Genomic DNA, 288,358 nt, shown 5'->3' on the forward strand with positions numbered 1-288,358 from the left:
ATTCATTCAGGCGCAACTCGCTTTGCATTCTGCAGGCAGGGGCACCAGGTGTGAACACAGGTGTGAATGCATCCTCATGCAGGCCAGAATTCACATCGCTAAGTTTTACCCAGTACCTCACAATCCACAAACAGTCCGGATGATTTTTTTTTTTCAGTGTTTGTTTCATCTGTTTCTTATATTTCAGATAAACGTAAGAGAGAAGCCTAGCACCGCTGGTCATCGAACTACAGAAATGTTTCCCCAGAGCACTGTACAGCCCTCATTAGGATTAGATTTATTTGCTTGTTTGTCCTTTTTTTCATTCGCTTCAGGCAATCTTACGTTGAGAGCCCAGAGTCCCAATTGTGTAAAAATGATAAAGGCATACAGTGTGGAAAATGAAGGAGCCGAGGTGATTTATTACGCCTTACATTACTAGCTATGCTCTGCAGTTAATATTACTTTGATGAATGTTTGTCATCCTTTGTCCCAATAAATAAATACCAATGCGTACATTTTCATCACTTCTGTACATTATAAACCTGCGCCTGGTGCTGTGATTAACACTCATCCTAAAATACGACACTCTGCAGAAAATTAACAAATCAATTGCATCACATAAGCTGACCACAGAGTTAATCTTTAAAGGAGAAGATGAAGAGCGGATTCATGAATAGACTGGTAACTTTATCTGAAATATATTCTGTATCTCAATACAATGTCTCAGTGGGTAATGCGGACGCCTCATACCTGGGTTGAGGGTTTAATTCCTGCCCTTGTCCATCTGTGTGGAATTTACTCATGTTTGCCTGTGTATCCTACTAGTACTCTCTTGTACCCAACCAGGAGGACGTGGTACAGGTCAATCAGTATTACTAAATTGTTCATAGTGTGTGTAGACAGTAGTGTTCGGATATTGGGGGCATGACCTATTTTGCCACCAGGGATGGGTTGTGATGTATATTGTGACATTTCAATGGGCACACATGTAATAGGATGTAATGTAATAAAAATTTTGTAATAATAAAGATTTCATCATTTAAAAATGCTAACACTTTAGGATACAGTATAACAACTAAACATAACTAAAATAATTACTTAATGTCTAAAATGAGTTGCCTATACAATCTTTGTTAGGTGTATGTTTGTCTGATATAGGGATACAATCTTTGTTAGGTGTATGTTTGTCTGATATAGCGATACAATCTTTGTTCAGAATATGTTTCGTCCTCGCACTCTGCCTGCACAGCGAATTGGTCTCAGTAATGCACGGATCCATAATAAAAGGAATAACAATAAGGAATGCACTCATTTATTTTATTATTCATTTGTTTGTTTGTTTATTGGGAGGGGGGGGGGTCCCGATGCCCCTGTGTGTGGGTGCCCTACGATGACCTGGCAGCCAGGGTGCCTATTTCCCTGTGCCCAGCCCCTCCATGCGATGGCCTCTACTCACAGCTACCACATAAGTGGATATGGAAGACGGATAGATACATTTTATGACCACACTCTGGGAATTATCTCTGTTATGTCATGTCTCTAGAGGTTCACTGATGCGGCTGTGTATTACTTTATGTTGCAGAACTGTTTCGTTTATCCTTGATCGGAATGTTACTGAAGTCCTCGTTTGGATTACACAGGTATGCTACTTCAGGACTGTTTTAAAAAAGTTGTGCAATTTTGACTCCAGCAGCTAATATGTTTTAAAATACATGCTTATCAGTTATTTTATTTAGGGAGCATTTTGAAACGTGTCTGTGTGTGTCTGTGTTTCTGCATACATGCCATGACCCTGACTTTTCTCGTCCTCTTCCCTAATTAATCACTCTGCCCGTTCAGAAACATGGGGAAGCTTTCTGTCCACAGAAGTTTGTATAGTAGACTTCAGTTACATAAACCAGAAGAGCAATATTTTTTCAGGCCATTCAATAGTAAATATATTTCTTGCATATAGCATGCTTGGAAATGAAGTTCCCTTCTCTTGCTTTCAAAGTGGATTTGCTACATCTGAATAGTTCTCCCAATGATACATTTTGATTTTGAGCAGACCGGACTTCTAAAATCTTAAGGGTTTTCCATTGTACCCTTGCGATCTTGAGTTTTAGTCTGTTGATTGTTGATTGTTGATTTCAATGTGAAATTATATCTTCTTCCAAAATGTTTAATAGAACTGATGCACAGTGTCATATTATAAAATCGTCTGAGCATTGAATTGTTTACTAAATTATCCAAAAACCATATATAATTGCACAAATATAGGAGTCAAGAATTACAATTATCATTTCATATATGTTTTACATGTTAAAAGTACTTTTTTCACTATGAAATTTGGCCTATTTTGAGGCCACTTGCATAGTCCAGGAAACGCTGAAATGTTTTCTCGAAGCTACAATAAACTACAGTAACTACTGCAATTAAACTAACATGATATCTCTTTATTGAATTTTTTATGCTAGCATTTACACTGTTACATTTAACACGCACTTGTAATGAAAAATGGTTGACGCGCAACGCAAACTTAAAAGCCAAGCAGGAGCTGTTACAGGCCTGCCTGTGCTGACATCGCCATGCGGAGCAGCGGGAGGCGAGCCAGCTGCTGTCAGACGCCGGCGAACTGCAGGGGTTGTGCTATAGATCCAAAGGAAGAGGTTTTCTTTGAGGCTGTCAGTGGTACCACATAAACTGCAGCGCAAATGAAAAAGAGCCTCAGAGCTCTCCCTATGCCCCTCCACTGTCTCTCCAGTCGGAAATGGGCCAGGCCTCGCTGAAAATAAGATATGGGATGTAAAGCCTCGTGGGGGACTTCATCTCTTACTTCCTATTACAGCTGCAAATATTCAGTTTTCACTCTGTCTGTGGCCTGGGTCATTGTGTCATCACAATTCTCCTGATACCAGATGATGCACTTGAGTGTTATTTGTATGCTTTCTAAAGGCTCAACCTTTCATAGAAAAATATGTATCGACTCTCTGTGTTGTTTACTCTGGGTGAGAAACTGAGTTTGCTAAATTTTCGGTAAGTTACGACAATAGAAAAAAGCACTAATGAATACAGCGATAAATGGCAAGACCATATTCAAGTAAGGAAAGATGATGCTTCATTGTAAATGAGCCAAATGACTATAAAACCAACAAATTTTATAATCTTGAAATATAAATGAATCTCAGCCAGCAACATGCTTCTGCTGATCTATAATTAATGGCTCCAGCAATTTGCAAAGGCAGACATTACATTGTCTGGAGAACTTGGAGAAACTTTACAAAACTTGCTTATCTTACAACTTTCATGAATGAGTACCTAATTGGACAGATGCTATCTTAGAAGGCTTTTTCCACATGATAAACATTCGGGAATATTTATGCTGCTCTTGACAAAGTGGTGTCCCATGACTGTCAGACGGTGGGTCAAAGTTTCAAAAGCATGACTTGAGGGGGGGCATTGAGAGCAGACAAATTATAGTTTGATGATTACAAGACTAAAGGTTATCCTTGCATGTAAGTCATAAACCCTTCAAGTGCAATATGTGGAATAATGTTTTCTATTGAAGGATATGGTTTTGCAGCTTGAAGCTAACATTCGGCTAACTGCTAAGGCACTCCTCCGTGGAGCAAGTGAGGGGACCCTGGTTTTTCACCTAGTTGTAAATCAAGCTCGCCGGGAAAAGGTGAGATTTACGGAGTTAACTGGATACTCTTCGTTTTGGCAGGTTTACTTGTCAAATGTCCAATATGATTTATCGTACGTTGCAATGCACTGATTAAACTCAGTTATTGCTTAGGTTATTACAGGTTATTACAGGTTATGTGTATTAGTTTTAGTTAGTACATACAGTAATTTATAGACAATGCCTTGGTAAGTAAGGCAAGTAATTGGCAATTTGTGGCTCTTAATATTTAATGGCACAATGATGACAGTGATTAGCACTGTAGACTCACTCCTCTGGGACCCAGGTTCAAGTCTCCACCTAGGTTCCATGTGTGTGGAGTTTGCATGTTCTCCCTGTGTCATTGTGGGGTGTCCTCTGAGTACTCCGGTCCCCCCCACAGTCCAAAAGCATCCTGAGGCCAATGGGAGCTACATAATTGGCCATATGTATGCATGTGTGGGTGAATGGTGTGTGAGTGTGCCCTGCAAGGGGTTGGAAGCCCATCCTGCGTTGTTCCCTGCCTTGTGCCCATAGGCTCTGTACATCTTGCAACCCTGAATAGGATAAGAGGTTACAGAAAACGGATGGATGGATTAATCAAAATATAATTTCCAGCATTTTACTGTTACATTTTTAATGGAAGCAAAATAATAATTACCCTAAAAAATTTCTATAAACCAATCATTTAAACTAATCTCTTTTGTTTGAATTTAGCAGTAAAATAAAACGTTACTTCTATGAGTACATGAATGTCATGTGTTTATGATTTCTCGTGAATTTATTATATTAATGCTGGAAGGGTTTTTGACAAGTATCAAATGCACAAATGGTAATTGTAATATAAAGGAAAATTATGCTAATATTTTAATTGTATAACAATCTAATTTTAGTTTATAAACTAGCTTTTGTTTTTAAGTTATGTTTAATAATTAGGCTTCTGTATTTATAAATTTGTTCATAGCACAAGATGTCGTTTATCTCTATACAAACCAAATATTTGATGATTAATGAGCTTTATATTCACTCACAAGATGCAAGACTCCATTACATTTCACCAAAACACTGATCTGAGATAATGGTTCATGGATTATGGAGGGAAAAAATTAGGAAAGAATAGCAAAATGCTTGGAAAGACTTGGGTGAGATGAGGCAGGATGCAGTCCTCACCTTCACAGAGACCCATTCCATGCTCACCACTCAGGGGTGCACAACCATGAGCTGTTGCTATTATATGCAGAGGCAATTATGGTATGGAAATTGCTCTATGAAGATAACTTGAGGTGCATGTAGTCAGTGCTCAAGGATGGTGCTCTCAAGGTCCTTATTTGAAATGGAATGAGGGCAAACAGCATATCCCATGTGAGAATGAATGGGTGAGAATTATTTGAACTCATACTCAGAAATTTTGATAAACAGAAAATGGTTCACACCCTCCTAACTCGTATATCTCACTGTTATCCATAGCAATACACTTGAGACAGCCAGTCAGTACTTAGCAGTGATTGCTGTGGTTATTTTCTATATGAGACCAGCAGCTGACCCACTTTCCAAGCTTTGCTGCTATGTTCAGAGCCCCTTGTTTCCCTATTTCTGATTATTGTCTGTTTATCACTTTTGATAAATTTCTAACAAGCCAAGATTCTGGATAAACTGACTCCTGACTGCTTATTCCAGATGGATACAGGGGACTGGGGAGGTGGGGGGGGGGGGACGATAACATGGGGCACAAGTAAGGGGTACATTCTGGATGGGATGCCTGCCCATTACAGGATGCAAACACACACATTCAATAACAGGCTATTTCGAAACATATTTAGCTCAACCGCCTGTATTTTGACTGTAGGTTTTTTTTTTAACCAGGTCAATTTTGCAAAGACGGAAATGAAAAATCTTTACATCCATTTCTGGAGCAACTCCAGGCACAAGGCAAGGGGACGCTAGTCCATCACTGGACACGCACACATATAATGGGCAATTGAGGGGGACCAACTGACCTGCCCACATGTTTTTGGACAGGGTGAGAAAACCAGAGTTACTAGAATAAACATGTAAACCCCCACACACACGTCAGAGGTGGGATTTAAGCACCCAACTCTGGATGGGTGAGATAACAGTGCCACAAAGTGCTTGATAATTTCCTAAACAAATATATTTTAGTAATTTTAATTCATTTCTTCAGAAGAAATCATTGTATATAAACAGCATAATAAAATTTAAAAATACAAATGCTAGAAGTGATTTTATATGCAGGCTACCATCTTGTAATACCATTATGTAGGTAAAACAATAAATTATTGAATAAATGCAAGGTGGAATGAGAAAAATTGAATATAAAAAATATTATCAAGAAAAGAAACACCATAAATTAGGTACAGAATGTAGTCAATAGTTATTCATACAATGGGGTCTTATATTATGCAATCAATGTTCAATCCGTAGCTAAGGTTACATATCACATAATTATAGAGAGCAGGAAGGCTTGTACTAGCTGAGGGAAATGTAGAGCAGGGAAAGACTCTGAGATGGCTGATCCCTGCTTTAAATTACCAGTGCCATCAGCAAACTACAACAGGAAGAACATATCGAGTGAAAGCCCAAAGGAGTTGTAGAAATTCAATTTCCCGGGCCCAACTGTGAAGGCGCCGGATGGTTCTGGCAGCCAACTTCATGCAATGCTGGTCCCATCAGCTGTCTGGTGCATCTCACATCGTGCTTCTGCGGCTTTTGGGGCGAGTGTTGCTCAGGGTGAATAAAATCCAGTCCTCACAACATACATCACATGTCTTCCTTTGCCTCTTCATTAGAACATTCATTCGGGGTAGGGACAGACATCACTGACTATAGATTTATATCCCTGACTTATAATTGAAAATGAAACTGATATAGTAAAAGAGTTTAATGATTATTTTACACAGGTGTTCACAATAGAGGACACAAGTAACTTGCCACCATTTAGTGCAAATACAGCGTAGTCTATGACCGATATATGTATAACTGAGGCTGATGTGGTACAAAACCTAGCTAAGCTCAAAATAAATTACAGTAATTACAGGGCATGATAGCATCTTACCTATAGTTTTAAAAGAGATGAGGGATATTATTAGGCAACGTTTAACTTTACTATTTCAGAAATCCTTATCTACTGGTGTGGTATCTGCTGATTGGAAGTATGCTAATATAATACCTATATTCAAAAAAGGGGATAGAAGTAATCCAGCAAGCTATAGGTCAATCAGTTTAACTTGCATAACTGGAAAAGTAATGGTCCAAGGAAAATGGTAGATTACCTGGATTCAAATAACATTCTGAGGGATAGCCGACATAGACTTAGGAGAGGTCTTGTTTAACTAATCTATTTGAGTCCTTTGAGGAAGCTACAAGAGAAATTCATCACAAAAAGGCCTACGACATGATCTACTTAGATTTCCAGAAGGCCTTTGATGTTGTCCCCTACAAACGGCTCTTGCTTAAGCCCAAAGCTGCAGGGGTTTTAGGAACTGTAGCAGCTTAGATTGAAAACTGGTTAACAGACAGGAGGCAACTATTAGAGGTACAACGTCACAGTGGGCCTGCGTTCATACTGGGGTACCGCAGGTTTCAATTTTAGGACCACTACTGTGCCTAATTTACATTTACATTTAATGATATTGACACCAATACATACAGTAAACTGGTTAAATTTGCAGATGACACCAAGGTGGGTGGTGTAGCAGATACTGATCTAGCAGCGGAGAGACTACAACAGGATCTTGATTTAAGTAGCAACTAAGCTGATACCTGGCAGATGAAATTTAACATAGATAAATGTAAGGTAATCCATGCAGGGAGCATAATTATGAAGTACAGATATTTTATGGGTTCCACTGAACTAAAGGTAGCTGATTATGAGAAAGATCTCGGTTGATGTTGATGTTTCCATGTCCCACTCTTGCCAGTGTAGGGAAGTAATTAAAAAGGCCAATAGGATGTTGGGTTACATCTGTAGGTGTGTGGAGTTTAAGACAAGGGAAGAGATGCTACGATTATATAATTCCTTGGTAAGACCCCACCTAGAATATTGTGTGCAGGTTTGGTCACCATACCTTAAAAAGGACATTGCTACCTTGGAAAAGGTGCAATGTAGGGCTACAAGAATGATTCCTGGTCTTAGAGGAATGTCTTATAAGGAGAGGTTAGCTGACCTGAATCTGTTCAGCCTCACGCAAAGGAGATTAAGGGGGGACATGATCCAGGTATATAAGATTCTAACAGGTCCGGATGCTGTTCAGGCAAATGGTTACTTCAATATTAGGTTAAATACTAGAACTCGTGGTCATAGGTGGAAATTAGTGGGAGAACATTTTAAACTGAATTTCAGAAAACATTTCTTGACACAACGTGTAGTTAGAGTATGGAATAGTCTTCCTGTTCAAGTAATGCAGGCTAAAACCCTGGGTTCCTTTAAATAAGATTTTAACAACACTGACTTATTAGTTAATTTCTCCCCAAACGAGCTTGATGGGCCGAATTTCCTCCTCTCATTTGTAAATTTCTTATGTTTTTATGTTCTTATAATTAATGATACCAGGTGTTGAGTTTATAAGGAACAACTTTCAACACGCATCATTTGTATCAGTTTGAATCAATATTTTGCTACCAATTTCTCCCAAAATCTGTAGGCTAATAGTTTATATTTATTTTTACTATATTTGTCTCATTCTATAATTATCTCATGATTGTAGAGGTTTTAACACTCTAACTTTTGGGATGCTTCTTATATTTCACTTTAATTTAATTTAAACTAAACTGAAATCCATAACATTACTCTTGTTTTTTTGTCTCCTTTTGTTTTGTTTCTGCCATGTTTAATTGAGCCCCTGGAGCTGGAACCCATCCATCCATCCATCCATCCATCCATCCATCCATCCATTTTCCAAACCACTTATCCTACTGGGTCGCAGGGGTGTCCGGAGCCTATCCTGGAAGCAATGGGCACGAGGCAGGAAACAACCCAGGATGGGGGGCCAGCCCATCGCAGAGCACACTCACACACCATTCATCCATGCATGCACTCCTACGGGCAATTTAGCAAGTCCAATTAGCCTCAGCATGTTTTTGGACTGTGGGGGGAAACCGGAGTACCCGGAGGAAACCCCACGACATGGGGAGAACATGCAAACTCCACACACATGTGACCCAGGCGGTGACTCCTTAAAAGAAATATATTTTAGCATAACATCTGTCTTTCAAAATGCATGCAAGTACAGCAAAATCCATTAGCGATTGCGTACTGGCCCCGGATACAAAATATTGTCATTAATTTAGCTGTTTCCAGGTCAAATTATGTCACGTGACTTTTTGCTCAAATTCTGTGTAACAAAGACACTTCCCACTAGCTTAATGATTAAGATAATTCATGTCAAATGTGTTTGCTGGGTATTCCATCATACGCTACTGTTCTGCTGTATGAAGACAGGCAGATTCTAGCAGATATACAGCAGCACTGAGAATTTGGCTCGTATCCTGAGCATGCATTTGAAATCACATCTAAATGCTGTATGTTGTGCAGAGTGTGGAACAGTGTAAGCAGTAAATTGCATTCTCTGTTGGGTCTGGACATCCAGAGCGAGGATTCTTTCCTGGGGCGTACAGGCCCCTCGTAGCTATTTCTCTCCAAGGTCCACACATTTACTTAAACTGCTTTATTCTATTATGCACATTAAATGGATCTCGGGGGTGTTAAAGCATATAGAATTAACATCCCAGCTGTGGATTTCTCCCTCTTCCACCTTTTACTAAGATTAATACACTTTCATTTCAGAATGTTCAGCCAGAACGAAACTTGTAAAAGTTAAATGGAAACACTTCCTTGAGATAAAGGTTCAAATTCTTATAAATAAATGGTAAAACCTGAAAATGAAAACTGACTTTTATATTTGGTCCTACATTCGCGTAAAAGGAAAACAAAAAAACAAAAAAAACACCGCACATCCAATTTCTCATTGACCTTGTTTATGTTCAAACACTATGAATAGGTGAGAGAAGGGGAATGATATTTTTTTCACAATAAGAAATATTTATTATTTCCTAAAAATATCTATCCATACCATCGTCTGTAGAGCTTTTAGAGATGTTGATGTCTCTTGGCATTTGAAAGCACACATACTTTAGTGTGAACAGCTTATTCCCTATTGTCTACTCCAGGTGGGAACTGGATGGGGAAAACACACATTCTTTTCCAGTCCATTCTCTCTACAGTGTGCTTAGATAACATTTAAGGCATCTCGCCTGTGGCTAACTGGATAACAAAACAAAATCTTAAATTTGAATTACTGCAGTTAAACACTGGCATAACTGCATGGTAAAAATGCCACTTATTAACGTAAACCAATTTAATGCATCAAGACAAAGTTACTTGTTTGTCCCTGAACTTTTACTTGATGCATAAAAATATAGTAGCAACACAGAGATGTGTTTATGAAGTGTTATGACACTGACATCATAACTCCTACTCTTTGTTTTTTGCAAATCTTACGACCTGAGGATAGAACTGATTAAGTATTGTAGCAATGTCGATTGATGAATGATCAAATCAGACCAAATAATGTACAAGTGGAGCAGGAACTACTGCAAGCACTGTCTCTCAGATTTGACTCTGCACTGCAGATATTCCATTCTAGACAGCTCTCTGTCGATAGCTACATATCTGATCGTGTTAGCTTCCGATATGCCGCTGTCTGATTGCACTGCTGGACAGTTCCTGTAACACCGAATACATGATTATATGAGCAGGACGGCTAGCTAGAAATTCTGCATTTAAATTGGGTGATAACAGTTTGTGCACCGACCTGACTAATCATATTGAAGGGGTTTCATTCATTCTGCGCTTATAGGGACATGCTAAAAATACTCATTTGTGATCCCAGTACTAGGAATAACAGAGACTTTATTGCTTTCTGAAGATAACTTGTGTAGTACTTATTCAATGCTCAGGGAGAGTCAGCATTTTTTGTCTTGCCTTTTGCTCTGTGAACATTTGTTAGGTACCACTTCATGAAAATAGGTAGTAATGAATGAATTGGAACAAATTTGAAAATAACCTTATAAAGTCAGTTTAATCTGTTTTTAAAACCAGTAGATTATCAGTTTCAGATGAAGTAGTTGGGAATGAATTTAGTTTCTGTTTTAAGCACCCATAAATAACTGCTTACACTGCTGTTCAAGTTTCATATTTTATCAGTTCAGCATAGCTGACAAATGCTCTTTACAGCCCACTGGAAAGGTAATTTCTGCCTAGGCTGATTTAAAGACTTTTAATGTGCATATCCACTTATTGGTCATGAATTATTGCTTACCAACCAATCTGAACACTGCAATTTCGGTCTATGGAAATTTCGTTTTTCGGTTGCCAAGATAAAAGGCATGCCCTACCCAAATGCAATCAATTATTTACCATTCTATACATACTTTAAAAATAAAACAAAAAATATCAGTGCAAGAATATTATTAACCCTATTAAGATTACTGTTGATTTAGGCCAATTCCGCCTTTTTGGAATGGTTGTATTTTAATATAATGACGTACTTAAAATAAGCAAGACAGAGACGCCTCTAAGTGGCATTCAGTAGGCTGATCACCGATAAGCAACAAACAGCATAATAACTGTCCTGTGTTCCTCTCGTCCGTCCTGGTTCTGTAGAATCTCAGACGTCCTTTGTAAGCCTTTCTTTTCACAAAGGCTACAGGCATTGATTGAAGTGGGTTTGCCAGTGACTACGGTCTTGTGTACGGCCGGGCTTGTGTGTGCTGTCCGCGATGTTTGTTTGAACAACCACTCACTGCAGCTGCTGCTTTCTGGATGGTGAGTCACTGGTGCACAGCAAGTCTCTCTGATGCACCTCTAATTATGGGATCGGGGCAAAGACTGGACCACTGCCAGACAAGAAGGGAACATTAAGTTTAATAATAGGATGAGTCGCACAATAGCAGCTGATTTATGAGTAAGGGCTTTGGCCTGTGGAGGAAATGGCCATCTTTACCAGATGGCAACAATTATATACGCTAATATTCTACTAGAGCATAAGGAAGTGTCCAGGTAAGCAGGTTTATCACATGCCTGGTGCTTGAACCCAGCTTAGTAACCCAACAGTTCAACTTCTACTCACTTATTGTGATCAAGGTCCTGGGGGGGGCGGATAACCCATTTTGCAAAGCTGATGATTTTTCTATTGGGCCACACTGGGCCATGTGACACAAGGACATTTTTCAAAGCCCGAGAATTAGTGTTCAGTGTGTGTCAATCAGGGCTGTTCCACTTTTCCCCTTTTTTGTTTTTTAGCTCTTCATGTTGTGAAAAATGTTACCATGATAATGTTGTGTCTGTGAACTGAATGTTGTCTTCATAAAGAGCTGCCAAATGCCTTGTTAATTGATTTTTGTTTTTTTTTGCAAAGTCCATCCAAAATCTCATTCATCCATCCATCTCTAATAACCATTTATCCAGTACAAGTCTGAGAGTCTGGGGTCCATTTCTGGAAGGAAAGGAAACAAGGCAGGGCACACCCTGTATGTGATGTAAGTCAGGTTTCTCTGAAGCAAATGACTATTCACTGCAAAAATTTCTGTCTTTTCATTACTTTTTATCGTGGTAAAATCATAGCAATAAAGAAGGATTAAACAGTTGTTGTTCTCTTGTTTCAGAACATAAGAAGAGAAAATCAAGCCAGAGTTCCCTTTAAAGAAAACAGTTATGTCAACAATGATGTGTTACGCAGGAAAACACGTTGTACCTACAGGAGATCAATCTTAACTATAATTCAAAACTACGCATCAATCTCTCTGTCAAAGAATACAGCTATGAAATCAGGGCCATTTTTTGTCAGCATAAAATAACAGTGGCCAAAATGATAATATGTAGATGATAATATCACAATGTGACACCCAGGCCTAACTAGCATACTTATAAGAAGTGATTGTGCTGACAGGCAGTCATTCAGCTACCTGTTGAGTTCTGGCTCCGACTAAGAGCACAGGTGTGTTCCCTGTCCATTCTTTTTTCATTTTTGTTTTTTTTTCTTTATTTTTCCTTTTGTTATTCAAATCATGTATCATCACTTCCCCAATCATAACGTTTTAGCTTTAAACTGTTCGCATGTATCATGAAAAGACTATTCATGAGGAGGTCTTCCGTTAGCGCTTCCGATAGCATGAAAAGTGATCTACGGCTCATTGACATTTTATTTTGCTCCAAGAATCAAAGACTCGACTTCCCTCCTCCTGGTTCAAAGACATGAAAGCTGATTCTCCTTAAAGTTTGATTTTGGGAATCTATGTCATTCTTCTTGCCGACGTGTGCAATTGTTTCATATACGACAAAATCTCAAAGATCTAAAAAAATGGTTGTTAATTGTGATCCTTTCCAAACTTTTATTTTTTTAAATTTTATTGCCTGATTGGGACATGATGTCCTGTCTTTGTGACCACAATGTTATATTGAATTTTCCTGAATGAATGAACAGCCACAATCCAATTTATTTCATTTTTTTCCCTACATGTTTCTTTGGTCAGCTTGATATCTGCATACAACGACATCATATGAATGTGCATTTTAATTTATTGATCATTTTGAAGCAAGTGACCAGCCTTTATCTTCTGCAGCAGCGTATTTTCAAGAAACAGCTTCAGGGTAGGCACAATAACCTACAGCTTTCCATCACCAGTGTCTTTCCGTAATCGCCATACATTCTCTGCCGCCACATAATACCGCCTTCAGTACGCCACATTGAAATGGATCCAAAATAGCCATGGACATTATTTCACCTGTGCAACGCAAGAGAGGTTGGAAAGAATAACAAGGGTGATAGTAGACCTTAGAATACAGTTGTATTTTCATCCTTGTTGCATGATAGACTTCACCTTCAGTCTTTCCTTATATAGAATAAATCATACATTTATTTGATGAGATACAAATCGGTTATCTGCCATTGCTCAGTCTACATTCAAAAATCTATTAATATCTAAATGACATGCTGCTCCTAAGCAGTGTATTGCTGATATTTCACCCTCAAACAGTATAAATTATTCAAATAGTAGTCGAGATATGGTGAAGCATAAAGTGGGGATCGACCAACCACATAGCTAACAAAAAGTAAATCTTTTTTGTTTGCCTTGCAAATGTGAATGTCATCATTTCATTATTCGAAACCTTCCAGCAAACCGAGGAACACCTGTGGCATTTTCCTGGTGTTATCATATTTTTGTTCACAAATTACGTTTTAAGAATTTTAGAAAAAATTCCCCATAGAGTAATGAGATCCGAATGGAAATCAAATTATTATTGTAAGTCTTCTTGGAATTACAGTATTTACATCTTGGTGAACTTCTTCCCCAGGTTGAATCTATACACTGTAATGTCTTCACAGGCCAATTCGTCCTATCAGGGATTTCCATTTGGGAATGTGTGCAGCTGGAAGAAGCCCACCAGCAGGGACAGGAAAGGATAGATTATCAGGGATCAGCCAAGCAAAGCACAATGGTGTATGTCTCCGCAGTCTTGTTGATATACAGTGCCTTATTTTTTATTATGTGCAAGATTTACTATAAGGTATGCATCAGCAGTATGCTTACATTCACCCCCCATAGCAATTTCTGTGCATAATTCATAAAGCGACTATAGAAAAATATAATGAGTAAGCAACACAAACCATATGGTGGCCGCATTCTCCAGCTCAGACACTCCTCCTCTCAAAGGCAAACCGGGCTCCTCTGCAGTCCGCCGTCCACCATGAGTCACAGCTTCCCTGAAACATGACTGTCAGCTGAAGTACTGAAGTTAAAAAGCCTGGTTATTTCAGAAGTTAAGGCTTACTTTCATGGCTAACTGAGTAACAGCCAAATCTTTTAATTTGATCGAATAAATCCTGCTATAAAACTGGAAATAAAAACCTACCGTAACTTCATAATACTAGTGACTCTTTTGAGTTTACCTAAATGAATAGTTTGGATTCCCATTTTAATCAGTGTAATAGGATGCAAATTTAAAAGAACTACCATCCATTTGTTTAAACAAAGGAGCAGAGTGTAACAGAAAAATATATAGTATCAAACAAAAGTGAGTACACACATTCTTGTAAATATTTTATTATATTTTTTCATGGGACAACACTGAAGATATGACACTTTGATGCAATGTAAAGTAGTCAGTATACAGCTGTAACAGTGCAAATTTTGAGAGTCCCCTCAAAATAACTAAACACACTGCCATTAATGTCTAAACCGCTGACAACAAAAGTGAGTACAGCACTGCCTTACCACTGTGTTCAAACTATGTGTTGCATAGTTACAGCTATTCTAAATGTACCTCATCTTACATAAGTGCAATATGCCCCATTTTAAGAATCTATTTCCTGGGCATCTCAGACTGAAAGGACAGATAAATCAATAGAGCTTTAAACAAGGACATCTATTAAAATACCGCTATACCATAACATATCTTACTTAAAACATCCCTTTCATTGTCATTGCAGTATCCGCCTCTTAGTGAGGGAGAAAATGTCAACAGATTTGCATTATTCTTTTTTCCAGCGGGTTATAACCTTTTTTGCTTGCCTCCTACGACTTCCATCTTTCATTTTTGCCAGGCAAACTGAACTTGTCAGACTATTCTTCAGCATTCCGCAACCGTCAAACTGTAAAAAGCTGCGCTCAGATGATCTGTCACTTTCTATATAACAGCAACATGCATCTTCTTAAACACCAGCATCCCTCTCCTAACGCGTTCACCAATCGCAGGCCGGTCATAACTGATGCATGGCTTGTGTCAAACTGCAGAACGCAGGTTTATAGTGATTTAAATTCTTACCCATTTCTTCTGTATTAAACACATGCTTTTTTACAGTAAATCAAAAGGCTTTATGAAAGTTGTTTATGGTTTGAAAAATGAAAAAAAAAAAAAACCTTGACGATTGTTTTATTTGCAAAGAAAGAGATCATTGCTTAGGTGCTATTGAGATATAGTTCCCTCCCAGTCTGACTAAAATCCAAGCTACTGAAGGAGCAGGATATTCCATGCAGAAGAACACGAACAATGTCCTGCTCCCATCTCTTCAGACACAACCAGAGTCATTCATAGATTCATTATAATGCATTCATAAAGCATTATAAACATGGCTATAAATATTTATAAAAAACATACATTATAACCATGTTTATTATGCATTATGAATGCTTGAAGAAGCTCTCATCTATAATACACTATAGATCCCTTCATAATGCAGTACAAAGCATCCTTAATTTTTATAATAACCATTTTAATGCATTTTGAAGGTATCAATAGGGCATTATAGGTGAGCTTCATTAGAGCTTATGAAATATTATAATTAACACTTATATTGCCTTACGGTTGTCAATAGAAGATGCTGTAATGCTTTCTTAATTCATATACCAACATTAAAATTCATTATGAAGGTATCTGTAATATATTATAGATGACAGTTTTAAGTAAAATGTCACCAATTTGCTTATGGAGCTACAATGAAGTGCCGCCCGGATGCATGTCCTCCTCTTCTGCTTTTTAAATAATTTTTGCCGTTCATTGCTTTGTGAATGTATGATTCACCTTTAGGCTCATGCTAAGGGGAAGACTAATGGAGGACTTACCCCTTTAATAAAATGCGAGGTACATCATGAGCCCAGCTTACAGGTGTCTCAGTGTGGGGCACGTGTCCCAAAAACATAGTTGCTTACAGAACAAGCAACTTAAATAGTTGCTAACAGTATTAGCAGCTTACATTGTTGTGACCATGCAGCTAAGCTTCTAACAGGAACTTTTGGGAAATATACCCATGTTTGATGTTTGGGGTCTAGAATATTGTCAGGATCGATGTACTACAAACTCTGTGCGCTTTTCCCACCAATTAATATTGTACTATATTAAATAGCTGTTTTTCTGTACCATTGTACTGTGGTCCTTTGCTCTAAGTCTTGACATACTGTACTTCATTGTTTGTTCTTTTGCATATATATGTGTAGTCTTGTTTTTGCTGTATGTCTGTTCTGTGCAAGTACTTGGAGAGCAACGAAAAAATTGAAGAGAAATGCCTTGTATGTGAAAACATACTTGGCCAGTAAAGCTGATTCTGACTCTTTTGGTAAAAATGCGTATGTCTTATGGGGTGCCATGGTGGTGCAGTGGTTAGCACTGTTGTCTCACACCTCTGGGACCTGGGTTCGAATTTCCTTGCACTTACTAAATTGGTGTGCCTGTGTGAGCGAATGGTGTGTGAGTGTGCCCTGTGATGGGCTGGCCCCCCATCCTGGGTTGTTCCCTGCCTCGTGCCCATTGCTTCCAGGATAGGCTCCGGACCCCCCGCGACCCAGTAGGATAAGGGGTTTGGAAAATGGATGGATGGCATATGTCTTAATAATTGTAATATGTAGCTGTGGTTTGTAAATGCCTCATCCATCCATCCAACCATCTGTTTTCTGTAACTGCTTATCCAGAACAGAGTAACACTTAGTCTGGAGCCTAACCCATGAAATTTAGGACAGAAGGTAGGACACACCCTAGGTTGGATACAATCATTGAACAATCATACAGTCACACACTGGGGGCAACGGAGATGCCAGTTAACCTAACTGGAATGGAGTGGAATGAGTAACGATGAATAGCTGCAATTCTTTCTTTGCAAGTCATAATTTGGACACAGGCAGAATGATATTGATGCAGGTGATTAGCAAGGCATTGATTCTGTCTTGAAGCTTTTCCATCGGGGTTTAAGATACCCTGGAATGGGCCACATGTCCGTCAGACTTGATGTTCTGACATTCTGTTTATTTTCATTTCAGATGAAAATGCAGCGCAGTTAAACCTTCTCTTGCAAAATATGCTCCATGGATCTCTGCACTGCATTGAGTCAGGAATGCATAAGGGCCGCTCTGAAGTGACAAGCAAATATTAGGGTTGTGATGCCTGTCCAGCCTGGTTGAAACCCTCCTGCCACGAGGGGACCTCATGCTTCAGAGGGCATTTTAGGTATCAGAGGGGGTGCATTACCTTGTGACAGGCAGTAAATCATGAAGAAGCCAAGGGATTGTCTCATACCACAGAATTTATAACTTAAACTGCCAGCTTAGCGTTGATATTGTACATTTGGAAGAAAGTGTAGAATCAGGGAAGAAAAGTAACTCAGAACTTTCAGAATTTAAAAAAAAAGCTTTGACAGGTAATCCAGCCTTCAAACACTGAAGTTATATAAGTGGCCCACAGACAAGCCCAATTGTAAATCTGCTGCACTCCAGAAGGCACAAGAAACTTGATGTTTAATCTGTTTCGACTCCTCATGCAAACGACAGCCGAAGCGGAGATGAAATGCCTCAAATCAGAGTTAAAGAGGATGTCATGTACAATCAATCATCATGTTACTCAGCTTGAGGGCTGTTTGGAGTGTCAGGATAGACACTGTTGAGGAGGGAAAGCTTCAGATGCCAATGGATTTCCTATTGTTATTGGCTGAGGAAGCACAATTTGTACTCTTGGCTACTATTAATGAAACAGATCTGCAATGGTTTTCTGTATTCTAATTTCCCATATTTCTATACTTCCTATAATAATCCTGCAATGATATACTATGAATATAAATCCCCCCCAACCCCAAGCCACAATACGTCAGACAGCTCCTCATCTTTGCACTTATAATTGCACATATACCTCCCAATAATTTGTTTTGATTCACATTTATTTTTATTAATTAACATTATTTTTACTTTTTAAAGTTTAGCTACACTGCGTGTACTGTCTTTGTACAGCTTTGTACTTGCACATGTTTTGTACTGTATATTTGTCTGCTGTTAGCACCAGAACCCTAACCCCCTGGGATCGATAACGTTCTTATTTTATTGTATTTCAGACGTGGGTATGTATGTTGAAAGAATAGGGATGGATACTTAATATAACTTTGCAATAGGAAAATGATGTCATTGTTTTGATATATATGTATAGTTTATAAGAACAGGACCATTGGGGAAAACCAAGTGGAAAGCAGAAGTTAAATGTATGAATGTTCCTCAAAAGATGTTCCTCAGCCTCTGTTACGGGTTCGTCTGGTCCCATGACTCAGTGAGACCACAGCAGCCCCCGTGATGGTGTGACAGATGACGTATCGAGGTGTTTCTGCCAGCATCAATCGATCAGCAAGATCCTGGATTAGGAGAAGCGTCATCCTGTGCGGAAATGAAACGCTGTACATCCTTCCGGAGATTCTTCAGCAAGCTGAGCCCCTGATAGAGAGATTCTCAACTGGGGGGTCGTGACACAAAAGTAAGTCATGGGACCAGTTTCAGTGGGTCACATAGTGTGTGGATTAAAAAAAAAATAAGCTAATCTCACTATTGCCACCCCCCCCCTCCCCCACATCTTTTCGTCATCACTTGATAACAAAGGAAAAAGGGAAAAGCCTTTAGAAGAGTAAATTAACTGTCATGGAGGCAACACTGTCGTTATGTGAGAAGCAGTGCTGCCTCTCTCAATGAAAGGGTTTGAATTGTACCACTGGTGTGTGTGCGTGCATCTGTGTTTGTGCGTGTATGTGTATGTGCGTGCATGCGTGTATTTGCGTGCATGCGTATGTGTGTGTGTGTGTGTGTGTGCATGTGTGTTTGGTAAAAAATTCCTGTAAAAATTCCTAAACCTTGTGGACAGCCTTCCCAGAATTCTTGAAGCTGTTATAGCTGCAAAGGGTGGGCCAACTCCATATTAAAGCCTATGTATAAAAAATGGCATGTCATTAAAATTCATGTATGTAAAGGCAGGTGTACCAATACTTTTGACAATATAGTGATTTTGCTGAAAAATGGCGTGCAATTTTGTATTTTATTCATCTGAATGTTGGCAATTATTATCCCTTTGAAATTCATTTGGGATTTCCGAATAACTAATTTACCGCAGTTTAGAGTTTGACCTATTTTAGTCTTGTGCATGTTTATTAAAGCAAGTTTAAATATTGCTCAATGGCACCACAACAGAGGTTCCCTCTCAGGGAACGAAACGTAAAAAAAAACACAAGACTGTTAGCTGTATCTGACTTTCATCCACTTCGAAGGCTGAGTTTCACCCCTGAAGCACGGCACTCTAATGTATAGCCATAAAATATTGAAAGAAATTAGATTTTACTGGCTTCCAATATTGAGGCATTTGTTGTTTTCTTGTCGTGTGACACCGGAAAGCCCTTGAGAACAGAAATAAATCCCAGAGCAAAAACTGAATTGAAAAATATTCAAAATACTTTGCAAAACCAATTCACATTTTAACTCGAAAGTGAATTGGATTCTGACAACTAAAATATATATTATTTTATGCATAATACAGCCTGCTGCTGTTGGATAAATGGTAGGCAAAGAAATACAAATTAGACAAACAAATTTACATATTTAGTGTATATTTGTTTTTTTATTCATTTTTTTCGTATTAAAGTAATGAAAGAAAATGCAAAGTCAATGCATGATGTAATCTTGAGAAATGGACTCTGGGAATTCTGATGACATTGCTCAGTGTGAGGTTTTGCCTACTGTTAATGTGTATTCAATGAAGATGAAATATTTTACTTATATTTTATGTGAATTAAGGTTCAAAATGATATATGAAAATCATATATTGTTAATTGTACTTTTAGAGTTGTGATTATGGTTTACATTCATAAAATTAAAGTTTCATTTTGAAATCTGGTTGAGGTCACCCATCTTATGTCACATTGTAATACTACATAATATACTACGTAATACTACATAATAAAAAAAGTTTGAACAAGGGTGTCACTGTGTCTTCAGTATTAGAGGGGAGAGGGACAGAACCTGATTCTCAAATTTTTTATCTAAGGGCCCCCTGTGAAAAAATATTTGGATGCCCCCTACACAGATTATGATATTGTCTCACTTGTATGCGTTCTACAATGATGACATAAATATTTTTATTTGGTCACGCTGCTAAACAATATGATTTCTTTTGACCGTGACTCGTGTCCACACGCACTCTTTTTTCTCAGTTTATGATATTGCTCTCAAAACAGACGGAGAATGTCTAGAACAAAATCTAAAACCTATTTGGCAAATGGCTCTAAAATCAGAAGCTTGACAACCATGAAACGTGCGTTTAATGACTAAAAATACCCTCCGTTTCAGTTATTAGCCTTCAGCAAAAAAAACACATTGCAAATTATGCAATTTTTTTACAATGTTTTAAAACAACATGAACCACATAACAATGACTCCTCCCCCTTCTGCCCCATCAGCTTCCCCATGAGGCACCACTAACTGAAGGGTTTGCTTTTAGCTGTGAATTCTGGGATTTTGTCTTAACGTCATGACCAAAGCTCCTGTGCTGCTTACAACCAGGAAGGAATACTTTGGTTTCTATTAAAATTTTTTATAAAGTCCTCACTGTATAGCACAATTAAGGCATGTCCATATGTCTTGTTTTGAAAACAATATTGATATACCGTAAAAATTCAACATGGGCCTTAATTGAGAACCACTGCATTAAGTGACTGGGTCAAATCTGTCTTCTTGCATTATCCTGTTTCACCTGGTGCATCGTAACTATGTACATTATATGCTATCTGTCCATTTCAATATTGATTGTATATGTTCATTAATACGTATGCAACTGAAATCATTGGTTAAAAGTCTTTTTCCCATCAGTCAGTTGGTTAGATAAGAACTGAATTCTTCCGACACATTTAATCATATATTGAAAAAATTCTATCCTGGAAAACATTGTGTGGGACAAACACCACTGTTTTGAATATCCCATGAGTAACACCAATGAGTCCGGGTCACTTTCAAGTAAATCCCCAATGAATACAGTCAGAGAATCTCTCTAATCCATCTTCGTGTTGGAAGCTCAATGCCTTAACCACTAAAGCCACTCCCCTATTCACAGACACTGTCACAGAGACACATAAGCGAGGGGTGGATGGAGGAATGGCCCTCTGATGACAATGTGTCTTACCCTGCGGTGGTGTTAAGCTGGTTCCAGGCACAGAAAGAGGGATAAGCAGTGTCCCTACAAGCCCCTGAAGGTACGACCTTCAATAAGCCAATATCAGCCTGCTACTGACTGAAAATGATGGATGGCAAATACTCACAAAGCAATCAGTTTTACAAGTGTATCTGGAAATGCATGCAAGAATGCACATTTGTTTTGTCACAGCTAGAGAGGGTCATGTATTTAAGCTTTTTTTTTTTTTCTGGAATCAGAATCTGGCTGATTTTTCTCCCCCAAAAGTCATTATTGCCTCAAACTTTTCCTTGTCATTAAAGTGCTCAGGATCATTATTGTTCAGCTTTGATTCATCACCTTGCATCCGGAGCTGTCTGGGGAAGACACTCCTGCAATTTGTCAGGACGTGACCTTCATGCCGCCCCGTGTAATAATTCCCCACGCAGGTTGGTGGATAATTAAGTCACTCTTGCGGCGGGGGGTGGTTATGGGTGGACGCTAGCAGCTACACATTGCGTTTTAAGACATGAACTGAAAGCGGCCCCTTGAGACTGACTGGGGCACTAATTTCTTCAACATGGACATCTGTTAGCAGGTGCTTCTAAATTAAACTATTATTCTAGTCAATTTTTCAATCAAACTTGACTTTTGATAATGCACACATTGCCACATAAAGGTGTTTGATCGTTAAACCCCTGTCGCTTAAGACCAAGCCTGCATTTTTTTTTTCATGATAAAACATTCTCTAAGCAAAATGCATCAGTCAAGTAAAGAAAATGTACATTAAAACACATAAAAGAATCTATATTAGAATGTCTGTGAATTGGCCTTTCTTTAGCTTAACTATGGAATGCTTTTGAAAACGTCGTTTCAGTTTTTTGCTGCAGTTTCACTGCTTAGGTACGCATTAATCTTTAAATTTACCACAGGAAAAGCGGCTATACGTTCCAGTTCCCTCTTCCCACCCAGTGGATCTGTGAGGAAAGTTTTAAGTGTGGCGCAGTGGGTGTCCAATTTACACTCGCCGTAGTTAAGCCCGGCATTCAGGGAATCGGTAGTGTGAACTCCACTTCCTATATGTCTGCATATTTTCTTAGACGCCCAAGAGAGTCAGACGCCTGCATGAGTCACCTTATGAAAGGCATGAAAGGCATTCAATATTTATATAAACAAGAAGGTGGAAATGCATCAAGCTTGGAAATAGAGATTTTATGACCTTTAGTCTAAAGCGGAAATGTGGATGCAGTGGCGCCTTATGAACTTTTTATAACATTTTCATGTAAAATTTTCCCAGTTTGTTTATAGCCTTTATAATGCATCATAAGCGTTTGCAGCCCTTTCATCTATTTTCATCTATTTATCTTCTATGTTTCGTCCTGGTTTTAACAGCATAGATGGAGCCGCTGTTGCTGGTGGATAATCATATAAATTTAACTACAGATTTGCTAAACCATTTTTGTGTCAGTCAATGTAAAGTCTAGTCGGCTTGATTTGTAAGTCCGGGAATCACATGACATAACACAGGTGATGAATCTTTTGGGGGTGGGGGATCACAGGGATACCCCTGCAGTGACACCGATGTTCATAAAGCCAGTCATGTCTGACGGCTCCAGCAGCGTTTGACTTTTAAACAGAAGCTGTGTTTCTTTCCCTCTGGGCAGAAACTGCAGCACACTAATGCTTGTTCCTGAAAACCGTGTGCTCTCCTGTCCCCACAGGTTCTCCTGTCTGCTCCTTTGCCTCCTTCGCTCTCAGCGACAAGTAAGAGCACAGTAAGAGGCAGGGGGGCTGCCAGGAGAGGCACCGGCTGACACAGTAGGTTAAAAAAAACACAGCAACTGAGGAAGCATTAATTATAACAGGTGCAAATAAACTCATTTTTTTATATATCTATCTTTTCTATATATATCGAATTTTCCTCCGTGTTTCCGTTATATGGCTCTCATTTTATAGCTGTCTAGGTATACAGTATGTATGTAATAGTCCATTATGGCCTGTGCAAGTTTTGGAATAAACCATTGAAAGCTTTTGATGTTGTTCTGTTCAATTCTACAAAAAAATATGTTTAAAAAAGCTTAACATTATAGCAAATTGCACATGCAACCAAGGTTTCCAATAGATTTCCTTGCTTGATAAATCATTTTATCCAAGGCAGGCTTTTCTATAATTTATGCAGCCATATATTCCACTGGAGAATTTAGATTAAGTGCCTCACTCAAGGCTATTATAGCAAAGCCTCACTTGGGACTTGAACCAGCAACCTTCATGTCCTTTACCACTACACTAAATTACATGTAATGCTTTAGTGGTATATATGCACCCACCAATACAAACATGTTTCTAGGCAACCAGGTCACCCGAAGTAGCACCATTGGGTAGGTTGCTTTTATAAAAAAGATTAAATGGAAATTGTGAATGTATTGATGAAATGTGGCCTACATGTTTCTGCTTAGGGTGTCTTGTGTTTTCAATGCCATGAGCTCCCTCCTTTACTTTAAATATCCTAGGAAAATCATGTCTGTTTAAAGCTAAGGTGGTGGAAAATGGAAATTATGGAAATATTTCTCATTCTGTAGCTGACTGATACAGCAATGATATAACTTGTTCCTTTCACTTTATTATTATTACTTTATTATTTAAAAAAATCTTCTATTGTTTTTTTATAGCCCCAATAAATGTACAGGAAACTCCTTAAGAAAGAAAATAACACTTTACTTAAAGCAGTCATCATAATGCATTATAATGTATTCATAAAGTATTACAAACACAGCTACAACTATTTATAAAAGAGCATAAGGCATTATAGCCATGATTATTCATGCATTATGAATGCTCTATAAATCTCATCTATAATGTATTATAATGATCAGTACAAGCCATTATAATGCATTAGGAAGGTATGTACACTATAATGCATTATGTATGTGTGCTTTAAGTAAAAAATGACATATTAAGGAAACGTGCAGAAGCAAAATGTTTTTATTTATTACCAGAAACTGTGATTCAAAGCAACATACCTTTTTTGAGGGAAAGCAGGGTCAGATGAAGTGCCTCTCTACGGGTTATTAAGGTAAAACCTAAGCACTGAAATGCCACTCTGCCAACCCCAAGAATCGAGCTAGTAACCCCCCCCGATCTGAGGCACAGTATCCCAAACCACTAAGCTAACCACTTTGCACTTTTTAAAGTGCATCAGGAAAAAAATGTATGATATTTTAAGAAAAACACACATGTAACCTACATCTCAAAAATGGCTCACTGGAGTCCAGCTAATGGAAAAGAACAGCGGTTCAGCATCTCATAAAATCAGCAGCCTCTTTTTGGAATGATCAACCCACCTGCCTCCCTATCGTTTTGTATTTAAATCCTGCATACAGATAGGATGCAAGTCTGAAGCACACTGTGACTGTGCAGCTGACCAGTAAGACTACTTTCCTTAGAGTGCGTCGTACAACCGTTCAAGAAGCCATTTCAGCATTTCCATTTGCATTTATTCAAATCACCCTCAGCCCACCTGTTCAGCTGGGTGTTTTACTGGAGCAATCCAGGTGTAGCGTCTTGCCCAAGGACACGACTGGAGGGCTCTTACTGGGATTTAAAACCAGTAAATCTCAAGCAGTAAGTATTTAACCACCGTTCTAGAAGCTTCCACCCTTGTGTGCCTGAATGATAGCGATGCCGCTGGCGGCCGCAGGCTTTCAAATTATTCGGACAACCGAGATAAAGTGAATGTGTGAAGCAGAGGCGCTGTGTAGCTCTGTGTGGCAAATACGGCCCCCGTTCACTTTATTGCATCATTCCTTGAAGAGATAGATCCTTCTGGAAAAATGTTGCAAAAAAAAAGCGTTTCTAACAGATCCAAAAGTTTTAAACTTTCACCACCTCCTGAGCACTTTAGGGCTGTAGTAATTTTTTTTTTAAAAAAAAACTAAACTAAAAAAACCAATTCTCTGGTAAGAAAGGCTGAAATATTACATCTATTACACAGGTGTGGTGCAAATAAAACACCCAGTTAGAAAAAAAAATACATCTACCTATATATTTATCTAATTTCTTTCAGCAATTACCGCAGAGTGCACACTTGGGCAACTCCTCTCACTAGAGGTTTAACAGAATCGCTGGACCAAATCTTTTTGAGGACCCCATAGATGCCCTGGGTGCCTATATATCCGAGTGAAAATGACAACAAAAAGAGGGTCTAATAAATAAAATAAAATACCCCAAAACAACATAAACCAGCATTTACAGTGAATGGGGGTGGGGGGTGGGGGGGATATCCTGTTATCTCCCTGAAGCCCACAGGTGGTCTCACACACAGTGAATCTATTTTGTTTAAGGCACAACTTTCAGAAATCATTTCATTGCATTTCATATATTTCATATATAAGCCACATAACTTTTTTTTCAGAAGACTGTTTATTTAGGGTCTTTTTACAGTCAATACAATTAATTCTATTTAATACAAACAGGGATTTGTCATGTGTTTTTTATGATTCATTTTTGCACTGCTTCACTCTATTCTTGTTTCTAAGTGCAGTGTCAGTCATCTGAGCACCAAAAGCACTCCAGTACAGCATCATAAAGAGCCTGCAGCCCATCCCAGAAAACATAGGGCACAGGACAGGATACCAGTCAATACATTTACACTTACAGAAAAAAGATAATCGAAGACTGGACCCTTTATCCTATAATAAAAATTTCCCTGTTACCAACCATGTTGACAAACCCATAGAGAGCTGCATTAGTTATTTGAGAATGTGAGTCAATTAAGCATTACTGTGATGTACATTGTACATTATTCATTTGTGAGGATCTGGTTGTCTGAAATCCATTCACCATACAATGCTAATTTAATTTTGTATAATTATGGAGAATATAAACTAGCCCCTAAAGTGAGAGAATCTAGTGAGCAGCTTTTGATGCATTGAAGATTTTATTTTTATGTGGAATTTGAGCACTGCACATGTAACATTGTCCATTAAAATACTGTTAATTGAATTCTACTATAATACATAATTATGGCCCATTATAAATTTGTAGTTGAAATAACCTGTGTGCAAATAATGTATGCATTCATATCACGAGAAAACACCTATTCACACATACTCCTTTGAGAGCTAGTCTTACTGCTCTGACTTATTATTTGGTTGTGTAAACAAATAGAATGGTTTGCCAAGAGTTTATAGAAATGATTCCGGAATTTTTTCCCCAGAAAGGTGTAGAATACAGGGTTAACGCAGAAGTAGAGGTAACTGATATTTCGAGTAATATAGAGTGCATAGTCAAGATGTTGGCTACATTCATCGGCATCCTCAATCAGGAGAGCTCTTAGCAGTACAACTACATTGTAAGGTGTCCAGCAAGCAAAAAACATTATTATTGTCACAAAAATGATTTTTACTGTCCTATACTTTGTTTTCAACCTTGTCTGCATGATCCTCATGATTATTCGACCATAACAGTAAAGAATGACGGCAAGGGGAAGCAGGAAAAACAGCACAAAATTTTGGTAGTCACCTATGACTTTCCATGTGGCAAAGAATTCTATTGAAGGCTCGGTTTCTTCACAAAGCAACCCAAAATCTTCACTATCAATCACATCTAGCACAACGAACTCTTTCACATTGGCGAGGATGCTGACACACCATACAACTGCAGAGCATATCAAAGCATATGCCTTCTTCCTCTGCTTACTGGTACTGACAGGGTGAACCACAGTCAGGTATCTGTCGATGGTCATCAGCGTCAGGAACAGTATTGAGCTGTAGAACCCCACAAAGAAGACAGCACCCACCAGCTTACACAGAGCGCTCCCAAAGACCCAGCTGGAGAGATGGTATGTAGCCCAGAATGGCAGACTTGAAGAAAAAACCAAATTGGAGATCACCAAGTTCATAAGGAAAATGTTGGTCACAGTGTTGAGCTTCTCATACTTGTACATGGTATATAGAACCAATCCATTCCCAAGCAGGCTAAACAGGAATATGGTGTAGTATGAGGCAGGTATGAAATGTGAACCAAAGTGGTTGACGTCCACTTTGTCACACAGAATCACATATTCAGTGCTGGTGGTTCCTACAAACCCCTTTGTAACCCCCTCAGACTCTTCTGAATCCATCGCTGTACATATAGCTACTGCCTGTCAAAAGAAAAAAATGCATCCCCCTTGTTATATGAATCATTAATTTACAATGGAAATATCGTTATGGAAATCCTAAGATAGTGAACTTACCAATGCTGATTCAGAAGCTGTGAGGTTTTACAGTGAGCTGAGCTGTTTAGCTCTGTCTTCTCGGGTCTCAAGTTAGATACAGCATCTGTACAGCAACACAGCTGGTGCTCGTTCCATAGAAATGTGAGTCAACCAGCGATTGCTCAACTTCTCTTATACTCAAAGGGGCTGGTAAACATGTAACACTAGTATTTCCAATACTTCTATCTTAACCTACTACACAATGAAATAAACTATTAGAATTAGGCATTAGAATGTTAATGCCATACTCCATGAATTTTGTAGCTGAGCAGGATATAAACAGTCAAAACTAATGGCAAAGTGTGTGCCTTTTTATCAGTACATTTTTTAGTGATTCATGATTTCAAATTCGTATTATATATTATGTAACTGGATTAAATTTTCAATAAAATGCAAATAAAATACCAGTACTTAAATTGTTTTTTGGGTATGTGATTTCTACAAAGTATAAAAATCTATCTATCTATCTATCCATCTATCTATCTATCTATCTATCTATCTATCTACACACGCACACACACTGTGTATCTATTTTCTTTTTTTGCTGTTTCAAACACAAACTATTATATTGTTGTCATTTTCTAGTAATATCTGTGATTAGTGTTGCAGATTAGGGTTTTAAAATTAGTAAGGAGTTTGTATTTTTTGTTTGTAGCATGTGTTTTGTTTGATGTAAGACATGTTGCATTTCCCCTGAGGCACAACATGTGCTTTCTTATTGAGACTACCTTGCGACAGCCACTCTCCCCCCACGTCATGTTTAAGTAATCATCAAATATTCCAGGGAGGCCAAGATATTAGCAACACATTTAATCTTCTTATTATCCCAAGTTCCCTGTGGCAACAGCAAAATTTACAGACATTTGCATTCTGGTTCTACCAGGCTGTCCTGCAGAACATTCAGCCTACCCTTACATACTGTATTTCATTACTACAAACCAGGGAATGTAGCAGATGACACATCATATCAGACTTCCATATGATAGTTATGTATTACTCAGCATCCACACCACATTGTCTGGTCAGTGTCACAATGTCAGCAAATAAAGACAACACAGGTAAAATCTTCCTCATTTCTACCAATCAGAAAGGCTTTTTATGGTGCATAAATGTATTAAATAAGTTACTGTACTGCAGAGGCAGCCAGAATAATATAAGGCCAGAATCGTCCATGCATTTTGTGTAACCACTTGCCCTATTCAAGGTCACAGGAGATCCAGAGCCCATCCCAGAGGATACAGGGGCAAGGCAGGGAACAACCCAAGGTGGGGCTCCAACCCATCGCAGGGCACAATCACACACCATTCACACACACACCTATGGACAATTTAGTAACTCCAGTTAACCTCAGCATGTTTTTGGATTGTGGGGGGAAACCGGAGTACCCAGAGGAAAGTGCACAATGACACAGGGAGAACAAGCAAAGCCCATGCACCTAGAACCCAGGAGGAGACTTGAACCCCAGTGCAAGAGGTGTGAGGCACCAGTGCTGAGCGCTGTGCCACCCCAGGGCAAAATCTAAATCCATCTATTCATCTTCCACCTGTTTGGTCACAAGTAGTTTCAATAAAAGTGTGTGGAATAACCTGTGGTTCTTCTGACTGGCAAAGAGATCCACGGGGCATAGGACTAGAAGGTGGAATAAGGGGGTTTATTGACACTTTTGGGATACTTTGGGTAAGAAATCTGAACAATATCTAAAAAACATTCACCCTCTAACTTTAAGGTCTTCCATTGCTCACAATCTTTCCTCTCTCAAGCACACAGGAAACTTGTCTTATTCTTAATGAGGGGCTACACAGGGGCCAGTTCCTTAGATTCCAACTCCCAGAAACATCCATACTTTCCCTATATTTCCCACAATATCATTCAGCTTTAGCAATACCTCATTAATGTGTCCGGGGTATTGTTCATTTAATTTTTAATCTCTTGACAGAATATCACTTAGGCCATTGTAATGTGTAAGGTACAAGGAGGTTTGACAGCCAAGATTTTAATTTAAGTAGGCCAAGCCAGTGTTTCCCAATCTGGTCCTTGGGGAGCCACAGACTGCCTACATCTTTGCTAGCTGGGAGGAAGAAAAAATGTGAACTGTCTGGGAGAGGCTCAGAGGAAGCAAAAATGTGGACCGGCTGTGGGTCCTTGTGGACCGGATTGGGAAACACCGGGCCAAGCTAGATTGCTTCTGAGGTCCAATCCTGATGTTTCAATGTTTCCTTTTCTACTATGGATCACCAGGACACCTTTCCCTCTATTATGATTCCTCACAGAAAAAAATCAGAATTCCCCACTAGATGTTTATATGAAATTTTATATTGTTCTTTACAACTGCACAGGATTGACGATGAGCATTTCAAAACAATCTGGTTACTCACAAAAAGATCCTCACAAATGAAGAACAAAACCTGCTACAGTATTGCTCATTTTACCCACTTCCCCAATGATATGAATAGCAGTTTTTGAGGTCATCAAGACAATTGTACCATTATGTTAATCACTTATGTAGTACTATTTTATAACCTGGTTATCAGAATGTAGATATGAAATAACATCGACATTGATATCGTTCTGACTGCGCCATAATATGAAATAACAAAAATGATTACAATTACATTGTGCATTTTATAGGAAATTGTGTTCTTCATGACTGAAATTCACATTTTAAAAGGTGAGTGTGCAGGTGTCAGTTTATTTCGGACAATATACAAAAGCTGGAGTACTGCAGTATTCTATGTTACTGATGTCGATAATGATTTATTAAATAATTTATTTTAACTAAATTTATAGTTTTGCGTACTTATTAAGTTGATTTATAGTAATATACAAAGAAATAGTCTTACTACTAATCTTTTTAAATGTATCTTCAGCTCCATAGCTTAATATAATAAAAAAAAATACTATGAAACTTCAAGATATTTGAAAAACAATGCTGCCCATTGTGAGTACAAGACTAACCTCGATGCATTTTGTTTTGTAATAATTTGCCAGCTACGTTGCTATGGAACAGAGGCACACAGATTAAATCGAAATCCTATTTGATGATATGAGTTTGTCTTACCAGCTAATGCCGCTAATGCAAAGTACACTCTTAAATGCTTCACACCACTGAAAGTATCTCGTGTTGTTTTATGACAAAAGAAGAGAGGAACTGTAGAGTGCAGTAGGGGATTTACATTTGGGGCACGTGGTTTCGTAAAGGGACTATACAGAGTTCAAATTATCAAAAATATCGAAGGGAGACTTCTACCCCAGAGACAGATCTTTTTCAGCCCCCCCGCTAACAGACAGACACACATAATCTTTTGTTTTATCATGGATTAGTGGTAATGGTTAATAACTAATTTGGGGGTTCCTGGCTTAAAAAATATAAAAAACCTGAAAATCATTAAAGACCTTCTGTTTAGACCTGACTTAAAAAAAGAAAGAATTTTAAGTAATACCAATTTACACAAGTTTGCAAAATGTATCTAATGAGATTTTAGGACTTGAAAGACATTATCATATTTGATATCTTAATACCTGAGAATAAATTTGAATGTCACCTATGCATGAAATTGCATCGAGTACAGTAAATAGAATATGTTACAAAGAGTTAATTATTCTAAACGTGATATTTACGTACATAAACTCTAAGGTCTGAAGTCTACACACATCAGTACTCATTTTAAGTTACTGTAACATCAATAACTTGTCACTTGTATACTAGCAGTATTTTTTAAATCAAAAAACCAAAAAAAAGACCAAAAGCCAAAAACATCAGGAAGACAGGAAATAGTAAAATGCACTCATTTCACTTGAGGATGGATGGACTCGTACCCACAAGTAATCTAGAATAGATTCTGCACATACAGTAAATGCCTTAGATGTTCTAGCAAGGAGGTAGCTCACCTGCAGCAGTGTTCCAATTAGTGCACAACTCTGTACATGACTTAAGCCATTTGGGTTTCCTTAATACTATGACCCTCATCAACAGCAGGTTTTAAATACAATAAACTTATCCATTTATGATGGATAACTATGACTCATATTATCTTCACTATAATCCAACGGTTAAGTCGCCTCTAGGACCAGTCAGCATGTTCTTTCTGGTTCTGCATGCACTAAAAGTTGGGTCCTTTACTGAAGCGGGTTTCCCTGGAGCTGTAAGCCTGGTAACACAAGGACATGTCGCACACCCCGGAGGGACCAGGTGGCCCCCGCTTTCCTGGAATGCCGGGGGGGCCAGCCTGGCCTGGGTGTCCTGGAGATCCAGGAGGTCCCTCACCATCTTGACCAGGAGGACCCTGGAGACCTGACATCATGAAGACCAAAAATGAAGATATCACTGGTATGAAAGCTACATAGTTTTAATATCCAAATACAAAATCTGACAATTTTCTGGAGTGGTGAATCTGGCACGGTGCAGATACAGTGAATATACGAAGTAGTAAATTTAGTTTGCAATTAGCTATAAACTGATGAATTTCTTTAAATATTTAGATAGCAAATATTTTTCTCTTTCCGCAAGTTCTGAAATGTCATGAAAATGTAATAGTGTTGGAAAAAAATGACTATGGAATATCCATCCATCCTATTCAGGGTCGCAGGATTGTGGAATATTCATGATTAATTTATAAGCCAATCCATTCATGAAAATACCTTGTTTCACAATGCAGAACCTCAGCCATTTTTGGGATCATTTGTGTCGCCCTAATCACATGCAAAAAGTTTAAACATTATTGCCCACCTAATTGCCCAGGTGGACCCGATAATCCAACGTGCCCTTCGCCCTTAGACCCCTTGAAGCCTCTTGATCCAGCCTCTCCTGTAAATGAGGACCAAGTGTCTGTTCATATACAAGGCAAACTACAGCAAACAGGCGTCCAGTCCTTGCCTCCTTCTAATGAATGTGTTACCTTTAATACCCTGGGGTCCTTGCATGCCCGGTGGCCCAGGATAACCCTGAGAGCCTGTCCTGCCAGGATAGCCAGGGGGGCCCATTGGGCCCTGAGGACCAGGAGGCCCTGGTTCACCTGGGGGCCCCCGTGTCATTTCACAAGGCCGGCAATCCTGCCGCAACATCGTCTGCAGCAGCTGAGGTAGCTGATCTAGCAAACAGAGATGTAACACCAATGCTTTGAATGCTTAATTTTACAAGTTTATTAAAATTTAAATATATATTTAGAACAATATTAAAAATTTAATAGAGTTTTACCCCCCTCTCTCCTTGGACTCACTAACCACTAACAACACTGAATGCAAATCTGGAGCAATGAATTTCTAGTAATGTTCTCTGTACTCCCAGATGAGACACCAACACAACTAATGAGTCACATCTCAGTAATGCAAGGGCTGTGTATGTATATCCAAGGAATTCTTTTGTTAATACAGCAGATTTCCCAGCATTTGCCTGAAATATGGTAAAATGACATTGCATTCAGGGGTCAATATACCATAAGAGCTTGATTATGGTAGTTATTCTTCAAGGGACCACTTATGCAAAGTGCTAGTTGTAGTGCTACTTACCCTCATGGCTACAGGAGTAAGTGTCTCAGAATCTTTTGAGTATATATCATGATGATAAAAACCAAATTATAAAACCAGCCAAGACTCCAAATGTTCACTAAATCATTTCCAGCGTAGGTCAGTTTTAGCAATGTTGACCTTGGTGATGTCCTACACCAATTTTAACATGGCGACTCCTGTTTTTGACACTATTTCCAGCTTTTTCCATCTATAATCTAGAAAGGAGAACTGCTCTGATGTTCCAGCAAGGGTACTTACTGTGCAGCACATCACTACAAATCTTCATCAAATGCTCATCTGAAGGAGGCTTTCCCTGAAAAGGGAAAATAAGCTTAATGTTTAAGGACTTTAATGTTATCGGCCATCAGCTTACGTTTACCAGGTAACCGCTTCCAAAGGAAAAGGGTGCTGCACTCACAGGTTTCCCCGGATATCCAGGCACTCCCGGCTGTCCTGGTAGCCCGTCCTGGCCAGAAGGTCCGCGTGCTCCAGTCACTCCAGTCAATCCCATATCTCCCTTTTTTCCATCCGGACCCCTCACACCTGGATCCCCCACTGTGCCTTTCTGAGAATAACAGCTCTCTACCACACTATACAACCATAAGCACCATAACGGTAGCAGTAATCATCACTGAACTTTAGGCCCAGAACCGCATTGTTGGCCACGAATTCTCATTCAAGGCGTATAGTTAAATATAATTCTACTGTGAATAATTTCTGTTACAGATTTCTATTTCCATAAATTCTATTCTTATTTTTTCTCAATGCAGGTTGATTTTATGTTCATAACCCACAGCTGCTGCACTTTTTTTTTGTTAGTTATTTAGAATTGCTCAATCAACAAACCTCTCCTTTACTTCCCCTCAGTCCGGCTTCTCCCTGCAAGAGTGGAAGACAGTCATAAATAATCTTGAAATATTAATGTCTAGGCCGGTTTGAGTGATGACACCCAATAGTTGTTTATTTTTTGTCCCCTACGCGAAGTAAAGCAAGCTATTGTTTCATAGAACAGCAAAGACACAGCACAAAGGTTAATAGATTACACACGTACTGCGTTTTTGCCCGTGTACGGAAATTGGTGGTGAGTAAAATGGCTTCTCTGAAAGAAGAATGATCATGTTGTTGCTGCTGAGAACAGGAATCAATATTGTAAATTGCCCCAGTTCATGTGACAGCTTTTCGAAGTCATCTCAAAATGGCACCATTGCTTGATTTCTAATTCTTTGTCTCTGTTTGGAAGCACTCTTTCAGATGACATTGCTACTAAATGCCCCGTCATCCAGTGCCTTGTCAGGGGAGGGGTGCTTACGGCTCGCCCGGGATCCCCTGGAGTTCCATCACTACCTCTGTCACCCTGGAAGGAGAAGATGATTAGAGGTAAGCTGCCCAAATGGTTATAATTAACTTTCACCACCAAGCAACAGCTCCGCAGTCGTCCTGACCTCACAGAACCTGCTGTTATTTCCTTGAAAGAATCTCCACTGCTCACCCGAGAATGCCATCTAGACCAAATTCCCGGACACAAAGTGTATCCTCTACCCTTTGTTTTTCTAACATATCCAGAGGTTTCATTTCAGGATTGTGGCTGTGGTTTACAAGATATTCGAAGAACGAATAAAGGGCTTATCTATCTAACTGAATCACATACAGGAGACCCATAGCATCTGCTGTATGAGGCCACGCAGTGTTTGATTTGTGCTGTCTGTTTCGCTGTGCGTGTGTGTGTGTGTGTGTGTGTGTGTGTGTGTGTGTGTGTGTGGTAGTGCTGGCTTCCTGCTAGGTTCTGGGGAGGAACCTGTGTGAAATGGCGGACTCCCCTGGTGCTCGTTAACTGGGAGGGGTCTTAACTATATGAAGTCGGGAAGAGTGAGCACTCTTATCTCCCTGCCTCTCTTTCTGGCTGTTGTAGTTTTCCTCTTAGATTCTCTTTTATTTGGGAGGGGGACATAAGCAGCTGTGCGGACATACAGTGCCCGTCAAAAGTTTGGACACACCTACCCATGGAAAGGTTTATTTATACTATTCTCTACATTTTAAAATAATTATAAAGACAAAACTATAAAATATAATATATGGAATTAAGCACTGGAACTGTAGAGAACTGTAGACTATTAAAGAAAAAAAATTTGTTGTCAGGGGGTAGCTCTGTAGGTTGGCGCTCAGAAGGTTGCCGGTTCAAATCCCATGGTCGGAGAAGTGATCCCACCACTGGGCCCTTGAGCAAGGTCCTTAACCCTAATTGCTCCAGGGACTGGCTGACCCTACTTTCCCCTGTACGCCATTTTCATCAGGTGGCCTCCTGAGATGCTTTTCCAGCTACCCTGAAGGAGGTCCCACACATATGCTAAGCACGCATGGGCTGTTTTTGCCTTCATTATTTAACCATTCATGTTGTGTTTAGGTCAAGTGGCCAGGTCACGTTATGCGACACTATCTCCCTTGTAGGCGGCATGGTGTGTCCAAGCTTTTGACTGGTACAGTTTCACGTAGTGAGCACCCCTTTAGATACACTCTGAAAGGGGCAGCTGCTGCCCATTGTTCTTATGTTAAGCAAAAGCAGAGTAGTATTTTTGTTCTATTTTCTTTATTAAGTTTCTGTCTGATGCTAGGTTATGGTAACATTTTGTTTCATTTTCTGTTTGTTGTCACTGTCCAGGTTTGTCTCCCTCCATTTACAAAATAAAGGAGAGTACATTATTTATACCAGTAAAAGGCAAATAAAAAGCGATTGTCATGACCAGAGTGGTTGAGTGGCGTTCCACTCCATTCATCCTTGCTACTTTAAATGTGTCACGCTCGACCTAGACAGGGACGCATAACACCTCCATAAGAGGTGTTGATGGAAATACCTTAATGCCTTTAGAACCAGGTGCTCCTTCTTCACCCTAGTTAAAAAAATGTATTATAATTTAGTTTACATCCCAGTCAACAAGTTAATCAGTTTTAGTACAGATGTAATGCTGTGTCTTTCATAATAAAATAAAAAACAGTTATTGAATGTGATTTGAATTTGATGAACTTATTAACTGTAGATGGGGTTTTTTTTTTTAAATCCTGAAATATGATAGTTTTAGGTGGTTTTCTTTTTAAATCAAACACTATATGTTATTACAAGCAAAATGAAATGTTTGACATTGTTGCATTATTATACAGGGTGGGCCGAAGCTATCCATCCATCCATCCATTTTCCAAACCGCTTATCCTTCTGGGTTGCGGGGGGGTCCAGAGCCCATCCCGGAAGCTATGGGCACGAGGCACCAAAACTATATATACGGTTTTTTTTTTACAAAGAAAAGGTTCTATTTCACAAAGTAAAGTTTTTATTTTACCAAGTTTTTTTTTTAAGTAGGTATACAGTTTTGATAACACCTTTACGCAGTGTTGGATCGGGTGTCGTGGCAGCACTGACTGGCCACCCAACCTGACACCCATGGGCTTTTTTGGGGCGTAGTAAAGGAGAAGTTCTTTGAGAGGAAGCCCCAGGCGCTGGATGAATTGAAGGAGTTCATCTCGCCAGCATTTCTGGAGACTGATACTAACCAGGATTTGTGTGCTGTGTTCCACAGTGTCAGGGACAGGCTCCAAGAATGTATCAAAGTTGACAGAGGACATTTTCCAACACTTAAGAGACTAAATATGACGCAGTCAGTCAGTGAAAACCATATACCTACTCCTAAAAATAACTGTAAAATTTGTAAAATACAAGCTGTACACCTACTCCTGGCCCACCCTGTATAAAACATTAATTAAAAGCATATAATGCTAATGCCTACAGGGTCTGAAGTGTAATAGCAGGCATGACGATTATGTCAGCACGATGATTATGACATCACCAAGGCCAATACCTTGTGCCCTTTAAATCCTGGCATCCCCAAGGACCCTGGTAACCCATTTGGCCCCGGCTCCCCTGGCAATCCCTGCCAAAACAAAGAGAATGGGTATCACCGGGGTTTACCCCCAGAGAGGTGGATGACTGTGCATGACTTCCTTATCCAGATCGTCTTACCTCAGTATCCTCTACGTGCTCAGTCATAAACATTCTGTAAATTGCATTCTGGAAAGCATTCATTTGCCAGATTCTTTTCAAGAGGTTCTCAGATAATGACTGCTCCCATTTGCCGTGTACCACTTCCTAATGCTTAGATAATAAATGCTCTCCCTAGCAGACTGTCTACAGGAAAGTCTGTTTTGTTTGTGAGGCACAGCTGTAGCCTGTGCTACGCTTGTTACCTTGAGGAGCATTGTGATGATGCTTCAAACATAAGGCAAAAGCAGCATGAAGATGTCATACCTTCAATTCATTGTTTGTAGATAAATTTCCTCTGACCTTATTCATGACTTCTACCAGAATCTATATCTGTGAACCTCATTATTTCAGACTGAGAAACACTGTTGAAACATTGTATATGAGAATAAAATGAATTTAATTAAAACGAATCAATTCAGCAAAGGTGCAGTTCAGTAACAGTAGCAGAAATATCTTGTATCTCAATATAGAGACACCACACAGCTGCATATTCGACTGAGCAAATAAGGAAGATTTCAGATAAAGATGAAAAATTGCTCAATCCTTGATAACTACATATGCAGGAAGTCATTGTTTAAAACATAGAAGTGGATGAGGCATGAATAGAGTAAGATTACTTACAAAAAAAACAACAGAGCACAAAGATATGCTTTCTTAGGAATAAAATATAGATGCAGAATGTGTATTACTGGGAAAGTAAGTCATCTCTGGTAGTAGGACAAAGTTCTAACCTTTGGTCCCGGAGCTCCAGGGAAACCTGCAATTCCTGGATTCCCAGAATTCCCCTAAGCATGGAGAGGAATTGAAGTCAACTGATAAAGTTCTCAAATAGGTGGATTTCAACATTAACACATGTACAGACACATAAACAAGATTCAATGGAAAGGTCCCGATGAATAGATATCTGAGGAAATGAGCTGGACACAAACTCTACAACTTCATGCTAATACGCGACTAAATCTGTTCTCCCTCATTTACTCATTTTGAGAAGCGGCCGCAAATGTCCCCTTTTAATTGGCCTCGTTTAATAATAATAAAGAGGAAAATTGATGTACTGGAGATTGAAAGTAACAGTGAGGACAGAAATTATGACCATGGTAATATGTATAGGAAAAGCGTGATCGTAGTTTAGGGGGTAACACCAACAAACCTTTGGACCATCATGTCCATCACGTCCAGGTGGACCCATAGGACCCTGCATCCCCTGTAGACAGAAAAAACTAATTGCAAAGTGGTACTGGGAACAATTATAAGCATTATAAGAACTATAGTCAATATATAGTCAAAAGAATTGGGATCGATTCTAATTTCGAGTGTACAGTACACTGTTGGCAGCCAAAGTATAATTAATCAGTAGTAGAGAAGATCAGCAGTAACTGCAATATTCAAACCAGTGTTCCTCAACCCAATCCTTGGGGACCCCTAGACGGTTCACATTTTCGTTCTCCCAGCTGCCAACACACCTGAACCAATCAACAAACAAACCAATCAATGAAGAATACCAAATACCTGGTTCAGGTGGGCTGGGAGCTGGGAGGGAGCAAAAATGTGGACCATCGGGGGTCCTTGAGGACTGGATTGAGAAACCCTTTCCAGACACCATCGTAGCCCTTGAGTATTCCACAAGAGGGCAGCAACTGAGCAACTGAATATCAAGTTATACTGTACATGTACTAACAAGTGATCAACTCTACCACTAACACGGAGTAGGCACAAGCATAAGTAGATGATACTAATGTTTTGTCAAGCTAAAAAGGTTGAAATACATACAAATATAACTATTTTATTATGACACAATTCAACTAAAATGCAAGAATAACCTCTGTGACTGTAATTCTTTATGCTAAACTGGTTGGGTGAAACAAAATCTTGCCCTGAATTTATACTTTCAGAACCTGAACTTTCCACTTCTCAGAATAATATAATAAAACATGTAACAGATCCATCCATCCATTTTCCAAACCACTTATCCTACTGGGTCGCGGGGGGTCCGGAGCCTATCCCAGAAGGAATGGGCATGGGGCAGAGAACAACCCAGGATGGGGGGCCAGCCCATGGCAGGGCACACTCACACACCATTCACACACACATGCACTCCTATGGTCAATTTAGCAACTCCAATTAGCCTTAGCATGTTTTTGGACTGTGGTGGGAAACCGGAGTCCCCGGAGAAAACCCCACGAAGACATGGGGAGAACATGCAAACTCCACACACATGTGACCCAGGCGGAGACTCGAACCCGGGTCCCAGAGGGGTGAGGCAACAGTGCTAACCACTGCACCACCATGCCGCCCCTTTTACAAATATCTAGAAAATAATTTGGAAACTACAGTGACGCAAGGAAATTTTTTTTAATTTATGAACAGTGTAAGCTTTTTGTTTTGTTCATAACTGTGCGGAGCCTCACAGGTTGTGTGGATATCGTTTAGAACAATGCGTGTCCATCCAGTTTTCATTCCAGCTCCACCTTAATCAGGCTCAGATGCTCCTTAATAGGCTAATAATGAATGTGGCAGGTTGAAAGCAGTGTGGGCTGCAATGAAAACATGGCAGAGATTGTCCAGGAAAAGGATTGAGAACCATAGATTTCGAAGCGTAACAAAATACCAGGCCACCTACAGCAGGTCCTTTTAGTCCCATCTGTCCCTTCGGCCCAGACAAGCCCTGTTCCCCCTGTTATGAAGAACACACAGATCCTGATTAAATCTGTACCCTTAATCCAGATGAACACCAAGAACTTGCTGTTTTTTTCATTCACGTTTACATTGATATTCTTTCATTTACCGTCCTCTTACAGTATCTGGAGATGCACACTTGTCATAGGTTGAATAAATGTCAAATCCAAGGATGCATCGAGTGCAAATGCATGATCAGCAAACAGAGTGGGAGATTTGCGGCAGGCAATTGACATGATGGAGAGATACAGGATGAAAAACTTACCCGGGGCCCCGCTGGACCTGCATCTCCAGGAATGCCCTGCAGCCCCTGTAACGGTGGATCACAAAAGCGTCAAATGCAGCCTCTAAAGCAGCGGTCGTATTTTCCACCAATTAAACCACACATTTGTGTGGGGCCCCTAAGGTTTGGGGCCACAAACAGTCACTACACTATGGGGGGCCCAAACCAACTTTTTGGTGGGGCCCCAGAAATAACAAACCTGCCTCTGGTCACAAGCTATGAACTTCTGGTTGAGGCTTTCCAACTACCAGAGAAAGCTAGAAATAAACTTCCATAATTCCTCACTATATTTAATTTTTCTCAGTTCATATTTATTTAGTGCCTTTCTCAACACAGTTGCCCAAAGGCATTTAACAAGAGTGTGTGGCAAAGAACACAGGAAAAAAAAAACGAAAGATGGAAAAAAACACCAGAAGACAGTTGTTCTCTACAATTGCTCATATCAAAATGGTTCATAATTTAAATGATTTTTATTTTTACTAAAGACTACTGGAAAATAACCTGAATACATAACTACAGGGCACACATTTTAAATATTGTCGCATTTTTTGACCACTCCTAAATATTATAAAGGCTGCCTTCAGCTCTGGTATTATTTATACAAGGACCTGAATATGGCTTCCAGCAAACACCTTGCATGCCACCTGCAAAAGCAGATTCTCATTTGTAGAACAGCTGCTCACATGTAATGTTGAAGATCATTCTGGCAGCTCAGGCTGAAACCCCATTTAAGTCCGGCTTCTTTAGTTAGATATGAACATGACACACTTTAATTAGACTGAAGGACACAAGCCCCTTAAAGGTACTGAGGTAAGATTCCTCCCGGGTCTTGAGCCAGCAATTTTCAGGATACCAGTTTCCATCTAACCTGCTACTCTTGTCCCTCTGAAGCTGTTTCCTCTGAAGGAATATCACTTTCATAAGATCACCTCTTATTCTCAATTCATTCCCTTCCAATTTAAATCTGAAACCTGAATTCAGTATTTCAGAAGGAGACTTACATCATTCTACTTGCACTGCAGAGTGTCAGCGGGCCTTCCTTACATAAAGCATTTAAATAGACCATGTGGTATATCATTAACCAATATGTACTTTTTAAAAATACACTGCCATGTTAATTTGGCACAGGATACATGGGCAGTAGCAGCAGCAGAGATTCAAAGTAAAGACTAGCCATAAGCTAATTGCCCTTCAGGACAATGTGCCTTTTAAAAAGTGTACCCAACCAGTTCATTGTTGTTAAAATGAGTCCTCTTTCCATTTTTAAGTTAAGGGAGGGATATGTGATGAAATACTTTTGGTTCTGAGGGTGGGGTGTGACTCAGTGGGTTGGGATTCCGTTCCTGTGATCAGAAGGTTACCGGTTTGAATCCCAAGGCCAGCAGAGTGATAGTGCTCTTGAGCAGGCCCCCTAACCACCAATTGTTGCATTCTGGATGACCTTGTGTAAGATCCCCTCAACTTGCCTGCGTGCCTCTTGGAGAACAAAATGGGGTAGGTGAAAAGAGAATTTCCCCACAAGGATGAATAAGGTATCTGTGTTCTTTTGGCCAGTCATACTAGTAAAAAAATTAACCTTGAGTCCCCAGAGAGTTTTGCGCAATCGTGTGGGAGGACTACAACAAAATAGGATGGGCTGATATGCCTGCACTAGTCACTGTTTGATTATGTTCTGGAAAATTTCACATATCTTCCCAGGCAGCCAGCCCTGAGAATGAACAACTTCATCAGCATTAGACGGAGCACACTCTGGTTTATTCCAAAGTTGATAGGCGCCTGTTTTTGTTTCCGATAACTAAAATGGAACAAAAGGTGCAGCTGTGCCCTCTTCGGAGCATCAATGAACCGGCAAGAAGATAAAAAAAGGAGCGAATGGCGGATGACACAAAGAACGATATCCCTCTTGTGTCCGGCGAAGATTGTTTTTAGAGATGATCCCTGCCACCAGCGGCCAATCTTTCGGTACATGCAGCAGCACACTCCGGCTCAGGGCTGCAAAGCAGCTTCCGCTGATGGCCGTAACAACAGATGGAGGGCTTATCCATCAAGAACGTGACTGTAAACAGCCTCACATCCAGCCCCCGTTGATCATGCTCCAAACACAGCTCACATCCTGACTAAAAACAGATTATGTTTCCGATGAGACTAGCAGGGCAATCAAGGGGTACTGAGACGGCCCTCATTCCCTCTTAGGCAGAGAGCAGAAGGGGCGGGACAAGAGGTCACCTCTTTGATCTGCATGTCAAGAAGGAGTTCCCTTTTCAGAGATCCCAGTGATAGAACCCTCGGATGGTATCTGTCGGTTCTGAACGAATGCACGTAGCCGACGTTACCCTCAAACTGAAACGTTCAGTCTGCATGCTTATTGATGCAGGACTCCCCCCAGCAATTGGATAATGACATCTCTCTGGGAAAAATGTTCTGCTCTGAGCTTGACCCAGACTTTGTTTTTAATGTGATGAAGAATGCATCTCCGAATGCATGAGGGTGTTTTAAACTGATGCTCAAATGATTAGAAAAGTGGGGGGGAAAGAGTGTTAGTAATTGACAAAACTCCTTTACCGAATAATAACAGTGTGAAGGATACCTATATTATAGATAATATGCATTTATACAAGACATTTAGTATTTTAGAAACAATTAATTTCCTAGGGAGCCTGGAATGTCTCAATCTAATAACGTGACCTGTATCAAGTTGGTGCAGGGTAAGCACTTTCTCTAAGTTAAAATAGAACCACATAAAACCAAATTGGTTAATATAATTTAATGAATAACTAAAAGACTCAGGACTGATTAAGAATGCTATAATTAGTGTGATTTAATTTCATGAGCAGACTGCTGAGGGTTTATGCGTTTTGGAATACGTCTAATGTGCCAACGGTTTACATCTTAATCAGTGTTTTTATAAATTACCTTTTGCCCAACAATGTGTGGAAAACACACGCACTGTGTTGTTTGTCATCTTCCTAATCTGATTATTTGCTGCCTTATCAGTCAAGCTTTATCAAGAACATTCTTTGATCAGGATGCTTAGCCTGAGGGCATACAACCTTCACTGGACTCCAGTTTAGTCAGCAGTCTATAATTCCCAGATTTGGTTCCTTAACTACTCCACTACCAGCTGTTTTAAGCAGTTTGGGGAAACTGAACATTTATTTCGTGCCATGCCATCTTGTAGCACACACGTCCTTTATCCCACATCCACGTCATCTTGGATTTACAAATATTGGTTGTAACCACTGGAGTAAAAAGGGATGGACAAGGTCCAAACCCTTGTGACGTGACTGACATCTGTTTGAGGAGAGAAAAAAAATTTATTTGAAATCTGTTACTCCAAGTCCTGTATGATCTACTTCCCTGTCATAATGAGCTTTGTAGACCAGCCCTAACCTAGAAACATGTGCTATTAATAGAATAATAGCAATAATATTAATAGAATAAAAGGTCAAAACATCGACAGAATGGGGAATGATTTATTCAGTAGCCATAATACTTTGGTTTTTTGTCTTGTGCTACCATGTATTCCCAGTGTGTTTAAGCGTGCGCAGACACACAGACACACAGACACACACACACACACGTATGCACAGTCCATGTATTCATATCTCTCCATTCATTATGAATATAACCCCATTCCCAACTATGACGACCTTAACCCCCACCCTGTCCTAACCCATAATAACCCTAATAAGTAACCAATCAAAATACAAGACTTTGGCATCTTTAGGTTTTTGATTAGACATTTTTTTCACAGATTCTTATTAAACTGAGATTATCCCTATGGGGACTGAAAAAATGTCTCCACAAGGTAAAAAGTTACAGGTTTTTATCACGCTGTGGGGAAACTGGGTCCCCACAATGTTATAATTACAAACACACACACACACACACACACACACACACAGACATCCACATGTGTATGCCTTTTGGATGCACTCGTAGAAGGGAGCAGCACTGAGGGTTAGTCTGGATACATACTGTATTTGTAGCTGGCTGGTAAACAGCGGCACTATTTGTGCCTCACATTTGGAGAAACACCACCACCATGTGGATGCACTATTTTCAGTTAAAAGGTTCCTCTTCCCCTCATGTGGCTTTATAGCAAAATAAACAAATGCAACCTATGGATTTTACAGCTTCCTCGTTATGTGGGGAAAAAAAATAGAAAGCAACAAGCTGTTATTTTCTCATAATGACTGAAAGCCTGATTCCTGCGGATGCCTTCCAACACAGCAGGCTACCATTTGTCATGGTTCTGTAGATGGTTCTATGTAACATACAGTAAAGCTCAGTCGCATGAAAAGATTTATAAATGATTTCTTGTGAGTAAACAGCCCCATAAATCAACCCAAATGTAACCAGATGGTAAGTTTGTTCTTTAATTTCCCCAAATGAAAAGACAAACATTAAAGTAAAAAAACTTCGATGCGATTCTTTCTCAAAAACCGTGATTAATTTGAGAAAAAAAAAGAGAGATTTAGAAGTAAGATAGTATATAAACCTATACAAACTATATTGAATTGTTAAATATAAAACAAATTGTGTTATTTGGTGAATATTCCTCCGGATACATAATGGAATTCATACAGGGCAAGTATATGACAGATCTATTTGGTATGTGATACATGCCCCAGGCACACGGGTCATGTGATGTTTATATAGATAAGGGTAGAATGAATACTTGGAATAGGGCGTCTGTGACAGGTGTAGAACCAATAGGGGCTCAAAACCACATTCTCTTTGAAATCCATCCATCCATCCATGCATCCATTTTCTGAATCTGCCTATTCGCCATTCAGGGTTGCAGGGTGTGTGAAGCCCATCCCAGAGACTACAGGTGCAAGATAGGGAACAACCCGTCACAGGGCGGCATCCCGTCGCAGGGCACTGTCAAGCACCAGTCACTCACACATGCCCACCTACAGGCAATTTGGAGCAGATTATAATATAGATTAGCCTCAGCATGTTTTTCAAATGGGGAGGGGGAGAGGGGGACACCATAGAATCCAGAGTAAACCACACAACAACACGGGGAGAACATGCACATACACATGGAACCCTGGTGGAGACTCGAACCTGGGTCCCAGAGGTGTGAAGCAACCACTGCACCACCATATGCCCCTCATTTTGAGACCACGCACTGAAAACTCTCCCAACAAGACGCAGTGGTTCATCGCTAACATTTAATTAATTTCATTTTAAAAGGGACCTTTACTGCGAAGGCAGGAAGTTTCTGGGTACGGACTCACCAGAACTCCTCTCGGTCCCTCTGCCCCTGGAAACCCAGGACTTCCTTTCTCGCCCTGAAAAATGAAAATATCAATATCAGAGACGAATCCCACCCAAAAACAGAACAGCAAATGCAGAGTTTGAATGGCAGTTTGACAGTCTGGGATTTAGGAAACTCTTCAATGTGTATGTTTCCCTACAGTATAAATGAACCCTAATCCATTCAAACACACCAGGAGGTTATTGCAATTATTTTCTACTCTAAGGGCATGTGCATAATTACATGGCAAACTGTCACAATGCGAGCATTAAACTGCAGAGGTCCAGTCAGCACTTACCAATTCATGTTCAACATATTCATACACCTGTTGTGCCATTTATTACCTCTGACCTTAACAATATGACATGTTCAATTCATATTGGATCTATTCATGCATATTTCATTATTTAAAAAAATTAAAAATTAAAAAATATATATATACTATTGTCATGGGGCCTAGTGAGTACACAGGCTTCAACTCTACACAAGCACTTACTGTAATTCCTGTGCATATATCTCCAGATCTCTCTCTCTCTCAAACGATGGTTGTTAGCAGTTAAACGAGCAATGGAAATCCATACACTGGACTTAACAGAGCAATCGTTAACCTCTCATAAACAAGACACTCCTTGAAGGACATAAAACGTTGGTCTTTTCAATAAAAGGACTGCAAACCTTCAAGTTACAGACTGCAATCCTGCTTATGCTGGCAAACCTTAATAAATGGATTTAAATGGAATTCTCTGTTTCTAAGACATATTCACGTTTGGTTTCTTTATAAATAATGCGTCAGTGGTACAATAAAGGAATTCAATTAGGCTTTGCTTCAAGTTCCTTTGACACGCTCCGCTTTCCGAGCACATAAATAAAGATGCAACCAGAAGCCTGTGTAATCATGAAAAGAATACACCCTGATTAACCTATAAAAAGCATTCATAAATCTTTAATGGTTGCGGACATTACAGTCTGACAAGTATCCGTTTTCATTCCATCCAATATTCAATTACACAGAGAACAAGTTGCTTTGTTTTGACGGTATTTGTTGCAGTGTAATTTGCTGACTTTGTATCGCGCTAATTTGTTTGTTTTTAGCTCAGATGGTAAGATGACAACTGACCATGAACTGACCACCTTGCTGAAACAATATTACAAAAAATTATTGACATTTTCCATTAGCACATCTAAAGAACTAATGTCAGATATGTGCATAATGAAACAGCGTGAAAATATATCGTAACATTTTTCTTAAAGCAGTCATCATAATGTATTATAGATACCTTCATAATGCATTATAATAGTCAGTATAAGCCATTTTAATGTACTATGGGGTATTTATGGGAATTATAGATGAAAGCTTCATAGAGCATTCGTAATGCATAGTAATCATGGTCATATGTGTTATCTCTTTTATACATGGTTCTAGACATGTTTATAATGTTTTATGAATGCATTATAATGCATTATGAAGGTATCTATAATGCATTTATGGGAATTATAAATCTAGCTGGCTAGAACTTTAAATTGAAATATCCCACTACAGTGAAGGACACAATAGTACTTGTAGGAACCTTATTGCTTGAACAGTAATATGACTTCTTGGAACATCATTATTACAATAATTCAAGTGAATAATTTTCCTTCTGTTCACATTCACATTCGTTGCTCAGACATTATCTGGACAGAATACCCAGCAGATATAATTATTCAGAAATATTTAAGTTAATTTAGATTAATTCTTATGAGATATTTTAATCTGGGGGTATTATATTTATACATGATTACTTACAACTTAACCATTGTACTGAACTCAATGTCTGTCCTTTGAGTAAAATATAAAAGCCATAAAGCTTATTAGGTATATGTGGAGTAGGATGACCATACCTAGTGGTGACTGTCCATGTGCAGAATATCCAGTAATTGACTCAGTGGTGATCAGTTGCGGTGCAGTGGGATTGACAGACCTTGCTTTTCAAGCTGATTTGCACTGCTCTGCATCACTGCAGTTCTGGTTACTGCACAATCAGCAGAAGCGATACAACTGCCTTAACATATTTCCCATCTCAAACATATATAATTTCAGAAATACAGCGACAATGTCACTTGCATAGCATAGGTAAACTTTAGTCGTACATCAAATAAACTGAAAGTGTGATATTGTTTCTAATTGCATAGTACTGTAAAGTGCGATATAGCAAAGGAATATGAGGAAGTAACAGGCTGCTACTACAATCTTAAATTTCTTGTTATTTCTATTGTTATGTTTTTTCTATAAGAAGCACTGAGTAAATAACTAGAGCAAATGTTCTTCCCTTTTACAGAACAGTCCAGATTTGGAACAAGACAATGATGGTTTCATGAAGAACTATACCTCCCATAGAGTCTTTGAAGGCTTTTCATATCAGACATATTTACAGCATATATCAAGTTTTTAGTTTGATCTTCTCACATTTAATTCTAGACTTTATGTTACTTAATTGAAGTGGAAAGTCCTTCTGTGTTGGACAATTTGTATATCTTTCCCAAGATGTTTTCTTTTCATGTTCTCTGGTTGCTATAAAAGGAAATTTGTTTTCTCATTATCAGACAGCCACTTGTCCTTGGGTAAAAATATTGGTTTTGGGAAAGAAACAGAACATCGCAATCACATTAAAGTTCCATTACACACACTGACGATGTATAAAGGGTCTATTTCAAATGCTGTCCCAGTTTTTGGATTCTGGTCTTATTTGCCATTTATTCCTGTCCAAGTTCAACGTTGGGCATGTTGCACTTAGAACGAACAGCCCCACAAATGGCAAAAATACATTTCGTCATCGCAGCCACTGAGCACAAGCTTCCTTTTATGTCTGAACAAAGGTGAGCCACTATTTTCACACTCCCGTTTTGGTAGCCAGAGCTTAGAGTGACACCCCCCTGATGATTTCTACAAACACAAACATTTTGCACAGGATATGCTGTAACTACTGCTAAAAAAGAGTCAATGGCAGTTGTAAACCCAAATAAACAGCTTACCAGACACAGCACTTTAAATGGTCAATTGGAAGGTAACTGAGGAGGAAAGGGGTCTCGAACACACACACCACAGGTATATTCCACCCAAAATTCAAAATCCATTACCCAACTGTAGTTTCTTTATTTTTTTCTAAAAACATTTCTCCCATCCATATACAGAAGTTATGAATATCAATTGTGCAAGTTACTGAAGTTACTAGTACAGTGGTCAACTTTGATTTTAGGTACTGGGCATGTGTCTTTGACTTTTATCTGAAGTTATAAAGTAGCCATTCTAAATAAACAAAAAAAATTTCAACATGAATCATATCGGGCCCTATACAGTTAATATATATGTTAAAGTACATAACATTTGTACTAGTTGGTTTAAAAAGTATTTATGCTCAGCAGCTTAAAGCAATGTCAGTAACCATGAAATGCTAGTAATCTCTTACATATACTGGAAAACCTTGAAGTTATGCTTATCCTAACTAAATTAAATGATAGGACATAAAACGTAATATTACATGCAAATACTAGTATAAAACTAAGATTAAGCTTGTTTAACTCACTGTGGAAAGCTCTACCAGGCTAACAGCTTGCCAAAGCACACACCACGGGGTTTAAATATGAAGCATAGCTGGAATTTTCAGGAATGTACACTGCAATCATGACTAAACCAAAAATAAGGTCTCGTTAGCTAAGCGGACTGGACAATGCAGTGGACTCTGAGCGTGTTTCTGAGCAGAGGAGTTTAAACAAATAAACGCTTTATTCCCGTAAAGGACTTGAAATTTGCTCAAGGCTCCTTTAAGGTGTGTGAGTGTGTTTCCTTTATTATACAGTTTTAAGGCCTCGTATGGGAAAACAATTTCTAGAATGTAAGGCAGAAAGACTCGAAAGTTAACCTGATTTAAATAACTCCTGCTGGGAGGCTCTAAGTAGGTGGATTATGCCTGAAGTGTATGCCATTATCTGCTCTCGGTCAGGCATCAGGCTCATCGGTCATGTTTTAAGTGTGGGCGATGGAAGCTGAGGTTGCAGTTAAAAGAACCCGGGGGCCAAGTGGGTGGGGCAGGGCCTCTCCCCCTCTACCCCCTACGCACATGCTTCACACAGACACAGAATGAAGACTTCAGCAGACCCACAGGCACAGAAAAACATATGCAAGCATAAAAGGCACCCATGAAAAAATAGAAGTGCATCTCCCCATAGCTTCCCGCCATTAAATTCAATGAGGGGACTGCGTTCTCGTTTTTGGCCTAGCATACGAGTTGTTGACTTTAAGACCTCACAGCAGAAATAATGCTACAATTGATTTTATTTTAATAAAGCTTTATGACATTATACCAGCTGGATTAGCTTTTAATACGAGTTCTTTGTACAGCCAGCATGTTTCATTTATATTTTACGGTCAATTGTGTGTAACTTCAGACCACTTGATTGCATGTTGTCTAGAGAAACACAGTGAATCCACTGCTGTGCTTTTGTGTGTGAATTTTAGAGTACTTGGCATCGGCACACAGCACCAAAACGCCTCCCCTATAAAACTGCTCCCATCTCGTTGGCCACATCAAATCTTGCACTGGTTAATTATTCACCCAGTTTGGGCACTGCTCTGGGCAAAGGGTTTGACCTGAAAATGGAGCTTCTAGATTTTCTGTAGTTGTATCAAATCAGATCCGGAATTACGAATTATGTTGATATCGATCAATTAATTATCATCAAGGATGACATGTCAGGAATATTGTTGCATCATACCTCCTTGGTTAGGGGTTTAAATCATGCTTCTGCTCTGTGTGTGTTTTCTGTGGGTTTCTTCTTGCAGTCTGAGGATATGCAGTAAACGAAATGTGTCTTTAAATGTGTGTGTGCTTTGTGATGACCAGGCATCCCATCCGGGGTATATTCTTGCCCTGTCTTGCTACGATTGGATTCACCCTCCCCTTACCCCATCTAGGATAAATATTTGGAAAATTAATTAACATTTTTTTCTTTATTTTCCACAAGCAATGCATTTTGTGAACGTATTGCCTAATTCCAGAGTTAAGCTAACAAATAATGTCCAATTAAACTATTATGCCATTAACTAGTGAACTAAATACAGTTGAATACGGTTCCTGTACAGTGGCCTGTTTTTTCCTACCACACAGGATGTGGATGAAGCTCTCGTGTAAACAGGAGAGACACAAAGTACTGTGCAAGTAGGACCCAGCTGTGCAGAGATGCGGCAGGCCAGGCGGAGGAGGAGCAGATAGGCTCTGCTCACCTTAAGGTGACGCAGCTAAGAGAAGCATGATGAGCAGCTCTGGGAAGAAGATCACCATGCAGAGAAAGCTGGTTCAGCACAAAACGAGGAAATAAGCCCACATGTTTGGGTTTTTCTTTGCTACTCTGTCTAAGCAGGAGAATGTTCTGGAATCCATATCAGAAATACAAGTGACGATATAACACAAGCAGACCTCGGAAAGTCTGCCCAAGTGTGAAATATTATATTGGGATAGTAGCCATAAAGGCTCATTTGAACAAGTGACATTCGGCCTTCTATGTATCCATCCATCAGATCCGTTTCCATAACCACTTATCCATGCAAAACAGCATAATTCAGTTAGCTAACGTGTGGCCTGTAATTCCCTGAACAACGGTGCCATTATGAGACGCATGTTTTTCGTAAACAGTGTTCTACCACTGATTCAGTCTAATTGCCCTTCTGATTAGGTTTGATAGCAAAGTGCCTGATGAGAGCTGGATGCTGTCATGGCTACTGCTAACGATAATATCCACGCTAACGAGTAACGCACGGCCTCGGCAAGTCTGCAAGATAAACACTGTGAGAAGGTTTAATCCTGATATATTAATAAGGCGCGTACTGTGACCTGCAATTGGGTTGGCTGAATGGGAAATTAATAGATGCAAACAGGGAATGCAAAAAAACACGAAGATGATTAGCAGAGAATGTAATGTATGCCATCATATAATGCATGTGGTGTAATACTGACCAGAAACTCATTGCAAATATGGGTATGTGGAAGCCTTCGAGGCAGGAATTACAGTCTGTTAATTTTCCAAAGCACCATCTTTCAGAAAACGTTGCAATTAATCAAGTATAATCGGTGTTTCCACAATGTCAATGACGACAGCATCCTAAAAGCAAAGTAAACATTTTTTAGTGCTATACAAAAAATAAATATTCAACTACCCACTTAAAAACTACTGATTAACAGGCATTGCCTCCTGGGAGACCCAGAATCGCCTACAAAGGTCTCTCTACACTTTCCCGGAAATTAATTCAATTTATTTTGTTTAAGGCTGCCTTTATAATACTGTACATTTTTCACTGTCAGACGTGCAGCTACATTTCATTTTAAATAGCTAAGAACTACACAAACTTATTTTTATTGAAACAGCAACTGAATCACAGTTCATATGGGAAGTCCATATTGTTTTTTAAGCATATCCATCCATCTTCTAACCACGCATGCTGGTCAGCATGATGGGGCTCTGGAGCTTATCCCAGACAGCACAGAGCACAAGGCCGGGGTCAGGGCCAACTCTAGCTATAGGCAGAATAGGTCGGTGTCTAGGGCCACCAAAGGACCTGACATGCAGAGGAAGTGAAGTCAACTTCCATTTTCTTGTAGGGAAGCCTCCCAAGTAAGGTCTGCATAGGTCCCCTGGAAAGCTAGAGTCTGCCCCAGCAGGGGTACACCCTAGAGGGGATGGCCGTCCATCACAGGCACGCAGACACAATCAGGCAGTATTCACAGATGCCAAATGCATGGCCTTTGACTGCAGGTGGAAAATTACAAAACAGAGGGAGAACATGCAAACTCCACACGTTCATAGAGCAGCCACCAGCCACACCACAGGACCTCTCACACACACTTTACCGTGTGATACTGAATAGGGGCTGATCTACAAATTCTGGGCCCCAAGACAAGTTCCCCCACTAGGGTCGCCACTGTCAATGCTAAAAAATAAGAGTCCCCCAACGGTACAATTTGCACAGTGGTGGAATAATACTCTCCACACATATTATATTTTTCATATATATGTATTCATAAGCCCCTAAAAAGTGCTGGACCCCATGAATCTGCCAGGGTATCCGTGCCCCTATGGTGCCCCTGGTGCTGAACATATGTTTGAATTCATGCTGTTCAGGGTGCCTTTACACACCTCTAAACATAAAGAAAAGAGTAGAGGCTCTGTTCTCTCTGATAATGGGCTGTAATATGCGGTTCACTGTATGGCAGGTTTAGCCAACCTTATCCGCAGAGGGCCAGTGCGTATGCAGGTGTTTGGGATAACCTTTAGGTCAGCTGTGCAAAGCCCAGTGTGAGGACTCCTGCAGCGAAACACACTGGCCCTTTCTGGATTAGATTGGCCATCCCTGCAGTATGGCATATTCAGGTGACATGGATAAATGACTTGTTATGGAAATAAAACTAAAATTAAAGGGACCAGTATCATAAGAACTGATAAGGAGCATGCAGGAAAATGTGGGCGAATGTTAAAATATTTCACTTTTTAAACGGGAGAAGGATAAGCGGTTTGGAAACTGGATGGACGGATGGATGGATAAACGGGAGACTGTTGTGCATATTACTCCTATAGTAGTGCCACCTTGCAGCTGACGCAGGCAGAGTCTGCTTGACATGTGTTTTCTTGTTTGGAGAAACTTACTCATTGATAGTGATAACTTAATTTATTAACCTTTGACATTTCTTTTGTCCTTCATTGCCAATATGCACATACAGTATGTGCACCTATTGCACTGAGCCTAATGCCCACATGTGTTTAAGTGAATAAACATACCAACTTAACACGTCTAACATGGTTTCTGTTAACAGGAAAGGTTCAAATCCCTGCTCACCTCCACTCCAATAATGAACTGTGAACATGTAATTGACCCTTTACCCCACCCATGTGACGTGTCACATGACCCACAAACATGGCTCCTACAGATTTACACAATACCATACAAGAGTCTTCTAAAGGCAGTCTAACAATCTTGAAGCTTATGCAAAACTGTTATTATGCCTATAAAAGTGTGTTGGTTTAACCATTTCAAAACCTCTCCTAAAGTCACCCGAATATTTACAATAATCATCCAATACATCCTGCTGACTTCACCACTAGCTCACCTCATATGGCTAATCAATACCTCTCTGACTTATTGGAGAACAGAAGAAATTCAGGTGAGTATTAACTGTGTTTTTTTTCATAATTTTAAGTTTTAATGTTAAAATGTGTTTTGTGTTCTGAGTAAATATACACTTCCTGCCCAGATAAATAGCTTTAAAACTTTCCTTTGACTGCCTAAAACTTTTGCGGAGTACTTATATATATGGTATGCAGTAAAACATGAGCGACTGGAATATCAGACAGTAGTTTATTACTGACTTTCTGCTTAATTAATACAGCTACTCACCATGAACGAATCAATCAGTATAATAGCACCACTGTCCTACGCTAATGCTTTTTAAAGCTTCCAGAATTCTTGTGTTAGCTAGATACTCACTGGGGGACATAATAAGGAATGATCAGACAGTGGGGTGACATGGTGGGTTACAGGCGTTTCTCTTGCGCAGCAAGAATTCATGAGCAGCGGCTGTAAGACGCCATTGGCAGCAACACCTGCTTTCCAGTAAGCTGAAACATCCTGGAGCTGGGAATTAACTTAATACGAAATCACAAATCACTCCAAGCAAGTTTAAAAAGGTTTAAGGTTTTTGACTTCCCATTCTCTTAAAACCGGGGTGTCAAACACCAGTGCTGGGGGGGCAGAGCCCTGCACATTTTTGGGTTTCCCCTCATTTAAGACGTCTGATTTACCTCCTTGAAACTCCTTCTGCTAATTACCACACAGCTATTGAGCCGAATCATTTGTAGGGGAACAGGGAAAGAACTGAGCTTTACCGGGCTCTGGGCCCTCAGGGCAGGATTTTGACATCCCTGTCTTAAAACAAACAGTTAATCTGTACCATTCAACATCATTTTTCTATGACATTAAAATGTAATTAATTGATAAATTAGATTAAAACAACCCATTGGTTAATTTCAGAATGGACAAATTCAATTTATTCTCTGCTCATCTTTTAATGTAATTCAGTGATAAGCAAATCCAAGTTAGCCCGTTTAATTTTTATGGCGATAAACTTTGTGGAAGTATAAAACAAAACAAATATTAAGTTGTGTACAGGCACAGTAGGATCTAGAATGGATGTACTTTTGATTTGATTGGTACAGACAAATTTTCATTGTTGGGTGGCTGTTACTGAAACATACAAATTCGACTCTGATGTATTATTATGACGTTCCTCTCCATATAGAAATGCTCTGACAATTTAGAGAATAGAAAATCATTGTTACGGTCTCAGGTCCTGTAAGAGAAGTGAAATCACTTACCTTCTGTCCTAGTGGCCCTGTCAGCCCATCTCTACCTTGGGCCCCAAGCTCCCCCTGCAAAGAAAAATAAACCTTTTCAGGGAAGAAATGGGCCACTGCAATACTTAAAGCTAAACTCTTCCCCTCGCCAGCCAAAACAAGCACAATTATAGCAATTATAGTAATGAATAAAACAGTCCAGCTGAGCTCTGGAGGATCACGCATGAGTGGAGGAGCGACAGAGGACCAGCATCGCCGGATGAGCGTAACAGGACTTTTTTCCATGTGCTGATTAGCCACAGCCACCTGATCTGTGATCTTTCACACCACTGCTAAGCACAGCAGATGCTATCGTACTCCATTTCCCGACATCACTTGTCAACAAACCCTTTGCAGGGCTTTTTCAATCCAGCGTGAATGGGAGGCCTTCAGAGGGAGCTGCATGGTGAACTGCTCAGCTGACCACCCTGGAAATGAATATACCATAAAGGAGAAGAGTAATGCACACAAAACCCAGTCACTCTGAGCTGCCCCCAGGGGCATCGGATACCCTTGCAGATTCAGGGGCCTCAGCATTACATATGCCTGTGAGTACGCTAAATAATAAGTTATATGCTTGTAGAAAATTCTACAATAAACGTGAACATTTTACCATTGGGGACCCCACCCCCTGACTCAAATTTTATTGCTGGGGTGTGGCATCCCATATTTCTCCAGAAAGTGGCAACCCTAGTTGGGCAACCAAGACAACATTTTTTTCCATGGCCCAGAATTTATAGCTACCCCCCATGACTGTGCCATCCGCAGAATGTTTGCAAACACACCAGGTTACAATGTCTATTGGAGAATTGGAGTATGTTAAGCAGTTAGATTACTGATTACTATGAAGTGCAGAATACTATGAGAATTCCTTTCTGCTTAATGGTATAATATACAGAAATAGTATGTCAGTAGTTAATTATAAAATCATAAATTGAACATTTTCAAGAGAGAGATTTCCTAATTACATAAATCATGTAACTGGCAGTTTTGCATTTACCATTTCTAAGTGAAATCAGCTCCACAAATGACCTTGGTCGTGAAATTCAAATTGTTTAACTTCAGCTGTTCTAGCCTATTTGACCAGTCTGTTATTATTATTGTTTTTTTGTAGTACGCACACCAAAAAAATATTACCCAGAATATTTTTCAAATATTCAAAATGTCCAGCATAAACTTTATAATAACAAAAAATGTTTTGGTAAGTTATATTGTGAACATCGGACGATTTTTAGGGGATTGTTCAAAATATTTATTAGATATTACGCTGCTGAATTTCGCACTCAGAAAACATTATCGACAGACAAAGAAAAGCTAGCAGAACCGCTGTATATTTACAGTATGCTACATTTAAATGACATGAAGTAAACTTCCCGCACTGCTGTGATTATTCCAGCACAGCATAACTGAGCCTTTTCATCCTTCATGCCTCATTTTTCTTAATTTCTCTGCATTTCTTATTATACGGCAGCTGTTAATGAAATAAATTGATGCCAGACAAGATAAATAAATTGTTCAAGAAGGATGACTCATGTTTTCCATCCTTTACGGGATAAATTACGACCTACTTACATCAGTGATTCTTGGCCTATGCGATGAAAGGCCAGGCAATACAATAAAAGGTATCAAGCAGCACTTGACGACACAAAACAGGAAACCAGGAAACACCAGAAGTATCATCACGAGTTAAACAACACAACATAGAAATCATTCATACCTTCTGTCCTGGCTGACCTGGCGAACCTGGAGGTCCTCTAATTCCTTGGCTTCCCTAAAAAAATGAATTAGTTTTATTTTATGATAAGTGCATTACGTAAGCTGTGCAATCGCTCCAACTCGGGCTGATTATGGAAATATCATTGTACTATGACTGCTCAGGTAATTTTTGTTTTTTACTGGCAACTTAGTTGTATTCAATTCAAATTCTTCTTGTTCTGAAAAGTTCAAAGCATCCATCTTCCAACCACATGTCCATTAATGAATTTTGGAGTTCCTGAGATGAGCTTCAGATTAAATTTATTTAACATTTATTTACATGCTTTAGGCCCATCCAACCATCCGTTCATCCACCTATTTTCCAAAACCATTTTTCCAGTGCAGGGTCATGGTGCACGTTTTATTTATTCATACCTTTTCTCCTGGTTTTCCCACAGTGCCTGAAAGTAACTCTGAACCGGCTGGGCCCTTCAGTTAAAAGGAAACATTTTGTAAATATGGACATTAACAATCCATAAGATGTCTTCTGATTTGACCTGCTATTCTCCTTCGATTATTCATCTCAGATCTGTACATATCGGTTTCGATCAAGAGCCCCTGCAGAATTTATGGTCGTAAGATAATCCAAGTAGCTCACTGTCCTGTTCTAACTCTGAGAGAGGGGAGCTGGCTAGACTTTACCACAGGTCCTGGAGCTCCCGGGCGTCCTGGTAAGCCTGGTCTTCCTTCGTCACCCTGCATATAAAACAATATAAAATAAATCACATGACACACTCCAAAATGAACAAACACTGTAGAATCCTGGGAGATTCAATGTTCTGCTTTCTGATTGGGTTTCCTTAAATTTAATCTCTTTCTACACTATATTCAAAAAGTACAGTATAACACCTTACTTTGTCACCTTTCAGGCCGGGGTGTCCTCTAGACCCAGGCAATCCTGCCCCACCCTACAAAGGAGTTGAAAACAATATTTGTTTGTTTACAAGTCCAGCCAATGATTTCAAATTGTCAGACAGGGCAAATGGTAGGTTATGGGTTCTATACCTTCGGCCCTGGCATCCCAGGGTTTCCCGGCAGACCCTGTTCACCACGACTGCCCTGCATAAGCACATTGAACAAATTATGATCCAATATGAAGATTACCAATAGAACAGGGCTGGATTTGGTCACTTTTCATTGTCATTGAGCCTTAGCCTAGTGCTGGCAGACTCCACAGTTTATGAGATCCAGCTAGCTCATACTGGATGAATGGATTGGGTGGATTTTAAAATGGATCAGCTGGGAGGATGAGCGAGGAAGCATGGAGGCAGGCTTTTTATTTATTTATAGATTTATTTGTATATGTTTGTTTTTAGAGTTCAGGGTTTTTGTCTTTCTTTTCATACTGGTTTTGGCTTTTCCTGAATGAGCAAGTTCTGTTCCTTAAGTGGTACAGTTTTTAAGAATAAGGCCGAGCCTGACAGCACATCTTCGGTTTTACTTAATTTACATCTAGAAGATAAAACTGTTTTGAAACTGATATATCTGTCAAAAGATCACATCAAAAGACAGGTTACGCCGTAAGTGCCAGCGGAAAGGAAGTCCAGGTGTTGTGTGATACTGCAGGAAGGAATTAGTTTACCTGTTTGTTTAAATTTCACTGAAAGGTTTCTGACACTATATGACTGAAATGCACACCAGTTAATACATAATTATTTACGTAAACATTTCAAACTATGTCAAAATTAATTTCTGATCATGAATTATATCGAGATTCCGTAACTAAATGCAATTTTTAACATATAACTAGAAAGTTTTCTTGCTTTTTCAATCACCACAGGAGGTTTGGTTTAATGTAAGAAAAAATACATATCAGATAACTTATACCTGCCTAAAGACAAACATGTAGGTCATTAAATGTCATTTACTGATACAAAGAAAGGATGAAAGGGCATTAAACAGGTCTGAATGGGGGGGCAGTACTCACAGGCTTACCATCAGGGCCCGGGGGTCCTGCCTTTCCTTTTTCTCCCGGAAGACCCTGAAGAGATAAAAAAAAAAAAAACATGTTTGGTTTCTATATGGAATCCTAGCTCTGAACGACGTTCATGTGATGGATCTCCAAGAGGCGTAAAAGCCCTCATCAAAGGACAGGTGACCCTGCCAAAATACAAACCGGAGCAAGACTTTGGTACCTATTTAACAGTAAAAGGTGCACATCTTGGTCCACACCACAGAAAAGTTAAAAATACTGCTACCATCACATTTGAATGTTAAAGAACCTGCTGTATAAATACTGAGAACAGATTCCCTGCCAGGATTTCCATTCAGAAAACACTGGAAAGGATGAAACAAGCCCAACTGTACAATTACTACCAATGAATGTAACAGGAACCGTATGGACCTGTGTCCATTCATGCACAGTCAGACTTGGCCAAAAGAAATATGGGAGCCTACCACAGGACCAGGAGGGCCGGAGGGGGCAAGGGGATCAGTGTGACAGTCGCAGTCCTCCTCGCTGGGCGACCGGTCAAGAGGACACTGAACACGAAGCCCGATGTCAGCTGATTAGTTTGCCTTGGATAATGATCATGTGACTGCAGCAGTTCTGATTCAGGAACGACTCTACTTACCCTTTCATCATCCTTTGTGAAGGAAAATAAGAAAAGACATTGTTATTTCCCCAGACAGTCCTAATAATGTATGTTTGAAAACAAAACAGACAATTAAGACATTTTGTACAGCACATGGGATGCTTGGAAATAATATGCTAAATCATATGTCATGATATGGTCACCAGCAAAATCTTTTCCATTTGTGTTTCATGGAGATCATGCCTGGTACTTGGTACCCTGACACTTATTTAAGGGAGACATTTATGTGAGACAAATTTACAACTACATTAACTATGACAATAAACGACATTTAAATAAATGAAAAGTACAAAGCAATATATGAGCTGAACTAAAAATGTATAGCATGTAAGAAGAATGTCAATATGTTTCTCTATTGTTCTAACAGCCTCTTGACCATTTTAGTACTAGACAGAGAATAGACCTACTGGGCTGTAATGAAAGGCTTCCATATTCTGGTGCAGTGAATATTATTATGCTTAAAAAACTAAATTTGCATCATCTACATACTTTGAGAAAATAATTTCAAGCTGTATTCAATCCTTTATTTGATTTAAATTAAATTTAGTTAATTGCTGGAAACATTTAATAAATATAAAGTCTAAATTACAACTGAAGTTTCAGCTATTGTTATTAAAATGTACATAATGTACATAATAGGAAACAAAAACACAATTAATACTCTCCCACAAAATACAAGGTGCCCCATTAAAACTTTTATGTGTTGGAACATTGGGAATAATAACCTCATTTTACACAAATTAAAGTGACTTTCTATCACCAAAGCCCCACAGAGGAAGGCAACAGCACCCAGTGCGAAGTGAGGGTGTTTCCCATGGTGCATTGAGACCACATCAGACATTCAGCTTTTGTACAGATTTTGGGATTTTGGGGAACACCACGGCACAACAAATGGTGGACATTAAAGCCGAGATGCTGGAAGGATTTTTCAGGAAATCTGCGCCATGACGGAGATTGAGAGCATCGAGAGCCGTTTACTGGAGCAGTGAAGCAAAGCGAATCACAGCCAAGCAACTTAACTCCTAATTAGCATGATAATTTTGAAGGGGTGAGGAATCGAGGTGCAACTTACCACGGAGAATATTTCACAGGCTGTCTCTCTCTCACTTTGCAGAGGGTCACAGTAAAGCCTCAGCTTCTGAATCTCGATCTAAACATATTTTGAACGCGAAGTCACGTCATAATTTGCAGTTTAAATCTATGCATATGGGCTGAATAACAGGATTCCTATGACAGAAATTATTCCTTAATATTTAGTACTGGAACCCTATTGTATTTGCTAGGATTTTTCTTATTAGGTAATACATTTGCATAACATGTCTGTGAAAAATAAACAATCCTGAATCTTGGATGATGATGATGATGATGTTGGTACAATAGGACGATTATTATTATTATTATTATTATTATTATTATTATTAATAATAATAATAATAATAATAATAATAATAATAATATTATTATGCACTATAACAATATAGGGGGCAGGGACCATAAGGTGTAGACACACCAAATTTGGTGGAGTGGTCCAGAATTGCCCCCAATACTTAGGCCAGCTAAAATCATACCTATAGACCTGATGATGGCGCTATATGCAAAATGCTTTTCACTTTGTGCTACATTTCCTTTTATCATTCTTTGTATATTCCTGCACATAAATCCAGACACGTTCGCTCATGGAAGGAGCATGGAGACATCACCCCCTCGCCATACTTACTGGAACTGTGGTCTCGCTCCGCACCTTCTTGGAGACCTGCGTCTTGCCGTTGATGTAGATGGGGGCAGCCTGCTCCAGGGGGCGCTCTTCCAGCTGCACGTCATCCAGGAAGCAGACGACGTGCCGAGGCTTAACTAGGAGCTTCAGCTGGTGCCAGCCCCCATCAAAGAGCTTCTGTCAGAAGGTTCCAGAAGAGCAGAGGCATTTGAGGCAACTACTCAACAGCCTGTTCTAGCAAACCCCCTGCTACCGCCCCCCCCTCCCATGTATATGTACATTTAATACATTTAATGTACAACTTTCAATGTATGCATAAAACATTATGATAAAACCCCAACACGCATCACATATCACCCAGGAGTAACACACCCCCTCCTCACACCCCCTCCTCTCTGGAAGTGCCTTTCCTCTTCCATTCATCTGAATGAAGTGTATAATATAAATAATATTTAAATGTGATTATGTGACTCATGGGTAATGCTAATTTCTACAATGATATGTGCCGGGTAAGTGGAGATACTCATTTAAAGTTAGTGAACTGAAGTCTTTACTTAGACTGAAACACTGTCACACATAAATAATATCAAAGGTGCATAAGGATTACACCCCCTCCCCCCCCCCACCTCCATCTGTTATAAATAATTTACAAGGAATCAGTCATAAGATATTAAACTTTGTGTTAAGATTTTTTTTTATTAATTATATGGGAGTTTCCGAGATGTGAAGCATACTGATTTATGACTTTGGATTCACAGATGCTCATTTTAACAACTTCTCTCGACAAGCATAAGATTTATTTCAGCGCGAAAACAGTTTACCTAACGCATAGATCATCTTTGATGTCCGCAATAAATCTCTCGATATTAAGCCGGATTTCCCGTGGAAACCAGATTTTCTACACATTGTCTGCCGGTGTATTTCAGGTGCCCTTCAAACGGGCTGCAATGTCAGGGGTATTAAATACCTAATTTATATTTTGCCAAACCGAAGTTTCCTCCCTGTACATGAGTGCAGAGGGGAAAATGGAAAGTCTGCCTGCACTCTAACTTTTGCAAACCGTCTTTCCAAATTACTCTGATGATGTCTAATGGAATTATGAACGTTTCAAAATGAACTTAAATATGAAAAGGGGTCAGGAGGTCAGATTTCGCCTTTGCACCATCATAATAATGTTCCTGCCCGTGATGGTGAGTGTATTCCAATCCATTAAGCATATGAGAAGGATAACTAATGAGAAACATTAATGGCAGGTTGAAAAGGCTATTATTTATGCTAAGAACTTATTGGCAGGAGATCAAGGTAGAGGGATATTATCCAGCAGCTGACTGCAGCTGTGTGCCCTTCAGAAGTTACAGTCACAAGAAAACTCTTCCATTTTATTGTAAATCTTTTCAAGACTCAACACTCGTCTGGTGAGTTTCCAGGACAGAGCATCACAGGTCAATTGTCACTAACCTTGAGGCCCCGGTTGTTGAAAATGACAGATTGCTCTTCACTAGCGATGCCCGTGGTGGTAAAGACAACATGTCTCTCTCTTCCACGGAGGGTCACTGCAGCCTGGGTGACACCATCTTTGGAAATCACCCTCCAGAGGTCAAATGTCACCTGGTTTCTTGGGGTCTTCAGTCGAAGGGTGGCCACAAACACGTAGGATGGAGGAAGACCTTCTGGAAAGATTTCCCTAAATGAATAATATTCAAAAGAAAAAGCAGATGACCTGCTAAATAGATCATAAATTTGGTTATCCTTCTAAATTCTGAAGCTTTCAACTTATGTCAGCTAAAGTTTCTCCCAAGATATGGTGTATCTTTAGAAATATACTTTGTGGTTGTTTTGAGCCAGTCCTTCTGTGTCCTGTTTATTGCTTTAATAGGATTAATATCACCGGTCTTGCTATAAAATATCACTTTATCTCATTAATGTGTGGTCACATACCGTGGTGTTTTCTATGATTTCTGTATACTGTCACATGACTCACCATATGCATTCTGTCACATGACCGTGTGATCTCCCTCACTAGAGATTGTGGCTTTGTCACAATTGTCCCACTTGGTCCACACTTACACACTACCACATTTCACATGCACATTAATGCACTTTGTGCAAGTATTCAGGGGTGTCCTGTTTGTCAGATATGCATGTACTTTATCCACACTTTTGCTAAGGATATACACCACAATGCACCACAAGAGTGATGACTAATATGCATCAAACTCAAGGAAGTTGACTAACTTATCAGAGCCCAACATGCATCCAAAGGACTTTCATTTTTGTTGTGGCATATCTCTTGTTTACCTCTTCAGATACCAAGTGTTTCCCATTGGTTTCAAGAAATCCCTGCGCACTTCGCTTCTTACATCAACATACGTGACCACAATGTATAACATCTCAGACCATTTGGCTTTAAGTGTGCTGAATGGGACAAACCTGTAATATGTTCCATGTGATCTCTCTCACCGCATGATCTCGATAATGGTACCCACAAACAGTAGAGTACTCTTTGATATCACTCTCCTGTTCTCGGTCATGTCACTCACCCAATATTCTCTGATAACCCTGACCTTGCAATCTCTTTGAAGTAACCCCCTGGTGTTTTCTGCATCCTTTGTAATGGATGTAATCAAACCAAGTGCTCTCCTTCTCTCTCTCCTTCTCTCTCTCTCTCCAATGTTATCTGCTCTTTGCACAGTGTTGTCCCTCTGATATCACCTACTTCTAATTCAAGATTCTCTGTAATCCAACCAAATGTTCGCTAAAAACATCCACCTAGTGCTTTCTGTGATGTCGTCCTCCAGGTTCAGCTGGTAAGCTGACTCAGACAGTAGAGAGCCCGGAATGTTCTCGGCCTTCTCATGAATCTTCATACCCAGCATCAACTCAAACCCTTTCTCATCCCGCGAGGCCACTGGAATCCGCGTAGGACACACTGACTCTAGGATTTAAAACAAAAAAATGGCAAAACAATACTAATCAATAGTAAGCAATAGTTATTATATAACATGTGGAAATGCAAGGGCATAATTTGAATCTCAGCTGTCATTGAAAAAACACTGACTCTTATAAGTTAAAAGTTGTTCTTTGCACCAACACTTTCAGTATAAAGATCATTTATGTTCTTTTCTTGCCTTCACTGTAATCTTGGGTTAAACTTCATCATGAATGAACTTCATTCATTCAAGAGAACCATATATCTCATTCTTCTCCTAGATTAAGTGTATGTATGAATTTCCCACAGATAACCCACCCTCACAGAGTTTCTGCTCCATCGCGTCCCAGATGCGATCCATCGTGGTGTAGTCCTCTGCATATAGCACATACGTGGATGGGGGCTTGTTGGCGATAGACACCAGCTCTGAGTTTGTGATCTCATTACCGACACCCACAGCAAACAATATTATGTTTTGGGCCCTGGCCTCTACACTGGCATCCACCACATCGTCCTGCGACTTGCCATCCGTCACCACGACGGCGATGCGGTTCTTGGCGGCTTGGGTGCGCCTGGAGGAGGGGAACACGTGATCGGTGGCAAACTTGATGGCTCGGCCTGTCTGCGTGTTGCCGCCCAGGTAGCTAATGGCGCCAATGGCCCCGATGAGCTCCTGGCTGCTTTGGTGCTGGCCCAGTGGGATCTCCAGCCTGGGGGTGTCGCTGTACTGGACCACGGCCACCTGGGTGTACTGTAGGCCAATGTCGAAGCTGCTGGTGATGTTGACCAGCCAGCGCTTAGCGGTGGCAAAGTCAGTGTAGCCCACGCTCCAGGAGCCGTCGATGATGTACACCAGGTCATTCACAGCGGTGCTACAGCCTACACACAAGAAACAGACATCCTCCTACATTCTTCTCATAGTAAAATAATGAGGCAACAGACTGCAACTTGCTTGCATAAATGAAAGTCAGGTAAATCACTTAATGCAATAAAAACTAAATAGCTATGATGAGCTTAACTTACCAAAGTCCAACAAATTGTATTCACTGTAATGTCCGTATTCATATTACATGATACCCAAACTCCTACTCTTTGATATTTAATGCTGTAAGTTTCCAATCATACCTGCTCTGACGTCATCTTCATCCTCTCCTTGCAAAAAGGGCAGGAACAGCAGCAGTACCAGTGGTATAAACATCCTTACACAGCCGCTACAAAATGGTGGTAAATCTCACAAGCCTAAAATAAAAAACAATCGCTTTAGCGTATTAAAATTATAAAGGCTATACACTGAAACCAGTGCAATATGTTATTAAAGTGAGACACAAATATACTGTAGTCCAGGCGCCGTTCCCCCTGCTTCATTTGCATCTGTCCCAGGGGATTGTGGGTCGCAGGCACTAGATAAATTAAGGGGAAGCCACCGGAATTGGACTGGATGGAAAGTGAAATTGGAGCAGAAAAGCCCTTGTTCAGAGAAAAGATCAATACATTTTAAAAACGAAAAACTAAATTCATGTTGAGTCTTTATCATTGGCATTAGTATGGAACGCAACAGTCTAAGATAAATACCTATGAGTTTTGGATGACTTTTTCGCCAACAAAGAAACGAAGCATACGTTGTTAAGCAATACATTGTTGCGATTTTATTGGTTCTACACGTTATCGTACGAAACCACGCCAACACTAAATGAGTTTGTATAAGAAAAAAAAATGCTCAGCTTTATTTTTACAATTGGCACCAAGCATAGCGCAATTCACGCTCAGCACCACAATTAACCTATTTGGCTGAAACCTTGCCCAAGGCATACAAACAACATGGCATTTCACCGACGGTGACTTCCACACTTTAAATGAAACTAACTGAAATTATCTCCTACACATCCCCCATAACATGAAACACAGGAACTTTAATAACTGATTTAACCCTTAAAACAGACCCACAAACAACCCGAATAAACTTGGCAGGAGCAGTGCATGCTGGGAATCACCACCCCACTGTCTCAACTCCGTTACAATATATACATAAAGGTAGGAAAAAATGAATGACATTTTTACCTCAAAACAAAATCACCCGTGATTTTATTTAAACATCACTTAGCTTCAATAACCATAAATGATTGTAAAGAAAATATGTGTTACTGTTGTTCCAGGATGCATCTCTAAACACATATAGATACATCAGCTCAGCGAAAACACAGCTTTTTCTACGTCTTGCAGCTTGACTCTAACATTTTTAATTTATCTTTATTTCATTTAGAAGATGATGTTTATCGATGTGTTAGAATAAATAAACTAATAATAATAATAATTAAAAAAACATATTAAAATGAGCATGTGATCGGACGGCATAAATATGACGCTGAGCCAGACAAAATTAACTTCTTTTATTTGTCTTGTACAACAACCTCTGCGTTCTGCCTCATTAAAGTCTTCTTGGTTTGGTTTTAAATTTACGGCCCTATTTTCTATCACAGAAAAAGTGGGTGTTTTTTATTCCTTTGCCAAATAGCACTCCATCAACCACAAGCAAAAGCCAAAGAAATTAACAACGTAAGGGAGAGACGCAAAAATAAACATGCTGGCCTGTTTTCAGTTGGCACAAGGTTTATAAACTTAGGCAAAGCAATACTCAAGCGCGCGGGCAGACGGCCCTTCAAGGGACGTCAGCTGTGGCTGAGGAATCATTCTTTGGTTTGCCAACCGATGTTTTCAGTCACTGGGGCACATTCTGTTTTTAGTTACAACTCAGTCAAATGATTCTTTCCTTTCTACGGATAAAAGAACGTCAAGCTGATACTGCTGGGTGTATGCAGTACAAGACATCAACCGCTGTCTCTAGACGCATAGTCGGCAGAATAAAAGAAAAGGCTTTGATACACCAAGAACACGGTAACTGGATTGGCATGCATTATAGCATAAACATGGCTGTTTCCTTTCAGACTAGATGAACATCAAATGCTAAGAAAGGAACTAAGGGTGAATATCTCCCTCGTTTGGTTTACATATCTTGGCAGGTCTCTGCAGGTGCATATAGTACTGTGTGTAAAGTTCTAGGCAGTCAAAGAAAATGTTTAAGGCTATTTATCTGGGTAGTAAGTGTATATTTGCTCAGAAAATAAACACAATTTATTATTAGAACCTGTGCAAGTCACAGTTAAAAATAAACAAACAAATAAATAAACAGAATTTCTTCAATTCCTCCAAAAAGTTACTGATATCTAGTTGGATGGCTAGATGAACACCGCTTCAGTTCCCAAACATCTTCTCAGGGGCACCTCAGCCATTCCATGTGTTTGTTAAATTTCACCACCAGCTCTCTTAATTAATTAGTTTTATTACTTAAATAACTCAATGAGGTGCTGATTAGCCAGACAAGGTGGGGTAGTGGTCGAGTCAAAAAATGCATGGGTGGATGACTTCTGCAAATTCCTGGGTGACTTCAGAGGTTTTGAAATGGCTAAGCTGCCACTCTTTGACATACGTGACATAGCTTTACACCATCATTATTTTAATATCATCAATATCATCTTTATCTAAGATTTTTGCAAAGTACTGTACTTCATTAGATATAAAACCATGACATCATCAAGCACAAACATACTATGCTACAACAATACAATAGATATTTTATTTGAAATTTGAAAAATAGTCCAAAATTGTTGACTCATAATTATCATTTAAGATTGAATGCATCTGCCTCATATCTTTTAGGTAACTTTAGCTGGATGAACAGACACAGAACTGACGTCCTATTTACCGAAGGTTGGAAGAGTGAGTTTCCCAAAAACATTCTCTGGCAGGACAGTAGGGGCATGTAGTTCTACCAACATAAAATTCATCATCCTTTGTCCTTGTCCCTTTTCAGGTGGTGCATTTACCTGTACTTTTATAGAGTTTCCATTTGTTAAATTAAGTGGCTATATGTATATTACACCAGCAGATGTACTTTAAAGTTCCATGGGCTTACACCATATTATTTTCATAAGAGATGAATGCAATGCTCAGATATCCATAAAGATCAGGGATGTCAAACTCCAGTCCTGGGGGGCCAGAGTCCTATGTAGCTTAGTTCTTTCCCAGTTCCACCACAAATGATTTCACTCAAAAGCTGTGTGGTAATTAGTAGATGGAGTTGCAAAGTGTTGAATCAGGTGTATTAAATGAGGGGAAACCCAAAAATTTGCAGGGCTCCGGCCCCCCAGGACAGGAGTTTGATACTATACACTAACCAAAGTTTCGAGAGACAGAAGAGTACAAATTGCTTCTACAAAGAAAACAGGAGAAAATAATTCAATAACCTTAAACTCTGGATACTATAAGGCAGTGTAGAGAAATGGAGAGAATTTTCCTTCAGTAGCTCCAGTGATACGTGACTAATTGCATGGTTAACTTACAGCAATGCGAAAGGAGAGCCTAGACTAGGATTCCACTGAGTGAAACGGAACATTCATGCGGTCAGCTCTGGGCTTCAGTTAGACTCCTTCATGTTCCACTGAAGATGATTAGCTGCAATTAGTTCTGCATGTCTTCCGTAGCGCCATTCTGCTCGGCTAAGTGCTTGATAAGGAGCCCACAGTGGTGCACTTAATAATAATCCCGATTTATTCAATGAATTACTGATGCGTGAATGAATGTCAGTGACTCTTTGAACTTTTGTTGCAAACAGTGCAAAGTTCATTGAGCAAACTTTGAGCTGTACATAAGCAGAGGGCTACATTATTCCAATTCTGTATAGTACCAGCCTCAGACTATTGCAAAATAAAGCTCACGGCATGTTTCTGTGTTTTTACCTTATCTGGTATTTCTGGCAGCCTTGAACCTTCAACCAGCTACAACAGGATTAGTTTAAGGTTTTGATTTTCTGTCACAGGGCATCCGTGACCTGTGAGTGAGGCAACACATGCTGCAGAGCAGGCGCTTAATCAAAAGTGTCAAAGGGTTTTGTCATTACAAAATGTTAAGTGGTTTCACAGCAGGTAGAAAATATGATCGAGGTAAATAAAGTGTTATTCCTAAAGTTGATGAATGACACCTGCAAAACCCTGAGAGAAAATAGTTATGGATGAAATGGTGCCAAGCAGTCCATCACAGAGGCATTACAATAATGCGGCATGCGTGCATGTCTGTGTGTACGTAATTATTATTAAGTAGACTTGCAATAAAAATTGAATAAACCCCATATAGTGTTTTTCAGTCATTAAGAAGTAACTCAAAGTGATTTAAGGATATCTGTAAGTGTATTTAAACATATTTAAATTGACAGATACAGTACATTCAGTCTTTCATAACCACGACTCCAGCTGTGGGTTGCAGTGGGTCTGTTGTCTGCCCCAGGAAGCCCAGGGAATGAGGCAGGGGAACAAGATACTGTCAGGGTCAGCACCTGTCCACCCTAACCTTTTGTGTCTCCTGCACATTCCTGTCCTCCCTATTTTCCAAGTCCTTAGTGTCTTTCCCTGGTGCTCTGGACTGCCACATGGTTCTATGGGCTGAGCATGTGGCTGTAAACCCTTTAGTTGTGAGTCTGTTTTTGTGATTTTGTTCTCTAGTGTTTCTGTTGTATTAGCTTTCTATCCCTAGTTTGTGGTTTGTGTTCTGTTGTGGTTTTTGCTTTGTGCCCTTGATTATGTATTACCTGTCTTTGTTATTTTCCTAGTGTTTGATTCTGTTTCCTAGTTTTCCTGTTCGTCTCTTAGTTCTATGATTTAGTTAATTAGATCCACCCATTTCCTGTTTCCCTGTGCTTCATGATTGTTCTCACCAGTCCTGTGTTGTCTTGTTAGTCTTGTGTATTTAAGTACCTGCTCCTGCTCTGTTCTCCAGTCAGTCATTCTATGATAATCAGTTAAAGTTACCCTGTGTATTGTTACTGCTTGATTGTATTATGTGTAATATTATTGTAGGTGTCATCATGTTACTCTGTGCTACTTTGCCTGGTTTCCTTTTGTATGTTTAGTTTCCCCAATAAACCCTGTTGTCTCTTGGAGCCGCAAGTGGATTGTCACCTTCTTTTTCCTGCCTGCACCATAATTCCACCACCATAACAGCTTTATTATATTGTAGCACTGACTGAGTAGTGGGCTCAAATCTCACCCAAGTCCTGCATACATGCAGTTTAAATGCTTGTGCTATGCTTGTCTATCGTCATGGGTGTCTAAAAGGACCTCTCATCTAAACAGGACAAACATGTAAAGGCTGCACTTTCTGAGCTATTCCCAAATGGCTATGTTCCTCGTTCCATGTTATATTGAATTTCAGGAGGCGTGTCAATGTGTTAAAGAGAATGCTTGTTTAAGACTTAAATTACCATAATTCTTCACACAACTATTGATTTTGTTTCTTCTCTTCGGAAACTTGGATTGACTGTCTTATCCAGGCTGATAAACAGTTATTATTTATCCCCTAATGTACAGTGAACATCACGTTGGTGTCACGGAAAGAGGCAACGTCATTTCAGGTTATGTCATGTCAGTGGGCTCTTACTCTAGTACATTTAAGGCACACCCCTACTAATTTTAATGTCCATGCTGCCCTTTGTGCAATATCTGTCCAAGACAAGATAATAAGGAGACACAAAAAACCCAAATCCCCCACCCATCACAACCGTACCTAAAGTGGGCTTTGGAAATCAAGTAGCAGATCTCCTCATTGTCCTGAAGGAGATATTCACTTAATGGTCTGGTTGACAAATTGGCTAAGGCCATTTGGCACGTTCTTAAAGGCTGCATCTATTTCAGAATATTGTGCAATGAGGATATAATTGTCAGGTCTCCAACAGCATGAATTTGCAATCCTGCCTAATTTTGCCCCCCGGGAATGGTGGCACTCGCTAATGCCCTGCAAGGACATCCGCACAAGTTACAAACAGTTCCAATACCTGACAGTGGAGGTGCATGTCTGGCCTAAGGGTGAGCAGCTGAAAATGACAGGCTCCCATCACTGACTGACGACTTTCAGTGCCCATTGCTTGCAGTTGCATTGTCAGCAATGCTAGTAGAGCAAGAACTGAATGAAGCAAGAGGTTGTCATGGAATAATGTGCATTATGAACTGAACAGTACTATCATTACAACATACTTTTCATTTAACTACAGTTGACGTTACAACTTTGTGTAATTCCTGTGTAATTGCAATTTACATTGCAATTACTTGCTTATAAAAATAATACCAGGATTCATAACAATGGTCTGAGGTATCACTGTCTTGTTGGCAGCCATCAGACATTGTGGTTGTGCTGCAGAGTTGATAATGCCTCGTTCTTGCACGATCTCATACATCTTTAACTTAGCAGATTCATATTTTTTCTTGAATCTGGCCATTCAGCAGCTGCGCAAAGGCAGTTTGCAACATCAGTTCTGTTTAATGTAGCCAAACCAGATTAATCACTGACACAAATGAAGACATTATGCATTACTTTACATACTTACCATATGTACATACATATTTCATGTCATATTATATAGCATCATCCAGCATATTGTGAGACATAAATAACAGGTGCATATTGTCCTTGATACATCAGTGATTCTCATTTGAGTTGCAATGTGAACACCTTTGATTTTGTCTCTGTTTCAAGGACACATGTTCACATAGTGATATGTTGGACAAGCTAGCTAATATTATGGTGTGTTTACCCACTTAAGGGATGTTAAGACCCTGGTGGCAACCTATTATTTATCTTTAGAAATATAAATAATGTTTAACTTATACAGGTTGATAGTTTTAGGATGGCGATGCAAGTAATGCGGCTAGGAAAGCCCCTGTGAGTGGGATTATCGCACTGCGCCAGTCACTGAATGGTTTAACCCATTTCTCATGGGTGACATCACCATCGAGACAAACCAGGAAATGATTGACAGTGCATGGTAAATCCAGCCCTCTGTGGCCTTCAAAATCTCATTCCTTCTCCCACTACTGCAGAATTTAGTGATTAGAACAAAGACACGGTTATCTGGTCTAAGGTAATTAACGTGGGCTTCCTGAAGGACAGCAGGAAGCCAAGGAGACACGTGCAAAGCCAGAAGAACGAGGAGGCTCTCCACAAACACAGAGTGGTGAGCAGGTTCACACCGCCAGCCCCGCATGTGTGAGGCTACAGTGATACCTGCTAAGTCCACACACACACTGCTCTTTTCCAAATGAATTTAAAACACAATTATAGAGAAGTTATCATACGATCTACCTCAAAATTCAGGAAAATTCTCAAGGTCACCCTCAAGATCACATTTTATTTCTTGTGTTGTCTTTTTACCTACTTTTATGTACTTCATCCTAAATGGTCATATTTTTGTGTCCTGGTGAGGGAAGGGGGGCGAATTACGCCCCAAAAATGACATCATAAGCCAGCGTACAGCAGCTGTAATTCTAACCCTGAAACTAAAAACCAAATGAAGAAACATCCATCCATCTATTTTCCAAACCACTTATCCTATACTGGGTCGTGGGGGGTCCGGAGCCTATCCTGGAAGCAATGGGCATGAGGCAGGGAACAACCCAGGATGGGGGGCCAGCCCATCGCAGGGCACACTCACACACCATTCACGCAGACATGCACACACCTACGGGCAATTTAGCAACTCAGCATGTTTTTGGACTGTGGGGGGAAGCCGGAGTACCCAGAGGAAACCCCACGACGACATGGGGAGAACATGCAAACTCCACACACATGTAACCCAGGCGGAGACTCAAACCCGGGCCGCAGAAGTGTGAGGCAACAGTGCTAACCACTGCACCACCAAGCCGCCCCATCATATTTACTTGTATTAATCCTAAGTCCTGTTACTAAGTGTCCTATGTCTTGGTTTAATCTTTCTGTCTGCAGGAAACACCGCAAGTAGGCAATTCATTGTACTCAGTACTCAGACTTGTACAAATGACAATAAACCTTTTGAATCCGTTGAATCATTCAAATCCTAAAATGGTAGCAATCTATTTCATCACAATGCATCACTGTGTGTTTGCTAGTCCTCATATGCAAATGTGCTTTCCTCTTCAAGCCAAGATCCTTCCTTCTCTCTATTACAAGCCCTTAACAGACTCAGCTGACCAATACTGTTAGCAAACTGACTGGCCAGTGAATGTGGCTTTCTCCTCTTTCTGTACGGCTATTACAGTGTCAAGAGCAAATAGCATCCAGAGCAACATTTCAGCCAGTCATTTCATCCATTTTGCCGCCGTTTCACCCTCAAATTAACCATAAATACAACACCAGGCAATGGGACTTAATGCTTTTAACTGCAACATCCTAGTTGGAGTGGATGGAGTTGGTACCATCATTAACTTCGCTAACAAAGAAGCAGACATATCCAGTACGAAGGCAATTTGTGATGCTTTGGCCCTTCTTTCTGCATTATTCTCTCTCTTTTTAAACCTTTCAGGGAATTTATTGCCCTGTAAGTGCCACCTGGTGGCAGCCCAACAGCACAACAACAGTGTGTTTGCTGTACACAAATGAAGCTGTTTCTGTGAAGCAGAAAACTGCATAAATACAAGTCCAATATATATATATATATATATATATATATATATTCTGAAATGCACCATGGTAATAGTCGGCATCTAGGCTTCCTATCTTCCTCCATAGTGAATTACTAGATATAAAATATTCTTAGTTTTTGAAAAGGACCTGAGAAGACATATGAAGTATATGACATTCTCTGAAAGGAAATATAATTAATATTAAAAATATAATACAAGTAATCTATTTCATGATGAAACTTTTGATGTATTTCATATTTTTACGTATTTATATAAATATGTATGTGTGTGTGTGGGGGGGGGGGGGGGGGGGGGGGTTGGTGGTAGCGTCACATTTGAGGACCAAATTGTCTCCAAAAGTGTAATAAAACCTGAAATTTCCCTACATTTTGGGACATTGTTTGAGGTCCCCATTTGGATAACCTCAGTTTTATAAAAGTCTGTGAATGCAATCAAAAAAGTCAAAATGCCAAAAGTCTTGTATTTGGGTTGATTACTTATGGTTATGGTTAGGGCTGGGTAGGGGTTAAGGGTGTGATTATTGGGATTAGGGTTTTTCCCATATAAATAAATGGACGGTACACCAACTTGGGTATGTGTGTGTGTGTGTGTGTGTGTGTGTGTGTGTGTGTGTGTGTGTGTGTGTGAACTTGACTCAAGAAATATTCTTCAAAAACCTACCTCGTTACTGTACCACCATACCCATATCTATCACCAGCCTTATTTACCTGAACCCTGGTTTTTAATTCAGAACGTTATTTTCACAATTACCACTAGTCTCATTTTGTATTCCTGAATACGCACAAGAATAACGTTCTAATGTTGGGATTGAATAGTAATTACTTGGCTCCATTTTCTCTAAATGTAAGTAAATAAATGGATACTCAACATACTTATTTACTTTTTATCCTGTATTTACAAACTATACCCTACTCATTCTGTCAGTCATAATTTATTTTGCTACTGTAACCAATATAACAATTTCTTATTGCTTTGTTCAGTCATAGGTACCTGATGATTTCGTATAACGTCGACGCTCTGTGTTTAAATCGTCCACTAGAGGGGGATAAAGTCATATTAGACACAATTTGCAAAGTATCCGTCTGAAAGCATAGTGGTGTTAATGATGCTGATAGTTTTGTTGTTTTATCATATTTTACGTTTTAAAGTCATTTGCATTTCTTACATAAATTTCCTGTGTTTTAACCGTATGGTAGCACAAAACTGACTATTTTTAAACACTCGCATAAAACAATATACAAGAAAGCAGCTACGAGGAAACTACAGGTGTGCTAACAAATAAAAGAAGGACTGACTAATAAGGACTGATTTCTTTCCACGTGGTGCAACCTAAACTCTCCTCAGATGTTTCATACAAGGTTAACACACGCGCGCCCACATACATATACAAGACTGCATCATTTACATAAATGTACTAATAAATGTAACCCTTGCTGATATGTATTTAAACTCAAAATACAACCATAACGAAACTTAAACCAAATAAAGAGATTTTTTTTAAAAAAAAGTTTACGAATGAAATATAGTTGAACTCATTAGTCCGTACTAGAACATAGAACTATATTGGGGATGCAAACAGGATGTAAAAATATTAATGCATATAATTAGCTAAATACTCATCGTTGACAAACAATGATGAAGTTCGTTGCATAGTAATATAACAATATTACACAAATATGAACTACAAGAAAAGGCATTATGTGTACATATTTGAGTTTTCGAAATTAATTAGTTTTAAAAGAGCGGCTGCAAAATATTTCCATTTTCCATAAGTACATAGGCCTACTGAACGCCACTCTGTGTCTTTTAAGTTGTGTAATTGTACTAGATTATAAAAAAATCTACGTTTAAATAATCCTTTAGTGATTTCGTAGAGTATTACGCTACATCCTAATACATTTCATGACCAATTTATGGATTTATATATATATTTAAAAAAACATAGTTGTATAACCCATTTTGGGTCATAACAGTACCATAATTATATCGCCACGGATGCAAAATCTTTTAGTCTTTACTTACGTCTCTTTCTTCCAATCGTCCGATGTTCATAATCGAAAAATCAAGCTCTTTTGCCGTAAAAGCCAAGCCAAAAAGATGACATTTTTCGCAGGTAGAAGAAGTTCACACTATTGTCACTAGAGGGAGATTGTCATTCCCCTTTCCAGCCTATTTTCTTTGTACTGTAAGTGGTATCTTTTTATACCTCACGAGACTGTGACGTGGATGCAAAATACTCCATACAAGTTTCTGTTAAACATTTGGGAGGAGACTGAAGGAAGTTTTACTGCACACCTGTTGAACGATCGGCGTTTATGAATGTAACTATATATAAAAGTCATACAAACAAAAATCGCCTCATAATAATAATACAACAGAATGCAAGATAATGTAAAAGAACAGCCATTCATTTCATTTATCGAATACACGTTATTCCAGCAATTTTCCTCGTTTGAATCTCTTTAATAAGTGAGCTGTGTACACGTTTTTATTAGTTTGCATGTTACATATTGCCAATAATTAGGGCGGTATTTATTTGATGTCACCCAGCTTTGGAAAAAGTGTGTTTTCTAAATTACGGAAATCGTCTGTTTCCTGGGAACTGTTGGCAGTGACGCAGGCGTAGACTCCTCCATTCCCCGTGCGGATTAAAATGCGAATTCATAGTGTCGAGGCTATAGATATAGACCGGCAAGGCGTACCGCTGAAATACCCCAAAGTGCGCACGCCAACTCTCATGTATACTTCTCAAACAAAGCCCTAAATTAGCGCTGCTATTTTTGACTAGAACTACCGCAAGAAATTCTAAAATGTTTCATTATTCGACTTCATGGCGTTAACAGCCCCGAAAGTTTATATTATGTAATAGATTCACTATATGTTAAACAAAAGGTTTAATCTGTGTTTTATGTTGTTTTCAATGCTTTCTATGTTTTCCCGCAAAGCCTCTGAATCAAGCATGTACTTTCATCCATGATTGCTATGTAAAGTAATTTAAGAACTGTAATTGCAGTGACGACAGTTATGATCGAGGTTACCCCTGGACGTAGTATACGAAGCTATCTATGCTACAGAATGTGCATTAATTTGTACGTGTGTATGATTTATTCTATTTCATTTTAAAATTAGTAAGAAACTGTGATCTTCGTATGGCGGTTACCGTGTGTTGATGAAGCGTTTACGCGTAAGCCTAACATTATGTTGTGAAATGTGTCGAAATTAAACAGTTGAAAATGTCGAACTTTGGAGAAAAGGTAGTCAGTTTATTTTTATTAAAATTCTGGCACCAGAAACTATAGAAAATATGGATTTTTTAAAGATATTTTAAAATTGCGGTTATTCACCCATCTGCCAGACCACTTGTCCTAAGTCAGGATCACACTAATGCTATATTTATCATATTGAATAAGGATATTCTCTCTTTAAGGATACCGTCCATAAAATAATGTTGTTGTTTTTTTAAGAAAGAACGAACAGCCAAACATGATGTAAATTTCTGAACCACAGTCTGCTTCTCAGGTTAAAGGGTTTTTATTCTCTATTTGCAGAATTCCTTCCTGTCTAAACGTGTCTACTAATTATCCTGGCCACCATACTGATACTAGCCAAGGTCACAAGGTCGCATGTCACGATCTCCACCACACCCTTCACAAAATCTGGTAGCATCTGTCTAAGCCCAATCTGCTTATATAAAGAGGAACATGGTGACGCGGTATTCCTCATTCTAACATTGACTTACTTTTGCAGTTTGGCTCAAATCTCCGAATAATATACAGATATGTTTTTGTACAGAAGGAATCAAAAGAAAACATGTTCATATATAGAACGACAATTAATGCTTTGTAGAAAAACAATGGATGTATTGAACTATTTATCACCTTGTATACTTTTGTTAGTATTTGGATGTAACGTTAATATTATTTTCTAGTAATTAAATTAGGGGTGAGGCGGTGGCGCCTCACACCTCTGACACTCGGGTTCGAGGCTCAATGTGTCTGGAGTTCACATGCTCGCCCCGTGTCGTCGTGGGATTTCCTCCGGGGTTCCTCCATACTGGGATGTTCCCTCCTTCCGGGATACCTGCTCCCCCCCCCACGATCGGGAATAGGACAAGCGATTCCGGAAAATGGATGGATAATTAAATTCATGTCCCATTAACAATAACTGAGTGGTTTACTTCCCCTTTACCTTTCTTTTGGCGCTATTCCAAATTTATTATAAAAGCCACTCATTACTCATAAAATTATACATCCTCGGTGTTACCATACATGTTGCCAAACAGTAAGGATCATGGATCAGGCTGCATCTTAATGAGTGTCTTATAATTTATTCTTCATCTAGAATTTAGATTATTTTTGAAGGGCATACCATTGCCACCTAGTGGCTATCCATATGAAGACACTTTGCAGCACTGAATATGTTTAGTGAGCTTAATGGACCACTTTTAATTATACCTTTGTACAGGCACTGATCTGAGGTCAATGATTATTAAACCCCTCCCATAATTTTTTAAAATTATGACATTATGTTTGTCTATGTCCGGTAAATATAGTGTTGGAAAAACAGACAGACAGGCAGATAGATAGATAGATAGATAGATAGATAGATAGATAGATAGATAGATAGATAGATAGATAGATAGATAGATAGATAGATAGATAGATAGATAGATAGATAGATAGATAGATCAGTTTACACCAACCCCTCCTTGACAGTACAGTTTTATGAAAGGCATGGATTCCAGGGAATGTATCCTATCAAACATGTGTAGTGTTAGGTGGGGAGACATGTGTAGGATTCATCTTCTGCTTCTAGATGAATGCCTCAGAGAGTTCTGCTGTTGTGTCATACAATCCAAACTGTAGGTCCAAATGCTATGCCTGTCCTTCTTGTACATGATGTTGCAAACTCAGGTCAGGATGCCATCCTACCTCCTCTGACCTGCTCTGGTTGTGCTTTTTCTTGACACCTCTAAAGTGCCCATCCATTGTGTACAGCTGCTTTGTGCCTTGTATTGCCTGAGATGGGCTCCCAGAAACCCAGTATAAAATAAGCAAGATAAGATTTATTTAGTGTAGAAAAAATATCTATAAAAGCCAACTGTACTTTTATTTGTTTTGATAAATGATTATGATTATGTCCAAATTTGATTATGTCCAAATTTGTGTCACATTCAGTATGCTTTACTCCATCGACACAGTTACCTATTTCCACAGAAGAAAAAAAAATCACACAAAGGCACTTGGATTATGTTTCAGCTTTCCAAAATAACTTCATTTCATGCTATTATTGTAGAACCACAAACTGATGCTTCTAAATTACACTCCTCTCATTTATAACCTATTGTAAATATATAATGGAAAGCCGCAAGTAACAATAGGTAACATTTTAATAATACCTATCTGTGACCAAATGGGTGCTGGTGCAGTGAACTACTGCAATCCAATATAAATTTCTCACTTTGTCATGTATTAATAAGTAGCATCCTAAACCGTGTGAGTTAATATATTATTATTACTGTAAGTGCAAAGGAGTGTTTCTTCTTTGTTTGACTAAACAACAGTGGCCAGTTATACACATGGATGTAAGGTCATTCTGCTCAACTCTTGATTGATAATGTTATTTTTTTATTCTAATCTGTTGCTAGGAATTTTATGTCACATAGTTCTAGTAGACATAATGATAACTGATAATTGTGGCCACTCCATATTTTCAACAAAAAAAAAAAAACATTCTGAAAGTGTTTTATTGGTGAACATTCAATAAACTGAATTTGAGAAATGAATTATTATTATCTCCAGCCCCATAGATTATGCATTAGATAAAGGGAATTTATGGATATTAGAAAAAAAAAAATCTGATTTTTTTAGTCATTGTGGTATTTATGCTAATTGTTGAACGCTGGAGTGTCTCATAGGGTGGCACTGGTGCCTCACACGCCCAGCACTGGGAAGGTGAACCCCACCTTTGCTCTGTGTCTGCAGAGACTGCACATGTTGTGGGGTTTTCTTCTGGGTATTTCAGCATCTTCCTGTAGGCCGGCATCCTAAACTGTCCACATCATGCGCATATGTGTTAATGTGTGCAATATCTGCAAGACACTGATATCCCAATCCGGGTGTTTCTATACTGCCTAGAAAAGGCTCCAGGTTCCCTCATGGCCTGGTACTAAACAGGTTCATTCTTTTTTTTTTTTACTTAATTGGTTAAGTCTATAGCAACATATATGTTCATATAATTGCTACAGTAAGAAATGCAGCACAGTTGACTCACTGAACTAAAGTTTATTCAAAAGTGTATGGGGTTTGATTTGTTTGTGCAATGATTAAAAATGTTGTCACTCCGAAATAGTAGTATGTACTACTATCGCCAGCTGATGGCAGTGTTTCCCGTGTTTGAAATGTGTCTCGGTTTATTCATATGAGTGAATCAGATCTTTAGCCTAAAAACGTTGTTCCTAAAATTGGCTATGTGATTAAAATACATGAAAAGCCCATGTGGCTGATTAACGGTTCCAACAGAGCACTGCCTATTTAAATCACCTGTGTCTGCGCTTCAATGAATTATAACGGATTAGCATGTTAAAATAAGCCTTCGTAAATATATGTAATTAAATGTGTGGATGTGTATTAATGGAAAATGTGTCTCTTCTCCCAGAGAAAAAAGACAGAGAGGATTGTAGTTTAGGACCCAGCGATTCAAATGGGGCGGGGGCGGGGCTTCTTGTGATTGACAGGAACCCAGAGCGCAGGCTACGGCGATCGAGTGTACTACAGCCATAACGCCGAGTGTCACTGTGATCAGCGGGGGGGAAAATAGCAATAAGTAAAAAAATACTGCATGAAACTGTCTGATCAGTTCTGCATCTACAAGCGCCCGGTAAAAGGAGCAAACGATGCGTCTCTATCCCTGATTGTCGCTTTTCCGTCGTTCCCGCAGAGCCAATAATGCTTAAGATGAGGCTGCCCATGAGAACGGCGGAGGAAGGAGGCAACGAGACGGCCGAAGACAAGCAGGACCACGCCGACCCCGGTCTTCATAGCCCCGGCTCTGTGGATCAGTCGGCTACCGGTGTAACAGAGAATTCCCCTAGACGGCTGGGGTGCCCCCTCCGCTTGAATAAGGAGGCTGTGTTCGAGTGGTTCGGCTTGCACCTGAATCCGGCCAAGCGAATCGAGTTCATGTGCGGTCTACTCCATATGTGTCAGCCGCTGGAGCTGCGCTTCCTCGGCTCCTGCCTGGAGGACTTGGCGAGAAAGGATTTCCACGTCCTGCGAGACTTCGAAATGAAGGCGAACAGTCCGAGCGAGCTGGGCCTGCTGACGGACGTCGCTGACCCGGTGGTCAGGTCCAGGTTGCTCGTCTGCCTGTCCCTCCTGGGCTCCGAGAACCGGGAATGTGCTGGAATACTGTTTCGCATCCTGAGCCATGCGGACCCCGCCTTGTACTTTAGAAACCACGGCTTCCCCGCGTCTTCCTATCGGGACCCGCGGCACCCTCGGCTCCATCCTTCCTGTGAGGATGCGGACGAGCCGGGGAAGTCGGAGAGGTTAGCGGGGCCTCTGTCAGAGGAGGGGGCAGGGCTGCTGGAGCAGTTCGCGCTGCTCTTCACCATGGCCTCCCTGCACCCGGCGTTCCCTTTTCACCAGAGGGAGACCGTCCGGGTCCAACTGGAAAAAGTGGAGCTGGCGATGAGAGAAGAGCAACTACGACGACGCGGCGCCGACAGCCCGGTAACCGACCGACCCGTGCAGTTTGGGGGTGGCGAGCGGGTCGCTGGGGGCTGACTAGCGGTTCTTGTTTATTAATTGCCCCCATTTGACACGTGAACGTCGAGATGATGGAAGAAATAAATTCTGGTGTCGTTTGAAAACGACTCGTATGTAACAACAGCGCTTTGCTGGTTTCTGTGGTTCGGGTTACGCGGTTGACGTCAGCCGGCGAGCTCGTTAGCAGGTTAGTAAAACCTCCGAGTCCGCGAGCAGCTCGTGGTTGATCCGTTAGCCGGCCAGCTATCCGTCGTGTTTGCTGTCCAGAACCGGCTCCGTCTGGTCCTCTCTGTACACATACGGTACGAACTGCTCCCAATAAGACAAATAGTGTAGATTTAAATTTCTGGGGAAAACCCCTTTTGGCTGAATGTTCTGGGTAGTTAGCCAGCTTGCTAGCTTCAAGGCGGACGACGGTCACGCTAGAAATTTTAACTAGCTAGTAGCTTAGTCTTTAGACATAATGGTCAAATCGCCATCTAGGTCATTTCCAGCGAATATATGTATTTTCTGAAAAGTGGCTTATAGATATGACTGATCTGTTAGCTGCCGCCGTCTCAACTCGAATGGAGTGAAATGTGTCGATAACTACCGCCCCCGGTTATAAAAGTGTGTAGTCGCATAGTTTCTCGCTTATGCTAATATAGGAATTTCGTCTTAGGGCTATTTGTTCCTTGGTTGGATAATTTGCTTAGGGATGTAACGGCACAGCGCCTGGGTACTGGTTAGCGGAGGAGGGGAAGGGGAGCCCCCTAGGAGGAGTGCCCGGCGGGGTCAGAAATGGGTATCCCCCAGCCCCCTCGGCCAAGTCAGTCAGACAGCAGGCTGCCGCTACTGGCTGCAACGCCAGCGTCATGGTTAAGCCCCCCCCCCCCATCACCGTCAGCCCAATTGGTTCGGGCAGAACGGAGCAGTGCAGCGGAGAAGGCCATCTAGAGCATGTCCATCCTGGCTTTACGGAATCACAATCATGGCCTGTTAAAATCTGGAAAATGATTTTCCTGCCTTTTATTTATGTGTCTTTGTCAGCGTTTCTGAAATTGAAGTGTACATTCTTAACGCAGTGGTAGCCCTTCTGCAGATTACATTTTAAGTAACTTGTTAGTGATAGTAATGACTCATTTGGACCAGTTTGCAGCATATATTACATGGTTTTAATTAGCTTTCAACAAAATTTACGCAGACACACATATCACACCAAAAACACCTTTTGATTGCTGTAGATTTGGAAGTACTACATTTTAAAAGATTTTCCTGGTCAAACAAATAATGTAATAAGTGGAAACCCCAGTTATACAGATGATGTTTTCAAGAGTCGCCCAGTGGGTCATATTCTGGTGTTGTGACATGATTTTGTGTCTGTCTGTGTGTATGTGTGTGTATGTAAACAAACTCTGCTGAAGGGAAATGTTTTGAGAGCCAGAGTTGCAGTGCGTAAAAATCTGATGCACTCTATGGAATTCTTGTACATCAGCTGCTCTATTCCCTGGCTCATGTTTGGTTTGGCTGAGGGTTGTGTGGAACACTGGCGTTCGTTGACCTTCAGGGTCTTGCTTGGAGCACATCTCTCACTGCTTGCTGAAGGGAAGGCATTTCTGCAAAATCCAAAGTATGTACAAGACGTATGGATATTCAATTTATGGTAAACCATCATTTATTAGTTGCTTTCTTAAATAACAAATATTGGCTTCTATCTGGCATGTTCTTTGACAGAAACTTACCACATGGTAGTTTTTCAGACCTCATCAACAGAAACCCATAAATCCATAAAAATATTTTTAAACTTTTTGTATTTTTCCTTGGTCTTCTCACTTGATAATGCCTTGGTTTTCTTATTGACACATGCACATGCTAGTGGCAGTTTCTTTAGTTGTACAACTGCTAAATAAACTTGGTTTATTCAGTGGGCAATCCTTCTCATTTTAAATCCGATTGCCAACAGATTTCCTTTGGCATGAGAATTAAATGCACTCTGAAATATTAACGAAAGAACAGACTAGCAGTGGCTGTTCACTCCGCTGAGGATTTTAACCTTAATTTAACTTGGAGAATAGCAGTCATGTTAAATTTGATTATAGTCTTTTCTTACAATGTTTTTCATTTATTTTCTGTGTTTCTCAAGGCATGACCTTCCATCACCTTTTTTTATTTTAATTACAATCTCCATACCTTCTCTGAGCATGTCAAACAAGTGGGACAAGGATGACATTCCTGCTTTTACACGTTTTCAATGATTGTGAACGTGGCACATGTTGTGTGTTGTCAGACAAGCAGTTCTTCTAAGTGGAACTAATCCCTTCGTTGCTGTATCATCTAATCTTCTCAAGCTAAAGTCAGTCAGTTCAGTGTGTAGATGTTTGCATTGGATACACCCCCTCTGTGAAGGCTTTTCCATCCATTGACTGTAAATCTGTGCTATAGGGCTTTGGAGACAGGAGTAAGTTTCATTCTGTACAAACTATCGTACATATGATAATTACACAGAGTGGGGAGTATGTATAAACATCTGTGTAAGCTATTCTGTTTGGAAGAACCATTTTGGAAAGCCATGCTTATATAGTTGAATTGCTGTTAACCCCTCAAATCTGTGCATTAGTATTGATAGAAATGGATAAATGGTAATTTAAGCAATTTTTTTTATTGCGTTGGCAGTTGTGGGACACCAGAGCTTTAGATAACAGGGTACCATCTGTCCAGATGCTGACTTATTGGTACTATACGGACATTTACTTACGCCCACAATTTGATCAGCAGATTAATAGTACTTCTGCAAAATTAATGAGTGGCATATTGTGACACGCAAAAGTTAGCAATCTGTATAAATCGTGCATATCTTTATGTTTAATAAACATGTCTGACTTTTGGTTGTCACAATATGCCTCATTTTAGGCATACTATTAATCTGCTTATCAGATTGCCGGCATAAGTAAACATTTGTATTTTACCAGAAATCCAGCGTTCAGATAGATTGGTATGCCCATTATCTAAAGCCGATCCCAGTCAGATGAATATGAATTGCTCATGTATTAGAAAAACATTGCCCAATAGCAGAATATGCATAACTGGTAGAGATTTGTTTGCATCTTTCTTCACTCTTCAGGGTTATTTGTACTAGTGCAGCAAAGAATCTGGATGCAACTGATATTTCTTAGCTTATGTATTTGTTATGAAAACAAGTTACATTTCACACCAAAGTTAGGAATCAGCAAAACATGGATAAAATCCACCAGTTATGAAAGCTTGGAGTATTTTCTGTACTGGAGCTGCAAATTGCGCATTTACTACTATCATTCATATATTAGTCCAAAAAGTTTCTGTACTGTCCGTGTTTGTTAATGCAATACAAAATCTTACATTACAATGATCTTCATTAACGTTCAACTGTAATGCTGGCAATCAGGATGATATCTTAAACTATGTACAAACTCCTAAACATAATTTTCCAACTGAAATCTGTCAAGGAAGCTCATTCAACTGAATGAGAAATTAAAAGGTTTAGTAAGGTAGCACACATGAAGACACACTTTTTAGCAGTTAAAACGGCAGTAAATATTTTTTTTTTTGGAGGGGGGGTGTTGTTTTACTGTGTAACTGTGAGGTTTGATATGTTAGTGTATCTATATTTTTATGAAAATGTACTTGATCCCCTCTGACAGACATTGCTTCGTGTGAATTTGTCTAATGTGTAAATATCAGGGTTACACCAATATGGATAATCTTGGTTGATGTTAATAGCAGGAGTTTCTTTACCAGTCTTGTTTGTGACTAATTAAGACCTGCCAAATTGTGTTAGTAGTATGTAGTTAGAAAGTGGTGTAGAAACTATTAACTCAGACAGACAGCCCATGCCTGTAACCGACATCTCTCAAAGAATTGTCTTTGTATAAATATTTTCATTTTGAATAGAGTAAAAATCATTTCTTTGCAACATTAAGATCATGGTTGTGACATCTACAGTGGCCAATAGGTGACAGGGCTTCTACAGGCCAACCAATCAACGATCATAAATTTTCTCCCTGAACTCAAATATGCTTAATTCTTGCAAACTTGTATGTTTATAAAAATATATGTTTTTTTGTTATAGAATTTTAAATATTTTAATCAGTTATTACATAGTAATTATTCATATAGGGATGACATATTATTTGTTCAATCTATAGAGCTGGTCAATAGCTTTAAAACAATATGAGGACCATTTCTGTGCAGCTTATATTAAGGTAAATATAGCCAGTCAAAGTCATAGCCCCCCCCCCTACAAAACATGCCCAATTTCAGTTTCATGAGTTATTCATGTGACAAAATCAGCATGCCAAGTTTTTTTAAAATCTGTGACGATGAGGTCTCAAAGTGTGATGATTTCACATGGAATGACGCTTCTTTGAGCATCCTTGCAGAGAAGTCTCAATAGCAGGAAAATGTCTGTTCATTTGTCTCCCTCCCTACCATTAGTCAGAAATCAAAATTCCAAGCTCCTCTATTTGAAATGTGTTTTAGGTTTTTTGGTATCTGTCAAAAATGCAATTCTACAAGATTTGTGCCTGGTTGCTTCTAACTGAGGGTGAATGTAATATATACTCAACACGTTCATGAGAGCAACCTGTCACAGAGTGGTCTGTCTAATTACTATTTCAGCTCTTATAAAGACCACAGTGGAACCAAATCCGCAAAACCTCACCACCACTTTCCTGCCAGCCTGATGAAGAATTACGTGCCATATTCAAGCCAGCTCTTGGCCAGTGTGTTGCTGTTTTGACAACTGGCAAATAAGCCGATTATAGGAGGACTAGGGTCTGTGTAAACCATGCGACAAACTCTACATTACCAGGAGCTGAGCTTCTCCAGTGTACTAAAATCTCTTGAGTTTGTGGAAGCACATTTTGTGTGTCTTCTTGCTTACAGCACATGAGCAAAACATACTCTATCAGTTTTAATTTTTTTGTGGGAGCAAAAATATCAGATTCTAAAGAAACTCACCTTCACCACCAAATTGTTTTTTTTTTTTTTTTTATAAAGTGCTTATTGTCTTTGTGAGAACACCATTAATGTTTGTTTTGGTTTCATATGCTTTTGGCTCTCCTGAAAGTGACATTATGGTATGGGTTATGCCATACTCTGGTCTTGGTCTTGCTGCCTTGCTTATTGACTGAGACTTCAGGTTAAAAGTGTAAGTCACATCATTGCTCATGCAGAAAAACATTTACTGAGGATAAACTTCATCAATTCTGTGATAGAGGGTAAAATTGTCATAACATTCTATTTTGTCATCTGTATTGCCCCCCCCCCCCTCAAAAAAACCAAAATCCTGTGGAACCTGAGTTAGCAATTCCTTTAAAGAGAATTGCCAATGTGAGTATCGTTTTGAGTCCCGCTGAGTAAACTAGTTGGGAGCAAATAGGACCGGAATAACATCTCTTCACCCAGCTAACGATAACTTGGCTTACTTGCCGTACGGTAAGGTTTGGGTCACAAACATCTAAATTATTTGACTGGTAGATTTTCAACCCTGGAATTGTTATGATGATGCCCAAAAAATAATGTTATCCTAATTCACTGGGGAGAAGTAAATTTTTATGACCATGGAAAAGTTGTTCCCTTAAAATGTCAGGTTCGTGTGTTATGGCCTTGCTCGTATTACACATGAAAAATAGTTTAGTGTCTGTTTTCCATCACTTTAAAATGTGTGACATTTTTCCATTAAGAGTACAAAAGTAAATAGGATTTTCAGAACTTTATTGTGTTTTGTGATCCAGGTAACTTTCCTGCAATGATCAGTATATGAAACAGGGTTTCAGACAGATTTTGGTGTTTATTGACTCTATTTTTCTAGTGTGATGTTGCCATGTTCTTTTGCAAGTGGCATTGCCAGCATTCTGGTGTTTGTCAGAGGCATTGTGTGCTGATGGCTTTTCAGCTCACACTGTGATGACTGCTCCAGGTGTCTTTGGCGTGAAGGTTCACCACTCAGCACAGACTGGGCACCTTCTTTCCATGAACTGCATGGAGACCATCCATCCTCCTAACTTGGACAGTTTTCTCCACAGTGGCACCTCCTTTCCTGGTGGTTGTATTCCAGCTGCAGCAGTTCAAAATACGTGGCTCTCTTTAAGACTTGACTGTTCATTGTTAATGTCATTTATTAATTTGTTTATAAAATCGGTATATCATTTAGGTCCATTATTTGCTTTGGCTACAAAATGCATGCTTATGCAAAACCTTAAAGCTATCTAAAAATCTAAATAAGCAAACATTTTCGTATGCAGATTGTTTAGGGACTGTTTAGTTTTATTTGCATAACTCACTTCAGAAGCTCAACTATCATTAAGCTTCTCATATTATTTTTAAGGGATTTGTATCATCATACCTCACATTGGGGAAGCCCTCCTTATCAATGTATCCACTTACCAAACAGATTTTAGATGTGCACCTATATCAAAATATTAAATGACCCAAATTCCATGCATGTGTATTGTTACTGACAAAGCTGACTTTTTAAGTCTGTAATACTGCTGTGAAGGTACCAGTGTTTAAGTTGTTCTCAAACCAGGAGGATTTTGTCTGGAAGAGGTTGGAAGTGTAAAAAGTTATGTTTATGGAAACATTTATGGATATGTCATGGTTTTAATCAGAATGTGTTTATAAAGATCTTTGAGTATTTTTGTTGCATGATGGCTAGAAGTTTCAGGAAGGGCTTGACGATATATGAATAAAATATTGTATTGTGATTATGAATTTTCATATTGTGATCAATTTCAGTATTGTATCATGGTACAGCCAAAACACTTGTTTTCTTACATAATTCTTCTTACATAATTAACATAATTATGCACAATTTTTTTTAAACAAATCCATCAAGGTATGATGTTGTTGGTGTAATTTATCAATATACCTGTAACACAGTCCATAACTGTTTGTAAAACAATTTGATCATCATAATCAGCAAAATTCAGAAGTAGCAGTCATATTTGACTTACTTCCACATCCAAATTTTAGAATATTATGATAAATATCGATATTGTGAAAATCTCTGGAAATATGATATAATTTTAGCGCATATCACTCAGCCCTACTTTCATGTGTCTCTCATGTGGCTGACCTCTTTGGGATTCTTCTTTATGTTAAATCAACAATAAACCGGTACATTCCCTAATTCAGATTTAGAATATGTTTTCTAGCCTAGCTTCTGATTTTATAAACAATGTTTATAAACCCAGTGTTTTTAAGTCATGCTTTTCTCTCCATTTTCTTCTGTCTTTGGTTCTTTTCCCTGCTTGCTGTAGAACAAAATTCCACAAACAGGTGACTTCTCCCCCAGCACTGACAGCATCCCAAATAACAGAGTACAATGTCGCCACTCGGCCCAGCCTACAGCCAAGAAGTCTCAGAGGGAAGGTAAGACTTGGACAATCACTCTAACCAAACTGAAGAGCATAGCTAGTGAAGCCCTTCTATTCTCACATCTCAGTGGGAGAAAGTTTCAGTAAATAATACTTCTGCAATAAAAAAGGCAATGGTATGGTTTTTATGTGGCACCTAAATGTAAATTATGGGATTGTGTTAGAGTACAGAGTTGTCACTATACTTTGTGCTCAAATCCAGCTCTTCTGCTTTTGTGGCTTTTCAGCTGTATATATTGAAAAGATCTTGCTGAAGGGAATCTCGTGGAGCAGGACTGACAAGGAGTACAGTTTTGAGGTATGTGGCTTTTTCATAGCTCCACAGTGTCATCCAGTGCGAGCCGTACCACTCATCCGTCGCAGGCATTAAATAGGACACTGCAGCATGCTGGCCACAGCAACCATGTCTTTGCCATTGGCTCCTTTCCTGCTGTGGAAGGTGAAATGTAAACATTCTGGAATGAGACCCTTTGGCTTTTTCCGTAAGAGGTCATCCTGCCTCAGGAAAAGGGAAGAGCGATCTAAATAAGACCCCCCCCCCCCCAACCTAAGAATCCTCACCACCACCACCCAGCATGTTTTGATACTGCTGTATTGCTTTTTGTGTGTGTGTGTGTGTGTGTGTGTGTGTGGGTGATTAAGGATGAGTCATGAGACGGTGCTCTTACTCCATATGGGCCAGGGTGTTATTAGGGAATAGTTGACAGGCCATGGTCCACAGACCCCAAGCTTTTAAGAACAACACTGCCCCAAAGACAGTGGTGTGCAGGGTGCTGTAATGACCTCTTCTTTTCTTGGGATGGGGTTCCCCTCCCTCTTTTTTCTACCATTTCTCCTTCAGCCAGCTTGGAATGTACTATTTTTTTGCACAATATTTACTTTAATGGTAATACTAGCCAGTAGCAAATTCAATCAGTAAAAAATAAACTGTGAGATAATACTTTAAAATGTGTTGCCTGCAGCTGATGTAGTCGGTTCATTCCTCACTTTGTGATATCAGGACTGATGTAGTTAAAGATATAATTCAGAAATCTTACTTGGATAAAAACGGTTCTCAAGTAATGGTACTTAATGATGTCAGTTGTGGATCATAACCAAAAAGCTGAAAAACACATTTCCCCCGCCTGTTCTGAGCATAACATTTGAGGTGTTAATCCATGTGGGGTGCCGACAGGAGGCTATTAAATAGTCAGACTTCCCTCAAGGTAACAGACTAATTCCGATGATCTCAGATGCCACTAAAATAAATAAAATCAGCTGTGTTTTTTTTTTTTTGGTTGCTATTGGTGACAGCACATCTTATGTTCATATATTTTTATGTGGGTGAATAATAGCTATGATCCATAATAGTTAATATTCTCATAATTGGCTTTAATTATTGTGTGTGTGGTAGCAGCAGGGAACTGACTGGAGTTATGACCAACCATAAGAACGCAGAGTGTATCAGGAAATACATGTACCCTACTGTTTCTCATAAATTATGAAATCTTTCATATATATTTCAGGCTGAAGCTGCGGAAGGTTGATGAAAGACTACTGTTGATTTGTTTCTGGATTGTGTCTTTGTGGTGGTTCCATTTTAAATCTTTAATGTTGGATTTTACATTTATGACTTGTTGGCTAAGAGGTCTCGAAGTTGTTGAACTGTGGGCTAGTGTTGCTATCTGGCTGTTGAAGTGCATACTGGTTTGTAATTGCATGTGATGCTACATAAAACTTTTTCCTTTCCATTTTGTAACCATAGTAGTAGCTCAGGGCCAGATAAGAATGTCTGACAAAATTGTCCTAGCTAGACATGTAAATGCTCGTTACCATAACAAATACCAACTGACACCAGCATCATAATATTGTTTCTTAACCTGGTCAGAGAGTTTACTTAGATGTGTTACCTGTCACTTTAGCAGCCAGAAATGTGCAAATATAAAATGGTTTCGAAACTTGACTCTCCACCTAGCACTGCCAAGGGGGATTGTGGCAAAATCCATTTGATTGGTGTCCATTCATCCTTGGTACACTCGTAATTTTTTCATAACCAGCCACAGAAAACAGACTGGATTCAGCAGAGACAAGCCATGAGTCCTATCGTGTTGGTTCTTTGAGGAAGGCCTGCTGGTCATTTATTGGACAGGGTTTTTCTGTCTAAGGGTGGATTATCCCGTTTGTTATTCCCAGCTTTCAAATGGACCAGTCAGCTCACCAGTGCCCCACTTCATCCAACTTTTGACAAAATCTGAGCCTCCCTCCCTTGCGCTTTTTTGGTCCCTCCAAGCGCCACCAGAGAGCACCGGCTACCCGAAGTCGGATTAGCTGTATTTCCGATCAGCGATGAGCCTGGTCAAGCAGGGCGGCAGCTAGAAGAGCAGCCTTGCTCCGAGTCTGTCATATGTAGGTTGGCACCGAAAGACCTGCTTATGCAGTGCATACCCCATGGTGTGGGAGAGTGCTAGTCAGCAGGGGATTCCCTTGTCCCTGTCTGGGGCCCCTGTGCCAGAATATTCTCTTCATGCAAGATCATGGACCAGTGCACACTTTCAGTCTTTGTTCTTGCCAGTTAGTGGAGCTTATGGGAAAAGTCCATTTGTGCAATTGCCCTAATTAAGTTATGATGTAATATTTTGCATGGTATAACAATCTGCCAGATTTATCTGTTTTAAAGATTGGTATTATCTTAATAGAATGATCCCAGTTAGACACTACCAAATACAATGGAAACCACTTATAGTGATCACAGTGATTGTGATCCGCCGCTTATATGGATCAAGAAGCTTGGGACAGAATCATTCCTGTACAAATACTGTTTAAATAATTCACTTAAAGTAATCAAGTAGTCCGTTTCCAGTGTTCATTTTAGGTCTCTTTAAACATATGGAAATAATTAAAACTGCGTTCACTTTGATAACCCACTGAGATGCAGTGAGACTACAATAAGCGTTTAGAGACAATGAGAAAATGCGCTGTTATAGTGTATTTGAATTGTACACAGTTCAGTAATTTGTACAATACTGTAATTTTAGTGTATGAAACAGTTGTACTGTATTTTGAAATCATCAATAAAATTTAGTAAATAGTGATGCTGTTCATTTTATTACCTTATACCTCACATAATAAATATACAAATAGCAATTACATGGTAATAATAATCGGTTATAATAATCATTCGCTTACAGTAATTAATTTCACCCAGACAGATGTGATCACTATAAGTGGTTTCCACTGTACCAGTGGAAGTAAATTGCCATATTATTGGTTTGCCGTCTGTTTATGTATATTGTTTACATTGCGTGCCCAACTCGTGATTAACTCATCGCATTACAGCTGCAGTCTGTGACCACACAGCTTCGGGCATATCGCTTTGACATGGTGCTTGCGTGTGGGAAGCCACCCGCGAGTCACTCCCCGCCCATTGGCAGCCATCAGGTACTTGGTTCTCGTCTTTCCCAAGGTAATGCTGTTGTCATGGGAACCAATACGGAACGGGCTCCGTGGGGAGCTGAAAAGGTGCCGTACCCCATGTCAGCATCGTTGTGGTGCATTATTTATAAACTCGGCACGCGCCTTTATGCAAGATGACTTGCGCGCTTTATGAATGCCATCTTTATTACGCACACTTCACCTCCTTATTTTGGAGCTGCAAATATGTTTTGGTAAGCTCGTTACTGAATTTGGTTCCATTTATCCCCCCCATCCCCCCCCCCATTCCATTTATGATGAATGCACAGTCCCATATTCCCTGGCCAGCTCCAGGAGCATGAGTAAAAATAGCCATCTGGCTTCGAGGCTGCCGCCCCGCCCTGAATGCGCCTTGGCTGGGCCCAGCCATGCAGCCGGGGCCAAACCGCTTGCATCTCAGGCGCCCGCTTGCACCGGGCGATGTCTAGAGATGCCTGGGGCCCACGGGACCCCAAGGGCATCCTGGAACTACGGATGGTCAAGTACAGCGAGGTCTATGGATTTGGGCCTTCTGTCAGAGTGCAGAAAGTGTCTTGATGTACCCGATAAAGATAATCTGAATTAGCACAAAGCAAATATTCACCTTTGGGAACAGGTAGAAGTACATAAACTTCAGTAGCAGGTTTTCCTGCAACTTTTATGTTGAATTGGATATTGCAGACTTTATATACAGTCAGTCCACTGGAGAAAAAAAGAAGTGACAGAGAAGTACTGCAGCAGCTTTTCTGTAATTTCTAAAACTGAACTCCACAATTTATTCTGCTAGGACTCACCTTAACAGACCCTGGATCTGAAAATTAATGTTGTGGGCCCAATGCTCATGGTGGGGGGGGGGGGGGGGGCAGCAGTGACAACACAGTCCTCAGGCGCCAGTTCCCCCCCTATCCAGCTGGGACAGGTTCCACATTGTTCCCTTCGTTAGCGCTTTAGGAGTTGACTGGGGACTAATTTAGCTGCTTGGCTCCAAGGTTGACATGGTTTCTCGAAAGGCTAGCTCAAAGCTACTTCAGATAGCAACAAAGGCTGCTTCTTCAGCCGGCAACTTGATACCTGAGTCTTCAGTATCCTAGCAATACTTGAACACATTACTGAGGATAGACAGGGGCACTCATGATCTGTAGTAGCAGTTGCTATGGGCAACATCATGCAAGCGATTTGTATCTTACTAGGAAGATGTAACTCCAGCTACATTCTAAATAATCTGCTGTTCAGTTGGATGTTAACAGGGTATTTCTCACATTATGTTTCAGGCTTTGGTCGTTTCTGGTCAGGGTGTGGTGTTTTTGTATTAGAACATAAGTATATGTGTAGGCAAGAAGGCTGTTTGGAACTGGATTATTAGTTTAAAGTCAGGCTTGAGCCTTAGTGAAATGTTGGTTGGCCTCACTATTCATAGCAGTGATCCTCTGATTGAGATAATTAGTATCTGCTGTTACTTTAATGAACTTCTCATACTCTATCATTCTTCCCAACCCTATAATTGCAACTGACCTCCTGTCTGTGAAAATGGGTCCCTCTATGTTTCATGTGGGAATAAAAGTGAAATGTATGCTCTAAATATTTATATTTGAAATTTATAAGTTACCAAATCTCATTGATCTTTATATACAGAAATGGTGACTGCTATTTCATGGTAGGACAGATGGTTGTCTGGATTACAGATGGACATTTATGGCCTCTGTGGATCCATCAGCTACCAGAGAGCAACAAGGTGGCTAGTTATCTTCTTTTCAGTTAATTCTACTGCGTACCAGTGCAGTGGAGGATTAGTATTCAGTTATGGAAGGCTAAGCATAATTTTCTATGCTTGCGATGCACCATCAAGCACAAAATCGAAATGTGTTTGGTCAAGATAATATCATGAATGTGGTGTTTCAGAGCTTAGGTAGACATATCCTGAACTTCATAAGTCTGACTGAATATGCTTGTGTTAAAGGGTTAGCTGCAGTCTTCTTATTGTATGATAATAATCATAATTATTTGTAATAATTCACTTGTAATATACAAACAACAAACGCAAATTGTTTTTATGATTTTAATGCAGTAACGATTTTCACACGTCGTAGTTTGTTTTTGTGTTGTAGGAAGCTTCTCAGTTGAAATATTGTGTTCTTAAAAGAGAAGGTGAGGTTTAGTAGCAATTTACACATTTGTAAGGGTGTGCATAAGGCCATGCTTATCATAGGGATTTAGCACGTGCATCATTGGGATGTTCATGGTAAGATCTGAGAAATGAATCTGAATGTTTGTAATTTGTTCCTTGTGAATTTTAACAGTAACAATTTCTTATGTAAGAGAGGGTCAATGTTTAGCAGGGCGTGTGTGTATTGAGAAATGGCACTGGGATCTGAGGCAAATGGGCGTTTTTAGGCAGTTTCCCAAGGCATTGGCGAAGTGTCACTTGTAATCAGTAACATTGTGTAAGATGATTGCAGAAAACTATATACCAGAATTCATTGCATTTATTTGGTAGCTACCTAGACATTACTACATTTGCATCATCACAATGCCCATGACAGGTGGACGCGGCTTGCGACCAAGATTGCCTTTCACAGGACTGTGGAATGCAGGCACTTGGTGGTACCAGCAGCGGGCGACACCAACTGACAGGACACTTACTGTAGGTGATCCGATTCAACACTATCCTGGAGCTTGTTGTGCCCAGGAAGGTAATCTGTGTCAATTAAGCAGAGTTGGGGGAGTTGAAATAATCTCACCCTGCCAGATGTACTGAATGTGCCATATTATTGTGTTCTTTTTCAGCTCCTTTGTTGGTTCACCTCCCCATTAACATGACTATTGTGTGAGCATTTTGCAGTGATGTTTCGCAGTGCAGTGCAGTGCAGTGTAGTCACATTCTGCTTTCTACTAAAATCAATTAGCTTTTACAGTGAACTATTAGAAACTTACACTGGCCAAATCCTCACCAGGAAAGAGTAGGGAGTCAGCAAGCACACAGCCATAAGCATGTGTGGTAACATGAGGCTAAAGGTCCGTTGGGTGTCCAGTGAATACTTGAGCAATCAGCATATCTTACTTTATCTCTTATGTTATGTACACGCCAGCAAAACATCTGTTGAACATTTTCTACATGCTGCTAAACATTACCCTGTAAATATGTGCCACCTTGGGAGGGTTTGGATATTTATGCAAGCAACTGTCTAATTGTGTTTATAACCAGCGTTATATTTTGTGTATAATTATTGGAAGTTCTGTGAACAGCATGGGGAAAACTGCTGTAACATTAGATAATTTGCATTGTATAAGAGGCCTGATGGTTCTATAATTCCTTTTAAAACTAAATTTGTAAAAGAGGAATTTAGCCATATGTGATACGGATGTGGATAACTTTTCATGTTTTGTTTTACTGCATTGTGGCTTTTTTGACATTAGGAATAAGTTCTTTCACCTATATTTAAAAAGTCTATTTCCACCTTTATTACATGCATTGATATAATCAACATACCTTTTGTGCCAGTTGCTAAATGTGTTGCTATTTGCTTTCCATAAATATTATCCCCATTTCATTTTCTCTTGCGCTTGCTGTTATACCAAACTTTCCCAGTTACAACACTGCTGCCTCCCAATCAAATATTTTAAAGTTGTGAAATACAACGATCCTTTTCGAATGAAGCTTTAAAAATAAATGCAGCCTTTCTGTGCCACACTTGTCAAACTTTTTTACATTGGTGTGGATGGAAAAATATCAGTGGAAGACTCTCCTTTCAGTTGATGTGTCCATCTCCCTGCTTGAATTAGGCTACAAACTTGTGCACATCATTGTTCTGATAAGCTGAAATTATATACATTTTAATTTGTGTGCTAAATGTTTGAAGTGGGGATTGAATTTTTCAGTATGAAATGCTGCTCTGCTGAGCAAGCTCGTGCCCTATTTTAGTAACACATTAAATATTTTGTGGCATTTTTATGCAGCATGTGACCCGTTATCTTGATGAACTTTTTTGTGTATGCTCCCATTTCAGGACTCTGGCTTAAAACTGTAATGTACCTTATTTCAGGCCTTTACTTTACTCACTTGCAATTCCCTCTCCTTCCTCTTCTACATATCTTTGCTTTTGGCTTCCAGTTCTTGTTTTTTTTTTTATTGTTTTGGTCAGCTTGCTTTGACTCACTCTTCATCGTGACTGAAAATATATAAAAAGCAAATGGAGTATATTTGTAATTATTAAAGAAACTGATGAACTACAGTCTCGGCATTGTATGTTCCCTGCTAACATGATGCAGTCATGTAGGCAAGGAAGTACCTGTTTTAACGCTGAATGTGCATGAAGATGAAGCTGACAGAGGCCAGATATGGGCCTTGACATTAAACAGGATGTCCTGGCAGAGGTTCTGCTGAATGACCAAGAGCAGTGTAATGTTTTGCTTTTGGAAATATCAGGCTCAAACTGTGCAGGGTACAACTTGCTTTCCCCCCCTAATCCTGTCACGCTGAAAGATTTGGAGGGTGAAAGTCAAAAACAGTTGGGTGAGTTGACATCGGGTCCTAGCCTTCGTTTGGCCTGGCAAGCTGTGCTGCTGTGCCCAAAGTAGCCTACACAAAATGGCAAGTGGGCACTTTCCCAGGAGGATGGGCATTGGCAGACAACTGGCAAGCAGCTTTTAGACTCCTGGTGACAGAGGGGTCACTGACCCCACCCTGGTCCAAGCATATGAGCTGGGTCTCCTGCATCCCAAACAGAGGAACAGATGTGGCAGAAATGTTATCGGTGTTCAAGATGGCGCAAATAAAGCATTTCCCAAATGAAAGCCATCACTTGTTCTTCCTCATTCAGTTTTTGCTATTTGGCCCCACCCCCTCGATCCGGTAATTGCCTGTGGTTAATTGCCAGGCGTTTAAATTTTAAACTTTGTCCACACAGCCGGAGTCATTTTTCAGCACGTCACATGGGCCTGTCAAACTGAAAGTGAACGTGCTTACCGTAACAATGTTCAATACAAGCTGTTTGTTTAATTTTCCGTATTGCTCAGTGGGTTCTGTGTAAGTGTTCTATGAATTGCAATATTATCAAGAATTGTAAATGTTTGGGGGGGTGGCCTGGTGGTGCAGTGGTTAGCACTGTTGCATTACACCAATGGGACCCGGGTTCGAGTCTCCGTCTGGGTCACGTGTGTGGAGTTTGCATGTTCTCCCCATGTCGTCGTGGGGTTTCCTCCGGGTTCTCCGGTTTCCCCTCACAGTCCAAAAAACATGCTGAGGCTAATTGGAGTTGCTAAATTGCCCGTAGGTGTGCCTGTGTGAGTGAATGGTGTGTGAGTGTGCCCTGCGATGAGCTGGCCCCCCATCCAGGGTTGTTCGCTGCCTCATGCCCATTGCTTCCAGGATAGGCTCCGGACCCCCCACGACCCAGTATAGGATAAGCGGTTTGGAAAATGGATGGATGGATGTAAATGTTTGGTAAAATCACTTTTTAATTATTTGCGCCATTCACATATTGTTTTATTGCAATATTATTTTAGTCAGCCAGTGTCTCCTTTTAAATCCAAAGGAAATTGTATTGCAATGATTTTTCTGTCCCAGTAAAATACCCTCATGACAGTGTTAATACCCTTTGTTTTCAGTCCTTGCTTTTTCATAAATACATAGTGCTGGTGAATGATAAAGGCTAAACTAGATCAGGTAAATTACCATGAAGTCCTGGTAGATCTACACAACATAAAAATATGAAATATCTTACTAAAATTAAATAAGTGCTATTAAAAAAAGAGTAACTGCAGATTTTAAATTCTTTCTGTGGTTGTGGTTTAGTGATAAAGTAGAGCAGATTTAAACTCTGCACTGATCTGTTTTATTGATTGCCCTGACTGATCCATACTAACATTAATGTCTTACGAATATTTAGCCTCTGGCTTAATATCTATGAAATTAATTTATGCAAATATAAGTGTTTACCATTTTTGTGAATGTTCTGGGACTTAGAGCATATTGAGTAGCCCCATTCACTAGGAATGTGCACTGTGGAACATTCTACCTTGAATGGCTGTTAAGAGATTAAATGCCTTCATTGTAAGGATGTAAACATCTGGAAGAGCCATTAGGTCTACAGCTGCCTTTAGCAACTTGATTTAGCTGATGATAAATGAGCCATTTGTCCAAGAATTCATAAATCCCTGTAAATATTTAGCCTAGTAGGCAATTTTGTCAGAGAAATAAGAGCAAACCTTACTGTCCTAACATTATTCCATTAAAAAATGATGTTCATACCTTCTGTGCGTTTGTCATTTGGTGTGTCTCGAGAAGAGCCAAATATCTGAATATGCCATGTTTTTATTTTAGTCTTTGCACAGATTTGTCTAAAGAAATAATTCTAAAATTAGTTTGTTAAAGCTTGCTGCTTAAATATCTCAGAATATGACCTGTCAGGTTGTGTCACTTCAGTTACTGAGGTCACGAGCAAACACCTATATGAGAAAGCATGATCAGCTGCAGGTTAAATCCCTGGTAAGAAGACCTCGGGGTTCAGTACAAGGTGGAATATTCTACAAAGCTTCCCTCATACACCTCTTAGCGCATTGTCAAAGTTTGCTACAGAAACAAGCGCATGTCTTTTGTAGTTGTCTTTCATTTACCTATTAATTTTTCATCAAATTGTCTTAAATGTCTGGATATGTCACATTAATTATCTGGACCTGAAGATGTCATGGGAGAAAGTTATTTCCCCAGAAGAGAGTCTGTTGGCCTGAACAATATCCGTGGGTGTGTTTATAGAAAGATGTTGAGACTGTAAGACTAAAAATGAAAGATGGGTCATTACTGAACCTGTCCTCTTCACAGCTACTTAGTTTTGTTGGTGTGAAACTGCCACAGAAACGCAATGCAACAGGAGCATTTAAATGAGTTACTGATTCATATAATTCCAACACACTTTACAAATCACCAATAGCAAGTGGACTAAAGGAAGGGTGAAATAAAAAAATGGATTTAGCAATGGACCTATCTCATAAACCACTGCACCAGTCGCCCTGCGAGTTCTCTGTTTTCTCTTGAGAGCCTAGTGAGTGACAGACTATTGAAGGAATATTAATGGTGTGGCTAATGAATATGACACTTGGAAAATCAGTTTTGACTTCTCATTTTCAGCATGTGTCATTTCTTTTAATCATAGGAATTCATTTATGTAATCAGCAAATTATGATTTTCCAAGATCTATGGGAAACAAATAAAAGAATAACTTAATATTTGTGAGATGAGCTGCAAATGTGTACAAAACTGAGTACTAGACCACTGTCTAGCCAAAACAATTCTTCAATGAAAACTAGCTTTCAATAATGCCATTTGAAAACTGCCGACTTCTGAGCTTTTAAACTCCTGTTGCATCTAATGTCAACGGGGTCTGTGTGTGCGGTCCTGTTTCTCGGCATATTGATTACACATGTCCTGTTGAAATATGGTGTGTTGGCTTCATTGGAGGATGGGGGGGTTTACATCATAGAATCAAGAAAAATCTCTTAATCTTCAAGACCAAGCAGTTAAAATTGATCTGTAGATACCGTTTGGTCCTCCTTGGATAAAGCTCTCCCCTGTGTGTCAGGAGTGTATTGAGCGTTACCTTACTTAGCCCCTTAGAAAAGCCCTCCAGTTTCCTCATTGATTGGAGTCCTTCATCACACAGGGAGACGCACAGCTCTGGTGACTTTAAGTGCTTATTTTTTCTGGAGGACCATCCCGGCAGGATCTCGTTCTGCTCAGTCTGCGTCGTGGCAGTCTGCTAAATGACTACAGATTTCAGGGTCTGGGAGGCGGGAGGCTTCCCTGTGACTCATCTGCTCCCCACCCCCAGCTGGCCCATGTTGGTGTATGACCGGCACCCCCCGACCCCCCTTTCTCCTTTCTCTTGTTTACAGCAGCACACTGGGAATGGGTCAGGGTGGCGGAAGTAGGATCTCACTCCTCTCGACTGTCTATCTGGGCTCACTCACTCACTCACTCACACACACACACGCACACACTCCCATGTTTGTCCGTCCTTTTTCATCTCAGACTTTAACGTTATTGTACTGTCAGCGCCGTGGTTTTCGTCCTTAGCAGAGCTTCCGGTTGTGTGTTCGAGAATGTGAAACTGGAAGGTGCAGGGTCTAGGGAAAAAAGTGCTATTGTGAAGGATCTCTTCTCTGTTGTTGCTGGAAATATTCAACTGAATTAGTGAAAGTGGCAGAAATTCAGCTCCTTGTTGAGCTGAAATAGTTATGGTTTGTCAATGACAATTTGTATTTAAAACATTTCTTTGAACTTTTTTCTCTTTTTTCATCTTTTTCTCCATTTGTTTTTTGTTTTATTCACGGTCATGTCTAGGTTTAAACAGGTTTTGCTTGAATCAATAGTGCTTCAATCTATCACATGTTGTGGATATTGTCTGCTTCTTTTCCATGGAATATATCACTAGTTGTATGTTGTTATCCAGTGTATTGATATACAGTATTTCCTGGCCATTTGAAGGTCAGGATTTGGGCAGCGAGCCAAATGTGTGCCTTATCCCCTTTTTGAGAAATGCACTCATTTGAGCTGAAGCTCAGATTTCTGTGTAAGACGTTAACCTCCTGCTTCGTTTCAGGTGAAATGGTCAGATTCTTCGTCAAGTAGTGTGATCAAGACGCACCATGATCTGGAGGAATTTTTGTTGAAGGTAGGTTTCAAAAGTTTTGGTGGAAGACCCACAAACCATGTGTAGAGGGTGTGTATCTTACTGTGGTGTCTTAAATGAAGTTGACAGCTGTGTACTTGTACATTTAATATGAACTGAATTTTTTTGTCTTTGTCTACCATAGTTTTTTGTAAAGCAAATCATTTATACTATATCCTGATGTTTTTATCTTTCGTGCAGCTTCCAAAGGAATTTGCCACAGAGTGCTTCGAGAAGAGTATTGTGCGATTACTAAGCCAGGGAGACAAGTATGAGAGCAGGGAACTGGAGCGAACGCTAAAGTGAGCATTCACGTACACCCCATTGCCACTCCGCCCTCGGAACATATTGCTTGAATTTAATTATTTGCTTGTACTTTTAGGAGTAGAAAGAACCCTGTTGTTTTAGGGGCCAGAAGGGGAATCCCTCTCATTAGTCACTTTGTACTTGGTTCCCTGAGCATTTTGTTAATGTGTTTTAATCGTGCATGTGGTTTGCCCTACCATTTAAAGGAAAATGGCGCCCCCTGCTGTGGGCCTGATTTTGTTCTTTTTTTTTTTTTTTTTAAAGTCCTGATGACCTGCACTTTCAGCATAACAAGCAGCCCTGTTTGGGCCACTTTGTCACTGCGAAGTGCCCCTCCCTCCAGCCTATTTTTGCATTTTAAATTGGCTCCAGTTTTAGTTTTGGGGGCGTGGGAAACTATACTGGATAAGTGTTTAAGGAAGATGGAGGGGGAGGAGATGAGGATATCGAAATGGTAATCAAATGCAAAGCAAAGGCTTACTCTGCTTTTCATCATGCCTTCTTTCCTGTTTCTTTTTTCTATGTGGATCTCAGTTCCTCCCCTGTCGTCAGCGTCGTTGATAAGGCCGCATGTTCATGCAGAGACTGCATGCTGTTTTTTTTTCCCTTGAACAGTAAAGAGATGTGCTCAGCTTTTCCGACCGGCTGCGAAGGGAAAGCTCACTTAGAACGCAACAGCGATCCAGAAAAGCCTATATTATTTAGGTCGGCAACGAGGAAGTTTTTACCTTTGGGATTACGTTTCCTGGTTTTCTTTTTTTTTTAAATATGAGAATTCTGCCCACTTTACCAGTGCCCCCCCCCCACCCCCATTGGAAATCTCCTGAATGATAGTTACTCAGACATCAGTCACGCCACAGATATTACGTACTGAATGACCTGCCACTGTCAGGCCTGAACATGCATGAGTTTAACAGTGAGTAGGAAGTTTTGTTCCTGATTCTATAATCCCTCCCTTCCCCTGACAGGGAGAAGTTCCTATCTGCGCCGCCAGCTTTCCGGCAGACCGGGACGGTCTGCGGCTTCTTCTTGTCGGATTCCTCTGGGTCCAGCTGCAGCCGCTGTAAGTCAGGTGCTGTGAGAGCTGTGACTGGCTCTGTTCTCAGGGCCGGTCCAAGGCATGAGCAAACTTGTCAGCTGCCTATGGCCCAGCAGCCACCAGGGGCCCCCCTTATTGGATCAGATTGTCACAATGGGACGGAAGATGACAAACGACAACTAGGTTAATCGAATCTTGCTTAGGGCTCTGTCTGTTCTACTCGGTTGTTTGTAGCCTTGTGTTGTGGTGCTATAGGCTTGCGGAACAGCAACGTGACTTTTGGTAAGTGTGGTGTGCATATCATTCCCTAGACCTGGGTCAGAGTGATCTGACACTCACAGATTATACTGAACTGTATCTGGGCTGTCTGACCTGTGGCCCAAGGCAAGGGTCTGCCGTGATGTGTCTGTGTTTACATGCCAGTGAGTGTCAGCCCAAAATGAGGCAGCTCTTCCATAATTTATTTTTGTTTTTTTGTATCATGTTATATGTGTGTTTTTTTACGTAACCCCATATTTCTATATGTGCCCTTGAGAGGTAAAGTGGGCTATCCCACTAAAACAAACCTTTGAGAAAATGAGCTCCAAAGTTGAATTTTTTTCCAAAAATCAATGTGCCTATACCTTACAATTGATATATATCCTAGGTAGCACAGATGTATGACTTAGATAATAACTTATTGAATTGAAAATATTCAATAAAAAGGGGGTAGGGGTCAAAAATGTGGGATAGCCCACTTTACCTCTCAAGGGCACATATGCAGTTGTCTCCATGTGACCCTAAGTGAGTATTCAAACTGCATTTTGGCTTTCAGAGGTAAAAGCTGAGATTCAGTAAATAAATTCCCACTTTTAAAGGTAATGATTTTATCGATGATTTTATCCATTATTTTCTGCTTGCTTTAAGTACAGTAAGCAGTGGAAATATTCTATAAACGTTTTCCTCATGAATTTCAAATGATGGTGTCCCCCTAGTGGTGGGACTGTGTACTGTGAAGTCAGAATACGGTTGTGTTGTCTTGTACCATTTGAATTTAAACATTATTGCTTATCTTATACATTTTGTCGGTCATATATATGATTGTGCAAGAGAGTCCTTTGAGATCCTCTGAGCCATAATAGCCTGCGGAAAATCTGTCAGCTGAAGTCTGCATCACGTCTTTATGGTTAGCAACACACAGTGTTCACAAAACTTGCAGATGTTACAGTAACTGTTGCTGGAAATGGAGAGGGACCATGTGAAAAGCATGCATTCATTCTTGTTATGAATGATTTTGTATAGAGCCTGGTCACCTTATTTGATATTTCTCTTTTAGTCTCTTCATGCTTATAAAACTGTAGTAAAGATAAAACTTTGTGAATATTGATAACAGAATCTAATACAACTAATAGCTAAATGAAACACTAAATCATTTGTTAGAAAAGGGACAATTTCAGTGTGTTGCAGTTGCTGGAAACTGTGTTTCTATGGTATCATAAATGGTTTAGTCGCATGCCAGGGATGCTGGGACTGACTGGGAGTTTCCTCGCTGACTGGTGTCGGGTAAACAGGAGTGCGGCTGAGATGATCAGGTACAGGAGCAGCTCGGAGGCACTGCTGGTCCCGAAGCAGCAGGCAGCAATGTGGCAGGGCACCCCTGATCAGGCAGGGCTCACAAGGAGGTATGGAAGTCGCTTTCGGCAAGAAGATGGTTGGACCAGGTAGTTCTTATTTACAAGCATCCCCAGCAACCCTCTTGAAGTGAAGGCCAAATGAGGACTTTAAATAGAACCTGGATCACAGACAATGCCTATGTTCAGAAGGTCGCTGGTTCGAATCCTATGCCAGAAAAAATAATCATATCAGTGTGGGGTCATTGAGCAAGGCCTTTAAAGCCAAATACACCTCTGGGTAAATTTCCTTAGCCTGTGTTGTGATGCTTTCACATGCATGTGTGTGTCTCATGGAGGAACAAGATGGGATATGTGAAAACAAAAGGAATCTCTATATACCTGTATCTGTACATCATCGTCGTCATTAAAAACGACGGCACGGGTAACTGATCAGCTCACGCCTCTGTCTGAGACACGGGTGGCAGCGATGGAGGTTTGACACCTCATGGACCATTCTAAGAAGAGGGGTTCGTCTATATACTAGATAAAAGCAGGAACTGGATCAGTAGTGATGATAGGCAATTTAGAGTTAGTGAAGCCAAAGAAACAGATTTTATTCTGCAGATATGGTTGGAAGAAGGAGGCAGCAGGACACAGCAGTTGAACTGTGAAGGTCGGCTCCTTTTCCCTCACTCTGGCTCCCAAAAGTGTACTATCCGTACTATCAGTCATCAGTAGGTTATACCAGATTCTGCCCCCCCCCCTATCCAGTCACAGGCTGATTCTCGTCCCAGTCTCACTTCTGCTGTCTTAGTTGGGTCACGAGGACAAAGCCTTTTCGGCATTCCCACTTCTTGTGCCTTATGGGATGGTAAAGCAAGTGCATTAGCCGTTAGGTCATTCCGGTGGACCAAATCTGTCCTTCAGAATGTCTGTTAGAAGGGTAGACTTTTGGGTTCTGGGGCTGTATTGTGAAAGGATGGGCATTCAGTTGTCCTTGCTGTTGTTACTCCGTGCTTCTGTTTGTCCATTCACAGTATCTCCCTTATTTCTCTCGTAGTGTCCCAGAACTTTCAGTCTTTCGAAGCGCGCACACACACATACACACACACACACACACACACACAGACTGAACTCTTACAGACAATTTGAAATAAAATAACCAGGACTTTGGGTAATGAGAGTGCAGATTTTGGTTAATTTCAAGTCTAAGTCCCTTTTAGTGAATCCATAGCTGCATATTTACAATTCCGAAAGTTTTCACAATAACCAAAGATCAAAGTGCACAACTGGAAATATGTGAAGATTTAAAGGCTGCTTATCCACAAATTGATTCTGCTGTTTAAATATCTCACAATATAGCAGGCCACTGTATCAAACGAAATAAGTTACCGTCAAATGTACTGCACAACAAGTTACCACACTGTGGTTATCTGGTGTCACTGAATATGTTTGAACACAGATACGGTTCAACATGCAGTAGTTTCACGGTGCAGTGCTTTCCATTTAAAAGGCATTCGAGATTCTCCTTCCTCCGGGCTCCCCTGGCCAAACCATCAACCGATCATGTGTCGGAAAACTGTGGCATTGAGCACTGGCCAGAATCAGTAGGTTCTGTCATCACACCAGGTAGTGGAAAGGGGCGGGCGGAGGAGCATAGTCACACCTCTGTGGTAAATGCTGAGAGAGCCTCTGATTTTAAGGGGTTAAATAAGCATTTCAGTTCCTTATTGTGAAATATTGCCTTTTAAAGTTATTTTCAAATTAATCTGGCCGCTTAATATATAGATACTAAGTAATTCAACTTTGAGTTGAAACTATAATGAATTTAGGGTGAGATATGAAAGTAATATCTAGTGGGGGTTAGGGGCCTTGCCCGAGGATGCAAACAGGCTCTTAAGCAAGGCCTTTGATCCCCCTTCCCTCAAATTATTCCGGGGGGCACTAGATAAATGTCTGCCCCTGCATTCAGACCCCAAGCTTTGATCTGAACAGTGTGTTTGTGTGTGTGTGTGTGTGTGTGTGTGTGTGTGTGTGTGTGTGTGTGTGTGTGTGTGTGTGTGTGTGTGTGTGTGTGTGTGCATTAAAATTGTCTATTAATAAGTTATAAAATGTTACAACCTAATTAATAACCAGATTATAAACCATTCATAAACCCTTTATAGGTAGCGTTATTGTAAAAAGGCACCAACCTATTACATGGCAAACTCATCTGCATCTCCTGCCACTATATGTCCTTTACTGAAATTGAGATTGTCTAATCACATCATGATGTCACTGCCCTTCGTTCCCATGGTACTGAAGCATCAGTGTACTGCTCCCTCCTCCTCCTTATAGAGAGATTGTCCCCCTGTTTGCTGACATTACCTGGATGGACACTTCAGAGACAGGGATTAGTCTGAGTTTTGGTGCTGGAAACATCCTTGTGGCTGTGTGAGGTTTTTTTGTGGGCTTCCCAATTATGTTCACCCTCGATCAGATGTGCCCTGAACTGCCTTTATGGACTCTTATTGGTTATTTTCCAAGCACTGCCTGTGTGCCGTATATATGGGAAGGGGTATATGTGCAAGACAGGGGGGGTAGTGTAACATATCTTTTTCATTCATTCTGTACAGGTAGCCCCAAGGCCCTGGGAAAGCCCTTCGCAGAGGACTGCTCTGAAGCTTCCAGCCAGGAGGAAGGTGCGTGCGGTGCTCACCCCGGACATGGACCCCTCCGCTCACAGGCCCGCTTCATCATCATCCGGGGCCGTTGCCTGTTTCTAGAGGCGATCTCCCAAACATTGGTCAGCTAAATTTGTCGGCGTGTGGCCAGCATTGTGCCTAATGATAATGGTAGCCCTACCACAGCTGAGTAATGGTCCTGCGCCAGCAACAGCGATTATCTCTTGGCAGTCCTGTTTATACGGAGTAGGGGGGACTAGGAATGGTCAAGGGGAAGGGATGGGGAAGAGATTTTGCAAGAAAGACTGTACTTTCACCATTTTTTTTTTTGCTCCCTAGATCAGTGTTTCTCAACCCAGTCCTGGAGGACCCACAGACGGTCTATGTTTTTGATCCCTACTGGGAGCAGGGAGGGAGCAAAAACATGGACTGTCTGCGGGTTCCAGTGGACCAGATTGGGAAACACTGCCCTTGATGGTCCTGTTCACAGGTGTTTTCTCTTCAGATCTAGAGCAGTATGTTGTCGGTCACCGGAAGAAACCTGGTACCAAGAGTCCAAGCCTTAGGTAAGCACCTTTCCCCCTGTGGCATGGAGCCTTGGCTTTTGTGGGTTTAATAGCCGGTTCCTGTCTCATCTGCAGCAGCCAGAGTAGCAAGAGTTGCCCAGCGGACGGACGGAGAGCCACGCCCTCAGAGCTCAACAGTGCCCCGGACTGGAGGCGGAAGAGCTACCCAATGAATCCGGCCCTGGAGCAGCGTGGCCCTGGGCCAGAGCAGGTGAGAGGGCCCGGGGATCCCACCTGGAGAAGATGAGTAAACCGTGGCTCTTTGAGCTTTGGAGTGTTCCATAGCTGCACTTGGCCTAGAATAGTCTGATGACAGATGGATCAATTTATCATTCACAGGAAAACATACTCTAAGGTTCACAGTACATGTTCTAGTCAGGGAACACACGGTTATGCGTACCGCATCTAGATATCCATCTCTGTCATTGACACTGTCTTATGAGTTGGACTGAACAGCACTTGCCCCTTTTCATTTCCAGTGGTCCAACTGGACAAGACCAGGCCTGAAAGTACCATTGTGGGGGTTTGGGGGGTAGGATTGTGGTGAGCAGTGCAGTAGGTACGACGGTGATTTGTTTCCCACGGTTTGTGTAACGTTCTACCAGTCATACTCAGCCCTGCCCTCTTCCCATGATGCAGAATGTAGGAATTTGAGGTGTTTCTGCGAAAGAGGCAGATGGCCGAGTACTCGGTGAAAGCACGATGCCCTTCTTGTCATGCTCTGTGTCACATTGCCTCTGGGTGTCTCTGTGTCCTCCTCCTTCCAGCAGCACCAAGGTGATCAGAAGTGGAGCTCCACCCCCAGCACTAAGAGCAAGCCCAGAGCGGCAGCCACAGACAGGTGACATGTTCACCTGGGATTGGGGGAAGGGTGCTTTGGGAGGCTGTATCTGACACAGCCTATCATTTTTGTATAGAGGCCTATTTACCAGTCTCATTTCTTCTGTTCCTGTACTCCTAGCTTCTTAGCATTAGCCGCATCCCAGAGCACTGTAAAGGGGCGGAAAGTTTGGACTGAATAATGGGCCCTTAAAAATTGGGAACATAATTGGTTAATTGGTCTTGGTTGGGGGACCAATATAATATGCTTTCATAGGGCCCAGAATCCCTAGTGGCACCCTTGGTCTCGCCTTAGCATTAGCGAGCTGCTGGACTATACCTGTTTATGTAGAGCTGACCGCTCCCCCCCCCCCCCATTTTGCCATCCCAGGGAGAAGGGGAAGGTGGGAGAGGGCAGGCTAGCTTATGTTGGCAATGGGATCATGAGGCCCGCTCCAGTACACCTGGGTCGACAGCCCGCCAGGAAAGGTAGGCGTGAGTCTGGAAGCTCCGCTCTAACACACCCCTGGCATGGGACATGTTTTCCCCTGCAGAGATTGCATGAAAGTCTTCAGTCGGAGTGGAGTGTTACTTCATATATAAACAAGCATATTTCTGAAGTGTTAGTCATGATTTAGTCCTCATATCATTATACTTTAGTCTCTATGGGGCAGAAACGGGCTCAGTACCCACTTGGGAAAAGTCCGCTTAAACTGGACCAGCAGCATAAAGCAGAATCGCCCCCCCCCCCCCGTTTCCACAGATGGTCGCCAAGACGTGGGCTCAGGGCAGGATTCGTACGGGGAAACGTCCTCTGAGAGCTACAGCTCACCCTCCAGCCCACAACACGACGGACAGGAGAGCCTGGAGAGTGAGGACGAAAAGGACAAGGGTGAGGAAGCGGCCACGTCCATCTACCTGAGCCCCATTGCAGCTTCGAGGAGCAAAGGGAACCCTGCCATCTGTGCAGCACACGGCACATTAGGCCTATCCCTGTAAAATACACTTTAAAACAACCACCTGCGGTCTGTTGTTTAAAGTCTCTCTCCACATACAGTACCAGTCAAGCTGCCTACAAAAGAGTGTCATATCACATGACCTGGTCACCTGACCTAAACCCATTAGAGATGGTTTTGGAGGAGTTTGACCAGCATGCTCAGAATATATGTGGGACCTCCTTCAGGACAGCTGGAAAACCATTCCAGAAGGCTGCCCCATGAAATTGGTGTAGAGGAGACAGTAAGGTCAACCAGCCCCTAGAGATATTGGACTTGGTGGTCTTGCTCAAGGGCCCAATAGTGGGATCAACCTGCTGACCATGGGATCTGAACCTCCCACACAGCTGCATCCAGCCAGACCCCCCCAACAAATAGTTATTTTTTTGTTTAATGCTTTTTCGTTCAGTGCATAATTCCATATGTTATTTTATAGTTTTGTTTAATAGTCATAATTATTCTAAAAAGTATAAAATAGTACAAATAAACCTTTCCATGGGTAGGTGTGTCCAAACGTTTGACTGGTACTGTATGTTGAGTGTCATTTTGTTAATTTATGACAGTCTTGTGGCTGTCAATGCAGAAGTGACCTGGAAAAGTGCATTTCGCAAGAACCGCGCCTGACTTGGGACCGGAGTTTCCCTCTGTCTGCCTGATTCTTCCTCTCGGTCTACAGATACAGACAGCCATTCCGATGACTGCGGCAAAGACCGAGTGGAGCCCTTCCCCTCTCCTAAACAGCTGGCCGGAGCAGCCCTTGCCACCATGCGCCCCCTACTGCCCATCCCACTGAAGGAGGAGCCATCCTGCACCGAGGGGCCCCTCAGCAGTCCTGTGTTCCCCCAGCTCTCTTTCGTGCACACCCTGCCCTATGTGGTCCAGAACGGGGCTGTCCCCTCCCCAGAGCCAGGGTCAGTCGCCCACGGGCCGGACAGCAAGCCCATCGTGGGGGTAGCAGGGGTTGGGGCTACACCCTTGGGACTCCGCGAGGCCGTCTCCGGCACAGTGCCATCTGGGGAGGGAGAGAAGTTGCCGCCCGAGCCCGCCTACCTGCCGAATGCCTTCGGACCTTCCCTGGCAGGGCTGCCGCAAGCCGCAGGCCCCGCCGTTCAGCCCCTCGTCCAGCGCTTCAAGGCCGCCGCCCTACAGGGCAGCTCTGAGAACTGCACCCTGCCACACCAGCCCCCCGTGGGCAGTGTTGGTGTCCTCCCCCAAGGCACCAGCTACATGTCTCCCCTGACACAGGCCTACCCCAGCACCGAACCCGCCTTGGGCTCCAGCCTCCCTAACCCCATCCCGCTCACGGAGCCCCACGCCAAGCCCCCCAGCCTTTCTCTGTCTGCTGGCCTGGCCACCTCCTACAGCTTGCCCGTGCCCACTTCTGTCATGCCCTCTGTGGGGGGTGTGGCCACCCCCACAGTCAGCCAGGTGCAGGTCATGGTGCCACCTGCCATCCCCACCCACACCCCTGGCCCCGCCCCTAGCTCAAGCCCCGCCCTTACTCACAGCACAGCACAGAGCGACAGCACCTCTTACATCAACAGCACCAGCTGTGGCACCTCCAGTGGGGCCTCCCAACCCCAGCAGCAGCAGTCAACGCCTCCTCAGCAGATGGGCTGCAGAACTTGCGGTTGCCGAGGTAGCTGTGGCAGTAACCACGCCCCCAACTACTTCTTCCCGCCCCAGATGCCCCGACAGGTCCTCAGTATGCCCCATATCTTCCACCTCACGTCACTGCCCCATCAGAGCAACGGCACCACGCAACTCCCCTTCTTCCCGCCGGCGCCCTATGCCAGCGGACCACTGCTGCACACGCACTCCGAGCACGTGCTCAGCACCCAGGTGGGCTATGGCATGCAGCAGATGGCCGCCTTCAACCGCTTCTACCAGCCAGTCTTCCCCCCAGTCAGCATGATGCCCAGCAGTGCCCTGACAGCGGGCATAAAGAAGAACAGCAGCAATGTCTCCTGCTACAACTGCGGGGTCAGTGGGCATTATGCACAGGACTGCAAGCAGCCCTCAATTGACGCCACACAGCAAGGTACTGCTACCCTGTCCGGACCAGTAGTTATATAGTTTTGCTTCTTAAGTTTTTATTTTTCTCTTATTATCAAATTTCATATGAAATCTAGTTTAGTTTTAGTTTTCAATGTAATTTTATTATTTTGTTTTCATTTAAATATGTTTTTCTATTTTTATGTATTTTAGTTACGTTTTAGGAATTATTTGTAGGGATGAATTGAAAGTTGCAGGACTAGTTTATGTGTCTGACCTTTTGCAAATCCTGCATAAATACAAAGTGTATATTATGTACTAATATCCTCAAAATGGGCAAACCATTTCCAAGTGCTGTTAATGGCTATTAAAGATAAACAAATCATTACTTTAGCTAAATATAAACAAAACAGCAACAGGAAGTATTTGACTTTTTATTTAATTTCATTTTGTTTCCAAAGCAATATTTATATATATTATATATTTCATTTTATTTTTTCAATCTTAATCTCATTTTACTTTACAAGAATGCTTTCCTGTATGTTTCATTTTCATTTTTGTTAACTATAATAACCCTGGTCCGGACGCTCTACTCTACCTCAGTTTTCCTTCAGATCTGAAGAAATTTTTTATTTTATATTTTTTCCCCTCTCTCCCCTCTTCTCTCAAGAGCTTGCCTTTACACAGTGCCTGCAGAGCTAGGTAATAAAGTAAAGTATAAAACAAACATGAACAATTGTTTCATATAAGTCATTATAAAGAAAGTGTCGAACTCTTATCAAAACAGAACAGAACTCCGTCAGGCTGTCGTGCGGCTAGATCTTTTAATTTTGTCCTCTCTCAGCCCCAGTTTTTTCTCCTACGTTGTCTTCCAGGCGGCTTCAGGCTGAAGTATGTGGGAGCTCAGTCCTCGGAGATGATCGACAAGGCTGACTGAAGTCACTGGAGACCACTATCTCTGTCATGTTCCGCTACAATAAAGTTTCCAGAGACCTTGTATTTTAAGAGGTGTAAATGTTTCCATTCTGTTTGCTTCACCTTTTAAAATGTGCATTGGGGGCCTGGCAAACCTGAACTTGTGCCTGAAACCTCCTTGTTATAGCTGAGGGTGATTGCTCCTCATTTCAAAGACCCCGCCCCACCCTGGGTTTCCTCTGGTATTTTGCACTGAAGACTGGCGAGAGACACCGGTTCATGTTTACGAGCTTGTTTCTTAAATTGTAAAACCAAGTCTGATAGGAGTACAAAGGATTCCTATTAGTCTGATCTTTAACACCGTGGGGTCATGGAGGGATTCTATATTAGTCACCCCTTTCACTTTTTAACCAAGGGTATATTTATTGCTTATGGTTTCAGTTTTTGTCACAAACCATGGGGGGAAAACCAATGGAAAAACCATGTGCAAATGTGCAAATGTGCAAAGCTGGGATTGTTTTTTTTTTTATCACAGTGTTCTGAATGTACAGCATATTGTTATTTTAATTGCCTAAATTTAAGGAATTTGGCGGTATCTTCTATTAAGAATGGTTACTTTGAAGCATTGCCACTTGATATAATGTGAACCTCGTATTTAATCATTAATCATGTTGTCATCATTTTAATGCTGCTGTCCTTTCATTTATTCTTTTTTTTAAACTCTTGCACTGTTGCTGCAAGGAGTTCTGAAGTCCCCAAGTCTACTGAGGCAGTCTTAAGATAGAACAGAGACAGCGGTCTAATACTCCAGTAACGTTACGTTATGCTGCTGTCCATGCAGTATTTTTATGCACTGCAGATTCTGACCACAAGATGGAGCCACTGCTTACCAGTTGTTCAGGATGCAGAAGGATCTAGCGTGAATTGGGGTATGTAGGAAAACACGTGGACTTGCCTGTAGTAGCCACGATGGAAGAAATACGCATGGAGATTGATTTTCCTTAAATTTACATTCTTTTTGTCCCTTCCTATAGCAGCAATGATATTGTATTAAGTATGCTTGCGTCGTATATGTATGAACACATACAATACTACGCACGTCATTTTCATATTTGAATAGGATGGACAGTTGTTAAAGCTTTAATAAGTTTGTTCATAATTTTGAAGATCATACCATTGGTAGCCATTCCAAACCGATAGTTTCTCCGCAGAGTACTTTCTGACAAATGGCTCTGGCTTAATACTGTACTTTGTTTCTGATCGTGTGAGGCTGTCAACATGCCCACATACAAGCAAATCTCACCTTTAACCGTATGTAGATAGACCTCCTTTTCAATATAATACATTCGTTTCTTACAGATTTGAAGACTTGCGCACGGGTTTTCGTCTGCTCTTAAAACTTTCGTTTGGTGCCGCAGCAGCTCAAAGCCCACTTATATTGAAGGAAGTATGAACGGTCTTCTTTGTACTGACGTTAAATAAAACGATAACATGGAATTTATTTTGATAGATATTTAAAATTGATAAACATTTTAAATGCAAGGACCACTTGAGTATATAGTGGGTGTTGGATTTGTATATAAGAGCCTGCCAGTTGTATTTGTTGAACTTTTAAAGTTTAAAATGCTGTACTGTATATAAGGGGGTATCTTCTTACCTTCAGTTGTATGTTTACTGTATTCTTTGATATCTAAATGTTATGTACTGGAAAGGTCAAATATATTTCTAGAACAAATTTGGATTTTATGCAAATTGTTCATTTTTTGTTTCTCTGGAATTAACAGCAATAAATACAAAACGCGGTGAGAGCTGTCCTTTTTCCCACACATGTCGCGTGGCTTCTGCCGGCTTTGTTCCATTCATGTTAATGTTACGTTAATATTAATGTTCCTTATTACCCTTGGCTTTTAACGTGTATGCATAAAAGCGATCACACGTGTTTAAAGCATTTTGAAAAGTTTTCTTATACAGGTGGTCAGGCTTTCGTTTAAAATACTATTGTGTGTGTCCCGTATGATGTGCAACCCACATTCCTATGCAGGGTGGCGCCCAACCACTGAAGGATAAGATACTGTTGGGGAGTGTATTGTGAACAATACAGGCCTTGTAAATTATAGCTGGCCCACGTGTCCTATTCCGTGTAATTTTTGGATTATTGTCATATAATTACCTCAACTCTTATTTCAATCTGGAATGGAATCGATGTAGAAATCAAATGTGTTAGCTGCTTTAAGATTAAAATTCTTCCTGTCAATTCTGAAAATATAATTCTGCACTATCAGTTTGGTCTTAAATTGCTAAAGGTAAATGGTTGTTATATTACTTGTCATGTTTTAACGAATTTGGTGTTTTATCAGTACGTGTCAAAATGACTTTTGCTGCGTTTTGATATAAAGGTTTGGAGGTGTAGACCTGGTAGGTTGCCTTTTTTACGCGAAGTTGGGGTAATTGGAATTAGAAATGACGCTTGCTGTTTGAACTGTCTGAACAATGCAGAACGGCGTGATGACCCGTGTTTCTACGTGCAGTCATTCACTGCATTCACTACACCATAGGAGTAGATTGAAGTGGGGACGGGGGGAACATGTGCCCTACAGGGTTGAGATGGGGTGGTCATCCACCCTCAATAATATCATATGTAATATAATACTTATTTTACAAACAACATACGATTATCTCATCACACCATTTAAAGATTATTTCTGACGGTTTTTACCTTGAGAACCCATACCCTTCGCAGACCTGCAAGCAAAGAGACAACGAGCTGCGAGCAGAAAACACGGTACGGCTTTGTATGTAAATTTAACTAATTGAGGACCTCGTATTATAACCAACAGTTAATAAATAACTATGTGAAATGGTGGGATTTAATCGTGTCATGCATGTCGATCGGTTTTTATAAAGATTATCTTATCTGTTTGTGCAAACTGCAAATAAACTTGTTAGGTAACAGCACAGCACAAAAAGCAACGCCAATAACCCAATGGTAAAATAGTGTTAGTGTCAGTCACAAATGTCATCCCACTGTTTGCTGTCAGGGCATATAAATGGGTACGAAGCCCGTCAAAAAAACGAAGCGATTTAATGCATTTATTTGGAAAACGCCACAAAGTTACTCAGTTACCAGAAACTCAATCATTCAGTTCATAAACAGTGCTGTCAGAAAATCCCTTTTATTCAATTCTATTTATTCCTATTGGTCTCTAGGAGAAGATGTGCTAGTCGCTATTATATGTGTTGTGTTTGTGCAAGTGACTCTTTCTGCAAAGTTAAGATATTTGTCAGAGAAGACAGGGTTGACTAAATATATGATTACAAGTCGACTAAAACTGCAGTTGATTTAGTCCACTAAAATTTAAAGTGTAACGTTTAAAGTTTCCCTTTGATGTCAGAAAGTCATTATGCTCACCAAGATGAAATGAAACCAATGTTAAGGGGTGGTATTAAGGTCTGACTGTGCAGTAGACAGACACAGATTTCACTCCTATTTTAAACACAAACTTATGTTTATTTACCCGGAAACTACTGTAAAATCAGTGGTGCCATTAGTGCAAAAATAAAATCACTTCAAAGTGCATAACCTATAATGCCACCGGGCCTGCTCTCTCTGAATTTTAAAATATATAGAAATATTAAAATAAATATTTGTAGACGTAATTTATCACCGATTTCATGTTCGTTTAAGTTTCCGCTTTTTGCCAACTGTATAAAGTGATGTGATTTGTTATATAAATCAACTCAGGTGAAACAAAAAAAATGTATGTTTTCAGGGCTGCAAAATCTCAAGAATCTGCCTTGACACTCACGCTTTTTAGACTCACGCATGGAAATCTCACGGCAAATCTATATACCATTATAAACGTAAAATTAGCTACGTCCAAAGTGTATTTACACGGTTAAATACAGAAGCAGACTATTTACAAAGTAAGAACTGTTATATTTGTGTGCAGAAAAACTGGAACTGAAAATCTCACTCCAGCCAGCTGGCCGAAGTATGCAATAAAAAACAAAACTAGTCCATTGTTGGACATTTCAGGTCGAGAAGCTACAAATCCAGACCAAAATTTCGTTTCTACCAACCAGCTGAGTATTCTGTGACTGTGGTTCTTTATACTCAGCTGGTTGGTAGAAAGAAAATCCTGGTCAGGATATGTAGCTACTGGATTTTGGAATGCCCAACCCCGGAATCGACCTATAATTAAACGTGACGTCACATGTCTGACTCCGATTGTCACCCCCCACCCCCATATTAATATAAAGTCTATTTTCCCGCTGAATCATTTGCTGCGTTATGTTTAAATCTGTAATATGAGTGCCTAGTCATAAGGTGTGGTTGGCAATAAAAAAGTTAATGTGAAAGCTGGAGAAACGTAACGATTGCTTAATTTTTTAAGCTAAGGTCGTGGAGGACCATTTTGCAACAGTTAACAACTTTCCCTGCTCAGACACACCTACTAAACCTGGTAATTAGCTGATCAAGATGTGTTTGAGTAGGGAAATCTGCAAACTGTGTTGGATTCTGGCCCTCCACGACCGAAATTGGAGAACCCTGTTTTAAGCTAAATGAATTCCAGATTTTCCGTAGCTGCTCACCTCTTAGGCATTTATGCGTTTGTTACTCTCATTCTATTTGTCCTGGCTCGGTATCCTTATTCAAATACGGAAGTAGATGAGATGACAGAGGGTGTACGCAATTTCCAACTCAGCTCCAGTAAACAAGGCGTGTCGGATGGAAGACGCGACGAAGACGAATGCGAGGCATAAGCAATGTTAAACTTTTCTTCTCCTGTTGTTTAATGTATTAATAATAACAGTAATAGAGTAGGGAAATTTTAAGCATCTACAAAAAGTTAATTTAAAGTAGACTTGGGTATGACGTTAATCTACATCCAGTCCAATAAGGAGGTCCTCCAATTTACAGGGGTTGGTGACAGGATTGGCCATTCGGATTAGTGTGGTGCTGAGGTATCACCCATCACATGGCTGCACTCAGGTTCTCATCCCTCCGGTGGTTTGTCGTGTGGTGGGTGCGGCAACGCACTGTAATCAGTGCATGCTCCTCACCTCTTGGGAAAATTACCAGAGAGAAGTTAACACAACTATCAACTTAAAAGCCGAGCGGCATAGCGTTAGCCAATGAAAACAATGCTGTGCAAAGTGGCGTGGTTTGCTGGAACTGGGTTGGATACTGCGTACACGCGATGATGGCTTTGGGCGTGTCAAACGGATGGTCGGTAAAATACATATATTACCTGGAACGGATAGGATTCATACCCAGCTGTGCATCACGGAAGTAAAGACCCTTCACCGCACGCCAAGCCGTAAGTATTAAAGTCTTACATACAACATACTAACTGCCGTAAAGACAAATTTGTGCACTATATAATTTACGATTTATGAGAGATTATTCCTTACACCCCGCATAGCATAATAAAATTGCTGTTTGATAATATAGACATGATATAACCTCAAATTACTGACATGAATAAGACTAAGAAGTGATGAAGCGCTACTCCTATTTGAACTTTTCCTGTTTAACTTGCAGAGATGTAATTGTGTGATGTCACGTAACTATAGCTCGGACCGGGTTTGTTCGCTCCGGGGTGATTTTTTGTTCTCCTTCCTCGAATTTATTTTTAGGAGGTAAAATGAGTAAATTATATCCCTGGATAGTTATTTTGAATTATTTATGTTGTCTGTTCAGTTATTTCAGAGGATTAAAAATATGTTCAAAGTTTGACATGAATCCAGAGCTCACCGAGTCGGGATGAGTCATGTTCGAAGATTGTTACACTAACCAGTAAAGGAGTTGTAGTGATAATTAATCTGCATAGCACCCAGCATAACGTGATTTGGGCATTTAAATCTGCGGTATGAACAAATAAATCAGAGGTGAATTGTTGCTTTGAAACATGTCATTCCAGGACACTCGCAATGGAGTCTCTGACTGCTGCCAACACCCACTTCTCCCTGGATCTCTTTACGAAGATAAGTAGCAGTAACAAGGGCAATGTCATCTTTTCACCGTTCAGCCTTTCCTCCGCCCTGGCCATGGTGTACTTGGGGGCTCGGGGTGACACAGCTGCTCAGATGGCGCAGGTTTGTACCTAGAAAGTGTCTTCTTGATGTCATTCCCAGCAGAGTTACTTATGAATAAATAAATGTGCACATGCTGCAGATAGCCCGGTTACTGTTTCTAGTTTTACTGTATTACTTTGTTTTAATTTGGTATTAGTCTGATTCTTCCAAAAGCTTGCATAAAGGAGCAGCATGGTTGAGATGTCACCACTGCGTTTTCAGGTGTATGCCACACACAGTCCTTTTTGCGACTGCACCAGGTGATCCTGAGTTTCTCTCCCTTTAGTCGACCTGAAAAACAGAGAACAGAGCAACCCTCTGTTCCTACACTTTAGTTATTTAGCAGTGAAAAAAACCTTGCTGTGGTGGAACTGTAAGCAAACAGAAATGTATTGAAGACATTTCACAAGCAAGTGTCTTTAAAAAGCAGCTGGTTGTTTGCTTTGTGTGTCTTGACAGGCCTAGATCAATGTGTTTCATCATGTTGCGTTTACCAGATGAAAATGTTTTTCTAGAGCCATGTCACCGGGTAATGTACAATTACAGGTTTTTTTTATGCATGTTTGGTTCATTCGCTCAGTTTCTTCACTCCGGACGCCTCCGTTTTGACAAATGCATGGTCAAAAACCCTGAGTTTCCATGCTCTGTTGGTTTATGGGTGTACAGTCCTATATCTAAAGCAGAGGGGTGCGGCACATACTGTCTGCTTATGTAATGTCAGGGTGTGGTGATTTGTCATGCAATACAGCTTTTATCAGCTGCTTTTCTAAGTTCTTCATGAAGGTTTTCTCAACAATCTTTTTGTGAGTTCCAACTACATTCTATGCCATTGGTCCGCAAGTTAACCTTATCATTAATATCTCTTGATTGATAGAATGCCACTCACAGTATCAGTAAAAGTGCGCTTTCTCAGCATTCTAGGACAAAACCAGCTTGGTTTCTTGATATGAGTTGTGCATTGTTGAAGGTTGGGTTTTTATGTGTTGAACTTCTGCTCTACCTGGCCTGGGATGAGCTTTCTTTGACTACCAGTTCTTGTGTTGATTTTTTTCCCCCTGTATCAGTAAAGACTCCAGTTACTTTTGTGCTCAATGTTACAAACTCATAAGCCGTTAATCATAGGGTGACCAGATAATCCATGTCAGGAAGGACAAGTTGAGCAATGACAGGATTTGTAAATGAAAAGGACCTGGATTTCTGAGTTCTTGCTGTGTGCTGATTGGTCAGTCTCCTATATTCATGCATGTGTCACTTATGTTAATGTGAAACAGCTGGGATAGTCTATCAATCAAGGAAATAAACCAGGCAAATCATAAGAACTGATTTAGCCAAACACAGAAGATTTTCAGTTTTAGAGTAGTTTGTAAAACCTGAAGTAGCTCAAAGTTTCCTCCCTGACATGGATTATTTGGTCACTCTGATTAAGGGCTGAAATTACTGTGTTTACTTGGAGTATGAAAAAATTTCTGCAGAGTTGTTTCTCAGGAGGCAATTATTTGATTTGTGTGATTAACTGACAAACAGAAGGTAGTGATAAGACTGAGTGAGATGATGCACCATCACTGGGCAGCATCTTGCTTTCCTGTGGATTATGATTTTGCTTCATGCAGTAAGTGTGTGTTAGATCTGCTGTATCTTTATTCTATGGGAAACCTTTGCCGTTTTAGCCTGTTTGTACATAGACTCCATGCTTTTAAAGAATCCTGCTCTGGACCCATGGCGTGTACTGAAATCAAAAATTGAATGGTGCTACAGTAGTTTTTGACATTAGGAGTATCCAGGTCTAAATTGGGTTTGGCCATTCAAGCAACTTGTATTAATTATATTTAATTATATTAATTATTAATTATATTAATTACATTAATTGTCAAGTCATTGAACTGTCTGGATTTATGACTTAAGGTCATTAACTAATTACCACTTAACCATGCACCAATGAATGGTTTGTCTGTTAAACTGACTATTCTTCTGTGTTGAAAGCCAACACCCTTTTGTAAAAACACATATTTGCATGCGAGTCCTTCAAAAACTCACAGGAAACCAACATGGTATGCATATAATCACTAAATATGGGCAACTTCATTAATTGTCATGTTATTCACAAGTGTTGTATTGCTAAATTGTAATGCTAGGTACTCCACTCCACTAAAGCAGAGAAACCAAAATCTGACCATGGAATGCGTCAGCAAACGCAAAAGCCACAGCTTCCAGTGGGGATGAAGACAGGGGTAAAATGTTCTGAAAAAAACCTTAACTAACCCTTGGGGAGGAGTTGGGGCTTGGTCAAAGATATGGTGGCGGGGCACTAATATGTGGGAGATGTGTGGGCACACTGCCTTGGCTTAAAACGTTTACAGGTGCTTATGAGCAATTTGTCCCAGTTTGTTCGCATTACTTTTTTTTTCCCCAGTTAGAATCGAGATCATAATTTTCTTTCAGTTCATGATCAATATATATTTATTTCCTTTAATATTATTGTTTTGTGTTACATATTGTCTTTATGAAGATGGAAGTATGAACATGTAGCAAGAGATGCATGGTATATGGTTAATATACAAAAATTTTCGGCCGATTTATTTATTTAAATTTTTCAATATCAAAAGTTAACAGCATTAGCTACTGTTCTCTGCTATAAGATCTATATGTCTGCTACTTAACATAAGTAAAAATCTTAACCTAACCCTGTACATGCATGTCCAGCTAAGTTTTAGCGTAGAATTTTAAATACATTGAGTTTAATCAGCAATATTCAAATCCCATCTGTTACATGTTTTATATACAGACACACATTAACTGCAGAATCTAAATGCAATGAATGTCAAAGGGTAACGTTAAGATGTTTCTTTCCCCCTAACTATTTCTTTTGGGATGCCTGTGTGTTTGTTACATAAGCCACACATGTTTGTCATCAACCTACAGACTCATCATTTTCACAAAGCTGAGGAAGATGTTCACATTGGATTCAGCCAGCTATTGTCCTTGCTTAACAAACCTGGGGCCCCTTATTCACTGAGCATTGCCAACCGCTTGTTTGGAGAGCAGTCTTATCAGTTTGTGGAGGTGAGATTATTATTTAAAAAAAAAAAAAAAAACCTACACCACCCCCTTTAATCTACAAAAGTATACTTTTAACTTTGAATTGCACAAGGATTCATAACTTCGGCATTTTCATTCCTGCTGACATCTAAAATTTCAAAATCCTCTAAAAATTACATAATCACAATAGACCCACTTCCTGTGTCTTATGACCCCACAGAAATTCCTTACTGACAGTAAGAAACACTACCAGGCTGAGCTGGAGCCTGTTAACTTTCGATCAGGTGCTGAGGCAGCCAGGGTGAACATTAACACCTGGGTGGAGAAGCAGACAAACGGTGCGTTCATTACTATAACCGATGATTCACAAATCTCCAGTCAGGTGTGTTAATGTCACACGAACTTTCACAAGCTGGACAGAGGCAAGATCTCCAGTCATATAATGACTGGTTGCTCAAAAGAGTTATGTACTTAATAGTTGTGCAGAAAAGTAGACATGCAGAGAAGCGTTCTACTGCAATTTTTTCAGTACCACATTTGAGAAATCTAGACCAATAATCTATTCTGGATGAATACTGTTGAGAAAATACTACCAACATTTTTTGTATAAAATATTGAAATTGTTAGATTTGAAAAATGTGTTATGCCATTTAATAAACATAGCTTTGTCTTTCTCCTCTGTCATCTTTTGTAGCAAAAATCAAGAACTTGCTGACTCCTGGGATGCTTGACCACTTGACTAGACTTGTGCTGGTAAATGCCATCTATTTCAAGGGTAACTGGCAGAAAAAATTTGATCCTGCAAACACAAGGGAAATGCCCTTTAAAACGAACAAGGTAAACTTGGTGTTTCACTGGATTGATGTGTATCTGACATGTGTCACAATGCGGAGTAGAAAGTGGGTGATCGCAGGGGCAGGTGATGCGAGCAGAAAGCAGGCTGGCAGGCAGAGTACGGGCAAACTGGGGATTTATTAGGAATGAGCAGGGCTGTATGGGACAAAAGCTCGAACATCGACAAACATCAATGGCGCTGACTAACATCAATGACGGACAAGGAACGAAGGCAAGACATGGACTGAAATAGACAGGACTGGGCGAAAATAATTGGACACAGCTGGGTACGATCGGTGAAGCACACGTGGATAATCGGGGGCGTGGCACACACGAGGATCGGACGAGCTGGGCGTGACAACATGCTAAAGATTAATGCCAGTTCACGTTGTGCTTTTGTATATAAATTGACACAAATGTGTTTCTTCCTCTTATTTTTTCTTTACTCCAGAATGACAGTGTGCCAGTGATGATGATGGAGAAAAAAGCCAAGTTTGGTTTTACCTTCATTCCAGAGGCCAAGTGTCAGGTTCTGGAGATGCCCTATGTTGATGATGAGCTCAGCATGCTCATCATGCTACCAAATGAGGTCAATGGGCTGGAGGAGGTAGGTCTAAATGAAGGAAGTTGCTATGAAAAAGTGTTTAAAGTGACCTTTAAATCAGAGTACGGGTCTCTTGTTTTTGCCTCCCTTCTTGTAAGTGCAGGTGATAGGTGATAACTAGGTACTTAGGAACAGTTGGGGAGAGGGGGTATTAAGAAATGGCTACCGAGGTCGGTAAGACAAGCAGCTTCTGAACTTCAGAATTCCAGACCATGACTACAGATGCTGAGGCCAAAACCCTAAATCCAGGCTTGATATCTCTTTTGAAATTCTGCATACTGATATTTCAATCAGATTAGAAGGTTACAATAAAATGTGTTGGGTATCCTATGCTATTTAATGATGCTTTAGTGTTAGACTTTTAATAAGGAGCTAATGACTCTACCTGGTTTTCTCCCAAAGCTGGAACAAAAGCTCACATATGAGAACTTTACGGAGTGGACGAGACCAAACATGATGCGCATTCAGGAGGTGATTGTGAGCTTGCCCAAGTTCAAGCTGGAGGAGACCTATGATATGAATCAGGTGCTGAGCAGCATGGGTATGGTGGACGCCTTTGATGAACTGAAGTGTGACTTCTCCGGCATGTCTCCCGATAACGACCTGGTGCTCTCCAAAGTGGTGCACAAGGCCTTCGTGGAGGTAAATGAGGAAGGCACGGAGGCGGCTGCTGCCACTGCAGCCATCATGATGCTGCGCTGCGCAATGATTCCCGCTCGGTTCACTGCAGACCACCCCTTCCTGTTCTTCATCAGGCACAATCCCACTAAGAGCATCCTCTTCTATGGCCGCTTCTCTTCCCCCTAAAGCCTGAGCATTATAACCAATTACTGTGTGCTTCGCCGTGATACTAATTACGTTAAAAATGGCGTTTTTACTCCTGCTCATCAAAGTGCACCTTAAACAATTTGAGGACTTTTTTTATGGACCTTTAGAATGTATTTTGAACAAAACACCAAAGATTATCCTGAAAGTGAGAACAAGTAAAATCCTTCAAAATGTTTTATCGTCATTGACTTTCTCAGTTTACCTTTTAATGTATTTGAACACCAAATATTGTCCTTAAACTAAGAACAAGTGCTGTATGAAAAATGAGTGAAAATAAAGATGCATATGCAACATGATCCAAGCCTCTTCGCGTGTTTATAAGGCTCGCGATTTTATATTATGTTTATGGTGCTGATTAAGAATATGACTGATTTTGCTTGATTGGCTGTAGTTTCTGAGATAATTAACTATAAAATAACAAAACACGTTTCAAAAGCATTCAGAATTGCAAGAATATTTTTATTTTAGTTACAATTAGTAAGTAAACAGTCTAACATAAAAAAGAAATGTAAAATATCTGCCTGTGACAGTAAAATTTTTTGATTAAATAATACAATATTAATTAGTTAATTGTTATTAATGTCAATGCTTAAATAAGTACTGTGGCGGGTTTGAAAAAGACGACTAATGTCTACGAAGTGCGATGCTACCTAAAGTCATCAAACTGGTAACAATGGGCTCTAACGCCATCAATTCACATATCAGGGGAGAGAAGCACAAGCATTTTGTTAAAAGTCGGACAACAACTGTCCCCATTCAGTTGTTTGCCAGTCCTGCAAGTACAACCTCTACAGACAGGCCTAGACCAGCTTTGGCAGGGTCTCCGGATCCCACGACAAGCGGTGCCTTCAGTACATTCTCCTCAGCCGACACACTGGAAGCAGAAGTGCTATGGGCTTTGCAAACGGTTAACCGACATCACTCCTATACATCCAATGATGACATTTACACTGTGGTGAGCGATTTGCTGGGACACAGTTAATAATTGTAGGAAGTTTTGGCCTACATACCCATCACAACTCATTCAAGACTCTTTCACACTTCAGAGGTTTTGAAGTGTGGATGATGGAGAAAGTGCTCACAGCACTACATTTTCTTTTCCACTCTCCACCAACCAGAAGACAGGATTTCTCAGCTGCAACATCATCCTCAAGACTCCCTCTACCTAAACGCTCCATGTTTTCCTATCAATTATGTTCCTTGCATTGACTGATTACTCATATTTCCGGTTCAAAGTCACAACAGTTTTGCGTTATATCTCAAAGGTTTTGGGTAATATCGCAAAAGTTTTGGGTTGTAAAGCAAAACATGCCTTCTTTTTTTTTTTTTCTTCTGCCGTTTTTTTCTCCTCCGTAGAATACCATAACAGAAGTTTACATAAAGATGATAAAATAGCGTGACAGATAATTCCAACCAAACAATAATTCGCGTTTTACTTAGGTAATGGCCTTTAGAAATTTTAAGTTTAGTTTAAACCGTTCGTTTTAAATCCTCTCGTGAATTAAATGCGGTTAAAGCAGCGCGGTACTATCAATGCGTGTGCACGCGAAATGGGAGAGGTTTTGGTAGGGGGAGGACAGCAACTCGACACCGGAAAAGATCAGATTCATACCCCGCTGTTGTTGTCTGAAGTCGAAAGCGAAAGTTCATCACCGCCGATTAAACAGTAAGTATTAATGTCTTTTGTAAATTTGAATCCAGCACATATACTAGCATTATAGTTAGTAGTAGAGTCAGTTTGTTGTGCTAAATTTATACTGTTGAACGCACTTGAGAAATAAAAAAAAAAAAACATGATTCTCACAGGGCTGCCAGCCTTGTCCAGGTGGGAGTAGGATCTGTCCAGCAGTTAGATCTCCGCATCATCCGCTTCAATGTAGTCTTGACTTCTCCTTCACCTTTTTCCTGTAGATGTCTTTGACCTCCATGATCCTCTCCTTCAGTATGCTCTGCACCTGATTCATTTGCCCCCTGCCACCATCTCTGAAGAGTCTGTTTTAGTAGAGCTTTCAGGTCACTGGTAACCTAGGGTTTGTTGTTAGGATAACAATGTACTGTTCTGATGGGTACAATGCCATCAACACAAAGGTTGATATAATCTTTAGTGCAGTAAGTCATTCCACCTATATCCATCCTATGTGCATCACACAGTACGTCCCAGTCTGTGTCCTCAAAGCAGTTCCTCAGCGCCGCAGTGTTCTCCTCACAGTCCTTGTTGTCACTGCTCGCTGCTATACAAGGGCTTTGTTGATTGGTTGCAGATAGACCAGGTTATGGTCTGATCTGTCCAGTGGAGGATGTGCGGTGGAGCTGAATGCATTTTCACATTGGCATACATCAGATCTATTGTCCTGCCCTGCCTTTTACTGCATGTAACAAACTGAGGAATAGTAGACAGGGTTTTGGAGAGACGAACATTATTAAAGTCTCCAGAGATCATTGTCAGTGCAGTTGAGTCTAAAGTTGATTAATCAAGACCCTAGAAAGTATCAGTATCAAGTGCTTTGTACAAAACCTTTAAAAAGCAATGTCATTGTCTTTTTATGAGAGTAGCCCTACTTTATTTATGTACCCACCCAAGATAACTTCTCTTGCTTATTTATGACAGTGTGTCCGTAAGGACTGAATAAATACATTAAATCAATAGTGATTATCTGCTTTGAAATGTCATTCCAGGACACTCGCAATGGAGTCTCTGACTGCAGCCAATACCCGCTTCTCCCTGGATCTTTTTATGAAGATTAGTAGCAGTAACAAGGGCAATGTCATCTTTTCACCGTTCAGCCTTTCCTCCGCCCTGGCCACGGTGTACTTGGGGGCTCGGGGTGACACAGCCGCTCAGATGGCGCAGGTTTGTACCTAGAAAGTGTCTTGTTGATGTCATTTCCAGCAGAGTTACAGCACAGGATAGACTCATAGCAAACAAAACAAGGCAAGGAACATGCCTGGAGCCCACAGGTGGACAGATATATGTGAGCAGAGGTTTGATGGCTGAACTGAGGTTGTAAGAAACACTGAGCTTAAATAAGCAGAGCTGGCTGGTCCATGGGCTGCAGGTTTAGCCAGAAACTGATTAGGCATGTTTGAGGAATGTGATGAAACTGATCTGTGCTGCCCTCTGCTGGTAAACCAACTCAAGGCATGAGACCTTTACTTGATTCTCTATTCTTGTTTATTTTTTCTTGCATCTGTAAAGAATTCACTTGCTTTTGCGCTACATGCTTGATTTTGTAAAAGAGAAGAAGGTAGTAATAAGACTTTGTACCAGTCTTAATGTCCACACTCATGCACTCACAAATCTTGAGACATGTTCCCACTAAGTCCTTGAGGGCTTAGGATTGTCCCACTGTCAAATTCTCAAGTGCACGAGGGCTCTTTCATTCACATTTTGAGCCTTTCATGCATGCTTTCTGTAAGTCCACATTTCTGCAGACTTTACCTGAGGGAATTACCCACAGTTCATAGCGTTTTGATGTGAAATACAGGCCTACAAGGGGAAGCCTAGAAGTGTAAATGGTAAAAAAAATGCCGTACCCTGGAAAAAAGATGAAAGAGGCATTGTAAATAAGTATGGAACCATGGATGTCATAAAATAAACATAAATGCCAAGAAATGCAAGCACATGCTGTATTACACACCAAGTTTATTAATTGGCCTTTTCTTTTGGTTTTTTTTTGATGATGGTATTTTGACAAAATAGGAAATTTAATTATTTGACAATTACTCAGCGAGTCTGCAAGGCAAGAAAACACAGACAGACTGGAACATGTTCAAATTAGGCAGTCTGTCTATTAAGTGCCTCAGGCATGAAAAAAGTGGAAATCTTAGAATAAGAAATCCCAAACCCTCAATAGTAAGGACTATGTTTTTGGTGTTGTCACAAAACTTTGATTTGAGTACATTGTTGTCACTAAAACAGGATGTAAGTTTCCTTTGGGGTGATGGGAATGTCTGAGTTTGATCTTATCCAGAAGGCCACACAGGCTTGTTTGTTATCTACCTGCAGACTCTGCATTTTCACAAAGCTGAGGAAGATGTTCACATTGGATTCAGCCAGCTATTGTCCTTGCTTAACAAACCTGGGGCCCCTTATTCACTAAGCATTGCCAACCGCTTGTACGGAGAGCAGTCTTATCAGTTTGATGAGGTGAGATCATCGTTATTTTTTAATCCTGTCTCCCCCCACAATATTATTCCACAAAATCTTTACTATGGACTGGCTAAGGATTCATGAGAAGTCGGTGGTGGATGTTGTGTTTAATGCTTTCCTGTTTTTTTTTCCTGCCTTTTTCATGTGCCTGACCACTAAATTATTAAGATCCTCTAAAGGTTAGGTGATTGTGAAAGACCCACTTCCTGTGTCTTATGACCCCACAGAAATTCCTTACTGACTGTAAGAGACACTACAAGGCTGAGCTGGAGCCTGTTAACTTCCAATCAGGTGCTGAGGCAGCCAGGGTGAATATTAACACCTGGGTGGAGAAGCAGACAAACGGTGGGTCTGTGGCTGCAGCCAAAAAGTCACTTGAGTGGTCTGTCTCCAGTGATGTATGATAAATATTATTGTTGGTTAAGGAGAAAAAACAATATGGCCACTTTGTGGTATAATATTAATGTTGTTTTACTTGCTATTTAAGGAACATCCCTTTCTCTTTCCCTTCTTTTTGTAGAGAAAATCAAGAACTTGCTGGCTCCAGGGACAATTGACCACTTGACTAGACTTGTGCTGGTAAATGCCATCTATTTCATGGGTAACTGGCAGAAAAAATTTCGTCCTGCAAACACAAGGGAAACGGGCTTTAAAATAAACAAGGTAAACATGGTGTTTCACTGGTCTGACTGTATGTGTAACTGATATGCTAACCAGAAAGGACATTTCCTGAAGAAAATGCATGATTGCTGTATGCATAAAAGCTCAAAAGTATTCAACCATCTTTCATTTGATGAACTCTCCTTTATCCCGTCTTTTTCATCCGTCTATCTTCTATTCCTTATTGAGAAAATTTGGATCAAAAGAGGGATGAAAAAGGGATGTAGCTGCAATATCAAAAACATAAATACAAGCACACTTGATGGGTAGGACATTTGAGAGGTAGAATGGAGTTTCTAGGTGAAAAACTGTAGGAGGAGATACAGTACTGTGCAAAAGGCTTTGGTAGTCAAAGGAAATGTTTAAAGCTATTTATCTGGGTTGTAAGGGTATATGTGCTCAGAGCAAAAACACAATTTAACATTGTTGAAAATTAAAAGTAACCCAACAAAAAATAACAAGCATTTCCTCTGTTCTCCAAAAAATATATTGGTATCTGATTGGAAGGCCAGATGAACAGTCAGGTCCCGAACCTCTCCTCAGGGGCACCTCAGACATTCAGAATGGATGGATATGTGAGAGAACACAGTGATTGCTGTACACATTTGCAAACATTAATGATGTTTCAGGTTGTGCTTTTGGATTTAAATCGACTCAGTCTGCTTCTTCCCCTGATGTTTTACTCTAGTATCAGAGTGTGCCAGTGATGATGATGGGCCAAACAAGCAATTTTGGTTTGATCAACATTCCAGAGGCAAAGTGTCAGGTTCTGGAGATGCCCTATGTTGGTTATGAGCTCAGCATGCTCATCATGCTACCAAATGAGGTCAATGGGCTGGAGGAGGTAGGTCTGAATGAAGGAAGTTGCTATGAAAAAGTGTTTAAAGTGACCTTTAAATCAGAGTAGGGGTCTCTTGTCATTGCCTCCCTTTTTATAAGTGCAGGTGATAGGTGATAACTAGGTACTTAGGAACAGTTGGGGAGAGGGGGTATTAAGAAATGGCTACCGAGGTCGGTAAGACAAGCAGCTTCTGAACTTCAGAATTCCAGACCATGACCACAGATGCTGAGGTCAAAACCCTAAATCCAGGCTTGATATCTCTTTTGAAATTCTGCATACTGATATTTCAATCAGATTAGAAGGTTACAATAAAATGTGTTGGGTATCCTATGCTATTTAATGATGCTTTAGTGTTAGAGTTTTAATAAGGAGCTAATGACTCTACCTGGTTTTCTCCCAAAGCTGGAACAAAAGCTCACATATGAGAACTTTACGGAGTGGACGAGACCAAACAGGATGCACATTCAGGAGGTGACTGTGAGCTTGCCCAAGTTCAAGCTGGAGGAGACCTATGATATGAATCAGGTGCTGAGCAGCGTGGGTATGGTGGACGCCTTTGATGAACTGAAGTGTGACTTCTCCGGCATGTCTCCCGATAGCGACCTGGTGCTCTCCAAAGTGGTGCACAAGGCCTTCGTGGAGGTAAATGAGGAAGGCACGGAGGCGGCTGCTGCCACTGCAGCCTTCATGGTAGTAGGCTGTTGCGCGTCATTAAACCGGCCACTCATGTTCACTGCAGACCACCCCTTCCTGTTCTTCATCAGGCACAATCCCACTAAGAGCATCCTCTTCTATGGCCGCTTCTGTTCCCCCAAAGCCTGAGCATTTCTCAGGTGGAACAAGATGGGTAAATATTATAAAGATAACTGATTACGGTCTGCTTTGCTGCATTAAATTACTTTAAAAATGGCGTTTTTATTCCTGCTTATCAAAGTGCACCTTAAACAATTTTAGTGCTTTTTCTATGGACTTTTAGAATGTATTTTGAACAAAATACCAAAGATTATCCTGAAAATGAGAAGTAGTAAAATCCTTGAAAATAAATAAAAATGCATATGTAACATGATCTAAGTCTCTGCGGGTGTTTATAAGGCAAACCCGGAAAATGCAGTGACTCTGAAGCTATCGAGACGACACTTGCACAGCTCCCCAGGTGACTGCTGTGTGCAGGAGCTCACCCTGCCCTGCTCAGCTTCCCAGAGTGCACATCACACACGGTACTGGACACTACAAGCTACAAACGCCTCTCTGTGGAGTTTTATACAGCTGAAATCTAGCTCCACATGCAAACATATTACTCAAGTTAATCCAAGCTAATCTTCAGTTGTGAAATATATAGCAAATTTCAAGTCTAAACTTCTGTTGGGAATTGTTTAAAAACAACTCGTGTGATTTCTCTTTGAAAGTAACAGAATCTAAAATGTCCATTGAGTGTGTTGTAGACCTTTATCTGTTGTATTTGTATTTGGATGTGAGAAGTACATTACTTACCTACTAGTATAGACATCTACAATCAGGCACCACATGGTGCTACTTACCAAAGCCAAGGATCCATCCCAGCATATACCCACATGTGACCTCGCATCCTCTCACAGGCCATACTGTTCCCTTAGCAGCAACTTTGGCACATACCCTGTCCTGCTTCTCCTATATGCTGAGGAATATTCCTTGGACTACTGGGATGTTCAGTTCGCTGTGCTATAAATTTCACTGGTTAACAGGTGCCATTTATATTCTCTCTTGTCCAGTGATCATTCCAGCACTTGAACCACTTGATACAATTGCGTTTTACAGAAGCAATAATATCACCAGATCATGCAAAACACATGATGATCACCAAGTCTTCTGATTCCTAGGAGTATCTGTTATTTGGAAGTCGTTCAAATTCCCCAGATTTCAATCAGATCAAGAATTTATGGGATTCAGAATGAAGGCACATAACCAACGTGGTACTCTATGCTTTAAGTCATTTAAAATAACATTTTATACTTTATCCCTGCTCATCCAATCCAGCTATTCAAAATGTTCTGATTCTCACATTCTTGCACCCCCCCCCACCTTCCGCTTTAGCAATGCATTAAATCTAGATAGCTGAAAAGGAAATTGAAAAAACTAACTTGCCAGTACTATAGGTCTCTATTAAAAATCTTAATACCATTCTCCTCTTGGTGTTTTATTATTTATTGTTATTTTTTATTTATGTTATTTAATAAATACTACTACTAATAATAATAACAACAAGGGAGCATTCTATTTTCTCTACAGAATATCTTTTTATATATCCATACAAATATTTATCAGCTCAACGACACTGACAGTACTCACTTTATTACTGACGGTGTTTACACTTCTTTAATAACATTAAATCTTATTGTATGCCTGATCTTAAAACAGCTTCCGTTAGTGTCTGTCCCGTGGTAGGAAAATGTTTGACTGCAAGGCTTTATCTAACCCCATCGTGAAAATGACACAAATTTATAAAAACAAATGTGCATATGTATATCTATACTCTTTCCAGTAGGTGACAGCATACATCAAGTGAATAGAAAAATTGACTTGATTTATTTCCCATTTTTTCATTTATGATATCCGAACATGTAAATAAAATTATGAAGGTTACCCATTCCTCTCTTTTATAAATCAGTACATATTGCAACAGACATTACAAGAGAGGTGTACTGAGTACCTCGTTCTGGAGCACCAGACATTTTTTTTTATCAAATTGCCCCTTACAGCATTGCCTCTCTTCTCACTGTAGTGCCCAGGGTGCAGAAAATAGACGCTGTATCAAATCGGTAATGGATTCATTTCATCTTCGCGGTTAAACTTACGAGGCATTGGACAAATAGATGGGTTTTCTGGCTGGGTAATGTTTCCACGTGCAGAGAGAGAAGCAGTGCCTAAAAGGAATTTTCTTTTTTTTTTTTTGTGAAATGTTACAAAAGTGTAAGAGATAAATCGATCAAATGACAGACAGGGCTGAAGAGATGTTCACGTATAAAAGGAGGCAAATGGACACACACAGTTTCATCTATGAATAACAAAGCTTAAAAAAATTAAATTAAAAAAATATTAGAATTTCAACTCTATTCTAACTCAGCCCCATAAGTGGCAATCAGCCCAAAACCTTGATTCCGCGTCTGAAAGTGCATAAGAAAGTACAGCTGAGTGACGGCGCCCACAACTCTGTATTAAGGGTGGGGTGGGGGCCGACCCTATTTCAGCAGTTTTGGCACAGTGGATGTCACGGCGATGTCCCTGAACACCGGCGGGATGCTGGCTGCGGCCGACGGCTTGTTCTGGCTCAGCGTTTCTATGATCATCTGCTTCATGTCGCGACTGGCGTCTCCCCTGACGGCCAGCAGGGCCATGATATGCTCCTCCCTTGGGTGGGGTGGGAAAGACGCTTGGTCACATTTCGTTCACTTAGCGACAGATGCGGTTAACCATGCGACGCGCAAAGCGCAGATCGACGCTGACGTCGGCTCAGGACAAAAGGCCGACGGTGTATTATTAAGACGGAAAGCTTATCCACGCTGAAAAAAGGTTATCTGGTTCACTTACCCACCTGATACTTAGCTTACCTTTACACTGAGGTATTTACCGCCAATCCGTTGCATTAATGGGAAGAGGTGCACGTAATTTATCAAAAAAAAATTTAACAACTTCATATCAATTAAAAGTCATTTATATACCATTCCTCCCATCATAATCACGCCAAAGTAGGAGGGTTGGGAGTGAGAAGACAATACATTAGAGGTTAAAAAAACACCCTGAGAATGTTTATGGAAATGCAGGATGGTTTAAAAATGTCAGGGAGTCCAAAATGAAGACTCCACCTCAATGATCTATCAAACTTCATACACATTAAGAGACGCTCTGTAGGATACAGGAAGTGAGGTGCATTCCAAAGATTAATCACAACAGAAGCAAACATCTTACCTGATATCGGGGTACTTTGAAACCAAAGTGGACACCTCTAGGTAGAGCAGCGACGGGTCGGTCAGGTTGAACACCTCAGCTATGGCAGCGATGGCGTCACACAAAAGGTCATTGTCGTGACTCTGAAGGAGACAGCAGGGTGTGTTTAGCACGTGGCAAAGGCAAGAACTATCAGCTTAAACAGCCATATGCAGAATGCACCATGGATTCATACAGGCACTAGTACGTTATGCTGACCATGGATCTTGAATATGGTTTCAAATAGTATTCACTAACATATTCTTACCACGTCTACACCCACTCCTCTTTAGCGACTGCCTCGGTCAGCAACCGTTTACAAATACGACGGTAATAAAAAATGTATTTTCTGACCAATGTGCACATTCATGACCAAATTTCCTGTGCCTGACAACGCATGCCAGCGTGAGAATAACTCTGGCATGGCCGCCGGAGAACTTTATCGGAACGAGACGCCAGCGATCAGTGGTCTCCGCAGCGCGAAGCACAGTCACAATCACGCCTAGGCTACTGTGATTTTCACTTGCCGACCATTTCGCTAAATTAGATGGAACACATTCGCCAAATGAGGAGCTGCTGTATTCATAAAAAGAACTGCAAGAGCAGAGGACAAGTATGAATGGTAAATGGTGGTGAGGGAGGGACAATACGTACAGAAGATAGCTTCTGGAAGAGAGCCCGGAATTGGCCAGCTTCCTTAATCATCCGTTCGGCTCCCTTCTTCCGCTCTTCGGCGTTCCTGAAGGATATACGCTTCTGCATTATGGCCTGGAGGTACTCCACCACCACCCGGCGTTGGGCGTTACGTGTCATCTCCTGAAACGCAGGTGCAGAAACGAAACCCTCTCAGCCACGCTATAACGCATTTCTGTATTGTCACCGGTCCCTCTGAAAACCAGCATCGACCTCTGGGCTTTTTTCCCCCACCTCACTGTATGGCTTCTTTATTCTGGCGAAGTCGTTGAAGTAATCCTCTACAGTCAGACAAATGGCATCTGCTGTATTGGAACCTGCCAACCAGTTCTTCGTCAGCAGATCGCTGAGAAGTTTCTACAAAAAGAAAATGTGAAAGACGAAGTACGAGGGTAAAGGAATGAAATGTGGAAAACTGCCCCCTATGCTCCCTAAACAGCACAATGTAACATGTCTTCCTGTTAAAGCAGCCTGCTGCCAATCGCGATTCAGTTTAGGCATCTGGTTTGGAGACACGGACTGGCCTCCTGCCCTCTGCTGGACACTTCGCTGTACCGCCTCACCTCCAAGTCCAGGAAGACTTCATCCAGCAGGAACTGACAGCCCTCTCTGGCTACCTCGTTGAGCGAATTCTCAATCGCAGCGTCATTCTGCGTGACCTCTTTCGTTCTGGAGTATTTCATTCTGAGACTGTTTATAGAGTCTCTGGAAATTAAATATAAAAAAATTATATGTGCGTGTTGTACACAGTATCTATCACAGCTGGGTGGGCATGTCTTTTATCAGCAATTTTTTTGATTCCTTCAATTTACATCTTCATGTCTGATTACAACTGTTACCCTTACGTCTTTTTACCTTGTAGCCAACTATGATCTCAGATCCATCGGTAACGACAGGCTTACTTAAACGTCTGGCAGTTGTTGATGATGGCAATCATGTACTGAACATAGCACTGGGGGACCTGTCGATCTTTCAAGTGCTCTTCCTTGTAGACGACGGCCTCGTCTCGGTACCTGAACGAGAACGTGTGGTTGTGAGGATCTTTGCAGAGAGCCCGGTGTCTGGTGGGGATGATGCCAAGCCAAAAGCATGGCACTGAACTCGAATGGCGAAGCTCAGAGTAAATTTAGTCTGTTTGAAGATTGAAAGTGTCGAGACCAGAGCAGGGTGGAAAAGGCCAACGGCACGGGCACCAAGATGCAACCTCCTCCCCACGCCGTTCATCTTACCTGCGCAGGAACGAGTTCATCTGCTTCAGACAAAGCCGTAGCACCTCCTCCTTAAAAGTCTCGTCAATCTGTGCTGCCACCTGCAGGTTCTGCTCAAACATCTACGCATGGAGTCAACTAATTAGCTTCTCAAACGTTCCGCCAGCAACTTCACCTCCCTTGGCCTTGGCAAGTCGTGAGACGGCGAGCCTGGTGGGAGGTGGGTAGTACCTGGAAAACGATGGCGGGAAGTGTAGTCTGATAGTATCCGTCTTGGTCTGCCTCTGGTTCAGTGCTCTTCTGCCAGTCCTTCTTGTCTGTGTCCAGGGCTTTGCGGAGCCAGCCGGTGATGTTGGACTGAGACGCACAAACATAAGGGACAGCGCATGTTCCCTCAGCTAGTTTTTACAGGTTTGCAAATTGCATATATCACATCACCACCAAGCAACATTAACACTGGTGTGTTAAGCACAGGTCATGCTTCACTTTTCCACATGCTGTTACAGGTGTTCTGGCGGCACAAGTCTCCACATGCATACAGCCATGATATTCCACCAGACCAGCAGAGGGCAGATGTTTGGCAACAAACACAAATACAGAAAGTCTATTGCAGTGGGTAAACTTATGAACAGTTGCCACTTGGGTAATATGGTATATCGTGGTATTTTGAACAAACTTAAATTAACCAGGGCACCTCCCACCCCACTTGGCAAATTTAATTATTATAATTATTATAAAATGTAATTATAAAAATGCAGGAACAGTGTTGCTTACGGTATTCTGGGGCATATTGTTGAAACTTTAGCAAGCTAAATATGACAGATGCAGCAGATCACTGTTTCTATGTAACTTTGTCACTTTGAATCGATATTTTCTACACTTTGTAAAGTTTTTAACACAACTGTGCTTTAAAAAAAAAACTATAGAGGTTTTTTTTTAATTTTATTTATTTTTATTTTTTTTTAAGTAAAGCATTTGCACTTTTATTTAAATCTTGTGTTTTGGCCCAGCTATTTGACTAGTTGACCATCAAATCAAATTATCATTTTTCGCAGCCCTAAGAAAATATATCTTCTTACATACATCATTCATGACTGTACAATCATTGCTCTTAAACTGTTCAGGAACCTTAGAAATTAATGTCCAGTAAGTATATGTTCAGATGGACTTGCTGTTCTTTGAAAAACATCTGAGAATACAGATATTAAAAAATACACAACATGGTGGCTCAAGATTAAGAGTACAGGAAGGAAGGAAGTGTGTCCCGAGTAAATACATAATCTGCCATACCAGAAAATGGCTGGCCAGTAATGGTATAGGTGTTTGAAGAAATGCACCTTTGAAGTACCTGGTAGGCACTGGAATGTATTATATGCAAGCTGAAAATGTGCTTAAGAGGCTGCCCCCTAGAGGATTATATGGGCATTTATTGCTGGATGGGAGCCTGGCCGTATGCTTATCACCGGCTGAGGTATGGCTGCTTTAATGCAGGAGCTTACGCTAAACCCGTCTGCTCCCCCCAGTCTGCGGGACCCTCAGGCAGCAAAGGGGGGGTAAGACTCAAAGCTTGGGTGCGAGGCATCAAGCAACAGCTCAGGGGTTTCTGGGAGGCTGGGGATCGGGGTGGTCGGCGAATGGCGGCGCGACTCACCGTGAAGGTCTGGATGTACTTGCTTAGCAGCCTGCTGACCACATCCTGAGGCAGGAGGGGCTCCAGCGTTTCGACGTCGCACTCAGAACGGAGCTCGGGGTGACCCATCATCTCAGCGCTGAAAGACAGGAGCCACACCGGCCGGATACGGAGGTCACATTCTGGGTGATGCTACCAATCCCACTCCCACTGGAAGTCAGACTTTACTCTTGAAAAACCATGTTCTATTCCAGCTACATAATCTACTGAATCTTGGACCATATGGTTGCAGGCACACATCACATCAATTACCCCTCCTTCTTTCATTCCCTCCCTCTCTCCCTCCATCCATCTGTCCGTCCATCCGTCCGTCAGTCAGTCAGTGTGGAGACCAGATGCTGAGTACCTTTTGTAGGTGTTAAGCACCCAGGTGAGGAGGGAGACGATCTCGTTGGACTCCAGTTCCTCGGCAGCCAGCTCCTGCACACAGGCTGACACGCCGCGGTGGTAGAGGTTGAAGAAGACGCTGAAGATGTTGTAGTTCGACGGGAAGCACTGTACCATCAGGGTTTTCACCACCAGCAGATCATCCAGCACGTTCCTCCTGGTGATCTCCAGAAGCTTCACCAGCCACATCTTGTCTGACTCGCGCGTCTCCGGCTGGGAGCCCTCGATGCGTGCATTCACTGTGCCCTCCAGCACCTGGAAGAGGCGTGCCCTCCAGCGCTTGGGTCGGCCTGGCGGGATGAAGCCTGTCTGCTTCTGGCGGTCCAACATGCGCCGATCGATCCTCTCCTCGCGCTCGATGATGCGCACCACCGACACAAGCATGGTGGGATCGCGGCGCACAGTGACCAGTCCGCGTTCTGCCAGCATCCATAGCTGCTTGGCCAGCTCCTCAGAGAGGCCCTGCACCTCGCCAAAGTAGTTGCGGATCAGGTTCATGTCATGCGCGTTCTTGCTGTCCAGCCGGAACTGCTCGTACATAAGGTCATCACGAGAACATTCCAGATCCATGAGCCTGCGGTGGGCCTGAAGCAGCTCAGCCTGCTCGATCATCTCATGGGTCTCCTTAACAATCTCCGGCACTGAGGGACAAGAGTGTGGACATGGTAAGAGAGATGAAATATGGCAGGACACTTCCGAGAGGAAAGTCTAGGGCTAAGTTTCTCAACCCAGTCCTCAGGGGCCCCCAGCCAGACCACATTTTTGCTCCCTCTCAACTCCCAAGACAGGCATTCGGCATTCTGGATTGTTCACCTGTGCTTCAAGCTGGGAAGGAGCAAGAATGTGAAATGTCTTTTGAGTCCCCGCAGAATGAGTTGAGAAACACTAGTCTAGGGGAAACTGTAGTTTACCTTATTTTTTTTACTTGAAGTCTACAACATCATCATTAACTAATCAAAACCATCGTCAGTCAGCCTGAAAGGGTCTTTAACAATGAAAAAAATGAGTATCACATATTTAAAGAGAGAAATAATCAAACAGTACATACACGTCAGTACAAATGTGAACCTGAAGAGGATAATCCACTCTTTCAATAAAAAGAGGATCCTTTAATGCTTAATTAATAAGTGTCTTGTTGACTTTTCAGATCATATCTGCCAACAAAGGCAGATGGACGTCAGTCTCATTTTAAAAAAAAGGAACACTGGAAATTTAATGCTGTTGCTTAGTAACACGTATATTCACACTCATATACACATTTCTTTCAACTCAATACAAGCAGTAAATGTAAACCACTCATTTCCGTCCTGATATACGAGCAGCCATCCAACATGTTAATGGCTATCGCTGACAGCCCAGTAAACAGCTCCTCATCCAACGTGAAGAATTACATACATCGGTTTCTGGACATGTAAACACTCTGGGGAGAGTCTAGATCACGGATGGGGAACCTGGTCCATGGAGGGCCGGTGTGGGTGCGGGTTTCTGGGATGGCCTCTCAATCAGCCAATGACAGTGGCTCCCTAGGACTGGAGTTGAGAACCACTGCTTTATTATGCGCTGATTGAGAAGTCATCCCAAAAACCCGCACCAGCTCTCCAGGGAACAGGTTCCCCACCCCTGGTCTTGCACCTTGCACAGTGCAGAACTGATTGAAAGCATTAGTGGAATCCAAAACTCTGGCTGGTTTTAACCCAAATGTTGGACTATATATGAGGCCCCAGAGGGATTACCTCTGGCTGGCTCACTTAATTTAACCTCCTTCTGGACCACAAAGCACCGAAACTAGCCTTCTTTAGCTGGGTGGTATCCATCATGTTGTGGGAGCATTTCTAACGATAACTGAAACATGAAGCAAATTACTACGCGTAAAAAGATAGCTTTACACATAGTTCATATTACAGTATTTGGAAGTGAATCCAAATCGTGCTCATTTTATTACCGCAAGTAATAAACGTTTTTGTGAGTTGCAACCTGCACTTGGCATTTCCGCACAAATCCTGATCTAGCCTACTGACTTTTACCTCTTTATCTGGCAAAAGCAATCCATGGGAAAATGAGGATTAGGACCTGGGGATACATAAGGGAGCGACCCCATTTTTTATTTGTTTTTACAGTATCACAACAACACAACAAACTGAATTAAAAAGGTTAATTTGCAATAGCGGTGGCAGGTATGGAGGATAAGAAGACATACATTTAACTCTACACAGACTCTCAATCCTGTTACAGCCGATTCATGCAGTTTAAAAGACGGATTTACTCCATGCTTTCTGCTAGCTATCTCCTAGATAAAGCCAAATCTACTACACGATTAACCTCCCACAATCCACAATTCAGGAGAGCTTCCCAACGACCACAAAATTTCACGGATGGACGCGGATGGCCGGAAGGCCGCATTCCTACCGGAGAAGATGTTCTTGAGGTTCTCAACAGCCGATGCCAGCTGGCTGTGCTGCACCACCACATCCTTGACGTCCTTCAAGTTGGTGATGGTGTCGATGCTCTGCCTCCAGTCTTTACTGACATCTGCCAGAGAGCCTTGGATGTCCTTAACATCCCCCAGGGCATTGTGGAGCTGGTAGAGGCCCGTACGCACCCCGTCCAGCTGAGACTGGATGGCTGCCTGCGGAGGGGCGGGTGGTGGACAGAAAAAAAACACTGTGCATCTCAACAAACTAGGTGTGCAGCCTGCATCCACCTCTATTCTCCTTGCAGGTTATAGGCCTAAAAGTAAGATCATGGGAGGCACTTTCGACCAATCAAATGGTGGGTTGAGTCACTGGTGTTTAAAACGCTAAAATCTCTCGGACACACATTAGCAGCACTTTAGCAAATTTAGCAATCAATTCCCTGTATGGCCTGGAGCCCCTGCACAGTAGCACTGGTCTAACAGAACATTTTTCAGATACTTCCAAGACAATAGGCAATCATTATTTTTCCATATGAGATGTTAATTTCAAGGCAAAGCTTCATTTCAAAGCTCTACATTAATTCTCAGGATCTGACTGAAGAACAAAATATGTCCTGTTTGTTATCTGATAATCATGTTCCACTGCAGAAATTGGCATTGCGACAATAATTCAGCATACTAAGGAATGAGACCAGCAACCCCAGATTAATATACAAAATTCCATATCTAATTTCCATTCATTTGTAATTCAGTTCATTCATATTTAGACACGTCATCCTGAATGTAGCATCGCAAAGAAAATCCAACCTGAAATAAGAAGCTGAATGAATGTGACAAAAGGAGGTTTGGAGACATATGGTTACTTTTAAAAACGTCCAACGTGGAAATTACCAGCCAACGTGCTTCACGTCAGAGTTAAACGATTCATTCTTAATAGTAAAGAAAATGTCTTAATGGCAACAAATTATGTAAAAGTTATGAGTATATAATGTTCTGAGGTATGAGTAAAAAGACACTGAAGAAATACTCGTATGCAACCTGACAGCTGAAGTAAAAAAAAAAAAGTCTTAACTTCAGATGTTACTTTTTTGCAGGTCCCAATAGCTCTAGAAAAGATCAACCATGTTTGTCGGCTATGAATAATTATAGTCTTGAATATAGAACTGCACACTCTGAAGCCATGTCCAAGCTCGATTATTCAGACTTGACATGGAGGTTAATGACTCCCGTGGTCTGTTTTTATTGCGATTTAAGAGAAAAAGCAATCTGAGCTCTGAAAAGTGCTCTACGGCAGTTAAAACAATGTGGCGCTCCGGCACCCTCAGGCTAAAAAGTATCCCTCGACCCACGGGGCAGTCTTTTGTGTGGGTGCCGCTGGACAGCACACAACTTTGTCAAGTCTCATGACCAATACCCATATTCCTGTTTACGGCTCAGACAGACATTCCCGTTTCAGGCAAAGCTATAAAATAGACATCCCAACAGACAGAGTGCGGTTTTCTGTGTTTACCACGGATATCTTTGGTTCAAAAAACAAAAGGGTGGAGGAGGCTACGCCAGAGCCCTTGTCACGCGAGCTGAAACTCCATCCCCCCCCCCCCCCACCCCCACCCCCACCCCCGGGGCAGAGCTGAGCCGCAAAGCCTGGGATTTTCACATTAAAAACAGGACAAAAGACAGGGGCTGAGTCACATGCTTCAAACGGGTCCTAGGAAGATGCCTTGCCAAATGGTGACTGCTCTTGCGTACTGCGACGGCCATGTGTGCATACGTTGGCTCGGTTACCTTCAGCCTGGCTTCCACAGAAGCCTTCTTGCGGGCTTCTCTCCTGCGATACTGCTCCACTTTGTCTAATTGGTCGGGCCGCTGCAGCATGCTGGCGACTCTCTGCACCGCCATGGCAACCACCTCTCTATCCGTCTCCATGGCAACCACAGACCTTCAGATCCAGGCAAAAACAAAGCTAGCAATTTATTAAATCACTAAGAATACGAAAATTTGCAAATTTAAATTTTGGTTATCAAAACATATAGGACCGCATGTAGGTTCTGCACAGTAAATACACAGAGACAACCCCCCCCCCCCCACACACACACACACTATCAGCTATATATAACAATATTTCATGTTAAAAACATTCTGTCTATGAGCTGCTAAAAACATTAAAATTTTCTCTCTACTTTTTTTTTCTTGAAGTTCAATTATGAAATGATTAACATTTTTAAACTATTGTAAAACATTAAGGAAATATGTTAAATTCCTTAAGTTTGTTATACTGAACAGAATTAACTACCTACAGAAAAATACTCCCGGAATCGGCATATACAGCTTGAACTGGTGTCTAACAGGTAGTGACACGTTTGCACTCCCCATCAAGTCAGAGTCTCTCATGCAATCGTCACTATTCAGCAGACTGCAGCTGCTCGTTGACTGCGACTGTAACATACTGAAAATGCGGAAATGCTCCGATCCGCCGTAACCTTGTGTGAAATCTTCGACCTGAACTTAAGCATTAACTTCAAAGACCTGAACAGGTAAAATATCCAATTATCATCACCATGGCTCTTTTAAACAGCCACTGACCGTGCAACCTCTACACCGTGTAGCCAACAGATCGGTACACATTTTTACAACTACTCATAACAATCGTGTTTGTCAATCTGCAAATTGGCAATAATAGCTAAACTTTGTAGCTAGTAGCAGAGAACAACGGCACCTACCCAAAAAGATTAAACACTAGCTGAACAAACACCTCAAAGGTGCCCACGGGTCTTTTTTGCTACACAGATAAGACAAACTAAACAAAACTATTATAGGGGGCATGCCTACCTGAAATCACCCACTATATTTTGATATAACCGAGTCACCTACATATTGAAATGCACTATTCTTCCGGGAGGCGGTTTTGGGCACCACCCAAAAAAGTTAAAACACATTTCCGGAACTTCCGGAAATGCTGGGAATTGTAGTTCAGTCAGAGAGTGTACGGAATTCCACGTGTTTTAGCAGCTGGTTCTTTGTGGACAAGTGAATTTTTGTCAGCCCTTGGCCTGCATTAATGACCACAAACGCACTATTTTGTCCGAGCTATTTTTTATCAACTTTAAAAGCATGTGATTTTTTCTGTGCATGTATCTGGTATAGTGAGCGACCTGATAATCAGGCTGATTTCCCCGGGATTGCACTTTTTTGTTTAAAAAAAAAAAACTTTAGGAGGCTCATCAACATGTTTTAACGCTGAGCGCCACAAAACTTATTCTGATGGCCTGGCTTTGATTCATGCAATACACCCAACTTTTGCACGTACTGCATCTGATTAAGAAGGTGCGTCCCCGTTAAGATACTTCCCATCGAGAAATCAGTTTTCAATTATCGTGCGAAGGAACAGTCTAACGGAATTTACGCCACATTTATCACGAAAGCAGGAAACGTCCAGGAGGAGCTGCCATTCGCTTCCCCCGTTTTGCAGGCCAAATGTTAATTGTACATAAGGAACAAACCTGACCCACAAAGACTAAATATTATATGGTGGACATGACATGCCATTTACCCTCCTACAGGACATTGTAATCGCATGTAGTTTGGGCATTTCCTTTAGCAACGCGGCCATGACGAAAAGAAGCTTACGTTAATATTGGTATGGGAGGCTTCACAGTATTTAAGCATAGATTATGGTTAAGGCACAAAGCAGGCAAACGTCCAGGATGGGGTACTAGTCGAAATTGTTTTAAAATTTAATTTGATTGTCATTCAAAAATGAAGTAAAATTAAATATATCACAGGGGTGGAGTTAGCTTATGTCAATTCCACTCTAAAGGTAATTTAGTCTCCAGATAGCCTAACTCTGTCTTTCGACTGGGAGATGTTGTGGGAATACAGTATGACACTGAGAGGGGTGAAATTCAACCCCAAACTATGCAGGTGTGAGGTAATTGTGTTAACCACTAAGCCATTGTGCCACCCAGAGTTTATAAAGCTGAATCTGCTCTTATAAGGCCCTTAATTGCTGAGTCTGTATACTTAAGTCTGAAAAGTTAAATTTTGTGGAACTATGGGAAAGAAGTCAGGCATTAAAGGCCTGTGATGTCTTTGTTTATCTGTGGGTCAAAATCTGCCAGTAATTCCCTTAAGGGGATTGTATCTGTTCGACTGACACAGTGCAGCCATGTTCGTCTGTGTCGGTCCCGATATGCATGTTGTCATCCGAGGAATTATGAGCCGCTGAACAAATTTGCTGCAGACCCCAAAGATTAAAACAAACTCCAAATTCTGACCCCTCTTTGTCAAGTTCTACACCAGTCTTGCACCGTCAGGACAGGAACCAGAGTCTTAGCACCACATAAGGACGAGAAGAGGAGGAAATGCATGTAGATCTTCATTCTTTATGAACTCTAGTTAAAACCTAATTTATATCTTTTTTTTTTTTTTGGAGATCAGCTCGCATTTCCTTGCTCAATATAAAATGCACCGCAGTTCAAAGTGTTGCTGCTGCTGGTTTTAATTCTGGTGAATGAAAGACTTTGGCTAAATAATTTAGAATGATTATTCAGAAGGCTGAATGATTTACATCATTTTACATACAGTTATAAAAGGAATCATTCTGGTTTCTCCATCTCGGAACTCATAAAACCGCTGTTCGTCCCCAGAGATACTTCATACGGCGCCCCATATCGGTACTGCAGACTCTCTGTGCTGTACAGCCTCTGGTGTTTCACCCATAACCAGAAATAAATTTCTTCACGGAGTTCAGCAACCCTACCAATAGGTCCTACTTGGTGGATTTTTTCTGACCTAAAAGGGGCAGGGGGGATTCCCCATGGTTAGATTTTGCCAGTTGGGGGTGGGTCTCCCTTTTTAGATTTTGCTGACCAGAGATGGCTGAAGGGAAATTTTTTTGGGGGAGGGGGGAGCTCATCATGGATTTCAGGTATCTAACCACGCATGGCACCACTGTGCACTATGGGCAGTGTCACCTCCTCAGACATCTCATCCATCCGCACAATTATCCATCCAACCATTGATCCATTTATTTTCCATGACTACATAAACAATGCAGGGTTGCTATGAACCTGTAGTCTATCCCATGAAGCTTCGGCTGAAGGCGAAGGAAACTGCAGATGTCAGTACCTTCTGAAATAGACTACTGAAAATACAAATAAGTAACATAAATAATGAGTTCCATTATGATTTTTTATTGACTTATCTTGAAAAAAGAATGTAAAATATTGAGGGAAAAAATGCAATACGTAGTCGCTGCCTTGCAGCTACGAAGTTAGCTGAAGAGCTTGTTAAACATGTTTTTAAGACAGAAAAGATATATCTGTCTACAGTGAATGAGCGTTAAGCTTGCATTCAGTTATTTTAAATTAACATGTCTACTTAGACAATAAATACAAAACACAGGACGTAAACTCATCACTTTTTTTTCCTTTACAAAAACAATAATAAAACAACTTGAATGACAAAAATCAACCTTTACAGTTCTGCATGTCAACTGGACATTATGTCTAGGTAGCAGTATGATTGACAACCAAGTCCCATAGTGCAAGTTAGAAACATGATAGCAGTAGCACACTGTAACTTTCATTCCGAAATGGTCACTCACAAACACCTTTGCAATGTACACTAATAATGATCAAACAAAAAGACATTGTGTCAAAACCTACACAGAGTGGGTTGGCCTATTAATACATTTCAGCGATTTGAAATTTAAAGTTTAAAATCTTCCATTACCCCAACCAGGGTAAGTGGTTAGAAGATGAATGGATATTCGCAAATATCTGCACGTACATCCTTGTGTAAGTTCGCGTAAGAACTTTAAACACTATGCCACAATGTTGAAAGATCTTACATACTAAAGGCAGTGGATTCCGTGAATTTCTATATAAACATAAATATCAAAATACATTTTAAGGCATGTTTTTAGCAGAGAATGTAGCAAGGGAGATGAAGTGGAAAAAGTGTATCAGTTGATGTAAATTTACAGTCTTCCAGGAGTCTTTTTTTAGTTCTTTTGAGTTTAACAATGGCTGCAAAGTATTATTCTGTATAATGGAAAAAAAACATTTAATTAAACTAAAAGAAACAATAACCTTAACAGAACTGGTAAGGAACATAACAGAATTCATACAGAACTATTTTATATGATTCAGACTTTTATATACAAAAGAAAACAAATATATTCTCCTAGATTTAAAAAAAATGCAGCATTCATGCGGCAGGAACAACATTGAAATTAACTCGTTTACAAGCCGGTTCACCCACACTCAACATTCAATTTCAGTTTTTTTTTGCAATAGTATTGCTACAAAAACTATAGCAGTAGCATGTATTATTTTCATGAAATATTTTACATAATACATTATTACAGTCCTACAAATCACCAGAAAACTGGTTGCAAGCACATTTCTAGAATCTGCAGCCGACTTTCTTATTCCAGCACTCAACAAGCTAGCTCTGCCTAGAAGTATCTATTGGTTTTCTCAGTGCCATTGTTCAGTTCCTGAATGTCAGCACACAGTACAACCTTTACAATTTCTTCATTGCCGGACCTCTGAAATAATTGTGAAATAGATGATTTAATAAAAAGAACAATCAAAAATAAACAGTTTGAAAGCTATAAATAAATCATTTTACTTATTTCAATTCAAGGCAAAACACACGATTTTGGACTGCATATTTGAAAAATATAATTTTGGAATTTTTAAATAAAAGCATGTTTGGTGATTAGTTGAAAAACTAAAAATTTTTATTTTATTGGTAATCAGTAAAATACTTTTCTCACACTAATTTTTCAAAAATACCCCCAAATATGGCTCATGTCTTATAAATTGTAGTTTTGGAAACATGTACAAAATTAAGTTATTCCTTCACAGGATTTTGCTACAGATCTGGTTGCCATTGTGCTCAAAGTAACACTTACATATTTTTATGTATGTTTATTTTTTTGCCTGACCTTCAAGGTTGAGGTTAAAGAAAAAAAAAACTATTGCTTTGTTTCGCTATGTACAATTCATATTTCTTTTACTTTTCAGACATAAAAATAACAGTCTGACATATTTTCCTTTGTATAGTAAACACTCAAATATGGTCAATTAATCTGAACACATAAACACAAATCACATAAATTGAAAAATATGTCTCGTTATTTCCTCCAAAAGTGCTTATACTAAAAACATACATTTTTTTTTATATAAATTTGTCTAACAATCTTCAATGGGTGAACCGATGACTCTTCAGTGACATTGATGACCAGGGGTGATGCTAGAGAATATGGGCCCCATGGTGGCATATCATATTGGGCCCCCAGTCCAGACCAATCCAATTATTTTCGAAATTTTCTAGGCCCCCTGTCACTCAGGGGCCCTTGGAGTCATCCTACCTTTGCCCCGCCTTACGGCGCCCCTGGCAATGACATACTCTTAAACCTAAGAGGTTCACTTGATCATGTGATCATCACTCTTTCCTGTGTCTTTTGTTACTGTGAGGACTTTCAACTCTCGGGCTTATTGCATATATATATATGGGTTTGATTTGTGTGCTGCAGTCATGACGCAGTTGGACATGATGTTCCTGTGTACGGCCACATGGCCGAGGTCATGGCCGCTGTCGGACCAGGGCGGCGAGTCCATAGGTTCCCGTTTGATGGAGTGGAGCAGACCATGCCCCTTGAAGTCGTAGCTGAACTTATAGTCCTGATTTGCGTAGCCCTTGTGATCTAGGGAATCGGCCCCTCCGGTGAACATGTGACTTTCCATGCAGTTTGCGCTCTGGTTGCTGCACAGAGGGTCAGAGTGGGACAGGCGCTGCTGGCAGAATTGCGTCAGCTCTTTGTTCAGGACACATTTCAGGGGCCGGCTTTCCTGCACGCACGCGTTCTGGTAGTGCCCGTTGAAGGCAGGCCCGGCACCAACCTTGCCCTTTTGGCAGGGCGAGTACTGCTGAAAGTAGTCCGCCTCCGTCTTCAGCTGAAGGCTGTCGTAGGTCGTGGCGTAGCGCCTCTCCACGTGCTCTTTGCACGGCCACGGGCGGCCGTGTGAAAACCCGTATGCATCGCAGCCGTTCTCAGAGTCGGAGTCCTGCTCCACCTTGATGGGCATCTCCAGAAGGACCCGGCCACTGTAGCCCTCCTCGGCAGCCAGGTACCCGTTCTCGCTCTTGATGCCCTCCACGCAGTAGCTCTCCATCTCGGCATTCAGTGAACCATCGCTGTACGGCTTAGACAGGTAGTCATTGCCACGGCAACCAGAGGATGTTCTGTAGACCCCGGGTCTCCCGTACTGGCCGAGTCTCCCTAGCCGACCCGGGGGGAAGGCCATGCCTTGGCCTACTCGCACCGCCCACGCACTGTGCTCCAGACCCGAGCCCCTCTGGCTAGCCGTGGGGGACTTGCAAAAGTTCAGGGGCTCCTCTTGGGCAAAGTAGGCCTCGCTCTTGTGCTTGGCATCCTTGGCAAGTGCCATCCAGGGCGTGGCATGGTGACGTGAGCCCCCAGCCGGGTTCCCGGAGCAGCTCAGCAGCAGAACATCACCTCCGTGGCTCATTGTGCCCCCACTGGAAGTCTTTCGCAAGTGCTCCTCACTCTCACTGCAGGAGACAGTCAAGGAAGACAGGTCAGGTTCCCCATACTCATGAGGATCCCACCAGCAGGGGGTGCCCACCACACGGCTACACATCGACAAATGTTCTTTGAAGCAAAGCACATCGTGATTCAACACTTCATCAAGCTGATTTCATAAACTATCATTTAACTATCTTAAATGAGACAGCAGATCATTTTGATCTCTATTTCCCAATATCTAGGCATCATGTTAAAGCTTTTTGTAAGCGCAACAAGAAAAGAAATGTTGCCAAATTCTCAGCTAATCACATTCATTTCTTTCTCATTCAATTATCTGTAAATTCTTTGGACAAACACTTGATAAGTTGCTCAGCTGCTCCTGGCTGCTTGGTTACTGACTAAAGGGTGAGTTGATTAACTCAGACCTGCTGTTCAGATGTCTTGGAACAGAAATTCAAGAGAAATGTGGCTTTGATTCCAAGAAATTACTTCAGCTTTTGTATGACATGCCTGATGACCAGCGTGTACTTTCTGAGTTATCAGACTGTTTACACCCTTTGCATTTCATCGTTGCAGACAGAGACTTATTAAAAACTCAAAATAGACGTTTATCAGTTTTCACCAAAAGAACTGCAAACGTAAGTGTGAAACCTCTGATGTTTATGTGAAAACAGCTGTCTGTTACCTGCTTCAGACATTGCAGCTCTTAACTATGTACAGAAGACTTTGACTTGAAATAATTCTTAAATATTCCCTACAACTCCTTTTCTTAATAAAATGTGACTAAATAAAAAGTCTCCTTGCCTTTTCAAGTCATGAAAATCTTGTAAAGTTATATCCCACTGCAAAGCAGGATGGAAAACAAAAATAAGTCTGGACATCTGCTTGACGTAAAAGGCTATTTTTTTTGACCCATCAGCAGAAGAAAAGCACTTTTCCATTTTTCTCCAAAATGGTCTGGAAAAAATGCACGCTTCACAGAACTTTGGTCACAAAGACACATTCTGGGCGAAAGCTGCCCGCTTGCCCCACACTGGTCATCGCTTACGTGAGCAATGCCATGAGAAGTTCCTCTCTCGGCTTTATTCCTTGACGCCAGGTGGGACGAGTGGGGTCAGTGTCCCCGAATCTCCCTTCTAGCCCCCCTTCAGCTTGAGTGATGCGACACAGGGCCCGTGAATTACTTTAACATGCTTTCTCACAGTTTATCAAGCTATTCGGACACTGTTGCCCAGGGAGGAGGCCAACTTGCTGGTGCTCTCTATACCTGCTAATGTTCCATCAAACTAGGAGTTTCTGATTTTAAGACATTAAGCCTTTCTGCCAGGTTTCCAGACGAGAAAGAGCGCTTCCCTTTATGTTCACATCTGCGATTAATATGCGAGGGCTCCTCTTTAAAACTTTGGGGTCTTCGAAACCTGGTCCCGGGTTTGGTCATATTCTCCAACTCTCTCTTTATAATATCTCTTCCCTACACTCAGAACCGCTGAGAGAATTCCCTGCTGTACCTTAAAACATTTTTATTTACAATACGTTGGATCATAAAAGTGTAAAAAATGACCTGGAACAGAATAAAAGACTGAAAAGAAAAGCTTATTCTGCAAGAACATATTACAGTTTAAAATTTTACATGAGCAAAATAAATCATTACTGTACTTTCCTGTTCGATCATCAAAACAAACTCAGTGTCTGTTTTATTTGGCCATCAAGCTTTATCTGACTGTGAAGCATCTGAGTCACCTGACCGACCTGGAGCCAAAGCGATGTAGTGGTAGATATATTAGCCTTGGTCATGTGGCAAGCTGGCAATAACCAATGGCACGGAAGAAGGCAGGATGTGAAACAGGGTCCCTTTAAATAATGAAGCAGTAGCAATCCCAAAATTTCTAACATCAATGATACTTTAAATATTGTCCATAAATATGAAATAGATCATAACAAGTTGTCTGGCAACTAAGGAGAGAGTTTGATCTGGGGGGGACAACATCCAAATTCAGTTTTTTGTTTTTTTTTGCAACAGTATTGCTACAAAATTATTTAAATTCAATCATTTAAATTCAATCATTTAAATACAAAACTCTATTTATTTGGTGAGATGAATGAATCTGAATTAAATATGGAAGGGTTTAATTCAGGAATCACCATGATTCCTGTACACCTGTCCACAGGTTGAGTTTAAATGTTTACTGGAAATTATAGGATCTAATTGTCTTTTTTATTAGTAATATGCTCTTGTTTAGTTTTCTTTTATATTTTAGTTTATGGGCCGGATGAGAATGCAAATAAATGTCCTTTGAAGCAAAGCACGAGTATTCATCCTAATGCATCTTCTGATTTGTCAGGACGGTCAGTTATAATCACTTATGGGTCAGATGCTTTTCTTTCTCACCCCATGCAAGGAACCGAGGTTTCTGGAGAACGGGATTGTCAAAATTACACGCAGAAACATGAAAATGCTTCCTGCTGTGAACTCCGGCGCTGCCTTCGGGGTCATAAAGAGGAGAAAATTAACCGAGGGATTCGCCGACTACTCAGGTAACATCAAATTGTCAGTCCACCGCAGTCTTCTGTCTTGCCAGCCATGAATCTGTTCTCCTCGTAGCCGTGTAATCCCTCGGAAATCTCCTTCAGAGCACCGAAACAGTACAATTGTGCAACGCTACTGTTACTGCAGAGACCTGCTCCAAAAAAATATTCCATTGTTTTTTTTTTTTTTTATTCTTTTTGTCTCACTTTTTAAAAGGACTTTTATTGTATTAAAATCATGAACTCTGTAATTTCAGCAATGGTAAAAAAAAAAAACCCAGAAGACGGGGAAGTTCTGCACAGTGACCTCCATCCTGGAGCCTGGCGTGAAGTTCTGCAGACACCAGAGGGAGTCATGGCGCTCCAGGTTTTTCTCACTCTCCTTGAACTCCAGCCCCCTATCCCCCCCCCTCACCCCACGATGGTGGTTTCACCCACTAACACCGGAATCCCGTGAACCCAAGAAAAAGATACGGAAACCCCAAATGCGTTCAAAAGGTCTTTTATATCTAATTTATATGCAGAATAATGAGGGGAAAAAGAGAGAGATGGGGGTAGAGAAAGAGGCGGATGGAAGCAGAGACTGGATATACAGTAGGCATGTGGAAGAGGCATCGCCGGTGTGAGGCATGGCAGGGCCCTGCTGGCTGACTGACCGCACATGGCCTACTTTGGGTATCTCCGCCAGGAAGGTGCCTGGTCCCCTGGCTGAACCCTCCATGTGAACACCACGCACAGAGGATTTAATCAGAGCTACAGGTCCATGCCAATCCTGGCCGGGGCGTCTCTTACGTTCTTACAGTCTCGAGCTCTGCTTTTTACAGTTACTCTTACAGTTATGCTTCAAAAATATGAGCTTCAAGGTAAGACAGAGGTTATACAGCTCTTCATACATGTATGTTTAACAGTTTATTTTTTTCTGCCCTGAAACAGTGCTCTTTATGCTGTGATTCAATGTTACTGCACTGTCAGAAAAAAGGGTGTATCCCTGGTACGGTTTTGTTCCCCAAGGTACAAAGAACACTAATGTACCCCCAATGGTACAAAAATGTTCCTCAGAGTCCATTCCTGTACCTTAGAATAAAAGGTACATTTACCTACAACTATGGTACAACTGGCAGACCCTTGAGGATACAATCTCAGTGACAAGTAATTGTACCCTCAATGGTGCACACTGGCAATTTTTTCTGACAGAGTGTGGTTTCTTTAATAGAAAAAAAAATCTGATCTTTTTTTTTTGCAATTAAACAGTGTTCAGCCACTGTACAGAAAGGCCACTATCTCAGGGGTCTGCAACCTTATTTACAGTGAGAGCTACTTCCCAAAGAAAATAGTCTGGGGAGCTACGTGTTTGACAGAAAACAAAAAAGTAAGGGAATTAAAATACTTTGTCTTCTTTCCTAGAGTTATGGGACCTACTGACTTCCTGTGAGATACTAGTTGCTTGTGAGCAAAGTGTTATTGACCACTGCTCTAGCTAACATGACATTCTTCACCAAAGATTGATGTTATCAATGAATAAATCTGTGAGATAATGAACTTCATTATGCTCCGTCTTGACTGAAAGAGTGACTCGTTCCCATCGTCCCCGTGACAGTGGGCGGAGCCTTACTTGTGATCCAGAGCGGTGAGGAGGCCGCCCCTCTGCTTTGCCCTCATGGCCACGCTCTTCATCTTCATCTCGGTGATGCTGGGCAGCAGCAGTGGTATGGCGACGCAGAAGAGTGCCAGCTGCGGGGGCAGCGGCGACCCCGACGGCGTCTTCTTCTTCTGTCCGTGCAGGAACTTGAGACGGCCCTGAAACTGCATGGTCTGAGGAGAAGGATGGAGGGGAAGAGGCTGAGCACTCTGACTCTGAGTCACAGCAAGCACGACAAGTCACAACTAAAGCACACCTTTAGGGTTGAGTAAACAGGTCAGGGTTTCCACTAATTGCAAAGACGGTGATTAATTAGTGTTATTTATGCACTGTTAATTAAATTAAGTTAAATTAATTACTTCAAACAGCCAATCTTGCTTTTGTAACAAATTAATTTAAAGTAATATTCTCTTGAAAAAATGGGTTTGTCATAAGAACATAGCATTGCAGGACTCTCCCACAAACACAGTATGGAAAAATAAACATAACACCATAACTTATACCATAAATGCACAATGCCAGGGGTCTCTGACCTTATTTACAGTGAGAGCTGTACAAATAAAATAGTCCTGGAAGCTACGTGTTTAATCCAAGATCGCATAAATTCAATAAATACACTTTTGGAACTTGTGGTAATCGATGAATTATTGGTATAAATCCATTTAATGTCTAGCTATAAAAACACTCTTTCAGCATGTGTGACACTGAAGAGGGACCTTATCTGACAGCGGCAGAGTTTTGTAAAGGGTGTTAATTGTGAAAAGAGCAGTGGTCACTGTGACACATGAGGCAGCTTATCGCCAGAATCACGGTTTTGAAAGCTTTCCACCACAGGTCATAACTGCATCAGCCGTAATGAGAAATCACTCTTCACTTCCCCTTAAAAAAAAAAAAAAGAGGTGGCCCCGTGCGATTAGTGGCTTTTGGTTTCTCTGAGAGAGCAGGGCCTCTCACATCCCGAACCCCATGAGACAATTATGGAATGCACAACCTGTCCGCTCGCTGGCCAAACCGGGATGTAAAACGGCCAACAACCTTTCCTGACCTCTCGGGAAGTGAGCGTTCCAAGCCGACCGTTTTCCATACCGACACCGAGTGACGTGCCCTCTGTGTTTCCGACGAAGCGTCCAAACCACTTTGGTCAAACGTTTAGGAGGTGGTAACATGCTGTAAATGTGTCTTTCTCCAAATATCCAACCAATGGCATTTCCAGGCTGAGGGGATGCTCTATTTATAGACATTTTTGAAAATCTGCACTGACATTTTACTTCGAATCGGTTAAGTTGTACCAAACATTTGAATGCAATGACCATTAACCAAGATCATACAGTATGACAACTATGATCTTTATGGTGACCTTCCACATGACCTCGAGAAATTAGTGAATTACTCCTTGAGTCATTTTTAAATGCATTTCAAAGAATGTTTGTTTTATAAACCAAGAAATTTGTTAAGCACCTGTGTAAGACCGTTATTAACATAATAACGATAATGATGGAGTCTGAGTAAGGATTACTGGGAAGATATTCAGGTAAGAACGGAAACCTCTAGAGGGCCCCCTTGGTCCCACACAACTAGAGGGTTCGGGTTCGAATTCCTCCCCCACTGGAGTTTGTACATTCTCTCTGTGTTATGTGGGTCCCGGGCTATTTCAGTTGTTAAAGCCCCCTCTTCTATTTTGAGGGGGGGGGGGGGGGGGGTTTGGCAACGGTGAAAATTGTTGCCTGGGAGGTGGGGCAGGGGGTGTAAAATTTTAATAAACAAGGCTGGTCGAGGCACCATTTTAAAGGAGACTGAGCGGGGGGGCTGGTGTGGGTGCGGGTTTTTGGGATGACCTCCCAATCAGATTTGGCTGATTGAGAGGTTTTGGCTGATTGAGAGGTCATCCCAAAAACCTGCACCCACACCGGCCCCCCATGGAACAGGGCCCCCACCCCTGCCCTAGAGTGCGAGTGGGCCCTGTGATGGACCAGCTCCCCATCTGGGGTGTCCCCTTTATGCCCAACGCTGCCTGGGATAAGCCTCAGCCACCCTTCCGGTGACCCTGTCCAGCATAATTCTGTCGTAAGATGCACGGACGGGAGGTGCGTGCCCACCGCCACTCACCAGGAACCCGGACGTGCTGTCCAGCAGGCAGCGGACGCGAGAGATGAAGCAGCGGTTCAGGAAGGAGGAGAATTCCCCAGGGATGTCACCCGACTCGTCACAGCTGAAGAGGCTGCTCACCGCGAAGTCCTCACCTGAGAAACGAGTGCCGAAACGATTCCTCAGGTGTTGGCATACCAAGGCCATCGAACGTTACTCTCTGTCTCCTTGTGCGAAATTACCTCAGACCCTTAGTGTAGAGACACGTGTAATTGTTTGGCTAGGGTAAACAAGGTCGCTCCCACTGAATGCATCATTAAAACAATATTTAATCTGCGAAATGTTTCATGACAAACACTGCTGCAAAACGCGCGTCGCCTTAGCAACACTTTCTCTGAACTAATTAGGCAAACCGGTGATGTAACAAAGCAATGTTTTTTAACATGTATAATTATATTTTGGGTTGCTTTCCCCTCGCTTGGTCTAGTTCCCCTGCACCTCCCTGCTGCTGGTGATTGTGTACCTACCGCTCCCTGCCGCTAGGGGGTGATCTGCAGCTGGATGCTGCTGGCTGGGGTTCATGGCCCAATGGAGCTGTCTTCTGAACTCCTGCCGGTCATCCACATGGATGTAGTCGAAGACGTTCTGGTGCATCACATCAGTCTGTGTACAACAATGGGGGGAGAAGACATCAGGACCCAAGCCAATATACCCCCCTCCCCCTGGATTAACAGTTCCTGCTGGTATGTTTGCAAACAGGCCAGGTGGCCATGCCTAATCCATGCAGGACTTGACTCGTACTAGCCTTGACCCAGATCCCTGACCTAGATAATCTCGACTAACTTGGCTTAGAACTTCACACTGAAGGTGAACACAGGATACACCACAGTGTTTTGAGTCTGGCAGTGTGACCACCTACAGCCCAGCACTCAATGGACATTGACATTGTGTTTTAGTCCGGTTGCGCCATTTGAGTACCCAAGGCTTACGAGTTATTATTTTATATCTGTTATTTACGCATATTTAAATTCATAAATGTTTCGTTATAACCAGCAGTGTTCATTTTAAACTAGTTGACAGTCTTAAAACACACCGCGGAACAAAAACCACAGAAACTTAAACTTAGGACGGTAATAATATTCTTAGTGGTAAAATTAAAAATACATATAAGAAAGAAAGAAAAAACAAAGCATTGCGTGACACCAGCTGGCAAGGAGCACCGCAGCCCAGCCTTGATGAAAAAAAAAACCCCAAAAGTGGGCTCGCATTTGTAATTCCCCTTTCTTTCCAGCAATAGCTTTTGCTTTCTGTCATGAATGACAGATCCCTTTCTGAAATATTCAGCCCTGCTTTAATTTCCATGTCTGCGGCACGTGAGGCAGTCTGAGTGGGCGCCTCGCAAAAGCATGGCCCCCGGCCGGACGCACCCGGAAATGGCGTGGTGAGACCCTGTCAGCGGACGGATCAGGTGGCAATGGTGTGAGATCCCCTTGTAAAGAAACAAACACACACACACACACACACACACACACACACACACACACACACACACAGAGCAGTGTTTTTCCTGGACTAGGAATCCTGTTCTTTAAAGCATAATTATAAGTGACAGATCAGATCAAAGCAAGGCACTGCTAGCGCGCAATTTCTCCTTTTTATTGTGGTACGAATCCTTTAAAATTATACACGTTTTGCTGTCTCCTGTGATGCGGGGTAGTCTTTTGTCTTTATGCAATCTAAGTTACCCCCTTTGCTTGTCAGAAAGATTTCTCACAGAGGGCCTCAAAAAATGTTTAGAATGTATACTTAGATTTTTAATATTTATGTAAGTCTCAGGAAAATGTCTGGGGGTCTGATACCTAGAGTCAATTCTACTATTTTGTACTTATACAGGCAGATTGCCCCGAAGCTCAGTATTTGCTACTAGAATTGCATTACTGACTTTGGACAGTGTTCAGCGATGTGTGGTCACTTCAGTGATGGAGACTGAAGTTACTAACTTCAGACTAATTGTGGGCAAAGCTTAAGGTGGAAAGAGAGTACCATGGACCAGCAGAAGGGGCCCTAGGGCTGTGGACTTTAGCCGGTTATAACAATAGCATCTACCTCAGTCTGTCTGGAGGTCCTCTGGTGCACAGAGCACAGGCATGACACATAAATAGCTAGCTTTAACACTGAATAATTATAATGATGAATGTAATGATGTCAGGCATGTTCCTCCAAGGTCAGTTTGCACCATTCATTTTTGAAGGCAGTGTTTAAGATCCTGTGTAAGCATGTCCACCCCATAATTCGGCATTCCATTACTGCTGGGATGAGTGCATTCCCAGATGGCAATGCACTGCAGTGTATAGGACAGTCACTGGTCAGTTGGCATTGCTGTGGGGGGGTGCTCATAGTGCTGGGTGCTGGAAGTATCTCCTGTAGAACCAGACAGAGGCAAGAGCCAACCTGTGGGGCATATCTAGCCCACAGAGGGGCTATTTTTACTGGCATGCATAACCATAGGTGCACAAGTTCTAAATACCATGAATAATCACGAATAGGGTGCAGTTCAAAAGCTATAGGCAGTCAAAGGAAAGATTTAAAGCTATTTATCTGAGCAGTAAGTGTATATTTGCTGAGGAAAAACAGATCAAAATTTGCCATTAGAACTTAATGTAGATTGAGAGCAACATAATAAAAACTAACAAGAATTTCTTCTGCTCTCCAAAAAGTTGCTGATATCTAGCTGGATGGCTAGATGCACACAGCTTCACTTCCCAAACATCCAGTCTTGGGCACCCCAGCCGTTCCATGCATTTGTTTAATTTCTCCACCCACTCAATTAATTGTTTCAAAAAGTCAATGAGGTATATACAAGATATGCAAGCAGTCGAGAAACAAATCGCATGGGTGTGTTGGATGGTTGCTGCAAATGCTGGGGTGATACTAGATACTGGAGAAGTTTAAAAATGGTTTAACACTTAGACATAATATCACACTTTTTTCACCAATATGAAGATCATTCAAATATCATTCTCTTTGACTGACTTTCGCACAGTGCTGTACAAGTGCTATTTCCATACCAGCAGACAAACATGAGCCTCTCCAAAGAAATGAATAAAAACTAACTCAGAATGTAGAAATGTTTAAAAAAATAGATGTCAAAAAATGTAACAAATCTTCTATTGTAGCTTTTATGGGACATGAAAATAATCATAAAAACAGCCCCTGCTGACATGGTAAAGCTTGGATTTGGCGCCGAACAGAAAATAATTGGCCAGGTCTGTGTAAGACTATCTGAAAATGAAGACATTGCTGCTGTTGGGCGTGTGTGGATGGCAAGCTTGTGAATGTACTGTATTCTGCTATCCTACAGCTAAGTAAGTGGGAGCACTTGTCAGAGTTTTGTCTTTGCATTGCATTTTATTATAATTGGATGCTTTTGTCCAAATTGAAGTACAAATGAGGATCCGACTGCACGGTTAACTCCGGGTCCCTGGAACAATCGAGTATTGCCCAGAGACCAAATGGTGACATTACAATGCCAGGGATTTGATCCAGTGACCTTCTGATCATGAGTACAGTCCTAAGCCCCAGGGCCGAGCACCATCCCTTTAATGTGTACTACCTGTATGGTTTTGCAGATAAAATGTATATATTAACATAAAACTTGAAACCTTGATTTATTAAGCATGAATTTTTGCCCAGGGATCTCTGTTAAAAATCATAAAAACATATGCAGTTCGTATACAACAAAGTGGTTCAATGGGCACCACTGTCGTCTCAAACCTCCAGGGTTTGTGTGAATATTTTTCCCATGTTGCACTGGGCTTCCTCGTGGTTCTTCGCTTTCCTCCCCACAATCCAGAGGCACGCAGTTAGGTTAACTTGTCTCTAAAAGAGTATTTGTGTGCTCCGTGATGGATTGGAATCCTGGGTATTCCATCCTGCTCCAGGCTCCACAGGACCATATACCAGAAAAGATTTCGCATATTAAGTGGGAGGTGAGTTTGCTAGAAGTGCAAATAAAATATTTAATATTCTAACTAGTTAAGTATGGGGGGGGGAGACTCCCTGAGATGCTTTCTGTTTTTTCCCACGACCATCAAATCCACAGGCTTGAGAAAGACGTTACTTCCCGTGAAATGTAACCGCTACCAACAGGCAGTGCAGCTGAGGACCACACAGAGAGTAAGTGAAATACACAAGGTTTCACACATATTGGGCAAGTTAGTGAAAGTGAGATCTGCACTGTTACACTGGCCAGACATGAAGCACCTGTCTTGTCCAAAAGCTGTAATATTCAGGACCTTGTTTAGGACTAACAAGGACTAAAAGACGATTTAAGTAGGCAAGGTGAGGCCAGGCGGTACGGTCAGTAATGAAAGGGGTCCAGATTAACTGGGTTGTTCACGGTGTCTTTGGCTCAGCCTGTCATCACTGAAATCTAACGGCCCCCATTTCCTTTAATGGGGCTCGGGTGTCTGCCGGGGCCGGAGAAGACTGAGTAGAGGGAGAAATAGCCCCCTGCGGCAGTATCCCACTGTTCCAGAAGATCTTTCCTACTGCCAGAACCTCTCAGGCCACACTACACAACCTGTGTCAATACAGAGCCTTGCCATTGGATGTCTCTTTTCTCAATGCCTAATTCTGTGGTCAATGGCAGGGCGGGGGGGGGGGGGGGGGCTCTACATTCAGGACTTGGATGTGAAAACTGGCCGATGAATGGAATGAGGAGGAGTGCTGATGCATTTGCATTTTGGTGTAGGTGATGACTTAAGAATACTGTGGACAAGGGTTAAAACTTATAATGATTCTAAGGGCCCCTGAGTGACAAAACAAGCTTTAACCATCACTTGTAGCACAAATGACCAGACTGAAGCGTCTTATATTGGGCATATTATGAGATCATGGAGGTAATGCTTGGAAAGAAGGAGGCAGTCCATTCAATCATCACAACAATGAACATGGAGCCTGAAGACCCAAATAACAGACATGGCTTTCTGGAGTAGGGCTGTCAATATGATTGCTAAGTGTTAACATTGTATTGATGGCACCTAACTGACTGTTTTACCCATTTAAAATATGCTGCTAAATATGGTGTCTGTGTTCCTTGGGAAGGGGTTACAGTACCTCTGCTTTCTAATTTCAAGTCAAGTATTTTGGTCATAGTGCTTTCGATGACACCATAGGCCAGTGTTTCCCAATCCAGTCCTCAGGGACCTGCGACTGTCTATGTTTCTGCTCCCTCCCAGCTCCCTACTGGGAGCAAAAATGTGGACTGTCTGTCGGTCCCCAAGGATCAGGTTGGGAAACACTGCCATAGATAGTGCTGCCGACTTAATGTACTGTAGAAGCTTGGGATGGATCCCCGATGGCTTCTGCTAATCATTCAGAGCCGCGGTCTTAAAAGTTTTATAAATACACAGCAGAGAAGAAATTCAAGAGCTCAAGCAGATAGTCAACCAGTGTGAAATGTATCTCTAAGGCAATGGAGCTGCCTATTCCTGCACTGAAGTTTCCACATCTCTCTGCTGGTTCAGGGAGCTTTCTTTGACGGTCAGGTGGGAGAAATCCTACCTGATGGAAGCCCAAGTAGTCAACGATGGTGGAGGAAGCATAGAAGACCATCCCCTCTGTGCTCACCACCAGTGCAAAGCCGGTCAGGGACTAGAAGAAAAGGGAAAAAACACCCAGCAAGATCAATTTGCAGAGTTCATTTCAGAAGAAGGCACGCCCTGAATTTTAGCATTGGCTTTATTCACCAGGGGCACAGTAGGGGCATGGATACCCTGGCAAGGGGTCTATAACTTTACAAGGGCCCTTGAATACATAAAATTAAACATAAATTTGAGCAGGGGAGGGGGGCCCAAGATGACATTTTGTCAGGGGGCGCAGAATTACTGTCTATGCCTCTGGCTGTACATGTACCAGAAATCTCATCAGGTTTGTTTGGTGTTGTGCACAAAGAACTTACAGTGCACATACAGTGCGAGGTATGATCTCTGCTGCAAGCAAGTACGTGGAATAACGATTGTATTTTAAAATTACATACGTTTAAAAAGTCAGCATTAGCCAACCTCAGAAATCAGTCGGTATAAACGACAAGACTTTCCTTCATTCCGGGGGCCTCCAGACATGTGGAAACGCGTAGAGTATACGTTACATTGTATGTTCACCTGTAGCGGTACCGGCAGCCACCGATAAATTGAAATCATACAGCGTCTCTGCATCTGAGGCCCAGGGACGTGGGGGGGAGGGGGTGGGCAGTCGGTTCCACAAAGCTGCGGTTTATTAACTTTCCAGGGCTCGCGTTTGCAGGGTCTCTGTTCCGCGGCCAAGTCCCCGACGATCGCGTGACTGCGGCCCCCTCGCTGCCAGACCCTGTCGCCCCCACTTTAAAGTGAGTCAGCCCAGGTCAGGCGGCCCTGTCCCTGCGCGCTCTCGAGCCCCGGTTCAGCCCAATTGGACGGGGCATTCCGGTAGCTGCGCCCGCGGGGAGATGTTTTTGAAATGTTTCGTAGCTGGGGGTTGGGTGGCTTGGGGGGGTAGGGGCTTATTCACACCCGTTTCCTGTACCCTGCTGGCTCTTACACACTCAGAGGGGGACATGATAGAGAAAACACTCATTTCCCTGAAACTGTTTCTCATTTTCCTCACTGGAATTACGCACATAGATAATAAAAAACTTCTTTAAAGGACGTTAAAAAGTGAAATAAGGGCAACTAAAGAAAAGAACATCAAAAGTAATTTTAGAAATATCTATATTTATTATGCTACATGTGAGAAACTGCTACATGATGCACACCCAAAGGCGTCGAAGAGGCATGGATACCTGGTGGATTCAGGGGGCCCAGCACTTTATAGGGGCCCTTGAATATATAAGATCATATGTAAAATTAGCCCGGGGGGGCCAAGGTGACATTTTGTCAGGGAGCCCAGAATTTCTAGCTATGCCCCTGTGCACAGATGTGATTCCAGAAGTTGGGCAGGTCCTGTCAGCACCGTGTGCATAGCGAGAGTTTCCATATGCCTACAGCAGCGCTGACAAGCCCTCTGATTGACAGAGCTGCCAGGGGCCATTGACCCCATAACCATCTCCATCCCGCTTTAGGGTGTGTAACCAAACACAGGCACGGGCTGTGACCATGACAAGGCCTACGCGTGCCTCCAATTCCAAGTCTCCGATTGGGTGAGGGCAACATAAGTATATAAAGTATGGAATTTTCTAGATTCTTTGTTTGCTATTTGTAAGTACTTCCTTGATTTTGAAATATACCTTCATGTGAGACACATATACAGGTGAGAGTACTGGGTCATTTATCTGGCATTACTGGAGCAGTTTTTGGGGTTAAAGGCTTTGTTGAAGGGCCCAGCAGTGATACAATTACTCTATCAGCCATGGGATTATTACAGACGACCATAAGGACAGACACACACCATGCTATATTTTGTGGCACTCGGATTATCACTGGTATGGGATTATCCGACACGACGTCTTCAACCCCTGCGGCTTATTTCTACTTGATCCGTGTTTCAGATAATAGCACTACTGACTCATAAAAATAAAGCACCTTTACTGTCTTTCACTCTGTACTTTTAGAGGGAAGGAGCCTTCCTGAATTTTGCACCTCTCTGTGGCATTCCTGACTCTTGGAATTCCCGTGAAATTAGCTCATGGAAACTTCCACCTGTTTTACACTGAGAGCAACAAGAAATGAAAATCGATCCATTTCAAGGAGTAGCGCCCTCGTGTCTGAGCAGAAAAGGATGGTAAAGTAATTTTGTGGAAACGTTGATACCGATTTGGGAGAACCGGGAACTGAAAAACAACCACTACAAAAGAGTCCGAACCAAAGACGAGTGCTGGAAGTATTTAATAGATCTCTGTGTTTTCCCGCATGCTTGAGCAAAGCAGAGTCCCAAAGACATCAAAGATATTTTGTCAGGGTCAAAGCTAACTGAAAAACAATCGTCCCAAACATTTTGGAATTCCCGCAGAACAGAGGAAAATTTTCTGGCATTCCGGGGCCCCTAGAGACCCAGTCGTCATGGTGACCCCAGTACAATTACAGAGGCCCAAAGTCATGCCTTGCCGTGAGCAGCTTTTCAAGTCACGCAACGAGGGCAACACATTTCCACGGTCAATTGGGTCGTTATTTATCCAGGGCCACAGCGATTTTTGGATGTTAACTGGAGCCTGGAGCTTGGTTATGCTCAGACTGGGGGGGGGGGGGGGTCACTCAGTAGAAAATATCACTTTTGTGGATTCTGAATCACAGCGAATCACACTGATTCCACCTGTTTGACGCACCTAAAAATACTACTAGCACACCCTTTTTTTGGCTCTCCCCGCTGTCCAAAAACAGGTGTGCTGTAGTATTCTTGAGTTTGGTATTTCGCTGAGAAAATTTGCTGACTTATTTGTTCAGTTCCACCTGCTGCCAGTTGAGCCCAAGAGTCTCCCTTTGGCCGGAACCTTCTCCCTGTGCTCTCACCTCCAATAAGAGTTCACTCTCCGTGATGCTCGTTTCTCCAGGCAGACTCTCCTTCCCCATGTTGCTATTGGTGGACGGACTGACATGCGTTCTGGAAGGTTTCTCCTGAATGGCTGCAGATGGGAACAGGAAGAGGGAATGACAAAAGTTTTCAGTGGGCTGTGTGATTAGCAAAAGCCCCAAACGTTGTCTTTTGCACCCATATTTGGGATTAACCTCTACAGGGGTTGTTTCCGAATAACAATACAGTTAATGCCATTTAATGATAGTCAGGATTTGATGGGACTTTGAAGGGATGTGACTTTTGAAAGTGAATTTAAAAATTTATTCAAATTTACTGTTCCAAGATGCACTTACTGCGTCAGTGCATCCTGGCATATTTACAGCAAAGTGGCTGGAAACATTTTTAAACCAGCACTTAGCAGAAACACATTCCAGTCAGACAACACGCAGTAGATTTATTTAATGTTTATGATAAGGAGGAATGTCAGCTTCCAAAAAACAAACAACAGCTTCAACTAACAGAGACTAAATCAATAAAAAACTTTTTTTTTTCTTCTGGAGCCAGAAGTGTTCAAATATCACTATGCACTATAAATTGATAATAATAGCTTCAATGTTAACTATAGTCATCATCTTTGGTGATGCTGCTAAAAAATAATTAAAAAAAACAAACAAAACAGGGAATGTAGATACAGTTTAATGCCTCAAGGGATTATATTTCTCAAAAATTCACCATCACATTGTAAAACATAAACGTAAACACAACTCATCAATAATAAATAAAATGGCTCTATTATAAAAACCAATAAATATTTTTAGACAATTTACATGTAGCTAAGGCAACCATATATTATATGTATTTTCTCTGAATGAAACTCAAAATGGCATTTACAGCACCTGATTATCTGATCTTAATGATACAAACCTATTCAAGCTTCTTAAAGACCTTTTTAATATCGAGGCTTCTGTGTATTGTATTACGAATGAAAAACAATTATGATATATTGATTTATTTATATTGATATATAATGTCCCAATTTCAAGCGAGGGCAGAAATAAAGGCCAAGTCAACCGAGTCAACATTTGTTTCAAATGTTTCATTCTATAGTGTTATTTAAATACAAAAACAGCAGGAATGATAACTTTTATTATTGAGAACTGTATTTTGCAGTGTCATCTGAAAAAATAGATATATCTAGGTGCCAAACCTTTGCAGAAATAATTAATTTGTCTGCCGGTATCACAGGTGTTGCTAGCACTTGCATAGCTGACTGTGGGTATTGTAGCTATGTCACCTGAGGATAGTGAAGCTGCGTATTTAATGTTTCGCATTGAATTTCCAGGGAGAGCAGATACGTTCCGTGTGGGATTAAATGCAAACTCAGCGTGAGACCTGCACGCAACCACGGTCAGAAGCCAGAGAAAGACTACGGCTCTGGAGACATTCGATTCCCACAGCGAACGCCGTCCCAGGGGAAGGGGGGATGGGGCATTCGGATTGGCGCGTTCAATGGAAAACGCACAAGAACGGCTTACGTGAGAGCGGGGGGGCAGCAGTGTCGCGCTGCACTGTGGACAGCGGGCGAAGTGTGCGAGCTTCGGATCCACAGGACGGCCACAAGCGGCTGAGTTGACCCCAGGACACTGAGAGCCTGGTCACGCCAAGCACACCCCCGTCTGCCCCCCCCGGGCCCATTACGCCCTCGTAAAAATGGTGGTCAGAAAAAAAACAAAAAAACAACTGCCCTCCTTCGGCTGTGACAAATTTCAAAAGCGGACGCTCTTTTCACACAACCCACGATGGCAGCTACAGGCTTTCGTGACTATCATCAATTTTCCCCTACAATATTTTGAGCGAAGTATGCAAGCTATTTCAGCAATTCTTCTCAGCCCTTTTTAGGATTTATAACACAATGCAGACCTTGGATGGCTCCTATAATACAGTTGGGCCAACCTACAACAAATTTCAAATTGTTTACTTTCCTACAAGGGGAAATTCCTTCTTCTCCTATATTATAACATTTCACAATCACGCACTGTGAATTTCAATGAATCAGTGGATACTGGTACAGGAAAGGAATCTTACCACTGGCTTTACCACTGGTATAGTTTATTCCCCTATTAAAAACTACCCCTCATTCCTTAGGAAAACTTTGGACAGGATGAACATCCAGGAAAGACAATGTGATGATTTATGGTTGAAGTTATGCTTTGCAAGCCAACGGAGGCTTTATTCATGTTTTTTTTTTTTTTTTAAGGTGACCTGATCATTATAAAGTCTAATTTTTTGTTAGAGGTACAAAGGCACAGTGTGCAAGACAGGAATATATGGCTGGTGGAAGGAGAGAACCCTTCTGTGAGGTTTCATGATGATCAAGCACGACCGAACAGCACCAAGTGAGGCTGAAATCAAGCTACTTGCGAATAATTTTTCAGGTGCCTCGCGCTGTGAAAACGGGCGATAACCTGCTGGTAATCTAGCCCTTTGTTTCCTCAACTAAATGGCCCTCGACCCTGTTATAGCCCCTGGTACAGTTTAATGGACAAATGTCTAGTGTGATGGTCTGCCTAGATGTCCACTTTCCAAAGCACAAATCAGTAATAATCTCACAGACTGAAATAATACATGATTGTCTGAAAATGGTACCGTCTCTGTCAACAGAAAAATAGTATGACTTCAGACAATATTCACAACAGGATCCTGAGAGAGAAACTCCAAATCTACGCCCATAAGTAACAACTACCTCACAGTTACCGCTACGGCTGTAAGCACTACCGTGCCTCTTTTTCCAGCCTCTCTGATGCCTGTGAAGGGGGTGCCCTGTCTCTGCAATGATGACTCAGCCAAATACCTGTACAGTATGAAGTACGCAATACACCTACTGAAATGGCAAGCTCATACTCCAGACACTTTCCCTCGCTACACCATCAGTCTCATCCAGATGGACACTTTGATGTAGTTGCTTTAAGGTGCTACGATAGGTTTATATATTTTTTTAACTCATCTTGCCTTGTCTCCTTTGTGATACAACAGTCGTCTTGGCAGAATTATACTCGTCTGATGTCGATGAGTGAAGTGCAAGGAATTAGCAGGGAGCTGTTTGCATTAGCAGCTAACCATTGGACTGCTATAAGAAGCTGACTGCTGTTGTGAGGTAAGAGGTAGGTTAGTCCCCATTAAGGGAGCCCCCCCCATTTATACGACCAGAAACCATGAGTTGTTTTCCAGTCTTCCAGTTCCGTGATTTGTCTAAATGTGTTTATGGTGGTCTTTTTTGCTCTCCAAGCATAGATGTTAATTTACATCACATTCAAACATTTTAGGTCCCAGAAAAAAAGTCATCTTGACAGTTAGGGTTTATTTGTATTCTATACCATAATGTCGTCCAGTAAGATTCTAGCAAACAACAGTTTCAAGGAAGTGCGTCTCTTCCTGTTCCAGCAAACACGGGGGTGGTGTCCGTCGGCAAGGATGCAGGAGTAAACAGATCCGCGTCCTCCACCTCCCTACCACCTGTTGACCCTAACCCCCACTGCTTTACAGCCTCGCGTGCAGAGGCCTCGCTACCGAGTGGTGCGGGGGCAGGGATTGGCCGACAGCCAGCTCATTTGCCTATCCCTTCCCCTTGCTTCCCCTCACCCCTTCACCCTGCCCAGGAAGTCCAAGGCAGAGAAAGACTAAAGGGAGAGTGAGCATCGGCACAGAGTCGAAGCTGGCTGACCAAGGTCTGGTTGTCACGCAAGCCAACCGTCTGTCAATCTCCTCTGGTCCCTGACAGAGCCCTGGCACACGTTCAAGCCCTTGCGTGCAAACCAGCAAACCACGTTAGCCTATAAAGAATTTCACAATAACAACAGCTGTTAAATATTGATGACTGTTGGCAAGGGCTGAATGCTCACTATGAAAGGTTAAGCCTGCCATGTAATGGAGCCTAATTCTTCATTATATGTTGTGTCATATGTCTGGGACTTTCTTTTTTAGGTAATGTGCCATGAAATTGGGTACATACTGGTTTCAGCAGGCAGGCAGTTTTTTTTTGCTTTTTTTTCCTTTTAATGAGCAAAAAAAACTTCTGTCATTTCACTGCTGTTTAACTTTGAGTAATTTACCCACTGTTGCGCCATTCTGTTGTCAACAACTTAATAATAATACATTACTACAGCTACAGAACTGAATGAGGTAATTAGCAGCACACCCGCCTGAGTCTTCACACATACTGAACAGATAGTGTTATGCGGCTAAAGGTAGCCTTAGAACAACAAAAAAAAAAACAATAAAATTCTGTTCTCTCATGTATTAACCTTACAGATTATTTCTACACTGTGAAATTAGTGTGATTATTACTTTAATATTTTTTAAATAATTATAAGTTAATACTGTCTGAAAAAAGATTGTTTCATGCAAACACTTTCAGACTCAAAAGATGTTTATCGTTATGCATGGAATTCTCAAAAAGTGTGCACCTCATTTTGGATGCACAGTATCGTGCCATTCTGTCTGTAACTAATTAAGCCAATTGATTAATCGGTGTGATTTCCAGTTAACAAGCACAGAGACACTGGTGTGAAAGTTGGTGCTTTTGCTGTGCAGAACTCATGCATGTTTTCGGCAGTGAGCTGTCGCTGGAGGAAACATGTGGTCCTTTCCGTAACATGGTCTTTCATGTCTGGCACTTAGAGTTATTGTACGTCAGCTGCTTGGGCTGTGAACCCAGGAGTAAATTCATTTTGTTCACAACTAAAGCTTGACAACAAACAGAAACCCCCGCCTTACAAGGTGGTATCCTTACCTAACCTTTTTAAACGATTTATATCATACATATAGAAACCATTGTATACAAAGCATCAGTTTTGCAGCACAATACTGCACTAAATAAAATACCACAAACATAGCATTTATTATTTATCATTATTTTTCCTCTTAATACTCGCTTTTAAACAATGTCCTCACAGTAAAGAGTTCCGCGTTCCTTTTCAACTGGAATTTACTTGACAAATGCTTTACATTTCCATTGTAAATCAAACAAAGTGTGGGCAATAAATCTTGCCTTTTATTTACTTATTCACTTATTCTGCTTTTCTTGAGACAAACAGCAATGGAAATAATTACTCTGAGTTTGTGCTATTTCTGTCTGAGTAGCAGGCAGCAGGCTTTGATGTACACTTAGCATTCCAGCGAGAGAAAGGAAACGAGAGAAAGGCCAAAGTAATACGAGGGAAAGATTGATGCGCTGCGCTGCTATGTTATCTGGACTGAGTTCATGCCAAAAAAACCTTCCTAACCTTCAGAAGCAAGTTCTGTGTCAGAACACACTGTATGAAGTTGTAACCAAACTGTGATGGTTGTTGTTGGGGGCTAATTTCAGCAAAAGTGCCACAAAACACAGTCCTACAGGCTCCGCTAGAGGTTTGGGCCCACAACACAGATCAATCCAATTTTGCTCCAAAGTTTTGGGGTTCCTGTCATTTCAGGGCCCTTGAAATCATCCTATCATCCTTTGCAGTGCCCCTGCACGGTCCACTAAGGTGGTGGATGCTAGCGGCTAGCATGTTCTGTATTCTCGGGAAAACCTTGATATTCTAGACTGCTGTTCAGCAATCTGGCTGCTCCCATCTTATGAGCTATGTTTTGGTAGTTTTTGATGTATAACTTGCATTTTATCCAATGGAACTTCTATGGATTCGGATGAGTAAGGACGCTGCAACAGGCCCTGGTTTGGAATGTTCACCAGCAACATTTTGGTTCACTCAATTGTGTGTGTTTTACTATTGTGTTACTTGTAATAACCTCTTTATAACCCATAATAATGATTACAGCTAATCCCTGACTAATGCAAAGAAAGAAACCTTTGGGACCTTTTTCAGTCCAAAGGAAACTGATAAGGATCAAAAAATTCCATTTATAAATGGTAAAATCCAACATAATTCTGGAAACACCGTCCCAGATGAGACGGATGGGACCGAGAATGAATTATGACTCCTGTACAGCTTTTTTCCCTTGTTAGGAGAACACGAGTTATTATCTGGCTTCTCTGCACCAATACCAATTCCAATAAAAACAAATCAAACATTGGCAAAACAAAAGGAAAATGATTGCATGGGACATCCTCCTTCAGGTTCATTGTACATTTTTATGGTATGATAATGCAGAATTTCCATCCAGATTTGACGTTCTTGCAAATATTAATCAGCTTTAATAGTTTTCAATAAAACATAAAACTCATCACCATCATAGCCCATTAAAAATGAAAATCATATTCAGGTCAGAGGATATGTAAAATGCAGGATATATATCTACATCTGTGGCCCTATGTTTTTTTTTTTTCAGACTGATTTTCCATGGCTCCCACTCTTTCGGCTTCACTCTTTTCAAGCCTCTGATTGGTCAGCTGAAAATGAGGCCTCTGATTGGTCAGCTGCGGCTCAGTCCATTTCCACTGGCCCACGTCCTCATTTGCGAGTTTCCCGGGAGCCCCTACATCCAGTATATATCACCGAATTATTGGGCCTCGCGAGGAATGTTATCACCTCACTCTGATGGCCCTTTGGTATTTCAATCCATAAAACCAGCAAAGGAATCTGTTAAAGAGATTATCAGCCTTTACAGGCCATTGGAGGGAATAATGATACACAGATGTCCGGCAAGGTAAACTCCGTATCGGAAAGCCATGTTTCCCTCGTAATGGATCTCACACACGCAATTATATCCCTCTGCCGTGAACCCTTGCCAGCACGGTTTTGTGTATCTCATTCTGGATGTCTGTTTAATATTAGAAGAAAGAAAAACAATCGATCCATGCTCAGCGCACACGAGTCTCCTTGACTGTCTCCACTTGGCTTTCCCATGTCATATTTCAGGAACAGTTTGGCCGACTAAATATATCGGTAGCTCACCTGAATTGTTATGTAAGAAGGTAAACCCTGTGAGCAGTAGGCCTCTCCGCTATCACGTTTAACAGTGCTGCTGCAGCCAAAAGGAAACACACACCGTTTGGATGGTGTCCAGGAAGTTCGACCACCATCCATGCTAAGCCCCATTGCCTGACTCAGAGGTGACAATCTGCCTGTTACTCAACACTTGCCCGTACCACGACTGACACGTTACCAGCTATAGTGAATTATAGATTAGATGGGTCAAGGCGTTCCTAATTTCTTCTTCTGCATTGGAAACAACAGAAACCTTTTGTAGCATTGCCACTGCTGCATGTTGAGGGACCATCCTTTCCTACAAAGACAAACTCCTTTTGAGGTCGCGCCCACAATGAATGTCAGCATCAAAGCTGAAGGAGACACCTATATCCTTGACTGGGACAGTTGCTCCTTTGTCGTTAAGAATGGCAATGAGTAGCGTGATTTTATTTCCTAATTTCTTGCTGTTGCATGTTAGCCTGCACGGTATAATGAAACAGATGAGTGCCACTGTGTTTAGTACCATGATTTACCATGAAACCATGGAAGTTTCTGTAGGAGGACACATTGACCTTCAAATGATCTCCTGTGAGAAGACCTAGGTCCATTGTTATGGATACCTTTTGATCCACCACGGTTTTCGTTGTTTCATTCAGAATACTTTGTGTCGTTTCCTGCTTGTCCAGTGGGGATGAGATAAATGTTGAGCAGAATTAGGTACACGATTTGATTTATTAAACAGACAGAAGCTAGGGCACAATGTTTCTTCTAGCTACCATGGAGAACTGCGGCATCCCAATCATTTCTCATGAGATCAGAGGATGAGAGATCCTGCATTGTGTTTCCCAGTCCCAGCCCCTCTAGGCCATGTGATGATCTCATTACCACATGCTCTGAATCGAGGTTTGGCCTTCCATCCAGTTACAAAAAAAAAGAGTGAGTCCTTCTCACGAAAGCCTGGAGGGAGGGGGTGGTTGGCGGGGTCTTCCATGTTATATCTGAGGTCACACCACCCTCTCTGCAGGCAGCACTGGCCTCTCAAAGAGAGACACACACAACGTTGTGTAGCAGGCAGAAGATTCTGCGGTGACAGGATACAAGAGCCCGAAACTGGGAAAATGCATGAGCTCATCTTCTGTTTCACCAGAAGACCAAAACAGAACTAAAACTGCTTACGTGAAGGTGAATGTGTATATTTAAATACATAATTTAGGCTTTTACATTTTATAATAAACTAAAACATGAGACAGAAAAAAAACAAGAAGCCATCCAGCTGTTTCACATCTGCCTCTGAAAGCCAGCAGTGACTAACCTGTAATGGACCTGCAGAACTAGACCCTAACATAATATGTGTCTCTCCGGAGATGTGTGCTTAGGCATTTGTGAGCCCATGTAAAAACAAGGTTTTGTGTGAGTCACCAAACCGGATCACGGCTTAAGGAGATGCCCTTATTTTGTGCTCATCTCTGGGGGAAACCACACGCTTCCACGTGCAATGCACCGCACGCTCCTGCCTTGGCACAGCAAAACTCCATATCGGTGGTTCCCTCCTGTGCTATTCTCACAACCCTCTATAATACAAGTTCTCAAATGACCTCTGCATTCCTATTACCCTCTAAAGACTTCAAGAGAGCAAACGAACCGCGCCACAGAATCTTCAACTGTTCGACGTCAATGATGCACTAATGTACATCCCAGGAGTGCATCACTGTAAACGGAAAAGGACATCTCAGTCTTCTTCTGGGGGGGGGGACATCCTGGCATACCCTTGAATGCAACTTTAACTAGGGGAGATAGATAGCACATTTCCAAGGGCTTGGCTGTAGCCTTAGGACCAGCACACCTTGAAGGCTGAGCCTCAGACCTCTAATCTATCATTATATTTAATTCTCTTTCTCTAAAGTTACGATTATCACTACAAAGGTTTGGGGCAACCCATGGACTAGGACTGTTGTGATGTACAGAATTCTCAAGCCGAAACTATGGCTGTTAAAACATCTGAGCCGGACAAATCATTCATGGGGCATTCAGACTCATCAGGAGCTGCATGATGTGTCTGGTACTGGGCCCAGATCAGCACAGAACTAACTTTTGATGGGCTAAGCTATTGACCCCCAGATGACCACTGACATGGAATAACCCGCAGAGTTGGCGGTCTCTCAGTTTCCAGCGGGTTGGGTCCAGTTTTCCCTATTCAAATGGTGACTGGAGTAATTATCTAGTGTCTAATAAAAAACCCTTTGCATTTTGGCAAGGTGGGCTGCCTAAATCAATTTCAACACAACGCGCAGCCGTTCATAACCCAAGAACGAGCTGACAGCAACTATTTGTTTGACAGATATATGTGTTTATGTCTGTAGTCTAATGCAGGTGTGCAGTAAATCATTGCAAAATAATAATTATTTTTACAGCAGCTCTATGACATTTCAGGCATCACAAAAGGTGTATTTGCCTTTTTAATACAGAGGTTCACCACATAAGTTACAATCAACAGACTTGTGACGGTGTCTCAAGTGTCCTAATTTGCACATAAGACTTCAAGTGCTTCTTCAGCTTGGCTTTGGTTTGACTTCCTTCTTCCAAAAAACCTCTCTGCTTATCTAGGTGCCATATTTTCAACATGTATGAACTATACAAGAATACCGGGATCCACAAAGACCCCAAGGTCTCCTTTTGCACTTCATTAGCAAATGCAGATATATACATATATATATGTAGGTTATATCTTGATCCTCCTAGGAACAACATTCTGTTTATGGGTTCTAGGGTTGCATATAAAGACTGCATCTCATTTTGAGGTATTTATCATTTCATCATGCAGGTCAACTTTAGTGATAAGGGGGAACGAAGATGTCACTATGTCATTAGAAATATTGAAAATTATATACACAGTGAATATTTTCATGAACGCAAATGAGTGGCCAGCTTTAACGACATTTTGGTAAGGTGGCACAGGTATTCTTCGGTATGTTCCCAGGCGTCAATATGTGACTTTTGCAGACGTTAGAAATCACGGCTGACAACAACAGACAGCTGGGGCCAAGTGAAAGAACCGAGAGTGTAGCTCAGGCGCGCAGATTAAAAACAGCCCTTCAGCAGCTGTTCAAGGCGGGTGCGACTCACGCGATGTTTCCTATCTGTCCCCGAGTCTATTGTTCCCGTCTTCCCGCTGTGTCCTTGTGTTGTCCACGACCAATTAAAACAATGGCCCACTTCACATTTTCCACATGAAGCGAGCCGCGAGCTGCCAGCCGGCATTGCCCAGCTTTTGCCGAGCGGCATCAATGTGTGTGTGGGGGGGGGGGGGGGATCCGCCTTGTGTTCAGTCATTGTTACATTAGTGGGGGGGGGGGAGGAGCAAGGACGTGGATAGGGTGATTTGGCCCGACATTGCGTGAGAAGAATGGACCTCTATTAACTGATTTCCTCAGAGACTATGTGACGCAGAAAAGGGTTAGCATGAATCAGCACAAATATGTTTCTCGGCAATTTATTTCATATGATTAGAAGTGTAAATACAAGTACAACATGCAGTCAAGATATGGATCGCCTCCTGTCAAAAGCCAAAGTTCTCAAAATTGATAACGCAAATAAAGATGCACTGAAAGTTTGATTCCTATCCGCACTGATAAAACACAGCACTACTTGGTTCCTCTGCATGTAATTCGTGACCTTGGTGCACTACTCTGAAAATGGGAGTTCTGGCACGTTCTGTGCCGGTTTGGTGTATGATCGCTCAAACACACGCACCAGAATTTTCTGGCAGAGAGAATGACATGGCGTGGTGTGAACAGACCCAGAGAGAGCATCACGCATCGCAGCAGTAATTATCGCTGCCACAGCACTGAGGTTCTTATGGTATCCGTAACAAATAAACTGGTCTTGGTGGCTTGCTGGGAGCTGCTCTCGGTGGCTTTCAGCCATGGAATTTGGCTGAGGGAGACACCAGGCCGTGGACCATCCCTCGTGGTGCCAGGGGGTAAAGGAGAGACCCAGGTCAGGGTTAAAAACAAAACAACAAAAAAAACTGAGAAAAAACAAACATTTTGGATTTTGACCCAATAATGCTTATTCAAAAGACTACACAATGAAAAATAAAATTAAAAATACATAAATCAAAATTATCTACATGAAATTACATCTATCCATACCCGCTTATTCCTGCGTAGGATGCAGGGATCTAGAGCCTATCTTGGAAACAACAGGCACAAGAGAGGGAATAACCCAGGGTGGGGCGCCAATCTTTCACAGCCATGTGAAATTAGGTCGCTTTTCCCGTTTTAAATAAACACCCCAGCTTTCTTTCCACCTGCAGGGATAGCCATTCATAAAACAAACAGCTAACTGGCTGGGTCTCCACCGGCACAATGTTAATATAATATGGATGAACATCAGGTAGCTTCATCATGGACTGTCTTCACTGTCTACATTACTGGCTCTTTCCATGCACTATGTCAATCTAATATGAAAAAGAGAGACGGCACAAGCTGTCATTGCTGCACACACTTACCACATCTACATATAAATCTGTATACCGATTTTTCATCAGTCACTAGTGAGTTCTAGACAGATCCAAAGTAATTTTGAATTATACCTAACAAAAGCAAAGCATTTTTATTACGTCTATTAAATTTCAGGTTCCAAAAAGGCTGAATTGCAAAACAACACTTTGAGAACATACAGGTAATCCTGGGACATCATGCAGGTTGGAAAACATAACTTTGTGTTTATTTATGCAAATACGGGTAACAGACAAAAATGTGAACACCTCGGAATATGATGGAAAGTTAAGTTGCACCACACAGAAGACACTTGATCATTAAGAGAATGTTTAAATTTGGTATTACGTATTAAATTAATCTGTTGCATGGCCTAGCTAGCTAAAAGTCAGATTAGCTATGTATATCCAAATATGTATAGCTAAATCCTCTAAAGATCTAGCGGGAAACAGTTTTTTTATTTACTTTTTTACAAAAGTTAAGAGTTGGGTTGGTAAAATGCACACACCCACACATTTGATGCCACCTTAAGGTCTTGACTGTCCTCTTTAAGGAGCAATGGGACTTAATAAAAAGGAAAATATAGTATGAGAGATATGAGTGAAAAAAAAAGGCAGGACAAAATGAACTCGGGAGGATATATAGGAACCGCAGTGGCTTTGAAATTGAGTTTGCTGGAGTGTGTTTACTGGGACCTACAGTGACTGGGGTGGAAGTGCACATTCATTTTAAAAGTGAAGGAAAACATACGAAAAAGTGACTGAAAATATCCATCTAGCGTATAAGTCAGTCTTTGCATGTGGCTGATCAGAAGACTCTGTGCCCGTGATGTGAAGGTCACCAGTTTGAGCCTGGATTTGGCAAATGAAGTCACACATCTGTAGGTCCATGGGCACTGCTGCAGGTGGCTGCCCTTCACTACCAAGCTTACTCTTACCTATGTGTGTGATATCGAGGACAAGATGGGGTAGGAAAAAAGAAAGGATCAGTATCATTTTTATTATTATTAATGATATACTGGTAACCAACTGGCATATCATATTTGGGCTATAGAAGGGTGTCTGTGAGTCCAAAGGAACAGAGCCTACAGGCAGTAGATTACTGTGCAGTGGAGAAGCATAATACCGACAGATGAATCATTTCTTGATTTTGGTCTCAGCACAAAGACTAATACACATGAAATCAAGTGAAATTTCTGTACAGCCATGATTCCACCGATGCAATACATTTTCATCATCCAATTTGGGTCTATTCGTGTCCTCAGAAGGCAACGTCCATGTTAATCAGCACTGAGTGATCATCTTCACTATATGCCGCAACATTTCTTTCCTGCCCTGGGGGGGTGCATTTCAGGATCCGAATGCCCCCATCTACAGAGCGTGTGTGGTCGCCTAATGGTTTGATGAGCATGACACTGATGTTACCCATATGCCATGATCTGCTCAGTCACTGGATCTGAACTCAATCAAGAAATTATGGGATATTCTGGAAGGAGGCTTGAGGCTGCATTTTCCATCTCTATCAACCGACTCTGAGTAGATTGACTTTGTCATGGAAGAATGACACTCCATCCCTCCTGTCGAATTCTAGACTCTGATAGAATAGACCACCATAAAAACCATTCCCTAAGGAATAGAAGAATCAAGCCTGTTTTGCATACCATTTCTTTGGTAACAGTAGTTAACGTTTCTGATTTCATTACCAGCTATTTGTGACGTGCTAACATCTTCCATCCCCATTTACCCAGTTCAGGGTAATGGTGAGCCGAACCCACATCCAAGGTATACCAAGATTTATGGCACATACTCAACAGAGCATACACAACAGGCAATTTAGACATAGCTACAAATTTTTGGACTGGGGAATGAAAGCAAGTATTACAGACCCATTGTGCAAGAACAACCTTTACTAAATATACATTCATATACATTGTAATGATCGGTATAAGAATTAATGATGCAATACAGCATTTTGTATTGACAGTAATAAGGCATAATAGTGTTGATTATAATACTTCATTAGCTCCAATGAAGCTCTCATCTACAATGTATTATAGATGCAGAATGTAGAAGATTTTGCAAGGGATTAGCAGTTTGAAAATGCATGTTGTGTCACTTTGGACTGCTCACGCGAGCTGGCTCTACCTTCCTTTAGGTTGTGTTCCTAGAACCGGGCGCCTCCATTCTCCAGTTGCAGAAATTCAATGTCTAATAACTCGATCAGCAGAAACAAAGCCAAATTTGTAGTGCGTGGGAAGACGTACTCAAACTGCCCTGTGGTTCTCATACTGATGACGTCATTGGTTGTTAACGTATAGTGACAGAGCGGCCAACTCAGTCCAGTTTTTGGATAACCTGATTACCTTGATGGTCATAAAACAGGCAGAACATGGCTGGAATGACGTGCTTTGTGACTCAAATTGTTTTTATGTGTGTCGAGGGGGGCTGGAAATTCGGTGGGGTAAATAGCGTGCAAAGAACTAATGGAATGTTTACCTCAAACTGGTCACATCGGGCACAATCAACAAATCTGAAGCACCAAGCCTGCATGAGTCTCAGGGGGTGAGGCGTCTGTCTTAAATTGCATATATTAATTGCATGAATGAAATTTTCCATTACAATGCATAAAAGACTGCAGTCAGAAATGAGGGTAACAATGAACAATTCTATGAAACGAAATGAAGGCAGCAGCGATTCTCCGGCACTGAGCTCGGACTGGTCGGCCCTTATGCTTCTCAACATCTGAACGCTGGAAAGGGCAGAACCTGACACAGTTTTGTCAGAGATGAAACAAACACAATGGGGACATATAAAAGGTCTCCGATTTAGAGGTCAGTTGTTCACAACATCGCTCTGATATTCCAGAACTGGGAGGAGTGTTTCCAAAAGCTCAGAACATAGCAGCCTGGTCAAAACCTGGTGACACTTTACGATACTGATTTTCTGAAGCTCCTACTAATAAACTCAACCACCAAGACTTCAATCATCTACAATTAAAACTTAGAGTCTAAGTCTTAGACCGGAGTTAAAATTGATGTCATATCCACTGCTCCTATTCATATGTCAGTGAGGGATTTGCTGTGTAATTTTTGCCCCCAGGGAACTGGATGCCTTGGAAGTAAACCTTCAAATACCACCTCCCTCACTACATACTTCCCATTTTAGTTAATTGAGAATCGGTGATGCATCAAAGAGAAACGGGGAAAGGAAATAATCACAGTGTAAGCAGTGTTTTTACAGTGAAAAGCAGTTATACTGCTTTAGCAATGAAAGGCACTTAATGGCGAACTGTAAACATTATACAGAGAGAAATGGTTGATCTTCAAAAGCAATGATTCTACACACATTTGACAACTTGAGGAACTCTGATTCCACATTAATACCTCCAACGGATCTAAGCAAATAATAAACCAGATGGAAATGTACAGTTTAGTTTCTTTATGTTCCCAAGTGACTTATTCCATTACTACAGGATATTTCAGCCTCTTTGTGGTTTGCCATGGTCCACACGTGTGGTCCTCTTATTAACAGCTGCTGGATTTGTTTCCACTTTGCTCTGATTGCTCTTTAAATATGGGAGCATAATGCACCCGGCGCCTTAGAGCCACACATCTGGACCTTCCGAGTTAAGGGTTAGGGGTTTGCGTTCAACTGTTGGCGACCTTAGGTCAAGATTGGTTATTGTACTACATTGTTGGAGGTTTACCACCACAGGATGCCAAATACACTCAGGCTGGGGTGGGGGACGTGGTGTTTATTTAGATGTATTTACGTTTGATTTCTTCAGCCAGATGCTTAGCAATGTATATTTCAAAAAAGTTGGGTCAGATAGTCACTGGAGCAACTTGGGTTTGGGGCCTTGCTCAGGGGTCCAGTGGTGCCATTACGAGAAGATGCTATGATCTCAGAGTACTGAAAATCAAAACGACCAATGGATTTTACCGAAGTTTTTTTTTTGTATCATCAGTAGCAATCAATATGAGCTAACAATGGTAGTCGTTTTGAACAAATAAACATAAAGTTGCTCTGAGCCATAGTGAGATAAATATAATGCTTTGTTTTTCTTTAATTAGAACTATTAGGTAGGCACTTCTAAAGTATTCTGACGCTACACTATCACCACCAACCACAGGGGGCGCTTAAGCATCCTCAGAACACCCCCCCCCCCCCCTTTCAGCACTACTGCCAGCTATGGGATTTGAACCGACAACCTTTCGATCACAGGCACCTAACCTGCAGAGCCATACACAGATGTCGCCCTGGGGTGTTTACACGCTTTTGGGAGGAACTTGGCTGGGCGTCTTCATTTTACATAAGGGAGCCGGGAACCAGGCACAAACTCACACACCCTTTCAGGTGTGTCTGCGAGGGAAGACCGCTGTCGTCGTGCCAACGCTGCAGCTCGGGGCCAATCGTGAAACACTTACTACTGCAAGCCTAACAGGGTGAGATAACAGCTGACAGTCCGGGCTAACAGGCGATGTGGACAGATAAGGCGACTGCAGGGAGGAGCGGCGTGAGAAAATGGCGTGAGTGGGCAGCAATTCCGTTAGAAGCTATAATGGGTACAAGATTCATCAGATGGAAGCCACTGCTTAAGTACTGATAATTAATAGAGGCAAGATTACAAGAAATCAGCACAGCTTATTTAACATCTAAACATTCAAGGTTTGCACATACAGTACTGTGCAAGTCAACAAAAATGTTTAGAACAATTTATTTGGGTAGTGAGTGGAATATTCGCGCAGAAGAAAAGCACAATTTAACATTTAGAACAGCAAACCACAACACAATGAAAAATAACAAGGATTTCATATGCTCCCCAAAAAGTCACTGATATCTAGTTGGACGGTTATAGATGAACACAGCTTCAGTTCCCAAACCTCTCCTCAGGGGCACCTCAGCCATTTCATGTATTCTTTAAATTTCAGCACACTCACTCAGCACACTCACTCAGTTCATTTATTAATCAATTAAATCACTCAGTGAGGTATTAATTAACCAAACATGGTACGCTACTAGGTTGAATCAAAAAATACATTGGATGTATGGTGTGATGTGTTGGATGGTTGCTGCAAATACTGAGGTGACTTTAGGAGAGGATTTGAAATTGCTAAGCTGATGCACTTTGACAGACACCAAGATCAGTCAAAGATCTTTTTTTGTTACCTACTGTAACAGTTACTGGTGTACAATGGATACTAGGCTCTTGTTTGCTTCTTCTTGTGCCATATCGTCAGTACTGTAAAGCCCTCGAGACATAAAACCGGAGGGCGTCACTTACGAAGAAAACCAAAAGAAAAACAAACACCCTGTTGGTTGCGGAGGGATCATTCAAGGGTAGAAGTTGGTGGTGTGAGGGCTATTTATATAAGTGGGTTCTACCGTGCAGCAAAACCCAGGCATGGGAAATATGCTCGGTGGGAAAAAATGCATTGGGCTAAAATGCTCTTCCAGCAGGAAGAAAAGCACCCAGGACGCGGCGAGCAATCGGGGGACCCGCATAAATCCGCGAGTGTCTCGGGATCCCGGCCGGCTCCTGTGTGACAGCCACCGGCCACGCTTGGCTGGATTTGCCCTCCGGCAGCCCAAGTGCTTAGAGGGTCATTGTACGCCACGTGACAGGTGTAGCTACGTTAAACGTGTAACTTCCCGTCTGGTGCAGGCCACCCCCGCGCTTCTGAAGAACTGTCAGTCGGTCTGCCTCCATCATCACCTCTGCATGGCGCCCCATACCTTTTTCCCATCCCTTTAATTGATGTTCCCATTGTACACTTAAAGGTCTTGTTTTCAAACCATCAATTTGCACCCGATTGAATGTAGTCAAACCGGTTCATTGTACTGAAAAAAAAACCCGCAGAGACCTCCTGCTCACGCTATCAAACCCTGACGGTATCTCTGCCTCAGTTCCCGCTTTACAACATCCCCAATGGTCGTGTTGCCCTGATGACCAGATGTGCCCCCCCCCCCCCCCCCGCCCCCTCCTAGCCAGAGACTGTATCTGTATCTGCGCAAAGTACCTCCATATGCATTCAACAACAGCTGGCACCTTGGTCTAAACGTAGACTAGTACTGTCTTTTTAAGTCCAATTTCTGGCGAAATATCTGGATCATGGAATTCCGTAACTGGAAAATTTTTTGCAAAAAATAAGCCTAAATGAAATAAGAAGAATTTTAATTAAATATCTGTTGTTTGAGTTACAGCTCTAGATGTTATCAAAAGCCAAGCCAAATGCGAGTCCTGAAAGGGCATCATCAGAGTGAGTTTCGTTAGGTCAACAAACTACATGTGTTTTGACATTTCTGTAGTCATTCTGTTTTAAATCTAAAATGAACAAGAACATCAATCTTAATCACTCACTTTTAAATGTCATTTAAGGTGACATTTTACCCAGCAAACAAAAAAACAAAAACCCATTACACTCGGCAACAAAACACTCTGGAATGGATCATAATGTGACCGTAAAGAAAACCAAACCTTACAGACATTTAACTCATGCAAAACCCACAGTTATGGTACATGACAATAAACAAAACAAACACCCATGACCCATATGGACCTAACAAATCAAAAAGCAACAGGTTAGCTCACATACTCCATTAATAACTTAATTACGCCTTTAATAAGGTAGCCTACGTCTGAACTGTCATAAGTACAGATTTGAATACACTCATACCTCACCTATGACATGATAATGACTACTATATAGTGATTAGTCATCATTATATTCACTCAGTGGCCAATTTAATAGGTCCATCTGCTCATTAACACAAACAGCCAAACGGTCAGTCATGTGGCTGCAACTGAATACATAAAGGTCAACAGGTTGAGTTGTTGTTACCAAGCCTAAAGCAACTAACATACTCCAAACAAAACAATACGGTTACTGCATTTGAATTTAATGACACCACATATTACATTTTATACGTGCCACACTTAATGTAGTAATACAAAAGCAGAAGGAAGTGCAATGTGTTCTCGCCGATGTTTAGGAGAAATTTGTGCCCCTGCGTTTGGCGAGAAATGCGGACAATCTACATCAGATTGCGGTCAAGTCTCTTGGCTTCACAATCTAAAGTGGGGGTCCTCCTGTAGCTCCACATTGTGCTGTCCCCGTCATGTCACTGACGAAGGAGGCTAGCAAAGGAGGTGGGTTTCAAAGCCGTGGGTTTCATCGTTACCAAAACCTCCCATCTTAAGGACAAGTGTTCGCTACTTTTGCTCGATCCACCGGGGCCTCCTGGCAATGACGCATTCCAAGCGATTCGTTTGCATTTCATTGCCGGAGCCTGTTTTAATGTGAAAATTGCCTTAAATGAGAAGCAGAAGGGATACTGGCCTGACACTTCCAGTTGGATTTACAGCCGTGTGTGTGTGTTATCTTTTTCGGAAATATTTCGCTGGAGAGACTGGAAGACATCTGTTGCCAAAACACTGGGGTTCACTGGCGTTTATTTTTTTAACAAATTATAGAAGCACAAAGCACTTCAACGAGCCCCGCGATTAAACAGGAAATGAACAGAGCAGGAGGAAAGGAAAATGCAGATTTCCAACACACTAAAGCACCTCCTGTCCACTGCCAAGCGAATCATCTAAAAGTCATGAGACAATCCCTGAAATGATACCGATGTTCAGAAAATAAGTTCCATAAGACCATGAGGTTGAAGCTGTAGAGCAAATGCTTTTAATCAACACCAGACACCTGGAAACTTACATTAGTGCTGTTATCAATGAGAGGCTCCCCCCTCTGGACAGAGGTCAAAGGTGATGAGGTTACGGACGGACAAAATTGAACCCACGCGGCTTCCCGCAGGTGGAGCCATGCATGTGCACACTTTCATTGACAGATGCACAGGTCTATCGAGTGCCTGTCTCAAAGGTCTTCAGCAAAGTAATAAAAACCTAAAGGATATGAAAATGGTGCATAGAATCAGCCCTAGCCGCTTTTCCGAGGGAGAAACAGACAAAAGGAGCAGGTGCTTGAAGATCAAAGAAAGCCCAGCTAGTCTGTAGCTCCAGAATACATAGATCTACGCCTACAGCACCAAGTGCACACCGCCAGCAAACTTAGCGTCTCTGGTTTTTATGCGGGAACTCCAAAGAAAGTATATCACAAATTCCTGATCATCCCTGCCTACATTCTACAAGATTACTCCAGAACATTTTACACCTTTTCCATGGGAGAGGACAGTGGTATCAAACATCAAAACAAGTCAGTACAAAATACAAAAGAATCAGTTTTTTAATGATGGACAAAAATTTAAAAAAAAACATACAGTCATGTGCAATAGTCTTAGGCAGCCAAAGAAAATTACGTTTAAATTATCTTTATATTGGTATAAAACTATGCTATGATAGTTGTCAGTAAGTGTGTCAGCTTAGCCATTTCAAAACCTCTGCTAAATTCACCCCACTATTTACATTTTTTGACTTGACCACTAGCACACCTCACATAGCTAATCCATATCTTGTTGACTTAAAACGAATTACGTTAATGAATTAAGTGAGCTGGTGGTGAAATTTTATAAATATGTGAAATGGCTGAGGTGCCCCTGAGGAGAGGTTTGGGAACTAAAGCAGTGTTCTTTTAACCGTCCAACAAGATATCCGTAACTTTTTGGAGAACAGAAGAAGTTTTTACTAGTTGTTTTTTTGTTACTCTTAATTTTCATATGTCGTAATGTTAAATTGTGTTTTTTGTTCAAATGTGCACTTACTAACCAGATAAATAGCTTTAAACACTTTTTGACTGCCTAAGACTTTTGCACAGTACTGTACATCATAAAATAAAATTAAAAAAAGGACTATTATACTGATTAAACACATCTTAGCGGTGGCATGACCGCTCAGAGATGCCGAATGCCATATTACTATCGTAATTGCTTTTTAGTTTACAATCTGTTGCTGGTTTGACAGGACTGTTGATCATAGTGGCACAACTAATCCGAATTCACTAGAAAATGGTTAAGTCAAAGTGACAGTGAAGCAATAATTAGGCGCCATTACATCTTGCGATGAGAGCCACCTGTACAAACAGGCCTGAGAGGGCAAACCCTGTTCTCATAGATATTTTTCACTTAATTGTCCCTCAGAAGTCAATGTTCAAAATGGATCAGCCAAATTCCAGTTTTTATGTAAATGGTGCGCTGTAATATTGTCATGTATACAAACTGTTCTGTTTGGATTGAGATAAACCTGTAATACATATTACAGTAATACGTGTAATTGATCAAATACCATAAGTCCAGTTCTTTGAGTTCTTCAAACATTGTGTTGCTAAATAGTGATAAATCTTGAATATAATCAATTGGTGTACATGGCCAAGATCTCAGGCTGCCCAGTGCAGAATGTTTATAGAGGGGCAACATGGAGGTCTTCAGCAGAGCACCAAAAATACATCATGATTTATAAACCGGCCCGGAGTTACGCAATGTCAAAACATGTGGCCTCCACGCAAAACAAAACTTAGCACGCAAACCATGGATATGGAAAGTAAGCCTCCTTCATTGGCTTTCCTCTGATGGTTCCCCATAGTTTAACCTTACTGTGGTCGATCCCTTCAGCTGATCTCATACTCGCAACATATTCTGTTATTTAAAAACATTTTGAAGTAAAATTTCTCTGAGATTATTTTTCCATGCGTGTGTCATATTTATTCGGGCAGGAACAAGAAATATTGATTTTTTTTTTCCCCAGATGGCTGATCCTTGACAACACTTCTGGGATACTGAAGGAGAAATGGGAGTGGTTTATGCTAACATATAAGAGAAAGGTAAAATATTGACTTGAAAAACAGCATTCATCACATTTTGACATCAGGGAAAAGGTTCATAATTAGCACTGGCACAAGCCAGTGGAGTATGGGTCAGTAAAGTGGGATTTATGTATTTTTTGTACTGCCATTGATTTACCAATTAAAGGAAGATCTGGATTTTATTGGCTCCTGTAATATCTTCATTTTCAGCATGGTGTGCAGCAGAAAGTGTTGGTTGTGATGTTTCCATGCTCTGCCACTGCAGACCTGCTCTCCAAATAAACAAAACATTTGCTAAGGGTGAGAGATGGGCTGTGGTAGCACGGACGGATGTTTACTATGAGATCAATTTGATAATATTGGGCTAATTTTTTATTTCTTTTGATTTATCCTCTTATTCAAATTTAGCCATAATCCCAAGTTCCATAAAAATATTTACAAACACCCAGTGGATAATTAGGAAGACAAATGTACAAAAAACATCCCATTTAGGGTGTATTTTAGCCTTTGGCCCATAGCAGCTTGGAACAGGTTCCTGGTCCCCCTACAACCCAGATGTAGATAAGTGGTGAAAAAGTCAAATTCATAAAAGCAGTGTGGGACAGAATACGCGAAAATAGGGTGATGGACGGACGAACGGACGGATGGATGGAAGTTCAATTGAACTATATTAAAACTAGCTGCACACCAAACTGGAGCACCCTCTTTTGGTGAACAATGATATATTTCACTCTGACATCACTAAGCCAGGCTTTGAATTTAAAGCAACGACTCAACCGAAAAAAAAAAACAAAGTGTCTTCAGAGGAAGTCAGGGGTGACAGATCAAGAGAAAGACAAAAATATCTGCGTTGGTATATATGTCTGAGCCCAGCTATGCCGTTCTCACACAGTTCCTGTAAACACATGGTGAATCTGTTAGATTTGATTTAAAGACAAGTGTATAAGTTCACATAAATGCTGCGGTATTTGTACAGTAAGTGTGCTAAAGATCTCATGGCTGGAGTGGAAAAGATACCCATTGCAGGACAACAGGATAAAGCCCAAGGCGGGTGTAGTGATATCCCTCCGGATCACGGGAAAACCTCAAAACTCACTGACGAATGACCTCCAAGCTGAGATTTAGTGAAAACTGCACTGGCTGCGCAGAGCTGCTAAAGTTGGTAACTCCCGTCAAAGATATTGCAAAATATTGAGTCCATTGGTCGGAGCTGTTACGCAATTAACATTTCTGCGTGTTTGTCTACACAAAAAATTTTGACACTACAAAAAAAAAAAAATAAATAAAAAAAATGTCGAGGCATAATTTCACAAATATAGAGACCACAGGAATGGTCTAATTATTTAAATACATCCGAATACATTTTTTTTGTACATTTTCAACAAGGGCACGGTTGGTAACAGTAACAAAGCCTAAGTCTGGCTGGCACAGTAGCAGGGTGGGGAATACGATGTCGCACCTACAGCCACAACGGCGGTACGTTTACATACGAATGTCGAATATCGGGAAGCTATTTCCATTATAGGGGAAATATTATACAAAGTTCCAACCAAGAAACCTTAAATAGTCTAAGACCTTTAATACAGGCTATAGATACCGTACGTAGTAAGATAATATACTTAATATAATTAAACATTATAATGTAATACCCAAGGAAATAAAGTTAAACACACTGAAACAATACCCATAATTATTCTAGTATTAGTACTGATAGGATTTTTTTATAGTGAAATTAATCTATGAGACAACAATAAATTGATTTGGAATAGAATGGTAAGCCTTGAAAATATAACACTTTCTGGTCAGAAGAACTAACTTAGGCCTGTACATTTTAAAAGAGACGTCAAATCAAATTTACAAGTCATCTGTGCCTGCTTGTTATCATTCCTGCGCATTATCCTCACCTAAATAGTCTAATTAGTTCAATGTGACACTGTGTACTTCTCCATTACTCCATAATCATGTAAATCAAGTTAAAAATAGTATTCCTAACAAGGGTGAATGGCAACTGTTTTAGTCATTTTCAGAGAAATCCACAACTGTGGAACTGCTAATATACAATGAATGATCTTTGATCAAGATGTACATGTAATGCAGATCTGCCCCTGGATGTGGGGGACATTGGGTGGGGGGGGGGGGGGGCATGTGGTGGTCAGCACAGAGCCCCTAGGGAATGAGCATGTTGTTTTTGGAAGACACACTGTAAATGTTATTGTCATTCAGAGCAGAGCACAACTATGGGAAATCACCCCCCCCAAATCTCCCCTCTGTATCAGGTTAAAAGTAGTGCAGAAGACAATGCTCATATTTAGTATCTCTTTAGAGAAATTAAGTCTTACAACACATTACCTTCTCTGGTAGGTAGGTTATGTATTTCTTTAAAAAGTGTGTAATTTGCACCCCTTGTGTGTGTGTGTGTGTGTGTGTGTGTGTGTGTGTGTGTGTGTGTGTGTCGGGCGGGGGGGCTGTCACTTAGTTACTGCCAACACAGGCAGCTTGCCCTGATGCCAGCCTGTTTTTTTCAAGTGTGACTCCTCAGGTTCATGCCCTCGGGCCACTGAAATAAAGCAGCCGCAACAAGTGGGCCACAAGGCGTCCCGGAAGCCAGCCACCTCCGCAGGCGACATGGACAGGGACGGCACCGTCCCCCACAATCCCGTGTTTTCCTCGTCTATATTATTATTACTCTTCTTTTGATTTCTTCCTTTATTTCGGTTACTGCAGTGGCCAGATGTTGTTAAACGTATAGTACAAGAGGGTTTGTTTTTAAAATCTCCCACTGCAATCCTCTGGCTGCCTCCCGTGTGTGTGTGTGTGTGTGTGTGTGTATGTGTGTGTGTGTGCGTGTGTGCATGTGTGTGACTGCACTGAGCACAGCAGAAATTTCCTCTTTGTGGGACAGAGCTGTGTAGTCAGCTCACTTCTGCAGGGCTGGTCTCCTGAGCTCCTCTGATCGACAGATCGTTTTCATAACCACTTTTCTGAGGTCAGGGCCCAGTCTGCTGCAGTCACGCAATCCCCAGCCTGGTGAGCTTTACTACACCACTACTACACGAAAGCTTCTTAAAGGGACAGAGCTTCTTTTTTTCCCCCCTTCTTATGGACGTGAGAGCAGTCTGTAAGCTAAACTCTACCTGTTCTAAGATAGGAATTCTACTTCTCCTCTACAATATAACTTCATTATTATAATTTTTTTTTAAATTTGCATTTATCTTGGCTTGCAAGTAAAAAAAAAAAATACAGTCTCAAGACTGAAGATCAGTGAGATTTTAAAACGGAGGATAACAGAGGTATCGCATAGATTTAGATAGCTCATTGTGTAATAATATATTTGCATGGACACCAACAAACACAATGTCGCTTAGACGCTGATGGAGAACTTCAAAGAGAAGATCTAACCGCCTTTCATGCAAGCCTTGCAGATCTTGCAAATGGGACGCAGCGTCGCCGGTCTGAAGTCAGAAGGGGATGGGGGGGGTGGGGGGGGGGGTACACGGCGATGCAAGTATGCTCAGATTCGATAACGCAAAAGCCCTCAAAGCAGCTAGAAGGCCACCACATGCATAGCACCTCAGACGTGGCATTGCTTGTGGGTCAAGGGTGAAGTGTTGCAGGCACCTACAGCGGGGCCTCATAAACTGGCTTGCTTCGCCTTGCTGGGTCAGCTCTGCAAATGATACGGGGTGTTCCTGACCCTGCCCACCCCCTAGGCTGCTCTCTAGAATTCACCCCCACATTCCGTCTCTGCTGTGTGTCCCCAAAGCAATGTTCTATCATGACCACTGGCAACAGGAAACGAACAGGGTACCAGGGTGGGGGCTGGAACTCTGGTGCCAGCTCCGAGCCATTTGCGTGTCAGCGGCCGACTAGATCTGTCACATGTGGTGGAATTAAACCGCTTAATTGAATCAAAACGTCGAATGGAACTTTAAAGGCCTACAGGATGGCTAATGTTTGCTCTTAGTGTGCTAATTTCCCCAGCTTTCAGAAACACGGTAATTCAATGGTTTTGCCACATGCTGTTCTGGCTGCTTTAAAATGTCAATCTGCATCTTTGCAGAATCCGGTTGCTTGTTTCTGGCGAGCTCGATATCTCCACGCCAAGCCCAAACTCTTCAAGTTAAATAAAAAGAAAACCAAAAACAATATTTTTAAAAACACTTTGAAGTGTCTTATACTGTATTATAAGGTTTCTTCACTTTATTTGACTCTAAAAAAACTACCGAAGATTCATGCAGAGAGCATAATCATCCCAAACGTCTCAGGCAAGAGCGTCACACATGACCTCCAAGTCAAAGAAGTGGTGTTGCAAACACACCGATCTCAACCGTGTCACACTGTTCATCGTTCTGACTGGACTGGTACTGAAGGTGAAGAGCTTCAAGAAGACCTGGAAAAACGTGTGTTCTCCATTAGTCAACATGGGGTGTTTTTTTATTCCCATGCAAACCAGAAAATAAACATGGAAACTGCTTCTGGCGCCGTGACCCAGAGGGTGACAAGATTCGTGAATCACTTTCCCCAGTGATTATGCCGGAGTTGTATGGCAGAGACATTGGGTGGCTTTTGGAACATCTGAAGTCCTCTGAAACACTCAACGGCTGTCTTCAAAGAGTCAGAAAGCACATGACACATAACTAATATAAAATATTTCATAATTTAAACCAACTATCACAGTGTGTGGAGGCTTAATGCTACACTACCTGGCATTACGCTGCATATATGATTATGCTTTGAGGTGAGCCCTTCTTTAGCATTAAGCTAATTATTTATTTTAAGAGAAAGTACTCCTTGCATTCTGATATGAAGCAAAGGTTATTTTGATAATAAAATATAAATAAACATCAATGAAAGTAATGCATTTTAATGTAATTCACAATTAATCTCCCAGTTTAAGGTAATTATGAATTAGGGAAGCTAAGTATATCCTAAGCTTATCCACAGGACGGTCTGTGTGTCTTGGCCTATTCACCATATCCTGTTTAAATTCTGTGGTACAGAATGATGATCATTCTATGAAATAGGGGCCAGATGAAGCCAAAAATAAGAATTAGTGTGAGTGTGAGACTTCAAATGCAAGTGAGAGTTTACAGATGCAAAGGGTAGGAATTGAGGAACAACCAGCCAAACACAGGAAATAAGGGGAAGAGATCCTTCAATATTAAGAACATTTCCAGTTTCATTTTCCAGTAATATTACACGAATGACATATTGACATTATAAAAATGAAATCTTCTAAATGAGTATACAGTAATAAAAAGTAATACTTAAAATATTACAAGAGAATAGTGGTCTATGATAATTATAAGCTCACATTTCCAGATGTCAAAATGTTGTATATTTTTATGTCGAACAGCTGAGGGGGCAGATCTCAGTGGAGCCCTATGAAGCATTAGATTAAGTTTCATGTGTTGCATAAAGCACTTTGTAGGAAGGTACACAGTGTACAGTGGTAGGTATCCTCTGCATAGTCATTTGGATCGCACATAGTCACTTGGAAGAACCGTTTGGCCTCCTATTTGAACATCAGAAGCAGGGAGTGGGGGCGAAAATCGAGGGGGGGGCACACAGGAAGGAGGGAGCTCGTGCACCTCAAGATTAAAGGTAAAATGGTTTTATTCGGCTCCATAGAATCCCTCCACTTTCAAAACCGCAATGGCTGCGCTGCAGATTTCCGTCAAAATACTTTATACCGTGCTTAGGCAGTGAAGAAAATACATTTTAAAAGATTCGAGCTCCTGATAACTGCTCGATATTAAGAAAGAAATGTCTGTTTACTTTGCAAAAAGATAATCCATTAGATTTGTGTGTCTTCAACAAGAGTTTACATTGTAAATACTGGTTAATAATAATGTCAACAGTTTCATTTCGTGCCGGTGTTTATTCAGGCTGTTTACTATTCTTGTTGTCTGTTCCTGGCCTCCACAGATACTGATTGTCTATAACTAAGCTATGGTTACTTACATGTAAATGATTGGTTATGCACATAAACAAAAAGAAGTTCAATTACCCCTGGCTCTGTCCATCGGATGGGCTATCAAATGAAAACAATGGCGAGGTTCAGCGGCATTGACATTCAATTTCATGATTCAAATTATTTGTTTTATTTGTTTTAATCATCCTCCTGCCCTTTATCTTGGTTGCTCCAAAACGCTTAACATCTAGTTGAGGACTCTGCAAGTACATCTGAAACTACTACAACCAGTAAAAGCATTACTGTTAGTCATCAAATTTAAAAGTCTGCCTGTCTGTAAGTCACCCCTGGGCACGAAGATGTTAATTCCATCTGTTGTTAGCATGCTTGACAACAGAGTAGCCATAAATGATTACTCTAAGGTTTTAATGAAAGAAAGATGCTGCTTTTTTTGTCCAACATTCAGAGTGAACCACACAGTCGTCAGCATAAGGTGTGACAGGATGGATCTTGCTGCTAAACTCCCTTATGACACGCTGGGGTCATTTTCTCAGAGTTTTCACAATATTGCGTGCAAACAGATCAGTATCCCGTGGATCCAATTGTCCACAGAGAAAAGCCTCCATGAATGTTATTTTTCAGATCAGGATGAAACAACAGACTTATTTTTTCCCCAGAAACAGAGATGAATTTGTATCAAACGAGCCTATGATTTTAGAATAGTGTATTTATACCCTTACGTTTAAGCTGTTGTGAAAGTTCATTCATTGATAATCACCATATATGCGAAGACGTGTGTGTGTGTGTGCGTGTGTCTGTATGTGGCCTGGAGCTGGGGTTTTTCATGAAAAAGTCCACATCCAAGGAAGGACTTCACCACAGATGACATTGTCGCAGCATGACCTGTCTTCTACATTTTATTACTAATTGCACTAATGACATTATTTCATTATTTCTGATTAAATTCTAAACCCTAGGGCAGGATATAATGACTACACAGAAGTCACAAGTGCACTATCAGTTCATGCAAAGGATCAACAAATGAGAGGAATGCAAGAAATGAATGGAAGAAAGCAGAAAAACAGCAGCAACCACCCCCATTTTAAGAACCATATTTTCTGAAACTGAAGTCTCATAGGTTGTGCAGTTCATTAAAGATCTGCCTGATGCTTATTGGAACGCTGCATATTTAAAGCATGTCATGTGATAAAATCAAACACTCCAGCATTAGCAGGGAAAATGGAATCTGGCCGCTCGGCACGCGAGCTCCGGAATGATCTGCCAGGGAAGCACTAGCAGATGCCAAACACACGAGTCCTATTCAGGGCCCACTGACGTCCTATTTAAACATGATACTTTGGGCATGTAAACAGAGCTCGGCATTAAATTTCTCGCTCACTCGAAGCTTCCATGTTATGCAGATTAAAAAAAAAAAAAAAGCTGCTAAACCTATTTGAGGAACAATTGAAGCATTCACATCCAGACAATAATCATAACCTTCATAACCAGGGGTCAGTCTATGGAGATACGTAGATGGAAATTACATGGAAATAAATATAAAAGAAGGAGAACTAAAAGGCTAAACTTGGAAAAAAATGCTCGTTGAGCCTGACTGTACAGTACAGTTCCTGTCTCACTAACCAAAAACAGCTACAGGTATGAGGCATGTATCACACGTCAGGAGGTCTCAACATCCCCGTTTAAATTAATACCGTTTTTTATATTTTCACATGAGGTTTTGCTTCCCCAGCATATTTTCTCAGTTTTATTATCATTGCTAAAGTGCCATCAAGTCAGTATTGATTGCTGCCAACCATACAGAAGGCACCCTCCGAGAATGTACCATCTCATGTCTGCCTCTTCAGCCACACCAACAGCACATTCACACTGGTAATGATTCAGTTCATGCACCGTGTTGATGGCATTTGTCTTCCTGTATGATACGATAAGCAATTTCCCAGTAGGTTAAAACTATTGATCAAGTAATAGTTCTAAAAAATAGCGTTGAAATATGTGAAGGAATCACATTATAATGGTTGCTTATCAGCTAACAGTTAATGTGTTACCTGGGGATGGATGGATGGATGGATGGATGGATGGATGGATGGATGGATGGATGGATAGATAGATAGATAGATAGATAGATAGAAATGATAGTAATAGACAGAATCTAAGATTGTTGATTTGATTTTAGTGTGTCTTTTTCATGCGGGCCAGCAAACTGAATCGCTGATTGCATGAGGCATTCATGTGAATGTCTGCGGTTTCATTCCACTCAATGCACGCCTTTGTTTTTGTGTCTGCAAAGGTCAATGCCGGCGTCGCAAATCCCCAAAAATAAAAGCAGAAATCTGGAGCCTTAATTCCATTGACAGTAGCAGGGAGTGGCCTGACCCACGCAGATGAGAAACACACGGGCGACGCCCCTGTCAATGCCTCCTACTGACCAAGGTTTTGACACTCTGGAGATTAATAACATCCAATAAAGCGCGAGCAATTGATACGCTGCAGGGCCGAGTACAGTCTGCGTCGGGATAATCACTGAGACAACATACAGGCATCTCCAGTGTCTTCACAGTTTATCGCTAATCTCTTAATTACGCCTGCTTTTACTGAATACACAAATACCCTATTTGACCCAGTAAACTGGAAAAGGAACTTCACTTACCACAGGACCTCAACCTACAACACACAACCTATGCCAAACACTACCATAAAACCTATACAAAATGCTACAACGATGCAGATTATTTTCCCCTATGGTTTCGGGGTTACAACAGACATAAAAACTAACAAAAGTGAAATTAAAAAAAGTAAAATAAGAAACTCTCATTGTTTGAAATTGGGGAGTAAAGAAACACAAAGGTTTTTTAATTTTAATTGCTGCTTCTTAACTCTTACTACAATAAAAGCGTTCCTGGTCATCAAGCCTGAATGATGTGACGTTACTGCGACCTTATAGAAATCAACCCTCAAATCTTGCATCATTAGGGTCACAGTGGCAATATTTACAATAGAACATTTAAGACGTACCCACTTTTCGACTGTAGAACTAGCCATGCCTTTGGGCTAACGGAACCTGCCAAAGGCTTGTCACGCAAACCGCCCTTAGCAAATAACCCAAAACTGTCCTATGCCACTTTGCATTTGAGGTAATTACTCTCTTATGTGTGTGAAACAATAGGCTTGCCATGACCACTCTCACTGCTTTCATTTTTTTGCCCCCCCCCCCCCCACTGATTCCTGTTTCCTGAATGTTGACACAAAATACAGATCGTCATGCCCGTTTGCATGGCCATAAAAATATAAATAAATAACAGTAGTAATAACGGGGCCCACGGCTGCCAGGGCTGACCCCATGCTGGGTGAACGCAGTGACTGGTTGGCCATGTCGCTCTTCTGGCACGTCTCGGGCCTCCCTTCTTAGGCATCAATTCTAGAACCGATTTTTTGAATATCGCTAAAAGTATTGCTGTGTTGTTTTAGCTGACACCCACGTCTGTGGAATAATTAAGTGCTTTCGTTTTACTTGTTTCTATATGATCAATGATGAGCAGAAGCAAAGCATTATTCCTATAGAATGTGTACATTTTTCACCAACACCTCAGCAGCTGAAGACTGACATTAATCCTTGTGCTGATCGTTCCAGCTGTCTGCTTCTCTTCCCGGCTTCAAATGCCAGCGAATTCTCCCCAAAGAAGAGGTCAGCAATTCTGCCAACATTAGTGTAAACCATACGAGTACATCGAGCAACGGCCCCTCCCTGCCACCAATGAATACCAAGTCTCCCAAGAAAATAGGCTGTTAACTTTATTCAAACAAGTGTTACACTCAATGTTATGGGTCAGGAAAGAAATCTGCAGCTCTACCAGAGATTATTATTATCGGATGCGCTCCGACTCTAGCTCTGTTAACACATTAATTTAGGCCATGCATTCTGCTAGCATGACAGCCCTATTTTTGGGCAACCGCCTGGCTGTGTGGACCCCTTGTGGTGCCCCTACAGGTGCCTGTAACTACCACAGTAGTGATTGTTTCACCTGTTGCTCCGTCTTCTGGCTCCTTTAACATCACAGAACTTTAACGCCTGTCATGCTATTCTTGCTGCTGGACTTGTTAAGTACCAGGGGCAGTTGGGTTGGGACCAGAAAGAAACAAAAGTCTCTCCCCAAATTACAATGGGGTTACGTTACCATAGACGTATCGTAAAGTGAAAATATGCATTTTAAATACAGTACACCTAACCTAACAAATATCATAGCCTAGCCTAGCCTACCTGAAACATGCTTAGAGCGCTTACATTAGTCTATACAGTAGGTGGGCAAAAATATTAACACAAAGCCTGTTTTACTGAATAATGTTAAGTGGAAAAACATTTACCCATCATAAAGTCAAAATATCATAGCATGGACCCTTGTAACCCAGGGAGCATCTGTATTACCTGAATTGGACTGAATAGCGACTATGAGGAACAGGCCGTATATGGAGAGGCTGGCTGGCCACTAGGGCAAATGTCAAACCAAAAAAAAAAAATGTTCAAAGAAACAACAGACATCGTGGGGAAAGCAGATGACTAGTTAACATCCTGCAGGAGGTGAGGTGTACGACATGACGCAAAACTGAAAGTGCACAGTTCTCTGAGGGTTTACCAGGAAATAAAACAGCAAACAGCACTTTCAGGTGGAACGATGACAGGTTGTTAGTTGAGACCTTTTGGTTAGGACTGGCTGTGGACCAGGGCCCAGAATGGTTCCTCTGACCCGCTATTCCCTGTGATTTTTGTACAGTTGAGATTTTGCCTATGGACCTTCTGAAACTGTGTTTCTGTGCAGTATGTGGTGTCCAAATTTCCTACTTTTAGTAACTAAACAAAGAAAAACTAAGCAGTTGGGGTACATGCAGATATGGGGTACATTGTATATGCAGATTGCAGGAAATATTTGTCTCATACTTATTATTGTTTATTTTATGCAACCTGTACAAAACCTACCCATATAGATAAAAATCACTTATCTTCACTTGCTTATCTTCATTTGTTTTTGCAAGAACATCGATCTCATCATTCTCATTTTTGATCACAATGCTGCTAGCTTGTTCCTAAAGTCGCACAATGGCGTTCCACCTAACCTGACAAACTGCTCCACCAGCACTCCGTAACTTTCACTAATCCTGACGAACAGGGGCAGCCCAGATATGTGACGTTTCTCTCCCTGTGTTGAAAGGGAGAACGCTGTGGCCTTATCGCGTGCAAATACCGTGTCTGCATCAGATACAGATCAGACGATTTTCTTATGCCAGCCCATGCTCAATTTCCAAGGGAAACTTGTCAGGAAAATGCACCAGAGGTCATGCGGTGAAACATCCCGGCTGAATATGCCTTAGCAACGTTTCTAAGAAGCAATTTCTGATTATGTTATGCTGTTAGAGATTAAAGGGAATTCCTCATGTCACAAAAACACTCTCAATTCCACACAGGATTTTATCTCTCGAATAACCCAAGAAAAATAAAAAGAAAACATATTACAGGCATGCATTTATTTCCTCGAGTATAATGATGGAGTACTGGATTTTCAGATTTATGAAACAGCAGATATGAAAACACGGCTGCCAGAAACACATGGATACCCAGACACCCAGATTCAAGGGCCCAGTACTTGACAGGGGTCCTTTAATATGTTAAATTATACGTTTAATTAGGTGTGTGTGTGTGTGTGTGTGGGGGGGGGGGGGGGGCTCTGAATGTTTAGTTATGCCCCTGCCCACATCAGGTCCTATCCTGGGGGTCAGCTTCAGGGTGTCTGCGGTTCCAAGGAGCCACACAACCATGTAAGAAATGCATAAATCAAATGCATTGATAAGCTTCGTTGAGATGAAAAGTAAGCTTAAATGTAGGACACCAACAAATAAGGTAGGATGAAGTAAAATTCTTCACCCGTCTCGCCACTACAGCTGTTTTTCACGTCCAAGGTTTTACAATCAGAATGCTGCATATTTTACCAAGGCTCAACTAAAGCGATCTATCTATGGATCGCGCTCATGGGAGCTTTACTTAAACAAAAATGTTCTGAGGGCAGAAGGGAAAACGATTGGTTCAACACGATAACCAATAAGACTGCAGAGGAGGTGGGTTTAAGACATCTGAAATGGTACCTCTCTTTGGCCGATGGTGACGCCGCTGAACAGGTAATATTTGTATGCGAGTCCACAGGAATACCACATACAAACACTTCCTGCAATGGCTAAACATTCGCTGCTGAGCTTCTGTAGTTTCAGAACCTCTGATAACCACTTCAAAAAGATGTCTTCCATATTGTGCTACATTATATAATCTCTTACTCTGACAGCACAAGCCTACATGATTCTAGGCTCAATATGTACTGAGCAGTCAGCTTGCTTGGAGCCTGGTCTGTGCTCCTGCCTGGTCTATCCTAGGCTACACTGACCATCTCCTCCAGGACACCTCATTCTAGGCTCCAGGCAATAACCATTTTCCAGTGGAGTCCAGTCCAGACCATCGGGCAGAAAGACTGACAGATTGGGTGGAACAATCCAGTTCAGGGTGGTTCGTGTTTGTCTCTTGTTCAATCTTGTTCAGTCAGGCAATAAAATTTGTCATTGCGAACTGAGTAAGATTTATTTATTGTAGTTCTTCAATGTTAGCTAAGTGTTAGCTAAACAAATTTGTTACCCTGCACTATACCACTCACATCACGAAGGCTTCCCCTCGGCCAGCTTTAGTAACAATTCTCAACATTGACCATTGCTGGCCCTGGGTATGCTGATAAAATTCCCGCAGAGAAACAGCTTAATGGGCTATGAAACCTAAAGCTGCCTCCCATGACAAGCCACTGATAAGGCTGAGCGGGCCTCGACTTCCTGCTACTGAGTCCTTCCTCATTTAAAATCCATATTTAGAGCACAGACTGACACTTACAACTAAACATACTTCCTACCTCTAAACCAGTGTTACTCAAGCCAGTCCTCAGAGACCCCCGGACAGTGCACATTTTTGCACTCTCCCAGCTCACAACACACCTGAACTGGGTTTTTGGTGTTCGTCATTGACTGGGAGCCGGGAGGAGGAAGAAATGTGGACTGTCGAAGGGTCCCTGAGGACTGGGTTGGGAATCCCTACTCAAGTGCACAGTCATCCGGGTCTCCAGACAGACGATCAATGAGCCAGTCGTCCGTGCATAGAAATATCCTATTCAGATCAGAACCAACAGAATCACATTTTCACAACAAAGTGCACTAATATTTCTTAATCTACGTTTGGGGGTTACCCTGTCGGTCTGACTTCGGCATCCTTTTAGAAACCATAACACACTTTCAGAAATCGTTGGTCCTCCTACAAGAAAAGTGTGTGCTCTTACTGAAAAGTGCATCCACACGCGATGTGCCTCAGCCTCTTCGCGGCACAACCCCCCAGCAGCATTTTCATGCACCAAATGAAACAACAGCCTCCATCCACTCATCCATAAAAACACGGTGCATCGCTTCATTCCCACTGCGCCAGCAGGTTCTAATCAATGGGAAATGCGGCAGAGGACCAGGCAAGCATGAAATGTGATATTTGCAGGAAAAAGGACGGCAAACTTTGAAGTATTCTGATTTATAACGTGCTGTTTCCACTCCTGATCAATTGCCACTGGGATCCCTGAATGAAATTAAAGATGCAATGCTTACAATGCACCAAAAAGGATGTTTTAGTGGGGGAAAAAAATGCTTGGTTTAAGTTTGTCTTACAATATCTCTCATCAGTACCTCTGACTCAGAGACCACCCTGGGGGGCAAAACTATGTCCGCCCACTTATTTCACCCTAAACACATGCTGCAATAAAATAAAGAAGCTTACTCCACACATCCCTTTCATGTGAAAGCACCTCCCACTCCCTGTGGAGAACTGCATTGTGGGAAATGAAGAAGAACAAACGCATGCATCAAATTCATGGCCCGTATACAAACCCAAGGTTGTCTTGCATCTCAAAGATCCAAGAAAAGGGCGGAATATTAGGGATTTGTGCAATTGTACCAGGAAAAAAAAAAACTAGAAAAATACTACTTAGGTGTACATTAACATTCTACTCTAGGGTTAGGGTTTCACGACTGCACGACTTCGAACGCCACGCTGCTTCTCAAAGAGCAGAAAGCAGAGAGGGCGAGAGGCCACTGCTTAGCTGATAAACACTTCCAGATCAGGCCCCCGTCGCATTAGCTTAAAGCGGTTGGGAAGTTACAGGACCTGAGTGTGGCTGTGGAGTCCCCCGGCACACACATTACCCTGACACGGCCCGACGGGGAGGAAGCCAGAGCGGCGACAGGGAGCAGGAAGCGTGGACAGCAGAACAGCAGCGGTGACAGACCCGAGTCAAAACAATCGGTTACATCACTTCGCCAGAGACGGGTCAGCACCCGGACTCAGCGAAAAACCAGGACAGTCGACAATAACTCCTCAATAAAAATAAATAGCTCCGCTCTCAAGTAACTGGAGAATATTCTCATTATAGTTCATTGTAATTATTGATTACGGGAGGGAATTAATAGCCATTTCCGTTAATCTGATTGCGTCTGACCTCATCTCCTTCATTTCAGTAAATATTTAGCTGCATAAATGTCAAACTAGTAAAAGGTGGTACACTACCCTGCTGAGAGTAACAGCTAAAATCCAGCTTATGCTGGTAGCTGGTTTTAGCTGGTTTTAGCTGGTCTAAGATGGTCTTACATGTAGTTGGTCATTTCCCAGCACTTGCTATTCTTTGATGGTTTAGCTGGGTGGGTCACCAGCTGGTCATACTGGTATGACCAGTTAAACCAGCTAGAATGACCATTATAAGTTGGTATGACCAGCTAAACCACCAAAGCGAAAACATATCTTAAGAAGTTCAACTAGCTGAAGCTGGTCAAACTGCTTTTTTCAGCAGAGTACTCAGAAGAAAAGTATTTTAGAGGGGAAAAAATATACTTCATGAAATGATGTTATTACATATAAACCAGGGGTGAGGCCAGCTGGTAATATAGTACCTTCCGACTTGAACTACCATAAATAAACAACACATATCCAATATCCACCCATAATATCCAAGCTTATCTACCCAATTCCTACTATTTTTGCACAAATACGCAATAAGAAAATCTTCGGTCTATCATATCAGTGTTTCCCAATCCAGTCCTCTGGGACCCCCAGACAGTCCACATTTCTACATCTTCCTAGACAGCCCTTTTTTTTTATCCCTCCCAGCTCCTGGTAGGTCTCAGAGGACCAAACTGGGACACACTCCATTATGCCATTGCAGAGATGAAGCAGGGAGGCCCTGGCTTGCAGTGGTACAGAGACACCCCAGCCAATACCAGACCCCAGCGCCAAAATGTATGATGTACAAAAGACAGCAAACAACCAGTGGACAACATGCTCCATCAATCAGCACCGAGCCTACGTTTTGGGCAGAGAAACAGCGTGAGGCAATTGTGCTACCCACTAAGCCAAAGTATTAGCTTCCCAAATAAAAGATATATGAGGAGCGTTACCAACACATTAGTAAGATTTTTCAACATGTTTCACATACATATGTTTCCATCTGGCTAGAATTCCTGAGGTCACATGTATCCAGTGTTCGGCTAATTTAAAACAAACACAGCTTGTTCACGATTTTCCAAAAAAAAAAACAGCCAAATATATGAACATTTAATGCGGCTTTATTGCATATATGTAGCAAAACAATCGCTATAATAAATAAACCTTCTTGGAACAAAAATAAATTAAAAGCTACATAAGAAAGCCTTAATCATATGCTACGCTTAGATATAACAAACTGTCCATATATAACAATTTTCCTTGTCTATTCTGGGATTATGGTATCCCATTTTGTATGACTATCTTGATAAGTAATTGAGGAATATTCGTCAGTAACACACACCGGGTCTGGAAGTATCAATATTTGCTTTACACGGCTATGTGATGTCAGCGTTAGTGGGGTAGAGCAGAGGTAACACCTTCGTTAAGATGTTACCGGAGCTCAGAGTCTGTCTCCAGGAACGACGCGTCTGGAACTGACTTCAAATAAAAGTATGAAGCCACCTTGCTCTCAAGATAAATTTCATATGATAGGAGAAGCTAAAACTTCAATACTACTACACAGAACAGGTTAAAAAGTAATAAATATGACTCTGTACTGATTTTGAGTCTTTTAAAAAAAAAAGTTTACTATGAACTTTACCATAAAACCTGCAAAGAAGGGTCTACTAGAGATTGATTAATTCTACGGGTCGATTTCACAAGAAAAAAAAGCATCTTTTATTTCATTTCAGGCGAGTTATATGGACATGAATAAACTGATTCTTCAGTTTCAGTGACAGCTGGAGCAGAAACACAAAAGGAGGGAAGGCAGCTCATCCGCAACATAAATATTTAAAGAACTGACCAATTACAATAGACACCGTGACAGCAAGATAAATATACAGCATAATTACACATTTGCTGGAAGAAGACATCCAGCGCTTAACGAACATCCAAGGATCAATATCAAGAAGACGTCGGCCAGACCTGGAAGTTAGACGTCCGTTTCGTTAAAAGCTACCAGACAGCTCCCCCTTCAGTACTGTGGCCATCTGTGGAACTGCAAGCCTACATTTCAGCCCGTGCCCATAGTAAAATACCGGTTAGTGTGTGGGACACCTTCCTTCCACAGTGGTTACTGCTTAGCTACGATTTTCCTCAAAAAGATCAGTTCCACTTCCAAGTATCTACAGTATGGCAAGTTATCTTACTTTAATGGCGGCTAAATGTTGTCTAATGACAGCATACTGGATCTGGATCCGTAAAGAGGAAAGTATGAAGCAGCACTTCATCTCCCTCTCAGGCCGTCAGACTCCGATCTCCTGCCTTAACACACCACCACCACACCCCACCCGAACTCAGTGCTGCCCCCCCCCACTGCCAGCCTTAATACACTGCCACCCCCCAACTGAACACCCTACTGCCCCCCCATGTCCCACTCTAATATGTTGCCGCCCCCTCACCTCCCACCCTAACACAGTGCTTTACCTACCTCTGAGATTATCATCTCACTACTTCCCACCTTAACACAGCACCAGCTTCCCATCTCCTGCCTTAACACTCCACTACTCTCACCTTCTGTCCTAACACTGCACTATCCCCCCTCACTTCCAGCCTTACCACCCTGCCAGCCCTCACCTCAACACCCTGTTTCCCTGCATCTCCTGCCTTAACACCCCCACCCCCACTTCCCACCCTAACAAAACTGATCCCCCCCCCACCCAACTGCACTCCCCACTTCCCTGCACCCCTTGTTTACATATATCTAGACACACTGCTACATATGTACTAGATGTTCCATGTTCATTTCAGATTCCATACCTATGATTTTCACCTGTTGATTCATTCATAATTATAATGTATATTTGTATTTCTTGCATTGTCACCCTTGTTGTAGTTTATTGCACTTTGTGGTGTAACCTGTGCAGTTTGTCTTGTATGTATGTTGCATAATAGCCCTTGAGGAATGTTGTTTCGTCCCACTGTATACTGTACTTGGATGACAAGCTGAGATCTCTCTCTCAGAAGTTCCTAAGCTGCCTTGGGCAGATGCATCTTGTTCTAGTGCCCCGACAGTCGTGAAACAAGCTCCTATAGGACCGCGGTGTCAGGCTTCCTTGGAGATCTGCTCACTTTGGGTCAAACTCCTCCAAATTCTGCCTCTCAGCACCAATCCAGCGCCGCACCATGGACGACAATGCTGGTCATGATGAAAGCGGCATGAACGTGTGGCAGCATGAGTTAGGTAACCCTTCAGGGCTGATGGGTCAACTTAGGTTTGGCAACTTCTGTCCCACAACTGAGGCATAAAACGTACCAAGAATAAACATTTACAGTGTTGAACTGCTTAAACAAATCCAACACCAATATGCAGAAATGCCCCCCCCGTTTTGAAGGCGGAAGTGATGACATGCGCGCTCCCGTTTCTCGGAGATCCGAAAAATATCTCGGAGCAGCACAGAGGATCCCGAGTTCAGAATCCAAAATGGCTGCGCCCTTTATCAACAGAAGGGAAAGTTGTAGTTTTATACTGTTTAAGAACTACTTCTCATTTGTGGCTCATTAAATTAGTTGTACACACTATACCATAGCGGACATGCTATTATCTGTGGACATGTTGCTGCAGAGTTTTATACGTAAAGCACCACGCGAACATATTATCAACTGATATTGCTAACAATGGCTAACAATTAACTGGGCTAGAACTGGATTTCATGATTAGTCGGATTATTTGTCGGATTTAAAACAGTTCGGACTAACTGTAAATGAACGAAGATAAAGGCCATTTAAACTGAGGTACCTTAACAACCAACAAGTTGTCTGCTAAGCAAAACAATCTTGCTTTTTCATATGGGTCTATGGTATTGCTACTTCTGGAAGTCATCCAACTTGGTTTTCCCAGAGTTTTTAGCGGATGTGACGTAATCTCTGAATCCAAAAATTGGATCCCAAGGCAAATGGAACACACCATGTCTCTACTACATTAGCCCGGGGAAGTCAGTGCTGTCTCTCAGCAAGGAAACCCTTACACTCTCTTGGCCACCTTCTCTTATAGCATCCATGATCCAAGGCATTCTGTGCTGCAAACAGGGAAACCCGAGAATAAGGAAAACAGAGGCAAAAGTATCAATTAGCACCAGCGGAATTAAACAGCATAGCTTCTATATTAAAGAAATTTGCTGCAAGCCTTTGCAGAAAAGATTTAATATCTTCAAGGAAAAAAAGATTATATCTAGTAACCAGGTAATGGAAACCTAGTCTCAGTCCTAGACTACTTTCAATCTAAACACAAGCAGTACATGTAATGTGGTGCTTGAAGACATGGAGTCCAGAGGTTATAGGTTCGAGTCCCTGCAAGTTCCAGGACTGGTGCCCTCTTGCAGTAATTGGAACAAGTTGCTTAAAACTCATAATCCAGCAGGAAAATATGTCCAACTGCATACATGAACACTTTCATAAATGCACTGCTATGTGTACAGTAAGCAGCTAAACGCGTGCGTCAGGGATATAGATTGGTATAAAAAAAAAATGTAAAACTCTGGAAACAAATTGAAACAAAAAATATTTTTTGGTGGGGGGTATTTTGAAGGGGGGGCCGCAATGTGTCAATTATCACACTTCACAAGGAGCCAATGCTGAAAAAGCTGCACTGCGGCTGCATACTAATTTTATCGAGATATGTTTTCTATTATTGCCAGTAACGCCTGAATCTTATTAGGGAGGGAAACGCAAAGATGTGGGTTACTGAGTTTTTCCAAGATGCTGCTTAGCCGTGTCTGGCATTGTTTGCAAACCTTCAATCTGTCCAGGACATGGAGTAATCAGATTCAACGTTTACGTAAAAAAAAAAAATGAATGAGTGTCCCTGAAAACAGAATTTCCGGACAGAACGGAACGTATCATGGTGGTGCTTTTCAAAATGCAATTTTATTTAAATTTTTTGCACTGACATTTCAACCATTGAACATTTCGACTTTAATACTCCATATTTATATACAACAGGAAGCTGTTTCCCCAGTTTCTTTTATTCCCCTGATGGATAAAACTTTTTGGAATTTTGCTGGTAGCGGGGGTGTGGATTTTTTGGTGCCTTATAATTAAACCCAGTTAAGAGGGCTTCGCAAAAACAAAAGGCAGGATGCCTTTGAAGAGCCACGTGTCATTGTTCAGTTTTACAGAGCTGTCTGAAAGGCGACTGAATTCAAAATCATCGGCTTCTCACGAAACACTCGGAGTTGGCGTAACAAGGGAGCCGGGTGAAGAAATCGCCAGAACAGGAAGGCCAGCTCATCCAATATTTCTACACATTCTTTTAAAACAATTTAAACCAAGACTGTACCACTTTTCCACGAAGTATGATGTCACTAAAGTGTTTTAAGTTTGATTACCCATAATACATTTCAATACAACAATAACACACACAGGAAGGTGGCTGAACATAGATTTCAGTAACTAGCAGCGCACAGTTTTAAGTGAAAATATTACTACAAATACCTGATGTAACCACTGTCAGACAAATAAGCTGCATTCTGAAAAAATCTTTCATCCCTAACAAAACTATGTTTAAAACCTTCCTAACCTTTTCTCACCACAATACTGCCAGGGCAGACTTGTGTGAACAGGAGTCCACCGTGAGCTTACTTTCCATTTGTGAGCCTATGGAGAATAATTACCAACACAATAACTAAAAACGCATTTCCAGTATTAAACGTGGGGTGCCAACTCTCTGAAATGATTTCCAAACTACATTCTTTGTGGGGGCGGAGCGTAGCTTAGCAGGTTAAGGATCTCTGCCTGTTTCTAGGAATCATATCACCCCAACTGCCTCAGAGTGCTGGATGCTGGCTGACCCTTGCGCTCACACCTGTGCAGATATATGTGTCTGTGTCTCTCACAGAGAGCAGGGTGGGACAAGTGAATTCTACCCAAATTTCCACAGGGATGAAAAATGTGCCTCTCATTCATCACTTATACTTCTACTCATTAAAATTACTTATTACCAAACCACAGTTGTTTGGGGATGCCGAGATATTTATTTTTGTGTGTCCAACTTCAGACGAATGTCCGACAGTGGTTATTGTGTAACCGTCACTAAATCTGCGTGAGATATATCGCCAGCAGAATGCATAAACACGCTGTGAGAAACGAGGCCACAAATTAAAGGTTCGCTACTACTGGTAGGAATATGAACTGTCTCCAGAACTTTCAATAGCCCTTTATTTTATTCATAAATGAAAAAGGAATTACTTGGGGCATTTTTTTAGGATAGCGAGGACCTTGTCTGGGGACCTTACCTTGGAAGAAGCTTTTGACCCTCAGGTAGCTCACGCTGAGCCGAAGGACCGAAAGCTTGTCCAGCTTGGAGATGATTTCCGGGGAAAACGGAAGCAGGCTGGCCAGCCGGTCCAGCTCGGCATTCAGCCGGTCACGGTGCCGCTTGGACGGGTTCGACTTCTCGTTCACCGCGGCCGGTTTCCTAAGAGTGACAGCAAAAGCTCTGGAGAGTTACAATCTCATCTCTGTCATCCACCTCTGTTTTTAACACTACAAATACAATCTAGAAGGCAACCTGACTCATCACTAGACCTCACCACAAGAGAAATATAATGTAATCCCGTTCCAGGTCCAGGTCGAGGACAAGATGAAAAGTATGCCATTATATAGCGTGCATGACATTTGAAACAATCCTGCACATCTGTGCCTAGAAAGGTTATAATCTTGTTTCAGGAAGTCTAGTCCTGATTCTGGACAGGTTACATGCAAAAACTGCCAATAAGGCCACTGTTTACAATGCACATTAAGACAGCATATCCCCTGTTCCCTCAAAATCTGTAAAAAAATGCAATAATGAAATCATTGCACTGATTAATTAATATAAACTTTTCCCCTGTTTCGCTCCATAGTTAGAGTATTTAAATGGCTGTCCAGAAATCTTATAGTAAACACACATGTTACATTTAGTGTGACAGATAATAAAAAGCATGGGCTCTGTTTGCACTGTGTGTCTGTCAACGGCCTGTTTTGAGCGTTCGTTTCGGGTGCCCTGTATGATCAGCGAGAGCCGGCTCACTGCCCCATCGCAGCCGGCCTTTTGATAAAACTTGTGCTTTTAGTCAGCGGCGCAGCTAGCAGGTACAAAAAGCACACGCCAATAGAGGGATTCGGGTACAAGCGGGCAACTGTTGCACACCATGCTCGCTCGGAAGCCCAAGCGAATGCTCTGATGCCTGCAGCTGCACAGTATCACCCTGCCAGAAGGGTGAAGCAGAGGCTAGATTTCCTGGGACAAAAACAGGTGCTTTACGACTCAGAGAATGCACCCCCTCTGCCGCCATTACGCCGGCTCCACCTGAACTTCCTGTAGTTGCCCGAGGGCAACTGCTCCCACAGACTAGATAGCCACCAGGACAGTACCCAAGAGCCTTGCCCATATATACACCCCAAAGACAAATTTCAGTTGCCTTGGAAGAAAATCCCATTTCATCTCTGGAAAGTCATGAGTTTAAAGACGTGTCAGCATGATGAAACCAGCCATTAAAAGAATTAACTAAGTTAACAGGTTAAATGGGGTCAAGGGTCAAATTTCCTGGCAGAGCTGAAACCAATTCACCATAATTCTTTTGTTCATGGGTTACTTGGCATGTTTACATGCTTTTCTTTTGTTTTGAATTATTAACTGTGAAAGTGTACAAAATAACTACTTGGCCCTCAGACTGAGGTATATACTTCCAAGAGACATAGTTAGGAAGAGCTATTGCATTTAGTGCTTTGAAAATTTGAATAACTACATCAACCGTATTGTCCAGTCTACCGTATTAATCTGCCACCGATCAGTATGCTCATGTGTGTCAGTGACAGTTTAATTCTGGTAGTCACTCACTCACTTTTAACTAAAATATATTTGCATGTTTTAATATTCTCGTGCTGACATTTAAGTAATTTATAGGAAGTTTTCATATTATTTGCCTGGTTAAAATGATTGTCACTCAAACAAGATACATCATTCAGTCCTGCTAATGGACACTACAATTTAGCGCATATTCACTGAAACACGAAACACTAATTATATTAGTAAATTCATCGTCATTTGGTCATGGACACAGACATCGTCTCATAGTCATAACCAAACAGTGTTTTAACAGCTTTTATAAGTTAAGTTGTATGAGAGTGCAAGTCCCAAAATGTTTCTCCCCCCAGCTTTGAGGCACGGTGAACATGCATTTCGCAAAGCGCAGTATCAGAGAATATAGGGCGATACTTAACTGTTTCTGGATGGGCTTTCTCCGTTTTCTGCCGGCGTACATGCAGTCCCCCGGCGGAATCATGATGTAGCGACCGTTAAGGTAGCAGGTGCTCTTTCAAGAAACAGAGAAAAACATTTCAAAAGGCATGAAAATAGTTAAATTACCTCAAGTGTTTCAGCGTGCTAAACACTAGAATTATTGACGAACCACATCACATAAAAGCGAAATTCTGACATTTACTTCATACCCTGATGCAAATATCTCGAATGTAAATTAATTGAAATTCATATTTTAAAAATCATATGCAAATTACCTGCTTATACATACAAATGCATTCTGTTGCTGATATTGCATACACAGGAAGAAAAAAACAATAACACAAACAAGTTAACAAGTGCTGTAACCAGCATCAGGCGTCTACTAAAAACTTAATACAGAAGACGAATAACTTTAAAATGACATCATCTTTATCAATGTCAACTAGAAACAATTTCTGTGGCATATAAAAGTTGGCTGTAGAGACTTACCGAGCTGCAAATATATTTTATTCCAATATAGCCGAAAAACAGCTGCAATAAATTCGGTATAAATGCGGCTGCTTATTCATTCAGAATAACCAGAGAAAACAACTCCCTGTCCGACTCCTAATTGATGTTTTTTAGCTGTTAGCAATTCTAGAGGCAGATGTGGTTCATGTTTTATACCCAATTGAGTCGCCTCTACTTCCTTGTGTTTCAGGTGGCGGATTCCTCTGAATGACAGGGCGAGCTCTTCGCACGCAATGCCTCGCAAACACGATCGCGCGCGCACACACACACACACACACACACACACATGCACGTTCAATTCGGTTTAAGGAAAGGATCTGCGGGAACGATGGGAGGGATCACACGCAATTTAATCCTTTTAAAAAAATCTTCGCCGCAGCTGCTGCCCACGGAGCGTTTCTTTCTCATTGTCCGAAAGCGGATATTTCAAAGCGTCAAGCGGACAAGCCAAATGCGTGTGTGGGAACGATCTGGATTTGCCATCCGTGACATTTAGCGATGCATCCCCTTAATGTCTTCCTTGCGCCTGGAAAACTTGTTATAGACGAGCTTCCAGATTGTGGATTTGCTTTAAGCGATGCGCAATTAGTGCATATATAGCCTATGGAAACGGTTATGAATTCGCACTTGAACGCAAAAATAAAATTAACTTGGTGACTGTCGACGGTGTATGAAAATAGAGTAAATTCTGGAGTTCAGCGGGCGGTCACGACATCATCCGGCCAGATGACTTGTCGGGTTCAAGCTGAAATACTCAAGTGTTAGTTTACTGCGTGATTTCTGTCCTGTGTGACGTTTTAAACTTGTAAGGTTACATTTTAAAAAAACGTTTGAGGTTTATAAAGGGAAAGTACTACTTTTCAGCTGCATTTCCTTAACTGTTTTGTATTGATTTTCTTTCATGTGTCGACTTGTATAACTCCCCTTTGAAGTTCGCAGATTAAAATAGGACTGTCTTTGCTTGTATCATTTTGCCTATTCGTGGAAGTGCGCCTCACGGTATTTGTGCTATATAAATAACTCACGGACAGCAGATATGTATTTAGGATAAGAAAGTAACATTTGTAAATGTTTAAGTTAGACTCAAAGGCGTTAATAAAGAATCTCGTATTTATACTTAATTATAATACTAATGATGACAACCGATATTTAAAACAGTGTCAAGACATTTCTTAAGCTCGTTTTTGCAATTCACCACAATTTTATGTAACACACGAAAAGTATTCGAATAGTAAACAATTGACAATTGTTAATTGATTACCTAGTAGCATAGGCCTATTCATATTCCACATGAGACAAACGTGTAAATAGAGTTCAGGTTCCTCAGAACAATGAGGCACTCCCTCTGGCTTAAGATGACCATGATAAAATTAAACACCATTAATGACTGTACAACAGTCGTCGTGTTTGATGTTTTTAAATATGCTGTCATTAATTATTATAGGGCCTAACGTTTGCTTCGACAGTATTTAAAAAATACTCTTAAACTTTGACTACAGGCTACTGGGGACCAGCCAATCAATGGACATAGGCTACGAGTTATTTATAAGTAAAACCAATATAACTTGCTATGTAAGCTGAAATCCATAAAGCTTTAATAAAAAAATAATCTACTTAAAGCCTTTGGGCTGAGTTCCTGTCCCACAAATGAACATGGAGGTGTGATTACCCAAAATATCTTTTTGTCTTCTGCATCATCACACTAAAGTATTTTAAGCATGTTTTAATTCACAGCTCTACTAATGATTAAATTTGAGGTATTTATTTTCCCTGATAGTACCCATGTGTGTTTCAGACATGTATGATGCTTCCTTTATTAGCCTAAATTACCTGGCAATTAATTTTTATTAAATCCATCCATCTGAAAATTCTCGCAAAGTAAAAAGTAGCTTTGAATCTATGTTAAAACACAGAACACATGCCAGGGAACACCCTGACTGGGATGTCATTTCATAACAGAACACACAAAATCACACACTGCAGGCAATTTAGAGACACTAATTCACCTAACTGCATGTTTTTGAACTGTAGGAAGATTTCTGAGTACACTAGTGCTTGAAATGCGGCTATACTCTCCGGTACACTGTACCAACACTTTTTTCATCCGAATGCTGAAAACCTTTTATTTTTTTCTTTAGTAAAATGTGTACCTTTGCTTGTCAAGGGGCTGTACCCTAAGGGGTCTGCCAATTGTACCCTTAGCTGTAGGTAAATGTACATTTTAAGGTACAGAAATGAACTCTGAGGAACATTTCTATATCATTAATCGTACATTAATGTAGTTCGTACCTTTGGGGTTATCCTCAGAGTGCATTTCTGTACCTTAAAAGTTATAAAACAGGCCCAGTGACAAACAAAGGTACAAATGTTTACCCTTTTGTCTGAGAGTGCACCAGCACCTCTCAAAATTTGCCAGTACAGAATAACAGGAGAAGGACTGGTACTCCCCCCGTCCCCAACCACTGGAAGGCACAGAAATGACCCACACAACCAGACAGAAAGTGCGAGCTTCATACGGGAAGAGTGACAACAGGATTCTAACCCGCAACCTTACTGGTGTAAGACCCACTGACTGAGATTTTATTATGAGGCGCTGTACACCGGTCTGCGGCGACTTGTTCTATCCGTTTCGCTAATCATAACCGAAAGCTTCAGCTGCAGTAAAGCAACACTTCTACAAAATCGATACTCCGCTGAGATGGACGTAACAGTCGCTGTCTGTGTTTATGTCCGTCGTGGTTGGGAGTTGGCGTCAAGGGAAACACTATCGTCATGTCTCATTTCAGTCTTATTCGTTTAGCACCTTATGTACAGGGTAATTCCCCCATTATTCGCTAGAGAGCTTGATGCACAAAAAAAAAAAAAACAACAGAAAACACCAACTGCAAACTTTAAAACCGCAACTGAAAATGATTTTATCAATGTACATACTAGATTTATGGACCTTACAGGAAATAACTGTGATATTACCTGTAATTATGGATTTCTTCTTAATCCAACGGATAATCATCAGTAGCATGATTTTCTATAATATGAAATAAACTGAAGCACAATATTTCTGCTGGAATAGATCTGCTTAAATGAATTTATCTGATAATGAAACCTAATACAGGCCTATTTAAATAGTACCACACCCATATTTTAAGTTGTACTAGCAGGACCTGTTAATTCTCTAAAAAGCCATGCGATAGACCCCCATTCTGGGGTACACTATCAGAAGAAAGGGTAAAAATTTATACCTTTGCTTGTCACTGGGGCTGCACCCTCAAGGGTCTGGCAATTGTACCCTTAGCTGTAGGTAATTGTACCTCTTAAGGTACAATAATGGAACATTTCCGTACCATTGATCATACCTTAATGTTGTTTGTACCTTTGGGATGTTCCTCAGAGTCAATTTATGTACCTTGCAGCCCCAATGACAAGCAAAGATACACATTTTTACCCTTTTTTCTGAGAGTGTATGAACTCAGAACTTCCTGTTTAAAAACCTAGTTGTTCAGCAACATGTTACGACAATGGAAAGTCATTTTTGATACACTTAAAGTGAACAAACATGCTTCCTTTCAGACGAATATTGGCCTTTGTTAGTTGCACAGCATGAGTCAATTAGCGGGGTGAGTATGTGGTGGAGCAAAGGACACCAGATGTCAGAAACTCTGCATGTTTAATGTTCTCATAAATTTATTTACTGTAGCTACTGAAATAATCCTGCATCATGTGACATCCCAATATAATTGTAGATTAGAATGAAAATAAGGTGAACTAGGTCGATATTTGCTTCGTATTGTACGCTTTTGGCGTCTCATGGTACAATCCTGTTTTTATGCTGGTTATTCATTAAGTTAAATAAAATTCACATTTCTTTAAACTGAAAAGTCATTCCTTGTGTTTCACTGTGTGGCATCAGGAAGTTCAAAAATATGAAAAGGATACATGAAAGGTTTAGAAACACTGTCTGTTAGTTCTCTCCAAGGGTTTTGCGACAATGCAAATACTCAAAGATCCCCAAACTTTAAGATTAGTGCATAAGCTTCCAAAGCTGTAAGAGAGGTCTAGCACTGCATGCAACCTTGTTAGTCAACATAGTAAAGGACTGATGTTAAGCCAACTTTTAATTTCACAAAAATCTGACATATTTACTCATATGCCCTGATTCTACTGATATTCTGAACGTTGTTCATTAGATTAAAGTGTATGCAGATCTGCTATTGACCATTAAACATGTAGTTCTCAGTTTTGGGATGTAGAGCTACGGTAGCTGATCTGTTTGCAACTGTTCTAGAAGGACCATGTGTGACAGTGAGTCATGCCTCTTCCATGGAAAATCAACTGTAGTTCTAGGAACATGAAATCCCGCTCAAAGCGTCACAGATCCCTGATCAGCATGGCGTGTCTGACGCTCTGCATGAGCATATAATGATGCAGCTGATCTGGGCCTTGGCCCTCGAAGCAGATTCTCCCACGTGGCCCCCAACCCCCCTGCCGATCGTGGCCCATGATTATCGTAGGATTTGTGAAGCAATTCACAATAGCCTCAGAGGAATAAACAAAGAGCACAATTACAATAATGACTTTGTGAAAGTAGTTTCAGACATGCCTCGAGTGAAAGTGCAGATTTCCTCTCACATTTTTATTTAATTTTAGCAAATACACAAATCCCAAGTACCACTTAAATCTGAAACGTAAAGAACTTCTTCAAAAACATAATTTTACACTTGAAGTTTTTTTTTTCATTTGCAATTAACTACTTAATAAGTACTTATACATATGTACAGTATATTTACAGAATATGTACAGTGTATGTACAGTATATATACAGTATATATAGACACAAACACATTGATATATATATATATAGTACTGGGTTAGTAGTATTTAATATCACATTAAATACGATAGTCAGTGCAAAAAACTTTAAAAAAAGAAGTACGTCCTTCTAAATGACTTTGAGATCAGTGCAGAGCCAGACAAAGCGAACAGCCCACAGTTCCCACAAATACAGCATTGAAAGGTTGTCCTTTCAATAAATGACTGTGAATGAGTTTACAATAATACGAGTCTTTGGAGATTTTTCATGTGCAAGGGGGTTCGACAAAAGCAGTTAATGTACGATAAAACGAGGCTGCCGCTGACATTCAGTTTCCTAAGGGCAAAGAGAAAAAGTATTAGCAATGGAGATCAAAGGGAGATGACATGAACTGTCACTAATAATTGTCATCACCTGTCTTCATCCTAAGATGGAACCACTGCCAAACGATATCATTCCCAGTATTCGACAGATTACTTTGCTTTGTTCTATGCTGGCTTCACGGTTGTCTGGTTAGCATTTGGGAGGTGAGTGCCGCTGTAAAATCTATTTCATACACATTCAACTTGCACATTATCATCAAACAAACAACTGCATAAAGCCCCTAGACTAAAAAGGCACGCTTCTGGTTTTAGGATGCAGTCCCTTCACTTGAGTGTCAGTTTCGTTGGGATTGTATCCACATGGCAGCTTGGTGACATGCTGGACTCCGTCCTCCGCATTTGGCGGGCCTGTTTACGTGTAACACCTCTGTGCCTAAATGGACTAGCTTGGCGAGATCGTTTCGCTCCTCTGAAGCTTCCTACACATGCATGTAACAGACTCAGTCTCTAAAAGACGGTAAATTGCAGTGTGAAAAGTGTAACAGCTGATTATGGTGCTTAGGACAAAAAGTAAAGTACATTCAATGGTGACAAAGTTCTCTTTGGGTGCACACTGTCCCCAACTTACGATTCTGTTCCAACACACAGGTTGTATGTTGAAATAGACGCATGTCAGAATTGGTATAAGGTATATACATCTAACATAAAAAATCAGTTCCCAGGCTTCAGAATAGTTAGGGTTATTATTGTATATGTAGCATAAGCCTATATTATAATTCTGTAATTAAAAAGTATACATAACATAATTGAAACAGCATACAAAACCATAAGTCAGTCTCCCATACACAGAGGTGGAGATTTCAAGTCCAGAGAGTTCAAATCCAGAACAAGATTTTGTTTCTACCAACCAGGTGAGGACTCTGTGTATGTGGGAGTGGTCATAAGCAACATGGGTTGTAATTTGGGGACAGCAAGGCCGGCCCTGGGTGTCCTGGTGCCCTCAGTGACATTTTGCTGTCACCCCCCCCCCCCCCCCCAAATTTTGTCAGTTGATTCCTATTAAAAACATCTTAGTAGGACAGGGAATCTATCCACTAACTAGGCAGCTTGCATCTGTTTCACAAGAGAAGTAGTGAAATAGTAAAACTAGTGTAAACAGTAATGTCACAGAATGTAACCACAGGTAGTTCTTCTGTGTTTTTTTTCACTTGTGCTACTCAGAGTTAGGGGCAGTGAGATGGGGGGTGGGGAGGCAACTGAAATTCACAGAGAGCGCCGTGAATTGACCCAGTAAAAAAGTACACACAGCTTCACAGCTGGAGATTAGATGGTCACCTGCAAACACTGGGATGCCTTTACGAGACGTTTTCAAATGGCTAAGCTGAGAAACTTTGCCAGACATAATATCATAGTTTTATAGCAACAGGAAAATCATTTGAACATCATTTTCTTAGACTGCCTACGACTTTTGCACAATACTGTACCTGCAGTGTGGATAATGGCCCTTTGTCACCTTTGTCTGCCTCCTATATAAAAGTCCACATATCTGAATGCCACTTGGCTGGTGAATTCTGCTATCCACTAGAATATATATACATGAATGTACACAATATCCATGTGCCGGTTCCTTGTGAATTTGACCCAGTTTAGCTACTTTTCTTCCCCTTTCTTACTGCCTGTATTGGACGCCTTATGCATACATTTGCAAAATGAATGACGTCTCCTCGAGAAAAGGCCTAAAGGTTTTTCTTTTCTTTTTTTGTCTGTGAATCTGAGTTCGTTGCCTACAAACACACCACTGAAAAAGTGCTGCCTTTCATTTACATTCCCAGGATGTTGGCAGCATCTCCAGTGAGCTCAGGGAAACTACACTATACACACAATCAGCTAGAGTCACACATTCAGCCAGCACTCTGCCTTATCTGCATAGTTATCAAATTGTACATCTGCTGGACTCAAAAAGCAGATTTAAAGCCGTGTTTCTCAACTTGGTGGCAGGGGACCTCCAGATAGTCCACATTTCTGCTCCCACCCATTTCTCTGCGGACTGTCTGGCAGGGAGCTGGGAGGGAGCAAAAACATGGACTGTATGGCAGGGAGCTGGGAGGGAGCAAAAACATGGACTGTATGGCAGGGAGCTGGGAGGGAGCAAAAACATGGACTGTCTGGCAGGGAGCTGGGAGGGAGCAAAAACATGGACTGTCTGGCAGGGAGCTGGGAGGGAGCAAAAACATGGACTGTATGGCAGGGAGCTGGGAGGGAGCAAAAACATGGACTGTATGGCAGGGAGCTGGGAGGGAGCAAAAACATGGACTGTATGGCAGGGAGCTGGGAGGGAGCAAAAACATGGACCGTCTGAAGGTCCCTGAGGACCGGGTTCAGAAACATTGATCTATGGAAAGGACTCAGTGGACACATCATCATAATCCAGTCTGCTGGCACAGTGGTCTTCACCAGCCTACTCTCAGTCCTCTACCTCCAACAGCGATACGAGCCTATCACTGGTCCAGGATCAGCTACAATGTCTCTTCCACAAAAACTCCATTTTAATATATGGTACACTGCTGCATTTCAGTAATTTATACAACAAAGGTGTTACATAATGGTGTATCTGCCTGTCCACATATATCAGACTGACTCAGAAAGCCACAATTTCTTTTGTACTCCATCCATCCATTTTCCAAACCGCTTGTCCTACTGGGTCGCGGGGGGTCCGGAGCCTATCCCGGAAGCTATGGGCACGAGGCAGGGAACAACCCAGGATGGGGGACCAGCCCATCGCAGGGCACACTCACACACCATTCACTCACACATGCACACCTATGGGCAATTTAGCAACTCCAATTAGCCTCAGCATGTTTTTGGACTGTGGGGGGGAAACCAGAGTACCTGGAGGAAACCCCACGACGACATGGGGAGAACATGCAAACTCCGCACACATGTGACCCAGGCGGAGACTCGAACCCGGGTCCCAGAGTTGTGAGGCAACAGTGCTAACCACTACACCTCCATGCCGCCCCTTTCTTTCCTACTCACCTCATGTAAATGGCTAAATATTTTTACTGTAGAAAATTACTACTTTGCTTGAGAGGTGAACATTCTTGGAAATATATCTTACAGTGTTTCTGGTAGTTTGGATCCTCAAACTCTACTAAGTAGGGGTAGATCAGTTTGTCAAAATTTGTCATCTGGAGATACCTGGCACAGTCCTGACAGCTCCTGACTTTATTCCATCAGCACATTTTGTCACAGAAAGACAATGTGCAATGGGAAGGTATCCTGAACCTTATCCTGTCCTTCCTTTCCTCCTTAGATCATTGCAGTAACTAGAGAGAAAACTCAAACCTTGAAAGAAAGTGAAATACAAACTACTCAGAATGTGGTGTAAGTTCTGTGTTGCTCATCGCAGACGTGCAGATGTGCAAACACCAATGCACCAGGGAGACCCTGCAAACACAGGAATCTCCTGAAGAAAACACACATGGAGCTGGATCTGTAAATTAAACCCCAACCCTGGAGGTACGAAGCTACTGTGCTAACAGATTAGCTACCATGCCACTCCATAATACTTATTAATACACTGCTTGGAAAATAAAGTCACCATTTGAATTTAAATCAACAAGTACTGAAGAACCAATGACTGGATTATTATTACAGCTCAGCAATATTATGCAGCAATAAAGTGAAGTCAGCTGAGTTCTTGAATCCACTCAATGGCCAGGTTATCAATGGATTTTTTCTTTCCTAATTGCATGGGCATATTCCAGGATGGTAATTCCAAGATTCATTGGGCTGGAATTGTCAAAGAGTGGTTCAGGGAGCATGAGGATTCATTTTCACACATGAATTGGCCACCACAGAGTCTCAACCTTAACCCCATTGAAAGTCTTTGAGATGTGCTGAAGAAGACTGTACAGAGCGGTTCGACTCACCTGTCATCAATACAAGATCTCAAGCAGAAATTAATGCAAATCTGGGTGCAAAACAAATGATCGGATGTTGCATAAACACATGGAAACAATGTGCATGAATGTAACTGACACTTTATTGATCCCTGTGGGGAAATTCTCTTTATACCTCCCCCAACTTGCTCTTTGTACAGTACGTTGGCCATGAAGGGCACCCAGGGAGCTGGGGGTTAAGGGCCTTACTCAAGGACCTGCAGATGTGTCAAAGCTGGGTTTGAATTGTTGACCTTCTAATCATGGGCACACAGGCTTAGCCCACAGAGCCACAAGCTGCCCCGGGCACCATAATCAAAGCGAAAGGTGGTCCAGTGAAACATGAAAGTCTGCAACTTTTGTTTTGGCCAATCAGTGTATTTCTACATATGCAAGGATGTGTACAAACAAATTCCTCACAGGACAGACCCTAGACCTGAAAATTAGCGGAGAAGAGTATGTAGGTGATCCTGGATGGCATCCACTTTTGGGGGTGGGGGGGGGCAATCCTAGAGCACAATCAGCTGTCGATTCATTCCACCACGTTGTGTTAAAAAAACATTACGGGTATCGTTCCTGCCTGGTACTATGACACCTTGCAAATGAGCCACCCCTGAGCCATAACATGCAAGAAACAATCCATATCTGCAACAGTGAAGTCCAGTGCTATCTGTTTTTTTTATTATTATTATTCATTATCCCAGCTAATTCATTTTATTTGTTTAGCAGTATTTATTACATGGACATTCCAGACTATTCTGTTTTTCAGGATTCCATTTGTTACTCATAATATTGTGTGGACTGAATGCTGTTCTCTCTGAACCGTATACCACTATATGATCAGAACCCATGCACATTAAGACGATGTTCTTAGTAAATTAATACATTTACCTCATGCTTCATAGATTCACAAGCAACGATTATACTTTTGCTTTAACTCTCAGGCCTTACAGAGGCCCCGAAGTAACTCTTCTATCAAAGGAATCTTATCAAGTTCATTCAACAGAACAGATGAAGGAGCAGCCTCACTTAATAGAAGACAAGAGATCTGAAAGTGACAAGGGTAATGAGTGACGGAAATGGCTTTTCAAACTTAAAACTGAACAATCTTTCAAAAGAACTTTGAGTCTGGTGCAATGTGGCTTTCAGATGTTTTTTTTTCCATCTTCATCGTGGGTGTAAAAACAACTGATAAGAGGTTATTTAACACACTTGTGTCGCAGATGTCAGAGATAAACTGGTGCATCCCAAATGTGTCAGAAGGCAAATATTTATTGAAATCACTCCGCATCCGAATGCCCTAGACACTAGATGCTGGAGAGGAACAATCACAGACATGCCGTAATTGTTTTTATGAGGCAAACGTTATTAATCTGGCCTTGGTTGAAATGCACGAGCAGAATCAAAAATGCTTCACCAAAGGGAATAAAGCTAAGGTACAGCTGGAAGATATATATACATAATAAACTTAATCATATGGCAAATAACTGAACATCACTCAAAAAGTCCAAAGTTCCCAATTAAAATCCAAAAATAAACAAGTGAAAATTAAATTAAATATATGCAATAAATCACGGTAAATTATACAAAATAGTTGCTAAAGGATTCAGCTAAATAAAATCCAGATGGTGCTTGGGTTCAGGACAAAGATGACAAATGCCTCCGTCCCATCTTCAATAGCATCCCATAACATAACAGTACGCACCATCAGCACTTGGGTCATGTAGGGTAAGAGCCCAGGATTTTTACGATTATCCCTCAAGGGTTAATTTTCTGGCCAATCATATGCCCTTCAACATGAACAGTGGCTGCAATGATTCGCTGTTACGTCTTGAATCAAAATCATTTTCTTAACTTTGAACTTGCAATCCATTCTCTTTCACTAGCTGTATTATTAATAATGTGTCTTTGCCCAAAACGTAATGCTTTGCGAAATCTCATACTTGTGTCCCAGCATATCTGTGTTCATGTGAAACAATGAGCATCGCCCCAACTTGGAAAACAAGCTTGACAGTTTCAGCTCCTTGTCCCTGGGCATTCAGGTTAATCCGTAAAAGTAAACATTTTAAATCTGCAATGATAAAAGCGGGAAACTGGGTTCCACAAAAGGCTGCTTTAAGGATGCATAAAAACGGCTTGTGTCACTTAAACCTGGAACCAAATGCTTCCAGATGCACCTGAGAGGATGAAACCCCACGTCTGGGTACGAGAGATTGGCGCACGCAGTAGTCACGGAGACCGCCTCTCCAGAATGCACGGTTCGCTGAAATAAATTTGACCCTAGTGACCAAGTCCAAGCAAACTGGTCATTCCTGCCAAAAATCCTGAAAATCCTACATTATCCTGTTGGCATAATGCACAAAGGAGAATGAGGCTCTGTCTGGCTGGTCAGACCTGTAAGTGAGACAATACTGGAACCCAAATCACCAGCTGCGTCTGACATAAAGTCGAAAATCTATAGTAGTGTTATAGGTGCCGTGAAAGGCACTACAAAGTCAACATGCAAGTTTGCATCTTCTGATTTTCAGCCATATTAAAAGGTTATTTATAGCTATATGGATAAGTGCTGAATGAAGTTATTGTACACATTAAATACCTCTGTTTACACAAAATGCTTATATATTCAATAAAGCCCAAGGCTGCACAAAATATGTTGGTGCTGTCTGTCAGTTTGCTTTCATTTCATTTATTAATAAATGCACAAGTTGCCATTTCTAGGAATGGCACCAAAATTGTTATACCTCCTTACACATGGAAGCCCAGTTTGCCTATATGTGCTTGTTGTTAGAGCAAATGTCCAGAAGAGGGTGTGGCAGTTCCAAACGGGGAAGCGGCAAAGCAGTGACGCTAGAATGGTTGCTAAGGAGCCCTGTGGCCTGTACTACGAAGTGGGTTACTGGCTTATCGGGGTAACTTGTCGGATTTAAGGTAATACAGTTTAAATGGACTTCATATTCGTTCAATTACATTTTGCCCAGACCAGCATTAAATCCGATAAAGGTACCCCAATAAGCCAGTAACCCTGCTTTGTAGTACAGGCCCCTGGTCACACTGGGGTTTGTGAGCCTCATTTTAGGTTGAGCTCTACAACAGAACACTGCTAACCTGCACTGTGTGACACGTGGTTTGAAATCAGTGTTGAAACAGACACGTCCAAAGCTGGTGTCCATTGATCATTAGAGTGTGCAACCTGATAATAGATTAGATTAGATTAGACAGACAGACAGACAGACAGAGAGACAGACAGACAGAGACAGACAGACAGACAGACAGACAGACAGATAGATAGATAGATAGATAGATAGATAATAGTGCCCAGTAGCTCAAACGCTTTGTTAAAAAAAAAAATCACATTAATAAAAATTATTAAAGAAGCCCAGAAACCTTTGTGCAAAAAAAAAAGTTTTGACGGTGTGAAAACGTTTTATGAAAATCTGAAACACATTTAAAGTGGTTACACTGCTATTCTGAAAAAGTGCACAGAGTAAAATACAGTATATTATGCACACGTAATGTGATGATATCCTACTGCTGTGTCGATAGCGTTTTATTCTCTCGAGGCACAGCAAACAAGCTGCAATTACAAAGAATTCTAGTTCCCTATACAGGACGTATGAAACACTGCATTGCCTTTGTGGAAGTTAAAAGTCATGAGTCTTTGACCAGTGACAGGTTCTGCTTCTATACTGATCGATACTGGAGTCATCGGGAAGCACATCCAGCATCTCCAGGAAAAGGGCACACCCTCTCTTATCCATACTTACAACAAAACACTTTCTCCGCTTTCGCTAGGTGGTTGCCTTCTCTGGAACCTTCCTTAGTTGTGTCGCTTAATTTCTATTTGCCAGTTACACACCATTCCGACATTCCTCACGTGTGAAGGTAACATTTCGAATTGTCACGACCCTGCACTTTTCAAATTAAATTAAGACAACCTCTTTCCACAAAAAACAAGCTAAAGTAAAACACACATTTCATATTACAAATCACAGCAAGAAAACATACTCATTAATAATAGGATGCATTTTTTTCAGTCTTCTTTAAAACCATTTGTACGCCACCCTCAAGTGAGGCCTATAACTTTATAATGTGCACATTCCCAAACCAGAACTCTGGTAACTTTTAAAGTGTATATTTACTTTTCATACGCGAATATCATTTCATTTATTCTTTACTCCCACACCTTCAAATTACTTGTCTGTGGTGTTCTTGGGATGCTGCTTTTATATAAACCTTGGGAAGTACCTAAGTGTTACTGCACCACCTAGTGAACAACAGTGGCATTAACGCTTACCGATCATCTGCAGAAATATTCAGTAGAAAGTTTTGTTAAATTTTATGGTATTACCCGCTCTAAATTTCTCCAAAAGATTTTATTGTAGCCTGAACTGAACTTCTCGTATACTTTCAGCATCCCCAGAACAAAAAAAAAAAGAGTAAAAGGACCCACCTTACTCGGTTCCTTATAAAATCGTAGTATGTCTCTAGGGTGATTGGTTTAATTTCGGTTGCCCCTCATGTATAGTTTCAGTTTTTGCGTTGGTGTGTCAGTTATTCTGTTTCGCTGGGAAGCAAGGTGTTCGCAATGATTTTGCCCCTTTAGATAATAAAGTTTCCCGTCTCCGTATAAGAAAATAGCACAACACATAAGGCCTGTAGTTTATAAGTGGGCAAAGTCTTCTTTTTAAGGTTTACGGCAAAGTCGTTCATTGCTATGTGAGTGAATTGTTTCACATTTGGATTGGAAGCGAAAACATTATTTCCCATCCTTCGTTAAGTGCGCTTGTACTGAAGGGAATCGCGGATGATCTGTTACTTTCTACGTCGCACCTGCTACGGGCTTTTTTACTCTGTTCCCGAGCATTCAGTTTTCAGGTAAGCCACTTTATTAGTCATTTTGCTGTCATTCCAAAGTTTCACCGTCTACCCGTAGTTTACAAGGAGGACGCATGCGCACTAGAGTGACGGGTTAAAATATCTTCAGCGCAATGTTGTTTGACAGATGCGCGTTGGTTGATATGAAAAATCTTAGTGAAAACGTTACTTGGTTACGTAATAATCCGCATTTTCCAGCTACTATGCGCGAACTACGCTAAGAATGTACTGGTTACTGGTTATGTCGCTGGTTGGAAAATATGTATTCTATAGCCTGTGTCTTTTTAGTGATCAGTCCTTGTGTCATTTATGTATTTGCATTATGGAATGTTTTACTATAAAAAGTAGGTCAATGAACGCGTTAACTTCACGTTTATATGATGTGTATGTTCAATTTCACCAATTGTCGGCCTACAGTCGTTCATTGGTATGTAAAGTGATTAATTAACTGCTAGTCTTTTGATCAGTCTCACGTATGACGTTTGATATGCTGGATCCTGAACGCTGATTACATATAATTTTATCTATAGCTTTTAAAGCTACTAAAGGAACTAGCAACCTCAATATCAAGAGTTTGGATCAGTTCACTATTGACGTGCTCTGGCAAACAGAAGAGCCGCAAGCTTTCAAGGAGCTCTGGTGTAATTGACTAAAATATTAAGCTGACTCAAACCTCTCCAGGCTCCAGAAGGCGAACTTGGGTAAATTATATGTGGTTTACAAAGAGGAAAAATGACAACTCCTATACGCAGGTTTTAAGCGGATGAAAAATAGGCAGAAAGATAAAACTTTTATTCTACTTTTGAGGTTTGGGATTTCGTAGAGGAAGGTCGAAGAGACCACGGTTCTCAGCAAATCCTCCGCAACAGACAGTAGGAGATCCGCTCCTGACTGTTTCTTCATTGCATCTTGACGGCATTAGTCATATTTTCCAGCCTTCCCGAGCTTATAAAAACACAGATAACTAAGTTACTGTCAGCTTGTTGAAATAATATGGTGCAGATCACGGGTCAAAAGGTATTACCACAACACACGGCTGGGTTTCAAAACCGCAAAATCACAACCGCATTTTGCATAACAATGTCTCAGCACGTTATTAAACAAGAAGTCTCTTCATGCCTATATACGTGAGCACCGCTATTTTACCGGTAAAAGCAGAAGCAGCAACTTTTCGACCTCTAACCGCTGGTTGGCGACGCTCATCAGTAAAAATGAATCTACGATTAACTGTTTTAAAACGATATTTCTGGAAAATAAACGTAGCCTATTAATAAACATTAAGCATACATGTTAAATTAACTGTTTTTCATAAACAATCTTTGAAAAGCAATATGCCAAGAAACTGTAGGCGTACAATTTTGCAGTATTTTTAATATTCTACACTTTTCATAATACACTGCTATTCATTATATAACACTTATTTCATTTAAATATAGCAAAATTGTATACCGGTGCTATTATCTCCAAATGAAGAGTAACTACAAATAGCAGAATATAGGAATAAACTTATTTGTCATGGCTTTATAATGTGTGTGTGTATATATATCTGCAGAAATTAATCAGATGAAATAAAAACGATATAACGGCTTTGTGATAATTCTTCTTTCAGAAAGTGTGCAGTTTGGCAACACCGGCCAGTGAGATTAAGGGGTTTCTTCAGTCAGCCTCACAGCCGCTCCTCCTTCCCCAGGACGGCACGGGGGCCGCGGTAAAGGTGTATGCGGCACATCGGTGATGCGCTCTTGTCTGCGGGTGGCGCATCTGGACTGCAGCGTCTTCAGGCATCGCCGCGCCGGTCGCCGATACTCCGTCGTTCAGGAGCAGCGCCTCCTTCCCGTCTCCAGGCGCTCAGTCTCCCGTTATTGGGGTTTTCCGACAGCTTTCCCTCGGAGACCGGCCTTTACTACCTCTTGTTTGTGGTGCGCACCTGCTGTCTCACCCAGCCGGCTGGAGCTGGAGAAAATACGCGTTTTTTTCTTTTTTTATAAAAAAGTTCTGTTTCCTGACTACAGTTTTTGGTAATGCTTTACTTAAAGCAGCCATTATACTGCATTATACATTCCTTCATAATGCATTATAAACATGGCTTTAACTTTATAAAAAGGCGTATCATCATAGTCATGTATTTTATGCATTATGAATGCTTTATGAAGCTGTCATCTATAATACACTATAAATAAAATAACTTCATAAAGCAGTACAAGGCATCCTTAATGCTTATACCAACCATTATAATGCATTATGAAAGTATTTATAGTGCATTATAGATGAGAGCGTCATAGAGTATTCAAAATGCATTGAAAACATGGCTACAATGTGTTAACCTTTTTTTCCAAATAAATACTTATAGCCATGTTTATAATACTCTATGAATGCATCACAATGAATTATAAGAAAAGTTATCGGGGTAACTTTTCGGAATTAAGGTGGGTCTGGGCTTTATGAATATGGGCTTAATACAAAGTGTTACCCAATTTTAATAATAACTTTAAGTAATTATATGGAAAAAGTACACCAAAACTATTAGGAACATCAATACGACAATAATAACAATAATAATAATAATAATAAACCTGACATAATAGGCATAACTAGGAATATAATTTTGACTGTCCCCTTTCCAGTATGATATCATTATCTTAAGGTTACATGATTTTACTCACAACGTGGGTATCCAGGAGGGCGCGGATTGCTAGCGCTGCTCCCAAATGAGGACTGGAAGTTGTGGATGGTTTCCTGTAGGATCTGCCTCTCTCTGCCCTGCAGAATTCACACAGAAAAACACCGGCCGGGATGTCCCTTGGTCAGAGCACCCCATCTTTAATTAACCCATGCATCTCCAGCCACCCGCTGAGGGGTGTTCAGGGGCCTGGTGGTCCACACCTTTCCGGCGTTCAGCTCCGAAATGGCAGCCAGGATCTGCTGCCGGGGCCCGTCCGTCTTAATCCCCAGCTCCTTTAAGTCCCCGTCGGTCAGTGTGAGGAACGCCTCCATATCCACCTGCAATGACACAACGTTCCCTTTGGTCCAGGAAGAAGGGAGGCCAGAGTCGGGATCCGCGGGCGAAAACCAGCACCATATTGCATGTAATAGCTTCTCACAGCTACATTCATTAATTCTCATAGGTGTCTGATACAAATCCAATAAAGAGAACAACAGCATCAGCAGCAGTAATATTTTGCGAGAAGTACAACAGTAAAGAGAGGCTAGATTTGTGGTAGGTAAAGCAGTCTGGCTGACCTCTTGTTCTTCAAAAATGGGCTGATATTTTTCCAGGGACAGTTTTTTCAGAATGCTTGACAGTTCATCTGCAAAATACAGTAATAACAATAATAATAATAGTGGTAAACGTTTTAGCCAAAAAGAGCATAAAAAGTATTAGCACTTGGAACAAACTACAGCACAAAATCGGGGCAGCTGTTTCTTGTGTGCTATCAGGCAGGAGGAACCATGCTGGGGAATGAGGTCCAGTATATCTTGCTCAAGCAGAAATTACAACGTGAATGTTCTAGCTCCTGTATCTCAAGAAGCATTGCGAGCATTGCGCCAACAACACAAAGGTCATGGCTTTTAATGCCAGGAAGCACACATAAATTGTAACCCTTCTCTGTAAGTTGCTTTGAATAAGCGCATAGGATAAATGAATTAAATGTAAATGAACAAGGATGCTATCACAGTGCCCCCTAGTGGTGTAGCCTTACCCTCATCGGTGATAGTGCCGCTGCTGGAACCGCCGCTGCTCTTAGACCGGGGATGTGAAGAGGTGGAGGACAAGGAATCCCCGGCTGGGAGCTTGGGGGTCGGGGAAGGGGAGGGGGTCAGGGTGGGGGAGGTGCTCTTTGAGGTAGAGGAGTTCCCAGACTGGGGCCTTTTCTTCAGGTCTATCTTCTGCAACATGAGAAAGAAAAAAAAACAGCATAGGATGAGGGATGGTCCAGAAACATGGGGGTGGGCACCACGGGGGTGGGCACCATGGGGGTGGGCACCACGGGGGTGGGCACCACATGCCTGAAATCGAAATGAAAAGATTACAGAATGTGCTGACAACAGATTTAACTAAAAAAAATAAAAAGGCAGTGCCAATGTTATTATAAAACTGTGAATCTTATTGGAGAACCACAACTCTTTAAAACAAACAAAAGAGTTGGCTTTGAACCTGGGTCAAAAAGAAATTTACTACCATCTGCCTTTTCCACATAACAATAATAAAAGCAAATAGTTATCGTAACCTCAACCCGCCGACCAAAGCCCAGAATGAGATCTGGTCTTCCATCAAGCCCAGGACCTCAGTGTTAATCCCACATTCTAACAGCAGTGTCTAAATCCCCTTTTATATCTAACAGGAGAGCGTGGGGAGCTAGGGATTAAGGAGCCCGTCTGGAGTGCTTTACCCTCCTAGTGTGAATGTCACTGGCCACCAGGCTGCGGGTGCTGTGAATGTCAGGGAGGCTGACGTCAGGCACGGGGGCGGCCGGCGTCTCCGTCGTGGGAGGCTTCTGGTCAAGCAATCCAGCGGCTTTCTTCCTTTGGGCTACGATCTGGGATAGGACATTGTCTGTGCTGCCTCCTAAGGGTGGAGAAAGGGAAATACAGCTTTACCTCTCAAACTGAAAATATCAGCCATATGAAGCGAGAGAGGGGCCTCACCGGAGCGGTTGTGGGGGTCGGCGCCATGCCGGCTTACACCTGCCACGCCGTTGGACCCCCCTGAGGAGTGGGGGGAGTAGCTGAAGTTTCCCGAGTTTGAGGGAGATGCGGGGCCCTTTGTGATGCTGGGGAACTTGATGGACCTCGTCACTGCGCGGCTGACGGACGTCTACGGCACCAAGGGGAAGCAGACAGTCACATGGGGTGCTGATCTGAAGCTCTAGAAAAAGCAATTCCTTTTTATGTGCCCCCCAACACCGTTTTCCTTAGATACATACTTTTACATACTTCCTTTCATCTAAATAAATTAAATAGAGAACTTACGAGTAAAATTCCTTGGAAACACTCATACAACATCCAGAGTTTTGAACCTATGACGTTCTGGTGTTAAGGAGCTGCCCTACTCCGCCCTGCACTCACGATGTCGGAGCTGCCGCTGCTGTTGAAGTTGCCCTTGCTGGGCCTCTGCGGCATGGGAAGCCGTCCCCCCGACTCTGCTTTGCCTTCCTTGGGGGCACGGGAGCGGTCTGAGTTCCACGGCTCGAAGCTAGATGGCGGCAGGAAGGGCGGGATCACGGCCTTCAGCTTGTCATTGGGGAGCCTCGTCAATGGGGCACCGTTTCGGAGCTGCAGTGTGGAGAGACAGTGAATGTAAGGAGAAATAAGTGAGGAAACAAAGCAGGGATGCTTCAGAAATCAATGGATCATGGTTATCTGTCCAACAGATATTTCATGTTTAGTAATGGCCAGGGTGGCATGGTGGTGCAGTGGTTAGCACTGTTGCCTCACACCTCTGGGACCCGGGTTCGAGTCTCCGCCTGGGTCACATGTGTGTGGAGTTTGCATGTTCTCCCCATGTCGTCGTGGGGTTTCTTACGGATACTCCGGTTTCCCCCCACAGTCCAAAAACATGCTGAGGCTAATTGGACTTGCTAGATTGCCCGTAGGAGTGACTGGTGTGTGAGTGAATGGTGTGTGAGTGTGCCCTGCGATGGGCTGGCCCCCCATCCTGGGTTGTTCCCTGCCTCGTGCCCATTGCTTCTGGGATAGGATCCAGATGTCCCGCGACTCAGTAGGATTCATTTTCATGAACCATTTGCTATATTTTTTGACTCCACTAGATAATGCTCTCTGCTCAAAAATGACTCAAAGCCAAACAAGAGCGCCATGTAGTGGAGACAAAAAATACAGCAAATGGTTCATGACGCTTCGTTTAGCCATCAATATTTATTTTACATCTTATTTATGATAAAGTGACAAACAGTTGAGAAATCAGGGTGAGACAGTCCCAGGAGAAACTGGGGGTTAAGGAACTTGCTCAAGGGCTCAACAGTCTGGAAACACTGGGATTTCAACCAGTGACCTTCCTATCACAGGCCCAGTGCACTAATCCACTAAGGCACACACAGCTATTGCTTTATAAATGATATTTTTCTAACTTGCCCTGGAACTTCATCTCCAATCTAGGCTAGCAACCATGCAAACCGACTCGTTCCAATAGCCAAGCCCCTTATTTTTTTCTTGCAAACTCTCAGACGTAAAATATCAACACTTCAATTGAGATGGGGCCTCATACTGTCGGATCAGTCAAGGACTGAAAACATCACCCAGTTCCACTGAAAGCTACACCCATACCATGGTGGTTATGAGAGAGTCCTCCTTCTCTGTGCTGTTTCTGCCAAGCCCTAAAAAAAAAAAAACTAAATTAAGGAACGAAGGCAAAATTAAATAACAGCATAATTCAACGTTCTGGCATCATTCAGCTCAAGAATCTTCAAATTTAATTATGTCTAATCCGGCCAAGTTAACATTGTGAAGTTTTGGTTTTAGATGAATTATGTGGCGCTTGTGGAGATCTCCGTGCCTGTGAAGACCATGCTGTCCCTCTGCTCACCGCTGTCCTTGCTCTTGGAGGTCCATGCCGTACTGAGGTCGATGCTCCCCAGGCTGGGGGGTCGCGTCCCTGGTCCGCATGGGCCGCTGCTCCGCCGGTCCGCCCTCATGGTCGACTCCAAGCTATCTGGGCTCTCTGTGCCGCCTGGGAATGGGGCCAGTCGATTGGTGGACAGACCGTGCCGCAAGGTCCTGGTCAGCTTCAACCTCCGGAAGCGGTTGGACATGCGGCTCCACCAGGACTGTGGGCGATAGAACGGGCAGAAGTGAGAAAATATTGCCAGGGAACCGGAGAGGTCACTGCTGAACACCCGGAGATGACAGAACATAGAACAAAACTGCCATTGGTGGCTTGGCACTGCTTGATAAAAATGTTTTCTGATACTTCAAAGATGTGAGTATCAGGTAATAATTAATCTACGTATCTATACAGCATGTGCTTTTATAACTGAGAAAGCAGGGTTAGCTAGTGATGGGCAAATGAAGCTTCATGAACCATTTGCTGTCTAGTGGGGTCAAAAAATACAGCAAATGGTTTGTGAAACATTATTTGCCCATCACTAGGGTTAACCAGTGTTCCTGTAGCAATTGGGCATCTGGGCCGTCCTCAAGGGCCAAACAGTGACATCACTCTGCTGATCATGTGATTAGTCCTAACCTACAGCGCCACACCAACCTTGTGTTCACTGGTTTAATGGCCATAGTCAGGTTTGGTAAATGGTTTTTGTCAAATGAATAGTTAATTGTGGAACTGCCAGTCCTGAATCGTGATAGTAACTATTATATACGAGCATAATAGGGCTTGCTGTGTTTGTTTTGCCTGTGGTCTCACATGCTTAATACATGGACTATTGAAGCAGGCGTTGATTTTAACAGCCATAGCATATGCTGTTGCACGGCACCTTTAACCCCCCCTTGTCGTCGGGTGGGAATGGCACGTTGAGGCTCTGCCGGCTGCGGCATCGCGCAATGGACGACCTCGTCTTCTGCCGGCCCTTGTCTTTGTCCACCTGCATGCAGACAGAGGCCAACAGTCTCACCAGCTCCGTATCTGAAGGAAGAAAGCAGAGGGGGATTAAAGGACCATCGAGCAGCAGGATGACAAGCCAGAAACATCATCACACCCGTAGTAACATACCTGGGTCATTCAGCAGCATGACGAGATCAAAAGCAGTGTATCCGTTTTTGGCTCGAAGATTGACGTCTGCTCCCTGGTTCAGGAGATACTTCACAACATCTTTGTTCCTAGAGTAATGATAGAAACCAAAAATCCATAAATAACACAATACAATACTGCCATAATAACACATGCTAAATAAATAAATCCAGGGTCTAAAATCAAAGTGGATACAAGCTACAAGGGTCTTTAATATTAAATAGGCCAGTGTTTAGAAAAACAATGAGTGACAATGGCTATCCAGCTATTATTTTTGCAATTTTTATTACTTGAGGATGAACAGTCTGGCGGATACCAGAGGCTGTATCACCCTCTGCTGGTAATTCGTTGCAACTAACTACTGAGACCATGGATTATGATAAATTCAGTGTGAAAACAAATGTATCACTCCAAGTATTTCTAAAATGCTACAAAATTTCAACACGTTATCCATCCATCCATCCATTTTCCAAACCGCTTATCCTACTGGGTCGCGGGGGGTCCGGAGCCTATCCTGGAAGCAATGGGCATGAGGCAGGGAATAACCCAGGATGGGGGGGCAGCCCATCGCAGGGCACACTCACACACCATTCACACACACAGGCACACCTATGGGCAATTTATCAAGTCCAATCAGCCTCAGCATGTTTTTGGACTGTGGGGGGAAACCGGAGTACCCAGAGGAAACCCCACGACGACATGGGGAGAACATGCAAACTCCACACATATGTGACCCAGGTGGAGACTCGAACCTGGGTCCCAGAGGTGTGAGACAACAGTGCTAACCACTGCATCACCATGCCGCCCCACACAGTTACTTTATTCACTGAGTAATTATTATTAGTACTCTAGGCCTTGGGGAGGTATGTATGCATTTGAAAGTTCAAAGCCATGTCAGCATCTCATGGCAAAAACTAGGTATAGTGGATATCAATTCATATAACCAGACAAAACTGGAAGCAGATAAAATATGACGCACACACACACACACACACACACTATGCATATACTGTATATGTAAATATCATCTCTAGTAAAACTGAAGAAATAAAAAAAATTATTAAAAAACACAAATATGTTTGTGATAAAAATTCTAAAACCTTCCTTAGTGAACATAATGAACGACTGGCAATGTAGTCTAGCCTAGAGTCCTGTATGGACCCGAAATTAAAGCATTAAAACTGCATAGCTTATATACCATGGGGAAATGCTATGACTTATGCAAAACACCAATGCTTCTTACACAAGAGATGATAAGCTAATGTTTGCACTATTATTTACAGACAGGTAGTAGGCTATAAGCTATAGTAAGTCTCGTGAAATTCAAGCCAAAACACCAGCACATATAGAATATAACTGACATATTTTCGTGACTTGGCAAGATGTCTTATACTGTGAAATGCTGCATTTAAAAGATTAACATTAGCCAGCCTAGTTACATAGCTTAGCACGGCACAGCAACCTGTTAGCACCGCATGATAATGATTACAATAAGCCATTTGGCCTTCTAGTCGCTGTGAACTTCACACTGGAACAGTTGCACTTTCAAATGATTTACCAGAAGCTGTTGTGCCCCCTGCTGGTGATTCATTGGACTACCTAACAAGGACATGGATAATGACAAATGTAATGTGACAAGCATCACCAGAAGGGTAACCGTGTCACAGCAGCTGTGCAGACCCACCCATGATAGGTGGCCTGCATGAGGGCAGTCCAGCCGTGGACGCTGTCCTGCTTGTTCATGTCGGCGCTCCTCTCCACCAGCAGCTGCACCACCTCCAGCTGCCCACTGACCGCCGCGATCATCAGCGGGGAGGCGCCATCCGCGTTGGCAGAGTTCACCTGGGCCAGGTCCTCTTCCAAGATCTCCCTCACCAGCTGGGAGTTCCCTATCTCGCACGGACAGCGGGGAACAGAGACTGGAATGTTCCAGGCTCTGAAATGCCGCCTATGGTACTTTTCAGAAAGGTCTTTAACTCAAACAGGCGCAGAAGGCGGCCATATAACTAGATTTGAACAAAATTGTCTCCTAAGCAACAAAGTAACATTTTTTTAAACAACTGATCGCCAGTACAAAATTTCTCCTTCCCTCCAACAATTGGAATTTGGGAGAATTTCAGAACTGGAAAGGTATAAGAGGCGGAGGTGAAAAGTTCAGGTCAAGAAAGTACAAATCCAGACCAAGATTTTGTTTCAACCACCCAGCTGAGTACTCAGTGACTGTGACTGTATATGCTCAAGGGGTTGGTTGAGATAAAATCTTGTACGGGATTCATACTTTCTGGACCTGAACTTCTGACAGATGGGAATTCAGAAAGGACCGGTATCTGGCACCCAGTTGCAAATCCAGACAACTTATTAGTCACATTTCCTCTGTGACAAACATACACGCTGAGGGGGTGAATGCAGGAAACATCACACAGGAATGTATCTCAATTTACCCACTGTCCATGTCTGAGTACCAAAAGCAAACGACTGACAGAGGGGCATCCCCCAATGCACACAAGATACAAGGATTAATAGAATAAAATGTTCTTTGAGCAACATGCAGCTGACTCACCTAATTTTAAGGCGCTGAAGACATCTGGCCTCTTCTTCTCATCAGCTTTAACGGTTAAAAAAAATCAGACATGGATAAAGTGAGATGGATAAAGCCTTCAAAGGTTAAAGCTTTAATGAATCCTAGTTGATCCAGGTTCTGGGGAAAACCCCTGACAGCCATTTCTAGATAACTGTTCATCAAAAACTAAGCCAAGGCAGAGCCGAGCAGTGTGTAGCTCAGTTGGTTAGGATGTCGCGCCTCTAATGGGAAGGTTGCTGGTTCAAATCCCAGCACTGGTGGATTGATTTCACTGCTGGGCCCTTGAGCAAGATCTGAACCCCAAGTGCACCGGGGACTGTTTGGCCCATTGACGGGTGTAGAATGACCACTTACATGACCATTGAGTTAAACCATTAATGCTGTGTTCTGCAGTTTCAATATATTTTAAGCACTTACAGCATGAACATATGAGCATTAAGATTATTGATTTCCCAAAAATTTACGTTCCTTTGGATAAAACTGTCTGCTTAAGGTAATGTATAAACATGCGATACAGACTTTATAATCATAATAGCATATGGTAGTTCATACTGTACTTAACAGGAAAAAACAGCAGGACAGCTGGACTCATCATTAATGGTTTAACTGAAAGGTAATGGTGTGCTGTCATTCCACACCTACAAATGCGTCGGATGGCAAATCAAAGCATGAAGACCAGTGGTGCTACAGTGTTAGCCACACCCCCTTAAAGGGACAGGGGAGGGCGTTAAGTTCATTACTTCCCATCATGCATTTACAGCACTGGAGGAAACGAATCAGTAACGGCTATTAGTGGGGTGAGACTTTTCACACCAGCACAAGTAAGGACTTCAAAGAGGCTGGCAGGATCATCTGATCCTATAATTAATCTGCTTGTATCCTTCTCTGTTGTGCTATTGTACAAAGTTTCATAAATCGTTATCAAGTCAATCTCCTGATAACTGGAGGTAGAGGCTAGTACAGGGGTAGGGAAGCTGATCCATGGAGAGCCGGTGTGGGTTTTTGGGATGGCCTCTCAATCAGCCAATAACAGTGGATTCCAAGGACTGGAGTTGAGAATCGCTGCTTTATTATTGGCTGACAGAGGTCATCCCAAAAACCCGCATCCACACCGGCTCTCCATGGATCAGGTTCCCGACCCCTGGGCTAGTATGTAAATCAGGCTATTTTTTTATTTTATTTTTTTACAGAAAACTACAGTGACAGTAAGGACATTGCTAATCTGTATGATTTAATACTAAGCTGAACCATACTGCCTGGCCTGTTGTAGCTGTGTTTAATCCCTGTAAGAGCAAATTTAAAGTTCAATAAAAAAAACCCGACAGTACCTCAGGTCTACCTGACTCACCAGTTTCATTAATCATGAACAATGTGTCATGTCTGGTGTTAAGGATCGTAAAACCATCTGACTTAAACATGTCGTCGTTTAGGTAATAACTGCGGGAGGGTTAAATGCTTCCCGGTGATAGTGTGAGGTTTATTCTCGCTTGACCGAAAGCCCTGAAGGCGGAGCACAATGGCCAGGTTGAGCGGGTACCTGACTGCGGCCGCACGGTGGTGACCAAGTCCAGGTAGCTCTTCACGTCCTTCTGCTGCAGCTGGAGGGCGATTTCGAAGGCAGTTTTGGACAGCACGTTGAGGTGGTCTGGATCTGCGCCACGCTCCACGAGCTGTTGGGCTACTCCCACCTTCCCGCTGAGCACAGCCAGCATAAGGGAGCTCCAGCCTGTGGTCCTCAGGTTCACGTTGGCATCGGCGCCCCACTCCAACAGCAGCCGCACGGTGGACTCGAACCCGTGCTGGGCCGCCACCATCAGTGCCGTGATGTCCAGAGGCTCCCGCCCGCTGACGTCGTTGTTATTGTTGTTACCGTTGCCCTCGGGCATTACCAGGTGGTCATAGTCATCAACGAAGGCCCCGCTCTCCATCAACAGTTTGACCATGTTGGTATGGCCCCCCCTGGCGGCCATTGTCAGCAGGCTGGCCCCCATCCTGTTCTTACTGTTGATCTCCGCTCCGTTTTCCAGCAGGATGTGGGCAACGTTTAAATGTCCAAATCTGGAGACAGAAAAATTGATAAGCAGTAAATTGTCATGCTCAGTCTTAAAATAATACCACAATGTTAAAAACACGCGATCGGAACTGCATCAGTGATCGGTAAATTTGTCCATGCAAATGTAAAGACACAAAAGCCGTCATGAAATATAAGAACCACTCGCACCAGAAGTTTCCAAAGACTCTGAGATACATCAGCTGTAAATTATTTTCCTTAAAAAAAATAAACTCACACCGACATGATCAACAGTCTGTCATCCGTTTACCCACATCTTTCGTCAGGCTCAAAAAGTTTACACCTAGTGAAGTTGGACAGTACTTCGTAATTATTACAATGGCATAAATGGCAAGTAACAAATTATAAAAACACATTTAAAAGTGGTTCAAGAAAGAGCTAGCAGACGCACGTCTACGTGCACTTATTTGCGCTGTCAGCAAAGCAGCGGCTCCACACCTCGCAGCCTGCATGAGCGGCGTCCACCCGTAGTGATTGCGGCTATCCACCGAGGCGCCCTTCCGCAGCAAAAAGCGGACCAGCACCTCATGTCCGCTGGCCGCGGCAAACTGCAGCGCCGTGTTTCCCTCCTCGTCCGTGCAATCCACGGGCACCGGCAGCGCCAGGGATCGGGAGGCGCCAGGGTCACACTCGGAGCCCGCATCCGTCCGCAGCCGGCCGGATTCGCCAGCCCCGGGCTCCAGGATCTTCCGAGCCGCCTCATAGTCGCCTTCATCGCAGGCACGGAAGAGCAGCAGCGAGCTGGCCGGCACGCCGTAACTCATCGCCGTGCGATCTCAAGGCTCGGCCGCGCTCCTCTCTATCCAGCGGTTTCCATCGTCCCATGATCGAGGCATTGCTTTCTAAAACTTCAGTAAGTTTCTAGATCACCCCAATATAACGCAATATACGTCACCTACCACACATCTCCGACAGACATATAAAGTCGATCAATAAATGTCGTGTATTTATTTTTATTCTACTATCCAAGAAAATAAATCCCAACCGGCGTACATAGCTAAATATCCAAGCATCTCCGAAATCTGCTCCAAGTGCAGGCGCATGCGTGACACGGGAGACGCAGGAAGACCCCGCTGCAGACCACCTCCTTTCTACCGTAAAATTGGACAAAAAGGAGAAGAAAAAATTTCGCACAGCTGACCGCAAGCACTGGATACATCTACAAATCCGATACCGTTTATGTTATATATCTGCGCAAACAGAAATATATAATTATCCTGGACCGAAGATGTATCTTATAAGAATGTAGAATAAGAATGGTCACTCTTAAGTACTCTTTTGCAACAAATAACCACGGTGGTCAGTGGGTAGCTTCGTGATGTCAAAATATCTATATTATAGAACTTGAGTTATGATTTAAAAGTTTTTGCGTCTGCCGATTCTCTCACCTCTGCTGCTTGTTGTACTGTGCTGGGCAGCCAACTGCAAATCACAATGACCACTCCCCTTTCTCCAGATACCCCCAAAACCTAATTGTAGAGAGTTTTATACAAAATGATCCACAATGCTAGTTATTTTACGCTACTATGACTATGTGGCACGATAGTGCAGTGGTTAGCCCTGTCGCCTCACACCTATTATACCTGAGTTTGAGTTTCTGCCAGGCTTCCCTGTGTGTGGAGTTTGCATGTTCTCCCCGTGTCATTGTCGGGTTTCCTCCAGATACTCTGATTTCTCCCCACAGTCCAAAAACATGCTGAGGCTAATTGGAGATGCCAAATCGCCTGTCGGTGAGTGAATGTACCCTGCCATGGGGGCTTGGTGCCCCATCCTGGGTTGTTCCCCACCTTGCACCTGGCACCTCTGGGATAGGCTCTGGACCCCCCATGACCCTGAATAGGATAAGTGGATTTGGAAAATGGATGGAAATTACTATGATCCTGCACTGGTTGGATGGAAGGACAAACTAACTTGGCTAGATGATTTTGATATCCTTGTTTAATATTTTGTATTTAATAAGGAAATCTCCCTTCTATGCTGTAACCCTGGTAGGCTACCCCATGGTCACATGTGTTATTATATAACCATTATGGTTTATGTAACCATGATTATGGTTTTGTAAATTTCTGTATTCGCATTTCCACTGTCCCACAAGTTTTTTTATTTTTTTTTTAACTGGAATGGAGGTGTCATGTGACTCGTGTGTCTCCTGGGATAGGCAAGCCAGGACTAGGAAGTGGTTATGGAAATCGAAAGGATGCTTGTATATTTTCTATCACACTGACCAAATAACACACAACAATGAAAAACAAAATCAATCCTGCATTGTCAGAAAAAGGACCAATTTGTACCTTTGAGGGCACAATCATTTGTTAATGGGGCTGTACCCTCAAGGGTCTCCCAACTGTACCCTAGATAAATGTACCTTTTAGTCTAATTTAAGGTACAGAAATGGGCTCTGATGAACATTTTTGTATCATTAGTGGTACATTAATGTTGCTTATACTTTGGGTATACAAAACTGTATCGGGGCTGTACCCTTTTTTCCCGATAGTGTATACATGTTTACTAATCATTTGGTATAACAGAATGCTATTTGTGCATAATTTTAAAGATTTCTCTTTAAAGAGATTTAAAGAAGTTCTCTTTTCCCAGTTACATATAGCCTAAGTGCACGTCTTAGAAACGTTGAACGCTGCCAGTGTTACATGAACTCTATGAGTGTACTTGCTACAGCAGGATCCAAATATTTAATCAACAATCAACAGATTTTCTTAATGGAAAGGATAAGGGGGAGATGAATATTACTGTTCTGACAAATGTAAATTTTGGATCGGAAATAAACAAGCAGTTTTTGCGGGTGAATGTAGCCTATCTAACATCCATTTATGAAAGCACCTAACCTTGAGTAGATGAGCGCGCGGTGTGAAATTAAGTTGACACAGAGCATGCAATGTCATTAGTCCTTAATTATAGTGCAAGGGGATATCAGGCCTCACAAGCTTGTATTTTTCACACATGTTCAGTGTTGGCATGTCGGATATATTCATCTGGATGCGCGGCTAACTATACATGCATTATTTGAAACATGCGTTGATTACCAGTCCAAGGTGATTAAAATAGACAGTGCAGTATGTCTTAAGGGGACAGGCCTATATTTTCACTTAACGCTGTGTCAGACATTATCAGTTTACTGTTTCTGTAATATGCAACATAAAAATGAATTGTTTCAACAAGCTTAAAACATATTGTCTCTTGGTGATATTTTCCATGGTCAGGCGATTTAGCAAGAGTAATCTATACATTAGGGGTGGACAATACTGAAAAAAATAAGCAATTAAAAGAAAAAATAATGGCGTATTATTGACTTAACGTAGGCCGATGATATTTTGAGGCGTTTCTGTGTACGAGACTGAGCATTTCACAACGTCTCGTTATTCAGGAAAGCAGGTCCTGTTTTTGGTATAAAACGCTCCGTCACAAAGGAATTCAAAACAATCCTAGAATGAATTCCACATGATCTTTAAGCACTACAGTGTTACAGCTTTGTCTTATATCCCTGTGTTGAGTTTCCGAATTGCTGTAGTGATAACTGTCAGTCAGTTATACTAACTGAGTGAGCGAATGAGACTCCATAGGCAGGTGCTAGGAAAGGGAGGGGGGTGTAGGGTAATTCTGAGGCAGAGTAACTTGGCATTCCTCAATGAATTATTGATTTAGGATCTAGCTGCACTTTCAAACATTGGCCGTTCAGTGGCTTTCCTGGCCATTTTATTCAAAGCGATTTAGTTTTATACGCTATGCCGATTTATATTTAGCGACTCATACAGCTCGGCATTTTACTAGAGAAATTGAAGCACCTACCCCAGCTTCTCTCCTGGGACCTGAATCATTTAGGCTATGAGGCCAAGTTGTTAATCACAGCGTTACCTAGTGTTTCGCACCACTAAACCAGGAAAAGATCAGCTTAGGCTCACCTGAGGCCTTCCATGGCAGACAGGGTGTCAGTCATGCCCAGCGTGCAGGAGGAGAGTGAAAAGGTCGTGCACCATATCTGCAGAAGCATGTACTTTGGTGGGACAGCAAATCATGTTATGGTTTCTGAGGCCTAGTTTTGGCTGAAAAGTTGAGTGATGTAACTAACACTCTTTGACCTAATAAGGAAGACGCAATGATGACAGACTGGTGACTCTATCCATCCGTCTGTCCGTTAGTCCGTCCATCATCCATATGTTTATAATATATATATATATATATATATATATATATATATATATGAACAATAACCCACAACTCTATTAACTTAGCATTATTAAATGCATCTAACTATATGTATGCTCTACACAAGGTAATATGGATTCTTTGCTGAGCTTTCTGTGTCAGTGCATTGAGCTGATATCCTCAGCATCAAACTCAGACCTCTCGTTCTTATAAAATGAATGTCTTTTAATAAGATCAGAATATGCAGATGCCTTGATAGTACTAAGTGGGAGGCAAATGGATGCTTCAAAATATGTAATTGCAGGGGAAACTACAAAAAAAAAACAATGAATGTTTGCTCTCCTTGCTGTGATGACAATTTAGATTCCAAAATGTCCTTGGTAATAACTGTAGCCCTGCTCCAATACGCCTGAGTTCCCTGTGCCCTGACACCTGGCACAGACGCTTCAGACGGGCCTCTCGCGCATCAAACATGCAATAATAAAAACCTTCCCGCAGTCCATTTTCAGACGGCTTCAATTTCATGCCTTGGTACTCTGCAGGTAAGTCTCCTGCCTAAACTGACTTCCCGTTCTTAGTCCTCGTCACTTGTTCATTGGATAAAGTTGTTGAAAGCGGTGAGTTTCTTTGTATATTTAAATGTCAGAATCTCAGAGTCAGCAGAGAGATTTCACCGTTGGGCCCCTGAGTGAGGCCCTTAGCCTCCAATTGTTCCAGGGACTTTGTGACCCTGCTATCAGCTGAACGTTGCTTTGAAGAAATAAGTGAATTGTAACTGAAATCAGTTTACATGCTATGATGAAAGTATTGCTATATTTAAACAACTGTGTTTAATTCACACTAGAGGCCCTTTAATGTTTCAATAAACATAGCTAATTAAGTTGTAACAGTACAGTGTAGTACATAGTTATACATTACAGCTTGCATAATTAACAAACTCAGGTGCAGCTCTCAATAAAAATATCTCTCTTTATATTTGCTCTGCATAAAATCTAATTCTTGCAACTTGTACAGATAAAAAGCATGTAAAGTACACTTAATTAATTTCACAAAGTGCTTACCAGCATAACCAGGCCAGTATAGAAAACCAATAAAGAATATTTAAAAGAATTGCAGAATTTTATTGGGAACGTGCTTGCATTTTCACTATATTTTAAATACATCCATCCATCCAAACTGCTTATCGTACAGGTCGTGAGGGGTCTGGAGCCTATCCTGGAAGCAATGGGCATGAGGCAGGAAACAACCCAGGATGGGGGGCCAGCCCATCGCAGGGCACACTCACACTCACACACCATTCATGCACACATGCACTCCTACAGCTAATTTAGCAACTCAGCATGTTTTTGGATTGTGGGGGAAAATCAGAGAACCCGGAGGAAACCCCACGACGACATGGGGAGAACATGCAAACTCCACACACATGTGACCCAGGCGGAGACTCGAACCCGGGTCCCTGAGGCAACAGTGCTAACCACTGCACCACCATGCCGCCCCTTATTTTAAATACACTACCTCAAAATTTTGATTTACAGTGTTTTTGTTGTTGAACCATGGTGATCTTCTGCTGTCTCTGAGGGACCTTTCTTCTTCATGTCTGAACCCCAGCCATCAGTGGTACCCGTCTTATTTTTGCCTGAATCACTGGTGTAAAGTGGTACCATAGCAATTCTGGTCATGAGACTCATAACTTAAAGGGTGCTGCTCCAATACCCAGGTGACACCTTGCTGTAGCACCCTTAAGAAAATGACTTAAGCTGAACTGCCTTAGTTAAAATGGCAGGTTACGTGGCAGGATGTAAGCGGGACATTTGCCCTTAAATCTCACCACATGGATCTGTTTAAGTGACGCGACTGTGGATCGGGTAGGTGGGCTGACTTGAGTCACCAGATCTGACCGGAAAGACGAAGCTGTAGAAGACCACGAGCATCTCCATGATGCGGGCCTGGTGAGGGTAGTCAAACAGGGAGGGCAGTGTGATGGTGGTCCCAGTCTACTAGCAGATTGTGGACTTTTGCCCGTTTTAGATGTTAATTCTTCATTAAAATAATTTATCTTGGTTCAATGTATTTTTAATACAAACAATTACCACACAAAGCTGCTAGTAGACCGTGGGAAAATAATTTTTCTATTTTCTTGCTGCCATCTTGTGTTTGCCATCTCTATTGCAATTTCGTTTTATTCACTCTTTATACTGCCGTCTTGTGGTAAAATATGAATACTGCAGTTTGAAAACAATTAAATGATTTCTTCCAGAAATTGCAATACCTACGTTTGACCACGAGATGGCAGCAAGAAAAGTGAAAAATTATTTTCCCACGGTCTACTAGCAGCTTTGTGTGGTAATTGTTTGTATTAAAAATACATTGGACCAAGTCAAATTATTTTAATAAAGAATTAACATCAAAAAGCTGCTAGTAGACCGTGGGAAAATAATTTTTAACTTTTCTTGCTGCCATCTCGTGGCCAAAAGTAGGTACTGCAATTTAGAGAAGAAATCATTTAATTGTTTTCAAACTGCAGTATTCAAATTTTACCACAAGGCGGCAGTATAAAAAGTGAATAAAAACGAGATTGCAATACCTACGTTCGAACACAAGATGGCAGCACAATAATTTTCCTATTTTCTTGCTGCCATCTTGTGTTCGAACGTAGGTATTGCAGTTTGAAAACAAAAAAAGCGAAATTGCAATACCTACGTTCGAACACAAGATGGCAGCACAATAATTTCCTATTTTCTTGCTGCCATCTTGTGTTCGAACGTAGGTATTGCAGTTTAAAAAAAAAAAAGCGAAATTGCAATACCTACGTTCGAACACAAGATGGCAGCATAATAATTTTCCAATTTGCTTGCTGCCATCTTGTGTTCGAACGTAGGTATTGCAATTTCGTTTTTATTCACTTTTCATACTGCCGCCTTGTGGTAAAATGTGAATACTGCAGTTTGAAAACAATTAAATGATTTCTTCTCGAAATTGCAGTACCTACTTTTGGCCACGAGATGGCAGCAAGAAAAGTAAAAAATTATTTTCCCACGGTCTACTAACAGCTTTTTGATGTTAATTCTTCATTAAAATAATTTGTCTTGGTCCAATGTATTTTTAATACAAACAATTACCTCACAAAGCTGCTAGTAGACCGTGGGAAAATAATTTTTCACTTTTCTTGCTGCCATCTCGTGGTCAAAAGTAGGTATTGCAATTTCGTTGAATACTGCAGTTTGAAAACAATTAAATGATTTCTTCTCGAAATTGCAGTACCTACTTTTGGCCACGAGATGGCAGCAAGAAAAGTAAAAAATTATTTTCCCACGGTCTACTAACAGCTTTTTGATGTTAATTCTTCATTAAAATAATTTGTCTTGGTCCAATGTATTTTTAATACAAACAATTACCACATAAAGCTGCTAGTAGACCGTGGGAAAATAATTTTTCACTTTTCTTGCTGCCATCTCGTGGTCAAAAGTAGGTATTGCAATTTCGTTGAATACTGCAGTTTGAAAACAATTAAATGATTTCTTCTCGAAATTGCAGTACCTACTTTTGGCCACGAGATGGCAGCAAGAAAAGTTAAAAATTATTTTCCCACGGTCTACTAGCAGCTTTTTGATGTTAATTCTTCATAAAAATAATTTGTCTTGGTCCAATGTATTTTTAATACAAACAATTACCACACAAAGCTGCTAGTAGACCGTGGGAAAATTATTTTTCACTTTTCTTGCTGCCATCTCGTGGCCAAAGGTAGGTACTGCAATTTCGGGAAGAAATCATTTAATTGTTTTCAAACTGCAGTATTCAAATGTTGCCACAAGACGGCAGTATAAAGGGTGAATAAAACGAGATTGCAGATATCGTAAGTTTAATTACGATTTTCATTTCTATGAAGCTTCACAGTAATGCCTTTATACTTTTAGTTTTATATCTGTTTTTAAAATATTTCATGCTTGATGTTTAAATTTATTTTAGAGTTACTTTAAGATCAGTTTATCTGTCCAATGAAAGAAGTTTTTAATGTGAGGGATTTAATTCAACTGTAAAAAGATACTGATAGTACACAGAAGTTTAACAACAGACCCTATTTTGAGGAAATGAACTCCTACTTGCATATTTTTTATTGCTAAACAGAGTTCAGATGAATTCATTTCTTAGCTTATTTGTCTGTTATTGAACTAACCCGCTACCTTGCCTGTAGATGATGACTAGATGCATTATGGGAATTGTAGTTCAAAAACACACAAATAAACATGTCCTTTCTGTTGCTTCATATTGCTCTTTTTATTCAATCTGATATATCTAACAACTCTCAACAGTTCATTATTGGGTGTGAAAAGTGATATTTCTCTGATCCCCTAAGCCGTGAATAAAATGGTATTCCCTGGCTGTCTGCTCCATCATATAAAGTCAGTTGCTATTCGGTGACATCATTAAACAAGGTCCTGCTTATATGAGGAAAGAAGCAACTGCCTTACATTAATCAAGGAAGCTTGTGTCTGGAAAAATTCTGCATCTACCGTGTACGTCTTGGGAAATTAAGTAAAAGTGACAAACGGTCCAAACTCTGAGAAAAGTTCTTGGATAAAAAAAAGTTACTTGGTGGATACGAAATATAAGTAAGCAACCAAGCAAATTACAGAAAGTTTGTACTGATACCAAACTTTCCGCATGACTGTAAGACATGTCTGATGAATCAGGCAGCATGATTCCAAAAGAATTTTAACAGTTAAACTTCATTGGCTGCAGGAGACAAGTTAATAATAACAGAATGCTGCGTTTGTGTTTCATGGTAGATATTGTACACTTCACAAGATCCTACGATAGAATAATCATGTTAAAACTGTCATCGACACGACAAGACATCTGTTTCACATCTTGTATATCGCTCACTCAGAATTACTGCACACTTAATCTAGACTAGTGTTGCTTTAAAATTGATTGTGCAATCGATATTTCACGATAACGCAAAATTTACCTTCTGTAGTCGCCAAATTTTATTCAAATCATCCATCCATCCATTTTCCAAACCGCTCATCCTATTGGGTCACGGGGGGTCCGGAGCCTATCCCAGAAGCAATGGGCACGAGGCAGGGAACAACCCAGGATGGGGGGCCAGCCCATCGCAGGGCACACTCACACACCAGTCACTCACACATACACACCTATAGGCAATTTAGCGACTCCAATTAGCCTCAACATGTTTTTGGACTGTGGGGGGAAACTGGAGTACTCGGAGGAAACCCCACGACGACATAGGGAGAACATGCAAACTCCACACACATGTGACCCAGGTGGAGACTTGAACCCGGGTCCCAGAGGTGTGAGGCAACAGTGCTAACCACTGCACTACCATGCCGCCCCTTATTCAAATCAATTCAATTCAATTTTATTTATATAGCGCTTTTAACAACAGTCATTGTCACAAAGCATTTTACATTTAACCAGCCAGAACCCCAGCAAGCAAGCCTGAGGCGACAGAGGCAAGGAAAAACTCCCTCTAGCAGGAAGAAACCTTGAGAGGAACCTAGACTCGGAAGGGGACCCCATCCTCCTCTGGGCGACCGGGGAGCATGAAACTGTATTTATATTGAGATTCATTAGAGTTCATGTAGTTATAAAGTCCCAGTTGGTTTCATGTTGTTATCTGCAGGAGTCCAGGTGCGGGTTCACACGGTGTAGAGTCGGCTCGGTATCAGCTCGGAAAAGAGAAGATGGAGAAGAGTTATTGCCCTACACCTAACCTAACCTCCGGCAGGACTAGAGTAACTATGGCAGCCTGGCTAAAAGAGAGACTTGGAAGGAAACACAGACATGAGGGTTTCCAGGGGTTTTGGCGTCAAGCCAAACTACCGTCAGCAGCCTAAGTGATTGGTGAGAGTGGCAGGACGACAGCACCAATCCCCCTTTCACCTTTAATCTCAAATGACTATGAATCTCCAGATTTCCCATTCATTTTAGAAATGGGTATTTATCTATCCAAAAGACTGGGTAAAGAGGTAAATCTTTAGCCTTGACTTAAAAGCAGAGATTGTGTCTGAGATCCGAACACTAATAGGAAGTTTATTCCATAACTGTGGTGCTTTATGAGCAAGTGCTCTTCCCCCAAAGGTAACATTCTTTATTTTGGGTATGGATAGAAGACCTGCCTCTTGTGATCTAAGTGTACGATTCGGAATGTAGTTGCAAATGAGGTCACTGACATACTGCGGCGCAAGACCATTTACAACTTTATAGGTTAAGAGCAGCGTTTTGTAGTCGACACAAAATCTAACTGGCAGCCAGTGCAGTGAAGATAAAATTGGGGTAATATGATCATATTTTTTAGTTTTGGTGAGGACTCTGGCTGCTGGATTGTCTGTCCGGCAAAGAAGTTTGAGAGAATTTTTTTGTATTCATATAATTTCTGACGATCCTTCAAATAATTCAAATTAATCTGTTACCACGAAATGCATATGTTCTGTACTCTACAGATGGATGGATATAAAATAATAGTAAGCAGAGACAGCTCAGGCTCGCACTTTCGTGAGTCATTTCTTAGTGAATGTGGTTACGCCGAGGAAGCGGCTTTCGCTCATCGGCCCGTTTTCACCTTCGGTAAAATGCCGGTAACTCTCAGCACAAGTTGACTGGTTGCGAATACGCAGTCGGATCGCTATGACAAAAAGCTTTTTTTAAAAATGCACCCGTACCAGGTTTTCACATTGAAAGCTCACACATTTAAAACTCATTTCTCTCCACTTCGCTAAGCTGACGGCTCGGTGTTGACGAATGGATGACATCCAGAGTGTTACATAAGCAGTCAGTTTTGGAAAAACACATTTTTTATCCATTCTGATACACTTCTCTAATTGTTTTTTTCTCCTATATAATGTTATCTTTTTCTGAGTTTTCATGCTCAGCTTTTTATTTATATACATTAAAAAGGTATGGAACTGCAGGAGGGGTGCAGGTAACGATAACGTTTGTCTGTTGGCCAATTGGTACTGTCTCTATTCACCTTCTGTTCAACCTACTGACTGCAGAAGGTTAAAGTCTGGTGCTTGTGTCCATCAGGGGCTAGAAATGAATCAATGGGGAGGGTTAGGGTTGGGGGGGGAGGCTAAAAAAAGCTTTAGTGGGGCCTAATTACGCCCCTTCTGTCTATTAACAAATATTATTTCTGGAACCATAGAATTCATATACCGAATACTTTTCTTATTGAATAAGCAAATAACTTGAATTAAAGAACAATGTCATCAGATCCAAATGACTTAATATTACAATCTGTGATAATCTGTGATAATTTCTCCACTGGCAGATTGGAGTCGGGATGTACAGTCCGGTACGTACCAGCTCAGCAATACTGTCCTGGGTTTGCTCAGTGGATCGTGTGTGAGGACATCCTCTGTGACAGTTCTCAGAAGGAATGATCGTAGCGTTGCTTATTTTTCCAGAAACACAGGCATTGTGGGTTTGGATTCCCTTTTACTCCATTTATTTATTTTGCCCCTGGGCCACCTTTGTAGGTATTTTAATCTCTGTTTTGCTTTGTAGGAATTGTTTCTTTAAATACAATTGGTATGATGCCGCTGCACACTGTTACCCAGAATTCTTCCCACAGAAACGATGAAGACCTTACAAAGCTGTTTTGTGGGAATGTGCGTCAAAGGAACATGCTTATACATACAGTATACAGGTATGCAATCTCCTTTCTACTCTATATCATACCTATACCTTTCTTACATTATATAGGCAGCCTTCTATGCATATAAATAAAATAAACCTTTCGGAGAAATCTAAAGATCAGGAGCTGATATAAATTATTGTTAAATGGGTTGCCATGCTAAAAATATAGGATAATTTAATGACAAGTTAATTAGGAAAATTAGCAAATCTCTCTCAAAAAAAGTTTAGAATTACTGAATATGCAAGGATGCAGTGGTTAGCACTGTTGCCTCACACCTCTCGGACCCGGGTTCGAGTCTCCGCCTGGGTCACATGTGTGTGGAGTTTGCATGTTCTCCCCATGTCGTCGTGGGGTTTCCTCCGGGTACTCCGGTTTCCCCCCAACAGTCCAAAAACATGCTGAGGCTAATTGGAGTCGCTAAATTGCCTATAGGTGTGTATGTGTGAGTGACTGGTATGTGAGTGTGCCCTGCGATGGGCTGGCCCCCCATCCTGGGTTGTTCCCTGCCTCGTGCCCATTGCTTCCGGGATAGGCTCCGGACCCCCTGCGACCCAGCAGGATAAGCAGTTTGGAAAATGGATGGATGGAATATGCAAGGATTGATCTCTCCCGGTTTAACTTGTGCTTGTTCTCGTGACATATTGTGGTTCACAGCAAGTCTCTATTGGAACATGACTCCAAGTTTGTCAGAGTAATTGGTTTATCCCCGTTGTCTGCACTTTCCTAATGCTCAGGAACCGGGTCTTTTGAGCTTACAGCCTTTACTGGTTAAGCATGCTAATTTTTCTTGGTTACCTAATATGGCCTTTTGCTCTAGTGTTTCCCTATCCGGTCCTCAAGGACCCACAGATAGTCCACGTTTTTGCTCCCTCCCAACTCCCAAAATCTGAAGAAACCGTGTCCTGGTAGGGAGCTGGGAGGGAGCAAAAACCTGCACTGTCCCGGTAGGGAGCTGGGAGGGGGCAAAAACCTGCACTGTCCCGGTAGGGAGCTGGGAGGGGGCAAAAACCTGCACTGTCCCGGTAGGGAGCTGGGAGGTAGAAAACAGGTGGACTATCTGGCAGGGAGTTCGGAGGAAGCAAAAACGTGGACCGGCTTTTGGTCCCCGAAGACCAGATTGGGAAACACTGTTTAGATGCCTGGGATTTAGAAACAGTGAAAGGAAATGGCGCGTGTGATGGGCTGGAAGCCCTTACAAACAGGTTTTCACTTCCTTGGCAGCTGTGACACCAGCATGCTGCTGCAGGAGCACTGATCCACAAAAGGGTCTGACTGTTTTCCCAGAAAACTACATGTGCAACAACATTTCCACCAATAATTCTGATAGCTGAATAGCTACTCATTACAGTATTTAAGTATATACAGTATATTGTTTTGGCTATTTTGGTTTTGGTGTGTGTGTGTGCATATGTGGTTATAAATAGCAAATAGTGCAGTATTAAATGGGTTGTATTGTACACATTTTTAATTTGTTACTGTTACTAAATATGTACAGTACTGTACAAAAGTTTTAAGCAGTCTAATAAAATGATGTGTAAATGATCTTCATATTGCTGTAAAACTATGATGTCTGCCAAAGTGTATCCATTTAGCCATTTGAAAACTTCTCATAAGGTCACCCCAGTATTTGCAGTAGCCATCCAATGCACCCATGTAGTTTTTGAGTCAAACACTACCCCACCTCTTACGGCTAGTCAACACCTTATTGACGTTTTTAAAACTAAATTTATTGATTTACTGATTGATTGCTTAATCTGGATGTGAAGTGTAAAAAATACATGGAATGGCTTGGGTGCCCCTGAGGAGAGGTTTGGGAACTGAAGCAGTGTTCATCTAGCCATCCAACTAGATATCAGTAACTTTTTGGAGAATAGAAGAAATTTTTTACTAGCTTTTATTGTAGTACTCTAAATTTTCATATGTTCTTCATATGTAATAATCTTAAATTGTGTTTTTTTATATGTTCTGAGCACATATACCCTTACTACTCAGATATATAGCTTTAAATATTTCCTTTGACTACCTGAGACTTTCCCACAGTACTGTATTTGTAGTGTACGTTGTAGTGTATCTGACCTAGGCATTTACTCAGAATCGCTCCACAAGTACACTATTCCTTGAAAGCCTTGGCTTCTTTCGGTTCTTTCAATGAGACACGGGCACTGGGGGATGGATGGGGGAGTTTACTGACACCCTCGGGATGTAACGGGCGGGTGAGCTGTGCAACTCACCCAAAATCCCGTTAGTGCTAAAATAACATGATGAAAACGTAAATCCATGTGCACCTACCCGTCCTGCCCGCTCTACCTCCGTCTGTTAGAGATGGAATTTAATTTATGTAATTTCTGCTTGATTGTACTTGAGCAGAGGGCCTTGTCCCTCACCCGACTCTTGCCTGTAAACATTCCTGCTCTCACACATTCAGTCATTATAGTCCTTCTTTGGGCTATTATGTCTGTCTGTTCCATTCAGCTCAAATCCTTTCGTTAAATATCTCCCCCTAATTCAACTGGCAACACACACATCTGCCATACCAAGAACTTTCCATCTTTGGCTTTGGGGGGGGGGTTCTTAAAACTGTAGCTTCAGAAACATCACTATAGATTTAGGAAAAGGGGGGGCTAGGCCTTTACTGGGGTGGGTGACTGATTTTAATGATAATGAATAAGCACATTTAAGGGAGGTAAAGCCCTCCTAAAATAGCCCTAGCTATGCCACTGAAATTTAAATTTTGCAAAAGGGTCAGATTCATCTGCATAGGAAAAATGAGTATAGAGAACGGTTGGAAGGATGGATGGATGGATGGATGGATGGAATATAGTAATATAACCATATTTGCTGTGCTTTAGTTGTCCCTGTAGATCCGCCATTTTTAAAACGCATTCCTATTTAGAGGTTTGTTGTAATATAAGCCAGTGCACACTGGGTGTCCTGGAGCAGACATACTGCTCTTCTAAAAACTTCAGGTCTGTATTTTTGCTGCCTTCCACTTCCTGCATTTGTCTTCTGCTTCAGCTTGACTTCCTTACTCGCATCTTTGCCCTTTTACCCCAAGGTCTGCCGATCCTTCTCCTTCCCAAAGCCAGCTGGCTTCCTTAAGTCCTGCTAAGAAAAGGAAACAAAGGAAATCCAGAGGTTGAAATCCATCCGATGAACATTCATTGACTCCATCAAATACACCAAAGCAACCATCAAATACACCAAAGTATTTTTTTACTTGAACACGAACACACCTTGTTTGGCTAATCAGTACCTCATAGTTATTTAACTAATTAATTAATGAAGTGAGCAGGTGCCCCCCAGGGCAGGATTGGATGCCAAAGCAGTGTTCATCTAGCTGTCCAGCAAGAAAACAGTAACTATTTGGAGAACAGAGGAAATTCTTGTTGCTTTTTATTGTGTTACTATTCATTTGAATAATGTTAAATTGTATTTTTTTCCCCTGAGCTAACATACCCTTACTACCCAAATAAATAGCTTTAAACATTTCCTTTGATTCCCTAACTTCTTTACATGTTACTGTATATTTTAATAATATTGAAATGCAAAATGAGGATGTGATCTCTTTTATCTCTATAGTCTTAATCCTAGCTTTTTACATTCTGCTTTATTTTTAGCATGTCACTCTCAGTATCTCTCTCTCTCTCTCTCTCTCTCTCTCTCTCTCTCCATTTTCAGAAAAAATCTCATCCTGTTCAACGCCACGGGGGGTCTGTAGTCTGTCCTGGAGGCTACGGGCACAAGGCAGGGAACAACCCAGGATGGGGGGCCAACCCATCGCAGGGGACACTCATATATCAATCACACACACATATGGGCAATCTGGTAATTCCAATTAGCCTCACACACACACGGAATCCTGGCTAAGCCTGAAGCCCAGGTCCTGGAAGTCTAAGACGACAGTGGAACCACTGCTATGATGCTCCCTCTCTCTCTCTCTCTCTCTCTCTCTCTCTATATATATATATATATATATATATATATATATATATTGTATCTTTTTTTGCTGAAATCAGCACATAAAATAACTTTCACATCTGGAAATCCGTTTCTGCAACAAGCTTCTCCTTTTAATTACCTATAATTATCTATATGATGATTACACTATACACTGAGATGAGTGAGCTTGACTGGGGCCAAAGATGATTTCTTGGGGATCGTCAATATAAAAGCATCATGTAAGTGCACTAGCAAAATGCCAGAGTGTCGCTTATCTTTGAACTTCAATAGACATTATAAGGCCATGAGAACAACCCACACAGTCTTTGCCTGTTGAGGTTGTGGATTGTCAACAGCTGCTTCCTTGATTACCAATGGGCAACTTTAATGGGACCTCATAGCAATTTATACAACTGCACGCTTATCAAAATTGAATAGACTTAACGAATGCCTTTGTTAATAGCTAAATATGGATGTGATGCATATGTATCCTTTTTGAGTTATAACAAACCTTAAAAATACTACATGTACTTACATGTACAGTTGCTGTTCAAGAAAACCGGGGAATTCAAATGATTGGCCCCAGCCTGACCCCGGTTGAAAAAATGTATCAGTTGTTGAAATAAGTTATTATAAGTTGGAGTAAGTTTAACGCTTTCAACCAAAAATGCATTCATTAAAAAATTATCCCTGGAAATATTAAACACTAGCAAGTGTGTTAAAAGCAAATCTGTTAATCAAAAAAGTGATACAATTGGTGTACATACCATTATACAGTACATACCATTTTGGGCTTAAAGTGTAGTAACTCTGAAGATTTTTAGCAATTCTTCTTGACAAAATTATTCAGTCTTGACAGGAGTCATGGGTAGACTTTCTGTCTTAACATTTTCTAAAGTTTCTCATCAGGCTTTTATTGACTGGAAGTCCTGCACTTTCTTAACACCATTGCAGTGTCACTTTTTCTGTGGGATTTGACACCCTGTCGTACTCTGACTTTAATCTGCCTCCCCGTCATAGATCTTCTGTGTCGTGAAGCAGCACCATTCTAGAGAGGTTTCACTGTATTTAGCTTAATCTCTTCTACAGGGATTCCCAGCCCCTACCGTCAAAATGCATACGCATCGCAAATACCTCCAGCATCATTCTTCATGGCACAGATGGTGTTGCCAGGGTGATGTGCCTTGTTGGTTTTGCACGAGAAACAATGCCTGGCATTTCAATCAGATCAGGCACCAGTTCAATGGAAATGTTCGCCAAATCTTCTGAGTGCCCAAAATTCCTGCACTGTGAGATATTGTGCAACAGCCTTTTTAAAGAAGAGCTTGCATTTCAAATTACCCTATACTGCCCTGGTTGCAGGAGTATCTAAGCAATTGTTTATCAGTTTAACATTTTTCCCATGTTAGCTATGACCATGTGGTATGTCAGTTTTTATTCCAGACGAACTGACAATTAATCAGTCTTCACTGAAATACAGATTTCAATACATGACTTTTTTCATCATACTCAAAAAGTGAATAATAGTGAAAGTGAATAGTGTAAAAGCTACCCAAATAAATAGCTTTAAACAATTTAAATAATTTCTTTTCTTTGGATGCAATATGGTGGCAGTACTTTACCTCAAGTGATTAAAATAACTTCTTAAATTTATCTTATTATGTGGACTCCATTCAATCCAGAATAGAAGACAATTTTTGGAAGGTCATTCTCAATCCCATATGTCCGTTATTGTGTGACGAGTAAATCCCACAAGGCAAAAGCAACAATGCGGTTTTGTCTCATTCTTCGGTTGCAGCTGGATTGCCATTCAACTCCAGACCTGGAAATAGATGAATGTAACTACAAAGTGATCAACAGACCTAATAATAGAGGTAAAACTATCATTAGCAAACCTTAACTCGGACTTATGTGGAATGATAAATTGTTCCAAAATTCAGCTCTAAGGCAGTAAGTGACTCATAGGATAACTGAAAAGTCACATGTTTGACTCTGGAGATTAATTCCTGGGTGCTTTGGAGTCACGCTTCCATAAGTCAGCCTTTTCAGTTCAGTGACAATTAGACAAATATGCTGCTGGCAATAATTTTGCATTTATGCTGCTATTGCACAGCTGCTTCTTTTATTGAGAGCACTTTAACCTTTTAATTTATTTGCTGGTTTAATTCTCTTTGTCGAAAGGACAAGAATCGACTGCAAGGCATTGTTAACCTTAGTTATTAGGCAAACACAAACATCACTATTGTGGCTTTGTTCTGAACAAGTCCTTTAAAGGCATATGAGATTACACTGATCCACAAATTTTTGGAAGTTGTTTGCTTTGGGAATAAAACCTGTCAATTCTAATACATTTTGGTATGCTGGTTTCAAATATGACAATGAAACAGGCTGATTGGCTACCGTTCAAAAGATATTTAATCTTTTCAGTTATGCGATCTTACAAATTGTCAAATACACTATACGTCTATCGCGTTCCAGCGACTGTCTAAGTAGCCAGTCTTTCTTACTGTAATGCAGATCTCTTGCCCTGCAATCCCATTCACACAAGAAACAGCAGTACTTTGTGTTTCCCATCTGCATACCTTTCAGGTGGCCACAGAGCTGCCATTGATGTTAATCATAGTTTATGCTGTTTAGCAGTAGTTTAATGTTTTCCTATGTGTCTTTCATATGGAATGCATGGCCAATTGGAATTGAAGGTTATGCAGTGAAACAGCTTTAAGACTCATCTTTGATGAATCAATGAATAGTCTCCATTTGCTTGGGTCATAGTCGATGTTAAGCGTAGCCATCAGTCCATTGACGTTGTTGCAAGTCACAAGATCGCCTTTTATAAAAAAGAATGATACAAGATGACTTTGACAGTCAAGGAACACAGAGACCATAGCATCTGAAGCCAACAGATTCCACTCCTGCAACCTGAAACCCAATAATTCTGCTTTACTCTTTGACAGTTCCAAATGACAAGGTCATTCAGTTCTGGTTGTGTTATGAGATGTGGCTCTGAGAAGCAGCAAGGAAGAAAATCCGGATCGTGTGACGTTGATGGCATGGAAGCAGACAGTTCATCCTCATCCTCATCTGACTCAAGTGTGAATGATTCTGATGCAGATGGAACTGGCAGCCCTTCTCCGTGAGGTACTGGGCATATGGCTGATGGAATGTTCGGATACAGCACAGTCCATTTCTTATTCTTTGTCAAAGCTTTTCCAACAGGAGGCACCATACATATATAACAATTGTAGACTTGAACTGTAGACTCTCTCCAAACCATGGGTACAGCAAATGGCATGGATTTTCTCTTCCTGTTCAGCCACTGACGAAGGTTAGTTGCACAACTGTTACAGAAAATGTGTGGAGCCGAGCCCTTGTCTTGGTCTCCAACTTTGCACCTGAAGTAAAGATGATATGCTTTCTTTACCTCAGCAGTTATACTGCGTTTCTGTGATTTGAAAGTAACTTCCCTGCAAATTCCCTGTTTTCCCCCCACAGTCCAAAAACATGCTAAAACTAACTGGAGTTATCAAATTGCCCATAGGAGTGCATGTGTGAGTGAATGGTGTGTGAGTGTGCCCTGCGATGGGCTGGCTCCCTGTCCTGGGTTGTTCCCTGCCTTGTGCCCATAGCTTCTGGGATAGGCTCTGGACCCCCTGTGACCCAGAAGGGTAGGTGGTTTAGAAAATGGATGGATGGATGGATGGATGGATGAATTGAATTTCTGATAAAGCTTGTTTTTGCCTGATCACCCTTAGGAGATTCAGTGTTTATAAGGTGTTCCAGGGCTTCAGAATGAGGTCTGGTTTAATGTGCCATGTTCATGCTTCTGTATCACTCACTGGCACAATTTAGCATTTAGCCTCTGGGCTAAAATTCACCCCCAAAGTGGCTGCATTTAGAGCAAAACTCACGGTGGACGTACTGTGACACTCAGCAAAGGGACGTGGGGGACAAATATTTGTAAGCTTTAATTCAATAAGCAAGGTGGCTTGAGACACAGATAAGTTAGTAAGTCAGCTTTTTGGAAATAAGACATATATGCAAGGCATCCTGAGAACATGCATAACTGTGCTCACACATATCCAAATTAAGCAACAGCTGGCTTGGGCCGCAATCTTCACATTCTCACTCAGGCCATTGTTTAATGGGGTTTGCAGCCAACAAATAGACATCAAATAGTAATCAAAACAGTGTGTATTCATTTTTGGGAAATCCACTTTCAAATGAGAGCTGGATGAAACCTGCCAAAGTACACAGTTAAAGAAAAACCTCAGGTCTCGACCAATTCTTCAGTGTCGTTTCCTTCTCCACTGCCAGATATATAGAGGCGAGATCCAACATAATGACTGTCACAGATGAACGTTTTTCCAGCTCACCCATTCCAAGTTCATTGTTGATACAGTATGCTCAATGGTTTTCTTTGTTTTTCTTTAACCCCATGACATTATGGATAAGAGCACCTGGTAAGTAAACAAAATATAAATGTGATATATCTCGTCTCGGGTGCCCAAAGGGAAAAGGGCCTTCTCTGGGCAAATGTGAAGACCGTCAACTTGTTGGTTTTGTTATTGGAGTCTTCTTCAGAGAACTGGGCCCTGGCTCAGCTCTGCCCCCTGTGGGATCATGTTATACTAGCGAGCTGTGAGATCGAGGCCCACAGACTCTACTCTAGGTAACACTTATTCAGTCCCATCAACACGAAGGAACAAATGCAGGACATTCTGTACCATATACACTATGAGCAAGAGGTGGATTCTCATCCTTGAAAAACTCCTGGGTGCAAATAAATCAGGAGGGGTGTGATAGACATTATACAATATTACTTCCTTAAATTTGTGTCTAACCATACTGTACATGGAAAACGGAGCGATGGCCCAAACACAGCCAAATGTAAGAGTTGTTTGCATTGCAATGGTCATAGATTCCACGTGACTTGGAATAAGGAAAGAATAAGGTCTTTAATAACCCTTCACTCTCCACCAGAAATGAAGATGGATTCTCTGTTCCTGCATTGGCTGGTAGGTCGGAAGTCTTTGTCTTTCTATAGCCCACCAGAGGAATGCATGAAAGGAAAGTGATAGATGTGCAAAAGTACATTGCTGTTGGTCGTTCGGGTCCTAAAGTTGTCGCTTTCTGATTGTTTGGGTTTCAGTTTCCAGTTCTGCTTTTTCTCTTGTGTGTCACGACCTGAACCCTGGGGTTTGTGTGCGGTTTGAGGTTTGCATTGTCGTTGCTATTTCGTTATTGTAGCTTGGGAAAGAAAGCTTTTAGAAGGTAGTCAGTTGTTAAAGGCCTTTGTTTGACTTGGCTACTTTATTGTTTCTAGTATTAAAAGAATCTACGGTTTGTTTTATTTTCCATGTATTTTTTTCAGTTTTTTCACATCTTCTTGTTTTAATGTTATTGGTGCTAACATTTGTTTCATAACCTGTTTTTTGCTTCCTGTAAGATTTTACTTTATTCCTGTTTTCATGTGCACCGAATGTGCATTTCATGCTTCCTGTGCCCCAAATGAGGCCATTAACTCCAATTGCTGTCTGACTTTGCTTTCTGATCATGTTGCTTTGGACAAAAGTTAATAAATAAATGTAAATCAGCATACCATATCAGCATGAAGATGGGAAAAAGTGGGTGTGCAATGAGATTGCCCTAGCTGTGCGAATAATTTACTGAAAATTGTGGATTGTAAGCACGTGTTTCATCTTTTAAATGTGACAGCCCAGCGGCGGTGTGTCGTTTTTTTGCAAACATAGAATGTTTCTTTCTCATTTATATCTTTGGTATCCAAATAGCACCATTCATCTATATTAAACAGCCAAACCCTGAGGAATGAATAAGAATCTCATTAGATGAAACTTCTGTCTGCTAATTACATTTCTGTGATCTTTGATAAAAAAAAGTTTCTTAATCTGACCAAATATGATAAAATTGCATAAGCAGCTTTTCTGCTCCCAAACAGTATCCCGCAGGGGATGGATATCTATGGATACTTACCCATGACTGCAATTATAAATTGTCTCTGCTACCTACCTGGTATAAAAAAAGTTTTATAAATCAGATCTCAAAGTCTTCCTTGCACAAGTGAAAAACAAATTTCCAAAATTCACTCAGTTCACGAGAAAAATCTATGGAAATTTTGACGAAAGTTCTTTGTTGGATTACTTGGGTAAGTTTTGGTTCCCGATACATGATGAGATTTTACGTCATTGTCTTTCTCATCTCAAAAAGAACAAAAAAATCGCCAGAACTTTGGCCTGAAATTTGCTGTTCAATTTGTCCCATAATAAAACTAACCAGTTGTTATCCGTTCCATTCAAACTGGAAATCCATTGGTGCAATGCAACAGAGCTCCTATCAAAAGTTAGCTATGTATTACAACCTATAGTTCTATGCAAATTTTACATCTCCTCTAGTTTGGTTTTTGTAGAAATTAATTTTATATGCAGATCTACTATAGCACTAACAATGTGCTATATACTCTTAATGCTGATATGGATCATATATGATATGCAGCATCTTTTATTTTCTGATTTTTCATTGTATGTTGAGCTACAAAAGAATTACACCATATGTGTCTTTGGGCTGCTTTATTGTATTCCTGCTGCATCCATCGATTTACAGTTTCATGCACTCTACTGTAATATGCAGCATGACTAATAGCTTCCTTCCGCTTTGCTCTGAGCTCAGTCACTGACAAATGACCTTGCCAAAGTTGAAAAAAAAAAACCATTTTTGACACCGGCATTCAGAGTAACAATAGCATAAGTGAACAGTGAAAAAAAGCCAGAAGACATTAACAATTCATCATGAAAATGCATAAATAAAGTCAGGGCAGTATGGGGGACTCTTCCAGTCTCTTTGTCGTGTGGGATAATGAGCTGAATTGCTGTTTACTGACTATCTGAACCCGTAGTGGGAATCCAGTGCTGAAGCTGAGGAAGATATTTCTCAGAACATGTATTGTTTCCCTACATGCCCAGCTGCATAAACACACAGAACGATTAACTGTATGACATGTTCTTGGAAATCTCTGAAAAAGAAAAAGCAAAATGTCACTTTGCAAGTATGTAACCACCCCCCCCCCCCCCCCCCCCCCCACGATGCTCGCACAGAATGGGAGTGTAATTCAGAATTTTCATTTCAATTTTTAATACGGTCTGAGGCAAACCGATTTTCCAAGAAGGGCTGTCACAGATTAGATGGCGGTTAAGCTGAATAGGCAGGGTTCTTAAGAGGAAGCTGATTTCCACATAAAACCATAAGCAAGCTGCAGTTGTAGCAGTGCGATATAAACCGTCTGATATCAGTCTTCTGACAAAGAAGACCTGTTCGATTTCTAGATTAGACTAGAAAGGACTAATGGATTTTTGGAGTTTAAACTACGGTAGAGAAGAGGCCGGCCCTCACAGACCCATATGCCACTTTTGGCCCTTAAGTTTCAACCCATTTTTTATTCCCTTTTTTTTGGGGGGGGGGGGGGCACTGGGATGCAGTGGTTAGCACTGCTGCCTCATACCTCTGGGCTCTGGGTACGAGTCTCTGCCATGGTTCCGTGTGTGTAGAGATTGCATGCCCTCCCCATATCACTGTGGGATTTCCTCTGGCTACCCCAGTACGCACCCCCCACAACTGTCCCAAAACAGTTATTTGGAGCTACAAAATTGCGGGATGGTGCCCCATCCTGGACTGTTCCTAGTCCTGCTCCAATAGACTCCAGCCCTACCGTGAACCTGAATAAAACAAGCAGTCATAGAAAATGGATGGATAGACAGACTGTCTTAGGTGCATGTTTCATTCTCCTAGTTTGTTGAATCCCACGAGTGTTAAACACTTAAAATATGGTGATACTATAGTACAGAGTAATTCATATTTTAAATTGTTGATAAGAGTAAACAAGTCGTGAATAATAGCATAACATGAAGCGTTTTTCCAAAAATTTTGGGAATGTATAAAATATGTACATTGTTATGGATTTTTGCTCAAAAATGCTCATGGTTATTAAAACTGGTTATTACTTTATCACTATAATAAACATAGTCCTCCACGCTTGCTTTCCAAAGCAGAAATGCCTTAGAGAACCAGTCATCAAGCAGGTCTTTCCTTCCCTCAAATAAGCCTTCAAAAAGGCTTTAATACACCATTAATGCTGACGTGAACAGTATGTGAAAGTAGGACAGATGAAGAAGAATGCAGTCACTGTAAAAGTGTCTGGGATTTCATGTGATTTTTGGAAGTACTGTTCTGAATTTCCTTTGTCAGGCTTATTTGGCAGGGAACTGAGTGCTAGATGAGAGCCAAAACAATGGAAAACAAGGCAGAGATGTGAATGTTATAGAAAAAAAATGAAACACAGTTTGTGAAGGAGTTCCATATGAGCTGGAGAGCTTTGATAGAACCTAGCAGCCTTGTCCTGGAGGCGCCTGCTGTAGGCTTGGCAAGGTTTAACCATATTCTGGACTCATATTTTTGAATAATAGCTTTGTGAGCTACAAGCAACTCCATTGAATAGTGAATAGCCGTAATTTGTCATAATCAAATTGTCAACAGTCATAGTATGCCTTAAAAACACCTTTGTAAATACAGTAAAATTGTTTGAACTCAGAATGTCATTTGAGATGTTGAAAATAATTAATTGCCCTTCCATTTGTACCACACTGATTCAGGTAAATAAATAAACGATCTCTTTGTCTGGTAGCTTTGATGAGCCAAACCAAGTCACAATATCTGTGAACCATTTCAAACCTTTGTTTTGAAATGTCACCCTGACTTCAGCCTTGTGGTAGGCAAGGAGAAGTAAATTGTACTTTGAAAAAGACACTACCTGGCTCATTCAACTGTCCAGTCAGTCAAAGCCTATACTAATTACATTAACAATAAGATCACTTGGGTATCAAAAGGACAGTTATTGTACCTTTTCCGGGAAGATCATCATTGTGGATTTGCATTATTTACCTAATGATGTCTTATAAGTGCATTAGTCAAATCAGAGAAATGCTATTTTGACAAATGAATAGAGTATGATCACTTTGAAGTGGACGACCTTGGAACCATGTAGAATGCTAGGCACTTTATAATAATATTGCAATTCCTACTTTAAGTTTCTGCATCTGACCATTCAGGTCAAGTTGTCTTCTAACATTAATATAATAACCCTGTCCATTTACCAAACTACCATCCGATTAGATTTTTTTAGACAGACTAATGAGAAATTATGTAAATCAGCCTGTTCAGGAGAACTGCAAGTGAATCCCTCAGCATTCTGAAATTTAAATGATCCTTCAGTGAGGAAGTGATGGTTACACGTAACACATTCAGTGGCCGCTTTGTTAGGTACACCTAGCTTGGGCCAAGTAGGACCAACTTATGCCTTCAGCACTGCTTCAGGGGTAGACAACTTCAGCTTTAACAAGTCCAGCCATTTTCTCTGACCTTTCTCATTAAGAAAGTGTGTTTCAGTGACAGAACTCTTCAGCTGCATTTTTTTCATTGCACTATTCTCTGCAAACTCGAGACAGTGAAGTGTGTAAAGACATTTCAAGAAGGCAGCTGTTTCAGTCCATTCAGAATTGCTTAAATTATGCCTTTCTAATGTATAGTCAACGAGTAACTGGACCTCTTAAACCTCCTCTGGACTGCATATACTTCAGCCACGGGGTTCAGCATTTGGAGAAGCAGGTTGTAAGCATTGGCCCGTATTTTCACCTAAAAAACTGCCTCCTGAGTTTATGGAGTCATCAAACTCAACAACACGTCTCGGATCTCTGTAAACAGCTGACCATTACAATCCCCCCATGATCTCATTAATTCTTCACCCCTTAAGGGAACATCGTTTGATTTGTGTTCTTGGGGAGGAAGTCTGGATGATTCCCATCTTAGTCTCACAGCTCATGCTCTTGCAGTAAGATTCTGTCCCTCACCCTGAGCAGCGGAAGGTAAGCAACAGTTAAAAGGGACTGATTTACAGGGAATGACACAGAGAGGAAATGGAGCCAGTCTTGTTGATTGATATCACTTCCTATTGTTCCCCTCAAAAAATCCCCTTACGGTTTATCATGTTGGCGTGAACGTAAAAAATAAAGAAATACGTCAGAGGAAAATATTAAACTGGTCTCAGTCCAAAAATGCAATAAAGCATCTGCTTTATCTTTCATTGCTGGAACAAAAGTACTTTTATATAGGATACAATATTTATGTATATTTAAGTTTTGGGCAGGGGGAATTCTAGGATTCGACCCCTAGGGGGCTGAGCCCCCAGTGGGGATGCCACTTTCAATCTAAAGAAATAATGCCCCTCCCTGTTAAACTGTTAAATATTTTTTTCTGGGGACTAAGACAAAAAATGAGGTGGCTAAAGCCCCCCGTGAATAGGTTGCGGAATCACTTATGTCTTTAGGTATCATGTTTTTAGGAATCTCTTTGTTTATCTTTTTGATATCTTCAATTTTTGTAACATTGTGTGTCAGGCAGTTACAATGAATCTTAGATAAAATTCCCATTATGATGTAATGAAAATACACTCTCATGTTTTATTAGGCCTTTTCTGGGTAGCACTGTGCTGTTCTAGGGTTGTGAGTTTGATTCCAGCCCTGGCTGTGGGGGGGTCTCCCTGTAATAATGAGGTCATCCTGTTTTATTTACAGCGTGTGAAACGTGGCTGTACTGAAGCAGCTTGCATCAATGTCCAATAAATAAACAAATATAACTGGAAATATAAATGAGAGGCCTATAAAGTGGACTTCAAAGCCAGTGAAAATACTGACAAATTTATCAGTTTATTTCTGGGATATTGAAAGGCAAATGTGATTATAATGGCCCTTATTATTGGTCTAAATTTGTTTTCATTCGTAATACATGGAAGCTTTTTGTAGATTTCCAGAATAAATGACGGAATGTAATTGTCATTGGCTTATTTCAATATCCATAAAACCAACAGGCACACCACAGAGTAAACATTGTTCCAATGAAGCGTAATAAAACATGAAGAAAACATGAAGTAGAAAAAAGAATTATATACAATTGATGCGTTAGAGTAACTATTCTGGGTGTGATTCAGATATACTATCTGGAAATTATTATGACTTGGAAATATTTCAGGCTGTTTATTCATTTTGATTTCAGCGGCCTGCCAAAACGTGGCGCTAAGACATACAGCAGGCTTTTGTCACTGAACTGCTGGCTGTCAAGGTGGTGCTTTGAAATTAGCATAGATTTTGTAGATAACTGGTCCACTTTCAAGGGAAAGCCTGGTCTTTTGAGCTGGGGCGGTATCCACCCCTCGCGGGAGGGTGCTGCTCGTATTTCAATGAACTTAGCAGCTAGCCTTTAAGCAGGTACAGGTTTAGGCAGCCATTGACAAACTGGAGCCAAGGCCTGGCCGCAGGCAGAAAGGCTAAACCGACCGCCTGCGAGTTGTTACCTACAGTAGGTACCACAATATTGACATTGTCTCTGTGCCCCGAAACAAAAATAATTCACGTAGACTGCAAAAAGTGTCTTTTTCAAATTTAATTTGTATTAAGTTAGAGCAGCTGATGCAGACCACCTGCACCAGTGAGCTAAAATAGGATTAATAAATATTAGATCATTAACTACTAAGGCACTTATTCTAAAAGAAATGATTTCGGATCATGTCCTAAACATGCTCTGTTTAACAGAGACATGGGTAAAACCCAACGAGTACTTAGTGTTAAATGAGGCGAAGCCTCCGGGATATACTGTAGTTCACACACACACACACACACACACGCACACACACACACACACACACATATATATATATATATATATATATATTATTTCATTTATGAAGAAACACTTCCAATAATGCAGAAGTCAAGATTTAAATTTAAATCATTTGAATTATTGTTCCTCAAAATTTCAAGCACCTGTACAAAATCTAAAACTATCTCTCCTCCTCATTACAATCAATAGTCCACCGGGTCCTTATTTGGACTTTTTAGCTGAATTAGCAGAATTCCTTTCAGACCTAGTTATTTCAACTGAAACAGCAATAATTGTGGGGATTTTAATATTCATGTAGACAATGAACAAGATCCCCTGACAATAGCCTTTACAAATATACTAGACTCTATGACTATCGTTCAAAATGTAATTGGGCCCACCCACAACTGTGGTCACACCCTTGATTTAGTCCTGTCGTTTGGTCTTGATATAGATAATGTAACTCTACTGCCTCAGGCCAGTATTATCTCTGACCATAATCTTATTACGTTTAATATTTACCTTGTTCAAAACTCCTGGACTCGCTTCTATGCCAAACATGCAATCACATGCAATCACATCAAATACAGTAACTTTATCGATAATCTCCCTGAGCTATTGCTTTTGACCAAAGTAATAACGAATCCTGCTGAACTTGATAGCATTACGGATTGTTTAGCATCTATGACCAATCACACCAACACCAACAGGTCACACCAACAGAAGGGGACAACGGAGGAGGCAAGGAGGGAAGGCACAGCCACAGCCGGCTAAGGGGCAGGCGACTGACGAGTCGACGACGGGGGACCTGCAGGTGACTGTCGAGGCATTGGAGGCGGCACCACAGCCGGCCGGCGAAGCACTGCAGACGGAACCGAGGGCAACCCCCAATCCGAAGCCTGGGGAACCGCAGGCGACCGCCGAAACGAAGGACTTGCAGGCAACCACCGAGACGCAGGGGGACCAAAGGCGAGCCAGAGGGTAGGGTGGGCGGGACCTGACCCCGAACCAGGTATCCCCTCCCTTTCCGAGAGACTGAGAGGCAGGGACCCGGCCGGGATCTATCACTTCAGAGCTGTGGTGAAGGAGTCACTGGGTATGGGATCTGAGGGCAGAGCAGGAACTGGAACCTCGGGGGGCAGAGCTGGAGCAGCTGGCACAGGAACCACAGAGGGCGATGCAGGAACCACAGGAACCACGGAGAGCGATGTAGGAACCACAGGAACCACGGAGAGCGATGTAGGAACCACATGAACCACGGAGAGCGATGTAGGAACCACAGGAACCACGGAGAGCGATGTAGGAACCACAGGAACCATGGAGGGAGATGCAGGGGCTGCTGCAGGATCTGCCGGCACAGGAACCACCGGAGGCGTGGCACACGGAAGGAACAGAGGATCGGGTCATCGTGCAACATGCAAAATTAATTATCATTAGAATAAATCAGCTCCGTCGATTGCTAGAAATTTGATGATAAATTTCATCTGCCCTTAAGGATTACCTTTCCCTTGAGGTAATGTTAACTTGCTAGTGGTTAAATGCGGCAAGCGTTGGCTGGCTAGAACACAGTCTTAGCTATAATAACGACCTTAGTCCGTATTTAGAGATACTAAAAGCTGTTACAGAGGTTAGTCGACAGAGGACAGTTCCCCTACCTTATTTGAACATGAACTGTGCTGTGAACTTATCTGAAACTGTTTCCTCCAGAGCTGGTATCCAACTGCACATGCGTGATCTTGTTTCAGAAACAGGTGTCTGAACTTCACCCAGCGATTAGTAAAATTAACGTTCATATTCTAGTACTCCAAACTTTGCAGCTCAACTTTTCTCAGTTTTGAGAATAACAGGCATATGAAACATGATTGCGAGTTAAGACAACTTTCATCTAAAATGATTCTCTTTCTTAATGAATTCTTCAAGTTAAGGCCATTATTTCCCAAGTCGTATTTTTTACAGTGTAGATTATTAAATAAACTCCAGCTCGTCCAGAATGTAGCAGCCAGAGTCCTCACCAAAACTAAAACATATGATCATATTACCCCAATTTTCTCTTCACTCCACTGGCTGCCAGTTAAATTTCGTGTTGACTACAAAATCCTACTCTTAACTTATGAAGCTGTGAATGATCTTGCACCACAGTATGTCAGTGACCTCATTTGCAACTACATTCCGACTTGTATGCTCCATTTATGTGAACGCGCACAAACTCCAGTGCAGTTAACACCGATTTAACAAATCAACTTCTTAACTGGTGTCATAGTACTGATTATCACCAACTTAGACAACTCAATTTTGTCAACCCAGCATTCGCAAATTAACTCCAGGTTAAATTTGATTTGGTTAAACCCCCTTTGTAGTACAGGCCACTGGCTGCCATATGTGTGACACGTGTTGACAAGTTATTGAAAGTTAAGGTATTCTCGATTTACTAAAGGGTCAAAACAGGATCATTGAACCAAGAGTAAAGAGCCTTTAGTGCTTCAGATAACCAGTGTCTTCCTTAAAGACGTTCTTTTCAATGGACATATCAGCACGAGTGGTTTTCCCCTGTTTAATGCCCTGACAGAACACAGAAAATAGTTTCTGTATGGCTCTAATGACTTCATAAGTTTTGAAAACTACTAACTAGAAAAATTTTTCCTTTAATAAATACTTAATTAGCTCTTTATTATACTTTTAAATGAACTTTTATTTATATAAAAAAAATAAATTATGAGTAAAAGTAAATTTTTTTCCACTTTTATCTTTTGGAATGCATAATCATAGCATATCATAAGCCTAAGCAGCTGCACCGATTCTGAGCTCTCCCACTTTGCAGGCTCAGTTCCCAACCCCTCCAGCACTTTCCATTACACTGGAGGTCCCTCACAGCAGGCCACAGTCCAAAGGCTGTGCATGACCCCACTAAGATTAGTCTTTTGTCTCTCCCCAAGGATACCCCAAAAAGCAGAATTGCCTTTAATCCCTGAAAAATTACAGGAAACACACAAAGTTAACCCTACATCAAACTGATAGTACATTATATAATGTATATTAATATACTGTATGTTGGTGTTGTATTTGTTTATTTTTTAATGAAGTTTTATTATTGTAATCTCTTTTGCTGTCCCAAGTCACTCATTTGGCTTTTGATTAGTTTTATGCTGGCAGGAAATACCTGACATGTTCGGAGTGGATTTGTTGTTGTGTAATTTGACTATGCAGACCTGAATACACATTTGCGTGGTTTCAACAACGCAATCACCCAATGAGGACATGGCTCACACGAGCCATATCTATCAAACGATGATACTGAGCAAATAAACTAGTACAACATAGTCAGCGATTCACATTTTGCCCTCTAACTAATGATTATTAGTAAGTCTGGTGGGATTTGTGAACGGATCCACACGATGCAGGAAGAACTCGGTTAACTAGACGCAAATGTTTACAGTACACAGACATCACTGAATTGGCCTGGGGTCTGTTATAAAGGAAAGATTTCAGTACTGAGTTTTTTTTTTGGGGGTTGGGGGGTGAGGAGAGGTTGTAGATTTTCAGGGTGGCATCAACTCTGTGGTCCAGGTCACTGCAAACCACATGACACCCAGTGCTTCATTTGTGCCAGCGTTTGTGGATGCTAATGGTACTGAGAAGGACTGCAAACGAGTAGGGTGACCAGATAATCCATGTCAGGGAGGACCCATTGAGCTACTCCAGGTTTTACAAACTACTTTAAAACTGAAAGGCAACGGGTGCTTGGCTAAATAGCTCACTTCTTCATGTGCTTTGAAGAACTCATCCAGCTGTTACACATTAATATCAGTGGCATATGCATGATCATAGGAGACTGACCAATCAGCACGCAGCAAGAACTCAGTGCTTAACTGAGATCCAGGTTCTTTTAATTAAAATGGTATTTTAAAAGTCCTGTCCTAGCTCAATGTGTCCTCCCTGACATGTAAAATGTATACAAAGTATACAAATTAAGCACTGATGACACCAATTTATACAGATTACCGAAAATGGGAGACAAGTCATAGAATATGAATAATTCAGATGAATTGACCTTCTCTCCAAAAATAGCCTTTAGTGACACTAATGTTACAATTCTAAATTGACGTCATGCGTGTTTTGCTTAAATCATTCTCCGGATGCTGCTCATTTCAATTGACATTGACATTATGAAGTTCAGCTGACACAAAATATGCTACATATCTGTTTTTCTTTTTCAAACATGGCAGAATGATTTTTTTTTCATGGGTTAACAGAAAAATGTAGAAAATTTGAGTCAGATTTTTGAAAAACATTAGATTCTTCAGTGGAGCTACTTTTGAATACCATCCAGATTCAATCTGAATTAGCAATGGTCACTACTGTCAGTCTGAGAAACATAGGTGGATGAAACCTTCCTTAGGTTACCCTGTAAAAGCCACTTTCAGGTTCTCTGTCTTTCTGCCAGATCCTGTGACTCTAAGGCTAACTTTAAGTTCCAAATTGTGTTTCCATAGGATCCACAGCTGGCAGCTTCCAGACTCACTTCTTGTTTCTCAAGGGGACGACTAATCCCATAATATGCAGAGAAGCATTCCTGCATTTCCTACAAGGTCAAAGATGCATTGACATTGCAGCTGGACAAAGCAAGTGGAGCATCGCTTTGAGCGAGAACTCAGTAAGAAAAGAGTTGGTGCTTGGTCTGAAATATTATAGTGCCATTGTAAAATTTTGCATACGCTTCTCTGTGTATGCTGAAGTATGCTAAATATGGGTATAATTGAGAGCTGCAACTAATTAATGAAAATGAGAATTCGGGTTATGGTGCTCAGAGTGACATAAAGTAACCAAAGAGCGGAGAATAGATAAGTGAACAGAGAAGAAAATCCCACTGACAACAGTCCACTTACAACCACAATTAAATCTGTGCATAATTTAATGTTTTGCATCTATTTCTCCAGTTCTGGGTCACAAAGATTGTGATCTGATTCCTGATTCCTATCTGAAGAGATTAGACAGTAGTATGTTTAAACAATATTTTGTTTATTATCCTATTTAAATTTTAACTGTCGGTACAAGTTACATAGCAAACAGTATAATTCCTGATCTATTCTTGGGTTAATTCTCGGATGTTTTATGTTACTAATAAACTGGTACTTTCAGAGGTTTTCTGAGGATGACCTTTAGTAATAGTAGGAAGAGGTTAACTGTATTGCATAACATCTCTTTGCATAACGATCATCTAGATAGGATTTAAGAACATTTAAATGCATCTTGTAGGAAAAGGATGGTTTTAGCTCTTGATTCAAGTCTGACTAGCTATTGACAAGCACAGACGATTCAGCACTTACTTAGAGTAACTTACTTAGAGCATACACTCAGAGTTCTTTTGTAAAGGAACAAGGGGAGATCACGTACTTTGAACATCATGAGACATTACAAAGCACTGTCGGGTACCGAGGACGGCTTTTCTGGATTGCTGGGAACAGTGGCAGATCCTGGACAAGCTACCTGGAGGACGCCAACTCAGCAAAGCAAGGATGACAACTTTAGCCATCAACAATAAGAAGACCAGGAACCATGAATTTTGGTTAATAAAGACAACATATAGACATTAACATATAAACATAAATTAAAAATATACGAATTATACAAAACGGGTTCGAAAAATCATCACTTTATTATTGAAGACCACACAAATAAAAACATCTTGGTTTTTTACACAGGGAGAGCAGAAAATGTCTGGGCATCTGGGCAGCTCTAGCCACACTAGGAGACATTAATCAGGGTGAAAAATGCAGGGGTGTGTCTTGACCTAGACCGGAGGCGGACTCGTGGGAACCCTGAGAGCTCAGATCCATGACTCGCCCCAACGTGAGAACAGCTGCTGCCTGGAAGGCTTCCAAAATAAAATGCAAAAAAAAAAAACACAAAGAAGTGTCCCCCGTGTGATCGGCAGTGAGACACCCAGAAAAGTAACATTAGTAGCCAAATCAAATGTGAAATTTGTACATATTTGTAAAATAAAACTGAAAATAGGTCATGCTCTGTACACCCTATGAGCCACTTTTTACTTAAGGCAATGTTTATAGCAATTTATAAATACATTTATAACACATTTATAACCATGTTTATAATACCTTATGAATGCATTATTATTTGTTATGAATGTGTTTATGAATTACTAAAAACATGGCATTAACAGTGTTAACCTATTTGCATATTATATATATATATATATATATATATATATATATATATATATATATATATATATATATATACATATTGACCATATGCCAATTCTGTTATATTAGTTATATTAACCCATGAGAATTTAACTTACTTGCATAAGGTATATAAAAATGCACATTACATGTTGGAGGCGAGGAACCTTTAGTTGAAAAAACACAATAAACACAAGAAGTCTTATCCAGTTCGGGGAACGGTCACTTGTGTAATCTAACAGCAATACTTGACAGTTAATTTCAGGGAAAATCCTCAAGCGAGTCGACAAAATGAAATGTGTCTGGCTTTTAGGAGACAGGGTGAGTCTTGCAGCAGAACTTGTGCTTCTGCCAGGGGTGGGAGTCCCTCAACTGGTGATAGCTGACAGCACGATTGGGGGTTTTAAACCATGCATGTGACAGTGGTAACGAGCAGACCAATCAAGCTGGAGAAACACATGGACAAATCCCCATGGGATTTATGTGCCTTGCCCAGCATATTAAACACATATTAACACTGGTATAGTAAATAAATCCATTTTGTTCGGAGATTGGGTGGCAGCCCTGAATACCATTTAGGTGCTGAAAATAATTTATGCAAAAAGCATGGAAATGCACTTTACATTTTTAATATTTTGTAACAGTGGGCTGCATTTACTGTTTTATATTTTGCGTGACATCTTCATAAACGCTGGGTTTATAAATATCTTCCAAAGAGTATTTGGTTTTCAGCGAATCCAGGTTGCAATCCGAAATGCTAAGGTTTCCACAGTTAACCCAAAAGGGAATCTCTCCACCTTTTCATTCCAATTTTCCACTCTTGCAAAACCTCAGGGTGCTATCGGGGTGTAGGCCTACACACTAACGGAGATAACGAGAAAAATCTAAATTATCTGCAAATTATTCATCGAATATTGCATTTACATTTACATATCATTAATATTGATAATGTACTATATTACAGTTTAAATTACTGGAATATATATATGGAAAATATCACAGTACCCTCAATTTAATCTCTGCTGCTATTTTCAGGTGTATAGCACCATGTTCTTTTCAGTAAGTGCTGAAATGAATATAGATTCCTATGAAGCATTGCAAAAATACTAATCTTTATGAGTAGCTACTGCTGAGCTATATAATGCTGTGCATACTAAATTATTTTAAATCTTTAAACCTGAAAATAACTTTTCAGTTGTCACATATTATCATGTGATAAAGGAATAATCCCTGTATTATATTGGCAACACAGCAGTCATATAGCTTTAGAAATGATTCCAACCTTCCCTTTTTCCAAACTCTGGTACCTGCATTCCTTGCAAAACGACAGCTGGGAAAAGCTGGGCATTAATCAGCATGTGCTTGAGATAAACTAAAGGTTAATCTTGGTTGTTCTTGTTGGAGGTGCTTATCTGTCTCAGAATGATGCTTCTTTTTGCTTGAAATGACCATGTGGGCCTGTGCTTTCAAAATGTCCTGCTTGAACCTGCATGGTTCACATGCCCAAGAAGAGTGTCCAGCTACCTTCAGACCAGGACCTTCAGAGGTTTTTTTTTTCTCCCAGCAGTGCAATCTATGTGGTTTTTGCTCTTTTTCTGTCTTCTGGCTTTTTCTACCTGTATATCTGTCATTTCCTGCATAATAGGGAGATCTTCTATCCACCTCATTCCTAGTTACCATGATACCTTGTGTGAATTATGGGTGAACTTTCCACTTTGTTGCTTCACTAAACCAGAACCAGTTTTTATGAGGAATAGCAAAATTACAAATCAATATGTAGGAACAAAATCTGTCAACCCTGAAACATGACAATGTTGTCATACCTCTGCCTTCTACAGGGAGGATGACATGAAAAAATGGCCTCACATAACATTCAGTACAGTAACATATTTAGTACTGGTGCAATGTACCACAGTTGATCGGTGATCTGTATGGAAACCCCCCCCCCCCCCCCCCCCCCCATGGTACGGCATGGATTTGGATCACGAATTAATGGACTTCTATGGACTTCTGTATGAGGCAGAGTTGCAGTGAAAAGATATAGACAAAGCAATGGTGTGCTCACGTGAATGGAGCGCGTTAAAAGTTCCTTGCTTTAAGTGTTCTTTAAGTTCCTTCAAGCACTAAATAGAAAGTAAAGTTAAATTTGCTGATTTGAAAAATCCAATCTGTGAGTCAAGAACCATTTGTGGTTCACTTTTGTGAACTGTTGCACTACTAATATTTAGCTACTTCACTAAGTCTATTACGATTGATGGTGAGTCAATGAAAAATCTCAGAAGTGGGAAGCAACCTTGCCTCCATTGGTTTCTCGCCAACATTTACATTTACGGTATTTGGCAGACGCCCTTAGCCAGAGCGATTTACATAAGTGCATCATGATATGACCATACATAGAGTGTTTTCGGTAGTCTTGTTAAGTTTAGAATCTTCATTTTTGTCTCAATTCATAATCTTTTGGTAGGTGATAGAAAGTGCACAAAGATTGTCAGCTACAGTCCCTCTTTTTTGTGGATGATTGAAGCATTTGTCACTCCCTGCCCAGCCGATCCTCCTGTTTTATTCCCCATTGAGACCCAAATGAGCCTGCCCTTCTTGTTCCTGCCCTTCTATGGTTTGTTCCAGCTGGCTCTCATTCCACTCCCTTGTTAGTTCTTGTACATAAGTCCTTCCCGGTCCTGTGCTCCCATGTACTGTCATTAGACATAACTTCATTTCCCTGCATGTTCTCCCATCTTTGCCCCATGCCAGCCTTCCTGTTTGACCCCTCGCAGTCTGCTTTATTTTGTCTTACGTTGGTTTTGTTAATAAAGCGTTCTACTGTACGTCCTCCCTATGCCTACTTTTGCCTCCTTCGATGTCTCAACATGACAGCATTGTTGTTTAAGACACACTATATATGTTACACGGATTTGAACAGACCGTCGGGGGGGGCTAGTCTCTCCGAAGAATAAAAGGTGTTGCCACCTTTTTTTACGGCTACTTCCGCTGTTACACCCATAATCATTTCCACAGGCGTGCCCCCAGGATAAGGTGGATAATGAGGGTCCCGATAGTATTGTGCAATTGCCTAGTGCCTTTAGAGCGGGAAGATGTTTTGAGCTCAGGGCGCAAAATGTCGGAACAACCAATGGACTTTACAGAAGTTTTTTTTATCACCAGTAGCTATGAATGGCTAACATAAATTGTCTTTTCTGAGAAACAGAGATAAAGTCCCCGTCGAGGCATTGCAAGAAAATTAGCATAATGATATATTTTTCTATGCTGGGCTATGCTGTCCTATTCTGACACTGCATTACCACCAACAATCAGAGGAAGCATCTTCATCCATAGCTTTCCCTGCAACAGTGTTTCTCAAAACAGTCCTCGGGGTCCCCAAGAAAGTCAGGTAGGTGCTGGGAGGGAGCAAAAACATGGACCGTCTGGGGGTCCTTGAGCACTTGGTTGGGAAACAACACAACAAACACATGGGCATAGTGTCTCAGTTTATCATGTTTTGGCCATACAATGAGAAAACTCAGGCAAGCGTTTGAGATGTCAATCCGCTTATCAAATATCTGGCATCCACATGGTTTTGATACGCTGAATCAATGCACGAAATCCTGCAGGGGCATATTTGGACCGAGATGCATCAGTACCAGCAAATGTTCCTGTAAGGGACAGAGAACATTTTGCTTTGTCAATGACAAGGGTCACAGAGCTCTAAAATTTGGGTTGAAGAAAATGGTTGATGAGCCAATGTTAAATTGTCACTTTTCATTATTGTCCTTGGAGCCATCTTCTGAAAGACTATTTTCCATGAACCTACCCTTCGAGACTGCTTAGTTCATACGTCATGGACTTGACGCACCATTCCATGATTAACAAATCATATACAGTCAGATCAGTCTCACATCCAACCCCTTTTTCAGGACCATCTGGAAGAGAGATGATGTCCTGAGACCCCGAAACAGTAAAGACATAAAGGGAAATTATGTGCTGTACACAAAGTGGCTGATATTTTGACACAGCAAATGAGAATCATACCTTGATCCAGTACAGTATCATTCTGAGTACCATCCAGAAATAGCTTCTAATGGTGTCGCTCAGCTGCACTTTCCCTGGATTCGGCATCTGGGGATAGTTGCGGATGGTGAGGCCATTTTCCTGGTCCATGGCATGCTGAAGTGGAAAAAAAAGTAATCAATGCACCTGTCACGATTCGCGGTGGACGGATAAGACGAACGGGCAGGCGGGCAGGAAGGACCAGGCAGGAAGGCGGAATACGGGACAAAACGGGGATTTAATGAAGGGTAAGGGCAGGACGGAACACTGGCATCGACCAACATCAATGATGGACGGGAAACCAACGCAAGACACGGACTGAAATACACAAGACTGGGCTAACATAATCAGACACAGCTGGGTACGATCGGGGAAGCACACGTGGATAATCAGGGGGCGTGGCACACACGAGGATCGGACGAGCTGGGCATGACAGCACCGACACAAAACAAAACCATACAACTTACAATAACAACTCCAGGGGAGGAAAATGTGACATACTCAGTCAAGGACCTGTTTCATTTGTTAGTGGGATCTCTAAATGCTAGTACAAGCACCCCTGAATGTGCAGCTTTCATTTGGCTGAAGGGACTGTCCGAGTCGTTTCGTTTTATGTTCCTGTGATGCTGACAGCCTCTTCACACTTCTGTGTCTCATGTTTGCTGTTGGTGCCCAGACACTGTTGCCTCTCTCACGCACAGTGGCTGATTTGGCTGACATGAATGGACAATAATGGTCTTTAGAATAAGTTTCCACATCGTATTTTCCACATCAAGCAATAATTTTATGTCAGCAGTTTACCTCTCGTAAATTATGCGCTTATTATTATCATTGACCAAGTAACTGCCACAAACTGCCGCTGTTAGGGTTCATCTCAGTGAGATCCGCTCTTGAGATGTTGTGTAATCATTGTTGATAACATTTTTTGGAGACAACTTCATCTCTCCTCCCTGAATCACTCCATTTTACAATTTTGAGAATCCTAAAGAATTCTTTACCTTTGCGGCAAACATTGTTGCCCGAAAACAGCAGATTTCACTATGATGAACATGGTAAAAGTGCAGTAACATAACTAACTCAACCAGATGAGAAAGACTTTGCTTCCTGTGAGCGGTAAAGTGTGACATAAATGCTCCTAACTTAACAATACATCTACCGCAGTACAGACAACATATATGATCAATACTTAAATTTTTTTAAATTTCTACTTACGATGTCCATGTCTGCCGAAACTACACTAAACGACATCTGAGGGACGGAGCTGTCCCTCAAAAACTCATTAGCCAATGGGGACGCACTTCTAAAAAAAACAAGCCCATGTGAGAGGTTTGTGTCTGAACTGCAAGCAAAAAATCTGGCAGCATAAGTGAGAAAGCTGGCAATGTAATTTCAAAGCCAGCAGCACAAACAAGAAAGCTGGAATTGTGGAATTGTTTTTTGCTTCACTGACTTTTGCTTGATTATATTGGCACAGATCTGATTCCATTACCCTTGACACCTACTTTACAATGTGGGTTTTGCTCACATGCACTGAAGAAAAGTTCTTTAGAAAAGTTCTTTAGAAAAGTTAGCATTTTTAATGGAAATGTATCAAGATGGTAATCAAAAATAGACTGTAACACTCAACAGCAGTACAAAGATCAGGGGGATTTTCTTACCATTTTGCCCTTATTCCACATCCATAAACCTCCAAGATCACATATTATTTACATGTGACACGCCTTCATCTCCCCATAACCTCATCTTTCGCCAGAAAAGATCATCAGTGTTAATCTTCCCAACCTCCAGGACTTGTACTTATCGTTAGTCAGAAAACAGACAGGAAAAAACATCAGAGACCCCTCACACCCAGACTACAACATTTTTAAAGTGCCATAGATCACTGTGCAGCAAAACAAACAGGCACAAAAGCAGGTATTTCCCACAAGCCATCACTCTTACAAACAACGGATCCAATTGCCTGGGCCCATTTGCACTGTTATCCCATGACACGAAGTAAACTATTCCTCATTGCTGTAAATAACTCACTCTATTGTTTTGTGCATATTGTATTTAATAAAGCACTCCTGCACTTTTTATATATGTAATATATTTATCAACCACACATGCGTATTGTATATATCAACTGAACTGTATGTGACCCATGTCTTGTTTTTACTGTGTGAATTTCCTGTAGGTACAATTGACAGTGACCATGTGTTTACCATATGTAAGAGAGCCACTGACAACCAGACACAAACTCCCGGTGTGTGAACATGCTTGGCCAATAAATCTGATTCTGATGTACTGCAAAGGGGGGATCACCGTGGGCCTGTTTATGACTGGTGCCATCTCTCTAGGGACCCCAAGCCACAGAGAAAGAGACCAAAAAGAATGAAAGTCAGAAGGACTTGCCGGAACATTCAGAATGAAACATGTGCACAGCAGTCGTTGATCACACTGATCACACAATGAGCAGTGAGGACAAAGAAAAATAAACTGCTCTGCTATTCATGTTAAGTTTGGTCTAGAACTTTTATGATGTTTTGGAGAATAGGTTAGTTCCTCTTCTTTGTGTTAAGTGCTAAACTCTGTGCTCTGTAGAATGACACAAATACATTATGAATTAATGACAAACCGATTTGTATAAAAAACCACAGAAAAGTTGTGTCATTTCTCACTATACTCTAATTTCATTTAAACTACTTCTAGAGAATTCAAATATCTTCCTCTGGCATCAGCTCTAGCAGCTAAAATGAACAATGCACAACACTGAGGGCTTTAGGCTGCTGTAAGTTTCCATGGTGATGCAACATCAGCACCACACATTGTCAGCTTTCGTTGCTTCTATTCTTAAATCTGTTAGATGGCTTTTGCTTGGTCTTTTATTGCAATCCATGCATGAAATAACCCTTCTTAAGGTAAGGAAGGACAGGCACATAGGTGTAGTGGATCTATCATGGGAGACATTCTTTCCAAATGGTAAACTGGGGAGAATGTACAATACAGTATAAATTTGGGTCTTCTGTAACTGTTACATCCTTGGCATTGTCACCTCTTGTAGAGCACTTTGCATTTAGAGTTAATAGCCCAGTTTCCAATGTAGGTGACCATATGGTTGGAAGAGCGATGTTGCTGGCTAAGTTTAGGAATAAAAAGGAGGTTTGTATTAAAGTGGAACATAAAATTAGGTCTTGGTCTATGACAAAAAAATGCTAGTTGACTGAAATGCACAAAGCTAGTTAAAAATAGACATCATAAAAGCCATCATCTACCCCAGGGCTATTCAAATCACGGTCCTCAAGGGCTGAGTCCTGCTGATTTTCCAGCGTTCCTTTACCTGGAAAGAAGGTGTGAAACTTCTGACCAATCAGAATCATCCATCCATCCAATTTCCAAACTGCTTATCCTACTGGGTCGCGGGGGGTCTGGAGCCTATCCTGGAATCAATGGGCATGAGGCAGGGAACAACCCAGGATGGGGGTCCAGCCCATTGCAGGGCACACTCACACACCATTCACTCACACATACACATCTATGGGGAATTTAGCAACTCCAATTAGCCTCAGCATGTTTTTGGACTGTGGGGGGAAACCGGAGTACCCGGAGGAAACCCCACGACGACATGGGGAGAACATGCAAACTCCACACACATGTGGCCCAGGCAGAGACTCGAACCCGGGTCCCAGAGGTGTGAGGCAACAGTGCTAACCACTGTACCACCATGCTGCCCCCCCCAATCAGAATCAGAATCCCAGTGCCTGGGAGAACTGAAATCAAGGCCTGGATTTGGAATGTAGGGCCATATTTGAATAGGAGGGGATCTATACTACATTGTAAGAGGCAACCCTAATCAGGTTATGACAGGCTTCAATACCTGAGTTGTTTATTGGTAAATTAACTGCTGCAATCAAGTAATTGCTAGATTCCGGTCAGCAACATTGGCATACCTCCTACCTGGCTTAGAAGTTCCTTTATTCCTATATCTTCATCTTTCCACAGACTGTACTAACAAGCAGCCATTACAAAGGTATTTTTTTATCCATTATCCAGGATAACCCAAGAAATCTGCTAGGCATCATACTATTAGCACATATTTCTGGATGCTGCACATCAACTACAAAAAAAAAAAAAATGATTTGAAGAGTGTCATTAGCCAGACTCTCTCATGCACTTTAAGGGGTAGGTCACCAGCAAAGCAAGTCAGCGAAAACTCCTCTTCAGTAAGATGCCAAGCAGAATGTGCCAGAAAACCGCAGTGAAATTGTGTTGCCGCTGACAGCTGTGGAAAAAACAAGGTGGATATCATCTGGAAAATGAAGCCAGCAGGTTACATGGAAATTATATCAAGACATTTTACCCAGGAACATTATATAAGTTCCATATTAATGATGCTGCAGTTTCTGTGACTTTTATTATGCAACTTGAATTCAGAGCATTCTTCTTCAACACGATTCTCCTCATCCATTAGTCAAGAATCCCCCTCCCCCCACCTTCCGCAGCTCACGGTTCACTGACCCACAGTGTTATTTTAGTCCTGTAAAGTGGCCCATGCAGAAAAATAATTAAAAGGCTCTGCAGTGGGGTTTGAGACGCCTCTCGGAAGTTGCGGTGGTGCCTTCAGAACCGTGGAGAGCTGCCTGAATGCTCAATGGGGAGACTGGGGAGGCCAAGTTGGTGATGGTGGCCATTGTGCAGTGGGCGAGAGAAAGGCTGCAAGCCAGTTTTCTTAATTGGCTGCAGATGTGAAGTGGCGACATTTCGAGAAACTGCGATTCTGCAGTCTCCACGTATGAACATGGATATAAGAAAGTCACGCGATACAACAGCAGATAAACATAATGGACAGGTAAACAGACAGCACAAACTAAAATAAAAAGAGTATTACACATTATAAAGAATATTACACTTTGTTGTTGCAGTATTGCACAGTATGAGAGGGAAGAGAAAAACATACCTGTAATTTTTTCAATAATTGGTTATTTTCAGTCATGACTATCCAAGGGCTTATCCTAAGACGAAAAGAGGTAGGCAGGGTACGCACTGCAAAAGGCAGGAGACAGTTGCAGGGTACTGACTGCAAGAGACAGCAGTCAGCTATTGAATATTCACTACAAGAAATAGCGGTCAACTGCAGGGCATGCACTGGAGGAAAAAGCAGTAAACTGTAGGGTACTCAGTGCAATAAACAGTGGTTAACTGCAAAAGGTTCACTGCAAGACATTGATCAACTGCAAGGTACTTACTCCAAGAGACAGTGGTCACCTGCAGGGTACTCACACACAAAAGGAAATTCAGCATTCACTACTTACCCAAACTGCATGTTTTTGGACATTTAGGTCAAAATCAAAATATCTAGGAGCAAACGAGGTTCACCTAGATGTGTGGCCAAGTTTAAGCCAAAAAAGACAATCTAAAACATTCGATATAACAAAGAAAAATTCAGTCTGAAACTACATGAATGCAATTACAAATAGACTGGAGAACATAATCACCAACCATGCACAGAAGAATGTTAAATTCAATGAAAGTACTTGTCAAATGTGTTGATATTTCATTTTAGAAATGATGCACTACTCTGAGCTAGTCTGACTACATTGGACGATTGTTTGGAAAGTCATGTCATTTAATGCTATGCAAGTCAGTAAAAACTTTAGATTTTTTTTTTGTGAGGGCAGAGGGGTGGGATAATGCGTTTCTTGGCACTTGTTCCCTGAGCTGAACCCAGTAAAGTAGCCCATTTTCCTACCTGAGACCATCAATCTTCTGTTTCATTGAGGCTAAGCTTCGGAAAATACAAGGTCTTACCCAGTATAATATAACTAAGACAAAATGGCAACAACACGCATGACTTGCACTAGCCCAAACAAATTTATCAATATTTTTGCAATCAGTGACGCCTACTGAGAAAGCAGGATGGTACAGCAGCCTCACAACTCCAGTGATAGGAGTTTGAATTCCTTCCTCCTCTGTTTTCTTCATCTTCCTGCCATTAACTAGGTGATTTGCCTATATGTGATTGTGTGTGCCTTGTGATCGACTGCCATCCTATCTGGGTTGTACCCCTGCCTTATGCCTGGCTGTCTGTGATAGGCTGCAGGGCTACGACCTTATATTGGATAAGCAATCGGATGTTTCCATTAGATGGCACAGTGAAATAGGAAAAATATCTATAAGAAAGAAACCGTCACACTTGCTGCCCTACAGGTAGTATTGAGTCCTCTCTGTCAGAAACTCTATCAAGGTATGTGAGGCCATGTACTTTCCTTCAGAATCAATAAAGAACTACTACTACTACTACTCTAGTGGGAACACCTTCAGCTGCAGGGCCAGAAGTTCCCTAGACAGCATCAAAGTTTCATCTTTAAGTGTGCTCTTGGTCAAGGTGAATTGCTCTCCATCTGCCTCTTCTGCATCCAGTTCTCCTAATTTCAGCTCCAGATTAACCATTTGTATAATAGGGCACATGATGATTCAATTCAATTCAATTCAATTCAATTCAATTCAATTCAATTCAATTCAATTTGTATAGCACATTTTCACAATGTTACATTGTCTCAAAGTGCTTCATGTTATTCCTACCCCCAGTGAGCAAGTCAGAGGTCACAGTGCCAAGGAAAAACTCCCTTGAAGGAAGAAATCTTGGGAGGAACCAGAGTCGAAGGTGGAGCCCATCCTCCAGGGGCCAGTAAAGGAAGTCAGGTTACGAAAGTGTTGATTAATACATTACGAATTGTTAAATCGGGGTGTTAATGCAGAATCACTGACAGTAGTGCAGGCAGGAGAGACATCAACGGCAGGAGAGCGGACAGGAAGGACGTCACAGGTAGTAGAGGTGTCGCAGGCAGCAGGGCAAGTGGGAAATCTTGATTTTTTTAGTATCCAGTCGGCACACCCCATGAGCAGTGGGAGGATAAAGAAGTGCATTAGCCAATGCAGAGGAGACTAGAGGCAGTGCAAACAGTTAGGTGAATGCAATATGTAAGCTCCGGCAGATATGGCTATGGCAGCAAAAGTAGGAGGGAGAGGCAGGTGGGAACGCAGGCATAGGGAGTCCCTGAAACGTCAGCACTGCAATTCCATGAGGGCGTGTGAAGCTAGAGTGACAGCACTGACAGTTCAGTTCATCCAAAGCCAATAGCACCGATCCCCACCCCGCTCTACACCTCACACTATACAGTAGGTCTAACTGCTAGAGAGCACTTAGCTGGAGCTAGAACTTGAGTCCCTGAAAACTAGACTAAACAAGGGTGCTTTTAGTCTTAATATTGAGAGTTTGCCTGAGTCTCGCATATCCGCTGGGAGACTATTCCACAGCTGTGGGGCTCTGCTCAAGAACGCTCTGCAGCCTGCTATAGTTCTTTCTATGCTAAGTACTAATAGATATCCATCTCTTTGAAATGGAAGCAGGCGAGGAGGGTTGTATGTGACTAATAGATCTTTAAGATATTCTGGTGCGAGGCCATTCTGAGCTTTATCACTAATTGTATGTGAGCTGCACAGAATTTACTTGGGGAGAATGAAACGTTGTGTGAATTTCCTGTAACAGTGACCATGTGAGCACGTCAACAAATCAAAAACAGGGAATACATGTGGTGGTTGGCTGAGAGCTGGTGGGGAGCAAGACTGTGGACGGTCTGGGGGCCTCTGAGGACTGGGTTGAGAGTCTTATACCAATGTATATTTTATTTGTTGGACAAAGCAATAGATGACTTGGAAGTCTCATTGTACCCAGGAAAAAATGTTTCCAGAAATCTTAAGCCTGGGGTCCTGTCCCTGTGGTTTATGAGCAACAAAGAGGCTTTTCCAATCCCTGCAGGCTTGGAGCCACAGAGAGACAGACAGAAATGAAATTAATTCAGGAATAGAGATTAAAAACAGAATACATGAATGAGCCCTACAGAAATTGGATCATCTTTTTTGTGGTGAGGACAATAAATATCAGAATGATTAAGGTCACAACTTGAAAACCTAACGCTAGTTTTTTGAAGTCTTGAAAGGAAAAAGTACTTAATAACTGTGTATCTACAATAAACATTCAATAGTGTAAATGGTTGAAAACTGGCAGTTTATATAAAAGTGTTAGCTAAATAAATAAATGCATATATTAAACCCTACCAAAATGACATGGTGCCCTTTTAAAATGCTAAAATTGTTACATCTATTAAGCAGAATTATGCCTAAAAATGTTTTGGGCATAAATAATAAACCTGTTTCCACCATTGCTGTTATTTTGCCTTATGATAAAGTGAGAGAAGGCAGGATGCAGGGCACCCGTTAAGTTAAACAATTTAATCGCTATGTTTACAGAAAAAATATCAACAGGCTAAAAAGCATAAACAGCAGATAAGAGCAGAACATCCTCTCCAAGCTAAACGCTAGAGACGTGGGTAAGGAGTTAAAGAAACGGCCATTGTGTGCAGAATGAGCCAGTGAGTTTCTCTATCGACAAAGGCAAACAAAGTACTAAAAAAATAAAAATGCTTTGTTTTCGAGCCTTGCACCCATTCTCATTATTGGCCCCTTGCCACATTAAACTGAAGGGCTAGTCACGAGTCTAACAAGGTGATTCATTAACGGGACCTTGGAACCGTCTTTTCAAACACAGAGGAGCCTGAATGACAAAAGCCAGCAAATTAGCCTGAATAATTAAAATGCGGGAAACTAATGTTCTGTACACGGTTCGCACAAAGCGCATTGAAGCATCGTGTTTGCTGCAGCAAAAATGAGGTATAAACAAATAGTCAGTGGCAAGAGAACGCTAACAAAACATGAAAAAACTCATTTCATTAAGGGATATACGAGATCCCTGCTGCGCGTCAGCTGTCACAGAGACGAGAAGCTCGCAGGTGAAGATCCAGTCTAATTCCGAAAGCCACCAGAAAGTGTCTGAGCTCATTTAGGTCTCAGAGCGGAAAGCTGGCTGTGAAAAGATCAGATGCTAACTGGCTGATGGGGGGAAATGCAGTGCTGTGAAACACACCGGCAAATGGTCACACAAAGAGTCCAAACTAATGCTTAGTCTGTAACTCAAGGAGGAAAGACGAGACTTAATAATGAGATGGGAGTTCCAAGGGTTTAGTGTCCTAATTAGTAATGTGCAGTATTGGTCATTTGAGGTTCAGAAGCTATAATCTAGACCAAGATTTTGTTTCTACCAACTAGTTGAATATTCTGTGACTGTGATTCCTTATGCTCAGCTGGTTGTTAAAAACAAAATCTTGGACTGAATTTGTAGCTTCTGCACCTGAAATGCCCAACAGTGGTAATGTGGCTCAGGTGCACGAAGTTAGCAACCAGCAGAGGCTGTTAAGTGTTCAGCACAAGTGTTGAGTCCATATCGGTGAAACTGGGGTCTGTGTGGGCGTGACATTAACTGTGTCTTTAAATATTTTTTTAATATGAAGGTTCCTGAGTGAGGTTCTCAGAGGGGAGCTGATGCGGTATACTTAAGTAAGAAATACAATCCAAACGTCACTTTGAATAAAAACAGTGCGTGATAACAGCAATAATTTATAGAACTGGTGTACAATAAATCCAGGCCACAGGTCTTAAACCGACTCCGTATTTGACTAAATCCAATTTTTATATAGATCCCATTTTATTCATCTGGAAATAAGTAAAGGCTACAAAAAACATTCTAATTCTCAAAAAAACTAATTCTCATCACATATTTAGACTTTCCGAAGTACAAACATATATACATTAAAACCTTTTGTATGTGGCGAAAACTAGAATTTCTAGCCTTTGAAGAGTTGGTTGAATTACAGGCTAATAAGCTGCCTGGGCTAATTTCTTCCTCTGATGGATTGCAGGTGGCTCATTCAGTGTAATGAAGAACATTGCTTTTTCTGCTGATGTTCAGGGGCCTCGGCGACAAAGCCCTTCCCATATGGTCAGTCCTATTAAGGAAGGGCTTCAAGTGTCCCGTGTTGACTGACAATTTAATTCAGCGCTAATGGTAACGCCCAAATGCCTATTATCTCACTTAGAGAGATCACGCTATACAAAGTACTAGCACCTGTGATACTCTAAGCCAATGGGAGGTCTAGGATTTAAATCAATCAACTAATCAATAAATCAATCAATCAATCTATCACTCAGCTAAGAAAAAGAAGGAAACGTATAAAATTGTAAAATAATCATATACAGTACTGTGCAAAAGTCTTAGGCAGGCAAAGAAAATGATGTTTAGATTATCCTGGTGTTGGTGTAAAACTATGATATTATGCCTGTCAAAGTATGTCAGCTCAGCCATTTCAGAACCTCTGCTATAATCATCCTAGTATTTGCAGCGACCGTCCAGTGCAGCCATGTATTTTTTGACTTGGCCACTATCACACCTCATACAGCTAGTCAATCTCTCACTGACTTTTTAAACCAATTTATTTAATTATTTAATTGAGCTGTTGGTGAAATTTAATAAAATCATGAAATGGCTGAGGTGCCCCTGAGGAGAAATTTGGGAACTGAAGCGGTGTTCATCTAGATATCGGTAACTTTTCAGAAAAAAAAGAAAATATTACTAGTGTTTATTGTGTTACTCGTATTTTGCACATGATAAATTGTGTTTTTGGTCTAAGCCAAAGTACACTTGCTACCCAGATAAACAGCTTTAAACATTTCTTTGGACTGCCTAAGACTTTTGCACAGTACTGTAAACTCTGCAGTTTTATGCTGAAATAGTTGAGTGTCAGTCAGGTCATTCATGGGATTGCATAATTCAGAACTCAAACCAGCCCTGTTCTTGCTGATGTTTTTAATATGTTTTTAGTGCTTTATAAATAGCATTTAATATTGTTTAACATGCAATGAAATATTTTATCAGCGTTTCTCAATAGGCATGTCGTTTTGTTGTATATCTTGAAACGTGGGTAGTTTATTTGTACAGCTTGCTTGTATTTTCCTTTCCCATTTCTTGTGCACCTTTATATTTGTACACTTGCACAATTTTATCTTGCGTCTTGCAAACCAGGAATCCGAGTTTCAGAGAGACACTGTGTGCTGTTGCCGACATTCTGAATTGCTTGATTAGTCTAATTTTAAACATTCACCTATTGTGGCCGCGAAGTCTGGGTTTTGATTTCATAGCCAGTGGAGATCTTCTGAATAACAACATGGATACGCGGTCAATGCCAAATGAAGACTGTGAGAGATACCGACATATTCCCAAATAGCTGCTCACTTCCTGGAAGTGACAGGCAGTAATAAGGAGTGAAGTCTTCCATTCCCAAGCCTTGTGCCACAACTTCGGGGCTTGGTGAGGTGAGTTTAGATGAGACAGAGGAGAGACAAAGGCCTCTGGTGCCAGTTGTGGATCACTGAAGCCCTTGCAGTCAGATTATCTGCCTCATGGTGTTTGGAACAGAAAGAATGTAGCTGGTAAATCACAGCATGCTACTTTACAGAACATTGTAACCTCGTGATATTAAAGGCTTAATTAGGTCTTCATGCATCTTAGGAAATGCAACATGAAATGATGAAATGTTTTATCTGCCATTTGTGATTGTATGAGTGTAGGTGCTGGCGATGGGTCAGCACCCCATGCTGGGTTATTCCCTACCTTGTGCCTGTATCTTCTGGGATAGACTCTAGACAGTACAAGCAGTTACAGAAAATGGATGTATGGATGAATGGATCTAGTGCAGATACACTGGAATGCTTCTTTTTGTATATCCGTTCTTGCTCACCATTGAGACACATACAAGCTTGGGGTCTGAACACAGGGTTAGGTCATTAATCAGGAGCATATGGTGCTTATCCATGGATGCCTGCTGTGTAATTGTCATGTTACTTAGCATTTAGTTAGTATGCATCTCCCTTTGATACCCAGAATGTCAGTATAGAGTGGTTAAAAGATATATTCCTCCATGTTTTGCTTTGGTATTTTTTATGTTTTTTTTATTGGCTGTAAACATGTTCTGAACCAAAGGAACATTGTGCACACCAAGCTGATGACTCAACGACCCAGGTGTTATGCACCAAAATTAATCATTATTAAATGGAAATGGACCTCGGTAAATGGGAAAAATCCATCTCACAGTCTGACAGGATCCAGAGTGCAACTGCAACCTTTAAAAATAAATTGATTTCTTTCAAGGCATCACTAGACCCTTCGGCTCTGAAAATGCACTGCTGTCCTCGCTCACCTGTGACTCCGTCAGCCTGTGATCCTGGGGAAACAGGAACTACACCTACTTGCCTATAACTCACAGAAATAATTCATCTTTTGAAGGCACAATGCAGAGAGTTCTCAAATTTGACTCTTTATCTGCTTTACGGCTTTGGCAGACACTATTGGGAAGGGAGGGTGGTTGATATGTACTCTCCGCAGAATTATTTTGTGCCACATTTGAGATTGATTTGTTTTGGTCAGCTTTGTTTATCTCGACAGACTGTCCCTGACTTACAACTGGGTGCCGTTCTGAAAGAAACACTGAAATAGACATGTGCTGGAATTATCACAGGATAATCGCACTTACTTTTCAGTGGGAGAATGAGACTCGGAGAGGTGTGTGAGGCTGCCACGGTCATGCTAAGTAGATTACTTTCCCACAGAAACTCAGCATATCATATGACAGTGTCAGGCAGTGTAAGTCCTGGTAAGTTGCAGAGGCTGTACTGTAAGTTAAGGACAGGCTGCGGCACATTTCTCAAAACCTCCATTAGTAACTTACATAGTTAGAGCCATTCAGTTGTGTAGTTGGCAGCTATGCTTTTTAGAAACTGAGCCGTGTATTACAACCTAGTTCTGTTGTAGCTACAGCTTAGTCGGCTGCTGTTTAGTGTGAACTTACATTGGCATCATCAGTTTCATGATATAAACAGGAAAAGAAACTACTGCATGTTTTCTATATGAAAAAAGCCCTTTTGAGTCTTTTGTTCCTTTTGTACTTGCAAGTCAGGATGTTCCGCCCAAATCTAAATGTTCCACACAGTCCCAAAAGACAAGTTGTTTCTTGATGTTAATAATACAAGAACTACTGATATTGTATAGAAGAATCTCAGTTCCAAAAAAGTTTGATAGCTGACTAAAATAAACACTCATTTTTTATCAAGCAATTTTTCTTTTGGAAATTCATAACATCAGCACTTCTAGTTGATATGGTTTACCTTAAGTGTCACTGATGTCAGCCATGGGAAGCACCCGCCGGACGCTACAGGTCATCCGAACGATGTGCAGCCTGAATTTCGGAAGGATATCCCGGTACCGTATTACTACTAATACCAGCACCTAAAGGGAAGGCCAGGAAAACCCCACCAAGGTTAGAGGGGGTTATGCTGTGATTTGTGTGAGAAAGTGTCAGTGCAGAACTTGAGCTTCACCTTAAAGGAATTACGATGCAAAACCAGAGAGTGCAGATATGACCATGAGGAGGAGATGAAGTTCTGACCATTCTGTGTGTGTGTGTATGGGGGGGGGGGGTGCATGATTTACAGTAAACACATCCACACACTTTTAAAATAGGTAGTTGATTATTGTGCCTTTTATTATAATTACTGCGCACAACCATTAAAAGTGAATGAAATAAAGGCAAAATGCTTGAACTGAAACCTTGGTACCCACTCATAACAATTACCAGCAGGGAAGTATGCTATTCTCTACAATTCCTGTGCCACTTTTGGTAATATCATAGTGAGCCCATTTCCTTTAATTCTTTGCAGCTCTGGGAAAAAAATGGCATATCCTTCCTGGTGTTCAGCGCTCAACATCAGCGACTCCAAGAAGTCATTTTTGAATGGCATAAAGTAAACCGTTTCTTCAAAATGTACCATTGTCCCTTTTTGTTCTTGAGGCCATTTACAAAATGGGGCTTTCTGTTACTATATAAATGCATCAGCCGTATTGTGTTTCCATATAACAACATGTGTGGGTATAGTCAAGATCGCTCAGTCAGGCCGTTTTGCGGCTCCTGTACATTAGTTCATTCCCTAATTGTGGCAACAGAGGGAAATGCATAATTCTTGGTGTGATATGAGGCAGGAGCCCAGCATATTTTAGCGGAGTTGCTTATTTGTCTGACGAAAAGCGACATTTTCATGAAGTCATCTTGCCAGAGTGGTTAAATAAATTATTCCTTTGCACCTGCATGCCGAAAATGTCTCTGAATCACTCACATCTTTCTCTGATAATGATGTTTAGCTTTATTTTTTGTAGAAGAATATGATTTCAAAACACCATATTAAATTAATCTATTGATTTTTGCATAGCCAGTTATACGACGTACTGTATATTAAAATCTGATGTATTGAGAAATAAAAAAACATATATTTCAAACTATATGTTTGAATGAGGCCCAGTGTATTTATTTGGCTATGTTTTATGTCAATGGTTTAATTAACTTGAATGTTACACTAGGATAGCCCTATAAATTTCAAATCTCATTCTTACATTATGATTTTGACAGCACATTAGTGGTCATCTGGTAAGTTTCAAATGAGCATAGATCTATTAATGAGTGTAGGTCTGATTCAGAAACATCTGTTAAACATTCTGTTACATTCAACAGCTTAACATTTTTAAATGGTGCAAGGAATTATCGCAAGTTACCGCTGCATGTTCACAGTCTCAAATAAAGAACAACCACTGTACTTTCACAAAGAAAAAAAGGAATGTTACACAGGTGATTTTAATATGCACTGTACAGGAAAAAATGCTTACACCTCAATTTTTAAAAACAAAACCTAGCAAAACGAAGCAGTGTTACCTTTTAACAATATCTGATGCAGGGACTATGTTGAAGTTTAATTATACCATTAAACAGAACAGTACACGATTCTGAAATCATTTAGCAATGAATTGAGGATCCTTGCACAACAGTTTTGCAGTATTATCATATTGATCACTCTGTGGTTGTATATTTGTTTATCTTACATCTTCCTTATGCTGACTCTGTGGATTGGCATAGAAATCCCATACTGTTGAAAGATCACGTCCTCCTGTTGCAGGATTATCATGTGATTTATTCTGCACAGACAGAAGAGCATGACGGAGCTACTTTAAGTGCTGATCAGGCTCGTGAAAGTGATGCCCATCGAGCTGATGGTCCAGACCATGGCACCTCATGCAAAGTCTCTTGGTCTTTTCAGTTGTTCTTTCTTTGCTTCTTTGACAGTGCAGAATGTTCATCAATACATTCCGGTTTTGGACGGGCCCTGTTGAGTTGACGTCTTTTCCTGCAAGGCCTTGGGAAAGTGAATTTGCTTCCATGTGTCTGTCCTTATTATCTGGAAGCAATGTTTGTTAATGAAGGAACAAACAGTTCAGTTTCATGGGGCCGTTAGCCATTTCGGTGCTTGCACCATGATGTACCTCCTGGAGGTTTGCCCGAGGCTGGGGTCTTTATACCAAAAATGGTAAAAAAAAAAAAAAATTAGGCGAAAGTGTCACTACGCCGGCTACACCACACCACCAGTGCGATCATAGCCAGAGTGAGGAAGACCGGGAAAAAGATGAGGATGATAAGCATGTGGTCTGGTGGATCGACCCAGATGATGTGGTCAAGAGTGCAGTTTGAGAAGAACAGCTTATGGATGCGGATGATGTAGCTCTCCACTAGAGGGTTGGGCCAGTAGCAGCCCATGCTTTCAGAGCTCTGCTCCGTGCAGTATGAGAAGATGTTGTAATCACTGCAGGGGGGACAAAAGAGCATTGTCCCATATAACCAGGACTGGCAAAAGAGAAACACAATTCTCCCTCAGGGGAAGACATTTCAGAGGGGTACGTTCACATACTAAGGATACAGAATTTATTGCAAGAGTTAGATATCTATCCCAAGACTAGTAAAGATTGCTAAAAAGGAATGATCTCATCCTGTGTCAAGCCTCATGTTGCCAGGACAGATGTCTTCAACTATGAGTGGGACAGTGGCATGTACATGTGGCTCGTGGGAGTTTTACTTACACTAGAGGAGACGGGACCAACCAATCAGATGTCCCACCCCCTCTAGTTGCTTGGACCCACCTCCTCTATATCTGATTGGTTATCTCTCCGAAACAATTGTTTTTTTCATTCTGATCTCAGAACATTTTTGAACAAATAAAACTCCCACAAGCATACGTGTGTGACGTGTTCTCTCTTTGTTTTTGTGCATTCCCTCTCAAATACAGGTCATGTCAGCATCACTAAATCATCCTTGCTTCTCTGGATAACATCACAGTTCGCAGTATAAAGATGTCTTACACATGTAGAACACTTTCTGAAGCTTACACTTATTAAGCAGTTATCGAAAAATGATATCCCCTGCAAGGGTGAAACTGTATATCAGTTAAATCTCTTTAGTGTCAGCAGAAGAAATTTGAGGTTTAAATCCTGTTAATATATTGTCAGAGGCACAAAATCAAGCTTGTTCTATGACGCAATTTGCCTCATGCTAGGTAATTGAAGAAGTTCCCATCATTGCTGTCAAAGCAAAGCCAGAAACAACTAGAAATAAATTATCCACAATATGTTTTATACACGACAAAAAAAGGGTAAAAATGTGCCTTTGTTTGTCACTGGGGCTGTACTCTTATGGGTCTGTCAATTGTACCCTTAGCTGTAGGTAATTGTACCTTTTAAGGTACATTAATGCTGTTGGTACCTTTAGGATGTTACTCAGAGTCAATTTCTGTAACTTAAAAGGTATAATTACAAGGGTACAGCCCCAGTGACAAGCAAAGGTACACATTTTTACCCTTTTGTCTGAGAGTGTATTGTTTCATTGAACAGCCTTTTCTGTTTAACATACCTCATACAAAGTGACAATCATGCCCTATTACACATGGCCCTATTTGAACCATATATATATATATATATATATATATATATATATATAATATATATATATATATATATATATATATATATATATATATATATATATTATAACATTATTGTTTTTCTTATTGCAACATACAAAGCTCTCTAGAAAAATAATCATGTGACTGGAGATAAAAACCAACCTTTAGACAACAAATACATGTAAATCAAAGTGGTTGTGGGGGAGGCTAAGCCTATCAGAATAAAGCCTCTTTGGATGATATGCTGACCATGAATTTCTGGCAAACTCAGACAAATTAAGCTCTTTGGTTATATTACTGACAGTGCATCCTCTTGCAGGAAAAACTGTAAAATAAGTTTAAAAACAAAGACCGGTCAGAGCTGTCTGATACGGTACTGATACCGGGACAGTAGGGTGTACAATGTGTAGAGAAAGTTATGGAAAATGAACTTTCCGGGGTGGATAAATGCCACTTTCATCAGTCCTTTCTCCTAAATGCTGATAGATACCATTTAGAAAAAATTAATCATATAACAAACAGATTATTACTACATTTCAGTGTTTGTTTTAATGTCTTATGGAGCCCGTCAGAGGAAAACTTTTCATTATTCATAAACGCAAGCTGATAACTTGACTTCCATTAGCTGTGTAGTATGTGGCCTCAACCCTTTCTGCTTTCCCCTAAAACTGAAGTATATGAAAAGTATAGCCAAAAATACACTTAGTTTTATGAATTGAAAGAGGTTTTTTTGTAGGATGACTATTGTCCATCCATCACTCTGAACTGTTGATTCCAAAAAATCTTTCATTTTCTGCTAAGTTTTGGGAGACCTTT

General features: G+C 41.2%; 8 protein-coding genes and 1 long non-coding RNA gene across 20 annotated transcripts in view; 3 read left to right on the forward strand and 6 right to left on the reverse strand.

Moving 5' to 3' along the window:
* Positions 1-26,017: 26,017 nt before the first annotated feature.
* LOC125708924 (C-C chemokine receptor type 4-like) lies at positions 26,018-27,961 on the reverse strand. Its single transcript, XM_048976849.1, has 2 exons — positions 27,832-27,961; positions 26,018-27,738 (listed from the first exon to the last, which is right to left on the reverse strand). Exon 2 carries the CDS (start codon positions 27,715-27,717, stop codon positions 26,692-26,694), a length of 1,026 nt encoding a protein of 341 aa, XP_048832806.1. The 5' UTR covers positions 27,718-27,738; positions 27,832-27,961; the 3' UTR covers positions 26,018-26,691.
* A 480-nt stretch (positions 27,962-28,441) lies between these two features.
* LOC125708926 (collagen alpha-1(XXI) chain-like) lies at positions 28,442-75,683 on the reverse strand. Its single transcript, XM_048976851.1, has 30 exons — positions 75,544-75,683; positions 65,147-65,260; positions 64,340-64,900; positions 63,862-64,027; positions 62,551-62,776; positions 61,096-61,269; positions 60,451-60,528; positions 59,358-59,369; positions 59,182-59,265; positions 58,712-58,765; positions 57,790-57,843; positions 57,639-57,692; positions 57,427-57,480; positions 57,160-57,213; positions 56,747-56,800; positions 55,012-55,065; positions 45,593-45,646; positions 40,326-40,370; positions 40,005-40,058; positions 38,535-38,588; positions 38,116-38,169; positions 37,203-37,274; positions 36,207-36,242; positions 34,667-34,711; positions 34,204-34,236; positions 33,776-33,922; positions 33,616-33,670; positions 32,748-32,939; positions 32,579-32,656; positions 28,442-32,143 (listed from the first exon to the last, which is right to left on the reverse strand). The coding sequence occupies exons 2-30, from the start codon at positions 65,217-65,219 to the stop codon at positions 31,953-31,955; spliced, it is 2,862 nt and encodes a 953-aa protein (XP_048832808.1). The 5' UTR covers positions 65,220-65,260; positions 75,544-75,683; the 3' UTR covers positions 28,442-31,952.
* A 4,428-nt stretch (positions 75,684-80,111) lies between these two features.
* On the forward strand, positions 80,112-113,470 carry LOC125708923 (zinc finger CCHC domain-containing protein 2-like). 4 transcript variants are annotated; one of them, XM_048976848.1, is made up of 15 exons: positions 80,116-81,254; positions 88,568-88,679; positions 88,912-88,982; positions 100,708-100,779; positions 100,978-101,078; positions 102,051-102,145; positions 106,329-106,394; positions 106,882-106,942; positions 107,018-107,153; positions 107,710-107,783; positions 108,153-108,250; positions 108,525-108,653; positions 109,433-110,797; positions 111,422-111,453; positions 111,627-113,470. In XM_048976848.1, exons 1-14 carry the CDS (start codon positions 80,469-80,471, stop codon positions 111,451-111,453), a joined length of 3,198 nt encoding a protein of 1,065 aa, XP_048832805.1. In that variant the 5' UTR covers positions 80,116-80,468; the 3' UTR covers positions 111,627-113,470. The 4 variants fall into 4 exon arrangements, 3 of the variants coding, with proteins under 3 accessions (XP_048832804.1, XP_048832805.1, XP_048832803.1); XM_048976847.1 differs by lacking the exon at positions 111,422-111,453 and having other exon boundaries at positions 80,112-81,254; positions 107,713-107,783; XR_007382560.1 differs by having other exon boundaries at positions 80,119-81,254; positions 109,433-111,453.
* Positions 113,471-116,371: 2,901 nt separating this feature from the next.
* On the forward strand, positions 116,372-129,763 carry LOC125708681 (serpin B6-like). Of its 7 annotated transcripts, none has more exons than XM_048976398.1 (8): positions 116,383-116,987; positions 117,591-117,765; positions 119,877-119,972; positions 120,664-120,804; positions 121,001-121,118; positions 127,717-127,859; positions 128,545-128,700; positions 129,100-129,763. In XM_048976398.1, the coding sequence occupies exons 2-8, from the start codon at positions 117,601-117,603 to the stop codon at positions 129,517-129,519; spliced, it is 1,239 nt and encodes a 412-aa protein (XP_048832355.1). In that variant the 5' UTR covers positions 116,383-116,987; positions 117,591-117,600; the 3' UTR covers positions 129,520-129,763. The 7 variants fall into 7 exon arrangements, with proteins under 7 accessions (XP_048832358.1, XP_048832355.1, XP_048832360.1 ...); XM_048976399.1 differs by lacking the exons at positions 127,717-127,859; positions 128,545-128,700; positions 129,100-129,763 and adding exons at positions 121,475-121,617; positions 122,066-122,221; positions 122,621-123,342 and having other exon boundaries at positions 116,415-116,987; XM_048976401.1 differs by lacking the exons at positions 119,877-119,972; positions 120,664-120,804; positions 121,001-121,118 and adding exons at positions 127,053-127,193; positions 127,424-127,541 and having other exon boundaries at positions 116,372-116,987.
* A 1,473-nt stretch (positions 129,764-131,236) lies between these two features.
* LOC125708523 (exocyst complex component 3-like) lies at positions 131,237-141,989 on the reverse strand. Of its 2 annotated transcripts, none has more exons than XM_048976105.1 (13): positions 141,878-141,989; positions 140,834-140,987; positions 139,042-139,261; positions 136,595-137,276; positions 136,210-136,327; positions 134,790-134,915; positions 134,580-134,680; positions 134,253-134,363; positions 133,914-134,055; positions 133,585-133,707; positions 133,312-133,473; positions 132,640-132,761; positions 131,237-132,081 (listed from the first exon to the last, which is right to left on the reverse strand). In XM_048976105.1, the coding sequence occupies exons 2-13, from the start codon at positions 140,972-140,974 to the stop codon at positions 131,913-131,915; spliced, it is 2,217 nt and encodes a 738-aa protein (XP_048832062.1). In that variant the 5' UTR covers positions 140,975-140,987; positions 141,878-141,989; the 3' UTR covers positions 131,237-131,912. The 2 variants fall into 2 exon arrangements, with proteins under 2 accessions (XP_048832062.1, XP_048832061.1); XM_048976104.1 differs by having other exon boundaries at positions 141,769-141,906.
* Positions 141,434-151,868, forward strand: LOC125708525 (uncharacterized). Its single transcript, XR_007382493.1, has 4 exons — positions 141,434-141,582; positions 150,008-150,143; positions 150,392-151,503; positions 151,732-151,868. It is a non-coding gene; the product is annotated as an uncharacterized LOC125708525 (long non-coding RNA).
* LOC125708524 (uncharacterized) lies at positions 144,235-207,152 on the reverse strand. Its single transcript, XM_048976106.1, has 9 exons — positions 206,745-207,152; positions 206,237-206,328; positions 204,268-204,449; positions 162,342-162,454; positions 159,424-159,513; positions 154,386-154,521; positions 153,880-154,013; positions 151,747-151,946; positions 144,235-147,634 (listed from the first exon to the last, which is right to left on the reverse strand). The coding sequence occupies exons 2-9, from the start codon at positions 206,296-206,298 to the stop codon at positions 146,554-146,556; spliced, it is 1,998 nt and encodes a 665-aa protein (XP_048832063.1). The 5' UTR covers positions 206,299-206,328; positions 206,745-207,152; the 3' UTR covers positions 144,235-146,553.
* Positions 207,153-222,065: 14,913 nt separating this feature from the next.
* Positions 222,066-234,093, reverse strand: LOC125709218 (ankyrin repeat and SAM domain-containing protein 6-like). 2 transcript variants are annotated; one of them, XM_048977463.1, is made up of 16 exons: positions 233,498-234,093; positions 232,526-233,046; positions 230,968-231,012; positions 230,092-230,296; positions 228,390-228,496; positions 228,154-228,302; positions 227,253-227,493; positions 226,994-227,043; positions 225,779-225,985; positions 225,359-225,527; positions 225,103-225,278; positions 224,413-224,599; positions 223,952-224,019; positions 223,595-223,711; positions 223,375-223,471; positions 222,066-222,664 (listed from the first exon to the last, which is right to left on the reverse strand). In XM_048977463.1, the coding sequence occupies exons 1-16, from the start codon at positions 233,821-233,823 to the stop codon at positions 222,615-222,617; spliced, it is 2,715 nt and encodes a 904-aa protein (XP_048833420.1). In that variant the 5' UTR covers positions 233,824-234,093; the 3' UTR covers positions 222,066-222,614. The 2 variants fall into 2 exon arrangements, with proteins under 2 accessions (XP_048833420.1, XP_048833419.1); XM_048977462.1 differs by having other exon boundaries at positions 227,223-227,493.
* Positions 234,094-284,217: 50,124 nt separating this feature from the next.
* Positions 284,218-288,358, reverse strand: part of LOC125709239 (receptor activity-modifying protein 3-like) — a 16,835-nt gene continuing 12,694 nt past the window's right edge. Inside the window, exon 4 of the mRNA XM_048977505.1 lies at positions 284,218-286,390. Within this exon, the coding sequence (XP_048833462.1) occupies positions 286,135-286,390 (256 nt within the window). The 3' untranslated portion in view covers positions 284,218-286,134. The remainder of the gene's footprint in view (positions 286,391-288,358) is intronic.

The sequence above is a fragment of the Brienomyrus brachyistius genome, chromosome 15 (genome assembly GCF_023856365.1).
Source record: "Brienomyrus brachyistius isolate T26 chromosome 15, BBRACH_0.4, whole genome shotgun sequence".
NCBI lineage: Eukaryota > Metazoa > Chordata > Actinopteri > Osteoglossiformes > Mormyridae > Brienomyrus > Brienomyrus brachyistius.

What these genes read in the sequence shown, in the direction of transcription:
- LOC125708523 (XM_048976105.1), bottom strand. Translation starts at nt 140,974, where the DNA reads ATGGAGACGGATAGAGAGGTGGTTGCCATGGCGGTGCAGAGAGTCGCC. An exon ending in GTGCTTAACACCTACAAAAG is followed by an intron (nt 136,328 to 136,594) that starts GTACTCAGCATC and finishes CCTGTCTTTCAG; the next exon opens with CGCTGAGATGATGGGTCACC. An exon ending in TCTTCCAGAAGCTATCTTCT is followed by an intron (nt 132,762 to 133,311) that starts GTACGTATTGTC and finishes TGTCTCCTTCAG; the next exon opens with AGTCACGACAATGACCTTTT.
- LOC125708681 (XM_048976397.1), top strand. Translation starts at nt 124,552, where the DNA reads ATGCGGTTAAAGCAGCGCGGTACTATCAATGCGTGTGCACGCGAAATG. An exon ending in CGGGCTTTAAAATAAACAAG is followed by an intron (nt 127,860 to 128,544) that starts GTAAACATGGTG and finishes GTTTTACTCTAG; the next exon opens with TATCAGAGTGTGCCAGTGAT. An exon ending in AGGTCAATGGGCTGGAGGAG is followed by an intron (nt 128,701 to 129,099) that starts GTAGGTCTGAAT and finishes TTTCTCCCAAAG; the next exon opens with CTGGAACAAAAGCTCACATA.
- LOC125708524 (XM_048976106.1), bottom strand. Translation starts at nt 206,298, where the DNA reads ATGATTCCGCCGGGGGACTGCATGTACGCCGGCAGAAAACGGAGAAAG. An exon ending in GGTCAAAAGCTTCTTCCAAG is followed by an intron (nt 162,455 to 204,267) that starts GTAAGGTCCCCA and finishes TCCCATCTGCAG; the next exon opens with CCATTCAGGAGAAACCTTCC. An exon ending in CCCCCTAGCGGCAGGGAGCG is followed by an intron (nt 154,014 to 154,385) that starts GTAGGTACACAA and finishes CTCGTTTCTCAG; the next exon opens with GTGAGGACTTCGCGGTGAGC.
- LOC125708924 (XM_048976849.1), bottom strand. Translation starts at nt 27,717, where the DNA reads ATGGATTCAGAAGAGTCTGAGGGGGTTACAAAGGGGTTTGTAGGAACC.
- LOC125708923 (XM_048976846.1), top strand. Translation starts at nt 80,469, where the DNA reads ATGCTTAAGATGAGGCTGCCCATGAGAACGGCGGAGGAAGGAGGCAAC. An exon ending in TGGAGGAATTTTTGTTGAAG is followed by an intron (nt 100,780 to 100,977) that starts GTAGGTTTCAAA and finishes TCTTTCGTGCAG; the next exon opens with CTTCCAAAGGAATTTGCCAC. An exon ending in AGCTTCCAGCCAGGAGGAAG is followed by an intron (nt 106,395 to 106,881) that starts GTGCGTGCGGTG and finishes TTTTCTCTTCAG; the next exon opens with ATCTAGAGCAGTATGTTGTC.
- LOC125709218 (XM_048977462.1), bottom strand. Translation starts at nt 233,823, where the DNA reads ATGAGTTACGGCGTGCCGGCCAGCTCGCTGCTGCTCTTCCGTGCCTGC. An exon ending in GGACAGCATGGTCTTCACAG is followed by an intron (nt 227,044 to 227,222) that starts GCACGGAGATCT and finishes TTTTTTTTTTAG; the next exon opens with GGCTTGGCAGAAACAGCACA. An exon ending in GTGACATTCACACTAGGAGG is followed by an intron (nt 224,600 to 225,102) that starts GTAAAGCACTCC and finishes CTCATGTTGCAG; the next exon opens with AAGATAGACCTGAAGAAAAG.
- LOC125708926 (XM_048976851.1), bottom strand. Translation starts at nt 65,219, where the DNA reads ATGTTTATACCACTGGTACTGCTGCTGTTCCTGCCCTTTTTGCAAGGA. An exon ending in TGAAGATGACGTCAGAGCAG is followed by an intron (nt 64,901 to 65,146) that starts GTATGATTGGAA and finishes TCTTGTGTGTAG; the next exon opens with GCTGTAGCACCGCTGTGAAT. An exon ending in CAGGTCAGCCAGGACAGAAG is followed by an intron (nt 55,066 to 56,746) that starts GTATGAATGATT and finishes TTTTCTTTGCAG; the next exon opens with GGGGAGCTTGGGGCCCAAGG.